The following is a 228,964-nucleotide window of genomic DNA, read 5'->3' as shown; positions in this document are numbered from 1 at the left end:
TTTGGATTGCATAAAAAAGGGCAATAATTGGAAACTCTCTTTCTATTAGCAACTTCAAATTTATGGACTTGGCTATGTTTATGGTCATGACATCGAACTTTCCTTTAGGAAAGTAAGCTCTACTTTATCGCTCGAAACCAACATCACGCTCAAGATACTTAGCAATTTTATCATCCTTGATTCGGATTTGCCAGAAGTGCTCCTCAAACTCATCAACTCGATAAGCGTTGCCCTGTAGTATGTCTGAAAGGGGTCAGGACACTTAAACTTTTGTTTTATGTTCTCGCCAAGGAGTCTCATACAGTATTCGTGATGTACTTAAGGGTAAATAATGGCAATTCCCTTCTTTATAGAATTGTATCTATAGGATATTATACACAACTCGTCACTGTCAGGCACTATCGTAAGTAATTGCTAGAAAAACCAAGTCCACGACTTGTCGTTCTCAGAGTCAACCACGCACCATGCAATAGGATATGTGTGATTCTCTCTGTCTTGTGTAGTGGCCACCAACAATGTACCTCTATACTTTCCCATCAAAAAGCAATCATCAACAGCCAATACCTTTCTCATGTTTACAAAACCCCTTATAGCAGCACCGTAAGCAACAAAAAAAATATTTAAACCTCATATTGTTGTCCCACTTCAAAGCCGTCTTGCTACCCTGGTTTGTCAACTCAAGCATAGAACGGTATGCTTCTACTACTGCGTACCTATGCTCTTGCGTGCCTTTCACAAATCTTGTGCATGTTGTCTCCCTTTCTAGCATTTCCAGTAACTAACATCGCTTCCCAACTCTGTGAGCACAAGTCTTTGAATGTCCTTAGAAGATGGACATTTCCTTTCAACAAACTGACTTTTGACAAATTGTCCAATAACATCAGCAGAGGCTTGTTGATGCTCGCTTGAAATATGTCTCAACCCACATGTGTGCTCACGAGTATATGTGCTAACAATAAATTTTTCGGACTCCACCAACCTTCACAATAAACCTGCCACTTGCACTTTCAGTCATGATATGCAACCGTCACTACTGATGAATTAAACTTTTTGGTGATGAATTCAAAATTACCTCTTACGGTAACAAGTTTTAGCTTCCTCACTACTTCCTCCTTGTTGTCAAATAAATAACCTACGCATAAGTCTGATCCATCAATAAAAACGTGAGGTGATTCACTACTACCCACAGTTGCCACCTCTGAACCTATATAAATGACCATATTGTTCTCTTCCTCACAAACTATACCTTCTGCATAATCTGTATTTATAGGAATCATTGTATCTGCGGAAACATGTATGGGTTCCTCCTCGTCCACATTGTAGGAATCAACCTCTTCTACAATGTCCCCCTCACCACCCAAGTCACCGTCTAATCTTGATTTTTCAACAAAGAAATCAATGCCCTTGTAGTTAAAATTAAAACCTGCATTCTCCCCACCCAAATCACCGCTTACTCTTGAACCAACTTCCAAAGCTTTATCCACAACCGAAACCGTTAAAATCAGCCTCGAATCATTATCGCCCACATCAAGCATAAATAACTTCACATGTTTATCAGACATTAATACAATAGGGGGTACCTTAAAATTTGCAGGAGCTCTAGTTAAAACATTCTTCACAACTATATCACTATGTGAGCAACTCAACCCACCTCTTCTAATGATTTCTTCAAACAACTCATCAAAACTAACTTCTGTACTCACAGCAATCGCTTTAACTTGTTCGCTCTTCCCAATCCACTTCCAGCAACTTTCTTCCTCCACCCACTCACCAAAATATTCAACACCCAAAACCACTTGTCCCATGTCTAATAATAGCCAAGTACCTATAATGCAAGAAAACAAAAATTATTAACCGATATATTAAGGGTTAACAGATTTTAAAAAGCATCTTCAAAGTCACTTAACCGATGTGGTGTATTGTTTAAGCGATCTTGTATAAATAAGTTTGATCATTTAAGCGATCTTATGTCATATACTTGATCACTTAAGTGATCTGCCATCTGCTGCATTATACTAGATATATCAGATCGCTTAAGCGATTCACAAGATTACTTAAGTGATCCATCAGATCTAAAACACATTTTCAGTCATCTCCACTTACAATCGGTGCTACCACCCCCAGCTACCCACAATGCAAGAAAATATTTAACAAAATTCACTCATTTGAACTTGCATTATATCAAACACAATCCAACAACCTAAATAAACAACTAAATCAAAATCATAACCTAAACCTAATCCATCATTAAATCTTTGTAAATCGAAATTTAAAATGTAAAGAGGAGATATACATACCTGAACGAAATGTTAGGATGAGAAGGAGACGGATCTTTGGCGAATAAGATGTTAATGAAAGAGGAAGAAAAAAGTGTTAATGGCAGAGGAAGAAGAAGATGTAGACGAAGATGTAGATGAAGCTTAGAAGAAACATCAATAGCAGGAGGTGCGTTAATGGCAAGAGGAAGAAGAAGAATGTGTTTGGGTTTGTTTGCAAGAATTTTGGCTTTTTGGAAAGATATTATAATTTTTAAAAGATTACACAGTACTTAATTAATCCTAATTAACCATTAATTATGTTTAATTAACCTTGGTCGATGAAAAATATGTTGAAAATGCAGCACGCCTGAATGGTGCGAAGGGTAAGAAAGTCTTTTTCAGCTCAAAATTTTCATAACTTGCGGGGTATATATGGCTTTATGTAGAGTCATTTGTCATTTGTGAAACAAAACCCTTGCCTTTTGTCTTTCCCAGTTCTAGGGTTTTTAGTGGAGTCAGTGAGGTATTTGCAGGCAAAAGAAGAGAGTGAAATGGCAGCAACAACAATGTGCAACAGGGTATTTGGAGGATGCAGGGCACTGATGGCAGCAGCCAAGTCATCTTCATCAGCAGCAGCCAAGTCATCTCCGTCAGCAGCAGCTGTTGGCCCGGAGAAACCCAAAAAGGGGATTATGAACCGGTTTCTGTATCTCCACAACTAGGAAGGTTTATGGAGCCAACGAAGCTTCTCGCGCTGATGTTGTCAAGAAAGTCTGGCAACATGTCAACGCCCACAACCTCCAGGTGCTTCTAAGTTTTCGCCTTTATCAAATATTTGAACATACATTGCTACATCATTTGCTGTTTCGCTTGTTTAGCATGTTTATATAACCAAGTTGAGTTTTCGTCCACTGAAGTTTGTTGAATAATAAAGGAACCTTTTTGGAATGTTAAAAAGCAGGATCTTGAGAAAATATATGAACTTTTTTTTTTATGGTGATTTGAGATCTAAGCTGAAGAGTAAAAACTCATGTTAGTTCAAAAGTAAAAGAATAATAAATTATGGTCAAATGGAGCCGGGTTGCTTAATAATTGTTTCCCTCAATGATAAGGCTAGTACTTGTAATGTTTTTTTTGTTGTTTTTTAAGAAAGATTTTTTTCTTTATTTAATGTTGGTTATAGTCAGAAACATGTAGAGTATAAGTATATAGCTAATAGTTCTTAATGTCAAGTGTCTTCTTTTCCGTGGGTGGGAATCTAAAATCCTTGGTGAGGTTATTAATCAGTCTATCGAATGTGCATGTTTTATAGTTGTTCTTCATCCACAACTACTTAAGGCAAATATAAAGTGCTAATTATATATTGAAATATAAATAACAATGAAGAGGGATTCATACCTTGTCCTTCTTGTTTTTAAAATTTCCCCTGAACATTAACTTTGGTCAGATTAATTTCTCAAGACTGTAGCAAGACATATAGGATTTAAACCTTATATTAACTTTAGAGGGGATCCTTTTAATTAGTTTGTGCCTAGGGCCCAGACCATGGTTTAACCAAATAAGTTGGGAATCTATATTTATATTTAACTTCCCCCTATGGTTTGGTCCTAATATTTCTTTCTTTGCTAACCAACAATGTGGATAAAACAAGTGGTTTGAGTTAATGTATTGTTGAAGTTGACTCTCCCATGTTTTGACCGATGTGTGTGATATTTTAGGATCTAACAATCTATATAATCAAAATTATTATGAAAAAGAACGCAGTTTTTACACAATCATGAAATTAGGAAACTAGCATGCCTACCATTTTTGTTTTGTCATTTGTAATGTTGTTGTAGAATGCTGTACATGACATTATGCTCTGATGTTTTGTAGAATCCTGCATAAGAGGGAGATTCGTTGTGATGAGAAAGAGAGTATTTTCAACGGAAGAGCACCGTTGGCTCCTGGAGATTGCCAAATTGCTATCCCGCATTTTGTGAAATCTGCCTGATGCTGGTTCTTTCAAATCAGTTTATTCTTGGGTTGGTTGGTTTGGTTTTGGATGTACCCTGTAGTTTAGACTTAGAACCCTAAACTTAAATCGTAGATTTAGCACAAGGCCAGAAACCCATGTTCATTCGATGTTATACGGAAAAGGTTCAAATAGATGTGTCAAGACATCTGATTTTCACCATGGTAGATGAGTAATTTGAACGATTAGTTTCTAAACTGGTTATGAATTGTTAGATTCATTTTCATATTGTGCTTCTTTCTGCTTTAAGTTTGATATAAAATGGTTTTATGCATGTATGCTTCAAACCAGGATTGTAACCAGCACCATTAAAAGAAGAAGAAAAAATGCTTACCGAAGGGAAGAAGACTAGATGCAGACATCTGTTTTAACTTGATTTGTTTATATAAATGTTACTAATATTTGTGAAATTGCAGAAAAGGGGAATCTTGAATGATTCACAGAACAGAGACCATTGCTTTTCTACAAGAATTTCTGTATATCAAAGCTATCGAAATTTCAATTATAATTATATAATCTCATTGGTAAGCCAAGATATTTAGAAGTGGAACGACAGATCTCTTAATAATATAGGTGTAGACTACTTGTCGGTTTTAGTTTTTACACTTAAATTACCAGATAACCTATGAATATGTGGGTCGTGGAGTTAGTAAGTTTTCGTAGAGTACGGGTAGGCCCATTAGGGAAGTGGCGTGTCATCTAGACGTCCATCTTTCTGTTAGCTTATCTCGTAGGATCATGCAGGGTTCTGTTTGGTTTTCACCTCCCAAAATAAAAATTAAATAAATAACTAAAATTCCGGCCACCACCACCAGCATCGTCCGATCAGATTCTGGTTTCCTCCGTCTCCGATCTTCCATCCATGACGTTGTCAGACGATGAAGACGCGTCCTTAGCTGAGTTTCTCGAATCTGAAGTCCTCTGTGAAGCCTACGATGCCGACGCCGATACCGAGGTTCTACTCGTTTAGCAATAACAATATCGTTTTCTCTTATACCATATTAATGCTTTGTTTGAAAATAGAAAGAGGAAATTGAAGGAGGATGAAGAAGAGCCAAAGAAGAAGAAATGCGTGTAGAGGAAGGTTCAAGCTCAGGTTCAGGTGCAGATCGGCGAGAATTGCGAGTGGAATTTTGAGCAAGATTCTCCCGAACTATTCCCCACATACTCAATTTCTCTCTTCTGAGGTTGTATATATCAAAAAATTTGAGGTTGATTTTGATCATTTTTCAGAACGTGTCTTTTTTATCTTTAGAATGTAAAGTTTGTTTTTCTTATGGCAGGACCGTGTATCCTGTTACGGTTTGTAGATTCCTTAATTTGCTGCTTCTGATGAGGTCTGTGGCGTCGCCTGTGAGTTTCATGATTTTCTGCGTATTCATGCTTTGTATGTAAAGTTAAGATGTGGTCACGATTAAATCCGTGCTATTTTTGTTTTGTTTGGGCAGATAATGTATGAGATGGGGTCTGTTGCCGCTATAAGAGTTTGCGAGTTTGTGCTTGGAAAAAGCTTTACATTCAGGTTTCTTTTCTTTTTTTTTACTCTATTTTTATTATTCTGTTGTAAGTTAGCATAAGGTTATGAATCATTGCACTTCAAGATTGGTTATTTGCATAAAGTTTATAAGGGCAAACATGTTCTCTATTGGTGTCTGCATATAAGAAGAAATGTGCCATTTTTAAACTTAATGAAGTGCTCTTACTAGTAGGGAAATGTGATTTTTATGGAAGTACTATAAATATTCCTTATTTCTTAATGGTAGAGTTGAGGTCTAAACTTTGTTATTGTTGTTGCATCCTAACCAGTTTACTAAAAGGGAACATCTATAGTTTTGGGCTTAGATTTCCTTGACATACATTTCTAAGTGTGTTTGGAAGTTGGATTTTTTTTTTTCAAGAATTCTGGCTGGTCTAACCACACTTGAATTCTTCATGAAGCATTAAAAAAATGTTAAGCTGTGTAGACATTAGCTTTGAGCAAACAATTCTATGTTGCAGCGAGATGAGGAAGATATGGTTGAATTTGTTAGAAATTGCTCAGCTGAGTTTAAGGAGTACTATATGCAAATGCAAGTAGCAAAGAGAAGTCAGCACCTCTTCCTTCAAAGGTAACATGTGATACTATGCTTGAGCTCAACATTCTTTCTCATCAAAATTAAGTTCAAATTAAGTTGATAATGAAAAACATAGAGAATAATAATGACATTGGTTATCAAAAAATAATTTGCATATTAATTATTAAGGAAGAAAAAAGTAAGAGATTTTTTATATCACCTCTTTGTACCGTAAGTTGTGTGCTTTTATGAAAACACAAATTCCCAGAGAATTTGTTTCTGGCACATTTTTGCTTGAGTTCACATGATGATATTCTCTATTGCAGTTTATGTTCAGGCCTTATTGCTTTTTATTGTGATGTGAAGGTGAAGGATGACAGATAATTCTTGACAAGAACAGTTGGTGATCAAGTTTCTATCTGGAAAAGCAGTCGGGGCCTGACTGATAACATGATTATTACTGACCATGCTTTTTCTGGAGAAACGTGTAGTTACCACCAAATTGGCAATGTATTTGTCTGTGAGAAGACTGGCTAGTTCATGGTAGGAAACACTCTGTTAACAGCATCGACCGTTTCATCTGCATGCATGATAATGCTTACTACTTACTTTTGGAGATTTTAATGTGTCATTTTGCCTTCCCTTTGCTCCAGTCTGTGATATACATGCGAGAGGTCATTTTTTGGACCCCAACGATTTGCTTATGGTCTGTAAAATTTCTGGGCGCTGTTTTGGAAATTTGATGTCACAAGCTGAAACAGAGTCAGATTCTGTGAGTATAAGTTTTCGCATCTTCATTTGTTTGCTAGAATTTTGAAACCATGAAAGACTAAATGGGGATAAGTTCACTGTGTGAACTAAATTTTATAGTTAATCTGGCTCCTACACTGTTCAGGACTCGTATTTACATGGATAATACCTTTTTTCTGAAGTTCTCTGGCACATAACATTCTGGGATAAACAAAGCCTGAATATATGGGCTTTCTCTGACCTGAAATAGAGCAAAAATCCATATTGGTGCTAAACTTTTTTAGGGGCATAATTAAATGGGAATGTTGGTTTCCAAGTTGTGTGAAGAGTTACGTGATGTATAGAGAGCTGCTTTTGGAAATTTATAAAACAGTGAGAAGACATGCTATTCTTGTCTTGATGCCCATATGATGGTTTTCCTCTTGGTTCAGTTCTCTCTAAAATAAAATTTATGTGCACATGCTAAACATGCACTTCTGCTGCCATCAAAGAGGAGGAAAAAAAAAAAAAAAAAAAAAAAAAAAACTCTTTCGGCTTTATATCATTTATGATCATGCATCTACTTGCAAACACTATAGGACCCAATTTAATGATCATCCATTACGTAGGTTAGATTAGTGTTGTTTTTTATCCTGTAATTTTCTCTGATTTATTCCCCTAAATTTTCTGTCAAATTTAGGAACAAGGTGGTGTGGCAGATGAAGCAGAGCCTTTCATGGGATCTGGCCGATTTGGTAGTAGAAGTTACTCCTACCTTGTTATCTTAAGTTTTTTTCCTTGATTTAGCGTCCTTTTTTTTTTGGTAATATTGCTATACATCTCATTTCTGATGTATGTATGCCAGCTCGGCTATACATTGGGATACAATTGTGATGATGAGAAGGAGCTGGAAGCTGCTTTGAGGTTTTGCCCGATTTAAATTACAGTTTCCTTGGGAGATGTATGTATTGATCTGGTTTATGAGCTGTTGACAAATTCACCACAACTACCTTGTTAATATTTAAGTTCTCACTTTTACCGGCTGTAAGAATTAATTACTTAGTGTTAGGTAACCTTAAATTATGTTTCGTGTTGATCTATCTCTTCTTTTATAGCCATTTATAAAAAATTGCTCCATACAAACCCTCCGGTTGGCTTGCTCTGAGTGGCAACTCTCAGAAAACCTGGGATCTTGTGGAATATGGGATGTGGCTAACTTTGTTAGGTAATAAAATGTAACTCGTCGGCGGGTATTCTAGGCCAGATCTCTCACGTGCCAGCGTCGAAAACCCTCCCCATCACCAGGAATTACTCCCCTTTTCCTCTCGCCTAAAACCCATCTCACCCCACGCTGGTAGCCTCGTAATCGTCAGAAAATCTCATTGTTGCTGTTGCCAGTTTTGTTCGATTTTCGGTTGATTTACTCACCGGAAATCAACCTGTTACTACCATTGCAGTCACCGGCAATTTATATTCAAAAGCTCTAACATTTCGGCCGTCATGTTCGTTGATCATCCTCCGCAATCCTAGATGTTTGGGTGAATAGGAAAATTAAAGTTGACCCGTTGAAGCTTTCGGGTCTCGGTTGAACCGGCCGGGCCAGGCGGGCCAGGCTGGGTTTAAACAATGCCCAGAATGCATGGATGGGTTTTAGTTATTTACCTTGGACAGTACTGTATGAAACAGCTGAAGACTCCTACTAGGTAACCAATAGAGAACTGATTGGTCTTTGTTTTTACGGAGTTTAGAGATGCACATTATCATGTAATCGTGATCGTTGGTCGGTATCAGAAGTTATGTGTTGCAAAAGATTTCTCGTTCTTGAGCTCTATACTATAGGTATAGGGTTCATCTTGTGCAAGTTTCATTATCATTATTGTGGCGGGAATCATTTGGGTTGTCATAAAAATGAAGTAATAAGACTGCACAAAAATTTGACATCTAATTAAAGTTGGAAACCAAACCATGCGTATTTTAAGAATCTATTCGTCGGTTTGTTATTCAGAAAGAATAAATAATTCTTCATTAATGAAAGGTAACGTAATGAAGCCAATTGGGAGATAAGAGGGTTATAGTCCCATTACCATGACTTTTTCATCCCTGTCATAAAGAATGCAAAGCGGAGATACACATAGGATGATTTTACCATTTTACATTAATTTTCAATCTAAGCATAGTAAACTTTCTGATCGGAAGTCTCGGACAAGGCCCTGCTGAACAAATAAACCAAGGAATAGCTCTACTTGAGGCCAACTTGCACGCGTCCTCGTCGGCGCCACTCTGCATCTTCAGACCCTTCATTTACGCTTTAAACCTACACCTGGAACCCTATTATCCCATTATATTAACAATAATGCTACAGACCCGGGATTTTGCACAGAAAGTTTGTACCGGCCTACGTGTCTTGTGACCACACACACACATTGCACGTATAAATTTGTTCTAGTGAACGGTTCGTTCACAAATATGGACGGCTGTTCACTTACATGGACTCCCGTCCATATATATGGATGGGGGTCCATTTACTATGTACAGGCGTTCTCCATTTAAAGGAAGCCCGTCCATCAGTTAAAATGGAATAATTTTTTTTTTTAAAAAATTAGGGACGACGTTCATAGGTTGGACGACTGTCCCTAAATATTGGACGGGCATTCATATGTTAATGGACGCCCATCCTAACAATTTTTTTAAAAATTAAAAAACATTTAGGGACGACCGTTCTCAGTTATGGACGGTCGTCCCTTCATTTTGGATGGGTCGTAAGGAATTGACGCATGCCAATGTTGTTTTAAAAAATTAAATTAAAAACTTTGGACGCCCGTCCATAAATTGTGGATGGGTGTCCCTTACGGTTGGATGGGTGTTCTAAGGACAGTGAATGACACTCGTCCATTAGGTATGGACGACCGTCCCTTTTCTAAAGGACGGTCGTCCACATAATATGGACGACCGTCCATATATAATGAAATGTTTTTTTAATTAATTTTTTTTATTTGCGAATAACATTAGCTTCTCACATACGCTTCTGCCAAAACACAGTGCCAAAATTCTTCGAGAGAAGAAAAACTTCATTTTTATACCTATCGCCACCTTCTGCTTCATCGTTGTCGTCTGTTTTTTTGCGTCACGTTGCGTACATTCCTCAGCCATTTCTTCCTCACAGACCGTTTCTTCTCCTCATTTTCTAGCTCCCGTGACAAGAACGAAAGCTAAAATTTTTCATCAAACAATTTTTTACAGTGGAAAGGGAGATAGAAGATTAAAATTTGTTCAGATTAGAAAGATTTGTTGAGATTGTTAACAGTTTTTATTTTAGTTATGCATTTATTTAGTTTTGTATTCTATTTTGGATTGAATATATGTTAAATAGAAAAAAACTGATAGAGAAATTTTGTGGTGATTGTTATGAATCAGATTCGTGAACGCGACACTAGTATTGGTTTGCTAAATTACGAATATGGAAGAATCCAGTTTGCTTCATTTCAATGATGTTGAGGTAAATTGTGCTCGAAACCTTAACTTTTCGTTAACAAGATTTTAAAGTTATTGTATCGTATTGTTTATTTTTGATGTTTGTATTAGTACACTCTAATTTTGTTTATTATAAAACTATTAATGATCAGGAGAATGAACGTGATGAATTAAAAGAATTGGGATGTGCAGAGGAAGAAGGGGCCTCATATTGGAATGGTGTTTGATTCAGTTGATAGTCTAGTGAAGTATTACAAGCGGTATGTAACAAAAGGGATTTGAAACAAGATACGTACGTCAAAGAAGGTGATGATGGAGAGATGAGATATGTGATAGTGGCATGTTCTTGTTTGGGAAGGAGAGATGGTAGTCCAAAAATACTTGAAAAAACAACATGTTGCCAAAACAGATTGTAAGAGTCAGATTAGTGCAGCTTTGAATGGTGAATGCAAATGGGAAATTAAATCAGTTGTACTTGAACATAACCATGATCTTACAGTCGGACAAAAAGAAGATATTTCAAGGTTAACCGAACGATACAACCTTATGTGAAAAGGCGACTTGAAGTTAATGATGGGTGGATTAGATCGTGTAAAAATTTCGTCATGTTTAGTGTGAGGCATGAGGTGGTAGAGAATTTGATGTTTCAAAAAGATTATAGGAACTACTTGAAAAGTGAGAAAGCTACGACTTGGAGTTGGAGTGCGATGTCGCAATACTCAAGTATTTTATGAAAATGCAAAGGAAAATTCAAATTTCTGTACATGATTGATGTAGATGAAGAGAGTCGATTACAGAATGTGCTATGGGTTGATGCTAGATGTAGGGCTACATATAAAGAGTTCGATGATGTTGTCACCTTCGACACAATGTATCTGACGAACAAGTATGATATGCCATTTGCTGCTTTTGGTGGGGTTGATCATCATGGACATTCGATGTTGTTAGGTTGTGGGTTAATTTCTTATGAGGACACTGAGACATTTGTAGCTATTTCGTTCTTGGCTTGAATGCATGGATGTTGCTCCTAATGGAATTATCACTGATCAAATAAGGCCATGCAAATGCAATTGAGATTGTTTTCCTTGGTACAAGACATAGGTGGTGTTTGTGGCATTAATGAATAAAACTGCCTGAAAAGTTAAGAGGGTATAAGGAATATGAAACTATAAAGTTTAAGTTGCAAAATATTGTGTATGATTCCTTTACGTGTGAAGAGTTTGAAGAACGGTGGAACCAATTTGTTGATGTGCACAATCTTCATGAGAATGCATGGTTATGTGGATTGTAAACAGAAGAGTACGATGGATGCCTGCCTTTCTTAAGATATTTTCTCGGGCAGGTATTCTACTCCCAACGTAGTGAAAGTATGCATGCATTTTTTGATGGATATGTAAATTCCAAAACTACTTTGAAACAATTTGTGGAACAATATGATAATGCATTGCGAGATAAAGTGGAAAAAGAAGAGGGGGCTGATTTTAGATCTTTTAAATCTTGGATACCTGCATAACTAATTACACTTTTGAGAAACAATTTCAAAGTGCATACACAACTGCAAAGTTTAAAGAGTTTCAAGAAGAGATTGCGGGGAAGATTTATTGTGAGTTATCTTTTCTGAATAAATGTGATTCATACGAGGAGTATCAAGCTTTAGAAGATGTTTGGTTTGGAGATAGTAGCCACTGTGTTTCGTTTGCGGTATACTTTGAAGAAAGTTCGTGTGATATTCGTTGTTCTTGTCATTTGTTTGAGTTCAGGAGGGGTTTTATGCAAACATGTCATTATGGTGTTGATTCATAAAAGGGTTTCACACGTTCCGGAAAAGTACATTTTACGACGTTGGAGGAAAAATATAAACAGATGTCATATGAAAATTAAGGTGAGTTATAATAGGTGGAGCACCAACATTGAAGGACAACATTTTGATAAGTCGTCTAATTTAATACTGACAGTAGTTGATATGACATCAAACAATGAGGAAGATTATAATGTGTTGACGGAGTTTATGATTGACATGAGGAAAAAGTTGGAGCAAAAGGAAAGTGAGGGAGGGCTTGGTAGAAAAGTGAACATCTCTTCCAGAACCGATTTGAGTAGTCAAGATGGGAACAGTCCTCCGAAAGAGGAGAATAGTCTAATTATTAGTCCACAGGTAGTTCATAGCGAAGGTCGTCCTCCATATAGAAGAAAGCAATCAAAGGTTGAAGATATTGTACGTAGGGTTAAAAAGAAAAAATTACAAAAACAAAGAATTAGTATGAGTTATACACCTATGCTTACATGATTTTTTTTTTTTTTTGAAACATTATTTACTTATTTGAAGTTTAGAATAATATCGACTTGATTATTAATGTGTTATGCTACTTTTTCGTTCATAGGATCATTAGTACAGCAATAAAAGGAACAGTTTCTTTCATGTACTTTCGTGGCCGATGCGGAAACTCAAGTGTTGTCGAATGATGTTGTTACTACCCAAGTATGTGTTATGTATGTTGTATAATTGTAATTGGCTTAAGTTTTCTATAACGTGTGCTAAATTGTGGTTGTTAAACAATGACAGATGTCCAGTGATCCAGTTCAGAATCTCACAGGACAAAGTAATTTCTATATTGGACAGGAGTTTGTAAATGATGAACATGTCTTGTTGGGAGATGTTTGATATTGTTGACAGGTTGAAGCATATAGAATTGTATTTGGTAGAAATTTTTCATGCTTTGGTTAATTTCTGCCGAATGCAGTTGAGTTGTATGCTGATTCAATTGTTTTGTTTTTAGTATTTTTGTCATTGGTTGTGTAGGGTAGTGAATTCATGATAATGATCTTAATGTAACTTATTATAAATGTTTTCAGTATATATTATCGTCACATTGCAGACTCCGATTGTAGATGAAATTTTGGATATGCATTTCATTTGAGATTTGAATTTTGATGTCTTTAGATATGTCTAGTATTACATATACATATGCATTCAAAAGAGTAGTTCACATATGTATAAACAAAAGACAAATCTATTTATAAACAAAAGACAATCTTTATCAAGAACATCCGCTGAAATCAATCTATCTATAAACAAAAGGCAAATATAATCTTCGTACGTGGAGGTTGACTGGAGGAGGCTATTGAGAAGTTCTTCATCATGCTAAAAATCTCTGTCATGCGTTCCCCAATGATGTCAACTGTTTCTTCTATTCTTGATGCAAACATGTTGAAATCACTTTGCAATTGATCATGTTGTTCTTGCATTTGCCTCTTAATACGTGAAAAATGCTCCTCTTGAAACTTTTCCATCCGCTCAAATTTGCTTTCTATTTCCTCTAAAGTATGAGAAGACATATCTTCTACATTCTCAAATAATCCAAGTTTAGTACTCATTATTCTTCTTTTGCGCACATGGACTTGTCCTTCATTAACCCCTTCTGGAACACTGACACCTTCTTGAACCGCTGCATCTTTCTCCATTTTAATCCCTAATCAAAAACCATTGTCCTGCCAATCAAACCCATTTTATTCAATGTCACATCTCCCAACACATTATTTGCAGAAAACTTAATTTTATTTGCTGCATCATTAGGGGTGATCTCAATACCCAACTTCTCACATATTAACATAACAAGCATCCCTCAATATATTTCTCATTTTTCTGCTTGAATCTCTCCTAACTTCTTAATCAATAACTTTGCTGAATTAACTTGCCTCACTACTACTGTTGCTTCCATAAACATTAAATCCTTAACTGTCACATTTCCATTTGTCTCTTTTCTACCATTAAATGTGTAAGTCAGATATCTGTGAAATACTCTCATAGCAGGATCCTTTAACTTTGTAGATTTACACCTATGTGGATGGTAAGTCCCTATCCCGAAAACATCAATCCAAGCTTGTTTGGAATCCCAGGTTCTAGATACGTTTTCCAAACCTTCAAAATCAAATCCTATCCAGGTTGCTAAATCTTGTGGTTTCACTACAAAGTTCTAATTCTTTAATCTAAAAAACATTGAATACGTCGGAAACTCGTCAGTATCTGTCTCCACAACTTCCAAACTACCAAAAAACTTATAGATCAAATACCTATATCCATCATATATAATACTGACCAACCGATCACATTTCAAATTATTAATCCAACCATTCATTTTATCACCTAAACCTAAACTTGTTAGAAGTCCTAAATCCAAACTTCTTCTAAGGCAAATATCTCTTTTCGACACGTCCTCATATTGTTTTTTATGTCGCAAGTCTCGAAATTGAATTGCAGATGACGATGTGCCTTCAAGAGGAATGGTTGTATTTTTTGCTCTCACAATTTTCTGCTTTCTTCTAAAACCTGTATACATAAAAAATTCATTATCATTATCGGTCATAACTAAATTCATCATCATTCTTTACTGTTAGTCTGCATATAAGACAATATGAAAACTTTGAAACAATGAACAAACATCCAAGTCTGTAGATTGCGGTTAATACATGGATAAGATTGCCTGAACTATAAACCAATGAAGATACATGAATCCAAAAATCAATACCAAGCTCAGAGTGATCACATAGTAGATTCATACGAAAATGTTCATGAAAACCGAAACAATGACTGATTGGCATCGAACACAAATTTCATAAAGGAATGACATAATCTGTGGGGAGACTTAAGGACCCAACGAATTGCAGCAATGAATGTATGTAATCAGGGTTAAGTTTCACCAAACTGTATATTTACATTGAAAATTTAACAAACATCATAGACTTCCACAGAATAGCCATTAATTCTTGACTAAAAAAAAAAAAAAAAAAAATAATAATAATAATAAAATAATTAAACAAACAAGGTTGGACAAATGCAAATTCATTTAAAAATTACAGTTTCTGATAATAATCTGCTCTGTATTACACAGTTCATTTTAGCCATATGAAGAATATCTATACCACCACTAATGTACAATACTCCTTACTGTGAGGCCGCAGCTATGTGAACAGCCCCTTTTTAATCTAATCATATTAAATATTCTGTGTGATTTTATTTTTATGGAAGGGGATTCTGTTAGTTTTTAAAAGTTTTATGGGAATGAAATTGCAAGATAAGGAAGCTGCTGGTGTGCATGTAACAAGGGGCAAAACCTGGAGGTTTATTCAAAAGAAATGCTGATGTGGTAGGGGTTAGCAGGATTAACCTGTAACCTAGGGGCAGAAGCATAAATTTAGAAAGATAAGATATAAAAAAGAAAGAAAAGGGGCTGATTTTGGCCCAAATGAAGAAGGAGACGAGAGCAGGGAGAAAGCGGGAGCAGAGCAGAAAAAGAAAAGTTTAAAAAAAGGGAGGCTGATTTTCGCCCAGATGAAGAAAAGAAGAAAACGGAGAAGAGAGGGGAATGGGTGCGGCTGAAAAATGGTAGAGTGGAGAGAAGAGTGGAGGAGAGTGCAGGGAGCTTCTGTTGCTAGAATTGTGGAGTGGATCTAAACTATTTTCCTTAAAAACTTAAGCTTATGCCCTTGCATGTTGATTTCCTTTTTCTACCGTCCATTTGCTTTTGCGAAATCCTTACAAGCTGATGTTTGTAAGTGGAATAGTAGAACTTTGCATAAAATCATGTTTTAGTGAAATGATTTCTATGTTTGGCATAAATGCCTTACCTTCAAATTTATTAGCTTTGATATGGTTATATTCATCTTCTGTAAACTATCTTTGGCATGCTGTGATGATTTTATATAATGAAATTTGGAAGTAAGTGTGGACATGCATGTATAAATAATTATGCCTATACAGATGTTGTTGAATGGAAAGCAGAATTTGTGTTTCCGCCTGTTTGATTTGGTTGATGATTGAGAATTCCAGCTAATTTTGGTAGGGCTGGTTTGTCTGGAAATTAATTGGTGGCAGTAATGTTGGAATGAAGGGTATGGAAATTATGGATTTCATATGATTAATTTTGACAAGCATATGTGCATTTTTATGCATCACAATGTTTGGATAGAACAGAAATATGGGAAGCAGTATGTTGGATATGTGGCTGACGATTGTGTTGTTGACTGAAATTGGAGATTTAATGCAATAGGTTTTATATGGGTAGAACATATATGTTGATCCTAAAGAACCAAGAGTTATTAAAGTATGTTTTGGTTATAAAAGTTATGCTGTGAAATTCGACAGTCCGAACTTCTGAAAATTTTATATATGTTTCGGGTTTGCAATGAAGCTAAATTTTCAGGTATTTTGTTTTAGACTTATTAGAGATTGGTTGAAATGATATTTCATCCCAAAATTCGAAGTATTGGATTTTTTAATGAATTTTGAATTCTGCTATGAAATTCTGGAATTTCATGTTTTCTGTAGAGCATGCATTTTTCAGAACTGAATAATGCACTTATAATTATCCAAATTGGAGTGATTTAAATTCTGGTGAATCCTATATGTGTCTGTTTAATTCTGGAGAGTTTCATGAGGTTTAGATTAAGGGCTGAATTGTTTGAATTTTACAAGTCAGTAACCTCAATTCTGGATACAGTTGGCAGATTTAAATGGGTTTGAAAGAAAATTGTGTTTAATAGTTATGATTCTGAAGTGACTTGAAAATATACTAGATCAACTATATTTGTCTTGAATGCCCCATTGAAATTAGCTGATTTGGTGAGTGGATTAAACCAAATCTTCTTCCAAAGCTTAATCCATGTTGCATGTTAACTTATGATTTTATTTTAAATGTTTGATGAAGTTGGTATATAAATATTATGATATATTCTAGAACAGTATATGAATAAAATTTTGAGAGTGAGAACTTGTTGAATTGTATACGGGTTGAGGTTCGTGATCTTGGTAGATGGTTCTTGGTAAAAAGAAAAAGAGAAGGGGTGCATTCTGTCAGTTTTTGAAAGTATGTTTTAAAACTTGCATTCTACCCCATTTTGCATGGAATTTCATACGATTTGGCATGATTACTTTTATATGAAATGTGGTATATATCTTATGATTAGTGATGGACATATGCTATGGAAATGTGATGTTGAAAGTAATTTTTAATCTGGGTTAAACTGTCAGTTTTAAAACATGTTTGGAACTTTCAGTTTCACCCCTGGATGTGATTTTTGAATTATTATGTCATATATGCATGTTTATAAGCACATTGTGGTATGTTCTTGACTTATATATGTTACTTGAGATTAACAAGAGATGCATGATTAAATGAGAGTTTAGTGATTTTGATAAAATACTAAATGAGAAACGAAAAAGGGTTGATTTGTCAGTTTTGGGCATGTTCATAAATCTATATTTTCCCCCCTTGGGCATAAATATCATATTTTTCAAGCAAACATGCATCTTTCATGAAGAAAGCATGTTAGACTATATATAAGAGTAAAAGTGGTTTTCAAACCACCCACGAAGTACCATCCCCCAGAGATACAGATTATTGGCTCTGCCGAGCGATGCAGGATTCCGCCGGTATGACAATTTCAGATTTTTGCTCTGCGCATGGTAGACAGATTTTATTGGCTCTGCCTGGGCGTTGAGTGGTTCGCCAGGTAAGACAGTTTCAGTGGCTCTGCCTGTGCGATGATAGATCTTGCCAGGTATGACAGATTTTATTGGCTCTGCCTGGCGTTGAGTGGTCCGCCAGGTATGACAGTTTCAGTGGCTCTGCGCCGCGCGATGACAGATCTTGCCGGGTATGACAGGTACATCCCTTGCTCTGCCTGTGTGTGGGACGCCCACCAGGTAAGACAGATTTCCCCGAGGGTACTAGTTGCGGTGAGAGTTTTCTGTTATTACATCAGAATCAGTTTTAGAATGTTCAAAAATCACATTCAGTTTTTAGTATCTGCTACGAGCGATAGCCTCAAAAGAGTTTTAGAATGTTAAGAGAGCCTTCAATATTAGCCACAGTTTTAAACTAAGATATCAGTTATAGTTTTCAGTATCAGTGAAAGCTAGTATCCAGTTTAAATTTCAGTTATCAGCATAAAGTTTACAGTATTCCAAAATCAGTTATCAGTGCATAGCTTCAGAAAATCAGTCTTCAATTTTATATCATCACAATAGTTATAATTTAGTTACCAGATTTTGTTTTGAGAGTCATGAGTGTTCATTGAATGATGGTTTGGATGTTTGTAGCATGACTATAGAGTTATTATTTTCATACTCATATGCATATTGAGCGATGACATAGATGGTTGCAGCATGACTTATAGGAAATATTGTTCCCAGAAGCATAAGCCCTTACAGTTAGTTTTAAGTTTCCAGAAAAAGAATTTTAAGCATTCAATGATGAGCTATAATTCAGAATTTGTTTTCAGCTTAAATGATGAGACAGTACTTAGAAACAATTTTAGAAAACGAGTTATACATGCATACAGGAATGATTTAGTTACTTCCATAACACGTTCACAGAATCATGTTGTTTTCGGATTTCATAAGAACTATTGCATGCCATGACTATTGTTGAAGAATGTTTTGCAAACTCTCCCCAATCCCCGACTCACTGAGTATTTCAGCTCACCCCTTTTTAGACCCTTTTTCCCAGGTTCACAGGAAGAGTCGTGCTGAGGAGTGATTCCTCTCGCGGTTGGCTCTTACGTCATCGACTCATCATGTGTGTAAAAATGTCATACTTGTTACCGCTACCGAATTATGTTTTATCCTTATGTTATCTCCTGTGTGATTATAAAGATAGAATATCTGATACCAAATTTTCCCTAACTCTTTCCTTTGTTAAACGAAAGATGATGCATGTCTTTTTTTTTTTTTTTGAGATGTTGAAATGGAAATACTATGATGTTATTCAGGAAAAGTATGTCTTTGAACAGGTTTCACAGTTTTTCTACATGACAGTCTCGGTATCTGAGTCTTGTGGGAGCGCCCGGATCCTACGGGATGAGGAAATTCGGGACGGGTTGGTGTCAACTTGGTATCAGAGCAAAGGTTTAGATTCTCGGACGTTTTCATGATGCATGCTAAAGGTGTTTGCATTTTTGGAAAGACGGAAAATTTATTTGCTGGAGTGTTGTTGTTTTTAAGAAAGAGATTTTAATTGCATTGCATGAGTCGACGTGGCCAACCACATGAAGTCCTGTGATAGAATTCGTAGCTCCTAAAGTATAGGAAGAAAAATGAGCATAAGATGAGATAGAGGATAGAAGGACTAGTTACATCACCTCAATTCGGGTTTCAGGCATAAGTTTTAATTATGGATGAGCTATGTTTTGATAAGTCGATCAGAGTGGCTCAGCAGAAGCGTAGTGGGCCCATAACCTTATAAGAATACATGTTCATGTTGAGTGTTGATGAAGAAGACACTGAATGAAAAGTTCTAAGATAATAAGCATGTGCATGACAGACGATTTTAGTGAAAGGTTTATCGAGGGAAATTGAAGGTAATTGAGATAGAGACAATAATACAACAGTATGAGAGAGAGCTTGAAATCAAAGTTAAGAGAGGGGTTTGATGTATAAAGGGTGTCGATTAAGGTTTTTAGATCATAGACTGTAAGGTGCAGTAAAGAGGTATCCTTGTATTAGAGTGCCATGGAATGAGCATGCAATGAAGAGTATACGCCAAATGTGAGAATTATAGAGGGACTCATTATCCATACTTTTTTCAGTTTGGCAAGTAAATTTCGAGGACGAAATTTCCGTTAAGGGAGGGAAAGTTGTGAAACCCCGTTTTAAATCCTATACATATAAATATTCTGTGTGATTTTTTTTTATGGAAGGGGATTTCTGTTGTTTTTAAAAGTTTTATTGGGAATGAAATTGCAAGATAAGGAAGCTGCTGGGTTTGCATGTAACAAGGGGCAAAACCTGGAGGTTTATTCAAAAGAAATGCTGATGTGGTAGGGTTTAGCAGGATTCCTGTAACCTAGGGGCAGAAGCATAAATTTAGAAAGGTAAAGATATAAAAAAGAAAGAAAAGGGGCTGATTTTGGCCCAAATGAAGGAGAAGAGACAGGAGCAGAGGGGAGAAAGCGGGAGCAGAGAAGAAAAGAAAAGTTTAAAAAAACAGGGAGGCTGATTTTCGCCCAGATGAAGAAAAGAAGAAAACGGAGGAAGAGAGGGAATGGGTGCGGCTGAAAAGTGAGTGAATGAGAGAAGAGTGGAGGAGAGTGCAGGGAGCTCTGTTGCTAGAATTGTGAGTGGATCTAAACTATTTCTTAAAAACTTAAGCTTATGCCTTGCATGTTGATTTCCTTTTCTACCGTCATTTGCTTTTGCGAAATCCTTACAAGCATGATGTTTGTAAGGAATAGTAGAACTTTGCATAAAATCATGTTTTTAGTGAAATGATTTCTATGTTTGTGCATAAATGCCTTACCTTCAAATTTATTTAGCTTTGATATGGTTATATTTCTTCTGAAACTTCTTTGGCATGCATGTGAATGATTTATATATAAGAAATTTGGAAGTAAGTGTGGACATGCATGTATAAATAATATGCCTATACCAGATGTTGTTGAATGGAAAGCAGATTTGTGTTTCCGCCGTTTGATTTGGTTGATGATTGAGAATTCCAGCTAATTTTGGTAGGGCTGGTTTGTCTGGAAATTAATTGGTGGCAGTAATGGTTGGAATGAAGGGTATGAAATTATGGATTTCATATATGATTAATTTTACAAGCATATGTGCATTTTTAGCATATTCACAATGTTGTGATAGAACAGAAATTATGGGAAGAAGTATGTTGGATATGGTGGTGATGTGTTGTTGACTGAAATTGGAGATTTAATGCAATAGGTTTTAATGGTAGAACTATATATGTTGATCCTAAAGAACCAAGAGTTATTAAGTAGTGTTTTGGTTATAAAAGTATGCTGGAAATTCTGACAGTCCGAACTTCTGAAAATTTTATATATGTTTCGGGTTTGCAAATGAAGCTAAATTTTCAGGTATTTTGTTTTAGACTTATTAGAGATGTGTTGAAATTGATTTCATCCCAAATTCGAGATAGTTGGATTTTTTAATGAATTTTGAATTCTGCTAAATTCTGGAATTTCATGTTTTCTGTAGAGCATGCATTTTTCAGAACTGAAATAATGCACTTATACTATCCAATTGAGTGATTTTAAATTCTGGTGACTATATGGTTCTGTTAATTCTGGAGAGTTTCATGAGGTTTAGATTAAGGGCTGAATTGTTTTGATTTTACAAGTCTACCTCATTCTGGATACAGTTGGCAGATTTAAATGGGTTTGAAAGATAACTGACCGCACCACGCAACCCACCCGGTATCGCAACACTCTGTATAGTACTGTGAAGCGGAGGTCGGGATCCATACCTAGTGACACCCGCCTAGACACATATTAGGCATTCACATTCATGCTCCCCCAAATTCGTAGCTAATACTTACATTAGATCGCAGCTGCCCCCCTATGAAAGTTTCTATGATTGTCATGGGTGCCCTAATCCGATCGCCGGGATGTCTACCAAATCCTCGTATATCTCCAGTATTATAGAGAGCTATACGCACGGAGCACCTCCGATGTCGGGCACGGCTTACCTCAGAGGTGGCTTAATGAGCTTATTGTAATCTGTGTTATGGGCATCAGCAAGGCCATTCTCGGGTACCGTAGAGTTCGTAAGTACTATGAATTCACGGCTCTAATGAATAGTCACATACTTGAATGATTGGCGACACGTCACCAACAGTCGCGTCCGTGTTGCATGAATACGGTGTTAGACGAGTTCAGTGAAAGAGAGTGATGGGGAAGCCAGGTTTAATGGCTGGCTAAAAGGAAAAAGAGAAGGGGTGCATTCTGTCAGTTTTTGAAAGTATGTTTTAAACTTGCATTTACCCCCATTTGCATGGAATTTCATACGATTTGGGATGATTACTTTATATGAAATGGGTATATATCTTATGATTAGTGATGGACATATGCTATGGAAATGTGATGTTGAAAGTAATTTTAATCTGGGTTAAACTGTCAGTTTTAAAAATGTTTGGAAACTTTCAGTTTCACCCCTGGATGTGATTTTTGAAATTATGTCATATATGCATGATTTATAAGCACATATGTGGTATGTTCTTGACTTATATATGTTATGAGATTAACAAGAGATGCATGATTAAATGAGAGTTTAGTGATTTGATAAATATACTAAATGAGAAACGAAAAAGGGTTGATTTGTCAGTTTTGGGGCATGTCAAAAATCTATATTTTCCCCTGGGCATAAATATCATATTTTTCAAGCAAAATATGCATCTTTCATGAAGAAAAGCATGTTAGACATATATAAGAGAAAAGTGGTTTTCAAACCACCTACGAAGTACCCATCCCCCAGAGATACAGATTATGGCTTGCCCGAGCGATGCAGGATTCCGCCGGGTATGACAATTTCAGATTTTGCTCTGCGCATGCGTATGACAGTTTATTGGCTCTGCCTGGGCGTTGAGGGTTCGCCAGGTAAGACAGTTTCAGTGGCTCTGCCTGTGCGATGATAGATCTTGCCGGGTATGACAGATTTATTGGCTCTGCTGGGCGTTGAGTGGTCCGCCAGGTATGACAGTTTCAGGCTTGCTCCCCGCGCGATGACAGATCTTGCCGGGTATGACAGGTACATCCTTGCTCTGCTGTGTGTGGGACGCCACCAGGTAAGACAGATTTCCCCGAGGGTACTAGTTGGCGGTGAGAGTTTCTGTTATTAACATCAGAATCAGTTTAGAATGTTCAAAAACACATTCAGTTTTAGTATCTGCTACGAGCGATAGCCTCAAAATGAGTTTTAGAATGTTAAGAGAGCCTTCAATATTAGCCACAGTTTTAAACTAAGATATCGCTTATAGTTTTCAGTATCAGTGAAAGCTACAGTACCAGTTTAAATTTCAGTTATCAGCATAAAGTTTACAGTATTCCAAATCAGTTATCAGTGCATAGCTTCAGAAAAATCAGTCTTCGCTTTTATATCATCACAATAGTTATAAATTTAGTTACCAGATTTTGTTTTGAGAGTCATGAGTGTTCATTGAATGATGGTTTGGATGTTGTAGCATGACTAGTAGAGTTATTATTTTCATACTCATATGCATTATTGAGCGATGACATAGATGGTTGCAGCATGACTTATAGGAATATGTTCCCAGAAGCATAAGCCTTACAGTTATGTTTTAGTTTCCAGAAAAAGAATTTTAAGCATTCAATGATGAGCTATAATTCAGAATTTGTTTTAGCTTAAATGATGAGATTACAGTACTTAGAACAATTTTAGAAAACGAGTATACATGCATACAGGAATGATTTAGTTACTTCCATAACACAGTTCACAGAATCATGTTGTTTCAGGATTTCATAAGAACTATTGCATGCCATGACTATTGTTGAAGAATGTTTTGCAAACCCCCAATCCCGACTCACTGAGTATTCAGCTCACCCCTTTTTAGACCCTTTTTCCCGGTTCACAGGAAGAGTCGTGCTGAGGAGTGATTCTCTCGAGGTTGGGCTTACGTCATCGACTCATCATGTGTGTAAAAAGTCATACTTGTTACCGCTACCGAATTATGTTTTATCCTTATGTTATCTCTGTGTGATTATAAAAGATATGAATATCTGATACCAAAATTTCCCTAACTCTTTCTTTTGTAAACGAAAAGATGAGCATGTCTTTTTTTTTTTTTTTGAGATGTTGGAAATGGAAATACTATGATGTTATTCAGGAAAAGTATGTCTTTGAACAGGTTTCACAGTTTTTTACATGACACGTCTCGGGTATCTGAGTCTTGTGGGAGCGCCCGGATCCTACGGGATGAGGAAATTCGGGAGGGTTGTGTCATCATAAGTAGCATGAAACCAACCAAACACATAATACACAAGCATTACTACACTGCCAAATGGTATTCATACTAATAATACTAAACATTTCCCATGCAGCGTACAAGTTGACCTCGTCGCATTGCAACCACTATTTAAAAGGGTGAAGGGAGTAATATCATATTGATAAGAAAACGGCCTGTTTAAAGTACAATATCCTCAGATAGGTTTTCCAAGAATTTTGCTCTTTGTCAACATCCAGTCCAATTTTGTAGGTTTTTTCATATATTTCCTTTTGATGTTTCCAAATAAATAAAAAGAAAAAATATGAGTGGAGTTTATTGTCCATGAAATTTGAAAAAAAAAAAAAAAAAAAGTCCATATTATTTGATCAAGTATTTTCAAGTTTAGATCACACTCCCACCACCACCATCCTCAACCAAGTTAAAAACAGACAACTTTGCAGCTCACACTCACTAGTCACTACTCTTTCAGCCATTGTAGCATTTTGTTTATGAATTTTATTTTATTTTTTTCAACCTCGTAGAAAGAAGAAAATTAAGAGTTTAGGTTTTTTATTTCTTTAATTCTTTAATGTTAACATCAAACAACAACATACGTTTGATTCAAGCATTATCTGTAAAATGAAATGTATATTGGCGCTACTAAATTGAACCATATCACTAAGCCAAGCATCAGCGCGTTCCAGAATGCCACATAACCCAATGACACTAATAGAAATAAATTCATCCCAATTGACAATGATGGTAACCATGGAACTCCCCAAAGTTGGAAGCAATGCCATTCCCAGAGTTCCCAAAAACCAAAGCACTGCAGTTATCACATACCCCTTCCCATTTGAATTCCAGATTGCTGTTACGCCTATCGAAGAAGCAATTACAACAAACAGACACACTTAAACCAAATCATTCTTCTGCTAATCACAAAAGTGATCATATGGTGGTAACCAATGACAAAAAGACAGCTTACCAATTTATTGTGAGCAGAATATCCCAAAAATTTTACATAGCAAGAGCATCATAACAAGAACCAAATATGTAGTGGGCAAAGCAGTGGGAAACCTCCTTAGATTTTTTTACCTTCTATCATTTTCTTCTTTTTTTTTTTTTTTTTGGGTGTGTGGGGGCTTGCTCTTCTTAGTTCTATATTACCGTCTGACTAAAAATTAATGCATGGTTCAGCTGCCATCCCAGAGTAAAATTAATTACGATCAACATCAACACCACTAATAAAAAAACACTGCTGAAAATGCCATTGCGACATCTGAATTTAGTATTGATTTTATGTCAAGTTAAAAAGATTTTGATAATAATAATTCTAACTTGCATTTCCATTTCATGATTTATTTCCCAAAAAACTAACTTCTATTTGTTTTAATATTTTTTTTATCCAAAAAGTATAAGTCATTAGCAAGGCAAATTTTTTCTTCTTTTAACAGGATATACAAATCCTTAATATACTGTTCCGTAAATTCTCAATACGAATATCTGAGTTCTGACCATTACTTGAGGCCTCACCATCATTATCTAGATGATAATCTCAATAAACCTGCTTTATTCAGTTCCATGCAATATTCAAGTCAATAGCCTAGAAAGATGAAGCAACAAGTTAGAAAAAGATGAAAACTTTTCAGGGCACATGCAATATCCTCAATTGTCAGAAATAACTACCAGTTCAGCGATGAACTAGCTTTCAATAACCTTTAAAAGAACCAAAACATAAGCTGCCTAGAGTAATAACAAACCCATCCATGGAACATTATATACAACCTTGACATCCATTTCCCATATATTTTTCTGATATCCCTTCCTCTCTTTTGCCTCCCTTTTAATTCTCTCTTCCTCCTAATAGAATTCTTCCCTTAGTGCCATCTGTCCACCCAATAACTGATTCTTAACACCTCACTCACCGGAATCTTATTTTTACAACTCAAAGTCCCCTCCTTGCCTCTCTTGGATTTCTTATTGTATGCCACATATTTGATGGTCTCATCACAAAACATTCATCCTAGCGTAAAAGAACTACAGATCCAACACTTGGTAAATCAAAAATAGTTTAAATTAGCAATGTACATATCAATTTTCCTTTCATTGTAATTCTTAAATTCTCAGCATTTAAAATAATATAAACTAGAATGAGGCATAGACAGAGCATTCCAAGTATTGCCAATGGCAAAACATTTATATTTATCAATCACATAAACCAGTCCCACCAAATTGATTTGATTTCTCTTTATCAACTCAACTCTATTCAACACAAATGTAGAATCCAACACATTCATCCAACATAAAAAACAAAATATTGAAAAAAAATTGAAAAACGAAAGTGTCTAATTACCAATGGTAGATGAGGAAGATGACGAACAAGCGCGCAGAAGAGGAAGACAAAGAACAAGAGCGCAGATGAGGAAGACGAAGAACAATAGCGCAGATGGAAGAGGAAGAAGAAGAAAACCGCGGCTGTGTGATTTAATTTTAAAAACTTCCCCCAAAATTTTTTAACCTAATACGTTTTAACTTTTTCTTTTAAATTTTAATTATAGTACAGACGCCCGTCCAAAACTAAAGGACGATCGTCAATTCCTTATGGACGAGCGTCCATTACTTACGGACGACCGTCCTTCCATAATGGACGGGTGTCCATTCCTTACGGACGCCCGTCCACACTTTAGGGACGCTCGTCCACAATTTATGGACAAGCGTCCAAAGTTTTATTTAATTTTTTAAAACCACAATAAGGGATAGGTGTCCATTCCTTAAGGACGCCCGTCCACAAGTTATGGACGGGCGTCCCTAAAGTTTTTTTTTTTTAATTTTTATATTTAGATTATGGACGGGCGTCCCTTATTTGTGGATGCTCATCCAAAATAAAGGGACAACCGTCCATAACTGATGAACGGCTATTCCTAAATATTTTTTAATTTTTTAAAAAGAATTGTTAATGGACAGGCGTCCATTAAAATATGAATGTCTGTCCAATATTTAAGGACAGCCGTCCATAACCTATGAACGGCCGTCCCTAATTTTTATAAAAAAAATTATTCCATTTTACTGATGGACGGGTGTCCTTTAAATGGGGACGTCATTCCGTAGTAAATGGACTCCCGTCCATATAATATGGACAGGAGTCCATGTAAATGAACGGCTGTCCATATTTGATGAACGACCGTTCACTAGAAAAAATTTAATAACGTCAAACGTGTCTAGTGTGAGTCAGGAGACACGTAGGCTGGTACAAGATTTCGGTGTAAGTCTGTAGCGTTATTGTATATATGATCACTATATAGATATCCATGTTGCATGCATAAGCTTCTTCTCTCTTTAACTCTTTCACATTAATTCACGCATTTCATTGGGTATATCTCTTTGTTTATTCTCTAGTTTATCATAAAAATATTTAATCATTTCCATGCTAATGATCACTGATATTATTGTACAAACAGTTATTTGGTGATCAGAAGACGATGGAAGGCGATGGTAATAAGCCGGATCAGACTGATAGGTCGTTGTTTCATCATGGACCTGGTCATGGCGCTCCTGCTCCAGGATATGGTGCCCCTGCTTATGGTGCTCCCGGTGGATATGCTCATCATCCAGGGCAGTACTCACCTGCGCCGGGAGCTTATCCACCTGCTGCTGTACCTCCACTAGGTTATGCACCAGCAGGCTATCCTCCTGCTGGCTACCCACCAGGTATACCATTTGCATTGCATGTTTAATTTATATGAATATTAATTTGCAGATGATGAGATAGATATATGCATGGGGTGGTGATGAATGAATGCAGGTCCAGCTGGTACAGGTGAGGCGGCGGCAGGAGCAGCTACGTATGGGCATGCAGGGTACGGTCACCATGGGAGCCATGGAAAGTTCGAACATGGTAAGCATGGACCTGGTCATGGAGCTGGCCACGGGCCTGGGCATGGAATGCACCATGGAGGGAAGTTCAAGAAGCACAAGTGAATGTGAAAGAAAGCTAGTGTTGGTCATGGATCTTATTAATTAAATCAACAATGGAAGACGTTAAGTTGGTGATGTCTGGTAGAATTTGATTATGATTTATATTTTATAAATATGGATGTATGTGCCTTCTGGCAATTATTGTACAGAATAGAAAAGATGAGATGGATTTGGAAGAAGAAGTTGAGAAGTAATTTCTCTCCAAATATAAGTCCTGGGGATGTTAATCCATATCAGCTGTATTAGTTGGCATTCCAGTTTTATTAATTAAAATTATATTATTGTTTCATTTATCCTCCTTTTCCCGCAGAATTAATTATTATATTACTCATACCCAACCCAAGTACTTATTTAAAGACCGATAATATTCAACAAATAAATTATGTAAATGATCAGAACAATCTTGTGAAAGAGATTGTGTTAACAGTAGTAGTTTAACAGAAATACTATGCTTACTAACAAGTTTTATCAACTACTTTATTACCTTTGTTAGAATTACACATAGTATATGTACTATGTGTATGGTACCCTTACTATGCGTTATATTTACAAATGATAATAAGATGGTTAATAAGCATAGCATTGCTAGTAGTTTAATGGTTGTGTGGAAATGGTGATGGTGATGAGGCCTTACTATTTTAGGTCAAATTTACACTTAAAACTTGTTTGGTAGCTCCATATTATATTATTACGAGTTAACCGACTGTTCTCGCCCAAAAAATAGCCATTTGACAAATTCATTCGGCAAAACACTAGCGACAGTCATTCTTGTTGATAAGTACTGGTAGCATAAGATAATGTCACATCTATTTAGAACATCCATGTTGATTCCATATTATACACTTTGTTGTTGTGCCAGAAGTATATTTGCATCTCAAAAATTTGTTTATTGTTCTAAGTAACCTCTTTCCTCTCTCATTCCCATTTCATGTCTAAAATTATTGGGTGTGACATTTCTATGATTCTTTTGCAGAACCCTGGAATGAAGAAGGACATGCTTGGTGAGAAAGTTGAGGTCTATATGTCTGGGAAAGACAAAGTTGGGATTCCGAGATTGCCAAATTGCTGTCCGGGCAATTTGTCAAACTCGCTACAACCGCCGTAGTTGCCTGACTTGATTTTGTTTGAACTGTTGTGCTACTAATAAAATTGGGCGTAGTCAGAATATGCTAAAAATTAGGAACATAACTTGATGGGCATATTTGTTTGAAGTTTGAGTCAGACATTCAGTGTATGGTTAAATCTGTTTGTGATAATTTCGTAAGTTATTATAGCTTTTGGGAGAATTTTTCTGCTTCTTCAAGAGAATTGTATTCTGGAGAAAATATTAGCAAGCTGAGGATGAAGTTTTTGTCTTTGTTTCTAATGCCTCATAGTTCATTTAATTTGAGGAGTTTAGGAATTTTTTATTTGGGAAAAATCGAAGGTAGAAAGCAAGCCTGCTGGAGATGGGATACTAATACATTTGATAGAGCCATTAGGATGATTGAACATTGGCAAACAATCACAATCACAGGGTTGCTTATGCTTGTTTCTGTGATGATTTGTTGATTGCAAGCTGTAACTTCCATTATCAGTCTTACCCACAGGATTTTACTTACAATTGCAAACTATACAAATGTTCAATGAAATGCTCTTTTCTGCATCATTCTGATTGGCACATATGTGTCACTATTTAGAATCTAACAAGCAATGGAGTCTCTGAATGTGAACTTGATAACCAGAATTAGAGAAGAAAAATGTTATCCTTACAAAAACAATACAAAGAGGGCTACAAAGTGATGTCGGCAAGAAGGAAAAAACAAAGAAAAACGGAAAAAGAGAGAGAGAGAGAGAAACCATGAGATCAAGGGTAGCAATTGTTTTTGTATCCCCCTTTGTATTTGTTTTTGTAAGACTAGCATTACTCAAGAATGGCACTCAATAGTAACATATTTAGTATAGATAAACGTGCTTTAATAGGATGAAGGGAGGAAATTTAAATCCCAAGTTTGGATTTAAAAAAATACCCTGAAAGCGAAGGTTTTTTTTTTTAAATTTAAAAATCTAACGTGGCACTCTTAATTGTAACTAAACATTAAAAAAAAAAAAAAGGCAGTAGAGTGAAGAGATTGAAACGTATATGGGTAATAGTATAATTAATGAAATTTGTTTTAATTTTTGAAAATTAAAAACAATCCCCTCCCTTCAAAATCGCTTAATCGGCAGTATACCTAAAAAAACGATTGACGAAACACCTTCGATTTCGCTGCGATTTTCAACGATAGAAGTTCCCTATTTCCTACCAATATTCGATCCTACAGCTTCGTTACACAAAGTCATAGCTGATATTCACAAGAGAAGAAAACCCAACCTCACTCCAAATCCTATACTTCGGCGACGGTGTGTTGTTCAAAGGTTATCGAAGAACGACTCTGGTGTCATCCGATGAGTGAAGCCGGTCCAGGAGACAACGACAGCACAAGAATAGAGAGAAGAATCGGAAAATGGTTTTGAAGAGGAGGACGTCGGTGAGAAAATGTATGTTTTTTTCTGGCGGCTTTGAATTTGATAAAAATTGGATTGGTTTGTGCGAATTTGGGAGATATGTAGTTGGTTTTATTGTTGCGATGGTTGTGCGTTTTGTCGATCAGGGTTGGCAAGCATCAGAAGAGTGGCTTTGTTTGGTTTCAAAGGATGCGAGAAGGTAAGGAGACCGAAGAGGTGTTTGTGGGAGGTTGGAGGGCGGGGATAGCAGGAGGTGGCGGAATGGGGGTTAAAGGGCCATGCACAGTTGTACACCCGCAGCTTGTGCGGTTGCAGGGTAGCCCTCCAGCCCCCGTATTTCGCCACCTCTTGTCATCCTCACCATCTCCAGTCATGGAACCTGCCATACAACCTCTGTAGGGCCTGCATTGGCTTCCCCATCTTCTCAAAGCCAAAAACAGCCACTCCCCGATGCCCTCAAAGCCCATATCCCCCAAATTAGCATTCTATTGTGTTTTGGTTTCTATTTTGGCTGATATTTAGTTTATATCGATTGTGCAGATTTTCTGAAGGTAAATTATAATGATTATGGGTTGGAGGTTGTAGCGATAAGGTATCGTACTTCCCCGTAAGGGTGACAATTAGGTCGAGTTGGCAATTTTTATGAGAATAATGGAGATTTTGGAGGAATAAAGGAAGGGTATGACCAACTCAAAGATAGTTCTTTCGGTCATTTTACAGACATCGAAAAAATGGAAAAAGGCATTCTGGGGTAGGGAGTGCATTATATGTTTCTACACTTAGTTAAAGCCAAGAAAAAAAATGAACTATGGTTCGTGGTGGATGGGAAGCCACTACGTTTTGGATGATGGAATATGCCCTTATGACACGCTTAAGATGTGGGCATTTCCAGATGCGGAAGAGCAAGAAAGAATAACGAAAATAGGCAATCGATAAATTGGCTAGAAAGGTTTTGGGGGAAAGGCGTCTATTACGGGATGCGAGTTAGAGGAGAGGTTAGGAAAGATGGGGCATGCCTTTTCAGAGAATTCAAGATGTTTCTGGTATGGTCCGTGCATTCGATCCTCGGCTTCTAACTCAACAAAAGCCATTAATATGGATTGGGTGAAGTTTGCAAGCAACATGGACTTCTTTAATGCTTATCTTGGGACAATTATCATTTATGCTAACCATTGACTCCTTGCATGGAAAAGACATGCTTCCTTAATGCTTATCTGAATATAACTGGATCGCTTAAGCGATTTTAGGGCTTGCTTAAGTGATCCATTATATTAGCCTTAGTCGCTTAAGTGATCACGTACAAGTCAGAATCAAGATCACTTAAGCGATTTTTTATTTTTACCTTGGTGTGCTTAACGATCAAGTCCAAGGCAAAATCAAGTCACCCCAGGTACACGATCACTAAAGCGATTCTTCCACTTTTACCCTTGGTCCCTTAAGCGATCTATGATTGCTTAAGCGATCATGTCCAAGGAAAATCAAGATCACTTAACGATTCTTTAAAGTTAGCCTTGATCGCTTAAGCGACCAAGGCCATTTTGCTTCTTATCTCCTCATCTTTTGATATTGTGCACGTTTGAGTGAGAAATTATTCCGTATTATGGGTCACTCTATATTCAATCAAACCATCCATATGTGAAATGAGGTACGTTTCTCACTAATGTGTCACACTCGTAACTAATTCAGTAAATTGATTGATTGATTGACTTGACACGACAATTATGTTGATAATATTTATTTTGCTTGTCTTACTTCTTGGGCAACAATCAGTGTCGTATAGAGGTAATATGCGAAATTTTACTTGCTTAAACCCTTTTTAAAATGGATGAAAAATGAAAATAATTAATTTGATTTAATACGATATAAAAGATGATTGTTCACGGTAACAATTAAATTTAAAATATAAAAATTGAAACCAACAAATCTTCAACGTTGGCCTTGGCAACTCTCTCGATTTCACCCTTCTCCTTGATGGCATAGTTGGAAATACAGGGATATAAAATCAATTTAATGCACCACAAAATAGAAAATAATAACTCTCATCATTGCTTAAGCGATCTTCAGTCGCTTAAGCAATCTATTGGTCAGATCTGCATATAAGAGAAGATTGCTTACGCACATGTTCACTTAAGTGATCTGGTGTTCACCAGATCTGATCTGAGTACAGATCACTAAGCAACTGAGATCGCTTAAGTGATCTGGTGTAACCAGATTTGATTTGAGCAGGGGATCGTTTAGGCTCTGATGTTCAGGCTACAGATAAGATTAGATCGCTTAAGCAACTTAAGATCGCTTAAACGATCTGTTGTTCAGATCTGCAGATAACAGCTAATTGCTTAAGCGATCTGATCTTATCTGCAGATTGCTTGCTTTCTGGCTTCTATTCGTTTGAATCTAATTTCCTAGATCTGCATGTGATTGATTCTGACATCTGCTTCTCTTGTGGTTAGGTTGCTTGCAAATTGAGCACTTATTTATCCTCTAGGGAACCTCATAGCTGATGAATACACTTAACTATTTTTCTCCTCATTTTCTGTCTTCTTGAATGGCGAATGAATGTAACGCCTATACAAGGTACGTAGGTCTATTTAAGCCCTAATACCCTTAGTTGAATTTGTTAAAGTTATCTTGACAAATGTTAAGGAAATTCTTTAAAATGTGTTAGGGTAAATGGTCTTTTCACTCATAATTAGTTGAAAAGTGGGAGTGAAAAGAAGTAGATAAATGGAGAGTTAATAAAATGAGGACATTTTTGTAATTAACTAAGGGACATAGATAAATTTTAGAAAGTGCAAGGGTAAAATGGGAATATATATATATATATATTATATTTATATATATATATATAATATATATATATATATATATTATATATATAATAATATTTCCCATTTTACCCTTGCACTTTCTAAAAATTCATCTATGTCACACACTAAGAGGTTCAAGAGAAACCCTAGCCACATTACCCTTCATTCATGTCATTCTCTATCCAAATTCTCTCAATTTCTTCACTAAATTTCAAAGAATTCATAGTATTTGGCTGGATTTTGATAGAAGCATCAAAGGTAAGATTCTTCACACCAGATGTGAGATTAAATTTTAAATTTTTGAATTCTTATGGTTTTATATGTTAGGGTTTAAGAGAAAGGAAATTCTATCAAAGGGAGATTATAGTGTTGGAGTTGCTTAAATTCAAGGTAAGTAATCCAACTTTAGCTTTGATTTAATCACAGTTGTGTAGAGAAATTTATTTATGTTGTATGGTGTTTTTGATGATGAGAATTATAGTTGAAATTGAGGTTGTTTGATATGTGAATCTCATGGCCATGAGAAGTGAATTATTAATATGTGATGAGAATTGATTCATTAGTATGTGATGAGAATTAATTTATTAGTAGTGTATGAAAATTGATTTATTCATATGTGATGAGAAGTTATATTAGTATGTGTTGAGTTAATGAATTTTGGATAAATATAGAAAATGGATGTTGAAAGGAGGATGAAATTCGGCTAGAGTTGTTTTGGCCTTAGGGAGTTTTTACTCCTATTTGGTGGCTTGAGAATATGTGGAAGTAAGCCAACTTAGTATTTCTTGTGCATTATTGTTTGATGAAATCCTAGAGAAAATACATGCATGATGGTTAAACCCTATTGAAGAAAGAGTTAGAGAAAGGCAAGAATTGAAGTTTGATACAATCAATGAATTAGTTGTGTCATGGGTTTTAACATCTTACAAGGGAGGTTATTATTGATCTTTAACCTTTTTTCACAGGAGAGAATGGTTAGAAAGGTTCGGGAGTAGTGGAGGTAAATAGTATGGAAAAGCCTTAAAGTAGGCATGTTACCATGGTTGCCCTGTCAATTCGTGGTTCTGAGTTATTTTTGGGCATCTTACCTATTGAACTGGTTGAGAACTAAATAAAGTTGAAGCCTTTTCTCTAATCTTTAATGAGACCAAGATCATAACAATCTGATGTGTATAACTCGAGTATACCTTCTTGAATGTGACCTATGCAAAATGACTATCTCAAAGTGCTTCCATTTATTGTTTATTTTGAGTCTAATATCTATGATTGATTTCAAGTATGAGATATTGTTAGTAGATATACTAGTTCCCTAATGATATTTAATGCCATAATGCATTCTCACATTTAAGCATTTGCATTTAGAAAGAATGTAAAGAATGACATTTTTCCATGCACATAAGGATGGGCGAGAACATTAAAGAATAAAGAGAAAGAAAGAAAGAAATAAATTGTAGAATCTCCTTTAAGAATATAATTAAAAAAGTTCAAATCTGAAATTTTATTTAAAGAAATGTAAAAGATAAGAAAGAGAAGGTTGTTGCGATGAGAACCTGTGAGGATCGAGAAGAGATATCCCACATGCACGCCGCTTTTAGTAAGCGGCCTCGATAAAAAAATTTGTAATCCGTTAGAAGTGCATGTGGATGAGGACTGTACCTAAGAAAATAAAGAAGGAATTTGTATATCCGTTAGAAGTGCATGTGGATGAGGACTGTACCTACTCACATAGCCAGGGTTCCGAATTCATGCCTCAACCGAGTCTGATTGACAACAAGAATAGAAAGAAAAAGAGAAGAATGAAAAGCAAGAAGAATAGAAAGAGAGAACAGAAAAGAAAGGAGAGAGTTATTACAATGAATGATAATGTCAACCAACTCTGGCGGTACCACCCACTACTCTTCTAGAGGAACAAGATATATCGTTTCTGAATAAGCCAACATGTAGTGGTTTGCCATATATAGAGAGGGAAGCAAAGTTCCATGTAAATTCTTGAACCAAAATCTGGCTTCTGTTGGAGTTTCATACTGCAAGTGCACAAGGACAAGTAAACGTTGAATGTCAAGCACTTTACAGCTGCATTTTTACTAAAAATGTTAACTAGAGCATCCGGACCATAGTTGCACACGGTGAACTCTTGAGCATTGAGACGATAGGTAAATAGTGCATTTGACATTTCCATACGTTCTCGCAATATTTTTTCAGCTGACAAAACAAGGGTTGTGGTAAAATTATCTGACTCTGTATGACGCTCATGAACCACTGTGACTGTTCCTTTGGATTGCATAAAAAGGGCAATAATTGGAAACTCTCTTCTATTAGAACTTCAAATTTATGGACTTGGCTATGTTTATGGTCATGACATCGAACTTTCCTTAGGAAAGTAAGCTCTACTTTATCCTCAACCAACTCACGCTCAAGATACTTAGCAATTTTTCATCCTTGATTCGGATTTGCCAGAAGTCTCCTCAAACTCATCAACTCGATAAGCGTTGCCCTGTAGTATGTCTGAAAGGGTCAGGACACTTAAACTTTTGTTTTATGTTTCGCCAAGGAGTCTCATACAGTATTCGTGTGTACTTAAGTAAATAATGGCAATTCCCTTCTTATAGAATTGTATCTATAGGATATTATACACAACTCGTCACTGTCAGGCACTATCGTCAGTAATTGCTAGAAAAACCAAGTCCACGACTTGTCGTTCTCAGAGTCAACCACCACCATGCAAAGGTATAGTGTGATTCTCTCTGTCTTGTGTATGGGCCACCACACAGTACCTCTATACTTTCCCATCAAAAGCAATCATCACAGCCAATACCTTTCTCATGTTACAAAACCCCTTATAGCAGCACCGTAAGCAACAAAAAAAATATTAAACCTCATATTGTTGTCCCACTTCAAAGCCGTCTTTGCTACCCTGGTTGTCAACTCAAGCATAGAACGTATGCTTCTTACTACTCTGCGTACCTATGCTCTTGCGTGCCTTTCACAAATCTTGTGCATGTTGTCTCCCTTTCTAGCATTCCAGTAACTAACATCGCTTCCCACCTCTGGAGCACAAGTCTTTGAATGTCCTTAAGAGGGACATTTCCTTTCAACAACTGCCTTTTTACAAATTGTCCATAACATCACAGAGGCTGTTGATGCTCGCTTGAAATAGTCTCAACCCACATGTGTGCACGAGTATATGTGCTAACAATAATTTTTCGGACTCCACCAACCTTCACATAACCTGCCATTGCACTTTCAGTCATGAATGCACCGTCACTACTGATGAATTAAACTTTTGGTGATGAATCCAAATTACCTCTTACGGTAACAAGTTTAGCTCCTCACACTTCCCTCCTGGTTGCAAATAATAACCTACGCATAAGTCTGATCCATCAATAAAAACGTGAGGTGATTCATACTACCCACAGTTGCCCCCTCTGAACCTATATAAATGACCATATTGTTCTCTTCCTGCACAAACTATACTTCTGCATAATCTGTATTTATAGGAATCTTGTATCTGCGGAAACATGTATGGGTCCTCCTCTCCCACATTGTAGGAATCAACCTCTTCTACAATGCCCCCCCTCACCACCCAAGTCACCGTCTAATCTTGATTTTCAACAAAGAATCAATGCCCTTGTAGTAAAATTAAAACCTGCATTCTCCCCACCCAAATCACCGCTTACTCTTGAACCACTTCAAAGCTTTATCCACAACCGAACCGTTAAAATCAGCCTCGAATCATTATCGCCCACATCAAGCATAAATAACTTCACATTTTTATCAGACATTAATACAATAGGGGGTACCTTAAAATTTGCAGGAGCTCTAGTTAAACATTCTTCACAACTATATCACTATGTGAGCAACTCAACCCCACCTCTTCTAATGATTTCTTCAAAAACTCATCAAAACTAACCTTCTGTACTCACAGCAATCGCTTTAACTTGTTCGCTCTTCCCAATCCACTTCCAGCAACTTTCTTCCTCCACCACCTCACCAAAATATTCAACACCCAAAACCACTTGTCCCCATGTCTAATAATAGCCAAGTACCTAATGCAAGAAACAAAAATATTAACCGATATTTAAGGTTAACAGATTTTAAAAAGCACTTCAAAGTCACTTAACCGATTGTGTGTATTGTTTAAGCGATCTTGGTATAAATAAGTCTGATCATTTAAGCGATCTTATGTCATATACTTGATCACTTAAGTGATCTGCATCTCTGCCTTATACTAGATATATCAGATCGCTAGGCGATTCACAAGATCTTTAAGTGATCCATCAATCTAAACACATTTTCAGTCATCTCCACTTACAATCGGTGCTAACCACCCCCAGCTACCCACAATGCAAGAAAATATTTAACAAAATTCACTCATTTGAACTTGCATTATATCAAACACAATCCAACACCCTAAATAAACAACTAAATCAAATCATAACCTAAACCTAATCCATCTATTAATCTTTGTAATCGAAATTTAAAATGTAAAGAGGAGATATACATACCTGAACGAAATTTAGGATGAAGAGAAGACGATCTTTGGCGAATAAGATTTAATGAAGAGAGAAAAAAAAAGTGTTAATGGCAGAGGAAGAGAAGATGTAGACGAAGATGTAGATGAAGCTTAAAGAAATCAATGGCAGGAGGTGCGTTAATGGCAAGAGGAAGAAGAAGAATGTGTTTGGGTTTGTTTCAAGAATTTTGGCTTTTTGGAAAGATATTATAATTTTTAAAAGATTACACAGTACTTAATTAATCCTAATTAACCATTAATTATGTTAATTAACCTTGGTCGTTGAAAATATGTTGAAAATGCAGCACGCCTGAATGGTGCGAAGGGTAAGAAGTCTTTTCAGCTAAAATTTTCATAACTTGCGGGTATATATGGCTTTATGTAGAGTCATTTGTCATTTGTGAACACAAAACCCTTGCCTTTTGTCTTTCCCAGTTCTAGGGTTTTTAGTGGATGTCAGTGAGTATTTGCAGGCAAAAGAGAGAGTGAAATGGCAGCAACAACAATGTGCAACGGTATTTTGGAGGATGCAGGGCACTGATGGCAGCAGCCAATCACTTCAACAGCAGCAGCCAAGTCATCTTCGCAGCAGCAGCTGTTGGCCCGGAGAAACCCAAAAAGGGGATTATGAAACCGTTTCTGTATCCTCCACAACTAGGAAGGTTTATGGAGCCAACGAATGTCTCGCGCTGATGTTGTCAAGAAAGTCGGCAACATGTCAAACTCCACAACCTCCAGGTGCTTCCTAAGTTTTCGCCTTTATCAATATTTTGAACATACATTGCTACATCTTGGCTGTTTCGCTTGTTTAGCATGTTATATATAACCAAGTTGAGTTTTCTTCCACTGAAGTTTGTTGAATAAATAAAGGAACTCTTTTTTGGAATGTTAAAAGCAGGATTCTTGAGAAAATATTGACTTTTTTTTTTTTATGGTGATTAGAGTCTAAAGCTGAAGGTAAAAACCAATGTTAGTTCAAAAGTAAAAGAATAATAAAATTTATGGTCAATGGAGCCGGGTTGCTTAATATTGTTTTCCCTCAATGATAAGGCTAGTACTTGTAATGTTTTTTTTTTTTTTTTTTTAAGAAAGATTTTTTTTCTTTATTTAATGCTTGGTTATAGTCAGAACACACCATGTAGAGTATAAGTATATAGCTAATAGTTCTTAATGATCATAGTTGTCTTCTTTCTTTCCGTGGTGGGAATCTAAAAAAATCCTTGGTGAGGTTATTTAATCAGTCTATCGAATGTGCATGTTTTATAGTTGTTCTTCATTCCACAACTATCTTAAGGCAAATAATAAAGTGCTAATTATATATGAAATATAAAATTAACATGAAGAGGGATTCTACCTTGTCCTTCTGTTTTTAAAATTTCCCCTGACTTAACTTTGGTCATTTATATTTCTCAGACTGTAGCAAGACATATAGATTTAAACCTTATATTAACTTTAGAGGGGATCCTTTTAATTTATGTTTGTGCCTAGGGCCCAGACCATGGTTTAACCAATAAGTTGGGGAATCTATCATTATATTTTACTTCCCCTTCTATGGTTATGGTCCTAATATTTCTTTTCTTTGCTAACCACCAATTGTGGATAAAACAAGTGGTTTGAGTTAATGTTATTGTTGAAGTTGACTCTCCCATGTTTTGACCGATTGTGTGTGGATATTTTAGGATCTAACAATCTATTATAATCAAAATTTATATGAAAAAAGCGCAGTTTTTTACACAATCATGAATTAGAAACTAGCATGCCTACCATTTTTGTTTGTCATTGTTGTAATGTTTTTGTAGAATGCTGTACAGACATTATGCCGATGTTTTGTAGAACCTGCAATAAGAGGAGATTCGTTGTGATGAGAAATGAAGAGTATTTTCAACGGAAGACACCGTTGGCTTCCTGGAGATTGCCAAATTGCTATCCCACATTTTGTGAATCTGCCTGATGCTGTTCTTTTCAAATCGTTTATCTGGGTTGTGGTTTGGTTTTGGATGTACCCGTAGTTTAGACTTATGAACCCTTAAACTTAAATCGTAGATTTAGCACAGGCCAGAAACCATGTTCATTCGATGTTATACGGAAAAGGTTTTCAAATAGATGTGTCGACATCTGATTTTCACCAGGTAGATGATGTAATTTGAACGATTAGTTCTAAACTTTATGAATTGTTAGATTCATTTTCATATGTGCTTCTTTCTGCTTTAAGTTTGATATAAATGGTGTTTATATGGCATGTATGCTTCAAACCAGGATTGATAACCAGCACCATTAAAAGAAGAAGAAAAAATGCTTACCGAAGGAAGAAGACTAGATGCAAGACTCTGTTTTAACTTGATTTGTTTATATCAATGTTACTATATTTGTGAAATTGCAGAAAAAGGGGAATCTTGAATGTTCACAAAAACAGAGACCATTGCATTTTCTACAAAGAATTTTCTGTGATATCAAAGCTACGAAATTTATTATCTTATATAATCTCATTGGTAAGCCAAGATATTTAGAAGTGGAACGACATATCTCTTAAGAATATAGTAACTACTTGTCGGTTTTAGTTTTTTAAACTTAAATTACCAGATACCTATGAATATGATGGGCTCGTAGTTAGTAAAGTTTTCCGTTGAGTACGGGTAGGCCCATTAGGAAGTGCGTGTCATCAGACCGTCCACTATCTCTGTTAGCTTACTCGTATGATCTGCAAGGGTTCTGTTTGGTTTTCACCTCCCAAAATAAAAAATTAAATAAATAACTAAATTCCGGCCACACCCCACATCGCCGATCAGATTCTGGTTTCCTCCGTCTCCGATCTTCCATCCATGACTTTGTCAGACTAAGACGCGTCCTTAGCTGAGTTTCTCGAATCTGAAGTCCTCTGTGAAGCCTACGATGCCGACGCCCGATACCGAGGTTCTACTGTTTAAGCAATAACAATATCGTTTTCTCTATACCCATATTAATGCTTTGTTTGTAAAAGAAAAGAGGAAATTGAAGGAGGATTAAGAAGAGCCAAGAAGAAGAAATTGCGTGTAGAGGAAGGTTCAAGCTCAGGTTCAGGTGCAGATCCGCGAGAATTGCGAGTGGAATTTTGAGCAAGATTCCTCCCGACTATTTCCCCCATACTCAAATTTCTCTCTTCTGAGGTTGTATATATCAAAAATTTGAGCTTGATTTTGATCATTTTTCAAACGTTGTCTTTTTTATCTTTAAATGAAAAGTTGTTTTTTTTCTTATGGCAGGACCTGTATCCTGTTCACTGGTTTGTAGATTCCTTAATTATGCTGCTTCTGATGAGTGTCTGTGGCGTCGCCTGTGAGTTTAGTTGGATTTTCTGCGTATTCCATGCTTTGTATGTAAAGTTAAGTGGGTCACGATTAAAATCCGTGCTATTGTTTTGTTTTGTTTGGGCAGATACTGTATGAATGGGTCTGTGTTGCCCGCCTAATCGAGTTTGCGAGTTGTGCTTGGAAAAAGCTTTACATTCAGGTTTCTTTTCTTTTTTATTTTACCTATTTTTATTATTCTGTTGTAAGTTAGCATAAGGATTAGAATCATTGCACTTCAAGATTGGTTATTTGCATAAAAGTTTTAAGGGCAAACCTGTTCATATTGGTGTCTGCATATAAAGAAATGTGCCATTTTTTAAACTTATGAAGTGTCTCTTACTAGTAGGAAATGTGATTTTTATGGAAGTACTATAAATATTCCTTTATTTTTCTTAATGGTAAGAGTTGAGGTCTAAACTTTGTTATTGTTGTTGCATCCTCCCAGTTTACTAAAGGAACATCTATAGTTTTGGCTTAATTTCCTTGACATTACATTTCTAAGTGTGTTTGGAAGTTGGATTTTTTTTTTTCAAGATATTCTTGGCTGTCTATACCCATTGAATTCTTCATTGAAGATTAAAAAATTGTTAAGCTGTGTAACATTAGTCTTTTGAGCAAACAATTCTTCATGTTGCAGCGAGATGAGGAAGATATGGTTGAATTGGTTAGAAATTGCTCAGCTGAGTTTAAGGAGTACTATATGCAAATGCAAGTGTCAAAGAGAAGTCAAGCACCTCTTCCTTCACAGGTAACATGTGATACTATGGCTTGAGCATCAACATTTTTCTCATCAAATTAAGTTCAAATTAATTGATAATGAAAACATAGAGATAATAATGACATTGGTTATCAAAAAATATTTTTGCATATTAATATATTAAGGAAAAAAAGTAAAGAGATTTTTATATCACCTCTTTTGGTACCGTAAGTTGTGTGCTTAGGAAACACAAATTCCCAGAGAATTTGTTTCTGCACATTATTTGCTTGAGTTCACTGTGATATTCTCTTATTGCAGTTTATGTTCAGGCCTTATTTGCTTTTTATTGTGATGTGAAGGTTGAAGGATGACAGGATAATCTTGACAAGACAGTTGGTGATCAAGTTTCATCTGGAAAAGCAGTCGGGGCCTGACTGATAACATGATTACTGACCATGCTTGTTCTGGAGAAACGTGTAGTTACCACCAAATTGGCAATGTATTTGTCTGTGAAGACTGGCATGTTCATGGTAGGAAACACTCTGTTTAACAGCATCGACCGTTTTCATCTGCATGCAGATAATGCTTACTACTTACTTTGGAGATTTTAATGTGTCAATTTTGCCTTCCCTTTGCTCCAGTCTGTGATGATCATGCAGAGGGTCATTTTGGACCCCAACGTTTGCTTATGTCTGTAAAATTTCTGGGGCTGTTTGAAATTGATGTCACAAGCTGAAACAGAGTCAGATTCTGTGAGTATAAGTTTCTGCATCTTCATTTGTTTGCTAGAATTTGAACCATGAAAGACTAAATGGGAAGTTCCTGTGTGAACTAAATTTTAATTATTAATCTGGCTCCTACACTGTTGCTCAGGACTCGTATTTACTGGATAATACCTTTTTCTGAATTTCTCTGGGCACATAACATTCGGGGATAACAAAGCCTGAATATATGGGCTTTCTCTGACCTGTAAATAGAGGCAAATCCATATTGGTGCTACACTTTTTTAGGGTCATAATTTAAATGGGGAATGTTGTGTTTTTCCAAGTTTGTGTGAAGATGTACGTGCATTTATAGAGACTAGCTGCTTTTGGAAATTTATAAGAACAGTGAGAAGACATGCTTATTCTTGTTTGAAGCCCAATATGATGGTTTTTCCCTCCTTGGTTTCAGGTTCTCCTCTAACTATTTATGTGCAACTGCTAAACTGCACTTCGCCTGCCCATCAAAAGGGGAAAAAAAAAAAAAAAAAAAAAAAAAACTCTTTCGGCTTTATATCATTTATGTCATCATGCATCTACTGCAACACACTATAGGACCCAATTTAATGATCATCCATTACGTAGGTTTGATTAGTGTTGTTTTTTTATCCTGTAATTTTTCTCTGATTTATTCCCCTAAATTTCTGTCAAATTTTAGAACAAGGTGGTGTGGCAGATGAAGCAGAGCCTTTCATGGATCTGGCCGATTTGGTAGTAGAAGTTACTCCTACCTTGTTATCTTTAGTTTTTTTCCTTGATTTAGCGTCCTTTTTTTTTTGGTATATTGCTATACATCTCATTTTCTGATGTATGGTATGCCAGCTCGAGCTTTACATTGGGATACAATGTGATGAGAGAGCTGGAAGCTGCTTTGAGGTTTTGCCCGATTTTAATTACAGTTTCCTTGGAGATGTTATGTATTGATCTGGTCTTATAGAGCTGTTGACAAATTTCACACAACTACCTTTTAATATTTAAGCTTTCTCACTTTTACCGGCTGTAAGAATTAATTACTTAGTGTTGGTACTTAAATTATGTTTCGTGTTGATCTATCTCTTCTTTATAGCCATTTATATAAAAATTGCTCCCATACAAACCCTCCGGTTGGCCTTGCTCTGAGCTGGCAAGACTCTCAGAAACCTGGGATCTTGTGGAATTATGGATGTGGCTAACTTTGTTAGGTAAATAATGTAACTCGTCGGCGTCGTATTCTAGGCCAGATCTCATCGATGCCATCGTCGAAAACCCTCCCCATCACCAAGGAATACTCCCCTTTTCCTCCCCTAAAACCCATCTCACCCACGCTGTTCTGCCTCGTTAATCGTCGAAAAATCTCATTGTTGCTGGTGCCAGTTTTGTTCGATTTTCGGTTGATTTACTCCCCGGAAATCAACTCTTACACCATTGCAGTCACCGGCAATATATTCAAAGCTCTACTTTCGGCCGTCAATTGTTCGTTGATCATCCTCCCCGAATCCTAGATTTTGGGTGAATAGGAAAAAATATAAGTTTACCCGTTTGAAGCTTTCGGGTCTCGGTTGAACCGGCCGGGCCAGGCCGTGGCCCAGGCTGGGTTTTAAAACAATGCCCCAAATGCATGGATGGTTTAGTATTATTTAGCACCTTGAGAAACAGTTAAGACTTGCCTCACATGGAACCAAAAGATGACCTAGCATTGGAGTCCTTGTTTTTAAGTTGAGTATATGAGAGCATATTATCATGTAATCGTGATCGTTGGTCGGTATAATACAGTTTATGTTGTTGCAAAAGATTCCGTTCTTAGCTATACTATAGGTATCAGGTTCATCTTGTGCAAGTTTTCATTATCATTATTGTGGCCGGGAATCATTTGTGGGTTGTCATAAAATGAAGTAATAAGACTGCACAAAAATTTGACATCTAATTAAAATTTGGAAACCAAACCATGGCGTATTTTAAGAATCTATTCGTCGGTTTGTTATCAGAAAATGAATAAATAATTCTTATCTTCATTAATGAAAGTGAACGTAAATGAAGCCAATTGGGAGATAAGAGGGTTATAGTCCCCATTACCATGACTTTTTCATCCCTGTCATAAAGAATGCAAAGGGAAGATACCCATAGATGATTTTACCATTTTTACATTAATTTCAATCTAAGCATAGTAAACTTTTCTGATCGGAAGTCTCGGACAAGCCCTGCTGACACAATAAACCAGAATGCTCTACTTGAGGCCAACTTGCACGCGTCCTCGTCGGCGCCACTCTGCATCTTCAGACCCTTCATTTACGCTTTAAACCTACACCTGAACCCTATTATCCCATTATATATAACAATATGCTACAGACACCCGGGATTTTTGGCACAGAAATGTTGTAACCGCCTACGTGTCTTGTGACTCCACCACACACACATTGCACGTTAGTTAAATTTTGTTCTAGTGAACGGTCGTTCATCAAATATGGACGCTTTCACTTACATGGACTCCCGTCCATATTATAGATGGGGTCCATTACTATGTACAAAAGGCGTCTCCATTTAAGAAGCCGTCCATCAGTAAAATGAATATTTTTTTTTTATAAAAATTAAGGGACGACCGTTCATAGGTTATGACTACTTCCCTAATATTGGCGGGCATTCATATGTTAATTGAACGCCCATCCATTAACATTCTTTTTAAAAAATTAAAAAACATTTAGGCGCCCGTTCATCGTTATGGACGGTCTCCCTTATTTTGGGGGGCTCCGTAAGGAATTGACGCATGTCCTTATGGTTGTTTTAAAAAAATTAAATTAAAACTTTGGACGCCCGTCCATAATTGTGTATGGTGTCCCTTCCGGTGGATGGTGTTCGTAAGGAATGGACACTCGTCCATTAGGTATGGACGACCGCCTTTTCTAAGGACGGTCGTCCACATAATATGGACACCGTCCATAATAATGAATGTTTTTTTTAATTAATTTTTTATTTGCGAATAACATTAAGCTTCTCCAATACGCTTCTTCTCCAAAACCAGTGCCAAAATTCTTCGAGAGAAAGAAAACTTCATTTTATACCTAGTCGCCACCTTCTGCTTCACTTGTCGTCTGTTTTTTTTGCGTCTACGTTGCGTCTACATTCCTCAGCCATTTCTTCTCAACAGCCGTTTCTTTCTTCCTCATTTTCTAGCTCCCGTGACAGAACGAAAGCTAATAATTTTTCATCAAACAATTTTTTACAGTGGAAAGGGAATACGAAGATTAAAAATTTGTTCAGATTAGAAAGATTTGTTATATTGTTAACCAGTTTTTTTTAGTTATGCATTTATTTAGTTTTGTATTCTATTTTGGATTGAATATAATGTTATAATAGAAAAAACTGATAGAGAATTTTGTTGGTGATTGTTAGAATCAGATCGTGAACCCGAACAGTATTGGGTTTTGCATTAATTACAGAATATGGAAGAATCCAGTTTGCTTCATTCATGATGTTGGGTAAATTGTGCTCGAAACCTTAACTTTTTCGTTAACAAGATTTAAAGTTATTGTATCGTATTGTTTATTTTGATGTTGTTGTATTGTACACTCTAATTTTGTTTATTATACAACTTAATGATCAGGAGAATGAACGTGATGAATTAAAGATATGGGATGTGCGAGGAAGAATGGAGCCTCATATGGGAATGGTGTTTGATTCATTTGATAGTCTAGGAAGTATTACAGCTGGTATGGTAACAAAATGGGATTTGAACAATGATACTACGTCAAAGAAAGGTGATGAGGGAGAGATGATATATGTGATAGTGGCCATGTTCTTGTTTTGGGAGGAGAGATTTAGTCCAAAATCCTTGAAAAAAACACATGTTGCCAAAACAGATTGTAAGACTCGATTAGTGCAGCTTGAATGGTGAATGCAAATGGGAAATTAAATCAGTTGTACTTGAACATAACCAGGATCTTACAATCGGACAAAAAGAAGATATTTCAAGGTTAAACCGAACGATACAACCTTATGGGAAAAGGCGACTTGAAGTTAATATGTTGTTGGGATTAGATCGTGTAATATTTTCATTCATGTTTAGTTTGAGGCATGAGGTGTAAGAATTTGATGTTTTCTACAAAAAGATTATAGGAACTACATTGAAAAGTGAGAAAGCTACGACTTGGAGTGGGAGATGCGTCGGCAATACTCAAGTATTTTATGAAAATGCAAAAGGAAAATCAATTTCTGGTACATGATTGATGTAGATGAAGAGAGTCGATTACGAATGTGCTATGGGTTGAGCTAGATGTAGGGCTACTATAAAGATTCGATGATGTTGTCACCTTCGACACAATGTCTTACACACAGTATATTGCCATTTGCTGCTTTTGGGGGGTGGGGTGTATCATCATGGACATTCGATTTTGTTAAGGTGTGTGGGTTAATTTTTCTTATGAGGACACTGAGACATTTGTATAGCTATTTCGTTCTTGGCTTGAATGCATGGATGTTTGCTCCTAATGATTATTCACTGATCAAAATAGGCCATGCAAAATGCAATTGAGATTGTTTTCCCTTGGTACAGCCTAGGTGGTGTTTGTGGCATATAATGAATAAACTGCCTGAAAAGTTAAGAGGGTATAGGAATATGAACTATAAAGTTTAAGTTGCAAATATTTGTGTATGATTCCTTTACGTGTAAGATTTGAAGAAACGTGGAACCAATTTTGTTATGTGCACAATCTTCATGAGAATGCATGTTATGTGGATTGTACAAAGAACAGTACGATGGATGCCTGCCTTTCTTAAAGATATTTTCTGGGCGGTATGTCACTACCCAACTAGTGAAAGTATGCATGCATTTTTTGATGGATTGTAAATTCAAAACTACTTGAAACATTTGTGGACAATAGATAATCATTTGCGATATAAATGAAAAAGAAGGGGCTGATTTTAGATCTTTTAATCTTGGATACCATGCATAACTAATTACCCTTTTGAGAAACAATTTCAAAGTGCATACACGCAAAGTTTAAGAGTTTCAAGAAGATGATTGCGGGGAAGATTTATTGTGAGTTTCTTTTCTGAATAAATGTGATTCATACAGGAGTATCAAGCTTTAGAAGATGTTTGGTTGGAGATAGTAGCCACTGTGTTTCGTTTGCGTATACTTTGAAGACAGTTCGTGTGATATTCGTTGTTCTTGTCATTTGTTTGAGTTCAGGAGGGGTTTTATGCAACATGTCATTTGTGTTGATTCATAAAGGGTTTCACACGTTCCGGAAAAGTACATTTTACGACGTTGGAGGAAAAATATAAACAGATGTCATATGAAATTAAGGTGAGTTATAATAGGTGGAGCACCAACATTGAAGGACACATTTTGATAAGTCGTCTAATTTAATACTGACAGTAGTTGATATGACATCAAACAATGAGGAAGATTATAATGGTTGACGGAGTTTATGATTGACAATAGTAAAAAGTTGGAGCAAAAGGAAGTGAGGGAGGGCTTGGTAGAAAAGTAACATCTCTTCCAAACCGATTTGAGTAGTCAAGATGAACAGTCCTCCGAAGAGGAGATAGTCTAATTATTAGTCCACAGGTATTCATAGCGAAGGTCGTCCCTCCATATAGAAGAAAGCAATCAAGTTGAAGATATTGTACGTAGGGTTAAAAGAAAAACAAAACAAAGAATTAGTAATTATTAACACCTATGCTTACATGATTTTTTTTTTTTTTTTGAAACATTATTTACTTATTTGAATTTTAGAATATATCGACTTGATTATAATGTGTTATGCTACTTTTTCGTTCATAGGATCATTAGTACAGCATAAAAGGAACAGTTCTCTTTCATGTACTTTCGTGGCCGATGCGGAAACTCAAGTGTTGTCGAATGATGTTGTTACTACCCACAGTATGTGTTATGTTAGTGTGTATAATTGTAATTGGCTAAGTTTTCTATAAGTGTGCTAATTGTGGTTGTTAACACTGACAGATGTCCAGTGATCCAGTTCGAATCACAGGACAAAGTATTTCTATTTGGACAGGAGTTTGTAATGTAACTGTCTTGTGGGAGATGTTTTGATATTGTTGACAGTTGAAGCATATAGAATTGTATTTGGTAGAAATTTTTTCATGCTTTGGTTAATTTCTGCCGATGCAGTTGAGGTTGTGCTGATTCAATTGTTTTTTTTTAGTATTTTTGTCATGGTTGTGTAGGTAGTGAATTCATGATAATGATCTTAATGTAACGTATTATAAATGTTTTCAGTAATATTATCGTCACATTGGCAGACTCCGATTGTAGATGAAATTTGGATATGCATTCATTTGAGATTTGAATTTTGTGTCTTTAGATATTCTAGTATTACATATACTATGCATTCAAAAGAGTATTCACATGGTATAAACAAAGACAAATCTATTATAACAAAAGACAATCTTTATCAGAACATCCGCTAAATCAATCTATCTATAAAACAAAGGCAATATAACTCTCGTACGGGAGTTGACTGGAGAGGCTATTGAGAAGTTCTTCATCATGCTAAAATCTCTGTCATGCGTTCCCCCAATGATGTCACTGTTTTCTATTCATTCTGTGCAAACATGTTAAAAATCACCTTTGCAATTGATCATGTTGTTCTTTGCATTGCCTCTTAATACTTGAAAATGCTCTCTTGAACTTTCCATCCGCCAAATTTGCTTTCTATTTCTCTAAAGTATGAGAAGACATATCTTCTACATTCTCAAATAATCAAGTTTATACTCATTATTCTTCTTTTGCGCACATGACTTGTCCTTCATTAACCCGTCTACACTGACACACCTATTCTGACGCTGCATCTTTCTCCATTTTAATCCCAATCAAAAACCATTGTCCTGCCATCAAACCATTTTATTCATGTCACATCTCCCAACACATTATTTGCAGAAAACTTAATTTATTTGCTGCATCATTAGGTGATCTCATACCCAACTTCTCACATTTAACATAACAGCATCCCTCAATATATTTTCTCATTTTTCGCTTGAATCTCCCTAACTTCTTAATCAATAACTTTGCTGAATTAACTTGCCTCACTACTACTGTTGCTTCCATAAACATAAATCTAACTGTCACTTTTCCATTGGTCTCTTTTCTACCATTAATGTGTAAGTCAGATATCTGTGAAATACTCTCATAGCAGATCCTTTAACTTTGTAGATTACACCTATGTGGATGGTAAGTCCCTATCCCGAAAACATCAATCCAAGCTTGTTTGGAATCCCAGTTTCTAGATACTTTTCCAAACCTTCAAATCAAATCCTATCCAGGTTGCTAAATCTTGTGTTTCACTAAAAGTTCTATTCTTTAATCTAAAAAACATTGAATACGTCGGAAACTCGTCAGTATCTTTCTCCAAACTTCCAAACTACCAAAAACTTATAGATCAAAATACCTATATCCATCATATATATACTGACCAACCGATCACATTTCAAATTATTAACCCACCATTCATTTTATCACCTAACCACTTGTTAGAAGTCCTAAATCCAAACTTCTTCTAAGGAAAATACTCTTTTTCGACACGTCCTCATATTGTTTTTTATGTCGCAATCTCGAAATTGAATTGCGATGACGATGTGCCTTCAAGAGGAATGGTTGTATTTTTTGCTCTCACAATTTTCTCTGCTTTCTCTAAAACCTGTATACTAAAAAATTCATTATCATTATCGGTCATAACTAAATTCATCATCTTCTTTACTGTTAGTCTGCATATAAGACAATATGAAAACTTTGAAACCTGAACAACATCCAGTCTGTGATTGCGGTTAATACATGGATAAGATTGCCTGAACTATAAACCATGAAGATACATGACACCAAAATCAATACCAAGCTCAGAGTGATCCCATAGTAGATTCATACGAAATGTTCATGAAACCGAAACAATGACTGATTGGCATCGAACACAAATTTCATAAGGAATGCATAATCCTGTGGGGAGACTAAGGACCCAACGAATTGCAGCAATGAATGTATGTAATCAGGGTTAGTTCTCACCAAACTGTATATTTACATTGAAAATTTAACAAACATCATAGACTTCCACAGAATAGCCATTAATTCTTGACTAAAAAAAAAAAAAAAAATAATAATATAAAATAATTTAACAAAACAGGTTGACAAATGCAAATTCATTTAAAAATTACAGTTTCTGATAATATCTGCTCTGTATTACACAGTTCATTTTAGCCATATGAAAACTATACCACCACTAATGTACAATACTACTACTTTGACCCGCATCATATGTGAAACCCCGTTTTTAATCCTAATACATATTAAATATTCTGTGTATTTTATTTTTATGGAAGGGGATTTCTTTATTTTTAAAAGTTTTTATGGGAATGAAATTGCAAGATAAGGAAGCTGCTGGGTTTGCATGTACAAGGGGCAAAACCTGGAGGTTTATTCAAAAGATGTCTGAGGTGGTGGGGTTTAGCAGGATTACCTGTACCTAGGGGCAGAAGCATAAATTTAGAAGATTAGATATAAAAAAGAAAGAAAGGGCTGATTTTGGCCCAAATGAAGAAGGAGACAAGAGCATAGGAGAAAGCGGGAGCAGAGCAGAAAAAAAGTTTAAAAAAACAAGGAGCTGATTTTCGCCCAGATGAAGAAAGAAGAAACGAGAAGAGAGGGGAATGGTGCGGCTGAAAAATGGTAGAGTGAGAGGAGAGTGGAGGAGATGCAGGGAGCTTCTGTTGCTAAATTGTGAGTGATCTAAACTATTTTCCTTAAAAACTTAAGCGTTATGCCCTTGCATGTTGATTTCCTTTTCTAACCGTCCATTTGCTTTTGCGAAAATCCTTACAAGCATGATGTTTGTAAGTGGAATAGTAGACTTTGCATAAAATCATGTTTTTTTGAATGATTTCTATGTTTTGTGCATAATGCCTTACCTTCATTTATTTAGCTTTGATATGGTTATATTCATCTTCTGTAACTACTTTGCATGCATGTGAATGATTTTATATATAATGAAATTTGGAAGTAAGTGTGGACTGCATGTATAAATATTATGCCTATACAGATGTTGTTGAATGGAAAGCAGAATTTGTGTTTCCGCCTGTTTGATTTGGTTGATGATTGAGAATTCCACTAATTTTGGTAGGGCTGGTTTGTCTGGAAATTAATTGGTGGCAGTAATGGTTGGAATGAAGGGTATGGAAATTATGGATTTCTATTTGATTAATTTTGACAGCATATGTGCATTTTTATGCATATTCACAATGTTTGTGATAGAACAGAAATTAGGGAAGCGTATTGTTGATATGGTGGCTGAATTGTGTTGTTGACTGAAATTGGAGATTTAATGCAATAGGTTTTATTGGGTAGAACATATATGTTGATCCTAAAGAACCAAGAGTTATTAAAGTATGTTTTTGGTTATAAAAAGTTATGCTGTGAAATTCTGACAGTCCGACCTTCTGAAAATTTTATATATGTTTCGGGTTTGCAAATGAAGCTAAATTTTCAGGTATTTTGTTTTAGACTTATTAGAGATTGGTTGAAAATTGATTTCATCCCAAATTCGAAGTATTGGATTTTTTAATGAATTTTGAATTCTGCTATGAATTCTGGAATTTCATGTTTTCTGTAGAGCATGCTTTTTCAGAACTGAAATAATGCACTTATACTTATCCAAATTGAGTGATTTAAATTCTGGTGAATCCTATATTGTCTAGTTTAATTCTGGAGAGTTTCATGAGGTTTAGATTAAGGGCTGAATTGTATGAATTTTACAAGTCAGTACCTAATTCTGGATACAGTTGGCAGATTTAATGGGTTTGAAAGAAAATTGTGTTTTAATAGTTATTGATTCTGAAGTGACTTGAATATTACTAGATCAACATATATTTGTCTTGAATGCCCCATTGAAATTATAGCTTGATTTGGTGTGGATTAACCAAATCTTCTTCCAAAAGCTTAAATCCATGTTGGCATGTTAACTTATGATTTTATTTAATGTTTTGATGAAGTTTGGTATATAGAATTTATATGTATTTCACGCTTATGAATAAAATTTTGAGAGTAGGAACTTGTTGAATTGTATACGGGTTGAGGTTCGTGATCTTGGTAGATGGTTTCTTGGTAAAAAGAAAAAGAGAAGGGGTGCATTCTGTCAGTTTTTGAAAGTATGTTTAAAACTTGCTTCTACCCCCTTTGCATGGAATTTCATACGATTTGGCATGATTTACTTTTATATGAAATTGTGGTATATACTTATTAGTGATGGACATATGCTATGGAAATGTGATGTTGAAAGTAATTTTTAATCTGTTAAACTGTCAGTTTTAAAACATGTTGGAAACTTTCAGTTTCACCCCTGGATGTGTTTTTGAATATTATTCATATATGCATGATTTATAAGCACTATGTTGTTCTTGACTTATAATGTTACTTGAGATTAACAGAGATGCAATGATTAAAGAAGTTTAGTGATTTTGATAATATACTAAATGAGAAACGAAAAAGGGTTGATTTGTCATTTTGGGCATGTTCATAAATCTATATTTTCCCCCCTTGGGATAAATATCTATTTTTCAAGCAAACTATGCACTTTCATGGAAAAGCATGTTAGACTATAGATAAGAGTAAAGTGTTTTCAAACCACCCTACGAAGTACCATCCCCCAGAGATACAGATTATGGCTCTGCCCGAGCGATGCAGGATCCCGCCGGGTTGACAATTTCAGATTTTTGCTCTGCGCTGCGTATGACAGATTTTATTGGCTCTGCTGCGTTAGTGGTTCGCCAGGTAAGACATTTCAGTGCTCTGCCTGTGCGATGATAGATCTTGCCAGGTTGACAGATTTTTTATTGGCTCTGCCTGGGCGTGAGTGGCTCCGCCAGGTATGACGTTTCATTGGTCTCCCCGCGCGATGACAGATCTTGCCGGGTATGACAGTACATCCCTTGCTCTGCCTGTGTGTGGGACGCCCACCAGTTAAGACAGATTTCCCCGGGTACTAGTTGCGGTGAGAGTTTTCTGTTTTAACATCGAATCGTTTTAGAAGTTCAAAAATCACATTCAGTTTTTTAGTATCTGCTACGAGCGATAGCCCAAATGATTTTAGAATGTTAAGAGAGCCTTCAATATAGCCACAGTTTTTAAACTAAGATATCTTATATTTTCAGTATCAGTGAAAGCTACAGTATCCGTTTAAATTTCAGTTATCAGCATAAAGTTTACAGTATCCAAAATCAGTTATCAGTGCATAGTTCAGAAAATCAGTCTTCATTTTATATCATCACATAGTTTAATTTAGTTACCAGATTTTGTTTTGAGAGTCATGAGTGTTCATGAATGATGGTTTGGATGTTTGTAGCATGACTAGTAGAGTTATTTTTCATCTCATATGCATTTTGAGCGATGACATAGATGGTTTGCAGCATGACTTATAGGAAATATTGTTCCCAGAAGCATAAGCCCTACATTTATGTTTTAAGTTTCCAGAAAAAGAATTTTAAGACTTCAATGATGAGCTATAATTCAAATTTGTTTTCACTTAAATGATGAGATTACGTACTTAGAACAATTTTAGAAAACGAGTTATACATGCATACAGGAATGATTTAGTTACTTCCATACACTTCACAGAATCATGTTGTTTTCAGGATTTCATAAGACTATTTGCATGCCATGACTATTGTTGAGAATGTTTTTGCAAACTCTCCCCATCCCCGACTCACTGAGTATTTCAGCTCACCCCTTTTTAGACCCTTTTCCCAGGTTCACAGAAGATTCGTGCTGAGAGTGATTCCTCTCGAGGTTGGGCTCTACGTCATCGACTCATCATGTGTGTAAAAATGTCTACTTGTTACCCGCTACCGAATTATGTTTTAATCCTTATGTTTATCTCCTGTTGATTATAAAAGATATGAATATCTGATACCAAAATTTTCCCTACTCTTTCCTTTTGTAAAACGAAAGGATGATGCATGTCTTTTTTTTTTTTGTTTGGATGTTGGAAATGGAAATACTATGATGTTATTCAGGAAAGTATGTCTTTGAACAGGTTTCACAGTTTTTCTACATGACACGTCTCGGTATCTGAGTCTTGTGGAGCGCCCGGATCCACGGGATGAGGAATTCGGGACGGGTTGTGCTCACTTTATCAGAGCAAAGGTTTTAGATTCGGACGTTTCATGTGCATGCATAAAGGTGTTTGCATTTTTGGAAGACGGAAAATTTATTTGCATGGATGTTTGTTGTTTTTAGAAAGAGATTTTAATTCATCTGCTGAGTCGACGTGGCCAACCTCACATGAGTCCGGTGATAGAATTCGTAGCTCCTAAAGTATAGGAAAGAAAAATGATCAACAGATGAGATGAGAGGATAGAAGGACCATTACATCACCTCAATTCATGGGTTTCAGGCATAAGTTTTAATTATGGATGGCTATGTTTTGGATAATCGATCAAGTGGCTCAGCAGAAGCGTAGTGGGCCCATAACCTTATAAAGAATACATGTTCATGTTGAGTGTTGATGAAGAAGAACTGATGAAAAGTTTCTAAATAATAAGCATTGCATGACAGACGATTTAGTGAAAGAGTTTATCGAGGAAATTGAAGGTAATTGAAGATAAGACAATATACAACACGTATGAGAGAGAGCTTGAAATTCAAAGTTAAGAGAGGGTTTGATGTATAAAGGGTGGTCGATTAAGGTTTTAGATCATAGACTGTAAGTGCCAGTATAAGAGGTATCCTTGTATTAGAGTGCCATGGATGAGCATGCAATGAAGAGTAATACGCAAATGTGAGAATTATAAAGACTCATTACCATACTTTTTTCAGTTTGGCAAGTAAATTTCGAGGACGAAATTTCCGTTAAGGGGGAAAGTTGTGAAACCCCGTTTAATCCTATACATATAAATATTCTGTGTGATTTTATTTTTTGGAAGGGGTTTCTGTTAGTTTTTAAAAGTTTTATTGGGAATGAAATTGCAAGTAAGGAAGCTGCTGGGTTTGCATGTAACAAGCAAAACCTAGGTTTATTCAAAGAAATGCTGATGTGGTAGGGGTTTAGCAGGATTACCTGTAACCTAGGGCAGAAGCATAAATTTAGAAAGATTAAAGATATAAAAAAGAAGAAAGGGGCTGATTTTGGCCCAAAAGAGAAGAGACGAGAGCAGAGGGAGAAAGCGGAGCAGAGCAGAAAAGAAAGTTTAAAAAAACAAGGGAGGCTGATTTTCGCCCAGATGAAGAAAAAAGAAAACGGAGAAGAGAGGGGATGGTGCGGCTGAAAAATGGTAATGAGGAGAAGAGGGAGGGAGAGTGCAGGAGCTTCTGTTCTAGAATTGTAGTGGATCTAAACTATTTTCCTTAAAAACTTAAGCTTATGCCCTTGCATGTTGATTTCCTTTTTCTACCGTCCATTTGCTTTTGCGAAATCCTTACAAGCATGATGTTTGTAAGTGAATAGTAGAACTTGCATAAAATCATGTTTTTAGTGAAATGATTTCTATTTTTGTGCATAAATGCCTTACCTTCAAATTTATTTAGCTTTGATATGGTTATATTCATCTTCTGTAAACTATCTTTGGCATGCATGTGAATGATTTTATATAATGAAATTTGGAAGTAGTGGTGGACATGCATGTATAATAATTATGCCTATACCATGTTTGTTGAATGGAAAGCAGAATTTGTGTTTCCGCCTGTTTGATTTGGTTGATGATTGAGAATTCCAGCTAATTTTGGTGGCTGGTTTGTCTGGAATAATTGGTGGCAGTAATGGTTGGAATGAAGGGTATGGAAATTAGGATTTCATATATGATTAATTTTGACAAGCATATGTGCATTTTTATGCATATTCACAATGTTTGTGATAGAACAGAAATTATGGGAAGCAGTATTGGATATGGTGGCTGAATTGTGTTGTTGATGAAATTGGAGATTTATGCAATAGGTTTTTATATGGGTAGAACATTAATGTTGATCCTAAAGAACCAAGAGTTATTAAGTATGTTTTTGTTATAAAAGTTTGCTGTGAAATTCTGACAGTCCAACTTCTGAAAATTTTATATATGTTTCGGGTTTGCAATGAAGCTAATTTTCAGGTATTTGTTTTAGACTTATTAGAGATTGGTTGAAATTGATTTCATCCCAAATTCGAAGTTTGGATTTTTTAATGAATTTTGAATTCTGCTATGAAATTCTGGAATTTCATGTTTTCTGTAGAGCATGCATTTTTCAGAACTGAAATATGCACTTATACTTATCCCAATTGAGTGATTTTAAATTCTGGTGAATCCTATATGTGTCAGTTAATTCTGGAGAGTTTCATGAGGTTTAGATTAAGGGCTGATTGTTATGATTTTACAAGTCATACCCTCAATTCTGGATACAGTTGGCAGATTTAAATGGTTTGAAAGAAAATTGTTTTTTAATAGTTGATATCTGAAGTGACTTGAATATTTACTAGATCAACATATTTTGTCTTGATGCCCCATTGAAATTATAGCTGTTTTGTGAGTGGATTAAAACCAATCTTCTTCCCAAAAGCTAATCCATGTTTGCATGTTAACTTATGATTTTATTTTAAATGTTTGATGAAGTTGGTATATAGAATTTATTGTATTCACGCTATATGAATAAAATTTTGAGAGTAGAGAACTTGTTGAATTGTATACGGGTTGAGGTTCGTGATCTTGGTAGATGGTTTCTTGGTAAAAAGAAAAGAGAAGGGGTGCATTCTGTCATTTTTTGAAGTATGTTTTAAAACTGCATTCTACCCCCATTTTGCATGGAATTTCATACGATTTGGCATGATTTACTTTTATATGAAATGTGGTATATATCTTATGATTAGTGATGGACATATGCTATGGAAATGTGATGTTGAAAGTAATTTTTAATCTGGGTTAAACTGTCAGTTTTTAAACATGTTTGGAAACTTTCAGTTTCACCCCTGGATGTGATTTTTGAATATTATGTCATATATCATGATTTTATAGCACATATGTGGTATGTTCTTGACTATATATTACTTGAGATTAACAAGAGATGCTGATTAAATGAGAGTTTAGTGATTGATATATACTAAATGAGAAACGAAAAAGGGTTGATTTGTCAGTTTTGGGGCATGTTCATAAATCTATATTTTCCCCCTTGGATAAATATCATTTTCAAGCAAATATCTCTTTCATGAAGAAAAGCATGTTAGACATATATAAGAGTAAAAGTGGTTTTCAAACCACCCTACGAAGTACCCATCCCCCAGAGATACGATTATTGGCTCTGCCCGAGCGATGCAGGATTCCGCCGGGTATGACAATTTCAGATTTTTGCTCTGCCATGCGTATGACAATTTTATTGGCTCTGCCTGGGCGTGAGTGGTTCGCCAGGTAAGACAGTTTCAGTGGCTCTGCCTGTGCGATGATAGATCTTGCCGGTATGACAGATTTTATTGGCTCTGCCTGGGCGTTGAGTGGTCCGCCAGGTATGACAGTTTCAGTGGCTCTGCCCGCGCGATGACAGATCTTGCCGGTATGACGGTACTCCCTTGCTCTGCCTGTGTGTGGGACGCCCACCAGGTAAGACAGATTCCCCGAGGGTACTAGTTGCGGTGAGAGTTTTCTGTTATTAACATCAAATCAGTTTTAGAATGTTCAAAAATCACATTCAGTTTTTAGTATCTGCTACAGGCGATAGCCTCAAAATGAGTTTTAGAATGTTAAGAGAGCCTTCAATATTAGCCCAGTTTAACTAAGATTCAGCTTATAGTTTTCAGTTCAGTGAAAGCTACAGTATCCAGTTTAAATTTCAGTTATCACATAAAGTTTCCAGTATTCCAAATCAGTTATCATTGCATAGCTTCAGAAAAATCAGTCTTCAATTTTATACATCACAAAGTTATAAATTTATTTACCAGATTTTGTTTTGAGAGTCATGAGTGTTCATTGAATGATGGTTTGGATGTTTGTAGCATGACTAGTAGAGTTATTATTTTCTATCATAGCTATTGAGAGCGATGACATAGATGGTTGCAGCATGACTTATAGGAAATATTGTTCCCAGAAGCATAAGCCCTTACAGTTTGTTTAGTTTCCAGAAAAAGAATTTTAAGCATTCAATGATGATTATTCAGAATTTGTTTTCAGCTTAAATGATGAATTACGTACTTAGAACAATTTTAGAAAACGAGTTATACATGCATACAGGAATGATTTAGTTACTTCCATAACACTTCACAATCATGTTGTTTTCAGGATTTCATAAGAACTATTGCATGCCATGACTATTTTGAAGAATGTTTTGCAAACTCTCCCCAATCCCCGACTCACTGATTATTCAGCTCACCCCTTTTTAGACCCTTTTTCCCAGTTCACAGGAAGAGTCGTGCTGAGGAGTGATCCTCTCGAGGTTGGGCTCTTACTTCATCGACTCATCATGTGTGTAAAATGTCATACTTGTTACCGCTACCGAATTATGTTTTATCCTTATTTTTATCTCCTGTGTTGATTATAAAAGATATGAATATCTGATACCAAAATTTTCCCTAACTTTTCCTTTTGTAAAACGAAAGATGATGCATGTCTTTTTTTTTTTTTTTGAGATGTTGGAAATGGAAATACTATATGTTATTCAGGAAAAGTATGTTTTGAACAGGTTTCACAGTTTTTCTACATGACACTGTCCGGGTATCTGAGTCTTGTGGGAGCGCCCGATCCTACGGGATGAGGAAATTCGGGACGGTTGTGTCATCATAAGTAGCATGAAACCACCACCACATATACACAAGCATTACTACACTGCCAATGGTATTATCATACAATAATACTAAACATTTCCCATGCAGCGTACAGTTGACCTCGTCGCATTGCAACACTATTTAAAAGGGTGAAGGGATTATACATATTGATAAGAAAACGGCTGTTTTAAGTACAATATCCTCAGATGTTTTCTCCAAGATTTTGCTTCTTCTGTCAACATCCGTCCATTTTGTAGTTTTCTAATATATTCCTTTTGATGTTTCCATAATTAAAAAGAAAAATATGAGTGGAGTTATATTTCACTGAAATTTTGAAAAAAAAAAAAAAAAGTCCATATTTTGATTCAAGTATTTTCAAGTTTAGATCACATCTCCCACCACCACCATCCTCAACCAAGTTAACAGGCAACCTTGCACTCACGCTCACTAGTCACTACTCTTTCAGCCATGGTAGCATTTTTTTATGAATTTTATTTTATTTTTTTCAACCTAGAGAAAAAGAAAATTAAGAGTTTAGGTTTTTTATTTCTTTAATTCTTTAATGTTAACATCAAACAACAACATACGTTTGATTCAAGCATTATCTGTAAATGAAATGTATATTGGCGCTACTAAATTGAACCTATCACTAAGCCAAGCATCAGCGCGTTCCAGAATGCCACATACCCCATGACTAATAGAAATAAATTCATCCCAATTGACAATGATGTAACCATGGAACTCCCCAAGGTGGAAGCAATGCCATTCCCAGAGTTCCCAAAACCAAAGCACTGCAGTTATCACATACCCCTTCCCATTTGAATTCCAGATTGCTGTTACGCCTATCGAAGAAGCAATTACACAAACAGACACACTTAAACCAAATCATTCTTCGCTAATCACAAAGTGATCATATGGTGGTAACCAATGACAAAAAGACAGCTTACCAATTTATTGTGAGCAGAATACCCAAAAATTTTACATAGCAAGAGCATCTAACAAGAACCAATATGTAGTGCCAAAGCAGTGGGACCCCTTAGATTTTTTACCTTCTATCATTTTCTTCTTTTTTTTTTTTTTTTTGGTGTGTGGGGGCTTGCTCTTCTTAGTTCTATATACCGTCTGACTAAAAATTAATGCATGGTTCAGCTCCATCCCAGATAAAATTACCGATCAACATCAACACCACTATAAAAAAAACTGCTGAAATGCCATTGCGACATCTGAATTTAGTATTGATTTTATGTCAAGTAAAAAAGATTTTGATAATATATCTAACTTGCATTTCCATTTCATGATTTATTTCCCAAAAAACTAACTTCTATTTGTTTTAATATTTTTTTTATCCAAAAGTATAAGTCATTAGCAAGGCAAATTTTTCTTCTTTTAACAGGATATACAAATCCTTAATATACTGTTCCGTAATTCTCAATACGAATATCTGAGTTCTGACCATTACTGAGGCCTCACCACATTATCTAGATATAATCTCAATAAACCTGCTTTATTCAGTTCCATGCAATATTCAAGTCAATAGCCTAGAAAGATGAAGCAACAGTTAGAAAAAATGAAACTTTCAGGGCACTGCAATATCCTCAATTGTCAGAAATAACTACCAGTTCAGCGATGAACGGCTTTCATAACCTTTAAAAGAACCAAAACATAGCTGCCTAGAGTAATAACAAACCCATCCATGGAACATTATATACAACCTTGACATCCATTTCCCATATATTTTCTGATATCCCTTCCCTCTTTTGCCTCCCTTTTATTCTCTTCCTCCTAATAGAATTCTTCCCTTAGTGCCACTGTCCCCCATAACTGATTCTTAACACCTCACTCACCGGAATCTTATTTTTACAACTCAAAGTCCCCTCCTTGCCTCTCTTGGATTTCTTATGTATGCCACATATTTGATGGTCTCATCACAAAACATTCATCCTAGCGTAAAAGAACTACAGATCCAACACTTGGTAAATCAAAAATAGTTTAAATTAGCAATGTACATATCAATTTTCCTTTCATTGTAATTCTTAATTCTCAGCATTTAAATAATAAAACAGAATGAGGCATAGACAGAGCATTCCAAGTATTGCCAATGGCAAAACATTTATATTTATCAATCACATAAACCGTCCAAAACACTTTTAATTGGATCATAATTCCAATTATTCACTTAATTAATCAAAACTTTAATATTAATATATTATAATATATTAAAATTTTTAATATGGTGTAATTTATATATAATCAGTATAATTGTATATTTATTTAATTAGGTTATTCTAAAAATTTAACTTTTTTCTATTTTAAATTTTTTTATGTGTAAAATAATAGAAACCCCCTATTATTCTTTATTCACATTTCACAAAATATTTCATATTTTCATTGCAGTCTAGGTTCCAAACACAGGGTGATTATTACAAGGTAGAATTTAAAAATTAACAAAAAAGCCCCATATTTTTGCTAATTTAACTTAATACCCCAATATATAAAAATTTTGTAAAATGACAAAAACATCCCAACCAGACACAGTTGCCAAATTTCGGCCACCACCGTTAGAATCTAGTGTTACGGTGCATGCCGGCTCTGGTCGGTAGTGCCGCGAGATAGCCTTTTCCAGCCAGATCCACCATGGATCTAACCGGAAAAGGTCAAATCTATTGCCAGATCTGGCCGTGTTTGGTCGTCAATGATGACCAAAGATATGGTCGTCATTGAAGATCAGTTACAGCCAAAGATCTGGCCTTCAATGACCAGATCTTTGGTCGTAGATCTGGCTGATAAATGATAAATTGATGCACTACCGGCCAAATCCAACTGGTAGTGCTCTATTATTAGAGTTGGAAAAGTAACTTGTCCGGCCCGATCTGACCCGACCCGACCCGGCCTGCTGCGGGTTACTGCTTTTGACGGGTTGGTCCTAACCCGCCCGCCAACCAAGGCAGGCCGGGTTAGGCTCGCCATTTTTGGGGGAATGGCTGGCCCAGCCCGGCCCACCAACCCTAACCCACCGGGTTATGCTGCGGGTCGGGCCGGTTTAACCCCTTTTTTTATTTATTTTTTATTTTGTTTTATTTAGTTAACTTTTCAAATAAATAATTAACAATTTACAAATGAATAAATGTAATTGCTTTTAGTTTAACTTTTCAAATATCAATAATTCTATTAAATTAATTTTTTTTTAGTAACATTTTAAATATTGATTCAATTTTAATACAATAAAATTGTAATATAAGAAAAATTAGATTTATTCATTCAATTGATGAAATTAGCATAAGAATGAATTATATTTTATACAAGACATGGAAATTTGAGACTAAGACTTCAGTATTTAATTTTTTTATATTTTACGTACCATAAAAAATAATAATAACAATGTGTCAAATATTACAAAGTTTTATACATTTTAATATTTATGATTTAGAAGTATAGTTTAATATTATTGTGTAAAATTATTTGTAAGAGTTCAATCATAATAGTTTAATTAAAAGAATTTAAAAAATAGGGGAAACTTGAAAAAAATAATTAATTTTTTATTTTTTTTAATTTTTTTTGGGCCAACCCGCCGGGTTGGCAGGTTGCCATATAGCAACCCGGCTCGCCCAGGGGTTTTTAGCGGGTTGGGTTCAACTCGGCCCGTCATATTGGCGGTCCGAGTTGAACCCTCTTCATTACGGGTTGGGTTAGGGTTGACCTGTCTAACCCGACCTATTTGTTCCACCTCTATCTATTATATCAGATTTTGGCCACTTTTTAATGGTGGTAGCCAAAATCTAGCAAATATAGGTAGACGGGGGTAATTTTGTTAATTTTTAAATTTTTTTAGAAAGTGTTTAATTAAATTAATAAATTTAAAATGTTTAAAAATAATTAAATAAAATATAATAATATTTTCAGAAAAGAAACAAACCGACCCATGATGCGGGTAATTATAAGTAGGGTGTGAAAAGAGACAATTCGGTTTAATAAGTCGGCTTTTTAGAGAGCTTTCACTCCAGGAAGCCCAAAGCAAATTGAAGCAGATGGCTGCGAGAGGAGGAAGCAAAGCAGCGATGGGGGCGGTGAAGGGCGGAGCCCTTAAATTTGGTGGTGGGCCTTTTAAATGCAAATTCAGAACCAAATCAGCTTTGCCTTCTCCTTCTTCTGAGTTGGGCAAGTTCTTGACTATTCCCGAGACGGCTCGTTCGGAAACTTCCAAATTGATCACCAAGTTCATCAAACTCAACAATCGCGAGGTTTTTCCTTTTATCGACTTTCTGATAGCGGAGAAATTGTTAGATTTAGGGACGAACCCTTTCTCTCCTGCCGAATTTCTTGTGATTTCTTAGCTTATGTTGCTTGTAATACTAGGTGTTCGATGATTGTCCTAACTGAATGTTTCGAATGTTTTTTTTTTTTTTTTTTTTGGGCTTTATAATTTAAATTGCTGCTATTTGGGTTATAGATGTTTCCGCCATTTGCAATAAACATGGATTATTTGCATTAATTTTTTTTTATTATGATATGTATTCATTATATTATTGCTATTTCCACAATATTTGATATACATAAATTATTGTTTCTATGGAGATATGACCATAATTATGATCACATGTATGGGGAGTTTGTGGTAGAAAGTTTTTTTGGTCTTTCGGCAAAACACTAGCAGACAGTCATTCTTGTTGATAAGTACTGGTAGCATAAGATAATCTCACATCTATTTAGAACATCCATGTTGATTCCATATTATACACTTTGTTGTTGTGCCAGAAGTATATTTGCATCTCAAAAATTTGTTTATTGTTCATAAGTAATCCTCTTTCCTCTCTCATTCCCATTTCATGTCTAGAAATTATTGGGTGTGACATTTCTATGATTCTTTTGCAGAACCCTGGAATGAAGAAGGACATGCTTGGTGAGGAAAAGTTGAGGTCTATATTGTCTGGGAAAGACAAAGTTGGGATTCCGGAGATTGCCAAATTGCTGTCCGGGCAATTTGTCAAAACTCGCTACAACCGCCGATAGTTGCCTGACTTGATTTTGTTTGAACTGTTGTGCTACTAATAAAATTGTGGCGTAGTCAGAATATGCTATAAAAATTGAGGAACATAACTTGATGGGCATATTTGTTTGAAGTTGTAGTCAGACATTCAGTGTATGGTTTAAATCTGTTTGTGATAATTTCGTAAGTTATTATTATAGCTTTTTGGGAGAATTTTTCTGCTTCTTCAAGAGAATTGTATTCTGGAGAAAATATTAGCAAGCTGAGGATGAAGTTTTTGTCTTTGTTTCTAATGCCTCATGAGTTCATTTAATTTGAGGAGTTTAGGAATTTTTTATTTGGGAAAAAAATCGAAGGTAGAAAGCAAGCCTGCTGGAGAATGGGATACTAATACATTTGATAGAGCCATTAGGATGATTGAACATTGGCAAACAATCACAATCACAGGGTTGCTTATGCTTGTTTCTGTGATGATTTGTTGATTGCAAGCTGTAACTTCCATTATCAGTCTTACACACAGGATTTTACTTACAATTGCAAACTATACAAATGTTCAATGAAATGCTCTTTTCTGCATCATTCTGATTGGCACATATGTGTCACTATTTAGAATCTAACAAGCAATGGAGCTCTGAATGTGAACTTGATAACCAGAATTAGAGAAAGAAAAATGTTATCCTTACAAAAACAATACAAAGAGGGCTACAAAGTGATGTCGGCAAGAAGGAAAAAACAAAGAAAGAACGGAAAAAGAGAGAGAGAGAGAGAAACCATGAAGATCAAGGGTAGCAATTGTTTTTGTATGCCCCCTTTGTATTTGTTTTTGTAAGACTAGCATTACTCAAGAATGGCACTCAAATAGTAACATATTTAGTATAGATAAACGTGCTTTAATAGGATGAAAGGGAGGAAATTTAAATCCCAAGTTTGGATTTAAAAAAATAACCCTGAAAAGCGAAGGTTTTTTTTTTTAAATTTAAAAATCTAACGTGGCACTCTTAATTGTAACTAAACATTAAAAAAAAAAAAAAAGGCTAGAGTGAAGAGATTGAAACGTATATGGGTAATAGTATAATTAATGAAAATTTGTTTAATTTTTGAAAATTAAAAAACAATCCCCTCCCTTCAAAATCGCTTAATCGAGCAGTATACCTAAAAAACGATTGACGAAACACCTTCGATTTCGCTGCGATTTTCAACGATAGAAGTTCCCTATTTCCTACCAATATTCGATCCTACAGCTTCGTTACACAAAGTCATAGCTGATATTCACAAAGAGAAGGAAAACCCAACCTCACTCCAAATCCTATACTTCGGCGACGGTGGTTGTTCAAAGGTTATCGAAGAAGACGATCTGGTGGATCATCCGATGAGTGAAGGCGGTCCAGAGGAGACAACGACAGCACAAGAATAGAGAGAAGAATCGGAAAATGGTTTTGAAGAGGAGGACGTCGGTGAAGAAAATGTATGTTTTTTACTGGCGGCTTTGAATTTGATGAAAAATTGGATTGGTTTGTGCGAATTTGGGAGATATGTAGTTGGTTTTATTGTTGCGATGGTTGTGGCGTTTTGTCGAGCAGTTGGCAAGCATCAGAAGAGTGGCTTTGTTTGGGTTTCAAAGGATGCGAGAAGGTAAGGGAGACCGTAGAGAGGTTGTTTGTGGGAGGTTGGAGGGCTGGGGATAGCAGGAGGTGGCGGAATAGGGGGGTTAAAGGGCCATGCACAGTTGTACACACGCAGCTTGTGCGGTTGCAGGGTAGCCCTCCAGCCCCCGTATTTCGCCACCTCTTGTCATCCTCAGCCATCTCCAGTCATGGAACCTGCCATAACAACCTCTGTAGGGCCTGCATTGGCTTCCCCAATCTTCTCAAAGCCAAAAACAGCCACTCCCCGATGCCCTCAAAGCCCATATCCCCCAAATTAGCAGTCTATTGTGTTTTGGTTTCTATTTTTGGCTGATATTTAGTTTATATCGATTGTGCAGATTTTCTGAAGGTAAATTATAATGATTATGGGTTGGAGGTTGTAAGCGATAAGGTATCGTACTTCCCCGTAAGGGTGACAATTAGGTCGAGTTGGCAAATTTTTATGAGAATAATGGAGATTTTGGAGGAATAAAGGAAGGGTATGGACCAACTCAAAGATAGTTCTTTCGGTCATTTTACAGACATCGGAAAAAAATGGAAAAAGGCATTCTGGGGGTAGGGAGTGCATTATATGTTTCTACACTTAGTTAAAAGCCAAGAAAAAAAATGAACTATGGTTCGTGGTGGATGGGAAGCCACTACGTTTTGGGATGATGGAATATGCCCTTATGACACGCTTAAGATGTGGGGCATTTCCAGATGCGGAAGAGCAAGAAAGAATAACGAAAAATAGGGCAATCGATAAATTGGCTAGAAAGGTTTTGGGGGGAAAGGCGTCTATTACGGGATGCGAGTTAGAGGAGAGGTTAGGAGAAGATGGGGCATGCCTTTTCAGAGAAGTTCAAGATGTTTCTGGTATGGTCCGTGCATTCGATCCTAGCGGCTTCTAACTCAACAAAAGCCATTAATATGGATTGGGTGAAGTTTGCAAGCAACATGGACTTCTTTAATGCTTATCAGTGGGGACAATTATCATTTTAGCTAACCATTGACTCCTTGCATGGAAAAGACATGGACTTCCTTAATGCTTATCTGAATATACTGGATCGCTTAAGCGATTTTAGGGCTTGCTTAAGTGATCCATTATATTTAGCCTTAGTCGCTTAAGTGATCACGTACAAGTCAGAATCAAGATCACTTAAGCGATTTTTTATTTTTACCTTTGGTTGCTTAAGCGATCAAGTCCAAGGCAAAATCAAGTCACCCCAGGTACACGATCACTTAAGCGATTCTTCACTTTTACCCTTGGTCACTTAAGCGATCTATGATTGCTTAAGCGATCATGTCCAAGGAAGAATCAAGATCACTTAAGCGATTCTTTAAAGTTAGCCTTGATCGCTTAAGCGACCAAGGCCATTTTGCTTCTTATCTCCTCGATCTTTTGATATTGTGCACGTTTGAGTGAGAAATTATATTCCGTATTATGGGTCAGCTCTATATTCAATCATAACCATCCATATTTGTGAAATGAGGTACGTTTCTACTAATGTGTCACACTCGTAACTAATTCAGTAAATTGATTGATTGATTGACTTGACACGACAATTATGTTGATAATATTTATTTTGCTTGTCTTACTTCTTTGGGCAACAATCAGTGTCGTATAGAGGTAATATGCGAAATTTTACTTGCTTAAACCCTTTTTAAAATGGATGAAAAATGAAAAATAATTAATTTGATTTAATACGATATAAAAGATGATTTGTTCACGGTAACAATTAAATTTAAAATATAAAAAATTGAAAACAACAAATCTTCAACAGTTGGCCTTGGCAACTCTCTCGATTTCACCCTTCTCCTTGATGGCATAGTTGGAAATACAGGGATATAAAATCAATTTAATGCACCACAAAATAGAAACATAATAACTTCATCAGATTGCTTAAGCGATCTTCAGTCGCTTAAGCAATCTATTGGTCAGATCTGCATATAAGAGAAGATTGCTTAAGCGAGCATGTGTCACTTAAGTGATCTGGTGTTCACCAGATCTGATCTGAGTAACAGATCACTTAAGCAACTGAGGATCGCTTAAGTGATCTGGTGTTAACCAGATTTGATTTGAGCAGGGGATCGTTTAGGCGATCTGATGTTCAGAGCTACAGATAAGAGTAGATCGCTTAAGCAACTTAAGATCGCTTAAACGATCTGTTGTTCAGATCTGCAGATAACAGCTAATTGCTTAAGCGATCTGATCTTATCTGCAGATTGCTTGCTTTCTGGCTTCTATTCGATTTGAATCTAATTTCCTAGATCTGCATGTGATTGATTCTGACATCTGCTTCTCTTGTGGTTAGGTTGCTTGCAAATTGAGCACTTATTTATCCTCTAGGGAACCTCATAGGCTGATGAAATACACTTAACTATTTTTCTCTCATTTTCTGTCTTCTTGAATGGCGAATGAATGTAACGCCTATATCAAGGTACGTAGGTCTATTTAAGCCCTAATACCCTTAGTTGAATTTTGTTAAAGTTATCTTGGACAAATGTTAAGGAAATTCTTTAAAATGTTGTTAGGGGTAAAATGGTCTTTTCACTCATAATTAGTTGAAAAAGTGGGGAGTGAAAAGAAGTAGAATAACATGGAGAAGTTAATAAAAATGAGGACATTTTTGTAATTAACTAAGGGACATAGATGAAATTTTTAGAAAGTGCAAGGGTAAAATGGGAATATATATATATAATTATATAATATAATAGTAATATATATAATATATATCTATATATTATATATATATATATATATTCCCATTTTACCCTTGCACTTTCTAAAAATTTCATCTATGTCACACACTAAGAGTTCAAGAGGAGAAACCCTAGCCACATTACCCTTCCATTCATGTCATTCTCTATCCAAATTCTCTCAATTTTCTTCACTAAATTTCCAAAGAAATTCATAGGATTTTGGCTGGATTTTGATAGAAGCATCCAAAGGTAAGATTCTTACACCAAGATGTGAGATTAAATTTTAAATTTTTGAATTCTTATGGTTTTATATGTTTAGGGTTTAAGAGGAAAGGAAATTCTATCAAAGGGAGATTATAGTGTTGGAGTTGCTTAAATTCAAGGTAAGTAAATCCAACTTTAGCTTTGATTTAATCACAAGTTGTGTAGAGAAATTTATTTTATGTTGTATGTGTGTTTTGATGATGAGAATTATAGATTGAAATTGAGGTTGTTTGATATGTGAATCTCATGGCCATGAGAAGTGAATTATTAATATGTGATGAGAATTGATTCATTAGTATGTGATGAGAAGTGAATTATTAATATGTGATGAGAATTGATTCATTAGTATGTGATGAGAATTAATTTATTAGTATGTGATGAAAATTGATTTATTCATATGTGATGAGAAGTTATGTATTAGTATGTGTTGAGTTAATGAAATTTTGGATGAAATATAGAAAAATGGATGTTGAAAGGTGGAGGATGAAATTCGGCTAGAGTGGTTGTTGGCCTTAGGGAGTTTTTACTCCTATTTTGGTGGCTTGAGAAATATGTGGAAGTATAGCCAACTTAGTATTTTCTTGTGCATATGAATTGTTTGATGAAAATCCTAAGAGAAAATACATGCATGAGTTGGTTAAACCCTATTGAAGAAAGAGTTAGAGAAAGGCAAGAATTGAAGTTTGATGACAATCAATGGAATTAGTTGTGTCATGGGTTTTTAACATCTTACAAGGGAGGTTATTATTGATCTTTAAACCTTTTTTCACAGGAGAGAATGGTTAGGAAAGGTTCGGGAGTAAGTGGAGGTAAATAGGTATGGAAAAGCCTTAAAGTAGGCATGTTACCATGGTTGCCCTGTCAAATTCGTGGTCTTCTGAGTTATTTTTGGGCATCTTACCTATTGAACTGGTTGAGAACTAAATATAAAAGTTGAAGCCTTTTCTCTAATCTTTAAAATGAGACCAAGATCATAACAATCTGATGTGTATAACTCGAGATATACCTTCTTGAATGTGACCTATGCAAAATGACTATCTCAAAAGTGCTTCCAATTTATTAGTTTATTTTGAGTCTAATAATCTATGATTGATTTCAAGTATGAGAATATTGTTAGTAGATAATACTAGTTCCCTAATGATATTTTTTAATGCCATAATGCATTCTCACATTTAAGCATTTGCATTTAGAAAGAATAGTAAAGAATGAACATATTTCCATGCACATAAGGATGTGCGAGAACATTAAAGAATAAAGAGAAAGAAAGAAAAGAAATAAATTGTAGAATCATCCTTTAAAGAATATAATTAAAAAAGTTCAAATCTGAAATTTTATTTAAAGAAATGTAAAAAGATAAGAGAAGAGAAGGTTGTTGCGATGAGGAACCTGTGAGTGATCGAGAAGAAGAATAGCCCACATGCACGCCGCTTTTAGTAAGCGGCCTCAGAATAAGAAAGAAGAATTTGTATAATCCGTTAGAAGTGCATGTGGATGAGGACTGTACCTACTCACAGAATAAGAAAGAAGAATTTGTATAATCCGTTAGAAGTGCATGTGGATGAGGACTGTACCTACTCACATAGCCAGGGTTCCGAATTCATGCCTCAACCGAGTCTGATTGACAAACAAGAATAGAAAAGAAAGAAGAGAAAGAATAGAAAAGCAAGAAAGAATAGAAAAGAAGAGACATAAAAGAAAGGAGAGAGTTATTACAATGAATGATAATGTCAACCAACTCTGGCGGTACCACCCACTACTCTTCAGAGGAACAAGATATATCGTTTCTGAATAAGCAACATGTAGTGGTTTGCCATATAGAGGGGAAGCAAAGTTCCATGTAAATTCTTGAACCAAAATCTGGCTTCTGTTGGAGTTTCAGTACTGCAAGTGCACAAGGACAAGGTAAACGTTTGAATGTCAAGCACTTTACAGCTGCAAGTTTTACTAAAATGTTAACTAGAGCATCCGACCATAGTCACACGGTGAACTCTTGAGCTGAGACATAGGTAAATAGTGCATTTGACATTTCCATACGTTCTCGCAATATTTTTTCAGCTGACAAAACAGGGTTGTGGTATATTACTCTGTATAACGCTCATGGACACTGTGACATGTCCTTTGGATTGCATAAAAAAGGCAATAATTGGAAACTCTCTTTCTATCTTAGCAGCTCGTGTCACAATTGTACAAATAACCACGCATGTGTACACGATTTCGGTGTAATCGTGTCACATCTGGCCTATCATTTACGCCCCGTGTCATCTTTTTACCTCATTGTTTTATCAGCATGCCGTCTACCCTAATGGGTCTCCTGTCTGTTAGCGCTGAATCCAGCACCGCACGTCGTGGTGAGATCCTCTCTTCTTATGCGCTGTCTGCGGCATCATAGAATCATACTTTAGCTATGTCTAATTATTGAGTACCATCACATTCGTTCTCGTGATTGTAACGCCGTGCATACTAATCGCGACAGGACTCAAAACGTAGTCCCTTACACGTGCACTATACGCTCTGATTATCAAGTTCTTGCTGATATTTTGTCGTATGTCCCACGCTATGGTGGATGCTCGTGTATTGGGGGCTGCTAGATCGCGTGGAGTCAGCTTACATCATGGCTTCAGCGCTATCTTCCTTTTTTGTGTTGTTTTTGGTATATACATAGGTATTTCAATACGTACTGGTGTCTATGAGATGGTGCTCTACAGTACGGAGTACAGCTGGGGTGCAGTACTGACCCGTGCTCGGACACTAACAAGCGGAGCAGGCCAAAGGCCTGTCTAGACTGTGCCTAGACGCCACTGCGCGACGAAGGCTGTATGTATCGGTGCGTGCTGTAATTGCGGTTGACTCGATGTATTTGGAGAAGTCGCAGCTACTAGTTTTGGATCTTTTTGTTTTTGATGATAATCAATCTATGTTTATACGCCAACGAGTTCGTCTCCCGTTGAAAAACCTGATGACAAAACGCAGAAAGCCGGCAGAGGGCCTAGACGCCAGTTTACTCAGTTTTTTCAGCCCACCAGGAATGGGTCCGATTTTTGGGCTTAATCGGCACTATTTGGGATCGTTTTGTTGTGATATAATCATACTATGTTTAGAGAGCCAACCGAGTCGATCTCATTGAAACCGATGACAAAACGAGCAGAAAGCGCAGAGGGCCTATACGCCGTTTTTACTCAGTTTTTCTGCCACCAGTCATGGGCTCGAGTGGGCTGATCGAAGCACTAAGTTTGGCCATCTTTTTGTTTTTGATTATAATCAATACTATGTTTACTACAGCCAACAGATATCGATCCACCAAAACCTGAAATGACAAACGCGCAGAAGCCGCATATGGCGTTATACGCCGGTGTTACTCATTTTTTCTGCCACCATAATGGGTCTCGATTTGGCTGAATCGGCACTATTTGTGGATCTTTTTGTTTTTGATCATAATCAATACTATGTTTATACCGCCAACAGAGTCTATCTCGTTGAAACCTGATGACAAAACGAGCAGAAAGCGCAATTGGCCTATAGCGTTTTACTCATTTTTTCAGCCACTATTAATGGTCTCGATTATTTGCTGAATCAGAACCTTAGTTTTTTTTTGAGCTTTCCTCTTTTTGGTCCTAATCAATACTAGTTTAGAGAGCCACACCCACCAAAGAGGGGGGGTCGCTCTCTGGAAAACCTGATGACACTGCAAAGCCGCATAGGGCCTATACGCCGTTTTACGCAGTTTTTTATAGCCACTAGTAATGGTCTGATTTGGGCTGAATCGGCACTATTTTTGGATCTTTTTGTTGTTTGATATCATCAATACTATGTTTATACGCCAACAGAGCGATCTCGTTGGAACCTGATGACAACACGAGCAGAAAGCCGCTAGGATCCATAACGCCTTTTACTCATTTTTTTCAGCCCTATAATGGGTCTCTATTTTGGCGACATCGAGCACATTTTGGATCCATTTTGTTTTATGAGTATATCAATACTAGTTTAGAGATCAACAGAGTCGATCTACGTTGAAAACCTGATTGACAAACAGCAGAAAGCCGCATAGGGCCTAGACGCCGTTTTTACTCATTTTTCATGCCACTAGTAATGGGTCGCGCTTTTGGCTGAATCGAGCATGTATTAAGTCTTTTGGTTTTTGATATAATCAATCCTATGTTTATACAGCCAACAGCGTCGATCTCGTTGAAAACATGATGACAAAACGAGCGAAGCCTCATAGGGCCTAACGGCCGTTTTACTCAGTTTTTCAGCCACAGTATGGGTCGCGATTTTTTGCTGCATCTAGCACTATTTTTTGAGGTTTTCTCTTTTTGGAAATCAATACTATGTTATAGAGCCAATTAGAGGCACTCGATCTCGTTGAAAACCTGATGACAAAACGAGCATAAAGCCGCTATGGCCTATACGCCGTTTTTACTCAGTTTTTTTTGTTTTTTTCAGGCCTATAATGGTGTCTCGATTTTGGCTGAATCCCTCAATATATTAGATCTTTTTGTTTTTGAGGATATCATCCTATGTTTAACCGCCAACGAGTCCGATCTGTTGAAACATGATGAGAAACGAGCAGAAGCCGCATAGGGCCCTAATACGCCGTTTTAACTCATTTTTTTCAGCCACTAGTAATGGGTCTCGATTTGGCGGAATCGAGCACTAGTTTTTTGAGCTTTCTACCAATAAGAGAAAAAACGCGCTTTTTGTAGAATCAATACTATGTTTAAGAGCCAACGAGTCGATCTCGTTGAAAACCTGATGAAAAACGAGCAGAAAGCCGCAGAGGTCCTATACGCCGTTTTAACTCAGTTTTTCAGCCACGTAGTAAATTCTCGATTTTGGCTAGACTCGAGCATAGTATTAGATCTTTTTGTTTTTGTATAACAATACTAATTTTTATACAGCCAACCCAGTCGATCTCGTTGAAAACATGATTAGAAAACGAGCAAAAGCCGCATAGGGGCCATACGCCGGTTTACTCAGTTTTTTCGCCCGAGTAATGGGTCTCTATTTTGGCTGAACGAGCACTAGTTTTGAGCTGTCCTCTTTTTGTATACTAATCTATTTTTAACCAGTCCAACAGAGTCGATCTCGTTGAAAACCTGATGACAAAAACGAGCAGAAAGCGCATAGGGCCTAACCCGTTTTACTCAGTTTTTCACCACTAGTATGGTCTCGATTTTGGCTGAATCGAGCACTATTTTTGGAAATTTCCTTTTTTTTTTGTTTTTGATATAATCAACACTATGTTTATACGCCAACAATCGATCTCGTGAAAACCTGATGGCAAAACTACCATAAAACACCCTAGAGCCTTACCCGTTTTACTCAGTTTTTTCAGCCAGTAGTAATGGGTCTCGATTTGGCTGAATCGATCACTAGCTTTTGGATCTTTTTGTTTTTTGATATAATCAATACTATGTTTATACAGCCACCAGAATCGATCTCGTTCAAACCTATGACAAAACGAGCAGAAAGCCGCATAGTCCTATACCCCCGTTTACTCAGTTTTTTCGGCCACCAGTATGTGGCTCTTTTTGGCTGAATCGAGCACTAGTTTTTGTATCTTTTTGTTTTTGATATAATCAATCCTATGTTATACAAAGCCCCAGAGTCGATCTCGTTTAAACCGATGACAAACGATCAGAAAGCCGCATAGGCCTATACGCCGTTTTTACTCAGTTTTTTTCAGCCCCTAGTAGATGTCCTCTATTTTGGCTGCATCGAGCACTAGTTTTGGATCTTATTTGTTTTGATATATCAATACTATGTTTAGAGAGCCAACAGAGTCGACTCGTTGAAAACCTGATGACAAACACAGCAGAAAGCCGATAGGGCCTATACGCCTTTTTTTACTCAGTTTTTTCAGCCACTTAATGGTCTGATTTATGGCTGAATCGAGCTAGAGTATTAGATCTTTTGTTTTTGATATAATCATACGATGTTTATACACAGCCAAGAGTCGACTCTGTATGAAAACATGATGACAAAACAGCAGAGCCGCATAGGGCCCTATACGCCCGTTTTACTCAGTACTTTTCAGCCCCAGTAATGGGATCTCGATTTTGGCTGAATCGCCACTAGTTTTTGAGCTTTCTCTTTTTGGTATAATCAATAACTATGTTTAAAGGCCAACCGAGTCGATCTCATTGAACACCTGATGACCAAACGGCAGAAAGCCGCATAGGCCATATACGCCTTTATCTACCCTTTTTTTTCAGCCACTAGTAATGGTTCTCGATTTTGGCTGAATCGAGCCACTATTTTGGATCTTTTTGTTTTTCTTGATATAATCCAATACTATGTTTATTAACAGCCAACAGAATCGCTCTCGTAGAAAACCTGATGGCAAAACGAGTAGAAACAACCCATCGGGCCTAGACCCTTTTCCTCAGTTTTTTTCAGCCAGTAGTAATGGGTCTCGATTTTTGGCTGAATCGAGCACTATTTTTTGGATCTTTTTGTTTTCGTATAATCAATAACGATGTTTCTACAGCCAACAGAATCGATCTCGTTGAAACCTGATGACAACAGGCAGAAAGCGCAAATAGGTCCTATACCCGTTTTCCCTCAGTTTTTTCTGCCACCAATAATGGTGTCTCTATTTTGCTGAATCGGCACTATTTTTTGGATCTTTTTGTTTATTGTAATATAATCAAATACTATGTTTTTTTTTTTATACCGACACCAGAGTCGATCTCGTTGAAAAACCTGATGCAAAACGAGCAGAAATCCGCATGGGCCTATACGCGTTTTACTCATTTTTTCAGCCCTAGTAATGGGTCTCCGATTTTGGCTGAATCGAGCAATGGTTTTGGATCTTTTTGTTTTGTATAATCAATACTATGTTTATACAATCCCCAAGTCGATCTCGTTGAAACCGATAGACAAAACGAGCAAAAAAAAGCCAGCATAGGCCTATACGCCGTTTACTTACGTTGTTTTCAGCCACTAGTAATGGGTCTCGATTTGCTAATCGCGCAATAGTTTTGGATCTTTTTGTTTTGATATAATCAATACTATGTTTATACAGCACAGATCGATCTCGTGTGAAACCTGTATGGCAAAACGAGTAGAAACACCCATCGTGCCCTATACGCCGTTTTACTCAGTTTTTTAGCCTAGAATTGGTCGCGATTTTGGCTGAATCGAGCACTAGTTTTTGGATCTTTTTGTTTTGTATAATCAATACTATGTTTATCAGCCACAGAATCGGATTTCGTTGAGAAACCTGATGACAAAACGAGCAAACGCCGCATAGGTCCTATACGCCGTTTTACTCAGTTTTTTTCTGCCACCAGTAATGGGTCTCTATTTTGGCTGAATCGAGCACTAGTTTTTGGCTCGTTTGTTTTTGATATATCAATACTATTTTTATACAGCCAACGAGTCGTATCTCGTTGAACCTGATGACAAAACGAGCAAAAGCCGCATAGGGCCTATACGCCCGTTTACTCCGTTTTTTCAGCCACTAGTAATGGGTCCTCTATTTTTGGCTGAATCGAGCACTAGTTTTGGATCTTTTGTTTTTGATATAAGCATATACTATGTTTAAGAGCCAACAGAAGAAGTCGATCTCGTTGAAAACCTGATGACAAAACGAGCAGAAAGCCCGCAAGGGCCGATACCCGTTTTACTCAGTTTTTTCACCACTATAATGGGTCTCGTTTTGGCTGAATCGAGCAATAGAATTAGATCTTGTTGGTTTTTGATATATCATACTATGGTTTATACAGCCACAGAGTCGATCTCTTGAAACATGCTGACAAAACGAGCAAAAGCCGCATAGTCCTATAACGCCGTTTTACCAAGTTTTATTTCACCAGTATTAATGGTTTCTCGATTTTGGCTGAACGAGCCTATTTTGAGCTTTGGTCTCTTTTTGGGATAATCAATATATGTTTAAGAGCCAACAGAGTCGATCTCATTGAAAACCTGATGAAAAACGAGCAGAAAGCCGCATAGGGCCCTATACGCCGTATTTACTCATGTTGGGTTTTCCTCCCTAGTAATGGTCTCGATTTTGGCCGCATCGAGCAATAGTTTTTTTGGATCTTTTTGTTTTTGTTATGATCAATACTATGTTTATACTTCCAACAGAATCGATCTCGTTGAAAACCGTGAGTGGCAAAACAGTAGATAACACCCATATGGCCTATAACGCCGTTTTACTCGTTTTTTCATCCAGAGTAATGGTTCTCGATTTTTTGGCTGCTCAGCACTATTTTGGATCTTTTGGTTTTTGATATAATCATACTATGTTATATACAGCCAACAGCATCGATCTCGGTTGAAAACCTTGCTGACAACCGAGCAGAATCCCGCATAGGTCATATACTCCGTTTTACCTCATTTTTTTTCTGCCACAAGTAATGGGTCTCTATTTTGCTGAATGGCACTAGTTTTGGATCTTTTTGTTTTTTGATATACTCAATCACTATGTTATTATAACAGACAACAGAGTCGATCTCGTTGAAAACCGATGACAAACGACAGAAAGCACGCATAGGGCCTTCGCCGTTTTACTCAGTTTTTTTCAGCCACTAGTAATGTTCTCGATTTTGGCTGAATCGAGCAATAGTTTGTGGATCTTTTTGTTTTATATAATCAACTATGTTTATACAGCCAACAGAGTCGTCCAAGAACTCTTGAAAACCTATGACCAAACGATCAGAAAGCGGCATAGGGCCTATCCGTGTTCTTTACTCAGTTTTTCACCACTAGTACTGGTTCTCGATTTTTTTGCTGAATCGAGCATAGTGTTTGGATCCTTTTTTTGTTTTTGATATAATCAATACTATGTTTTATATCAGCCACAGAATCTGATCTCGTTGAAAACTGATGGCAAAACGAGTAGAACCACCATAGGGCCTAAGACCCGTTTTTAACTCAGTTTTTTTCAGCCATATAATGGGTCTCGATTTTGGCTGAATCGAGGCACTATTATTGATCTTTTTGTTTTTGATTATAATCATACTATGTTATACAGCCAACAGAATCGATCTCGGTTGAAAAACCTGATACAAAACGGCAGAAGCCGCAGAGGTCCCTATACGCCGTTTTACTCATTTTTCTGCCACCAGTAATGGGTCTCTATTTTGGCTGAATCGAGCACTAGTTTTGGATCTTTTGTTTTTGATATAATCAATACGATGTTTTATACAGCCAACACATCGACTCGTGAAAACCTGATGACAAAATACGAGCAGAAGCGCATAGGGCCTATACTCCGTTTTACTCTTTTTTTCAGCCACTAGTAATGTGTCCTCCTTTTTGGCTTAAGCGAGCACTAGTTTTTGGATCTTTTGTTTTTGATATAATCATCTATGTTTAGAGAGCCAACAGAGTCGATCTCGTTGACAACCTGATGAACACAACGGAGCAGAAAGCCGCATAGGGCCATAAAAAAGAAAAGAAAAAAGTGACAAAAAAAAAAAAATATACTCACTGTCAGGCACTATCGAAGTAATTGCTAGAAAAACCAATTCCGACTTGTGCGTTCTCCAGAGTCAACCACCACCTGCAATAGTATATGGTGCTCTCTTTCTTGATAGTGCCACCACAATGACCTCATACTTTCCCATCAAAAGCAATCATCAACAGCCAATACCTTTCTCATGTTTACAAAACCCCTTATAGCAGCACCGTAAGCAACAAAAAAAATATTTAAACCTCATATTGTTGTCCCACTTCAAAGCCGTCTTGCTACCCTGGTTTGTCAACTCAAGCATAGAACGGTATGCTTCTACTACTGCGTACCTATGCTCTTGCGTGCCTTTCACAAATCTTGTGCATGTTGTCTCCCTTTCTAGCATTTCCAGTAACTAACATCGCTTCCCAACTCTGTGAGCACAAGTCTTTGAATGTCCTTAGAAGATGGACATTTCCTTTCAACAAACTGACTTTTGACAAATTGTCCAATAACATCAGCAGAGGCTTGTTGATGCTCGCTTGAAATATGTCTCAACCCACATGTGTGCTCACGAGTATATGTGCTAACAATAAATTTTTCGGACTCCACCAACCTTCACAATAAACCTGCCACTTGCACTTTCAGTCATGATATGCAACCGTCACTACTGATGAATTAAACTTTTTGGTGATGAATTCAAAATTACCTCTTACGGTAACAAGTTTTAGCTTCCTCACTACTTCCTCCTTGTTGTCAAATAAATAACCTACGCATAAGTCTGATCCATCAATAAAAACGTGAGGTGATTCACTACTACCCACAGTTGCCACCTCTGAACCTATATAAATGACCATATTGTTCTCTTCCTCACAAACTATACCTTCTGCATAATCTGTATTTATAGGAATCATTGTATCTGCGGAAACATGTATGGGTTCCTCCTCGTCCACATTGTAGGAATCAACCTCTTCTACAATGTCCCCCTCACCACCCAAGTCACCGTCTAATCTTGATTTTTCAACAAAGAAATCAATGCCCTTGTAGTTAAAATTAAAACCTGCATTCTCCCCACCCAAATCACCGCTTACTCTTGAACCAACTTCCAAAGCTTTATCCACAACCGAAACCGTTAAAATCAGCCTCGAATCATTATCGCCCACATCAAGCATAAATAACTTCACATGTTTATCAGACATTAATACAATAGGGGGTACCTTAAAATTTGCAGGAGCTCTAGTTAAAACATTCTTCACAACTATATCACTATGTGAGCAACTCAACCCACCTCTTCTAATGATTTCTTCAAACAACTCATCAAAACTAACTTCTGTACTCACAGCAATCGCTTTAACTTGTTCGCTCTTCCCAATCCACTTCCAGCAACTTTCTTCCTCCACCCACTCACCAAAATATTCAACACCCAAAACCACTTGTCCCATGTCTAATAATAGCCAAGTACCTATAATGCAAGAAAACAAAAATTATTAACCGATATATTAAGGGTTAACAGATTTTAAAAAGCATCTTCAAAGTCACTTAATCTATGTGGTGTATTGTTTAAGCGATCTTGTATAAATAAGTTTGATCATTTAAGCGATCTTATGTCATATACTTGATCACTTAAGTGATCTGCCATCTGCTGCATTATACTAGATATATCAGATCGCTTAAGCGATTCACAAGATTACTTAAGTGATCCATCAGATCTAAAACACATTTTCAGTCATCTCCACTTACAATCGGTGCTACCACCCCCAGCTACCCACAATGCAAGAAAATATTTAACAAAATTCACTCATTTGAACTTGCATTATATCAAACACAATCCAACAACCTAAATAAACAACTAAATCAAAATCATAACCTAAACCTAATCCATCATTAAATCTTTGTAAATCGAAATTTAAAATGTAAAGAGGAGATATACATACCTGAACGAAATGTTAGGATGAGAAGGAGACGGATCTTTGGCGAATAAGATGTTAATGAAAGAGGAAGAAAAAAGTGTTAATGGCAGAGGAAGAAGAAGATGTAGACGAAGATGTAGATGAAGCTTAGAAGAAACATCAATAGCAGGAGGTGCGTTAATGGCAAGAGGAAGAAGAAGAATGTGTTTGGGTTTGTTTGCAAGAATTTTGGCTTTTTGGAAAGATATTATAATTTTTAAAAGATTACACAGTACTTAATTAATCCTAATTAACCATTAATTATGTTTAATTAACCTTGGTCGATGAAAAATATGTTGAAAATGCAGCACGCCTGAATGGTGCGAAGGGTAAGAAAGTCTTTTTCAGCTCAAAATTTTCATAACTTGCGGGGTATATATGGCTTTATGTAGAGTCATTTGTCATTTGTGAAACAAAACCCTTGCCTTTTGTCTTTCCCAGTTCTAGGGTTTTTAGTGGAGTCAGTGAGGTATTTGCAGGCAAAAGAAGAGAGTGAAATGGCAGCAACAACAATGTGCAACAGGGTATTTGGAGGATGCAGGGCACTGATGGCAGCAGCCAAGTCATCTTCATCAGCAGCAGCCAAGTCATCTCCGTCAGCAGCAGCCAAGTCATCTCCGTCAGCAGCAGCCAAGTCATCTCCGTCAGCAGCAGCTGTTGGCTCGGAGAAACCCAAAAAGGGGATTATGAAACCGGTTTCTGTATCTCCACAACTAGGAAGGTTTATTGGAGCCAACGAAGCTTCTCGTGTTGATGTTGTCAAGAAAGTCTGGCAACATGTCAAACTCCACAACCTCCAGGTGCTTCCTAAGTTTTCGCCTTTATCAAATATTTTGATCATACATTGCTACATCATTTGCTGTTTCGCTTGTTTAGCATGTTATATAATAACCAAGTTGAGTTTTCGTCCACTGAAGTTTGTTGAATAAATAAAGGAACTCTTTTTTGGAATGTTAAAAAGCAGGATTCTTGAGAAAATATATGAACTTTTTTTTTTATGGTGATTTAGAGATCTAAAGCTGAAGAGTAAAAACTCAATGCTTAGTTCAAAAGTAAAAGAATAATAAAATTTATGGTCAATGGAGCCGGGTTGCTTAATAATTGTTTTCCCTCAATGATAAGGCTAGTACTTGTAATGTTTTTTTTTGTTTTTTTTTAAGAAAGATTTTTTTCTTTTATTTAATGCTTGGTTATAGTCAGAACACCATGTAGAGTATAAGTATATAGCTAATAGTTCTTAATGATCATAGTTGTCTTTCTTTTCCCGTGGTGGGAATCTAAAAATCCTTGGTGAGGTTATTTAATCAGTCTATCGAATGTGCATGTTTTATAGTTGTTCTTCATTCCACAACTATCTTAAGGCAAATAATAAAGTGCTAATTATATATTGAAATATAAAATTAACAATGAAGAGGGATTCATACCTTGTCCTTCTTGTTTTTAAAATTTCCCCTGAACATTAACTTTGGTCAGTTATATTTCTCAAGACTGTAGCAAGACATATAGGATTTAAACCTTATATTAACTTTAGAGGGGATCCTTTTAATTTATGTTTGTGCCTAGGGCCCAGACCATGGTTTAACCAAATAAGTTGGGGAATCTATCATTATATTTTAACTTCCCCTTCTATGGTTATGGTCCTAATATTTCTTTTCTTTGCTAACCAACAATTGTGGATAAAACAAGTGGTTTGAGTTAATGTTATTGTTGAAGTTGACTCTCCCATGTTTTGACCGATTGTGTGTGATATTTTAGGATCTAACAATCTATTATAATCAAAATTTATATGAAAAAAGAACGCAGTTTTTACACAATCATGAAATTAGGAAACTAGCATGCCTACCATTTTTGTTTTGTCATTTGTAATGTTTTGTAGAATGCTGTACATGACATTATGCTCTGATGTTTTGTAGAATCCTGCAAATAAGAGGGAGATTCGTTGTGATGAGAAATTGAAGAGTATTTTCAACGGAAGAGACACCGTTGGCTTCCTGGAGATTGCCAAATTGCTATCCCAGCATTTTGTGAAATCTGCCTGATGCTGTTCTTTCAAATCAGTTTATCTGGGTTGTGGTTTGGTTTTGGATGTACCCTGTAGTTTAGACTTATGAACCCTTAAACTTAAATCGTAGATTTAGCACAAGGCCAGAAACCCATGTTCATTCAGCTATTGAGATGTGATACGGAAAAGGTTTCAAATAGATGTGTCAAGACATCTGATTTTCACTATGGTAGTATCTTGGGTTTGGTTACAGTGAAGATGGATGTAATTTGAACGATTAGTTTCTAAACTGGTTATGAATTGTTAGATTCATTTTCATATTGTGCTTCTTTCTGCTTTAAGTTTGATATAAAATGGTGTTTATATGCATGTATGCTTCAAACCAGGATTGATAACCAGCACCATTAAAAGAAGAAGAAAAAATGCTTACCGAAGGGAAGAAGACTAGATGCAAGACATCTGTTTTAACTTGATTTGTTTATATAAATGTTACTAATATTTGTGAAATTGCAGAAAAAGGGGAATCTTGAATGATTCACAAGAACAGAGACCATTGCATTTTCTACAAAGAATTTCTGTGATATCAAAGCTATCGAAATTTCAATTATAATTATATAATCTCATTGGTAAGCCAAGATATTTAGAAGTGGAACGACAGATCTCTTAATAATATATGGTGTAGACTACTTGTCGGTTTTAGTTTTTACACTTAAATTACCAGATAACCTATGAATATGTGGGCTCGTGGAGTTAGTAAAGTTTTCCGTAGAGTACGGGTAGGCCCATTAGGGAAGTGGCGTGTCATCTAGACCGTCCATCTATCTCTGTTAGCTTATCCTCGTATGATCATGCAAGGGTTCTGTTTGGTTTTCACCTCCCAAAATAAAAAATTAAATAAATAACTAAAATTCCGGCCACCACCACCAGCATCGTCCGATCAGATTCTGGTTTCCTCCGTCTCCGATCTTCCATCCATGACGTTGTCAGACGATGAAGACGCGTCCTTAGCTGAGTTTCTCGAATCTGAAGTCCTCTGTGAAGCCTACGATGCCGACGCCGATACCGAGGTTCTACTCGTTTTAGCAATAACAATATCGTTTTCTCTTATACCATATTAATGCTTTGTTTGTAAAATAGAAAGAGAGGAAATTGAAGGAGGATGAAGAAGAGCCAAAGAAGAAGAAATTGCGTGTAGAGGAAGGTTCAAGCTCAGGTTCAGGTGCAGATCCGGCGAGAATTGCGAGTGGAATTTTGAGCAAGATTCCTCCCGAACTATTTCCCCACATACTCAAATTTCTCTCTTCTGAGGTTGTATATATCAAAAAATTTGAGGTTGATTTTGATCATTTTTCAGAACGTTGTCTTTTTTATCTTTAGAATGTAAAAGTTGTGTTTTTTTCTTATGGCAGGACCTTGTATCGTGTTCACTGGTTTGTAGATTCCTTAATTATGCTGCTTCTGATGAGTCTCTGTGGCGTCGCCTGTGAGTTTCAGTTGATTTTCTGCGTATTCATGCTTTGTATGTAAAGTGAAGATGTGGTCATGATTAAATCCGTGCTTATTTTTGTTTTTGTTTGGGCAGATACTGTATGAGATGGGGTCTGTTGCCGCCTAATAAGAGTTTGCGAGTTTGTGCTTGGAAAAAGCTTTACATTCAGGTTTCTTTTCTTTTTTATTTTACTCTATTTTTATTATTCTGTTGTAAGTTAGCATAAGGATTATGAATCATTGCACTTCAAGATTGGTTATTTGCATAAAAGTTTATAAGGGCAAACATGTTCATATTGGTGTCTGCATATAAGAAGAAATGTGCCATTTTTTAAACTTATGAAGTGCTCTTACTAGTAGGGAAATGTGATTTTTATGGAAGTACTATAAATTATTCCTTTATTTTTCTTAATGGTAAGAGTTGAGCTCTAAACTTTGTTATTGTGGTTACATCCTAACCAGTTTTACTAAAAGGGAACATCTATAGTTTTGGGCTTAGATTTCCTTGACATTACATTTCTAAGTGTGTTTGGAAGTTGGATTTTTTTTTTTCAAGATATTCTTGGCTGGTCTATACCACATTGAATTCTTCATTGAAGATTAAAAAATTGTTAAAGCTGTGTAGACATTAGTCTTTGAGCAAACAATTCTTCATGTTGCAGCGAGATGAGGAAGATATGGTTGAATTTGTTAGAAATTGCTCAGCTGAGTTTAAGGAGTACTATATGCAAATGCAAGTAGCAAAGAGAAGTCAAGCACCTCTTCCTTCACAGGTAACATGTGATACTATGGCTTGAGCATCAACATTCTTTCTCATCAAAATTAAGTTGATAATGAAAAACATAGAGAATAATAATGACATTGGTTATCAAAAAATAATTTGCATAGTAATTATTAAGGAAGAAAAAAGTAAAGAGATTTTTATATCACCTCTTTTGGTACCGTAAGTTGTGTGCTTTTATGAAAACACAAATTCCCAGAGAATTTGTTTCTGGCACATTATTTGCTTGAGTTCACATGTGATATTCTCTTATTGCAGTTTATGTTCAGGCCTTATTTGCTTTTTATTGTGATGTGAAGGTGAAGGATGACAGGATAATTCTTGACAAGACAGTTGGTGATCAAGTTTCTATCTGGAAAAGCAGTCGGGGCCTGACTGATAACATGATTACTGACCATGCTTGTTCTGGAGAAACGTGTAGTTACCACCAAATTGGCAATGTATTTGTCTGTGAGAAGACTGGCTATGTTCATGGTAGGAAACACTCTGTTAACAGCATCGACCGTTTTCATCTGCATGCATGATAATGCTTACTACTTACTTTTGGAGATTTTAATGTTTCAATTTTGTCTTCCCTTTGCTCCAGTCTGTGATGATACATGCAGAGAGGTCATTTTGGACCCCAACGATTTGCTTATGGTCTGTAAAATTTCTGGGCGCTGTTTTGAAAATTTGATGTCACAAGCTGAAACAGAGTCAGATTCTGTGAGTATAAGTTTTCTGCATCTTCATTTGTTTGCTAGAATTTTGAACCATGAAAGACTAAATGGGGATAAGTTCACTGTGTGAACTAAATTTTAATTAGTTAATCTGGCTCCTACACTGTTGCTCAGGACTCGTAATTTACCTATGGATAATACCTTTTTCTGAAGTTCTCTGGGCACATAACATTCTGGGATAAACAAAGCCTGAATATATGGGCTTTCTCTGACCTGTAAATAGAGCAAAAATCCATATTGGTGCTACACTTTTTTAGGGGCATAATTTGAATGGGGAATGTTGGTTTTTCCAAGTTGTGTGAAGATGTACGTGCATGTATAGAGAGCTGCTTTTGGAAATTTATAAGAACAGTGAGAAGACATGCTTATTCTTGTCTTGAATGCCCAATATGATGGTTTTCCTCCTTGGTTCAGTCTCTCCTCTAAATAAATTTATGTGCAACATGCTAAACATGCACTTCTGCCTGGCCATCAAAAGAGGAGGAAAAAAAAAAAAAAATACTCTTTCGGCTTTATAGCATTTATGTCATCATGCATCTACTGCAAACACTTATAGGACCCAATTTAATGATCATCCATTACATAGGTTAGATTAGTGGTGTTTTTTATCCTGTAATTTTCTCTGATTTATTCCCCTAAATTTTCTGTCAAATTTTAGGAACAAGGTGGTGTGGCAGATGAAGCAGAGCCTTTCATGGGATCTGGCCGATTTGGTAGTAGAAGTTACTCCTATCTTGTTATCTTATAGTTTTTTTCCTTGATTTAGCGTCCTTTTTTTTTTGGTAAATATTGCTATACATCTCATTTTCTGATGTATGTATGCCAGCTCGAGCTTATACATTGGGATACAATTGTGATGATGAGAAAGAGCTGGAAGCTGCTTTGAGGTTTTGCCCGATTTAAATTACAGTTTCCTTGGGGATGTATGTATTGATCTGGTATTATAGAGCTGGTGACAAATTTCACACAACTACCTTGTTAAATATTTAAGCTTTCTCACTTTTACCGGTTGTAAGAATTAATTACTTAGTGTTAGGTAACTTAAATTATGTTTCATGTTGATCTATCTCTTCTTTTTATAGCCATTTTATATAAAAATTGCTCCCATACAAACCCTCCGGTTGGCTTGCTCTTAGCTGGCAAGACTCTCAGAAAACCTGGGATCTTGTGGAGTATGGGATGTGGCTAACTTTGTTAGGTAAATAAAATGTAACTCGTCGGCGTCGGTATTCTAGGCCAGATCTCATCGATGCCAGCGTCGAAAACCCTCCCCATCACCAAGGAATTACTCCCCTTTTCCTCTCGCCTAAAACCCATCTCACCCCACGCCTGTTAGCCTCGTTAATCGTCAGAAAAATCTCATTGTTGCTGTTGCCAGTTTTGTTCGATTTTCGGTTGATTTACTCACCGGAAATCAACTCTGTTACTACCATTGCAGTCACCGGCAATTTATATTCAAAAGCTCTAACATTTCGGCCGTCAATTGTTCGTTGATCATCCTCCCGAATCCTAGAGTTTTGGGTGAATAGGAAAAATATAAAGTTGACCCGTTGAAGCTTTCGGGTCTCGGTTGAACCGGCCGGGCCAGGCCGGGCCAGGCTGGGTTTTAAAACAATGCCCAAGAATGCATGGATGGGTTTAGTATTTATTTAGCACCTTGAGAAACAGTTAAGACTTGCCTCACATGGAAACCAAAAGATGAACCTAGCATTGGAGTCTTGTTTTTAAGTTGAGTATATGAGAGCATATTATCATGTAATCGTGATCGTTGGTCGGTATCAGAAGTTTTGTTGTTGCAAAAGATTTTCGTTCTTGAGCTATACTATAGGTATAGGGTTCATCTTGTGCAAGTTTTCATTATCATTATTGTGGCCGGGAATCATTTGTGGGTTGTCATAAAAATGAAGTAATAAGACTGCACAAAAATTTGACATCTAATTAAAAGTTGGAAACCAAACCATGCGTATTTTAAGAATCCATTCGTCGGTTTGTTTTTCAGAAAATGAATAAATAAAATCTTCATTAATGAAAGGTGAATGTAAATGAAGCCAATTGGGAGATAAGAGGCTTATACTTCCATTACCATGACTTTTTCATCCCTGTCATAAAGAATGCAAAGGGAAGATACACATAGGATGATTTTACCATTTTACATTAATTTCAATCTAAGCATAGTAAACTTTCTGATCGGAAGTCTCGGACAAGGCCCTGCTGAACAAATAAACCAAGGAATAGCTCTACTTGAGGCCAACTTGCACGCGTCCTCGTCGGCGCCACTCTGCATCTTCAGACCCTTCATTTACGCTTTAAACCTACACCTGGAACCCTATTATCCCATTATATATAATCACTATATAGATATCCATGTTGCATGCATAAGCTTCTTCTCTCTTTAACTCTTTCACATTAATTCACGCATTTCATTCGGTATATCTCTTTGTTTATTCTCTAGTTTATCATAAAAATGTTTAATCATTTCCGTCCTAATGATCACTGATATTATTGTACAAACAGTTATTTGGTGATCAGAAGAAGATGGAAGGCGATGGTAATAAGCCGGATCAGACTGATAGGTCGTTGTTTCATCATGGACCTGGTCATGGCGCTCCTGCTCCAGGATATGGTGCCCCTGCTTATGGTGCTCCCGGTGGATATGCTCATCATCCAGGGCAGTACTCACCTGCGCCGGGAGCTTATCCACCTGCTGCTGTACCTCCACAAGGTTATCCACCAGCAGGCTATCCTCCTGCTGGCTACCCACCAGGTATACCATTTGCATTGCATGTTTAATTTATATGAATATTAATTTGCAGATGATGAGATAGATATATGCATGGGGTGGTGATGAATGAATGCAGGTCCAGCTGGTACAGGTGAGGCGGCGGCAGGAGCAGCTACGTATGGGCATGCAGGGTACGGTCACCATGGGAACCATGGAAAGTTCGAACATGGTAAGCATGGACCTGGTCATGGAGCTGGCCACGGGCCTGGGCATGGAATGCACCATGGAGGGAAGTTCAAGAAGCACAAGTGAATGTGAAAGAAAGCTAGTGTTGGTCATGGATCTTATTAATTAAATCAACAATGGAAGACGTTAAGTTGGTGATGTCTGGTAGAATTTGATTATGATTTATATTTTATAAATATGGATGTATGTGCCTTCTGGCAATTATTGTACAGAACAGAAAAGATGAGACGGATTTGGAAGAAGAAGTTGAGAAGTAATTTCTCTCCAAATACATGTCCTGGGGATGTTAATCCATATCAGCTGTCTTAGTTGGTATTCCAGTTTTATTAATTAAAATTATATTACTGTTTCATTTATCCTCCTTTTCCCGCAGAATTAATTATTATATTACTTACACTCAACCCAAGTACTCATTTAAAGACTGATAATATTCAACAAATAAATTATGTAATTGATCAGAACAATCTTGTGAAATAGATTGTGTTAACAGTAGTAGTTTAATGGTTGTGTGGAAATGGTGATGGTGATGAGGCCTTATTATTTCAGGTCAAATTTACACTTAAAAAACTTGTTTGATAGCTCCATATTATATTATTAGTAACACTAGTCTTACAAAGAACCATACAAAGAGACAATCACTACTTTTAAAATTCAAGATTGCCTTTCTCTCTCTCTCTCTCTCTCTCTCTTTTTCTCTTCTTTTAATGGTAGAGATTATTTTTTTGTATAGCTCTTTGTATGTCTCTTTGTAAGGTTAGTGTTACTCTTATACTATTACAAGTTAACGGCATGTTCCCACCCAGAAAATAGCCCATTAACAAATTCATACCCACCCACATTTTAAATACCATTTCAGTACTCAACATAATTTTATTAGTAATTTTTGTTGTCAAGAAGGGCAAAATGATCAAAAGCAGATAATTAATGAGGGCAGAATGGTCACCAAATAGTGGCTACCGGAGAAGAAGAACGGTGCACGTTAGGAGAAGAAGAACGGTGCACATTAGCAGAAGATGACGCACGTTGGCGACGTCAAATCCGGTAGGTTTTTGACATTTTCTGGCTGATCCTAACGTTCAAAATCACTTATGACACCACCTAGAGAATCCCCATCACCTCCTTTACAAAGCCTAAGCCTCCATTTGCCGTCATCGCTCACCATTTCCCACCACCACCTCCATTCACAAGGCCGACTCTTCAAGTCGGATTTCTGATCGATTTCTTTGCTAGAAATTCACCCAAACGCCACCATCACATTCCCCACAACCCACTCAACAAAACACTTACCTCCATCATCATCCCTTTCTTGCTGATCGCTGGTTGTGAACCGCATGACCTTTCAACTTCCAAGCCAATTTCTAGTTGTTTTCGATGTCGAAAATTATCTCTGCCACCACCAATCAACTCCTTGAATCTTCCTCTCCAAAAGCCCCTAATCCCGTTTGCTCACTGATCGTCGATGATTGAAGCTTTCCCACCTTAGGGTTTTTTGAGTTTTAATTGGATTAATTGGGTTTGATTCGTAGAATTTTTGTGTTTGTTGAGTTGAAATACAATTGAGGAATGTTTGTTTGTTGATTTTTTGGTCGTCGACACTCCCCAACGTCGATGACAATTACCAGCAATGGAAAAAACTGAGAAAAGAAGAAAGAAGAGAGGGGATTTTTAGTAAATCACTTTGTTTCCCACCCAAATCGAAGAATAACCTAATATTTTGATAATAAAAGGGTGTTTCAAAAGTTTGAGGGTGAGAAAATGTCAATGGCCATCTTTTGGGTGGTAACATGTCGTTAACTCTATTATTACATTCAATTTAAGAAGATGAATGTTAGGTGATGATTAGAATGGCAGAAGAATTTTCAGAGAACAAAAATTGGTATCTGCATGCTCACTCTACTATTACAATGCAATCGTAAAATAAAAAGATTATTTAGGATAATATATATTTCTGAATTTCCTTTCAATGTATATCATAGAAAATATTGAACCTATTAAAAAATTTAATAAAAGTAATAGAAATATTTATAAAGAGAAATTGAAGTTGAGGCTGAGTGTGTCTGTTGTAGGCTTGGAGGCCAAGTATTTGGCCCATATGTAGATCCAGCGGAAAATCAAACCGACTCGGATCCGATTTAACTCCAAAACAAAACCCTAAAACAAAGTTAGCGTGATTCTACCATCCACACACTCACAGAGAAAGAGAGAGCGTTCCCGGCACACGTCCTCTCTCTTCCATTACAAAGGTAATCTGTAATTCCAATCTGAATTTTTTTTTTTCTTTTTAGTCTTCAAATTCTGCCGATTCTTTTTTTTTTTTTTTTTTTTTAATTTGATCAGAGGTTGGTTTGATTGAAACAGAAGAAAAAGAAGAAGAAGAAAGTTTATCTGAAGCGACGAGATGTCGGACCGGTTGACGCGTATAGCTATAGTCAGCTCTGACAGATGCAAGCCCAAAAAGTGTCGTCAGGAATGCAAAAAGAGCTGCCCCGTTGTTAAAACCGGTCTCTTTCTATCGATCCCTTTCCTTTTTCTATTCTACTTATCTGGATTTTAGAGATTTGCTCATTAAACTTTATAATTTTGATTGCATCATTGATAATCATCCATGCGTTGCCTCATGATTACACTTAATTGAGACGCATGTGGGTTTAATTTGACTGGCTTCTGCTTGTAATTTGTGTACATGATCAGCTAATTCATTCATTGAATGATCTCTGATTGAGAAAGTTGTTTTTTCCTGGCTTGCTGAGTGGGAACTTTCATTTCATTTTAAATTTTTTTTAATCGGTTTTTTGGTTGTGTTAAATTATTTTGTAATCATTCATGGTAGATATTTGATGGCAATTTTGTGCATATTGTTGTCTTACAATGCTGCTAATATGTATGCATATTTCTTTCTCTTACCCTTTCTCGTTGTAAATCTGCAGGGAATTTGTGTATTGAGGTTACTTCTGCCTCTAAGATTGCCTTTATCTCTGAGGAGTTGTGCATTGGATGTGGTATCTGTGTTAAGGTTTGTATATTGCATTTCGTGTTTTCCTTTGTATTTCCCTTGGTGTTCATGGAGCTGATGGGTTATTTCATATGCTGATGCAGAAATGTCCATTTGAAGCAATCCAGATCATCAACCTGCCGAAGGATTTGGATAGAGATACAACTCATCGTTATGGCCCCAACACTTTTAAATTACACAGGTTAGGTTTTGACTGTTCTTTCCCGGACAGAGCCAGATTTCCTTTTGTTTATTTTGAGATAGTTGGGTTATTGTTGCAGGTTACCAGTTCCAAGGCCTGGGCAAGTGCTTGGTTTGGTTGGAACCAATGGTATTGGGAAATCAACTGCCCTCAAGATTTTGGCTGGAAAACTGAAACCAAATTTGGGTCGTTTTAACGTAATACACTAAATCATCTTATTCATAAATTTTTTATGGTCGATGCATGTTATTGACATTGTAGATTTTTTCTTTTTTTGGCAGAATCCTCCAGATTGGCAGGAGATTTTGACCTATTTTCGGGGATCTGAGTTGCAGAATTATTTTACTCGAATTTTGGAAGATAATTTGAAGGTACCTTTTCTTTTTCCTACGTTTTAGGTGGTTATGACTTTTTTAATTGATTAAGTGGTTATATTATGTGGAGTAGTGTGTCTTGATACCAAGGATTTATTTGAGTTACTATGCTACAGTCAAATTGATTAGGTATCCATATCCATACGAATTCCTTGTATAAGTTGTGTGCCTTTTTCCATAGTCAAGGTGGTATTGTGTTTTCTCCCTGTGGTTGAATAACCCAGATTTGACAAACCTGAGAATAAAGATAAAATGCTTATAATACCCACAAGATAAAAAACATCCAGATCATTGTGGTTTAGTTTACCTACTTATTTTTGTTTTTGTTCAAGCTGAATTAGGAAGTTGTGTATGAGTTTTGTTGTTTGCCACTATTTGGTAACTTTGGATATTATAGTTACGTGTTTATTGCTTTTGTATCATCTCACAAAAGATACGTTTTTTGTTTTATAGGCTATTATAAAGCCTCAATATGTTGATCACATTCCAAAAGCTGTTCAAGGCAATGTAGGGCAGGTGCTTGACCAAAAAGATGAGAGAGATATGAAGGAGGAACTCTGTGCAGATCTTCAGCTAAATCAAGTCATAGATCGTAATGTTGGGGATTTGTCAGGTGGAGAGCTACAGAGATTCGCCATTGCTGTTGTTGCCGTACAAAATGCAGAGATCTATATGTTTGATGAACCTTCTAGTTATCTTGATGTTAAACAGAGGCTTAAAGCTGCCCAAGTTGTTCGATCCTTGCTCAGACCTAATAGGTTTTTTTCTCACATCTCTTATTGTTTCATTCTTCGGAAGTTTTTAGTGTCTGAGAGATTTATGTGAGATTGATTATTGTATTTGCACTTTGTTTCAGCTATGTTATTGTCGTAGAGCATGATCTTAGTGTCCTGGATTACCTATCAGATTTCATTTGTTGCTTATATGGGAAACCTGGTGCATATGGAGTTGTAACCCTTCCCTTCTCTGTCAGAGAAGGAATAAATATTTTCTTGGCTGGATTTGTCCCTACCGAAAATCTACGTTTTCGTGATGAATCTTTAACCTTCAAGGTATCACAGTTATTTTTGTAGCTGTACTGCTTCTCAGATTTAGATGTTCTGTCATTTACTTGTTTGCTTTTTCTAGGTTGCTGAGACTCCGCAGGAAAGCGCTGAGGAAATTGAGACATATGCCCGATACAAATACCCCACAATGTCTAAAACTCAGGGAAATTTTAAGCTTCGTGTGGTCGAGGGTGAATTTACTGATTCTCAGATTATTGTAATGTTGGGTGAGAATGGAACAGGAAAGACAACCTTTATTCGTATGCTGGTACTGTTACATTTCCTTTATTTTTATTTCTTGTATTGGATGACTGTAAATTGTTATGAGTCATAGCCTCTTGAACAAATTGAGTAATCTACTTTTTGACTAAATATGTAGGCTGGGTTATTGAAACCTGATAACATAGAAGGTTCTGACGTGGAGATACCAGAGTTCAATGTCTCTTACAAACCTCAGAAGATCAGTCCAAAATTTCAGAATACAGTCAGACATCTGCTGCATTCAAAAATACGTGATTCATACACTCACCCTCAGTTTGTGTCAGATGTGATGAAGCCTCTACTTATTGAACAATTGATGGATCAAGAAGTTGTGAATCTCTCTGGTGGAGAATTGCAAAGGGTTGCATTATGCCTGTGCCTTGGAAAGGTAAATATTTTAACTTATTTAAATAGGGGGATTGAGGAAGGTAGAAGTGTCTGGTTGAGTGGTGTTGAAAAGTTTGTTTCCTCTGACAAACACACAAGGCAGTCTGTTGTGTTCTTTCTATACGAGCATAGGATATATGGGGAAGCAGTAGGGTGACGGGATGTTGTGCTTATTCGATATTTTTTTTTATTGTGCAAAGCATTCTTAATTTGACTTTTTTCTGCTCCAGAAAGTTCTGTGGGAAATTGTGACTATGGTCTGAGTCTATCTTCTCGTACTATATCTTTTATTGTCTTGTTTGTTTTTAAGGTTAGTGTGACTTGCTAGGATTATGTACACATGGCTCAATGATTTTGTAGGGATGTTTCTACATTCCTGAGCCTCTAGGTGTTTGAAAATTGTTATTTGAAGTTTCATTGTTTGTTACTAGTTTCCAATCTTCAGTAACTTCACTACGTTTATATAGAAAATTTCAACAGGGATTAATGTTTAAATTTGATTAGAAGCTTCTGTAAGGAAAACAAGTCAAGGGTAGCATTCTTATATAGAAATAATACTGAAGGGTCTAGTAATACTTTATGTTGACTGACAAATGTATGCTTATTTTTAACATATCTGTGTGGTCTAATGTATTGTTTGCTTTTCACATATCTGTGTGGTCTAATGTATTGTTTGCTTTTCGTGCAGCCTGCAGACATTTATCTGATTGATGAACCTAGTGCATATCTGGATTCTGAGCAGCGTATTGTTGCTTCAAAAGTTATTAAGAGGTTTATCCTGCATGCAAAGAAAACTGCATTTGTGGTTGAGCATGATTTTATAATGGCCACATATCTGGCAGATAGAGTTATTGTTTATGAGGGAAGGCCATCAGTGGACTGTATTGCAAATTCTCCTCAGTCATTGTTAACTGGAATGAATCTTTTCTTATCTGTGAGTTTCTCTAACTATTTTCCTTTGCCTTTATATTTTGCCTATGGTTATATTAAGCAAAAGAATATAGTTTGAAATATTGAGGATTATCACCATTTAATCTTAATTGTATTGTAATGGTTAGAACTTCTCCAGAATGGTCTTGGAATTGTGGTACTGAAATAGCTGAGAATAATAATTGAATCTCTGTACTCTCTCTTCTCTCTACACATGCGGAAGATGCAAGTACTCACTGTTTTGTTTAATTGCACTTTGTGTAGCATCTGGATATCACATTTAGGCGGGATCCAACAAATTTCAGACCAAGAATCAACAAATTGGATTCCACCAAGGATAGGGATCAAAAATCTGCTGGGTCATATTATTACCTGGATGATTAAAATAGTATCAACAGGTTCTTGTACTTGGTTGTCTGCCTTACTTGATTGTACTTTGATGAATGAGGCAGTATGAGATCAACTGTTGTTATGAATTCACTTGCAGTGGTGGAAAAGTTAAAAGCATCAATGTCAGCTTCATATTGGATCTCTGCTGAAGTGGGATCAGGATGGTGATACATTGCAGTTGAGAAGGTCCTTTGCCTGGTGAAAGATCAAGTTCAGTTTTTCCTTGGATGAGTTTTCAGGCCCATTCATTGATGCTGCCCTTTAGTACATTTGTGATTTGTGGTTTCTGTTTCACCAGTTTTGTTTATGGCATTGGCCGAGTGAGTCTGAATGTTTCTTGAAAAACCAGAGGAACGACAGTGATTCAAGACTGGAGTTATTGAGGCACATGCTGTCTTTTTTGTAATACTTTTTTTATAGTTAATATTTGACAAATCACCATCATAATTAATATTTTCGTAATTAAGAAAATAGTATACTACTGACTTGGAATTTCATTATATATTGGCTGGTTTTNCCTTGGATGAGTTTTCAGGCCCATTCATTGATGCTGCCCTTTAGTACATTTGTGATTTGTGGTTTCTGTTTCACCAGTTTTGTTTATGGCATTGGCCGAGTGAGTCTGAATGTTTCTTGAAAAACCAGAGGAACGACAGTGATTCGAGACTGGAGTTATTGAGGCACATGCCGTCTTTTTTGTATTACTTTTTTTATAGTTAATATTTGACAAATCACCATCATAATTAATATTTTCGTAATTAAGAAAATAGTATACTACTGACTTGGAATTTCATTATATATTGGCTGGTTTTTAAGTTAATCATTTGATATTTATGTATTGAGAAAAAGAAAAATCAATTGTGGATTGTAAAACAAACAAAAAATTACAGAGTTTGCTAGTATATCCGACTAACTTGTTTAACCAGCATCAATGAGACTGTAACCTGTTGTTTTTCTTAATTTTTTGACCTGAATTATTTCCCTTATCTCCACTGCATCTTTCCATAGTCCTGAAGCAACACACATATTCGCCAACGAAATGTAGTATCCTACATTTTTAGGCTCCAAATCAAAGAGAATTTTTGCTACCTTTTTCCCCATCTCTACGTCTCCATGATAGTTGCAAGCACTTAGCATGGCTCCCCAAACACCAGATTTAGGTTGGTTTGGCATATTCTTTATGAACTCGTATGCTTCATGGATTTTTCCTGATCGACCCAGCATTTCAACCATGTATACATGATGCTCAGTTACAGGTTCTACTTCATATTCCTGCATATTGTTGTAATACCATAGACCTTCATTCACCAGGCCTGTGTGACTGCAAGCTGATAATAGGCTGATGAATGTGCTTTTGGTTGGTTTCATTCCAGAGTTGCACATTTCACGAAACACTTCAATTGCTTTTCTACCTTTACTATGGTAACCATATGCAGAAATCATAGAATTCCATGCTGCATTTGATTTTTCCCTTGAATTTTCAAAGACTTTGCAAGCAATGTCCAATCTTCCACAATTGCTGTACATATCCAGAAGAGCTGCAGATATAAAAGAGTTCTCTTGAAAACACATGCGAGATACACGTCCATGAATTTCCCTTCCATGTCTTAGAACTCCAAGTTGAGTGCAAGCCGAGAGAATGCTAACAATTGTGATCTCATCGGGTTTGAACTCAAGAGAGCGAAACAATTCAAGCGCTCTTATTTCAGCCTTATTCTGAGAAAAAGCAGAGATCATGCAATTCCAAGAACATAGATTACGATTGGAACTCAAACTGAACACCAGTCTAGCACTCTCAATATCCCTGCATCTGCTATACATTGTGATTAATACATTCAGTACGCGGGTATCTGATCCCATCAAAGACTTAAGAGCAAGACCATGAAGAGATTTCCCTTGGGAGGCCAGCTCAAGCATTCCGCAAGCTAATATGACATTGACAAGGGTAACTGAATCATGGCTGATATTTCCTTGCTGCCTCATCGTGTTGAAAGTTTCAAAGGCTACTCGAAAATGGCGATTTCTCATGCAGGCAACAATTACAGTATTCCAACAAACAGTATCTCCTACAAGTGAAATTCTTTGCAGCAAAGCAAAAGCGGCCATCAAGTCTCCACAATTAATGTACATGTCCATGAGGGGATTAACTGCATTATTATTGTTTGAAAACCCCACCTTTAACTGCCAACAATGAATTGATCTACCAAACTCCAGGGATTCAAGGGAATTGCAAGAAGGAAGAATAGCAAATAGAGTTGACGTGCTGAACTGTGAAGAGAAATAGAGCATTTCCTTAAACAGGCTCTGAGCCTTTTTCGAATCTCCATTTTGGATATACCCAGAGATCATTGTGTTCCATGATACCAAATCTTTTACGGAAATGGTACTGAACAGCAGCTCGGCCTTCGCTACACAGCTGCATTTTGAGTAAAAGTTAATAAGGCTGTTCATCACAATTACATCATATCCCATTAGTCTACGCATTGCATATCCATGTACACTTCTTCCTTCTCTCAAAAGCATAAATTCAGCACAAAGCGACATTATAGTAACTACAGTAGCTACATCAGGTTGAACAGACCCCATCAACTGCATTTCATTCAGAAGATCAAATGCTTCTTTGATCTTTCCATTTGAAGTAAACCCATTAATGATTGCATTCCATGAAACAATATCCTTATGTTGCATATCCCGAAACACTGTCTCTGCAGCCTCAATATCTCCACACTGTGAATATAATGAAATGAGAGAATTGGCAACAGAAACATAAGAGCCTTCCTCATAACCCAACTTAATGACCCACCCATGAATAACTTGACCGTGAGTGAACACACCAAGACAGGCACATACTGCAATAGCAGACGACAAACTCACATAATCGGCACGTTCTCTAGAGCAACTCATTTCCTTAAAGTAGAACAAGGACTCCTCAGGATGATCATTACTAAGACAACCACTCATTATTGTATTCCAAGACACAATATCTCTACAATCCATCCCAGCAAACATACACTCTGAAGAATTCAGGTCACCACATTTTGCGTACATGTCCACAAGTGCATTGCAGAGACTAGAATCTGAAAGCATCCCACTCTTTATGCTTAAACTATGAAAAATCTTTCCTTGTTTCAAGGATTTCATGTGGGATAGTGTCGAAACCACAATCAAAAGAGTTGTGGAATCAAACCCAGGTCCCTCTTTAATCATCTCCACAAATAAATCCAATGCCATATTAAAACAACGATTCTCAGTACAGGCAGAGATCATAGCATTCCAAATGATCACATCCCTGTAACAAGTTTCATTAAACGAAACCCACGAAGAGCAAAAATCACCAGCTCTAGAGTAAGCTGTAAGCAGAGAGGTGGATATCGGCAAGTGGGGAAGAAAACCTAACTTGAGAGCTAAGCAATGGACAGTTATGACAGTTAAGATATAAGGTGTTGCATTGGAAGGTTTGAGAAGATGAAGAACAAAGTGAAAGTTGATGTCTTGATAATGTTGATTTCTTTGCGACATTTTATCAAACGCTTGATAAAAAGTGGAAATATGAGATGACTGAAGTGCGTATAAATTGTGAGTTTTGGAGATACGAGGATATGAATAGATGGGTGAAATGGGATTTTTGTGTTTGCTATGAACATTGTAAGAAAAGGAGTTAATAATCTCGCGGGTTCTGGTACGATATAAGGATGGTAAAGACAGTGATAAAGACTGTCTAAGCAATGTAATAATTAGCTGTGTAGAAATGCATGGATGTGAACGATGACCAAGTTTGTGCGTGTTTTTCGATACATAAAAGTGAAAATGGGTAAACATTACTCTCTACTTAGGTTGTGTCAGAATGCGAATTCATTATCCCTTAAAGAGTAGCACGTGAACGTCAAAGATTAAAGCCAAGCTGGGTGAAATATCACATGTTACTTTATGCTTATAGAATGATGCCTCAACTCTTCAAGTCACCGTGGACACTGGAAATGTGAAATAGCTTCTTAAGTTCAAGAAATTCTGGGTTGTAGTTGTAACCAAGAGTTCGCTTCAAGGTTCTAAAAGGAAAGCTTCCAAATGTATAAATGTGAATAAAAGTAGGAACCACAATAAAAAAATCTCTCTTCCATTACAAAGGTATCTGTAATTCCAATCTGAATTTTTTTTTTTTTCTTTTTAGTCTTCAAATTCTGCGATTCCTTTTTTTTTTTTTTTTTTTTTAATTTGATCAGAGTTGGTTTGATTGAAAAACAGAAGAAAAAGAAAAGAGAAAGTTTATCTGAAGCGACGAGATGTCGAACCGGTTGACGCGTATAGCTATAGTCAGCTCTGACAGATGCAAGCCCAAAAAGTGTCGTCAGGAATGCAAAAAGACTGCCCCGTTGTTAAACCGGTCTCTTTCTATCGTCCCTTTCCTTTTTCTATTCTACTTATCGGGATTTTAGAGATTTGCTCATTAAACTTTATAATTTTGATTGCATCATTGAATCACCATGCGTTGCCTCATGATTACACTTAATTGAGACGCATGTGGTTTAACTTGACTGCTTCTGCTTGTAATTTGCGTACATATCAGCTAATTCATTCATTGAATGATCTCTGATTGAGAAAGTTGTTTTTTCCTGGCTTGCTGAGTGGGAACTTTCATTTCATTTTAAATTTTTTTAATCGGTTTTTTGTTGTGTTAAATTATTTTGTAATCATTCATGGTAGATATTTAATGGCAATTTTGTGCATAGTTTGTCTTACATGCTGCTAATATGTATGCATTTTCTTTCTCTTACCCTTTCTCGTTGTAATCTGCAGGGAATTGTGTATTGAGGTTACTTCTGCCTCTAAGATTGCCTTTATCTCTGAGGAGTTGTGCATTGGATGTGGTATCTGTGTTAAGGTTTGTATATGCATTTTGTGTTTTCCTTTGTATTCCTGGAGTTCGTGGAGCTGGGGTTTTTCATATGTGATGCAGAAATGTCCATTTGAAGCAATCCAGATCATCAACCGGCCGAAGGATTTGGATAGAGATACAACTCATCGTATGGCCCCAACACTTTTATTACACGGTTAGTTTTTACTGTCTTTCGGGAGAGAGCCAGATTTCCTTTTGTTTATTGAGATAGTTGGGTTATTGTTGCAGGTTACCAGTTCCAAGGCCGGGCAAGTGCTTGGTTTGGTTGGAACCAATGGTATTGGGAAATCAACTGCCCTCAAGATTTTGGCTGGAAAACTGAAACCAAATTTGGGTTCGTTTTAACGTAATACACTAAATCATCTTATTCATAATTTTTTTATTGTGGATGCATGTTATGACATGTAGATTTTTTCTTTTTTTTTTTTGGCAGAATCCTCCAGATGGGCAGGAGATTTTGACCATTTTCGGGGATCTGGTTGCAGAATTATTTTACTCGAATTTGGAAGATAATTTGAGGTACCTTTTCTTTTTCCTACGTTTTAGGTGGTTATGACTTTTTTAATTGATTAAGTGGTTATATTATGTGGAGTATGTGTCTTGATACCAAGGATTTATTTGAGTTACTATGCTACAGTCCAATTGATTAGGTATCCATATCCTCCGAATTCCTTGTATAAGTTGTGTGCCTTTTTCCATAGTCAGGTGGTATTGTTTTTTCTCCCTTGGTTGAATAACCCAGATTTGCCCAACCTGAGAATAAAGATAAATGCTTATATACCCACGATAAAAAACATCCAGATCATTGTGGTTTAGTTTACCTACTTTTTTGTTTTTGTTCAAGCTGAATTAGGAAGTTGTGTATGAGTTTTGTTGTTTGCCACTATTTGGTAACTTTGGATATTATAGTTACGTGTTTATTGCTTTTGTATCATCTCACAAAAGATACGTTTTTTGTTTATAGGCTATTATAAGCCTCAATATGTTGATCACATTCCAAAAGCTGTTCAAGGCAATGTAGGGCAGGTGCTACCAAAAAGATGAGAGAGATATGAGGAGGAACTCTGTGCAGATCTTCAGCTAAATCAAGTCATAGATCGTAATGTTGGGGTTGGTCAGGTGGAGAGCTACAGAGATTCGCCATTGCTGTTGTTGCCGTACAAAATGCAGAGATCTATATGTTTGATGAACCTTCTAGTTATCTTGATGTTAAACAGAGGCTTAAAGCTGCCCAATTTGTTCGATCCTTGCTCACCTAATAGGTTTTTTTCTCACATCTCTTATTGTTTCATTCTTCGGAAGTTTTTAGTGTCTGAGAATTTATGTGAGTTGATTATTGTATTTGCCTGTTGTTTCAGCTATGTTATTGTCGTAGAGCATGATCTTGTGTCCTGGATTACCTATCAGATTTCATTTGTTGCTTATATGGGAAACCTGGTGCATACGGAGTTGTAACCCTTCCCTTCTCTGTCAGAGAGAAAATATTTTCTTGGCTGGATTTGTCCCTACCGAAAATCTACGTTTTCGTGATGAATCTTTAACCTTCAAGGTATCACAGTTATTTTTGTAGCTGTACTGCTCCTCAGATTTAGATGTTCTGTCATTTACTTGTTTGCTTTTTCTAGGTTGCTGAGACTCCGCAGGAAAGCGCTGAGGAAATTGAGACATATGCCCGATACAAATACCCCACAATGTCTAAAACTCAGGGAAATTTTAAGCTTCGTGTGGTCAGGGTGAATTTACTGATTCTCAATTATTGTAATGTTGGGTGAGAATGAACAGAAAGACAACCTTTTTCGTATGCTGGTATGTTACATTTCCTTTATTTTTATTTCTTGTATTGGATGACTGTAATTGTTATGAGTCTAGCCTCTTGAACAATTGAGAATCTACTTTTTGCTAATATGTAGGCGGTTATTGAAACCTGATAACAGAAGGTTCTGACGTGGAGACCAGAGTTCAATGTCTCTTACAAACCTCAGAAGATCATCCGAAATTTCAGAATACAGTCAACATCTGCTGCATTCAAAAATACGTGATTATACACTCACCCTCAGTTTGTGTCAGATGTGATGAAGCCTCTACTTATTGAACAATTGATGGATCAAGAAGTTGTAAATCTCTCTGGTGGAGAATTGCAAAGGGTTGCATTATGCCTGTGCCTTGGAAAGGTAATTTTTTTTAACTTATTTAAATAGGGGATTAGGAAGGTAGAATGTCTGGTTGAGTGGTGTTGAAAAGTTTGTTTCCCTCTGACAAACACATAAGGTAGGCTGTTGTGTTCTTTCTATACGCATAGGATATATGGGGAAGCAGTAGGGTGAGGGATGTTGTGCTTATTCGATATTTGTCATTAATGGGCAAAGCTTCTATTCTATTTGACTTTTTTCTGCTCCAGAAAGTTCAGTGGGAAATTGTGACTATGTCTGAGTCTATCTTCTCGTACTACATCTTTTATTGTCTTGTTTGTTTTTAAGGTTGTGTGACTTGCTAGGATTATGTACACATGGCTCAATGATTTTGTAGGGATGTTTCTACATTCGCCTCTAGGTGTTTGAAATTGTATTTGAAGTTTCATTGTTTGTTACTATTTCCATCTTCAGTAACTTCACTACGTTATATAGAAAATTTCAACGGATTAATGTTTAAATTTGATTAGAAGCTTCTGTAAGGAAAACAAGTCAAGGGTAGCATTCTTATATAGAAATAATACTGAAGGGTCTATTAATACTTTATGTTGACTGACAAATGTGTGCTTATTTTTAACATATCTGTGGTCTAATGTATTGTTTGCTTTTTGTGCAGCCTGCAGACATTATCTGATTGATGAACCTAGTGCATACTGGATTCTGAGCAGCGTATTGTTGCTTCAAAAGTATTAAGAGTTTACCTGCATGCAAGAAAACTGCATTTGTGGTTGAGCATGATTTTATATGGCCACATATCTGGCAGATAAGTTATTGTTTATGAGGAAGGCCATCATGGAACTGTATTGCAAATTCTCCTCAGTCATTGTTAACTGGAATGAATCTTTTCTTATCTGTGTTTCTCAAACTATTTTCCTTTGCCTTTATATTTTGCCTAGGGTTATTAAACAAAAAATATAGTTTGAAATATTGAGGATTATCACCATTTAATCTTAATTGTATGGTAATGGTTAGAACTTCTCCAGAATGGTCTTGGAATTGTGTACTGAAATACTGAGAATAATAATTGAATCTCTATACTCTCTCTTCTCTCACACATGCGGAGATGCAAGTACTCACTGTTTTTTTTATTGCACTTTGTGTAGCATCTGGATATCACATTTAGGCGGATCCAACAAATTTCAGACCAAGAATCACAAATTGGATTCCACCAAGAGGGTCAAAAACTGCTGGGTCATATTATTACCTATGATTAAATAGTATCAACAGGTTCTTGTACTTGGTTGTCTGCCTTACTTGATTGTACTTTGATATGAGGCACTGTGAGATCAACTGTTGTCAGTGGTGGAAAAGTTAAAAAGCATCAATGTCAGCTTCATATTGGATCTCTGCTGAAGTGGGATCAGGATGTGATACATTGCGTTGAAGGTCCTTTGCCTGTGAAAGATCAAGTTCAGTTTTTTCCTTGGATGAGTTTTCAGGCCCATTCATTGATGCTGCCCTTTAGTACATTTGTGATTGTGGTTTCTGTTTCACCAGTTTTGTTTATGGCATTGGCCGAGTGAGTCTGAATTTTTTTTGAAAAACCAGAGGAACGACAGTGATTCAGACTGGAGTTATTGAGGCACATCGTCTTTTTTGTATACTTTTTTTATAGTTAATATTTGACAAATCACCATCATAATTAATATTTCGTAATTAGAAAATAGTATACTACTATCTTGGAATTTCATTATATATTGGCTGTTTTAGTTTCATTGATTTATGTATTGAGAAAAAGAAAATCAATTGTGGATTGTAAAACAACAAAAAATTACAGATTTTGCTAATACGACAACTTGTTTAACCAGCATCAATGAGACTGTAACCTGTTGTTTTTCTTAATTTTTTGACCTGAATTATTTCCCTTATCTCCACTGCATCTTTCCATATCCTGAAGCAACACACATTTTGCCAACGAAATGTAGTATCCTACATTTTTAGGCTCCAACTCGAAGAGATTTGCAACCTTTTTCCCCATCTCTACGTCTCCATGATAGTTGCAAGCATAGCATGGCTCCCCAAACACCAGATTTAGGTTGGTTTGGCATATTCTTTATGAACTCGTAGGCTTCAGGATTTTCCTGATCGCCCCAGCATTTCAACCATGTATACATGATGCTCGTTACAGGTTCTACTTCATATTCCTGCATATTGTTGTAATACCATAGCCTTCATTCACCAGGCCGTGTACTGCAGCTGATAATAGCTGATGAATGTGCTTTTGGTTGGTTCTTTCCGGAGTTGCACATTTCACGAAACACTTCAATTGCTTTTCTACCTTTACTATGGTAACCATATGCAGAAATCATAGAATTCCATGCTGCATTTGATTTTTCCCTTGATTTTCAAAGATTTGCAAGCAATGTCCAATCTTCCACAATTGCTGTACATATCCAGAAGAGCTGCAGATATAAAAGAGTTCTCTTGAAACACATGCGAGATACACGTCCATGAATTTCCCTTCCATGTCTTAGAACCCCAAGTTGATCATACCCAAAACATAATTTTATTAGTAATTTTTGTTGTCAAGAAGGGTAAAATAGTCAAAAGCCCATAATTAATGAGGGCAAAATGGTCACCAAACAATGGCTATCGGAGAAGAAGAATGGTGCACGTTAGCAACGTTAGATTCGGTGGGTTTTTGCCATTTTCTGGCCAATCTTGGCATTCAAAATCACTTTCGACACGACCCAAAGAATCCCCATAACCTCCTCTACAAAGCCCAAGTCTCCATTTGCCATCATCACTCACCATTTCCCACAACCACCTCCATTTGCACAACTGACTCTTCAAGTCGGATTTCCGATCGATTTTTTTGCCAGAAATTCACCCAATCTTTGCCAGAAATTAACCCAAACACCACCATCACACTCCCCACAACCCACTCTGCAAACCCTTACCTCCATCACCATCCCTTTCTTGCCAATTGTCGGCTATGAATCGCACGTCCTTTCAACTTCCAAGCCAATTTTTGGTTGTTTTCGATGTCAAAAATCGTCCCTGCTACCACCAATCAACTCCTTGCATCTTCCTCTTCAAAAGCCCCAATATTCCCGATCCTGTTTGCTCACCAATCGCCAGTGATTGAAGCTTCCCCACCTTAGGGTTTTTGGAGTTTTAATTGGATTAATTGGGTTTGATTCACACCATTTTTGTGTTTGTTGGGTTGAAATACAATTGAGGATTGTTTGTTTGTTGATTTTCTGGTTATCGACATTGCCCAACACTGGCGGCAATTGCCGGCAATGGAAAAGGCTGAGAAGAGAATAAAGAAGAGAAGGGGTTTTTTTAGTAAATCACCTTTTGTTTCCCACCCAAATTAGAGGATAACCTAATATTTGGTTATTAAAGGGTGTCTTAAAAGTTTGAGGGTGAGACCATTTTTTTGGGTGGTAACATGTCGTTAACTCTGTTATTACATTCAATTTAAGAAGATGAATGTTAGGTGTTGATTAGAATGCCAGAAGAATTTTCAGAGAACAAAAGTTGGTCTCTCATGCCTCATGCTCACTCTAATATTACACTGCAATCATAAAATAAGAAGATTATTTAGTATATATATATTGGAAATTTCCTTTCAATGTATATCATAGAAAATATTGAACCTATTAAAAAATTTAATAAAAGTAATAGAAATATTTGTATAAAGAAATTGAAGTTGAGGCAGACTGCGTGTGTTTTAGGCTTAGAGGCCAAGTATTTGGCCCATATGTAGATCCAGCGGAAAACCAAACCGACTCGGATCCGATTTAACTCCAAAACAAAACCCTAAAACAAAGTTAGCGTGATTCTACCATCCACACACTCACAGAGAAAGAGAGAGCGTTCCCGGCACACGTCTCGCTCGTCCATTACAAAGGTAATCTGTAATCCAATCTGAATTTTTTTTTTTTCTTTTAGTCTTCAAATTCTGCCGATTCTTTTTTTTTTTTTTTTTTTAATTTATCAGAGGTTGGTTTGATTGAAAAGAAAAGAAGAAAAAGAAGAAGAAGAAAGTTTATCTGAAGCGACGAGATGTCGGACCGGTTGACGCGTATAGCTATAGTCAGCTCTGACAGATGCAAGCCCAAAAGTTGCGTCAGGAATGCAAAAAGAGCTGCCCCGTTGTTAAAACCGGCTCTTTCTATCGTCCCTTTCCTTTTTTCATTCTACTTATCTGGATTTTAGAGATTTGTCATTAAACTTTATAATTTGATTGCTCATTGATAATCATCCATGCGTTGCTCATGATACACTTAATTGAGACGCATGTGGGTTTAATTGCTGGCTTCTGCTTGTAATTTGCGTACATGATCAGCCAATTCATTATTGATGATCTCTGATTGAGAAAGTTGTTTTTTCCTGGTTGCTGAGTGGGAACTTTCATTTCATTTTAATTTTTTTAATGGTTTTTGGTTGTGTTAAATATTTTTGTAATCATTCATGGTAGAATTGATGGCAATTTTGTGCATATTGTTGTCTTACAATGCTGCTAATATGTATGCATATTCTTTCTCTTACCTTTCTCGTTGTAAATCTGCAGGGAAGTTGGTATTGAGGTTACTTCTGCCTCTAAGATTGCCTTTATCTGAGGAGTTGTGCATTGGATGTGGTATCTGTGTTAAGGTTTGTATATCGATTTTGTGTTTTCCTTTGTATTTCCTTGGGTTCGTGAGCTGAGGGTTTTTCATATGTGATGCAGAAATGTCCATTTGAAGCAATCCAGATCATCAACCTGCCGAAGGATTTGGATAGGATACAACTCATCGTATGGCCCCAACACTTTTAAATTACACAGGTTAGTTTTTTACTGATCTTCCGGAGAGAGCCAGATTTCCTTTTGTTTATTTTGAGATAGTTGGGTATTGTTGCAGGTTACCAGTTCCAAGGCCCGGGCAAGTGCTTGGTTTGGTTGGAACCAATGGTATTGGGAAATCAACTGCCCTCAAGATTTTGGCTGGAAAACTGAAACCAAATTTGGGTCGTTTTAACGTAATACACTAAATCATCTTATTCATAATTTTTTATTGTGGATGCATGTTATTGACATTGTAGATTTTTCTTTTTTTTTTTGGCGAATCTCCAGATTGGCAGGAGATTTTGACCTATTTTCGGGGATCTGAGTTGCAGATTATTTTACTGAATTTGGAAGATAATTTGAAGGTACCTTTTCTTTTTCCTACGTTTTAGGTGGTTATGACTTTTAATTGATTAAGTGGTTATTATGTGGAGTAGTGTGTCTGATACCAAGGATTTATTTGAGTACTATGCTACAGGCAAATTGATTAGGTATCCATATCCATACGATTCCTTGTATAAGTTGTGTGCCTTTTTCCATAGTCAAGGTTGGTAGTGTTTCTCCCTGTGTTGAATAACCCGATTTGCCCAGACCTGAGAATAAGATATAATGGTATATACCCACAAGATAAAAACATCCAGATCATGTGTTTTAGTTACCTACTGTTTTTGTTTTTGTTCAAGCTGAATTAGGAAGTTGTGTATGAGTTTTGTTGTTTGCCACTATTTGGTAACTTTGGATATATAGTTACGTGTTTATTGTTTTGTATCTCACAAAGAAGTTTTTTGTTTTATAGGCTATTATAAAGCCTCAATAGTTGATCACATTCCAAAAGCTGTTCAAGGCAATGTAGGGCAGGTGCGACCAAAAAGATGAGAGAGATATGAAGGAGGAACTCTGTGCAGATCTTCAGCTAATCAAGTCATAGATATGTAAGTTGGGGATTTGTCAGGTGGAGAGCTACAGAGATTCGCCATTGCTGTTGTTGCCGTACAAAATGCAGAGATCTATATGTTGATGAACCTTCGTTATCTGATGTAAACAGAGGCTTAAAGCTGCCCAAGTGTTGTCTTGCTCAGACTAATAGGTTTTTTTCTCAATCTCTTATGTTTCATTTCGGAAGTTTTAGTGTCTGAGAGATTTATGGAGATTGATTATTGATTGCACTTTGTTTCAGCTATGTTATTGTCGTAGAGCATGATTTGTGTCTGGATTACCTATCAGATTTCATTTGTGTTTTATATGGGAAACCTGGTGCATACGGAGTTGTAACCCTTCCCTTCTCTGTCAGAGAAGGAATAATATTTTCTGGCGGATTGTCCTACCGAAAATCTACGTTTTCGTGATGAATCTTTAACCTTCAAGGTATCACAGTTATTTTGTAGCTGTACTGCTCCTCAGATTAGATGTTCTGTCATTTACTTGTTTGTTTTTCTAGGTTGCTGAGACTCCGCAGGAAAGCGCTGAGGAAATTGAGACATATGCCCGATACAAATACCCCACAATGTCTAAAACTCAGGGAAATTTTAAGCTTCGTGTGGTCGAGGGTGAATTTACGATTCTCAGTTATTGTAATGTTGGGTGAGAATGGACAGGAAAGACAACCTTTATTCGTATGCTGGTACTGTTACATTTCCTTTATTTTTATTTTTGTATTGGATGACTGTAAATTGTTATGAGTCATAGCCTCTTGAACAAATTGAGTAATCTACTTTTTGGCTAAATATGTAGGCGGGTTATTGAAACTGATACATAGAAGGTTCTGACGTGGAGATACCAGAGTTCAATGTCTCTTACAAACCTCAGAAGATCAGTCCAAATTTCAGAATACAGTCAGACATCTGCTGCATTCAAAAATACGTGATTCATAACATCACCCTCAGTTTGTGTCAGATGTGATGAAGCCTCTACTTATTGAACAATTGATGGATCAAGAAGTTGTAATCTCTCTGGGGAGAATTGCAAAGGGTTGCATTATGCCTGTGCCTTGGAAAGGTAATTTTTTAACTTATTTAAATAGGGGGATTGAGGAAGGTGAATGTCTGGTGTAGTGGTGTTGAAAGTTTGTTCCTCTGACAAACACATAAGGTAGGTGTTGTGTTCTTTCTATACGAGCAGGATATATGGGAAGCAGTAGGGTGAAGGGATGTTGTGCTTATTCGATATTTGTCATTAATGGGCAAAGCATTCTTAATTTGACTTTTTTCTGCTCCAGAAAGTTCGTGGGAAATTGTGACTATGGTCTGAGTCTATCTTCTCGTACTACATCTTTTATTGTCTTGTTGTTTTTAAGGTTAGTGTGACTTGCTAGGTTATGTACACATGGCTCAATGATTTTGTAGGGATGTTCTACATTTCCTCTAGGTGTTTGAATTGTATTTGAAGTTTCATTGTTTGTTACTAGTTTCCAATCTTCAGTACTTCACACGTTTATATAGAAAATTTCAACAGGGATTAATGTTAAATTTGATTAGAAGCTTCTGTAAGGAAAACAAGTCAAGGGTAGCATTTATATAGAAATAATACTGAACGGTCTAGTAATACTTATGTTGACTGACAAATGTGTGCTTTTTAACATTCTGTGGTCTAATGTATTGTTTGCTTTTTGTGCAGCCTGCAGACATTTATCTGATTGATGAACCTAGTGCATATCTGGATTCTGAGCAGGGTATTGTGCTTCAAAAGTATTAAGAGGTTTATCCTGCATGCAAAGAAAACTGCATTTGTGGTTGAGCATGATTTATAATGGCACATATCGGCAGATAGAGTTATGTTTATGAGGAAGGCCATCAGGGACTGTATTGCAATTCTCCTCAGTCATTGTTAACTGGAATGAATCTTTTCTTATCTGTGAGTTTCTCTAACTATTTCCTTTGCCTTTATATTTTGCCTATGGTATATTAAGCAAAAATATAGTTTGAAATATTGAGGATTATCACCATTTAACTTAATTGTATTAGTAATGGTTTGAACTTCTCCAGAATGGTCTTGGAATTGTGTACTGAAATATGAGAATAATAATTGAATCTCTATACCTCTCTTCTCTCTACACATGCGGAAGATGCAAGTATCACTGTTTTGTTTAATTGCATTGTGTAGCATCTGGATATCACATTTAGGCGGGATCCAACAAATTTCAGACCAAGATCAACAATTGGATTCCACCAAGGACAGGGATCAAAAATCTGCTGGGTATATTATTACGAGATGATTAAAATAGTATCAACAGGTCTTGTACTTGGTTTGCTGCTCCTTGGTTGTACTTGATGAGAGGCACTGTGAGATCACTGTTGTAGTGGTGGAAAAGTTTAAAGACATCAATGTCAGCTTCATTTGGATCTCTGCTGAAGTGGGATCAGGATGATGATACATTGCAGTTGAGAAGGTCCTTTGCCTGGTGAGATCAAGTCAGTTTTCCTTGGATGGTTTTCGGCCCATTCATTGATGCTGCCCTTTGTACATTTGTGTTTGTGGTTTCTGTTTCACCCGTTTTGTTTATGGCATTGGCCGAGTGAGTTGAATGTTTCTTGAAACCAGAGGAACGACGTGTTCGAGACTGGGTTTGGGCCATGCCGTCTTTGTTTACTTTTTTTAGTTAATATTTGACAAATCACCATCATATTTATTTCGTAATTAAGAAAATAGTATATACTATCTTGGAATTTCATTATATATTGGCTGGTTTTAGTTTATTGATTTATGTATTGAGAAAAAGAAAAATCAATTGTGGATTGTAAAACAAACAAAAAATTACGAGTTTGCTGTATATCACTAACTTGTTAACCAGCATAATGAGACTGTAACCTGTTGTTTTTCTTAATTTTTTGACCTGAATTATTTCCTTATCTCCACTGCATCTTTCCATAGTTGCCTGAAGCAACACACATATTTGCCAACGAAATGTAGTATCCTACATTTTTAGGTCCAATCAAGAGAATTTTTGCAACCTTTTTCCCCATTCTACGTCTCCATGATAGTTGCAAGCACATAGCATGGCTCCCAAACACCAGATTTAGGTTGGTTTGGCATATTCTTATGAACTCGTAGGCTTCATGGATTTTTCCTGATCGACCCAGCATTTCAACCATGTATACATGATGCTCAGTTACAGGTTCTATCATATTCCTGCATATTGTTGTATACCATAGAACTTCATTCACCCGGCCTGTGTGACTGCAAGCTGATAATAGGCGATGAATGTGCTTTTGGTTGGTTTCTTCCGAGGTGCACATTTCACGAAACACTTCAATTGCTTTTCTACCTTTACTATGGTAACCATATGCAGAAATCATAGAATTCCATGCTGCATTTGATTTTTCCCTTGATTTTCAAAGACTTTGCACAATGTCCAATCTTCCACAATTGCTGTAATATCCAGAAGAGCTGCAGATAAAAGAGTTCTCTTGAAAACACATGCGAGATACACGTCCATGAATTTCCCTTCCATTCTTAGAACTCCAAGTTGAGTGCAAGCCGAGAGAAGTAACAATTGTGATCTCATCGGGTTTGAACTCAAGAGAGCGAAACAATTCAGCGCTCTTATTTCAGCCTTATTCTGAGAAAAAGCAGAGATCATGCAATTCCAAGAACATAGATTCGATTGGAACTCAAACTGAACACGAGTCTGCACTCTAATATCCTCGCATCTGCTATACATTGTGATTATACATTCAGTCGCGGGTATTGATCCCATCAAAGACTTAAGAGCAAGACCATGAAGAGATTCCCTTGGGAGGCCAGCTCAAGCATTCCGCAAGCTAAAGATGACATGACAAGGGAACTGAATCATGGCTGACATTTCCTTGCTGCCTCATCGTGTTGAAAGTTTCAAAGCTACTCCGAAATGGCGATTTCTATGCAGGCAACAATTACAGTATCAACAAACAGTATCTCTACAAGTGAAATTCTTTGCAGCAAAGCAAAGCGGCCATCAAGTCTCCACATTAATGTACATGTCATGAGGGGATAACTGCATTATTTTTGTTTGAAAACCCCACCTTTAACTGCCAACAATGAATTGATCTACCAAACTCCAGGGATTCAAGGGAATTGCAGAAGGAAGAATAGCAAATAGAATTGACGTGCTGAACTGTGAAGAGAAATAGAGCATTTCCTTAAACGGCTCTGAGCCTTTTTCGAATCTCCATTTTGGAATACCCAGAGATCATGTGTTCCATGATACCAAATCTTAGGAAATGGTACTGAACAGAGCTCGGCCTTCGTACACAGCTGCATTTTGAGTAAAAGTTAATAAGGCTGTTCATCACAATTACATCATATCCCATTAGTCTACGCATTGCATATCCTGTACACTTCTTCCTTCTCTCAAAAGCATAAATTCAGCACAAAGCGACATTATAGTAAAACAGTAGTACATCGGTGAACAGACCCCATCAACTGCATTTCATTCAGAAGATCAAATGCTTCTTTGATCTTTCCATTTGAAGTAAACCCATTAATGATTGCATTCCATGAAACAATACTATGTTGCATATCCCGAAACCTGTCTCTGCAGCCTCAATATCTCCACACGTGAATATAATGAAATGAGAGAATTGGCAACAGAAACATAAGAGCCTTCCTCATAACCCAACTTAATGACCACCCCATGAATAAACTTGACCGTGAGTGAACACACCAAGACAGGCAACATAGCATAGCAGACGACAAACTACATATCGGCACGTTCTCTAGAGCAACTCATTTCCTTAAAGTAAACAAGGACTCCTCAGGATGATCATTACTAAGACAACACTCATTATTGTATTCCAAGACACAATATCCTACCATCACCAGCAAACATACACTCTGAAGAATTCAGGTCACCACATTTTGCGTACATGTCCACAAGTGCATTGCAGACTAGAATTGAAAGCATCCCACTCTTTAGCTTAAACTATGAAAAATCTTTCCTTGTTTCAAGGATTTCATGTGGGATAGGTGTGAAACACAATCAAAGAGTTTGGAATCAAACCCAGGTCCTCTTTAATCATCCCACAAATAAATCCAATGCCATATTAAAACAACGATTCTCAGTACAGGCAGAGATCATAGCATTCCAAATGATCACATCCCTGAACAAGTTCATTAAACGAAACCCACGAAGAGCAAAACACCAGTCTAGAGTAAGCTGTAAGCAGAGAGGTGGATATCGGCAAGTGGGGAAGAAAACCTAACTTGAGAGCTAAGCAATGGACAGTTTAGACAGTAAGATATAAGGTGTTGCATTGGAAGGTTTGAGAAGATGAAGAACAAAGTGAAAGTTGATGTCTTGATAATGTTGATTTCTTTGCGACATTTTATCAAACGCTTGATAAAAAGTGGAAATATGAGATGACTGAAGTGCGTATAATTGTGAGTTTTGGAGATACGAGGGTAGAATAGATGGTGAAATGGGATTTTTGTGTTTGTATGAACATTGTAAGAAAAGAGATTAATAACTCGCGGGTTCTGGTACGATATAAGGATGGTAAAGACAGTGATAAAGACTGTCTAAGCAATGTAATAATTAGCTGAGTAGAAATGCATGAATGATGACCCAGTTGTGCGTGTTTTTCGATACATAAAGTGAAAATGGGTAAACATTACTCTCTACTTAGGTTGTGTAGAATGCGAATTCATTATCCCTTAAAGAGTAGCACGTGAACCAAATAAAGCCAAGCTGGGTGAAATATCACATGTTACTTTATGCTATGAATGATGCCTCAACTCTTCAAGTCACCGTGGACATGGAAATGGGAAATAGCTTCTTAAGTTCAAGAAATCTGGGTTGTAGTTGTAAACCAAGAGTTCGCTTCAAGGTTCTAAAAGGAAAGCTTCCAATGAATAAATGTGAATAAAAGTAGAGAACCACAATAAAAAAACATACAGGGACCAGGAGAAGGAGAAGGCGGCCAACTTGTGGAGGAGGCAGTGGTGGGTGACTTAGAGGAGTTAATGGCGGAGAAAACATAAAATGCAGAAACTAATATCCCGCTAATCACAGTTGCGTAGATCGTTTTGAACAATGGCTTCGAATTCGCAACCTCTTGGTACCAGTTTCTCCAATCACCAATTGTGATTATTCTGATTGAAAAAGATACAAAATTTATGATCAAATTGCGAGCTTCATTGACATTGAGAGAAGTATAAGTCCTAAACTTTAGATGCAGTTTCTTTGTTCTGATGAATATGTGATTGAATCTAAGTAAGGACTGGGTCACTGAATTATTAGGTGGGTTGGTTTTATGGAGTTATTTATTATTATTATTAATTTTTTATGGTCAACTTCTTTGCTCTGTTTTTATTCATTTTCCTTTTTGAGTTATTACATTCACCCCCCTAAAAGTTGGTCTTAATTAAGGGGGAAATTGTTACTAGTTATTACCCAATAAATATTATATGAGATAATAAATATGTTAATAATCCATATTTGAAAAGCTAAATAGAAGTCAAAATTTTTTCTATTGTTATCCCAGAAAGGGAAAATACAGAATACATCCGGCTTTCTCTATATCCAAAAATTAGAGTCATTGTCTGTCCATGGATATTGATAAAGCCCTCTTCCCCATCTACAAATATAAATACAACCTTCTCGCATTAACGTGTTTAGGAAGTAAACTACCTGTATACTATTTTTTCTTCTCCCATTACCTCGTAGTGATAGAAAATCTTATCAATATCCTCATGATGTTAGGCCTCACCAAGGCGGGTGATCATCGTCTGACTTTTGAGGTGGGACTGGTTTCCACCCAGGTTTCTCGTCCCAGTACATGTCATAATATATGTGTCCAGGGGTCTGGTTCTCCACACAGCACCATATGCCAACATACCGTTTGACACGATTCCTGAATTTCTTGTCTCTTGTCTGAGCATATTTTCCAGGTTAAATCAGTATACCCAAAAAAAAGAGTTTTTGCAATCCTGATTTAATTACAAAGTAACAATTAAGATAATAAACTTGCCTTGTCAGTGAAACCTATGAAAGCATCTTGCATCGAAGAAAACTGAACGACTTTGACATCCTTGAAAGAGGAGAAAACTGTCTTGAACTGCATATCAATAATAATGTTCGTATATTATGATAGGTATTAAGTTAAACAACTTAAATGAATACGCATACAGTCTCTATTATGTGAAGGATAGGAGAGGTTTAGCTAAGCTGAAAAGTAACAGATAAATAAATACTAGCATAGCATATAAGCAATTCAACATTGACTAACCACTAAATTATAGAATTGAAATGAACGTAAAATAATAGTGTATATAAACAAGCTCCCTCCTTTTGCTACAAAATTGGAAAGTGTCTTGACTTTATTGAGATACCATCATTGGAGTTAATCTTTGCCTCCAGAGGTTTGATATCGAACTACTAACATGCCATGGCTCCCTTAAATTCACAGATTTTTTAGGATTTGCACAAGGAGATGTATTCCTTTTTTTTCAATTGAAGTCAAGCCTGAACCAACTCAAGCTTGGTCTTAGGAATTACTTTTGAGCCAAGCATGGGTTCAACATCTTAGCCTCGTGAGGAGTCTTCATTACATCCCAGATATTAGTAAGGGGCCAATTTGGCTTCGCTAGGTTTCTAACCAGAAATTATAAAAAATCAACATCAACTTATATTCTGCTAAAATATTTAATGTCACGACACATGGGTCTGCAATTGAATATTATTGAACAAGAAAATAACCAAAGATGGAAACATTGACGTGTTTCAAGGGCAGAACTTTGAGGTTTAACATGTTTGCTATGGAAATATGCTCAAATGCCAAGGTTTGAACTGAACGTTTATTGGTGCTTCATCAAACAAACAACAAATTAAAGAACTAGTATGAGGTCAAAATGTTTTTTCTCTAATTCTTTTTCATGTTTTGTGCCAGGTTACCATGGTCCAATTGCGGCGCAAAGAGACCCCAGGCCAGGCCACTAATAAAGGGAAGGTTTTTTAGAAATTCACTTCACGTGTGTCATAGAAATCCTCCGTTGCACCCAAAACCATTGTTTTGACCTCTAAATGATCCATAGGTCTTCAACATTATAGGTTTACTCTAGCTCAGATCTCTGTCTATTAATTAAAACAGATAATAAACATAGGTTGTATAAAATCTAGAATACCGTTTCTTCACTGCTAAGTCTTGGAAATCTGAGTACTCCAGGCTGGGTTGTATTGTTTGATGCATGACAATCATCTACTCCGTCTTGACAAAGATGAACTTCAAGCCATGACTCTTTCACCTGAAACAAACATCAAAAGCAAGAATCTCCCACTAAGTGGAATAAATCAAACACTGACACTGATCTATTTGTTTACACAAAGCTGGTAATTGTTACCTGTTTTGGCACCGATGGATTGTCAAAAAACGAATACTCTCTAATACCAATGCCAGGGCCAAAATCCTCCACTGGCATCTCCTGCAGCATCACATTTATCTGCAGAGTAGTGCATATCTCTTAGAGCTATAAGGAAATCATTTAACTTTGAGATCTCCCATTCATCTTCTGTAAAACTCTACTGCCATAGTTATTAACGAGCTATAGAAATTAGTAATTCTTTCAACCAGTTCACAAACTTCATTAAGAACACTTACCCTTTAAGGTGTTTAGAATAATACAATGCACAAACTGATAAGTAAAGAAATGAAAGTTTCATCCAGAAGACCAGCACAATATTTAAAGAGAGGAAATCAGTCAAATCATTAGTTCTATCCAGTTATCTACTAAAATTAGTATTTGATAATATCTTTAGAAAAGTGAAATATAGTTGTGCAAGCCATGATATGGGTTATCTTCAATGTCAAGAGATGCTGGCAAAGGCTGATAAACTTCACCAAGACCGTTCAGTTTCTTATCAAAATAAAAATACAATTCACCAAGAAGCTGAGATAAGTACTCATGTTATTGGTTGCCATCAGTATTGCACACAAAAGCTTCAAAATGATCATGTTTAGGGAAAGAACTGTAACACTTCTAACAATTGGCTTTAATAAAATAGAGGTACCTCAAATACATGGTCCAAAGGACAGACAAAAGGTTGTCTAGTCATAGACCCCACCAGAACCCCAGGATGTCCAAACCATAGCCTATCCAACCTGCACCAAAGTTTTGGCATGACCTGAAAAACACACAAAGGAACAGAAAAGTCAAAATGAAGATCTCATGTACTGCTATATCCGCTGAATACTCCATCTCCCTGTTTTATGATAGTACTCAACCTACATTCATATCTACAATGAAGTACATCATATTCGCCCTTTAGAGGTCGTAATCAAATAGCTCACTCTTATGATAATTTCATAATAAAGAATACTGCTGTTGAGCCCTTTTCTATCAGCTTAACCTTTGGAGCTTAATGGGTTAGCTTAAGCTTTTAAAATTATTGATCCCTAAACATGTTATTACAACAGCTTCATATAAAAAAGAAATAAAGAACAGTATCATGACAAACAAGAAAACAATTATAGTAAAATATGGTGATGTTGAGATTGATTAAGATGATAAGTTTTTATTTACCTATTATGTTCCCTTTTTAGTGAGTAAAACACGTCATCATTAGAAATTTAACCCAAATTTGAGTTTCCATCTGACAGTTACTCAGCTTTCTTCTCCAATATGTATGTACGTGTAATAAACAGACTTGAGAATTTACAAAAGTTAAATTGATGAAATTGTATGTTAACAAGAAAATAATTTAGTTTATTTTCTAGAGAAAACCAAATGAACATGTCCAAAATTTAAGTTGCCAGTTGTTCTCACCAGTGTACGATTCAACAATGAAGCAATAGCCAGGGCAGTCCTTATTTGTTTCATCTAAAAAAATATCAAGAATACAAATTATGAGATGAACATAAAGTATGTAAAGTATTCTCAGAAGATAGAGGAAATAAGTTAATACGCGCATACTTGGTAATTCATAAGAGTTAAGTGAGATTCTAGATTATGCTCCCCATCCAGTAACATGCTCTTTGGAATAGATGGCTTAAATGACAAGAAACCTCCTACATAAGTCACCCGGAGAACTTAAATTGCAGTCGTATTGTTGAAAGAGAACATATCTCAAACTATGAACCAAAAGAAGAAAGTAAAGATGCACACATCCATTGTCTAAATGTGAAGTTAAGAACTTCAGCTTTGGCGTGAATTTCAGTAACTTATGATGTGGAAATATTTCATAAAAGATAAGGCTCCAATTGTTAAAATGAGCAAAGGGAAAGCCAGAACGGCTTGATCATGAGTAACAGAGAACAGAAAGGGTTCAGCTTGACAACAATACTACCATGAAATCCAACCCAAGAACTTAAGCAATTAGGCAGAGGACCAACAATGATATAGGTATCCACTTATATCACCTAACAAAACGTTATGGTAAAGCAGAATCATGGGACTGTAAGAAAGTATTACCAGGTGAATCATAATATTCAGGTGGATCATAAAAAACCATGCCTTCCCGCAGTCGGTGACGCTTTCCATCAGTGCCTGCATACTGGAATGTAGTTTGTACTGCATATGGCTCCAACCTGAGTTGTTGATACATGGCCTGCCAGTATAGAATTAAGACTTGATAAATTCTAGCATCCAATTGATTCTGTTTTAAGTTTGATGCATAATTACTAAGAATATGGTAAAGAACTCAAAATTAGTATTAATGACAGAACATGGTCAGGCATCATCAGATCATGAACTAATATATAGATCCTACCTGGACAAAATAAGTATGCCCACTACAAAATATACTTGCTGGCAGAACACCTAGCTTTAAATTTCCATCATAAGCATAAGCAAGTTCACTGTCCCCAATAACAGATGGTCCTAACTGCCTGCGAACAAGATCATTAAATCCATTTTGATCCCATATTGTGTCATCACCTAGAAGCATTTGTTTCCATTCCTCAGCCAATTTCTTTGCAGACTCCGTTGGCCGCCAATGGAAAATTCCTACATTATAAGCTGCACCAACTGTGAAGGTAAAGAAAAAACGTTGTTAGTGATGGTTTTTGACAATTAATAAAGGCTCATCATAACCATATGATAGATGCATATATAAGATTTTAAAAAGAATAAGTAAACTTGACACCTATTTACATACAAGCTGAAACTTGGACTAAACCCTGAAGGCTGTTAGCAGACAAGCCAGCTTGCTCACAAATTAAAATTGAATCACAGATGATTTAAAAGTTTTAGTCAAAACCATTCTAGAGTGGAGATAAAAGGTATCCTAAGAGACAGGTTAATTGTGGGACCAGTTTAAACTAAAACTAACTACAAGGTAGCTTCTCAATTCTAGTCAAACCCAATTTAGAATGGAAACAAAGGCATCCTAAGAGACAGGTTTAGTTTTGGGACCAGTTCCAAATTAACTCCAAAGGGAGGAATACCAAAAATAAGAATTCGATTTTCACCCTCACAGAAAGGGTGGACTTTCTTCCTTATTGTCTAAACAAAAATGAAGTATAGGTTGACATATTGTAACGTAATGAGTCAACAAGCATTTGATATCGCAACCATCAACAGAAAAATCTTATGTCTCATCAGTGTTCATAGGTCATGCTTGGGTAGAGGTGTGGTTAATAGCAACCATAAAGCACAAACAGGGATCAGATATGAAGTATAAGATCTTAAATGTATGATTTTCACCTTGTTGCCAAATGTCCAACCTATCATCAACAACTGTTGGTACAACATTATCGCTTGAGGTTAAGATATCTGCATCAGGATACCGAGCAAGATATGGAAGTGGATTCTGTTACAAAAACAAAGTAGAAATCAACACAAATTTTTGACCTATTACTACTCAATTTCAAATTTTGGAGTAAATTCCCTCGAATCATCTATGAATAGAATTCTCTTATTCAGTGGAAGATGAATTGATCAAAATTGAGCTACATTATGAAACAAATAAATAAGGGTCTGAACTCAACAGTAACAATCAGAATCCAATGAATTTTACCTTCAACCAGACCATGTCTGTATCACACATCAATAGCTCAAAACCAAAAGGAAGTACTGAGTCTATCAGAATTGCTTTCTCTCTGCCCATTTTATGAAAAGATGGTGAACCCCAGCCAACATCTAGGGTGCTCATATGGCTTCCCATATCAAATACTGGAACACCTTTCCAATACAAAGCCTCCACCAGTTTGGTATCCATAGCACCTGTATGAGAAAAATTAAATTCCATTTTTGAGCAATATTTAGTACGACTCCAAGTCAAAAACTTGCTGGCAAGCTACAATGCTGAATCTCCCTTGTGACAACTTACCAACGATGAGATTTGAGAGGCCCAAATCTGTCAAGTGTTTAACCCAAGTCAGGATGAAATCCATGAATGCATAGTTACCAAAAGTCATTATTATGACATTATCTTCTGCCCTTTGTTCAATGAGTTCTTTTGTCAGCCGAAAGGTCTTCAGAGGTGGCATTTTTTTGGTTTTTGGAACCTCCCATATAGGCGTTGTCAATTTGCTTTGAGGTTGAGATACAGGTGGTGGTATTGCACCCATTGCCATTGTTGTACGGGAAAAATTGGGTGTTAGACTTAAGTGAGAAGAATCTACATCTGGAGAAATATGTGCATGGAAATGGACTCAATTAGAGACAGATAGAAAGCAAAGCAAGTTTGATACCTAGAGGCAGAACATCATTCAAAGGGTTTTTCCTTGAGTCATGACATGAAAATATTATAAGATAAATTCTAATGATTGTTTTAGGAAGCATGAACTTCTCTCTTTTCTTCCTAACTCATAAAAACTAAAAACAGTGCTATTTGCATAACTTGTTGCTCCAAGAGCTACTAGCTGGCTAGCATGATAACTCTACCACAAAACTCAACATCACATCATGAACCAAAACAGAACATAGTTCAATTTTTAGTTCATTAAGAACCGGATAAAATACAACATTTAGCTAAGATCTAGACTACTATGAATAAAGGAAATGGTGAATTAGATTAATGTTATAATCAAACATATAGATATATATACATATGGTTACACATGAAAAAGCCAGTTTTGATCATACAAAGAGCTATTGTATCCATAAATCACAAAAACAAAATAAACACAAACGTTACTGTTAAGTATCACTTTAAAAGTCAAACTTACATGCTACCAATAAAAATAAAAACTTTTAGGCATTTCGAATAGCATTTGTTTCTACAGACTGATAATTAATCCTAGTCATGAAAATATCCACCTTATCATCGGATTACACAATCAAGAACCATTTCAAGCACAAGAAACAAAGCACCAACTCAGCCCCACAAGCTAAAACATTCCAAAACTAAACATGCAAGGTCCAAATCCATGAAAAACAACAAAAACACGAACTGGGTCGACATTAATATATATATATATATAAAGAACAAATTTAAAACAAAAAAACATACAGGAACCAGGAGAAGGAGAAGAAAGCCAACTTGTGAAGGAGGCAGTGGTGGGTGACTTAGAGGAGTTAATGGCGGAGAAAACATAAAAGGCAGAAACTAATATCCCGATAATCACAGTTGTGTAGATCGTTTTGAACAATGGCTTCGAATTCGCAACCTCTTGGTACCAGTTTCTCCAATCACTCATTGTGATTATTCTGATTGAAAAGATACAAAATTTATGATCAAATTGCGAGCTTCATTGACATTGAGAGAAGTATAAGTCCTAAACTTGGATGCAGTTTCTTTGTTTTGATGAATATGTAATTGAATCTAAGTAAGGACTGAGTCACTGAATTAGGTGGGTTGGTTTTATGGAGTTGTGTTTTTTTATATGGTCAACAACTTGTTTGCTCTGTTTTTATTTATTTTCCTTCGGAGTTATTACATTTACCCCCTAAAAGATGATCTAAATTCAGGGGAAATTTCATAATCTTTCAAACGTTGTGGGTTTTGAAAGAATTAAGTGATCTATAGTGGGGATAATCGTTCTTCTTCCTTCATTGTTACTAGCTAGTAGTTATTACCCAATAAAAATTATATGATTGTTATTTAATAATTTATGTGTTTTAAATGTTTAATTTATTTATGGTTGATATTTGACACGAAACCAGATCAATAGTGGAATGATATTGTAATATATCCCTGCTTGCATACATGATATGACATGGTGAATTACCAATTGTCAACTTTAGGCAACTTGGACTTCTATTGAAGGTGAAACATTCATCTCTATCTCTTAATATTATATATTTTTAATTAAGATTCGATTTTGACTTAATGGAAAAAAGAGAGGTGCAAACTCAGATCTATTAAAGTTTAGATTTATGAATGGTGATCTGGTTGTGGTGGATGAACTGGGTTTGGTTCCAGAGCTAGGTTCAATCAGTGTAAATATAATTCATTAAGGGTGAGTTTGGAAGTAGGTTTAACATTATTACAAGTACTTTTTTAAGTCCTTGAATTGGTTAAGGTGAAGCCAAAATTTGGGAATCTTGGTCTAATTATATATATAATAACACAAACATGAGTTACATGAACACTTTTGCAAGCCACCGAACCTAAGAATTCTCTGTTACATATATCAAAGCATGATGATAGGATGTAATATGGTATCTATATATATATATATTCCGTCATGAAAATGGACAATGGACAATAAACAAAATGACAGATTGAAGACCCTTATCTATTGATTTATTCTCAGGCATAATAAGACATATTTGAGCTCTTCATGCTACATTCCAACCCACAGAATCTTGAAAACTTCTCCACCTCTAAGGTTTATATTAACTGTAGTTTATCTGATAAAGAATAATGTTGGTTGCATGAATAACAATTAACGATCATGTGGTTCCTTGGATTCTCCACAACAAATCGAAGAAACTTATGGATTATTCCAGCAATTGTACTGGTGATTCTTGTCACCGTGATGTTGAGGAAGTTTGCAGTGTACCTGGAAGCTCAGGCAAGAACTGTAGCCACGAACAAGGAGACACCTCAAACAGACTTGGAGAAAGGACAAGATCATTTGGTTTCCAGGAAAATATTTACTATGTGTTGCACTGCTGGTGTTGTTAGAACATATGCTCTTGAAGAGCTGAAGATGGCTACTAGAGACTTCAAAATTCGGATAGGGGTTGGAGCCACTTCTCTTGTGTATCTTGCTGAGCTTGGAGATGGAAGATTTGGAGCTGTGAAGAGAGTCATGGAGGAGAGAGGTGGTAGCAGAAAGATCTTCTTGGACGAAGTCTCGGTTTTGCTCAGGATTTCTCATCCTAATTTGGTGGGATTGTTGGGTTTCTGCTTGGAGAAAGGTAACACTCAATCTAAATTCACATTCATACAATAAATCAATGAATTATTTTTTAATGGTTTAGTATTATCTTAAAATATTAATACTAGTGAATAAGATTTTTCAATAACCCTTCATCATTGTCCAACAATTCAATTATGTTCAATCTTTACACCAAATTTCCCGAAAATTTTGTATACAACAAGTTAATATATTTATCTCATCTCTATTAGTTGCAAACATAACATGAATTCAATAGGTTATTATATTATAGATGATTTTATACCTTAAAATGTTATTTGAATGACTGTTTTGCACTTTTGGTCCTATGGGCTTGCTTCTCGCTCAATTGGGTTAAGAGTTGAAGTTGAAACCCAGTCCATTTTTCTTAAGCCTTAACACACACAAACATGAGTCATGACTAACCACACACAAATAATATTTGAGCAGGAGAGCAACTTCTACTACTCGAATACATTCCAAACAAGAGCTTATTTGACAGACTGCACACCTACTATGGCCAATCACAAGGAACACTTTCATGGTCCAATCGTTTGAGCATTGCTCTTGACATTGCTCGAGCCCTTCAATACCTCCACTCAATGGCTGACCCACCTATTATCCACAGAGATATCAAGTCCTCTAACATTCTCTTGATTGACAATAACCATGCCAAGCTTGCAGATTTTGGGCTTTGCAAGCTGGGCCATGACTCACTTGGCCCGCAAACTCCAACCACCATCAAAGGCTCGTTTGGTTACGCCGACACCAATTACCTCAAAACTGGACTCGTTTCACCGAAAAGTGATGTTTATAGCTTTGGAGTGTTACTTCTCGAGCTAATAACCGGGCTTAAATCAACACAAGGTTCAGCAACACTAGCTGAATGGACAGAGGAGTGCAGGAAAAAAGATGATTCAGAGGTTTTGGCTCAAATGTTGGACCCAAAACTTAAGGGTGATGCTGATTTAGAGCAACTAAGAGTGATGGTGGACATAACAAACTCTGCTTTAGCTGAGAATTGTGAAGCTAGACCAGATATGAGCACCATTGTTGACAGGATTATGAGTTGTATGGAACCTCCATCTCATCCTGAGTCACCTGTATAGTTCGATCACTACTGTTATTTAATAATCCTAACAAAACTTTAATAATTCTTTTGTATATATATAGTTCCTCATGTACATAAATTATATTTATGCTTTTAATTGTAACATCTAGAATTGTATACTTTGAAACCTTATGTAGTGGTAGACCTACTTAATTTTTTTTTTTCATAATTATATATAAATAAAGAAACTATTAATGGTAGGAAGGATTTGCACATGAGCATGACATGAAAGTTTGTTGAACGAAAACGTTGGTGTTTCTTGGTAGTTGATTATTAGGTTTGACATGATGAGAAGCATGAAGGGAAGAAAATGTGCATGTATATATTTGAAGGATAATAGAGAAGTCAAAATTGGAAACTAATCATTGGGATTTGGAAGAACCCATTTTATTAAAGGCTACAAAGTCAAAATGAAATCCTAGAAATGTCGAACTTACTTATTCTCTTTTCCTTTCTTGGTGCAAAGAAAATTCAACTTATTACCTCCATAACTTAAACTTGTACAAATATGGTAAGAAGTACAACTCCATCCTCGAAGTTTTGGAGGTGGAAGAGAAATTAAACTTTCATGCATGTGTGATTATTCAATAACAACGTATCATGTCAACGCTTGGTTTATACATATCACGAGTGATTAAATACACGTTTAACGTACATACGTTAAAAATTTGAATGCATCAAAATAAACTTTGTGCTTCTTTATTCAACGAGTTAATGTCTTCTAGCACCTCATGATGAACTAAATGATATGAATCTATTTCAAGAAATTATCCCATCTATAGTATCATTTGAAACAACTTGATATACTCATATTCATTTCTGATTTCCCTACCAAGAAAGCCATTAATTTACGCATACAACAGGCCAAAAAATTGTTTCCCTTGGGTTAAGTTGAAAACACTTTCTCGACAATGACTTAAATGCGGTGCTTTGAAAACGGTCCACTTGGCAACACTTAACAGAGTCAATTAATTAAGATATATAATAAGACACGATGAAGAAATATATTCAATTCGAGTATTAGTTATACAGTAACCTCATCAATCTAATTAAAACCATTTTATAAATAGAATGTCAAACTTAGTTTCTAGGATCTAACACAACACATGCACTCGATCCTAGCTAATTTAAGTTGAGGTTTACCATAATTTGCGAATTGTATTATACAAAGTTGCAGTGTTTCTCCCCATGTCATAAATTTGGTAGCATTGAAGTCATTCACAAGCCAAACCATTCCCATTAAACTAATCAAAACTCATGCTTAGTTACGAGCTTGGTTTCACTTATTAGCTATAATCTAGTCAAAGCTGACTCACTAAGTGTTTAATTAAAAGGATAAATATTGGAAGCATGATTAAATAAAAGATTAGTTTTTTATTAATAGACTGTCATCCAACTGGCTTTGTCTGGTTTTGACTTATCTCCTTAGAATATTAATAATATAGAAATGGCAATTAATCAATCAATGTACCTCAAAAGCAGCATACATTGATGCTTCCTCGAATGCCACTCGTAAAGTACGATGCGTAGAACTTGATGCCCTCGCCCCTCGCCTCTTACTAATTACATAACACTAGTCTTAATTTTGTATTAACAATGTTTATTCTACGTATGTACATATTACGTACGTGCATGTGTACTTCAAATTAACGTGAAGCACGTGTCCACGGTTGCATGGCAATTAATTTGATTAAACCAAACAAGTCAAAACATGATTATATTATACATGGAATTATAAAGAAACTATGGGAGATGCGAGAAGGGCCATCTCTATTTTAGAACACTGTTTTGATTGGTCTACTAATCAATATTATAATCATAAATCAGCGTGGTTTTCTAGGGTTTATGATATTCATAAACTTTAATAAATAATTAGGAGAGAAGAGATATGATGTAAAGGTAATTAAGGTAGGGTCAACATGATGAAATTAAGTGGGGTTAAAGAGTAGTCTTAAGGAAGTGGTATCCACCCCATTTCTGAAAGAAATTTAAAATATAAATCAAAGTGGGGTAGGAGGAAGGATGTGATATGTTTTTTGGTTTTCTCAATCCCATCCCATATTGTCTCTTTCGGAATATAGTTTTTAAGTGTTAAATTAATGCATAGAGGGCAGATATTATTATATATTTATAATATAATATACGTTATGTACATGTAGCAATAAAGAGACTAAAATTGAGTAAGGGGGGAGCTAGACCAACCTCTCTAAAAGTTAAAACTTATCTGATTCCAAACAACTAGTATATGATTTTGATTTTATATATCTGTATTTGAAAGCTAGCTAGCAACTGAGACTGAACCTGGTTTTCTTTTAGTGGTTTTCTGTTTGGCCCATGGTATATATCACATTCTAGCCATATGTAAACAGTTATGTATTTATGAATAAGGAGTTGACATGCATGCATTAATAAGTTGACCCAATAAGCTATAGTTTGTATACCTAAGAGTCATTTAATTAAGTTATAAAGAGAGGTCGATGGATCGGGGAGTTGAAGATCAGATTCAGAATTAATATACTGTTGTTAAATTTGCCCATCACCCATCTGTCTATGTAAATGAATTTTGTATTAGTATAAAAGTATCACTTTTTGACAAAAAAAATGGAAAAGTGAGAAGGCAAATTTGATGGACACTATCTTATATACTTGAGGAGGAAATAAATATATAGTAACTAATAAAGAAAGGATGGATCAACTTCTGGTTCTGGCTCTGGCTCGTGCATTACTATTTCTAGTATAAATTATGATTTATTCGATCCATTGCTTATAAGTTTACAAATTGTATGGATAATTGAGAGAACATGGAATGATTCCAATCAAATTTCTTATTACTTTGCATCCAGTCAACAAAAACCTTTTATATATTCATCAAATTAGTGGCCGAATTTATACTCCATCATTTATATAAATCTTCTTTGAAGCTAAAAGAGTCTTCAATAGATTGCATCATGTATATTAGCTTGGTTTGAAGAGTTGAAAAGTTTGAAGGTTGTTCTATGTACCTGGTTGATGGGTTTTGCAAGTGGGGTTTACTTCCCAATTGCAATATTATGCGACACAGGTCCTGCAACTTGATCTGTAAAACTGTCAACAGTTTTAGATGATTAAAACTCTCAAGAGTTATAATTAAGATTGAAAAAAGTGAGAGAATAAGAATGTTAGATTGAGAAAGGTATAAATGACGTAGAAATGTAAAGAAAAGGTTTGAAAGTGGTGGATCCATATACATATAGCCAAGGAGAGGGAAAAGAGAATCTTGTCTTTAAGGATAAATCTCTTGTCTATTTATTGTCTTACATTACTGCTAATATGGAAGTCTTACGAGTCATAATCCAAACAATTTGCTACACATTGCTCATAGCTGATTAAGTGAATGTCCACTTCATGTAACTAGTGGGAGATCTCTCTCTCTCAATTCCCTCCTAATAAAACATATTTGATAGCTGTATCCAATTTCCATGCTTTCAACTTCACACTAATCAAACTGTTCATGATTTTAACTCTTGATTAAAGGTGCCCATATATATATATATATATACATGCCACTATTATGTCGGGGGATTATACAATTAACAAGTATGTTAATTGGTCAAGCTATAACCAACTCTTCTAAAAGCAATTTTAAATTAATTACCAAGTATAAATATATGTTACCTAGTTGCATTAGATTCGATTAATCTTCATAAAAAGGTCACAGTGTCATACATGGATGCTATCATCAATATATATATATAAAGCTATAGTCTTGAAGATCTTTTGTTTTTATATATTATTTTACTTTCCTGTGTGATTAGGTTACAACTTTACATCTATAATTAACACATTAATTAATGTATAATTTAGCAAAGTCTTCGTGCATTGAGGAATATTTTCAACTATACGTCAGTCCATAGAGAAGAAGAAGACAACCCATCACAAAGCAATTGTGGTATGCACAATTTCACCATACACATATATTTTATATGTTTATCAAAGCTGTTGCTGTGTATTCCCATTAATTTGATCTAATCTCCGCACTAATTAACCCTTCTTAGCCCCTTAAAAGTTGATAAACAAAACCATATTATACAATTCGATTAATGCTAGCTCAAAAGCAGCAACTATTGCTTCTTCTACAATGGAGATTATTATAAAATTAAAATAATGAAACATTATTACTCGAAGGTTGTGCTAGTGTTGCTTCCTAACAAACATATACATGCAAAAATGTATACGTGTACCACTACAATTCGCATGGCTATGTATGCGGCAATTGAATATTAAAAATAGTTTGTAATTTGCTGAGATATATTGCAATTTAGAAACCTGAGAGAGGTATGGAGGGTTAAATTAATTATTCAATATTTTTAATTAAGAAAATCTTATCTTCACAGCTAATGTGTGTATAGACAGCATGTTATAAGCTGCATTGGGACATATTGGACCCTTCAAAGTCAACTATTAAAAGAATCATCAAAGCTTCCATCACATCCCGTATCATCAATGTTTTGTAAAATTGAGATAGAAATGTGACATACCTTCATATATAACAACTAACAAGATCATTTGCAATCAACTCCTATCTTCCTCATTTCCTTTAAAAATCAAAGTGTCACATTCAACTTAGGGCAGAGAAAGTTTTTAATATGATTTGTAAAATTTTCCCTAGTTTTACACTGGTAGTCTTCCCCTAAGATTGACTTGCATATTAGATACGACGTCTTTTGACATATAAGTTAATCAAAATTATCGATTTATCACTTGAAATATATATACATATATTGTCAACTTCCAAAGTGGTTTTAAACATGGTGATCAATAATTGATAAGATTTTTTAATTTGAGAAGGATTAGTCGATTGATAGAATGAGGGCAACTGTCCTTGTTTGATTGTTCAAAGTTAAAGATGACATATGCACTGATGCATTTTGTACGTACTGGTGAAGCGAAAATCCTTTAGAAAAGTCTAATGACCATACACTTTAACACGAAACTGAGATAAAAGTAAGCATTAATAATGCAAAGTATTGAAAAAGAAATCAAGGGTTAGAATCAATGTCTTTTAAAGAGCAGAGCCTTCAATTTAGAAAATAAAGAGACACAGAAGATATTTTTGGTTTTGTTTTTCTTCATTGTATCTCATAACTGCATTTATTCCTGATGGTTACTTCATTATCCCTTTGAAATTTCTCAGATTATTTGGATAAAATGTGAACGAAAATTGTGTAAAGTGTAAATGTAAATAGAATAGGAATAGGGACAAATGTGACAATGAATGATCGTGAAAGAGTAAGGGTCCATTTGAAAAGTTTATAGCCGCGTGGACCCAACCACAATGCATGGAAACATGAACCATTTAACATAAAGCAAACAAACAACAACATGTATATACAATCAAATCAACTCATCTATCCTTCGTTGTTGCTCAGAAATAGCTCTTCATCATCATCTTCATTATGATAATGAACGGGGACCCCAATTGTACGTACCTCCGTGAACCTCAAATTCCATCTTCAACTTTTTCCTTTTCCTTTTTCCTTTGAGTCACTGGCAGATAGCAGATAGAGAGATGAAAGCTATCTGTGTCCTAGTAAGTAGTAATAATATGATCTTATCTGCAGTGGAGTCAATTAATTATTATTCGAAAAAACTTTATAAAATATATTTCGGATATATCACCCGATTCATATCATATAAAACCAAAAAATGCATGTTATATCATATTATTTATGTTTAACAAATACATATATGTTATGTATTTTCAAAATGAGAAATACTAACCTTACAAAGATGTATATAAAGAGGGGTATATAAAGATAAATCATACTCTTAATCTTCATGATTGTCTTTCTCTCTTTCTCTTTTTCCTTTTTTTCAAAAGAAGAGAAAAAGAGAAAGACAATCATAAAGATTAAGGGTATAATTTATCTTTGTATGCCCTTCTTTGTAAGCATCTTTGTAAGGGTAGCATTCTTCTTTCAAAATTAACGCGTAAATAACTTGTTATATGAATTTTTTCCTTGTGTTGAACCTCTCTCTCATATTATTTATGGCGTCATGGGACATAAGAATTATAAATATGAGGGTAGGGTTGCGGGATTTTAGTACGTACAGGTGTCTCAGCTGTTGTACCTGTTGGATGTATTGTTCAATTATTTTCTGATACAATCTTGACAGAAAGTTAGGTGTATGTGGATGCATTGAGAAGGTCCACTTTGTATTGTACTAATTAATCCAACTCTGGATTAATTTTGGGGTTACAATAGAATCATTAATGTTGGGTGTTATGGTGACAATTCATGAACTGTCTTTCTAACTCATTACCCTTCTTGCTTCTTGTTAGGAGTTCATCCTCCCTTTTGATTCTTCATTCCCTCTTAATTAAACTTAAATTTCCAACTTTAATATATTATTTACTATGATTACCCTTTACTTAATTGTATGTTTCCTGTTATTATTTAATTTACCAATCACATCGATCCTTGGTATACCTAGATAATTAATTTAATTTGGTAATAAAATATTCAATTTTGTATTATATATAGTTTTTTACTAATGACATTATCATGATAAGCTTAAAAATTAATATTTGGGGATCACTTGACCGTATAAATTTAGCAGAGGTATTAATTATGGGGTACGTGGATTATATTAAATACAGTGTAATTAGTGTTAATTAGGTGGTTAGTCGCCCAGCCATAGATAAATAGCCAAGCGCCATTTCACAAATTTAACATTATTCATTCGACTATTATTTATATCTTTCAAGTAAAATTATGGGATTATATTTATGGTTTAATGGGTTAGGTACTACTTTTAAACTACTTACTTATACACTTTATATTTTTAACTTTCAGTTTTTAATAATTATAAATTAATTAAAGTTTCATATGTATATTCGATCGATCCCACAACAAATATATTATTTAATACATGGACTGTTTTATACCTGAAAGGGCAGGATTAATTTGCATTTTTTATGATAAACATTTCGTGTTGGATTTTAAGTGTTAACACTTTTTAGAAAGTAAAATTATTTATTTATTATTAAAAAAAAAAAATAGATGAAATTGTTGTTATATTTGTAAGGTGTTGTTCTATAAGTTAAAACAAACCTAACTTAATTGATATCTAAAAGTTTTTTAATTTAATTTAATATAATTATCCATTACATTACAATCACTACAAAGTAACCATTAATTATACTGTCCAGTCCACAACAATTTGTATTTAATAATCTCAAAAGTATTCTTAAATTAACCACTATAGGATCTATGAAAATCTTTTGGAGACAGATGGAATACTGTGAATTACTAGAGATCAATGAAGGGAAGTGCTACCCTCATCAATTAATTAATTTATGACCCCCACAATGTCACTTAATTAACTATTAAATGGGAATAATAACCCGGAGAAATTTTCATGCAAACACGTGGTGTAACCTAGAAGCATAATTTAACTAAGTCAATTAACCATTAAATGTAAGCAAATAACTAATACATAAATTTAATCGCCAATGTGCATGCATGGACAGAGATCGAAAGATTAAGAAAATGTTATATAAAATTCGATCTCATTAATCCGATTAGGGCACTCTTCTGACATATGATGAAGAAGAACATAGAATAGAAGATGACTCTGATGAGAAGGTTGACTAGGAAATTTTGAATGGTTATTAAGAGAAAGTCAAGTGTTTGACATTAATTTTCTGAAAGTTATATTTGATCCATAAAGTCAGCTGGTTTGGTGCCTTTATATATCAGTTGAGCATGCTCAAACAGAAATTAGATACACTTTATATTAATATTAAATGTATATACATGAAAGATACTTGATATTGGACGCGTGTGATGAACAAATTTATGAGTTATGACATAGACAAACAATAATGGAGAATTGCAGCTAACAGTTCAGCTGCTGCCTTCCACATTTGTAGCCCCATTTTGATAACCTCTCTTTAATTATATATAACTGTATGTGTGTGTATGTAGACGTAAGAATGATCCTAACTTTAGGGGCTCATAAATGTTTCATAGCCATTTGCTTTCTTCGTTAATGCATAAAGTTGATCAACAAGATTGAATTTGTATTGGGACATTGTTCGAATCGTGACAATGATTGGAGTCTTGTTTCATCTTCTTCTTCTTGGAAGTCTCAAATCTTTTTACAGTTTACATTCAATTAATACATGCAACTTGACGATACGATGACAGGATTAATTTTAACATGCATGTTCTCTTGTGGAAGTGCATGCATATTAAAATTAATTAATGTACGAGAGGTTCACAGTCTTCAAGCTTTCCATACTGAATTTGTGAAAGCACATACGTATTATTAATTTATTTGAGTGAAAATTCATATGATATAACTAATCAATTCAGGGCACAGAAATTACATGAACATATACACATTAGTTGCATGAAATTGAAACATCTCATAAATTAATATCATACAATTTGGTCTTGAATTAATATTTGACATAGCTAGACCATTATAAAGTCATGATCCACATGTCACATGATAAATTTTCAAACCGTGTTAATAAAATTTTCTCCACGCCATTCAAAATCTTTGAGTCATGAATATGAATATGAATTTCGAAGACTTTTCTCACAATTCAATCAATTACTCTAAGGTAGGGCTACAACTTAATATCTTAAGGTCCCATATTTTATCCACAAACTAATTATATAATTGCCATATGTCCCTTCGTTGACTTTAAATTAATTGCCCCAAAAAAAAAACCAACTAATTTGAATTCAACATTTTCTCCTTACCCAAACAAACTTTCCCCCTTCTCTCATGCTGTCTAAACAAAATTAGATGACAATTATCAATAATGAAAACGAACCCTAAATCAATGGGCACCGTAAAAACCACCAATTACATTCCATTTAAAAGAGAATCTAACCAGTAATTGGGTTTGATTGGTCCTATCTAACTTAAATCCACATTAGAGAATAGTAACAAGTGATAAGGCAATAAAACTTAGGTATAAGTATTGTAACATATCCACAGTTATCAGAAAATATTACATATAATTTTCTTATCGCAAGCATGTATTTAATACTTTCTGATAATTGTGAGTTCGTTTAGTATTAGTGAATGGGGACGCTAAATGGTTTAATACTAAAATTACAGGAAGAGTGAAACGAGTACGGAAGGAGGAAATTAAGGTGGAAGAAGTCTCTCCCCTTTTGTCTTAGTTAAGGGGCAGAATTTAGTTCAAGGGTTATGAGTTTGGTCAAAATCACAAAGCTCCTTTTTGCAAGCTTCTTGACACGTGCTTTCTCTCTCTCAAATTTTCTGCCTCTTAATTTTGTTGTAAGACCAAAGATGAGCTGGAGGGAGATTCCGTGTGTGGGATTCAAGCTGTATTTGAAAGCCACTCTCTCTCTCTCCCTCTCTTTCTTCCCTTTTTCGTACCCTCTTCTCCTTTCCCCTTCTATATATACCCTTCTTCCTCACTCCTTTCTTCACACAATCAAACTTACTTCCCACTTCTTACTTCAAAAACAACTTCAACTTCACCAACATGGATTTCTCTTCCATGTTTTTCCTTTCTTTTGTTGCCTTTCTTTTCATCTTTCTCTTTAACTCCCTTCTCAATTGTCTTTCTTCTAATGCTAAGAAACTCTCTCTCCCTCCTGGTTCTTTAGGCTGGCCTTATATTGGGGAGACCCTCCAACTCTACTCCCAAAACCCAAATGTGTTCTTCGCCTCTAAGCAAAAAAGGTTTGTTTCTGAATGAATGAATTAATTAATTAAAATTTTTGGTTGTTTTTGTATGGAATGGTAGCTCACTTGAATATATTTTATTGTTGTTGTTATAGGTATGGACCTATCTTCAAGAGTCACATATTGGGATGTCCTTGTGTAATGATTTCAAGCCCTGAAGCCGCAAAATTTGTGCTTGTAACTAGAGCTCATCTCTTCAAGCCAACATTTCCTGATAGCAAAGAAAGGATGATAGGCAAACAAGCCATATTCTTTCACCAAGGAGACTATCACACCAAGTTGAGAAAGCTTGTTCTTCGCGCTTTCAAGCCCGAAGCGATAAAACATATCGTCTCTGACATCGAATCCATTGCTACAAGTACTCTTCAATCTTTGGAAGGAAGGTTGATCAACACTTTCCAAGAAATGAAAACAGTAAGTTTCCAAAAACAGAGCTCTCTGTTTTTCATTCCCCTGTTTTTCTGTAAAAGTCTCATCAACTAAGATAGTTTTCTTTTTTGTCGCTTGCAGTACACATTCAATGTTGCACTGCTTTCTATATTTGGAAAGGATGAAGTGCTCTACAGAGAGGATCTAAAGAGGTGCTACTACATTCTTGAAAAGGGCTACAATTCAATGCCCATAAATCTTCCAGGGACACTCTTCAACAAATCAATGAAAGCAAGGAAGGAACTGGCTCAAATTTTAGCCAAAATCCTCTCAACAAGAAGACAAATGAAGCTTGACCACAACGACTTGCTTGGATCTTTCATGGGTGACCAAGAAGGCCTCACTGATGAACAGATTGCAGACAACATTATTGGCGTTATCTTTGCAGCTCGTGACACAACTGCAAGTGTTTTGACATGGATTGTCAAGTACCTTGGAGAAAACCCCAGTGTGCTGCAAGCTGTCACCGTAAGAAACCAAACTTAGGCTCCAAAAAGATCTCAACTTAATTCAATTATTTAATTGTATGGTTCACAAAACAAGCAAAGTGGGAAATATAATAAAATATGATAATGATAGTTATCTCAAATGACCAATGGTTTTATCTGGTGGTGGCTTTACAGGAAGAGCAAGAGGCCATTTTGAGGAGTAAAGAAAAGAATGGTGATGACAAGGTTCTGAGTTGGGCAGATACCAAGAAGATGCCCATAACTACTAGAGTTATTCAGGAGACACTCAGAGTTGCCTCAATCTTATCTTTTACTTTCAGAGAAGCCGTGGAAGATGTTGAATATGAAGGTTAGTTACCTCAAATCTGCAAAATATTTCTACTTCTTTTGTATGCATAATAATTCTATTATTTATTCTGCTGCTAATAATTTCTCCTCTGTTAAAAAACTTTTTCAGGTTATCTTATACCAAAAGGCTGGAAAGTTTTACCTCTTTTCAGAAACATTCATCACAGCCCTGAAATCTTCCCAGATCCTGAAAAGTTTGATCCATCAAGATTTGAGGTAAGAAAATAAAAAAAACATATCAGAATTTTGTACTTTCCATACATTGATTCCGTTATGTTTTAATATTCTAACTCTCATATATTTTTTTTTATTAATGACTGAACAGGTTTCTCCAAAACCAAATACATTTATGCCATTTGGCAACGGGACCCATTCATGTCCAGGGAATGAGTTAGCCAAGCTGGAAATTTTGGTTCTTCTCCATCATCTGACCACAAAGTACAGGTTGGTAAACAGAGTTACTATTTACCTTTGTGAAGATCCCAAAATAGAAAATGTTTTTAAAGTATGTAGCTGACAAAAGCAAAATTGGTCACTTTTGTTGCAGGTGGAATATGGTGGGATCACTTAGTGGAATTCAATATGGCCCTTTTGCCCTTCCTCAGGATGGTTTGCCTATCAAATTAACCCAGAAGTCATAGGATGATAATAGGAATCCAAAAAGGGGAAGTCCCAAGACAACTTCACACTTCACAGAAGAGACAACTTCCTAAATATAGAAACAAATCATGCATGCCTTCAGTTCAGACTAATAGGTTTCTACTTTCTTTGAGAGAATGATGAAGATAAAGACCAATACTGTTTTACCATAAAGAGAGAGGAGGAACTCCTCTCTTTCATTTTGTCAAAAAGGAACAAAAAAAGTGGAAGAAACAAGTTTAAAGATTAGCATACTAAAAAGGAACCAGCAGACAATTGTACAGACGAGACCAACAAACAAGATTATGTTCATTTTTTCTTTTTGCTAGTTATTAGAGAGAAACAACCCCGCAAGGAATTAGATCAGTTTATGTAAGTGGGTTTATCTCCAATTTGAGAGTGTTTCTGTAATTGTTTCCAAATATCAAGTGCCGTAAGGCCACAATGATATAAAAAAAAATTCAATTATCAAAGTTTGATTCTCCATACTTCGTACCCTTCCTTCTATTATTTATATTTTATCTTTCTGGTCTTTGTAACAATCCAAGCCTTGTGGGTTACTTGTTCAAAAATTGTTAAGCTGAGATGATCACTATGTTTCCTCTTTCCAAGCATGCATTTGACCGAAATTAGTAGTTGAACAAGGTTACTTGTTCAAAATATAACATGCAAATGCAATCAATGCTTTTTTTCTTTAGATATTTAGACAGCTGTAGTTGCGTGCAGAACTTTAATGGCTTTGGCTTTTGTGATAGTTTTTGCTAATCTTTATCAATATGCGGGTGACAAATTATGCATATCCTGCCAATCTCTTGCTATCCTCTCACAAAAAATTTAACAGTTGAACAGTTCAACCATTGTAATAGTTTATTTAAGACTCTGCAAATTAACATTACTGTATCCTTTACAACAACCTATCGTCCAAGTATTTGTGACTAACCAAAACTGCAACTAAATCAGTGCTACCCTTCTAACATGCTTGCATTGCTAATTTGCTCTCTCTCTGCTGAAAAAACTTTTCATTTCTCTGATAAGAAACAATACCTTCCTGAGATTACTAACTGCAGATTTTTACGGTATGGTATTATGTATTTGAATGAGCCTAGTCTTAGTTATCCTATTCAAAAGAATAGTCTTTTATATGAAATGACACATCTTCCTTATAAGTTCCAAGACCGTTTGATCATCCGACTGATCTTCTCATTCTAATTCCTGAGACCATCACATTGATCTCTTGGCGTCCAGCTGTAGTACTATTTTGTAAGATACCCGGTTATGAAACTCAAAAGGTGATGGACTCCCCCGACTCTAGAAAAATGGTCATGTTTTGTCGCTTTTGATTACAGTGACTGCCCTCCTATTGATATTAGTCATATTAAGCAGCCAGAACAGAACAAAGAAGCTGCCATGAGTAAAATAATTGTCGCCGGATCTTAGCACAATATCTAGCAAGCTAAAGACTATAAATTCAACATCTTAGACGTTAGAACTGAGAATCAATGAAAAAACTACACTTATCCCACGTTATGTAATCTTTTGAATAACTTAGATCAACATCACAACAAAGGCAGCATCTTCTCCCTTTGACTTCTCATAACTTGAATATCCTAGCAAATGTTCAGACTTTGATATTTTTTTTTTCTGTAATCCAAGCACGTGTCCTTCATTGATGTTACAGCTGATGAATTCATAGATTTTTCTACAACACATTACATGCTTATCTAAAACGTTTAATAGTTATTCTTACCACCAAAACATTTCTACTAACTCCCTAAGTTAACAGAAAAGCATTTTTTAACTATCTCAAACCACTTCCTAACGAATTCTTAGCTCTTAGTAGTCTTTAAATGGCCATAAAACTATTGTGCGGTAAGTAATTGGTTGGATAACTAAAAGGGTTTTAGATTTTATCGAGAGAAAGTCACTTTAACTAATAGATTCGTCTTTTGGGTTTAGTACTCAGAATTCTTAGTAGAGTAAACAGTCACTCGAGGATATGGTCCCAATGGATATAAAGAAGAATATTTACATAACCTAATAAGTTAACCTTTTGAGTTGGATATTACGTATCTCCAACAAAAATTCCTCTGTTAAGAAGCTGATGTAAAAACAATTTGAGATATAAATAATTGAAGGATAAAGAGAAAGGAATTATAATAATTGGAATAAAAATTCAAGAATGGGTAGCTGGCTGGCGATTTAGTTAATCGAATGCAATCATCGTCATAGGTTCAGTTGGGGGTAGCTTTCATAAATGTCAAAGGTGAGAACTCTGGGTTGATACAGATATAAACAACAGTGATTCATGAACAGATGAGTATTTCTTTCACAATCATAAATTTTATGTAAAAAAACATATATATCTGTCAGCATTGAACATGACTTTGTTTTTTTGAATTAGCAATTGAAAGCGACTGAATTGGACTATTTAACTCATTTGACCCAGCTCCAGTTAAGCTCTAACAAGAAACAACCAAAAATTAATTCAGTCCAACTTCTTGTTTTGTTTTGTTCTGTTTTACTTCTCTATTATTAAAAATTGAAAGAAATTAGAAGTCTCTGGCACAGGTGTTCCTGTAGGAATGTGATAATGGTTTTATGGTCAAAGATTACACCCGCAACTGTGCAAGAGGCGGCCACAAGTCTCTCACCACAAAGTTTAGTAATTCGTCTCCCTGATGATGACTTGTTTTAATTGTCACCAATAATGTCTTATTCAGCCACTGTAGAACCCTATGTGTTACTTGTATCTTCAACATGAAACGTGCACTGTAAACTCCATGCGCCTGATTTGAAGAAGTTGATTTGATGTTACATTTACTTGAGTGAACAAGCACCGTCACCTAATTAATTGTTTGCCATGAAACATGCCCTGTAATCATCTTCCATCGTGATTAAGGATACGCATAATCTACTAGAGCTAATTGGGTTGATGTATGACAAATAATAAATGATGCCCACATTTTCTTTCAATGTGGAAAAGTTTCCCACCACGTTTTAATTGCATTAACTAGATGTATAACATAAATGCCTACAATCTTAAGTTAAGGATCTGGTTATGGTTTCCTTGATCAGAACCCAGTAGTAAAAAGCTGTCTGGATTATATGTTATGGAGCCAGTAACATAATAAGCTATGGTATTCTGAAGTTGACACAGGACGAGAGGAATATGTCATAAAAAGAAAGAACTCAATCAATGACAACAAGCATAGGAGCATAATTTAATATGCACAATGTCATAGCAGAGTGGTTTGTCAATCTCTCAACAAAACCAGAACTGGTCTTTTCAATCCAACTCATTGCCAGCTATACTTTTGGTTAGCTTTGAGAAAGGACAAAAAATTAAAGTTTATGATATGAGATGAAAGTTACGGACACCAAATACCCAAAATAGGATTCAAAACAGTTTGCAGTCGCAACTAATACTATTATAAAAATCATAACATATGCAAGCTTAATGCTCCACTTGGCTCACCTTTCTGTTTCGGAATGATGATTGTGATGCCAATTGCAAAATCATAATAAAGCAGACAAAATGGAATTCGTATTTCCAATCTAAAAGCTCTAAAGAACAAACAGTAAAAGTGAGTATGCCGATGGAGAAGGATAAGAGCTGCTGCTTTTCGGATCATGCTCTGAGATCAAAAGATGATCCTTTTCTAAATTTTAATTCGTCATTCCTGTTCCACTAGGGTCTAATAGATCCAAGGAAGTGCCACATCTCATACAGACGACATTTCAATGAAGAAGCACCGCTAATTATATATATCTATAAAGTGCTATTACAATTGGTAAGATTAGAGCAAATAATGTTCCACAGCTTCCATTGCCAACAAAGGAACAGAAAGTACTGGCTGAGCCACAATAAAAAGTTACAATACAAGAGTGGCTATACATGGCTAATTACAGCTAGCACTAATGGATTCTGACTCGGATAGCATATAGTACACACTAAAGAAAGTGACAGATTTAACATTTCAATTCATACGTGGGTGAAATTCACCAATTATGCAGCTTGTAACTACATCTGAAGATCTGTCCACTCCAACAATTATGGATCCTCAAGCCCGCCATTGCATGTCCCGTAATTTGACATTCCACCTCTAAACTGTTCAATTAAGAAGATAATAAAACTCTAGTAAGGATTCTTTTCGGTTAAATCAACCATATAATTTTGGCCTCAGTGCTTACTTACAACTATATGTTCCCTCATTATTTTTGTTTTTCCAATTCCATGAGAAAGAGAAAGAAATATTTCACCTTCTCAACATCTGTCATTCCTGAGACATCTTGCGTTCTTTTCCTCAGTTGTTCAACACGTGCTTGGGTCAGGTGATTCTGTTCTTCAACCTAATGAATGAAGCAGAATAAGAACAGTTTGCATAACAGAAAGCATTTATGTACTGCACCTATTTTACTAGAATCAAACAAAGATTTTTGGGCCACTACTAGAGCCCATTTTCGTTTTCTATAGATTATTTGAATAAAGTCAATAATTTCCAGGAATCATGTATCCTATATTTTTAGTAGATTTAATTTTAGCAACTACAGGATTACCCTTAGCAAATCAATGAAAGCATAAATTAGATTGAACAAGGTGTCAGGAGCAATCTAACTAAATGGAACAAAAAGTAAGATTGGCGGCCAAGATTGACAGAAATTCAATACAAATGTTCCTTGCATAGATTGATTTCTGAATTGGCTCTTTCTTGACAGCATAAAATGCTCAAACACAGCTTCCCACAAAACTTTTCCTTAAGATAAAGTAAAATCATTGACAAAGCATGGCAATATTGAGAAAGACTTGAGCATTCTAGGGGACTATTTGCGAAGTGCTACGACATAAACATTTTTGAGTTGTATGAACTGGTTTTTGGGAAGCTGAAATTAAATAGATATGTCAGACACATTTTCTAGTTCTCCTTCTACCCACAACCTCCGACTACTATAATATCAACCTTAATACAGGAGAGTAAATCAGCACATGTGATGGGCAAATGTTGCTGCATCTTGCTTGTTTCTCAAGATAAAGGAGATATTTTTAAAACAAAACAGAACAGAGCAACTATAAGAACACCATAAATAGAAAATGAAGAAAAAAAATTCAGTTATAAATCCCCATCATCTTGATTTCTGCTGTAGGAATTCAGCAAGATCCTATGCACAAATTGTCCTAATTAAGAAAAATTGAGAAAATCTCAAGTCTTATTGACATAAAACCTCTTCAATCAATCAACAAAACCTGATTCTACGACCACTCAATAAGTGCATAATGCATGTTAAAAAAACCCTTGAAAACAAACAAAAATAATATATTTATGTTTTTGAATGGAGAAAATTGATCTTTTCTAAACATTACTCACCCTTTCCAACATACGCATCAAGTACTGGATCTCATTCTTCTTCGCTGTTGACAGATCACATGTAACATCCATAATATTTGTCCTGCATGTCAGTCAGGACACTTGAAATAAGAAGTCCATCGCAACATATAGAATGAACTGCATATAGATCAAGTAGTAATCCAAGGGCCATTGAAACCAGTTCCAGCATGATACAATGTAGTTGGATAGACTGTATTTTTTGTTATGAAGTCACTATAGTGACTGCATCAGAGGTATGGATGATGATGAGAGTATAGAAACATACATTGTCAGCAGTTCTCCATCAGTGGTTATTTGTTATTGGTTCATATATAATATTCTTTAATATCATTCAATAGTAGGCCTACACTGTCAGAAAAGATTGCAACTGTCTTCCTCTTTGTTTTATTCTATGTTTCTTTCTTATCTTAAAATTAGTCACATGTAGGAGATTAAAGTGAAAAGTTCATCCTGGAAAAATGGGAACATGTAACAAACCATGTCTACTGGGATCTGACACAACCTATGTCTATGCCTCTGTCTGCTGCTAAAGGCATTCTTCAAGAGTAAGTTAGTCACTACGCATCTAATATATGTATTAGCAGAGTGAACTTAAAAAAAGGCCTTGCATAGCAGGAAATCTTCTTAATTTAGAGGCAGGAGTAGCCAAATCTAGAGCTAAATCAGAATGTGGACATAAAGCTGATAAGCACATGAAGTACTCTGCTCTGACCATGTCCAGGGAAACGGTTGTAGAGTTTCAAGTATCCACAACGTCTCCATTAACAAAATAATCATTCTAAACCTTAAAAGCTACATGAAACAATGAATTCTAAAATGCTGCTAATTATCCACCAAGTGAAGAATTAATGAACTGCAAAACCAAACAACTACTGTCTAGAAGCCAACCTGCACACTACCCTTTTCAAATAATATGATAGACTGGAGCTCCAATACAGAAGACATCACAAGTAAAATCATTTCACTCATTCTTGTTAATGTCCTGTGTATGAATTCAAGTGTAATAGTTTTCCAAATGACCATATAAAATCAGGCAGTATTTGTTTGAGCAGCTTAAAATATGTAGCTCTAGCATACAATGATATGACAAAAACATATATTACAAATAGTGAATATTGCAATAAAACTTTATCAGTTAAACAAGTATTTGCATGCTATCAAGGGATTAGATAGACCTACTTATCTGAAGACAATGGATCCAGACTTTTTTCTTCCACAAGTTGCTCCACAGTATCAAGTGTGTTTCCCACCTTCAAAATCATACTTAATTCAACATTAGAATGCCCAACCAACTAAATTCATAAAATCAAAAGGAATGAATTTAATTAGTAATTGAATTGACCACATCTAGCCGCGTACCCAAGTAATGAATAGAAATATACCTGAGTTTCAAGGCATAAAGACTGAAACTCATCCTGTAATATGCAAAAGAGGCAACGTTTGAAATTAACAATCATAGCCTAGTAACAACGTATTTAAATCCTTTAAAAAGCTAAGGGAAAATCATACCTCAATGTTTTCATGCAAAGAAGTAATCACCTGAAACTGTACACCCATTAGTTCAAATTTCAAACATTAACCAAAACAAAATTTAAAAGAATTAAAAACAGCTCTGAGTAGATGTTTAGAGAGGGGACCTGGATGAATAGGCGGTGGAGGGAGTCTTGCTCAGAAGCAGTAAAGTTATTGAATGCTTTGCTGAATTCCTTTTTCATTTCAAAAAAGAAAAAAGAAATAGTGGTAAATAAGAGAATTGATAGTTAAAGTAGATGAACAGAACTTAGAAAACTAAGCAGTGAAGAAAAGTTACTTGTTTTGAGCAAGTAGTGAGAAGAGAACGAATTGCGAGCTTGAAAGACTTGTTAAGATCCGATTGTCTTGACCCGACAAGATCACCCATTTTCTCCATTTCTCACAAACTTACAGGTCACAGCCGCGAAGTGGAAGAGAGTGTAGGAGCTGCTAGAGGGAGCAGGGGATAATGAAATGGGCCGAATTGAAATGGGCCTGTTTCAGCAAACAAAACATCCTCAAGGCTCAAATCTGAATATTTCTGTGTTTAAATATACAATAATGTTTTGATTATAATTGAGTCATACAAATATACAAAAATTGTATAAAATTTATGTAAAATGATTATTCTATCATTTATTTTTTGTCTGTTTGTATGACTCAATTATATGCATAGTATTACTTAAACCATCTCTAACCCATAGCACCAATTTGGTGCAAAATTGCACCAAATTGGTGCAAATTTTGGTGCAAAACACTATTCCATCTCCAATCCACAATACCAAATATTGCACCAAAAAGAATATTTCTTATAATATTCTTTTTTTCTTTTATTGTAATAATTAACAATTAATCTATTTCACTCATTATTTTTGTATATATTAATTAAATATTGGGAATGATATTTTTATTAAAATATTATATTTTAAAAATTATACTAATTTAATAAAATTAAGCATTTATTTATCAATAAACATTACATTAATATAGAAAAAACAATCATCTAATATAAAATGATACCAAAAAAAAAAAAAAAAAACAACACAAAGGTAAAATTCATATTGATAGCAATTTAATTTTCCAAATTAATTTTATTTTGAGTTATTGTAGTTAACATTTGTATGAATAAAGTCATATTTTAATTTTTCATCATATTTTAATTATATCATTATTATGAATTTATTATATAAATAATAATCAAATTAAATAAATACAAATAATCAAATTTGTGTGATTTTTGGTGTAAAATTTAATACTCAAATTGACTTAACAAAAAAAAAAAAAAGAAAAAAAAAATTATTGGCGCTAATTTGGCGCAGCGTTGTAGCGCCACGCCAAAATGGTGTGGTGTTTGGCGTGGGTTGGAGATGCCCTTATAGATATATCATATATTTCCAGTGATGTAAAGATCGGAAAAGATACAGCCACCAAAGATTATACATCGAATTCATGCACTGAATGACGTGACAAAATCCTGACCGTTGATTAATATTAAGTTAAAATTAATCAACGGTCAGAATTTTACCACGTCATTCGGTGCATAAATTCGGTGTATAACCTTCGGTGACTGTAGCATTACTCTGTAAAGATCTATCATATATTTGCTTGCAAGAATTCAAAGGAACCATTTGGAAGTGTGAACAATAACAGTGAGATTTTATATATCCCACAAACATTTTTATCTATAAAAACAGAGAACAAACAAAGCAAAACAGAGCTCTTCTATTTCCATTCCCCTATTTTCTGTCAAACTTTGCTTAAACAAACAATAATAGTTTCAACATGTGTAATAATGATCTATCCATGTTGTATAGACAGTTTTGTTGATATATTTGTAAACAATTTGCTATTTATCACCTCACTCATTAAGACTTTGGCATTATGTTATCACCTAAATTATACATGCTTACATGTAGTTCATTTTTAACGCAGATCAAACTATTAAGCATGCTTACTTGTATTATAATTTTATGAGTAAACAACCTATTCCCACCCGAGGTTTGACGAAATCCTAAGTTAGTACCCCTGATTACATTTATTCCAATTTTCACCTTTAAAGTAACATTGTTAGCAATTTTTAGGTTACAAACAGTGCAATTATCATAATGCCCTTAATAAATAAATTAATACAATTATAAATTTACCTTTTTATTTTTAAATTACTTCAATAACACCTTTGGTGGTTGCACACCCTCTCAATTTTTGCTCGATCTGGGCTATTTCCGATGGTGTTGAACCCCCTGGTCACCTTTATCACCTTTCGCATAGTTCGTCGTCTAAACCCATTTGGTTCCCGACTCATTAGCCCCTCTAATCGTCGATGCAGTTTGGTTTAGGGTTTCCTTGTTTTTCGTTGGATTTCGACGGTAAAAATCCAATTAAACACCACAACTTCAACCAACGTCTCCAACTCTATAAAACCCCTATGTCCCCATCCACTGTTTAGTTGCCATTTGTCGGCCGAGAGGTTTGTGTTCATCACATTTTTGGTGAAGTGGTAGCAGCAAACTGTGAGTTGTCGTGCTCGGGAAGGTTAGGGATTTTTTAGGGGGGATGCGAGGAGTCAAACGGTGGTGGTGGTTGGGGTTGTAGTGGCTCAAAATGGCCAAAAATCGGCAAAAAATAATCGCATGTCATGGCTGCCGTGGTCGGCAATCGACGAGTAATGAAGGGTTGTGAAGGGAAATGTTTTGTAGAGAGAAGGATGGGGGTTCGAATGGTGGTGACAAGGGTGCTTTTGGGTGAAAGAATCACCAGAAAAAGGGCGAAAAAAGCCGAGGGTGACGTTTGTTAATGTGCGTTGCCTCCTACAAAATGACCAATTTACCCATTCACCGTTAAGTCAAACACTTTTTTGTCACTTTAAGGGTGTGAATCTGGAATGAATGCAACCAAGGGTACCTACTTAAGATTTCGCCAAACTCGAGTGGGAATATGTCGTTTACTCTATATAATATATATAGCCAACGACTACACAATAGATATAAATAAGTTATGCAAGTTATAAATGTGTATGTTAGACCGGTCGTCACAGTCACAAAATTAAACCTAAATACCGTAGTTAGCGGTAAGCAGGGTCGAATCCACAGAGAGAAGACTAATGACCTAATGTATATTTGAGTTAACGAAAGAGAAATTAGCAGAATGATTAATTAAAACTAAGGAAACTAATTACTTGCAGGAAATTAAAAGCATTAAATAAATTGCTAACTAAAACTCAATATTAAAAGCGTTGTCGCTACGGGTTCGATTTGACTCAAGACCAACTCTCACAATTCCTCTCCTCGCTCTTCAATTTCCTAATCCTACAAGGCTAGGCAAATCAATAGAAATATCTCCTGGCAATCTAGGCATAATCTATCCTGTCTCCCCGTCGTCTTAGTTACAGATCGATTGGTTAAAGACTATCATTGACTAACCGAAAAATGCTAAACCCTTAAACACCACTAGTTGGTACAACGTTAACAAGTATAACTTATTAACTTGTATCATCCAATCAACTAATTACACAATAAATGCATTCCTAGTGGAAATGATATTAAACGCTACTACAACTTGATTGTAATTAGTACCGAAGCAATTTAAAGTCATAATCAACATTCAATAATCTCAAACCGACATTCAATTATGCAAAAAGTTATATATCAATAAACGTTTTCAATGGACATTATCAATTCAACACGTCGAGCATCATAATAATATTAAAGTATCACAAACAAACTGAAACGAAAATAAATATAATCTGAATACAAGAAACTTAACCAAATACCCAACATTCGGGCTCATCCAACTAGTCGAGAGCTGATGAGAAGATCAGTGGAGTCAATCTCGATCTCGCCTACATCGTAACTGACAACCGGGAACTTAGCCGCTCATGGTGGTGATGACGGAGGCTGAGACAGTGGAAACGGAGCTGATCATGGCGGAGAGGAGGTAATTGACAGCAATATGATGCGAAGAAGGGGCTAAAACGACCAACGGACAGCCGGGAATACGAACAGCCACACTTCACCGGAAAACGTTAATTTTCTGGCGGGTCTTCCGGAAATGGGATCCGAAGGTACCGATGGAAAGCTCTGGTGATGGGGAGTTCAGATCAGGTCCTGGGGAGGTGAGAAGTCGCCAGAAATGAGCAGGATCTAGCCTGGAAGATGAAGAGGTGCGGCGGCAAAATCGATGATTCCGGCGGTTTTCGCGGCGGCTGAAGCTGGGGAAGTGTAGATCCGGCCGTGGGGAATGAAGATCTACCCTTGGGGAGCTGGAACGTTGTCGAAAAAAGGCCAAAACTGGCCGGGAAGACAAAACGACGCTGTGGTGGGAAGATGAAACGTTGCGGCGTTTCCGTGATTCACGGTGGTGGCTTGTGGTGGAGATCGGTGGCTGGTGAAGATCGGTGCACCGGGAAGATGAAGCGTCGCCGGAGGGAGACGAAGGGTCACCAGAGCTCGCCGGAGCTCGCCGGAAAACTGGGTGAACAGCCCCCCCTGTACGCGACTTTTCATCTTCTTTTTATAGAACAAAATGTAAAATGTCATTTTGGTCCCTACATGTTTGAAAGTGACAAAATTAACCCCAAGATTATGACAATTTGACCCCTGAATGGCATAAATGAGACAACATCAACCCTAGAAAATAAATCACATCCTAATATCAACTTACACAATCTCAAATTTCAATCCAAACATGCCAAATTAGTACGAAAAACTCAAAATATGATTTTTAAACATAAATTCATAATTTCTCTTAATTGTCTCAATATAACTTCAATTCAATTACACATAGGGTCTTTTTGTCACCAAAGTAGAGTCACTTTCATGACTCTAACAGTGTAGTACTTAATTTTTCAACTTTATAAGCTATAATACCATGGAAATGAAATGAATAAATTAAGTGGCAATATTTGGTTTTCATTTGTGGTTAGCTTTTGTCTGTGAATTCCTGGGAAAATTATTGTGGTCTCAGAAAATCATATATCATCTGTTGTGAAAGCTAAAGAGAAAGCAAAGATGTATATTCGGATCAGAAACTCAAAGGAATAATTAAAAGGAGAAAAGCTATAAGAATCTTTTGATATTGACTAAGTAGAGATATCATAGATCAAGTACAATATATTATTATCCACATTCCCTTAATATAATTGGACCACCATCCTCGTGTTTTATTATATTATATGAAGATTTTGATGCCATAAAATGTAATGCCAAATATATGGCAAAAAAATATCTTACTATAAACGTCAAATAGGAAATAGATTATTATCGTGGGAAGGAAGATATTGATAATCAAGTAAAACAAGTCATGCAAAAATAGACAAAAAGGATTCACTTTCCCAAATAACATTTCAATATCGCAAAACTATAATTATTTCAAGCCAAATTTCCTTTGGGAAACTTATAAGGAATGTAATTAATTAAGAAAGTTGTCAATATCTTATGATATTTTAATTAATTTTTTATATGTTTTTTTTGCTACATGCAAATCAAATATTAAAATGTTTAACCACCAACTTGTGGCCGGATAGATAGAGGGACATATGGTTGGAACTTGAAAGTACCTCCGTCCTGGTTTTTAGTTTGAGTTGTACAAAGGGGTGGCCAATTACCTTACCTTCAAATAAAAAAATATTAAGATTGTTATACCTGGGAAAATAAGGGCTGACGTGGGGAAGTCACGTGAAGAGTGACCTGCTCCCGTCAGAGCAACAAGCGCACGTCAGACCTGTCAAATGATATGGAGCTCACACATGTCCTTTTCCCCTGCAATAAATCGTGCGAAATCAGCTTGGGAAGAGAGCAATGGGACATAAAGCCGGATTATATCCTGACAATCACACCAACCCATGGATTTAATGATGATTACACGCTTCAGTTTGATATAAAATGAAGAAAACCCCTTCATTAAGGGGATTCGACCATTTTTACATTGAGAAACTCCCTCTCTCTCTTATAAACAATACATTTACTTTTCATAACTCTTCTGTAAGTCAGTCCGCTGTTGCGACCTGACCCACACTAATATCAATACAAATCAGTGGACGTAGGACTTGCTACCTTAGCATCCGAACCACTTTAAAAGCTTTCTTTGCATTTATTTCGTTTTCTACATTTATTATCACGTGTGTTTATTGGCCAATCAGTGTTACGCACGTGACAATTCGTTGGTGCCAAAATCCAGCATCAACAGTTTGGCGCTAGAAGGAGGGCTTGATTTAGTGTCTACCCTTCATCAGGAGAATCTTTGACCTACTGGTCTTACAGCAACAAATGGCCTACCAATCTGAGCATGAGCAGGTCAACCAGCGTGCTGAAGGAGTCCCCCTAGCCCAAAGGGACACCCCTTCCAATATACCTCCAGTTTCGCAAAATGCTGCTGAGAATATCTTGGCAGCTCCGCAACTGGACCCTGCCATCAGAAGCTACCTGGAGAGGTTCGACAATACTCTCTAGACTGTCAACCAGAGGCTAGACCGTTTGGACCAAGGCATGTCATCTACGACAGCCGGAGCGGTACAACCGCCAAAGACGCCTGCAGGTCACGCGAAAGCGCGGCAAAGGGCGATAGCCCATGCCGCGAGCACTGCAGCGAGTAGGCGCAAGGGTAAGCAAGTGGCAAAAAGTAAGCCTACGGGCTCCCAAGGGCCAGCGAATACAAAAGGCGCCCCAAGCAAGGTGTCGACAAAGCTGAGACTCGGTGAAAAAGTGAATCCCGAGCTGTCCCACGCCATGTCGCAGGCAAACCCAAGCAAAAATGCTGGGCGCGATGATTCCTATCACCACCAACAGAACGATCCCGATCGTTATCATGCGGGTGGCCCCCACACCTTGCGGGGCGGTTCGTACCACCGCGAGGGTTGTGAAAATGCCCCGCACAATCCATCGCCTTCACACGCCTCTAGTCAGCGTGTGTCAAGTGTGGCCGGAAATGCCAGCCGAGGCGAGGAGGAATCTGACCTCCGGACTTTCCTGAACTGCAACCGAGAAGACCGGGCTCGCATGAGTGAAAGCAATCCCCAATTGGCTCCGTTATCGCAAATCGAGGAGCTGCAGCGAGCTCTGGACAGGTTAAGGGAGCAGCAAAATGAACAGGCGCAGGTCGCCTCTGCATCCCCTTTTTCTCCCGAAGTGCTAGCTGCCCCACTTCCACCAGGGTTCAGGATCCCAGATATGCGGCCGTTTGATGGAAACTATGATCCGCAGGATCATTTATATGAGTTCAACGACCTGATGGAGCTCCACCAGGTTTCGGACCTTGCAAAATGTCGTTGTTTGGCCGTGACATTGACTTTCCACGCTAAGCGGTGGTTAAGGTCGCTCCCAGCGGGATCGATCAGTTCGTGGCCTCAGATGAGCACGACGTTCCTGCGGCATTTCCAAGCCAATCGGAAGTTCTCAATGCCTTTGAGCTACCTCAGCAACATAAGGCAAGAAAGAGACGAATCCCTCCAGTCTTACATTGATCGCTTCCACAAGGAACTCAACAAGGTGGCTCATGCTCCAGAAGAGTCCATCCGAACTCTTATAATAGCTGGAGTTCGCCCGCAAACCGACCTGTGGAAGGAACTGCAAGCTGAGGACGGTATTTCCCTCACCAGATTCTACAACCTGGCAGAAAGTATCTCCGAATAGAGAATTCATTGGCGGCACTCCGCCGTCGCGATCACGGCACTTCCAGCAGTATGCCTGGTCGGGGAGATAATAGGCGAGCTGATCGCAAAGGAGACATTGACGATCAGCGAAAAGGGAAGAAACCCCGCTACGAGCAGAAAAAGTCCTATGCTCCTGTTCCTCGTCGCGACCGCGACGGGGCTCAATACACTCCGCTGAATGTGTCCATATCTGCAATCCTCAATAAATCCGAGGAGGCCAGCCTGCTCGGTGAGCCCGAACCCATGAAAACCCCTGCTACGGCCAGAAACAGCAAAAAATACTGCCGTTACCATCGGGATAATGGGCATCTCACTGATGAATGCCGAGCTCTAAAGCAGGCTATCGAAGAGCTCATCAAGAAGGGGCACTTCAAGGAGTACATTGATGACTCCCCAAAAGAAAACCAAGGGGAGCGAAAGAAAAAGCGCCGTGATCGCAGCGGGTACGACAATGTTAATATAATCTTCGGAGGTCCGCACCTCGCGGGAAACACGCGAGGAGCGCAGGAAAGATATGCTCGCGAAGCTCGCCACGACCCGATTAGGGTAATGAATACATCGCAGCGACCTCCAAAAGCCCGAAAAGAGGAACCGATCACCTTCTGTGAGAAAGAGGCAGCTCGCTTGCACCATCCTCACGAGGATGCTCTGGTGATCACGCCCCTGATAGGGTGTCATAATGTCTGCAGAATGCTTGTAGACAACGGAAGCGCCGTGAACATCCTGTTCAAATCCGCTTTCGACAGAATGAACCTGGTCGAGGCCGACCTGAAACCGGCCTCGATGCCTCTGTATGGTTTTACGGGGGATCACCTGATCCCCAATGGGATAATCCAGCTCCCAGTCACGCTCGGCGACTACGACGAAGTGACTAGGGTTACCGAATTTTTGGTCGTGGACTGTCCGTCGGCCTTCAATGGCATCCTGGGGCGACCTCTACTGAGAACCTTCAGGGCAGTCACTTCCATTTATCATCTCAAGATGAAGTTCCCCACTCCATCGGGGATAGGGGAGGTAAGCGGGTCGCAAAGCGCATCTCGCGAATGCTATGTAAAATCAGTCCAAATGGCCGACAAAGGAAAGGGCATTTCGCGTTGTGCACCCCGCCATGCTATGGCGATCAGCCGGATCGAGCCACAGCCTGGTCCGGCGGAGGATAACATAGATCCGCGAATTCAGGAAATCCCCCCGAGCGGCCCGGTTGAGGATCTGTCCGAAGTTTCGGTTGATCCAAAAGAGCCGAGCCGAATGCTAAAGATCGGAAGCTGTCTCAACCCTCAGCTCGCTTCTGAGCTGGTAAGCTTCTTGAAGGAGAACATTGATGTGTTCGCCTGGTCGCATGCGGATATGGTCGGGATCAGCCCGAACGTTATATGCCATTCATTAAACGTCAACAGTGAAGCTAAGCCAGTTCGCCAAAAGAGAAGGGCAATGGATCCGGAGCGGTACGCCGCGTTAAAATCAGAAGTGGAGAACCTTCTCCGAAATGGATCTGTTCGCGAGGCTCTCTACCCGACCTGGGTCGCTAACCCGGTCCTGGTAAGGAAGCCAAATGGCAAGTGGCGGACCTGCGTAGACTTCAGCGACCTGAACAAAGCTTGCCCGAAAGACAGCTTCCCCCTGCCAAGAATCGACCAGCTCGTTGACGCCACCTCGGGGCACGAGCTGTTAAGCTTCATGGATGCATACTCGGGATACAACCAAATCCCGATGTATAAGCCAGATGAGGAGCATACGACCTTCATTACGGACCGGGGGCTATACTGTTACAAAGTCATGCCCTTCGGCCTCAAGAATGCGGGTGCGACCTATCAGAGGTTGGTCAACCGAATGTTCTCCGACCAGATCGGGAGGACAATGGAGGTCTATGTGGACGACATGCTGGTCAAATCCCAGGTCGCCTCAGAACATATTGCGCATCTCGCAGAGATGTTTGACATACTCCGACTCTACAGAATGAAGCTGAACCCTCTCAAATGTTCATTCGGGGTATCGTCAGGAAAGTTCCTGGGATATATGGTCAATCAGCGGGGCATAGAAATAAACCCCGAAAAGATTCAAGCTCTGCTCGATATGGAGAGCCCGACCAGCAAAAAGCGTCATGAGTCTGAATGGGCGAATAGCGGCACTTAGTCGCTTCATATCAAGGCTAACAGACCGCTGTTTACCATTCTTCAACGTCCTAAAGGCCAACAAGAAATTCGAGTGGACTCCCGAATGCGAGCAGGCATTCCAGAGTATAAAAGAACATCTTGGGAAGCCACCTCTCCTCTCTAAGCCTCTTCCACAGGAAATCCTGCTCATCTACCTGTCCGTGTCTCAGTTCGCGGTCAGTGCAGCTTTAATACGGGAAGAGGAAAAGGTTCAGTGGCCAGTATACTACGCAAGCAAGCGTCTATCAGATGGCGAGATGTGGTACCCGGAAATGGAGCGACTAGCTTTTGCTCTGCTGGTCGTGTCTAGAAAGCTGCGACCTTACTTCCATGCCCATACGATCAATGTAATGACAAATTACCCCCTCAGGCAGGTCCTCCAGAAACCAGAGGCCTCGGGTAAGCTGCTCAAATGGGCCATGGAATTGAGCCAGTTCGACCTAAAGTATAGGCCCAGGTCGACCATCAAGGGGCAGGCTGTTGCAGACTTCATCTTAGAATTTTTCTATCTCCCAAGCGAGCAACAGCCTAGCGAAGTCGGGCAAGAAAGTATTCAGAACCTGTCGACCTGGAATCTCTACGTCGACGGGTCATCAAACAGGAAAAGAGCCGGTGCGGGTCTTCTCCTTGTGAGCCCCGAGGGGGTTCGAATTCATGGTATTCTCTGGTTCGGGTTTAAAGCGACCAACAATGAGGCCGAGTACGAAGCCCTGCTCGCCGGGTTGCGACTTGCCAAAGAAATGGGTGCAACCGCGATCAGTATTTACAGCGACTCTATGCTGGTCGTCAACCAAATCCTGGGGGAATACCAAGCCAAGGAAGAAAACATGGTCCGCTACCTGAAAGAGGCTAAGACCTCTCTGGGGTCGTTTAAGCACTTTGAAATCGCTCAGGTCCCCAGGGAGAGCAATTCTATAGCGGACGCCTTGGCAAAGATAGCCTCATCGTTAGACTCTGAGGCTCCTGATAGCATTCCTGTTCGTTTCGTCGATGCTCCGACTATCAGCTCGACCGAACAGGCCGTTAATGTGGTTCAGCCGGATTCCTGGATGACTCCCATTGTCCAGTACCTCAAGGATGGGACCTTGCCTAGCGACAAGGTCGAGGCAAGGGTCCTGCGAGTAAGGTCTGCTCGTTTCACACTCATCGGGGATCAGCTGTACAGGAGAGGATTCAATGCCCCTCTCCTCCGATGTGTAACCAGTGAAAAAGCAGACTACATCATGAGGGAAATTCATGAAGGGATCTACGGTAACCACATAGCAGCTCGATCTCTGGCGAACAAGGTTGTTCGTCAGGGATATTATTGGCCCTGGATCCAAGAAGATGCGCATAACTTTGTCAAAAAATGTGACAAGTGCCAGCGGTTCGCGAACATTCCGCGAGCCCCATCTCACGAGCTAATTACTATGTCTAGCCCTTGGCCGTTTTCCATGTGGGGGATCGACCTTATCGGCCCCATGCCAGTTAGAAAGGGAGGGGTCAAGTATGCCGTGGTCGCGGTAGACTATTTCACAAAATGGGTCGAAGCCGAACCGTTAGCCGCGATCACGACCAGAAAGCTAAAAGACTTCGTTTTCAAGAACATAGTATGCCGCTACGGAATTCCTCACACCCTCATCTCAGATAATGGAAAGCAATTCGATAATGAGGAGTTCAAGCAGTTCTGCGACGAGCTGGGCATCCATAAAAAATTTGCCTCAGTCGCCAGACCGCAAGCGAATGGCCAAGTTGAAGCAGTCAACAAGACCATTAAGCACACTCTAAAGGCCAAGCTCGGGGCAGCCAAAGAAAATTGGGCTGACGATCTCCCCGAGGTCTTATCGGTGTACAGGACAACTCGAAGAACCTCCACCTCGGAAACCCCATTTTCGCTAGCCTATGGCTGTGAAGCGATGATCCCTGTAGAGGTTAGGACCGGTTCTCTTCGGAGGGACTTGTACAATGAGGACGAAAATGAAGCACTTATGAGAGCAAGTTTGGATCTGGTCGAAGAGCACTGCAACAAGGCTTCGCTAAGGATAGCAGCCTACCAGCAGCGTGCAAAGAGGTTCTTCGACTCGAAGGTCAAGCGAAGAGACTTCCAGGTCGGAGACCTTATGCTAAAGGAAGTTCTCCTCGGGACCAGAGAGCCAAGTGCGGGGGTACTGGGACCTAACTGGGAAGGTCCATACCGAGTCGACAAGGTGATCAGACCGGGGACCTACCATCTCAAAAGATTGAACGGCTCCAAAGTACCCCAAGCTTGGAATGCCGAGCACCTCCGGCCATACTATCAGTAATCCCGAACTCAGCTTTCAGTTTTTGTTAATTTCTTTAATATTAAGTATTACTTTGTTCACCCAAAACAGTTCGCATGCGTTCTATTTACATGTAAGAATTTGTATGTAATTGCCTATGTAAATCACAATTGTAAATTGTACGTATATATGAAAAAGCGAACTGCAATTGTAAAGAAAATGTCTACATTTATGTACAAACAAAAAGTCAAAAGACCCGATTACAATGGGGACAACTCATTACACTAAGGCTGGTGGGGGGATCCTTTGAACCAGAACCCCCTGCCTGGTCGGGTCATTGGGCGGCCGTGGCTTCCTGATCGTCCTCCTCGGCCATGATCTGCAAGGTCGCCTGCCAACCCTTTGGGAGGTCGGACATGTCCAATTCGGGGTTCTTTGCTCGCAGAGAGTAAATAGACCCGATTGCCCAGTCTGCGGCCTTTTCCTCCATCTCCTCTGACTGATTCTGCATTTCTTCAGTCAGAAAAGCGATTCTCTCCCGACTCTCCTGGAGTTCGGCCTCAAGAGCTCGCCTTTCCTGTTTGGAGGCCTCCCTATCTTGTTCAGCTTGCAGTGCCCGTGCAAAGGTCGCCTGGATCTCCTGGTCCTTCTCTCCGACCTCTTTAGAGAGCCGGGCGGTTGTCCTTGAAGTTCCTTAACTTCCTCCGCACGTCGATCGAGCTCCATCTTTTGGAAGTCCACTGTTCGTAAAGCAGCGTCCTTTTGGTTCAGATACCTGTTCACCGCTTCGAACGCCTGGGTTCTTTCCGCTTCGACGGACTCTAAGCTCTGCTTCAGCTTCGCGACCTCCTCCTTCAGGTCGCTTGTCCCCTTTGCGGCTCCCAGCCGCGTCTTTTCCATGGACATCCTCATCGCAAGCAACGCCTGCGAGCAAGATATGAGTTAGAAATAAATCAGAATGAAGTTTCAAATACAGCTCGTTTACCTTGCTTAGATGCTAGAACAACGTGGTCATCAGGTCGTCGCCCGTATCAGCAAACTCGTCGTATGACTCCGATAGCTCGCACTCGAGCAGACCATAGACTATCGGCTGCAGGTATTCGGGCAGACTCCCCAACAAGTCTAGCACTGGTGTGCCCTTCGCCTTGTCGGCAGCGACCGCCTTGCTCACGGGCTCCTTGCCCGACCTCCTGGATTCCTGGCGCGACCTTAGAGGCTCTTCCTCAGATTCAGTCTCCGACTCTTCGGCCTAAATCTGCTTCCTCTTCTTCGACCTCTAGGCCGGAGCCTTCCGCTTCGGCGAGCAGATGGTGCCTGAGCGACCTGTTCGGTCCTGGTCACTTCTTACACAGGACGGGGCTAGGGAGGCGCGACTGTTCGCACCGGCTGTGCCAGAATAGGATGAGCAGCTTCAGCCACTCTCTCTCCTCGATCGAGGGAAGACGAATGGTGCTCGGCGGGGCTGCTCGGACTCCTTTGGGGGCATAGTTTCTATATTTAAGTTCGTTAGCAAATAAAACTATTCTACGACCAGAAGGGAACCAGTATAACTTACCTTCTGGGGGTTCTAAAGACGCTTTGTCGTTGAAAAAACTGTACTTCCGCAAGTTCGCGGTCGTCACAAGCTTCCTCGCGTCCCGGCTCTCCTCGTCCAGTACTCCAAAAGATACGAGCCTATCTGGGTCGGCGAGTAGGGCTTGGCTAGTCGTTCTGTTAACTGCAAAAGGAAAAAGCATGTCGTTATTATAAATCATGCGAGCAGATAATGAACCCAGCGAAGAAAAACCTACTTGGTTCCTGAAAGCGGTAGTAGCCGTCATAACAGAAGAAGAAGAACTTTGTCTCGTAGGCCCCCGCATTGCTGGGATAGCCATGTATCCCCGCGGCAATGGTAGGTCACCGAGACAAGTAGTACGAGTCCTTGTCCCTACTTTTCTTAAGGTAGTAGGCGACGCCGAGCTCCACTGCCGTTGGCTCGCCCAAGCTGCTTTCGCAGCACGTAATATACATCGCGACAGCAATGACATACGCGTTTGGCGTCAGTTGCATCGGTGCGATCCCGAAATGATCCAGGACCGACCTGATGAAAGGATGGAGGGGAATCCTCCCTCCACCCTTGAAGATCTCTTCGGAGATCGCAGCAAGGCCATCAGAGGGGCGCCGCGACGACCTGGTATGGTCGAGGAACACTTCCGCGCGGATGTCAAACTGCCTTTTTATCCTATCGAATTCCTCTGAGGTGAGGACCGAGAAGACATCAAGGGATGCGTCCTCGAGAACTTCCGGCGAGGACGAGCTGGTTCCTTCCTCGGGTCTGGATGTTGATGGTTCCATTCCAGTCTGCAACATTGACAGACATGTCATTTTAGCCATCGCATGTCCCGCGCGGCGCCGTGGGACAAATCCCTTAAACCCTAACAGTAACTCGAGCCGCCGTCCACGGCTCGAATCCAATGACGGCGTCACGTCTCTGGTGAAACACCGGGAGACCCAACGCCATTGCCCAACCAAACAAAAAAAAAAAAAAAAAAGAGAGAAAGAAAGGAGAACCTTACTTTCTGGGATGCGTAACTGAGGCCGGAACTTGTTCCAGTTGCCTGATAAGCGCCGATCGGAAAAGAAAGATCTCTGGTTTGCAAAGGTTTGTCACTCGAAGCAAAAGAAATTTCGGTGGCGTCATCTGAAAAATGTGAGATTTTATATGGATCGCGAATTAACGGTTACCACCCCTCAGAACCGAAACGACAGCCCACTCTCTCTCCTCGCATTAAATGCGCCCCACGTCGCATTAAATGCCGCGATAAGAGTCATCGTTTCAAATGCGTTGCACAACAACTGCTGTCAAAATGGCGTCGGGTCAGCACATAACGCATTTAATGTGCCTGACAAACGCTGTAGCGCGTGCAGAGCGCCTGACAGCGCAAAACCAGGTTCATTGAATCTCTAAGGTACAGAAAGGAGCGTCCGACAAATCCAGGTCGCTAGGGTGAAGATTGTCAGGTCGCTTAGGCAAGGAATTGTGTGAGATCATGTTCACCAAGTCTTGTGCCAAGCTCATCCCATTCAGGTCGGAGCGACCAGAACCTCTCATCACGGCATGACTTAGTTTCCAAGGTTCGATCCTCAAACCTTAAAAACTAGGGGGCTTCTGTTATGCCTGGAAAATAAGGGCTGACGTGGGGAAGTCACGTGAAGAGTGACCTGCTCCCGTCAGAGCAACAAGCGCACGTCAGACCTGCCAAATGATATGGAGCTCACACGTGTCCTTTTCCCCTGCAATAAATCGTGCGAAATCAGCTTGGGAAGAGAGCAATGGGACATAAAGCCGGATTATATCCTGACAATCACACCAACCCATGGATTTAATGATGATTACACACTTCAGTTTGATATAAAATGAAGAAAACCCCTTCATTAAGGGGATTCGGCCATTTTTACATTGAGAAACTCCCTCTCTCTCTTGTAAACAATACATTTACTTTTCATAACTCTTCTGTAAGTCAGTCCGCTGTTGCGACCTGACCCACACTAATATCAATACAAATCAGTGGACGTAGGACTTGCTACCTTAGCATCCGAACCACTTTAAAAGCTTTCTTTGCATTTATTTCGTTTTCTACATTTATTATCACGTGTGTTTATTGGCCAATCAGCGTTACGCACGTGACAATTCGTTGGTGCCAAAATCCAGCATCAACAAAGATGTTTTATTTTTCAAAGTTCAGCTGTCCAAAATTTGTTTACAACAATGGATTTATAACATAAAGTTCGTAATTTATAAAGCCAACCATAATTTTGTTACATATAAAGTTCTTTTACATAAGGGCTGTAACTAATTAAACTCAATTTTCTCACTTTTTTCTTTCAAACATTTTGTTGAGATTACAAGTGTGCAATATCCTTAGATTATATTAGGCAAATTCTAATGTGGGTCTAAACACTTCAGATATAATGATGAATTCTGAACACGGGAATTAATTGTGCAAGAAGCAGTGACAAAACTCTTACAATCACAACCTCAGTATTTACTGGTTTCATTTGGATTACTGGTTTTAATCCGAGGTTGTAGTCTAATAGAATTAATTTAATGAGCTAAAATATTAAATCTATCTTGCTAATTCATGGCTTCGACTGTGATATACAAGTTTTTGACAGTATAATTGATCATCTTGTTGAGCTGCCTGAGCTGATCATGATGGCCTCACCAATTGCGCCAATATTTCTAACAATTAATTATCATTGTTTGAGCGAAAAAATAATGACTCAGGCAGAAGTTGTTGTGGAGAGGTAAATAGGAGATTTGCTCAAACTAGGAGATTTCTACGGATCCTGCAATCACTTGCACAAGGATTCGCTAACGTTAAAGAGGCCAGATGGTTTTTACTGGTGTGCCCCCTCCGACGATTAAGTCAAATACAAAATAAAAAAACGTAGCAAAACGGAGTGTAAAAGTGATGGAATTCATGATTCTTTATAACCAAGTCTTTTATGGCCCTTAGAAGGCCCCCCTTGGGGGAAATTATATAACCTCATCCTCGAGATAACGTGGAGTGTTTGTAGGGCTGTTTGGCCATGAATTCTGGTGGCATCGTGGTGCCAAGCATGTGGCTGGTGGTCACGTTCTTAATTGGACCTTTCAGATAATTATTTTGTTATTGGATTGTGATTCATATGCAATTTTTTTTTTAATGGGTTTGGGAGGTTTGAAATGATTTTTGAAACTTAAAAAATCGATCATATAAAAAAGTAAACAATATATTCTCACTTGAGGATTGACGAAATTCTAAGTTGATATGTCTAATTGTATTTATTCCAAATTCACACCCTTAAACTAATATCATTAGTGACTGTTGGAGGTGGTCTAAAACAATGACTGAGGTCTGCAAATGGAGGTATGAGTTTTGTAAAAAAGGTTGTAAGGAGTCCAACGATGGTTTCAGTAGTTATTTTAGACTTCGAAATTGGTCAAAAAAAGCAAAAAATTGTCGGCTTGAACGCTACCAACGTGAGTCGCTTTTTGCTAAAATGTGCCCATTTTATGCCAAAGAAAGCTTCAACTCATTTTAGCGTGCTAACGTGCGCTTCACTACAGTGAATTGTTGGGATCTGTTAAAATAAGGAAAATATCGCTACTTTAAAGGTAGAAATCAAGAATAAATGTAACCAAGAGTACCAATTTAAGATTTCGATAAACCTCGGTGGGAATTAGAGGTGGAACAAATGGGTTAGGTTAGGCGGGTCAACCCTAACCCGGCCCGCATTCAAGAGGGTTCAACCCGGACCGCCAATAAGGCGGGCCGGGTTGAACCCAACCCGCCAGCAACCCTCGGGTGGGCCGGGTTGAGAAATGGCAACCCGGCGACCCGTGGGTTGCTGTTTTGTCCTTTCTAGAGAAAGGACCGCCAACCTGTCGGGTTGGCCGAAAAACAAATTAAAAGAAAAGAAATTTTTTTGTTTTTTCCAATTACCCTTTTACCCTTGAAATATAGCCATTTTATAGCCGTTAGAGGGGTCTTTTTCGTCATTTTCTTTTCCCATTTTTTTTCTATAAATTGGCCCTAAACTCTCATCTTTTCTCACAACTCAAATTCTCTCATTATCTCATTTTCTCTAATCTCTAATCTCTCAATTATTCAATTATTCTCTTAATCTCTTTGTTATCAATTTGCTCTTATTTTAATTTTTATTAGTTTTTGCAATTTTCAATTCATATTTCCAATTTCCATATTCCAATTCTCTTTCTTTAATTTTTTATTTCTTCTACATCAAATTTTTTTTCAACTACAATGGATAGATATTTCTCTCCCATCAATATCAATGATGAAGAAAACTACTATCCTAGTCCTAGTTCCGTTGATTTTACTAACATAAATACAGGAGATTCAAATAGTCCCGCAGCTTTTCCAGTCTCAGAATCCGATACACCCCAAAATATGCCCCCGATTCCTCCCCATACAGCTCCTGGTGGTTCTAGAAGTCGTCCTCGTCTAACTTCATCTCAAGCTGAGGCGGGTTTATCAACTACCGTCGAAACCGAAGACAGACACACATCAGACGTTTGGGCACATTTCAACAAGTTTTACGAGACAGAAAATGGCGTTCAAGTCAAGAAAACGAGATGCAAATACTGTAGAAATATTTATAAAGCTGATTCAGGTAATTGTACTAATACTTTAAAAAGGCATACTAATAAATATATTAATCAACATGGAAATAGAGAAAGCAATCAAACTCAAATAACTAATATGGGTACTACTTGGCATTATAATTCTGATGTATATAGGGAACATTTAGTTTTATATATTGCTGCAATTGATCTACCTATTAATATGGCTGAAGATAAATATTTTGAAAGATTTGTTCAAAATTCATTTTTTCCAGGATTTAAAAGTTATTCTAAAACTGCAACTAGAAATGATTTAATAAAATTGTTTAAGAAAATGAAATTAGAATTAAAAAATAAAATACATACTTGACATATTAGTGTGACTCTAACTGCCGATATTTGGAGTGGTAGAGCTAAACAAGATTATATTTGTGTGACTAGTCATTATTTTGATAATGAATGTAAATTAAATAAATCTTTATTAGGATTTAGATTAATGGATGTTGATCATAGTGGTGAACAAATTTATAATAAAATTGTTGAAGTTTTAGAAGATTATGATATTGTTAATAAAGTGATAAGTTTAACTTTAGATAATGCAAGTTCTAATAGTAAAGCTATAGATTATTTTCAAAGTAATTATCCTTTATATAACAATTTGAAGTTTTTTCACCAACGTTGTGCATACTATGTTATTAATTTAATTGTGAAAAGTGGTATGAAAACAATTAAAGAAAAATATTGATAGAATTAGAGATTATTTAGCTTGGATTACTGGTAGTAATAAAAGAAATGCTGAATTTCAAGATGCTTGTATAAAATCAAATATGTCTCCTAAAACATTTGCATTAGACATGCATATTAGATGGAATAGTACTTATTTAATGCTTGATTCGTGTTTACCTTATGCTAATTTAATTAGTTATTTTGTAGCAAATAATAAAGGTCCTCATTATTTAGTAGAAAATGATTGGCAAATAGCTAAAGTATTTCATTATTTTCTTAAATTTTTTTACCAATCCACTTTACAACTTTCTTGTTTTTATTATTTTATTAGTCCATTGGTAATACATACAATTGTAAAAATTTCAGAGTTATTTACAAAAAACAAAAACAATGAAATTTAAAAGAACTAATAAAGGTAATGGAAATTTTTTTTTAAAAATATTTTAAACCCATTCATTTTCTTTATTGTTTAGGTGCCATTTTTTATCCTAGAATTAAACAAGAAGGTTTAGAAAATGGTTTAGAGACATTATCTGAAAATTTACAAAACTTAGCATTTGTCAATCAAATAGGAGAGGTAAAAAATTGTTTTACAGATGTATATTTCCAATATGAAAATAGGTATGGGAACCCGCAAAGACATGAAATACAAAGGAAAGTTTCATCAGAAGAAACAAATGAAGACTTCTATACCTGGAGTGCATTTAATAGGCCGAAGAGGCATCGAACTCGAAGCACAAGCGCAACCTCCTCTTCAGAAGCACCAACGGCAACAACGAATCTACTATTCACCATGCAGTCACAGAGTAACGAGCTTCAACGATATTTGGGAACTCCTTAAATGTTACCAGCAAATCCACAACCAAGAGCCAATTTTGATGTCTTGGAATATTGGAAAACCAGAAAATGTATTTTTTCGGTATTATCAAGACTTGCCTTGGATGTTTTTGCTGTTCCAGTCTCAACCGTCTCATCCAAACAAACATTTAGTGCAAGTGGAAGAATTTTAAATGAAAGAAGGACTAAACTTTCACAAAAAATGATTGAAGTCCTCACATGTCTTCGAGATTGGGAACGGTCGCGCCATCAAGGTCAATACGAGGTTGTCGACGATACTTTAATAGAGTCATTTCAATTTTGTAATATAGATGATATGGATGAGGGATGTCCTAGTCAACTCCAAAATTAGTTGTTCTGTAAATTGTAAATTGTAAATTAATTATCAATTATTGCACTCTTTCTTCCTTACCAAGTTTTTGTCCCATTGGGATTTTCTTGGTGAAATTTTTAACGAGACAATAATTACTGTAATTTCTTATTTTATTTTTTAATAAACGAATAAATTTAATTTTTCTTATATTACAATTTTAATGTATTAATATCTGAAATGTTAACAAAACAAAATTGAATTGAATTGAATTATAAATTATTAATTATTTATTTGAAAAGTTAATTAAACATTTAAACTTAAAAAAAAAAAAATCAATAAAGGGGTTAACCCGGCCCGACCCGAGGGGTTAGGGTTGGCAGGCAGGTCAGGACCGATCCACCACTTTGTGTAACCTGTCGTGGGTTGGGTCGGGTCGGGTCGGGCTGGGCGGGTTGCCAGCTCTAGTGGGAATACGTTGGTGGCTCTATAAAAATGATGTCCACGTCCCACCTACCATTTCAACACCAAGTCATTTACACCACGTCGTTGACAAATTATTTATTTATTTATTTTTAATGTACTAAGCACATTAGGAAATGGAAGAGGCTAAAGGAGTGGTGAAGCACATTTTACTCGCTAGGTTCAAAGACGAGGTAAAATCAGAAGAAATTGATCAGCTCATCAAAGGCTATGCTAATCTTGTCAATCTCGTCGGACCCATAAAGTCTTTTCAATAGTAATATGATAACCACTCAATATGCGATCTTGTTTAGCTACTGTTTATATGGGTTATGCGGTTTCTGAGTTTTGGAAAATCCTGCTATAGTGTTTTTAATGGCGCCTTATTGAAAGATTAGAATACTCTTTCTGGGATTTAAAAGCATTGCACTTTACATTCTGTGAAGAATTTACCAAACCTCTGGTTATTTGTCTCTTAACCTTTTCATAAGCATGTTTTGATGCAAATCTTGAGTCCTGGTGGCTCATTGTAGTAGTCGTATTGCTGCCAGCCTGCCCTTATAGCTGTTTGACAAATTACGCTTATAATATAATTGTCTGGATCTACACAATTTCTGGAAAATTGCGATGTTTAAAACAATAACTTAGTGCGGTTTTGGTACCTGAGTTAAAAAATCTTGACCCTTTTGCCATTTTGTTATGTGTTGCAACAGGGGCAGGGATGTGAGTATTGAGAATCTGCATCAAGGTTTCGCTCATATCTTTGAATCTACCTTTGAGAGCACAGAGGGTGTTGCAGAGTATATAGCTCATCCTGCGCATGTTGAATTTGCAAACTTGTTCCTGTCCCATTTGGATAAAGTTCTAGTGATAGACTACAAACCTACTACTTTGCGTTCCTGAATTGTACTGGTAATGCATTCATAAACTGTCTTGCTTTTGTTATCCCTGGATATTAGGTCCATTATCTTGAATAAGATTGGAGAATCATATAAATGTAATGCTGATGATGGTGAAATACGTTGTGCTGTAAATCTAAATTTAAGAGAATAAATGGATACTCTCAAATTCTGTCTCTTTCTTTCCAATACAGCTTTTGGAATGTTTTTAGATTATCAATTGAACTATGTTGATGAAAGACATTGGTCATCTGGGCCCCTTATTATCCATGTGTTCAATCAGTATATGCTTGCTCTCCAAAGTTATTCATAATTAAGGCTGATGCTGATCCAATGTGTTGTTGAGATATTAACTTATTCTGGTGAACACATTGCGCAAAATCGTTACTGCCAAGTGAATGACTAGGTGAGTCTGCACATAATGTTAATAGAGAAAAAAAATATTTGAAGTTATTGACTGCAAACTGCTCTTAAAACTTTATTATATTAGAATTTTTGTTGAAATCCATACTTGATGGATACATCTGCCACTGTGACTCCAGCAATTGGTGTCTTGCTGAGGCTGTAAGAAAATATGAAAGTCACAAAGATGGATATGAGGGATGTATTTATGTGGATTTAAGTAAGACAGAATTCATTTGGAGTAATTTATTGATGATTTGATTTCATAGTTACTAATTTGTTAGAAACCATCATGTTTCAACGGGGTATAAGGTTAGCAATAACCAAAATAATACTACAAATGTTATTTAGGTCCTGGTTGCCCTTCAGGACTGAAGGATCCGCCGGGAGCCCTTTTAATTCATCATCACAATCGCCGGCTTCATCCATGGAAGCTGAAGCTGATAAATTGGCACCCATTGGATCACCAGTTCTCAAGTATTGTTGAGCATCATCAAGGTCACCAATGGCATTATCATAATGCTCAGAGCAAGTTCCGTATCTCTCCTTAAGTTTACTATTAGTTGCTTTTGGGACTAATGATTTGATTAGTTGAAGGGTTTTTGTAGCATTAGAACTTGCCAAGTCAATAGTGATTTTGGCTAGACCTGGAAGATCTGCAGTAGTTGCTCCAGGAATTTGATTAAGAACCCCCAAGCAGAAAGAAGGATTCTGTGTCTTGGAACAAATATCATTAATAACACCCTTTGTCACCTTCACATTTACCCTTGCTAATGAAGGTGCAACGAATAGCATCATCCCCAGTAGAATTGAAGCCTGAAAGAAGTAGCCTTTGAAAGAAGCCATTTTGTGCTTTTTGTTTCTTCTTAAAAGTGTTTGGAGAATTATGGCTACAGGGAGACCTTTATGTAATGGATCAAAAGGGAGTCTTCTTTGTAAGGGAAACGCACCTATATATATATGACAGATTTGCGTTTATGTCTTTAGATTATAGAAATACTATTATGCATTTAATAGTATTTCTATTTTTAGTACAGGAGCATTAATGCTTGGTAACATCTAAACCAAAATATGCATAGAATCATTGCTATTCATGGTAACATCTAAACAATCAAGCGAAAGTTACGAAACTGCCTCACATTTAAGTTTAAATCATTGCTATTCATGGTAACATCTAAACAATCAAGCGAAAGTTACGAAACTGCCTCACATTTAAGTTTAAATCATTGCTATTCATGGTAACATCTAAACCAAAATATGCACAGAATCATCTTAGTTTCAACAAGTAATCATCTATTATGAACCGAATATAAATATAGACTAATGTTATTTATGTCAAGATAATCTCAAATTTCACGTTCCAAGTGTCACCATACGTGGCATAGTTATATCATTTAATACGTCATCACCAAGGTTTTAAAACCTGGCCTGGGGTGAAACCCGACAAAGTGGTGGGGTCTCGAGTTGACCAGTTGAGCCAGTTTGACTGGTTGGTCAAACCGGTAACATCAACATGTATATCAAATTACACCACCGACGTCGACACAACCCATGCCAAATAGGGCCTATTTTCAACGTCGACAAGACACCTCATCACTACGAAAACTTTCCCCTAAGTCACCTGATCAAAACCAATCTCACCCTACCCTTGTTCGCCTCGCCAATTGCTAGCAACAGTGGGCTATTGCCACTGATTTATTTTTGTGATTTTCGGTCGTTTCACTTACCAGAAATCACCTTTGTCATCACCTTTCAACTCACAGGCATTTCTTCTTCAAAACCCCTAACATCTTAGCCACCAATTGTCTGTCGATCGTTGTCCTAATTTCTAAGGTTTGCCATGAACAATAAAATTGGTAATCCGGCCCGGTGAAGGCCCCAAGTCCCTGTTGAACCGTGTCGAGTTTTATATTTCATGATAATTTAGAATCACACCACTTGTCTGTCGATCGTTGTCCTAATTTCTAAGGTTTGCCATGAACAATAAAATTGGTAATCCGGCCCGGTGAAGGCCCCAATTCCCTGATAATTTTAGGTACCTGAAGATCCACATGTGATTGATTTTATCACAGCGTACGTGATGCAACATATCAATGGATGGCCACTACAAGCAACATGAATGCTAATTTCTCATCACCAGTTAATAATGTGCATTATAATGGACGGTCAGATTCAATCTCAGATTGCAGTGACCAGATTGATGATGAGGATGATGCCAAGTATCGGAGGAGAGCGGGGAAGGGACCTCAATCTAAAAATCTTGTAGCTAAGAGGAAAAGAAGAAAGAAGCTTAATGATAGGCTTTATGCTCTTCGAGTTTTGGTTCCTAAAATTTCAAAAGTAAATCATTCTTCTTTTTAATTTCATCTTATATCTTCTAACAGTAAATTGTATCAGTATTATAGAATGATTGGATGTTTGATGCTTTCAGATGGATAAAGCTTCAATCCTTGGTGACGCAATAGACTTTACAAAGGAGTTGCTAAAGGTAATAAAAAGAGCTTCAAGATGAACTGGAGGACCATTCAGATGAAAAGGGAGCCCCAACAATAATACTGCAAGCGTCAAACAGCTGCTTCAGGTAATGACAGTACACTTCCTAAAGTGCAGAATCAAGACCTAGGAATCACTAATGACAAGACACAACAAATGGAGGTAACGTACTCTAAAATCTAAACATAATATCTCCTTCCTCTCTCTAACTAGAATTTCAGTATGTCAATTTTATTGTACATTTGAAGGTGCAAGTTGAAGTGGCTCCATTAGATGGAAACGAGTTCTTTGTTAAAGTGTTTTGCGAACATAAGCCTGGTGGATTTGTAAAACTGATGGAAGCTTTGAATTCATTGGGTCTGGAAGTGACAAATGCAAATATAACCCATTTTAGGGGACTTGTTTCTAATGTGTTCAAAGTAAAGGTAAAATTATGAACACATTTTAGATACCAAAACTAAACTACTCTCTTAATATTAGTTATTCCAATTATTATGAACTTCTTGGTGGCAGAAAAAATGTAGCGAGATGGTTCGAGCTGATCATGTGAAGGATTCTTTGCTGGAGCTAACAAGAAACCCATCTAGAGTATGGCCTCATGAGATGACAAAAACTTCAGATTGCATCAATGGAGTGGATTATAATCCTCATCCTCCTCATCAGCATCACCAAGAGCACCACCTTCGCAATCACCGTATGAGTTTCCACCACCTTCACAAATAAAAGGATTATGGTAATGGTTAGAATAAGAGGGGCTACAGTGGAAAATGCTTCTGTTCGCAGGTTTATATTTGGTGATGGGGGCGGCCGTCGTGGTGGTGGTGGTGGTGGTGGTGGAGGGAATAGTTTCATTGATTTTATAACGGTTGTTGAGATTTGGGATGAAGCCATTGGTAATGAGAATTGGTGGAGAGAAGATGAAAAGTGAATGGAGGTGTAAATTTAAGGGTAAAATGAATGCTATGGAGCGAAAATATTTACAAGTTTCAGGTGGTTTAATAATTCAAATAATAAAATTTTAATTATCTATTTAAGAATGGATAACAAGTGTATCAAGTGAATTATATTTAATAACTGGCAAAGTGGCCCGGCCTAGTCCACCCACATAAAAATAAAACTTGCTTTGTGCGGTGCCGTATCGTGTGCAAAGGAACATCTTTCATCTTCTTCTCCATGTTCTCTTGTCAGTTCTCAGCATCTCTCTAATCAGTTTAGTTTAGAATTTGATCCTTTTTAATTTTAATTTTTTAGTTTAAAAGGTAGTTAAAGTCGACGCAATATGCTCTTGCCTTGTATATTATATAAAAGAGTAAATGACATATTCCCATATGAGGTTTGGCGAAATCCTAAGTTGGTATCTCTGGTTTCATTTATTCCAGATTTCCACCCTTAAGGTAATATTATTAGCAATTTTTAGGTTACAGAGGATGCAGTTACCATAATGCCCTTAACAAATAAATTACATTTTAACCCCTAAATTAGTACAATTATTATTTACTATTTTATTTTCAAATTACTTCAATAACACCCTTGGCGACTGTACACCCTCTCGATTTTTGCCCAATTTGGATTGTTTCCAACCGCGTTGAACCCCCTGGTCACCTCCATCACCTTCCCCATAGTCTACCGTCCAAAACCCCTTTGATTCTCAACTCATTGGCCCCTTCGATCGTCGGTGTCATTAGGTTTAGGATTTCCCTATTCTTCACATGATTTCGGTCGATTTTGGTAGTAAAAATCCAATTGGACACCACCACTGCAATCAATGTCTCCAACTGCACAAAACCCCTATGTCCCCACTAGAGTCGGCGATGGGCCGTGCTGGCCCACGACACGACACGAAAAAAGCATGGCACGATAAAAAAGCATGCCGTACGACGTGAATATATATGGGTCGTGTCATGGGCCTTAAAAAAGGCACATGGCTGGCACGGTACGACACGAAAAAAAAATTAAAAAATGTGTTGTTGATAAGGGTGGATAAAAAAACTTGGAAACCGAATCGGACCGAAAATCCAGTTTTTTTTTTTTTTTGGTTCAGTTCTATTATTAAAAAAACGAAAATCTGGTTCGGTTTCGGTTTTTGGAAAAATTAATTCTAGTTACCCGGAACCGGTTTTATGAACCGAATTTAAAAAAAAAAAATTATGTGGTTTACATTTTTTATTTTGCAATCCCTAACACTAATAGTCTAACTTGTCTAACACCCTAACACTACTCACTCAGTACTTAGTAATACTCATTCTCAGGTCTCACTGCTTCACTACTTAGGCACGCTGCAGGCTGCAACCGCACAATACTCAGTCTCAGATCATACCTCACTCACCTCAGTAAGTTTTGTATTCTCTCAGTCTCAGTGACTTAGTCTCTGTCTCTCACTCTCACTATCACTATCACTATCACTATCACTCTCACTCTCATTCTTTGTCTCTCACTCTCTCTCGGACTCTCACTGTCTCTTAGCTCTCAGATCTCTGTTCTCATATGGTCACGCCTTAGTCGGTAGCCGCCCAAATTTCTCACGTTGCTCACGCCACCGGTCTTTGCTCACACCACTGATCTTTAGCTCAACAGTCGATAGTCACCAGTCGTAGTCAGCCGTCGGTGGCTCACTACCATTGCCATCTGGGTTTCCCAAGTCCCTCACACGTGCCTATTGCATGCCTCAGCTGCAGTCACCGTCATCGCTCCAGTCTCCACGTCGTCGTCTGTTTCCGATGGGTGACCTCATCTTTGTCTCTTCTTCGGAAGCTGACTATTATGAGGCTGTGATGAAGGTTTCAAGCTTTGAGTAGGACTCTTTGAGACCCGTTTATTGGCGGGGAAACCCGGAGATAGCTCCTTGTTGCAGCCATTGAAATCCTCAAGGTTTCACTTTTAGAGCTGAATCTGAGCCCCCATTTATCTACCACTTGTTTTGTGTTTATTATTTTGCTTTCTGGTTTACTAAATTGAAATTGAAGCATTTTGGTTTTAACTCAGGCACTTTCCGATGTGAAATGGGTTTGGTGGAAATTTATAAGTGAATCAACATGTACATTTTTGTTAGAAGGTTATGAATATAAATACTTTTGAATTCTAGGAGATTTAAAATGTTTCTTGCTAGTTTAGTTAAGCTGAATCCTGAAGCTTCATGACAGCAAATGGTAAAATCTCTCTTTCTTTATAAGAATTATAAATAATGTCAAAATAAGGAAGAAAAATGGTTAGTCGTAGACCAAATTTAATGTTGATCAAATGCTCTATTTTATCTGACGTTATTGGGCCAAAAAACTTGGAAAAAAAAATCGGCAAAAGTGGACTGTGACCGAATTGGGCCGAAAAATGCAGCCCATCATAAATTTTAATTAACTGGTTTTAAAACCTCTTAACTGAACCGAATTTTCAATTCATTCATAATTGATTTTGAACCAAAACCGAAAAAAATTTCAAACCGAAAACCGGTTCGGTTCAAGCTACCGGTTAACCGGTTTTTTCCACCCCTAGTTATTGAAGATTTTAAGAATTTATAAATGAATGAAAATGAAGATGTATAATAATTCTTAATCCTAATTTCTATGTTTATATTTGTAATTTATAATTATAACTTATAAGTAATACAAAGTGTTGGAATTCATATTTCAATGTCTCATTATTTGATTATATTTCATAGTGATTGTACATTTTTTTAATTAATATAAATACAAAATGTCACTAAATATAAAATATAAACTATTTTTATAATAATTATTAATAATAAATCAAAATTACCATAATTTATAAATATTAAAATTAAATATTTTTACAAAGCACGTGGGTTGGCCCAAGGCACAGCTCACTATATATCGTGCCGTGCTATAGACCTTCAAATTTGGTAGGCCAGCACAGCACGACAGGCACAAATTTTTGTGGGCCTTGGCATGGTACAGCCCACGACACAAAGGGCCTTGAATTTTTAGGCATGGCATGGCCCACCGCCACCTCTAGTCCCCACCAACCGTTTAGTTGTCGTTCTTTGGTCGAAAGGTTCGTGTTTGTCACGTTTTCAGTGAAGTGGTGGACGACAAACGGTGAGTTATTGTGATTCGGAAGGTTAAGGGTTTTGTAGGGGGGATTCGAGGAGTTAAATGATGGTGGTGGTTGGGGTTGTAGCTGCTCAAAGTAGCTGAAAATTGACAAAAAATAGTCTCATGTTGTGGCTGTCATGGCCGACTATCGCGAGTGGTAAGGGTTTGTGAAGGGTAAGGTTTTGTTGAGGGGAGGATGAGGTTCGAATGGTGGTGACAAGGGTGATTTTGGGTGAAAGAATCGTTATAAAAGGGCAAAAAACACCAGGGGCGTGTCTACTAACGTCCACCAAAGCATTATTAGATGTGGCGATCTACTAACGTGTGTCACCTCCTGCAACACCAATTTACCCCTTCACCATTACATCACACACTTTTGTAAATCTAGCTTAGGGTTTGCAAATGAAACAGAAGAAAAACAGAGAAAAGTGTTTAATTTCGTATTTTCAATGATTCAATTCTTTCAAGCTACAGTAAAGAGCTACTTTACTCTTTATATACAGACACAAGAACGAAGAGTAAAGTGGTTTTAAGTAAAGTGTATTTTACAACTATCTTTACTGAAAGCAAAAACGACATCGTATTGCAGAATTACAATGTCCTCCTGCTATTTGAATTGTTTGCAGTTTTCGTCCTTTGACCAACATCCCCTCTCAAACTAGACATCTTCCTTCTGCTGCTTCAGCAATCTTTCTTCTACTAGCATTCCAAATTTATTGGTTCTTTTACCAACACTCCTTCTGAAACTAAAGTATTTGTCTGATACCTTTGTGCTCATATAACCCCTTTAGGTAACACACACTCAACTTCTTCAATTTCAGCTACTTAGTTACTCAGGATAAGTAGCTCAACTTCAGTTCCCCATATGCATTGTCAGTTTAAGATGAGCAGCTTTTCAGTGGCATAAAAAAAACATAATCCAGCTCATAGCTACTCTGTAATTTCAGCTTCACTAGTTTTAACTTCAACTGATCACTCAGTTTTAATTTCAACTGATCACTCTGCAGCAGCATATTTTCAGTTGCAAAAACAACAAGAAGAACATAATCCAACTCAAAAACTACTCTGCAATTTTTGTTTCACCAGTTTTAACTTCAACTGATCACTCTGCAGCAGCACATTTCCAGTTGCAAGAAAAACAACACCAATGCAAAAACAACTCTGCAATTCTAGTTTCAGCAATTTCAACTTTCAGTAGATCAACTCATCAGTGGCACATTTTCAGTAAAACAACACCAATGCAAAAACAACTCTGCAATTCTAGTTTCAGCAATTTCAACTTTCAGTAGATCAACTCATCAGTGGCACATTTTCAGTTCAACTAACTAACTTCAATTAATCAACACCAAGAATAAACCAACTAGCTCAAAACAATATCTCAACAACGCAACTTAACAACTCCTCAAAAAACAATATCTCAACTACTCAACTTAACAACTCCTATCTCAATCATACAGTTCAACCACAACCTCCAGTTTAACAACTCTACACCCAACTCTTCTCAATTCTGTAAACTATCTCAAAATCATCAAAAAAAATCTGCCACTACTACAAACCACCCATCTGTCACTACTGCCACAACTCTACACTCTACCATAATTCCTTCAAAAAAAAAAAAAAAAACATCTGTCACTTTCTGTACTACAGAACTAGTAGCACAGACACAGAAATCAGTAAATCAGTAAAATGACAGTTGAGACTCAGTACAGTATAGACTGCATTTTTCAACCATTTTTCAACAGCAGATTTCAACCACTTTCCAGGTGCATTTTGATCTTCTTCTGCATTACAGAAACAGATAAGAATCAGTACGTATTACAAGAAACTGCAACCACATTTAGTTTCTGCCTCAGCTCAGTAAATTGAGCAGCAGATAANGTCGACCAGACAAATATTTATTGATTGATATCCAGCAAAAATATTCAGGTTCAAATCCATTTGTTTCGTTATTTTACTTATATATGCGTGTTCTTATCATTTTGGTCTACAATAGTTAATATTGCTGATATATCTTATGTTTTATAAAAATTATCCAGGTTATTGGTTATGAGAGACTGCATAGTATCTTTATTTCTTTATTATTTGTGATATAAGAGAGTACTGCTTTTTAATTTAGGAGGAAATAGTTAAAAATAAGCAACCTCATGCACGAAAATGATTTTCATTTGAGGGTTGCATTTGTCTATTTATTGTTTGTAGGATTTATATTGGAACGATGAACAACTTACAGGAGATGAGTGCTCCCAGTAAAGTTGAGGATTTAGTTGAAGAGTTGCTAATTGACATTAAGGACTTGGAGCCTGAACCTGCTTTTGTTCAGTGCTGCATTTACAGGGTTCCTAAAAAGATTCGTTCTACAAATGAAAAATTCTACACTCCTCAGTTAATTTCAATAGGTCCTTTTCACTATGGTGACAAAAAATTAGCTGACATGGAAGAGAAAAAAAAGAGGTATATGAAACAATTTCTCCAAAGAATAACAAGCGACAATCGGGATAAAATTTTAACCTTCATCAAAGACAACGAACATAGAATTCGTAATTGTTATGCAGAGATATTTACCCTTGAAAGTCATAAGTTTGTAATGATGATTATGTATGATGCTATATTTATCATAGAACTCTTTGTGAGGAATAAATCCCGTCGTAATAGAGCAAGTGATTCATTGCTAGCTACAGCAGCAGGGAGACATACTTTATGCAAAGACTTGGAATTACTTGAAAATCAACTTCCATTCTTCGTTCTCGAGGAAATATATATGTTAGCTAATTTGTCTGGCCCTCAGACACCTACTTTCATGGAGCTTTCTTGTTCTTTCTTCAGCTTTTTTACAAACTTGAAATTGGCTACGTTACCCGGCAAGGTAGAAATCAAACATTTCTGCACTTGGAGAAGAATTACTCTACTGAAAGGCTACCCAAATTCTGTATTGGAATCAAAGGGCTGGATTAAAGATTTACCTTCTGCCGTGAAGTTGCATGAGTCAGGAGTGCATTTTAAGCGTGTTGATAGAGAATGCTTACTTGACATAAAATTTGCAACCGTGAAGCGGCTAATTCCATTCTTTAGAAAACATGAGTTGCAAATACCACGTTTGGAATTATACGACAACACCGAATTCCAACTTAGAAATATTATGGCTTTGGAGCAGTGTTGTTACACGTGGGATTCTCCAGTTTGCAATTACATTAAAATAATGGATTCTCTTATCAATACTGAGAAAGATGTTGATTTGCTTGTTGCAAAGGGGATTATTTCAAGTCAATTGGGGAACCACGCTTCAGTAGTACATATGTTCTACAAACTTAACAAAAATATCCATTTAAGTTTATCCTCTTCCTATAAATGTTGCGAGGATTTGAAAGCCCACTACAACAATCGCTGGAACAGAAGGAAGGCAACTTTGAGAAGTGTTTATTTCAGCAGTCCATGGAGAGGTGCAGGAAGTCTTGCAGCAATTGTACTCCTACTGTTCACTGTCATACAAACTGTATGTTCTATCATGCAGGTCTGATTTTGATTAGAACTCGTATTAGTTTTTAGTTTGAAGCTTGTTATGTTACTATTATATATGTTGCAATATATTTCTTGCCGGCTCTGTGTAATATATCTTCAGTTATATTTAATATTTGTGCATCTCTCAACATTTCATGAGAAAATTATCAGATGATCGGTTTGACATTAAGGTGAATTAAAATTACTTTTGTTCCTCAATTACGTTAAGATATCAAACACGCGTTTTAGATCACAAATTAATTAAACAAGTATGGAACCTCTATGACTTTACCATAACAATAAATTAATAGTAAAATGGATCAGTGTTCGTTAGATGGTATGCTCTAATTTTCCAAATAAGCATTCAGTTTAAAAACATAACTTAAGTCTTAGCAAGAAGTAATGTGTTAAAACCCAAACCAGGCAGTGACTTGATCAGGTGATCGGATCCTAGGTCAAGCAGTTGAATTGGTGGGACCGACGGATCAAACTGGTAATCTCATCATACTAACGTTAGCATGACATCATAAATAAAAAAATAATGGGTCTATTCTGTTGAGAGAAGTGCAAGCTGCACTCAAACTCAATCTCAGCAGAGAACTTTTCCATGATTGAAGCTGCCGTTAGTAAAAGAAACTGCCGTTAAGGCTTCTAAGCTACTGTTCATAACAGTTTCTCTCAAGTCTGCTACTGAAAACTGAAAAGACAGTAAATCCTGCGAACAGCAGCCTCTAAAGTTGTGTTTGTTTCTGGATAAATCAACGGCTTAGATGAGTAATCACATGGATTACTATTTTTTCTACCTATTAGAAGATTTTAGTCTATTGAACAAAGCAAGTTGACTTTTCTATCCCTAAACTGCAATCTCTTTTTCCTTATCTTTTGATCTCTCGAATCTCGATCCTGAGATTTTTCACTTCTTGTCAAAATCTTCATATATTCTTTACCTAATTAAAAATATCTCATAACAGACAACAGACAACAGCTTTCATCAGAATGCATTGATTTGTCAACGTTAGTCACATGGTTGCCCTTCTTTATCTGCTGCAGTGAGTGCGAATCACGCATTATTTCTGACAAATTTATAAGGGGCCCAAGGCCACCAAGAAGAGTTCGTTTCACAATTAATTATTGTTCATTTAAGACAACTTTATCCGAATATTATACTATATTCCATTAGGATATTATATTATATAACTTGGATTAAAGTCCAACTTGTTGGATTGGCAATTCAGCTTTTGGCAGCACGCCCAACAAAGGTGTTGGCAGCTACTATGCTTTTGGTAAATAAGAAATATCAAGAACAGGAGAGGAAGCATATTATGAAGGTGAAGATATATAGTGGAGGTTTCAAAGAGAGAGATACCATAAGTTTAAGTGACATATCTCTGTGATGAAGGAACTCGCTGTCTGCTGATATATTGTGACGAGGAATTCTGCTGCCATCGACCATACAAATATTTGTTGATTTCCAGCAAAAATATACAGGTTCAAATTCATTTGTTTCGTTACTTTAACTATATATGCGTGTTCTTATTATTTTTGTCTACCAAAAGTTAATATTGCTGATATATCTATGTTTTATAAAATTATTCTCATATTTCAAACAACAGAAGCCTGTGTATGCAAGTTATTGGTTATGAGAGATTGCATAGTATCTTTATTTCTTTATTATTTGTGATATAAGAGAGAATATTGCTTTTAATTTAGGAGGAAATAGTTAAAAATAAGCAACCTCATGCACGAAAATGATTTTCATTTGAGGGTTGCATTTATCTATTTAGTATTTATTGTTTGTAGGATTTATATTGGAACGATGAACAACTTACAGGAGATGAGTGCTCCAGTTAAAGTTGAGGATTTAGTTGAAGAGTTGCTAATTGACACTAAGGACTTGGAGCCTGAACCTGGCTTTTTTCAGTGTAGCATTTACAGGGTTCCCAAAAAGATTCGTTCTACAAATGAAAAATTCTACACTCCTCAGTTAATTTCAATAGGTCCTTTCCACCATGGTGACACAAAATTAGCTGACATGGAAGAGAAAAAAAAGAGGTATATGAAACAATTTCTCCAAAGAATAACAAGTGAGAAACGAGATAAAATCTTAACCTTCATCAAAGACAACGAACAAAAAATTCGTAATTGTTATGCGGAGATATTTCCCCTTGAAAGTCATAAGTTTGTAATGATGATTATGTATGACGCTATATTCATCATAGAACTTTTTGTAAAGAATAAATCCCGTCGTGATAGAGCAAGTGATGCATTGCTAGCTACAGCAGCAGGGAGACATACTTTATGCAAAGACTTGGAATTACTTGAAAATCAACTTCCATTCTTCGTTCTCGATGAAATATATATGTTAGTTAATTTTAATAGCCCTCAGGTACCAACTTTCATGGAGCTTTCTTGTTTGTTCTTCGGCTTTTTTAAAAACTTGAAATTGACTAGGTTACCCAGCAAGGTAGAAATCAAACATTTCTGCACTTGGAGAAGAATTACTCTACTGAAAGGCTACCCAAATTCTGTACTAGAATCGAAGGGATGGATTAAAGATTTACCTTCTGCCGTGAAGTTGCATGAGTCAGGAGTGCATTTTGAGCGTGTTGATAGAGAATGCTTACTTGACATCAAATTTGCATCCATAAAGCGGCTAATTCCATTCTTTAAAAAATATGAGGTGCAAATACCACGTTTGGAATTATATGAGAACACCGAATGCCAACTGAGAAATATTATAGCTTTGGAGCAGTGTCGTTACACGTGGGATTCTCCAGTTTGCAATTACATTAAAATAATGGATTCTCTTATCAATACTGAGAAAGACGTTGATTTGCTTGTTGCAAAGGGAATTATTTCAAATCAATTGGGGAACAACGCTTCAGTAATACGTATGTTCAACAAACTGAACGAAAACATCCATTTAAGTTTATCCTCTTCCTATAAATGTTGCGAGGATTTGAAAGCCCACTATAACAGTCGCTGGAACAAAAGGAAGGCAACTTTGAGAAGTGTTTATTTCAGCAATCCATGGAGAAGTGCAGGAACTGTTGCGGCAATTATACTCCTGTTGCTCACTGTCATACAAACCATATGTTCTATCATGCAGGTTGTCTGATTTTGATTAAAACTTGTATTAGTTTTTAGTTTGAAGCTTGTTATATTAATATTATATATGTTTGCAATATACTTCTTACTGGCCGTGTGTAATGTATCTTCAGTGATATCTAATATTTGTGTTTTTCTCAAAATTTCATGAGAAAATTATCGAGCGAGTCTAATCGGTTTGACATTAAGATAAATTAAAATCACCTCTGTTCCTCAACGCTACGGATGCAAGCTGCAGCAACTCTGTTCTCCAGCAAAGCTGCAGCAACAGCAACAGCTACTCCAGCAAGCTGCAGCTGCTCTGTTCTCCAGCAAAGCTGCAGCTACTCTGTTTTCTCTAGTTCATATTCAAAGTATTTGAAAGACTGTTCAACGGCATAAACTACACATTCCATTAAGTGGCGTTAACTCTCATTAGTGGGACGGTGCTCTTTTTCTTTATACTGTGGAAGTAAAAAAAAAATTCAACGATTTTCAGATCAAGGTACAAGGTCTCAGCTCTTTCTGCTACTGTTCTTGCTTGAAAAAACACTGATTCTACCGTCTGGAAATTGTTAATTTGTGTTTGTTGGGTAAATGTTGAATGGCCAAGGATTTTACTGTGATAAATCACATGGATTGCCACCTCAGATCTTTTTGTAACTATATAAACATTTTGTAAAAACCAGTTTCCGCAGTCAATGAAAAAGAGAAGTTCAGTTCTCTCTCACTCAAATTTTTCTGTTTGTTTTCTCTGGAAAGTTGTACACTTTCTGGTTTTTTTTCATTCGGTCCTAGGATTTCAACACATGGTTGACTAATCACCTATACGCGTAGGAAAAATTATTTCAGATTACAACGATGCCTTGTCTTGGGGAATATAACATTAGCCGAGGAACACTGTAACAAACTAACAATCCTTGGAACAAAACGATGGCGATTTTAAGAAGAGTTTATTTCAGCAATCTGTGGTGAGGCACCGAAACTCTTGCAGCAGTTGTACGTACTCCTTCTGCTTACTATCATACAAACCATATGTTCTATTTTACAAGTTGTGTGATTTATTGATACTTGTATTAGACCTGTACTAGTCTACTTTTGTAGTGTAATTTTGCTTCTGAATCTTCTATTCTGAATAATGTTTTTCCTTGTTTCTGATATTTCTAATAAAATTTGTAATAGTCCATGAATGGTACTTCAGCACCATCTTTCCTTCTCGTAGTTCTCAAGGATACTGATCAGTTGCTGTGAGTGTAGAGCTCAACAAGCGCACATACTGCTTCGTCTGTAATTTTGCTTTTGAATCATGGGCAGACCCAAGAAGGGCCCAGTGGGGCCCGCTGACCCCACTAAAAAAAATCCATTAATTTTGTTAAATTTTCTATTTTAATCCAATTATACTTGTGTTAAATAATAAATATTATAAGCTGACCCCACTGTTTTTATTAGAAATATATTAAATTAGTTATAATTCCACTCAATTTTTCTAAAATTATATTAAATTATTTGGAACTTTGACTCACCTACATTTTCGTTAAACTCGCCCCTATTAACATTAAACCCTGGTTACGCCCCTGTGATTAATAATTAATAAATAAAAAATAAAAACATCCGAAGTAGTCAAATAACCACCACCTATAGCAAGACCGCTGCTGGCACTTGATGAATAGAACTAGAAGACTGCGGTTATTGTATCAAATTACTGGGAAAATATATTTAATATTACAATGTTACTTGTATTTTATTGAAAAAAAAAAAAAGTTATCAATTAATATTACCCAGAAATAAATTGCTAGTTTGCAAAAAACTTTACAAGTAACAATAAAAAATTTTTATTATGAAATTGTATTCACATGCAAAATTTTGATTTGGATGTGGAATGTTTATTAAATAACAAATTTTCATTTATTTGTTTATTAATGTTGCCTCCATGCCCCAACAAGTCTTTTGGAATTTGGAATTTCCGATTTTTACTTTTTTTAGGGGTGTTCGAACTAGCTTGCTCTATACCTTAACCAATTCCTTGAGGCCTGTAGTTAATGGTCGAGTAATTCTCTACTGGTCATCCATATTAGGGATCGAGGGAGATCGAACTCAATATCTTTTAAGTAATACGTTCAAGAGTCCTAGTTCACCATTTGGCCACACAGGGGTTAATGTTACCTATTTCATATATTACAAATCTAATATTGAAATTCACTAAAGATTTTATACAGGCAGCTAAGGCGCCTTATCACTTTGTATGAAGAAATAATCTTCCCAAATCATTCGGTAGTCAGAATTTTTGTCAAGAAAGTAGTTATTAATCGGATCTTGAATTTTCAATGATTTGAGTTGTTGATCATATGACTTTGTTTATTTTACGTCGATGTTAGCATAGAGTCTTTCTTTAATCGTTCAATGCATCAGTTATCAATAGGAATTGTCTGCTACATTTGAACATAGGTATTTCTTTAATGGAAAATGATACAGTTACCGAAAAAGGGATACCAAAATCATGCACCGATAGACGTGACATCATCATGACCGTTGATTAATTATGAATTTTATTTTTGAAAAAAGCGGATGGTGCCACGTCTGTTCGATGCATGAATTCAGTATCCATTTTCGATATATGTAACATTGCTCTTCTTTAATTAGAAAATGTATTTATTAATTTTTCAATGCATTAATTAAATAGGAATTACCTACTACATTTGTAGTTTCTTACATGACTTTAGTTTACTATGACTTAAAGTCAATTAGTAAATATTAAAACCGAAAAGAGGAATGACATGATTATAAATATAATCTTAGATCAAGATCAACTAGTAAATACATAACACACATGATTATCGAAGGGAGAGGGAGATAGATAGTAGCACATCCCTGCGCCGGAGCCATGAAAATATTGGAGAGGAAGGTCTGGGAAACTGCTCCCTCAGTACCACAAAATTACTTCCTAATTTCAGGTTCAAATTATAATAATGTACCTTTTTCATTTATTATTATTATTATTGAATTGATCCATTAGTTATTCATACTCTTAATATGTTAATGATAATTGATAGGATTGCTTGAAATGTATAATATAATTTAATATCCCACTTAATTCTAGTTGATTTTATCTATTGGCTTTCTTAAATCTTTTGATTACCATACATGGAATGAAGATTCTTAGGAGTATTATGGGTGCGTTTGGTTTCCTATTTCTACCCATATTCTCAATCATATTCCCGAAATATTGTTTTGTGCATTATTTGAGAAATATTACCGTATTTTTTAATTACTTTTAAACCCCTTAAGTTTATTAATTTTATTAAATACACCCAGAAAAAAAGTTTAAAAATTAATAAAAACACCCCCACCAACCCATACTTGCTAGATTCCGGCAACCACCATTGGTGGTAGCAGAAATCTGCCACTATGGTAAATTATCGACCGGAACCGGCCGGCAATTCACCGATCTGGCCGTCAGTGACGGCCAAAGAAATTGTCTTCTTTGACGGTCAACGACAGCCCAATCTTGGCCATCGTTGACCGACAACGACGGTCATATTTTTGACCGTCAGCAGATGGATGCCATACGCCTTTTTCGACCGTTAACGACCACATCTGGCCGTAGATCTGGCCTTTTCTGGCCAGCTCTATGGTGGATCTGGCTGAAAAAGAGCATATCGACGCCATACTCACCAGATCCGGCCGGTATGTGTCATTAAGCAATGTTCCGGTCATATTTTGGCAGCGGTGGCCGAAATCTAGCACTGCGGGTGGTGGGGGTGTTTTTCTCGTTTTACAATATTTTTATATATTGGGTGTTTATTAAATTAGGAAATCTAGAGGTTTTTTTTTATAAATTTTACCTCATAATACTCCCCTATTCAACTACCCAATATTATTCCCAAAATCCTATCCAAAATAATAAACCAATCCACCCCAGAATATCAGTGGATTTGCTTACAAAGAAAACAAGAAAAAAAAAAGTTATATATTATGAACTCATTTTAAGGCAATATCATGTGATCTGGGAAACTGCTGCTCTTACGACTAATTAATAAAAATATAAATCAAGATTGATACATCATACATCATTGCATCAAATCTTAGTGAACCATTGAATAAAAATAAAACAATGTTAATAAAGTTTATGACTAATTAATTGACAGAAAGACATGATAATAGAATTTGTGTAAAATAAAACAATGTTAAGAAATAATTAATTGATTGGAAAGATCTTTATTGAAAAATTAATCCAAGGTTATAATGACGTTTGGTTTAAAATTTAATAGATCATGCATGCATAACCTAGAATAATATTTTTCTTGTGAGGGTTGCATTTATCTATTTGCTGCTATTGACTCTTGTCTGCACGTTTGTCTACAGGACAATGAACTTGCAGATGATAAATGCTTCCTTTAAACATGAGGATCTGGTCAAAGAGTTGTTAAGTGACATTGACCAACACTTGGGTCTAATCCTGATCCTAATCCTAATCAGTGTTGCACTTACAGGGTTCCTGAAAACATTCGTAGAATAAATGAAAACAATTGAGAAACATGATGAAATTTTAAGCTTCATCAAGACCAATGAAAAAAACATACGTAACTATTATAATGAAACATCTGAGGTAGGGAATCCTGAGTATGTAATGATGATTTTATATGATGTTATTTTCATTATAGTGCTCTTCTTAAGGCATGTAAACTTTGGAGATAGGAGAGACTCATTGCTAGCTACAACAACGGAAAGACATACTTTATCCACAGACTTGGATTTACTCGAAAATCAACTTCCATACTTTGTCCTTGAGGAAATACATAATTTAACTTTTGTTGGCTCAGACATATTTAACTTCGTGGAGCTTTCTTGTTCTTTCTTTAATTTTTTTTCAAGGTTTAGAGTTGATTAGATTAACTCCCCTATTGATAGTTAAACATTTCACCAATTGGAGAAGAAGTACTCTACTTGAAACTTATCCTAGATCAAAGCCATCAAGTTGAATGGTTGAAGATTTACCTTCTGCAGTGAAGTTGCATGAGTTGGGAGTGATGTTCAAGTGTATGGAAGGAGGACACAGCGTACTTGATATAAGATTTGAAAATCAAAAGAAGGAGTGTCAAATACCACATTTACGAATATATGACAATATTGGACGTCTATTTACAAGTGTTATGGCTCTGGACCAATGTCATTATCCGTGGGATACTCATGTTTGCAATTACATTAGACCAATGGATTATCTTATTGATATTGAAAAAGAAGTGGACTTGCTTATTGGAAATCGACTAATTACCAATCTTATGGGCAACAATGCTTCAATAATAAATATGTTTAACAAACTTACTCAATCTAACATTTTGAGTTGTTCCTCTTACTATGACATTTGCGAGGAACTCAAGGAACACTATAACAATCCTTGGAACATAACAAAGGCAACTCTAAGAAGAGTAAATTTCAACAATCTATGGAAAGGCACAACAATGGTTGCGGTAGTTATACTCCTACTGTAAAATTAGCTTAGGGTTTGCGAACAAAGCAGAAAAAACAGAGAGGAATATGTTTGATTTTCTTTCAATTGATAACTGGATTCGTTACAGAGTGTACAGTAAAGAAAACAACTTTACTCTTTTATATGAATACAAAGACAAAGAGTAAAGTTTGTAAAGTACAGCTTATTATACAACTGATTTTACTAAAGTCAAAACTACACCGTCTTGCAGAATTACCTTTTTCTTCTGCTACTTGTATTTTTTGCATTTTCGTCCTTTGACCAACATCCCCTCTCAAACTGGACATTCTTCTTCTGCTGCTTCAATAGCCTTTCTTCCACCAGCATTTTAAATTCATTGGATCTTTGACCAACATCCCTTCTGAAATCAACATTTCTTTCTGATATCTCTGTTCTCATATAGTCCCTTTAGACAACACACACTCAACTTCTTCAGCTAATCAACAACAGAAACTTACTCAGCCACTCAGGACAAGCAGCTCAATTTCAGTGCTACATATTCAGCTTTGCAGTAGCAACAAAAACAACACCAATAACATAAACCAGCCCAAAAAAAAATTAGCAATTTCAATTTCAACAGTTTAAACTTCAGCTAAGTAACTTTGCATCTGCCATTTTCGGTCTGTTTTTGCCAGGCTTCAGATAAAAAAAAAGAGCATAAACCACAAAAAAGAATCATCTCAACGCTCAACTTAACAATCAACTGAAATTCAATTACAGATCTCAGTAACTAAAATTCAATCACAAACCTCCAGTTTAACAACTCTGCACCAGTTTTAAAACTCTGCATCAGTTAAACCCTCTCAAACTGTATTGCTCAGTACAACCAACTGAAATTCAATCACAAACCTCCAGTAACTAAAGTTCAATCACAAATCTCCAGTTTAACAACTTTGCACCAGTTTAACAACTCTGCATCAGTTTAACAATTCTGCACCATAAATTCATGAGCACAATTCTATAGCTTCTTCAACCATTAACAACTTTGCACCAGTTTAACAACTTTGCATCAGTTTAACAACTCTGCACCATAAATTCAGGAGCACAATTCTATAACTTCTTCAACCCTTCACAATACTGTAAACTATCTCAAAATCATCTCAAAATCATAGATCAATACTTAACTGCAACACGTACACCTGCCACTACTACAAAACACACATCTATCACAACTGTTACAACTACTACAATCTACCACAATCTGCCACAGCTACTACAATCTGCCACAACTCTTCAATCTGACGCAACTTCTTCAATACTTCATCAGTAAAAAAAAAAACACACATCTGTCATCTTCTGTACTACAAAAAAAAAAAAAAAAACAGTAGCACAAAAACCAGTAAATAGCAATTAAGAGTCAGTACAGATTGCATATTTCAACCATGTTTCTACAACAGATTTCAATCATTTTTCAACAGCAGATTTCAACCTTTTTCCAAACCATTTTTCAACAGCAGATTTCAACCATTTTTCCAAACCATTTTCCAACAGCAGATTTCAACCATTTTCCAGGTGCATTCTAATCTTCTTCTGCATTACAAAATCAGGTAAGAATCAGTATGCATTACAGGGAACTACAATCACATTTAGTTTCTGCCTCAGCTCAGTAAATTGAACAGCAGATAATGCCTTTGTCAACACATCTGCAATCTGCAATTTCGACGGTACATATTGAACTGTCAGATTCTTGGCAAGAACCTGCTCCCTAATGTAGTGAGCATCTATTTCTATATGCTTTGTTCTTGCATGAAAGACTGGATTTGAAGCTAAGGCTCCAGCACTTGTATTGTCACACCAAATTACAGGTTTTGCGGGCAAGTGAAGGCTGAGTTCAGTGAACATACTTTGAAGCCATGCAACCTCTGTAGCAGTTTGTGCTAACGCCCTATATTCAGCTTCAGTGGATGATAACGCAACAACTTTTTGTTTCCTGGAGCTCTACTGAATTAGATTAGGTCTAAGATAGACACAATATCCACTAGTAGATCTTCTATCTTCAACATTACTACCCCAATCCGCATCAGCATAGCACTCAATATTTAGGGAGCTTGCTGGTTTAAACTGTAGCCCATAGTTTAGTGTTTCTTTAACATCACAGAACTCGCTTGCATGCTTGCCACTGTAACTCAGTTGGGGCTTGTAAAAACTGACTAAGACGATTAACTGTGAAGCTAATATCTGGTCTAGTCAGTGTTAGGTACTGTAAGGCTCCTATTGTGCTGCGATATAATGTAGGGCTCTCAAACAGATCACTATCATCAGTACTCAGTCTAGTACCAACAGCCATTGGTGTAGAGCATGAGTGTGCATCCATCATTCTAGTTTTGACAAGCAAATCTGAGGCATATTTGGACTGCCTGAGATGTAAACCAGCTACTGTCCTAACTGCTTCTAGGCCTAAAAAATATTTGAGTGATCCTAGAGTTTTCAAGGCAAATTGCTCATTTAAATCTTCCAACAACTGAGTTATATAGGCTGCATCAGAACCAGTGATTAAAATATCATTTACATAAACAAGAACATAGATTAGTCCTGATGATTTTTTAAGAACAAATAAACTCGAATCTGAAACTGAGTTTTGAAAGCCTTTGGCTTGGAGAGCAGCCTTGAGTTTATCAAACCATGCCCTCGGAGCCTGTTTAAGGCCATATATTGCCTTGTTTAATTTGCACACATGTGAAGGATGAGCAGCTGATTCAAATCCACTTGGTTGCTGCATAAACACTAGCTTACCTAAAGTGCCATTAAGAAACGCATTGTTGACATCAATTTGTTGAATATCCCATGCATTGGTTACTGCTAGAGTGAGGACTATTCTGATGGTGGATGGTTTTATAATTGGACTAAATGTCTCAAAATAGTCCAAACCAGGAGTTTGTTGAAACCTCTTAGCCACTAGTCTGGCTTTGTACTTCTGCAAAGTACCATCAACATTCAATTTTGTTCTGAAAACCCATTTATTACCCACAATATTCATGTCTACAGTAGGAGAAACAAGTGTCCAGGTGTTGTTCCTAATTAGAGCATCAAATTCTGCCTGCATAGCCTCTTTCCAAACTGCAGTTTTTAATGCTTCAGCAACTGACACAGGTTCTGATTCTATAATGGGCTGACTAGCTGTAAGATAAACAGCATGATCCAAAGACTCATAGGTTGAATTAACATGACCAGTAGCATTTTTGGCTCTTGTAATCATAGGGTGAGAATTAATTGGGATAGGAAGTTGATCATTAGTGAACTGTGAAGCATTAAGGTCAACCTCAAGTTGACAATTAGGTAAAGTACATAATGATGGACTGGTAGATACTGGAGATGGAGAAGAACAAGATAAAATAGACTGAGAGTGAGTAGTCTGCAAATTTGTATCAGAACTGCCAGAATGTGCTTTTAGAAGTGGACTGGAATTAAAAATCTTACAACTAAATGGAGGATCACAAGCTAGTATTGGAGTATCGAGGTCAACTTCAATATGACATGATGGCAAATTGTAGGAGGAAGAAACAACAAGTAGTTGAGACACTGGATTAAGACTGTTTGAGTTAGATGGGACAGATTCTGATTGAATGGTATGTAATGGAAAACCAGATTTTTCTGCAGTGACCTCATGTGGAATTAAAGGAGGACTATGGCTAGAACTATCAGCAACTTTAGAGATACAAGGTAAGGATGAATCAGACAAGTGTGAAAAGGATGTACCTGCTGCTAAAGTGTAAGAACCAACTGCTGAATTGTTAGGAACAGTCTGAGAGCCAGTTACCACTTGGGCATCATAGGCTACTGAAGATGGACTATGCTGGAAAATTATATATGGCAGTGGATGTGTACTACTGGAACAAGTATTAGGGGAATTGGCTGAAGGATCAGTGTTAGATTAAACAGGTAGCTGATTAAACTCTTGAGAATAAGGAAATTCATTTTCATTAAATTTAACACTAGGAGTAATAAAGATCTTCCCATCAGCCCTTAGACATTTATAACCTTTGTGAAGTAAACTATACCCGATAAATACACATTTTGAGGAATGAAAATCAAACTTGTGACTATGAAAATTCCGAAGAAAAGGGAAACAAGCACAGCCAAAAACTTTAAGACTATCATACACAGGATATTTATTAAAAAGCAAATAATAGGGAGTGTTATTATTTAAGACAGTAGTGGGCAGTTGGTTGATGAGAAAAGCTGCTATTTCAAAGGCCAGCCACCAATATTTTAAAGGCATAGATGCATGAGCTAATAAGGTAAGTCCTATTTCAATAATGTGCCTATGTTTCCTTTCACTATGGCCATTTTGTTGGTGGACATAGGCACATGAGTACCTAGTTTGAATACCATTTTCAATCAGATAAGGAAGTAAGGATTTGTACTCACCTCCTTGATCTGACTGAAGGCACTTCATTTTAGTTCCAAACTGCCTCTCAGCAAGGTGATGAAACTTGATAAAGGTGGATTTAACTTCAGCTTTAGTCCTAAGGGGAAACAGCCAGGTGAACCGACTAAAATCGTCTAGAAACTGCACATAATACTTAAATCCTTCTACTGAAGTGACTGAGGCAGGACCCCACACATTACTGTGTACAAGAGCTAAGGGTTCTGTGGCATGAGATTGAGACAAGGGCAAACTGTTTTGATGTAACTTTCCTAGCTGACAAGCATCACAGAAACTAGACACTTTGGTAAGCACATTCTGATTTTCAGTAAGAAAAACAGATTTGAAAAGTGTAGAGAAGACTTTATGTAATGTAGTAGAGTTGGGATGACCCAATCTTTTATGCCAAATCATGTGTTAGTGTGAGTGTTTGTCAACAGTCAAGCAATTTGGTGTGGAACCAACATTTGAAAAAACAACAGCAGACAATTGTTCATTAACAGGGCATTAAACATTGTTTTCAACCTTTGAGACAGTAGACTTAAATAATGATTCATCATCATGTATTTCATTAGTGTGAACAGTAGAACAAGTATTAACAAAGCAATTAACACAGTTGTCAACCATTGATGTAGGAGACTCAAATGAGAATTCAGCAGCATGTATTTCATTAGTATTAACAGTAGAACAGACATGCGATTCAATAGGAATACATTTTGACTCATTTCTAGAACAAGAGACACTACACTATAACAACAGTTGTAAACTAGCAAAATGCTTGCATAATAATATAGAAAATGGGCCCAAAACTTTTCTTTTTATTATATGTACTAAGTCTTTTATACACAAAGAGCATGATTTACAAAATGCCATTAAAAAATACAAAAACAGGGGAAACAGTGAACGATTACTCCTCGCTTGCCGACACACCTCCGACTGCATCATCACCTAGATCCTGTATCCACAAAGAAAAATGACGGGGTGAGCACAAAATAATGCTCAGTAAGTAAACCCTCTATTTGTCTAACCCCGTAACTATTTTTCTTAATTCTTTCCTNAGTAAGACATACTTTATCCACAGACTTGGAATTACTCGAAAATCAACTTCCATATTTTGTCCTTGAGGAAATACATAATTTAACTTTCGTTGGCTCAGACATGTTTAACTTGGTGGAGCTTTCTTGTTCTTTCTTTAGTTTTTTTTTCAAGGTTTAGAGTTGATTAGATTAACTCCCCTATTGATAGTTAAAAATTTTCACCAATTGGAGAAGAAGTACTCTACTTGAAACTTATCCTAGATCAAAGCCATCAAATTGAAGGGTTGAAGATTTACCTTCTGCAGTGAAGTTGCATGAGTTGGGAGTGATGTTCAAGTGTATGGAAGGAGGACACAGCGTACTTGATATAAGATTTGAAAAGCAAAAGCAGGAGTGTCAAATACCACATTTACGAATATATGACAATATTGGACGTCTATTTACAAGTGTTATGGCTCTGGACCAATGTCATTATCCGTGGGATACTCATGTTTGCAATTACATTAGACCAATGGATTATCTTATTGATATTGAAAAAGAAGTGGACTTGCTTATTGGAAATCGACTAATTACCAATCTTATGGGCAACAATGCTTCAATAATAAATATGTTTAACAAACTTACTCAATCTAACATTTTGAGTTGTTCCTCTTACTATGACATTTGCGAGGAACTCAAGGAACACTATAACAATCCTTGGAACATAACAAAGGCAACTCTAAGAAGAGTAAATTTCAACAATCTATGGAAAGGCACAACAATGGTTGCGGTAGTTATACTCCTACTGTAAAATTAGCTTAGGGTTTGCGAACAAAGCAGAAAAAACAGAGAGGAATATGTTTGATTTTCTTTCAATTGATAACTGGATTCGTTACAGAGTGTACAGTAAAGAAAACAACTTTACTCTTTTATATGAATACAAAGACAAGGAGTAAAGTTTGTAAAGTACAGCTTATTATACAACTGATTTTACTAAAGTCAAAACTACACCGTCTTGCAGAATTACCTTTTTCTTCTGCTACTTGTATTTTTTGCATTTTCGTCCTTTGACCAACACTGCTCACGATCATACAAACCATATGTTCTATCTTGCAAGTTGTGTTAATGTAGTTGTAATTTTGCATTGAAGCTTGTTGTCTTAATAACACAACTTGCACATGGATTAATTATTGGTGCTTTTAGTAATTCCTTAAAGGGTTCAATGTTACCCTTTGCTGCAGCCTTGGATAAATCCACATTCTTTTTTTGTTATATAAAATAAAAAATGTATGACATCTCCCTTGATCCTGCAACCTCATTCACGTTATTGGTAACACAACCCATTATTGGCTTAATTAGTTTCTATGTTTTGGTGGAGGAAACTCTTATTATGAAGCGTGGGTACCGTATCTTATATATTATATCATTACTCAACTGGCTTGAAGGTTTCTTTGTTAATCCAATCAGACCAAGATCCTTTCTTAATCTAAGCTCATCTCTGAGCTTTCAAAAATTTGTGATTGGTAGTTACAAAATATGAATATACTAAACAAAAAACTCTTAACCATAAATAAATAAAAATGTATAAGTGTTATGAGATCCTTAAAAGCTCAGGTGATCAGATCAAAAGAGGATCCTAATTTCAAATCATAATTATATAAGATGCTTGGTATCATATTAGATTATACTAGATATTTTCTAAAATCAAGTGCTTATTTTTTATTTTTTATTTTTTTTATTTTGCTGTGAGTTTTATATAAAATTGTATTGCATTTATCGTGTCCTATTATATTATCCATAGTTGGCCACTATTTGACAGGATAAGTGAAACTGAAGTCAAATTATTCCTCCTTCCATTATTTAACGAATGATTTTCGAATTACAACTATAAGAATAAAACAAATATGGGAAAGAAATTAAAAGCTTTTCTTAGTTATTTTAGAAGTCATAGTAAAATCTATTTTACACCTATCCTACATGACAAAGCATTTTATTATATGTTTGTTAGAAGTTGTATTTGTTTGTTCCAAATTACCAATTTGATGGATTGTTATAGTGTATATATGTGATTAGTTCTCTCCTCCCTTAAGCTAGCTTTTGAGAGTGACTTTTATGTAAGCCTGTTTATCATGGCTTAAGCTAGTTTTTGGTCTTGAGTTCTATCCAAACCCATTTGTCAATGTCAATTATTTTTTGGGTTGAGTTCTACCCAAGCTTGTTTATCAATGTTAAAGAATGAATGAAATCATATCCTACGAATAAATTAGGGAAATTGATAAGAACTTTGATAATTAAAGAGAAAAAAGAAAAAGCAAGACAAAGAATAAATAAGAATTGTAAAGAAATTCGAGAAAATTGAGAAGACCTTTGATAATTAAAGATTAAAAGATAAAAGAAAAAGCAAGACAAGAATAAGTTAGAATTGGTAAAGAAATTCGCAACACTTTGATTTATACTAAAGAGCAATATGTGAAATCAAAAGGGAATAAGAATAAAACCAAGTGTTACTTCTTTTCTTTTGTCCGTATTTCCCACAATGCAACCAAATATATAGTTATTTCTCAATAAGTTTTCACAATCGAAAATCATATATACTTTGACTACCACACATTATTTTCATTCAATATTTTAACACATAACAAAACCTATTACATTTACGTCTAATACAAAAATTTACAAATACATAATTGTCATGAGATCCTTAAAGCTCAGGTGATCAGATCAAAACAGGATCTTGATCTCAAATCATAATTATATAAGATGTTTGGTATCATATTATATTATACTAGATATTTTCTAAAATCAAGCGCGTATTTTTATTCATTTTTTGTTGTGAATTTTACAAAATACTATAATGCATTTATCATATCCTATTATATTATCCATAGTTGGGCACTATTTGACTGGATAAGTAAAATTGAAGTCAAATTATTCCTCCTTCCACTATTCAACGAATGATTTTCGAATTACAATTATAAGAATAAAAAAAATATGGGAAAGAAATTAAAAGCTTTTTTTAGTTATTTTAGAAATCATAGTAAAATGTATTTTACACTAGTCATACATGACAAAGCATGTTATTCTATGTTTGTTAGAAGTTGTATTTGTTTGTCCCACTATAGATATTTGACTCACTCATTTCTTAAGCTAGTTTTTGGAAATGACTTATAAGCAAGCCCGTGTATCATAACTTAAGCTAGTTTTTGGGCTTCGCTTCTACCCAAACCCGCTTATCATTGTTAAATAGTTTTGGGGTTTGGCTTCTACTCAAGCCCATAAGAATAAATTATTTGAATTCAAAAGAAAAATTGATAAGAACTTTGATAATTAAAGAGAAAAAAGAAAAAAAGAAAAAGTAAGACAATAATAAATTAGAATTGGTAAAGAAATTCGGGAACTTTAATAATTAAAGAGAAAAAAAGGAAAAGCAAGACAAGAATAAATTAGAATTGGTAAAGAACTTCACAAGACTTTGATTTATACTAAAGAGCAATATCTGAAATCAAAAGGGAATAAGAATAAAACCAAGTATCACTTCCTTTCTTTCGTCCGTATTTCCGACAATGCAACCAAATATATAGTTATTCATCAAGAAGTTTTCACAACAAAAACCATATATACTTTGACTACCACACATCATTTTCATTCAATATTTTAACACATAACAAAACCCAATACATTCAACAATTAAAAGTTGTTAAATTTAAAATTAACCCACTTTATGGTATCGTTGGTTTTTAACTGTGCCAGATTCTTTCAAATTAAACATGTGTGAAGTGTGCATATAAATTACAGCGAGGAAGCAGAAGAGAAAACATACTATGAAAGAGAGATCAGAGAGATACACCACAGTTACATAACACATCCCTGCTATGCTGTGAGGTAGCTGTGTCTTTCGAGAGGATGAAATCAACTGATCAGGTCAGGATACTATCATCTTCATGCTGCTCTTAACCTTTACTAAAACTACACAAGCATGCACTTAATTTTCATTTGCTTATTTATCTTGTTCTTTTTTTTTTTTTTTTCCGTCAATCAAATTCAAAATTAATGCTATTGTCGGATTCCGACAGTGGAAAAAACTTCCAGTGAGTAAAACGACACCTCCAACACCAATGTAATCAAAGTTGGCGATCAATCTATTGGTGGTGGGGTTTAGAGTAATTATTATTCAGATAATTAAAGTATATAAAAGGGTACAATACTTTTTTAATCTACCTTTTTAGTTTATAATATATATAGAATACAATGGATATGGGTTAGCTAATTGTACCTTGTGTTAATTAGAGTATTATATTGTTAAATGCATAGTATTACTGATATGAATTCATTGGATTCTCATCAATTACTTGGATTATAACATGCATTTTGTTCCTTTTCAAACGTTTGGTATGACAATTATTCCATATCACCATTATAAATATAAATAGTCAATTCTTCCCAATTCCAACATTCTATGTGAGGGGTATTCGTTCCAGCAATCTCTACCCACATATTTTTGTTTTAAATTTTCGCAAGTGATATTAATATAAAATATTTATTTTTGATTAATGAGAGATTGCATATTATTCCGAAAGCTATTTATAGAAATAATTACCTCATGCATGCAACGTGATTTTCTTCTGAGGGTTGATTATTTTAAGTGTTGCATTTATCTATTTATTGTTATCAATTATTGTCAATATGATTTGTCAATAGGCAAAGAAGTTGGAGATAAGTGGTTTCTTTAAACTTGTCTATAGGGCAAAGAAGTTGGTTAAACTTGAGGATTTGGTCAAAGAGTTGCGAATTGACATTGATAAAAACTTGGAGCCTGAGCTTGATGCTCGTCGGTGTTGTATTTATAGGGTTCCTAAATATCTTCGTAGCGTAAATGAAGAAGCCTACACACCTCAATTAATTTCAATAGGTCCTCTTCACCATGGAAAAGAAGAATTAGCTAACATGGAAAAGATAAAAAGACAATATGTGAAAAGTTTTGTTGAACAAATAACAATAGAGAATCGAGATAAAATTTTAAACTTTATCAAGGATAATGAGAAAAACATCCGTAATTGTTATGCAGAAACATCTGAACTTGGGAGCATTGAGTATATAATGATGATTCTATATGATGCTATTTTTATCATAGAGTTATTATTAAGAGATCAACTCGGTTTTGATGTAAGTGATTTATTACTATCTACAGCATCGGCAAAAGCATCTTTATGTTTGGACTTTCAGTTACTCGAAAATCAACTTCCATACTTCATTCTCGAGAAAATATGTGAGTTAGCTGATCTTGCTGGCCTTAACATGCCTACCTTCATGGAGCTTTCACGTTTTTTTTTCGGTTGTTTCGATGGTTTGGAATTGAGTACATTAACTCCCCAAGTGGTAGTTAAACATTTAACCGATTGGAGAAGAATCACTATACTAGAACACTACCAAAGATCTGAGCAGAGGAACCAATGGATTGATGATTTACCTTGTGCAGTGAAGTTGCATGAGTCAGGAGTGAAGTTTAAGTGTTTTGAAGGAGAACATAGCTTAATTGACATAAGATTGGAAAAACGAAAGCAACAAATCCAATGTTTTGAAGTACTTGAGATGCAAATACCACATTTGAAGATATTCGACTCCACTGAAAGTCTACTTCGAAACGTTATGGCTTTGGAGCAATGTCATTACCCATGGAATACTCATGTTTGCAATTACGTTAGGCTAATGAATTATCTTATTGATACTGAAAAAGATGTGGACTTGCTTGTTGGAGAAGGAATTATTTCCAATCATGATATGGGCGACAATGCTTCAATAGCAAATATGTTTAACAAACTTAGCCTATTTATCAGTTTTAGCAAATCCTCTTACTATGACAATTGCGAGAAACTCAAGGGACACTGTAAGAATCCATGGAACAAAACAAAAGCAACTTTGAAAAGAGTATATTTCAACAATCTTTGGAAAGGCTCGGCAACCGTTGCAGCAGTTTTACTCCTAGTGCTCACTATCATACAAACCATATGTTCTATCATGCAAGTTGTGTTTATGTAATTTGTATTTACAAGTTGTGTGGTTGTAATGTAATTTTGTATTGAAGCTTGTTGTCTTAATAATGTAAAATGCTTGCTATTTATTTCATTATTTCTCATTCACTCACTCTAGCATGTTTCAATTATATCCAATCTGGTACAGTCTGTTAGCCAGACTGAAAAGAGGGCAGTTTCGTAAAACTGCAAATCTACAAAAGAGAGAACGGCGTCGTTTTGAGAAGAGAAGAAAACTTTACTCTTTAGCTTATCGTCTAGCTGAGTTTTATTCTTAACATCAGTTTCTTCTCTCTTCCTCTGTATATAAACAAATGTATTTCTCTGAGAATAATAAGAAAAGATTCACGCATTTTTCAATTTTCTCTCGTTTAGTTTTTCAGTTTCACATGGTATCAGAGCCTGAGACAAGCGTAGACGGCAACGATCTGAGAAATTAATTTCTTTTCTTTCTCTTCTAGCTTCAATGAGAAAAGCAAAACGTTTCAGCTAATCCTTAGCTCTCAATTTTTCGTCAAGTCTTCAGGTTGTCACTCCCAAACTGACGAGGATAGCTACACTGATAATTACCGATTCTGGCGATCGCAAGTCTCTTCGCTGTAGGAGTCATGAACTCGAAACACTTGACAAGTTAATTCCTGTCCAGCTCCTTTTATTAGCTCTGTTTCTTGTTCAATTGAGTTGAGTGATAGTAAAGCATCTGAAACCCTAGATAAAGAAAAGCTTAATCCAGTTATGTAAACTGGAAACGAATGACAAGTGTTCTTGTCACTGGCTCTTGCCTCAATTTCTGAGTGCATGTTCACTCTTGTTGCAAAATGTCAGTTTGTCTGAAGTATGGTTTAAGCTAGAAGCTGATTTTGTAACTGAGGCAAAGGCCAGAGCTACATTTGAAGAATTTGCTTCGATAACTCAAAAAGGCAATTTGAATATTCTGATTAAGAAAATGAAAGCTTGCTGAAAGCCTGTCTGCGAGTGGTCAAGTGATCTCAGATGAGATTCTTAACATATTTTAGATGGTTTAGGTCCAGAATTGACGCTGTTGTTGTCAATCTGACCTCCAGAGTAGAATCTAGGTTGATCCGGTTACTTTGCAAGAGGCTCAGTTTTTGTTGCAAAAATATGAGTTGCGGCTTGATAGGTTTAATTCTGTGGAGTTTCATGGTGGTTCGGTCAAGTTGCTTCTCTTGAAAATTCAAATAGTGGAAAAAATTCAGTGCCTATCAATGCTAAGGTCCTCTACACTATTGGTACTTCTAATTTGATCACGAATAATCAGTCTCAACTGCAAGGCTTACCTAATCTCCCATAGGTTCTCAGAGTTATCCTCAGTTTAGTTTGAATGATCCGGATCAAACTTTGGAAATTTTGGTGGAAATTCAAGCCATTATTACTCCCATACAGACTGTTTTTGGGAGAGGCGAAGGAGAAAACAATGGCAGAGGCAAGCCTATTTGTCAAGTTTGCAGTAGATGGCCATATAGCGGCTCACTGTTATCACCGCTACAATTCTACTTACACTGGTGTACCTTCAAGTAACATGTCAGGACAAGGTGGTTCTAGTCCAGCCTTTCATAATGGATTTTATGGACCTCAGATTGGAAATCAGCAGCATTAAATACTGCCAGACCATATAGTTCTCATTCTGGAAGTCAGCATGTTGTTGGTCCCACTACTGGATCCTATGATCCCATCTCAGTCAACTACAAATTCCAACTTACACAGTCAACAACAACACATCAATCTGCAAGGCACACCATTTTTACATCATCAACAGCAAGGGTTTCTGTCCCTAGCAGCAAAACTCCTACCAAAATACAATTCCTAACCAAGCTCCTAACCAAGCCTTTCTTGTCAACCAACCACCTTCCCCAAACCATTATCCTCAAACACACATGACTGTTCCAGTTACTGCTCCTGTTGATCTAGCCTGGTACATGGACTCAGGAGCTACTGACCATGTAACTCTTGATCCTACTCAACTAATTTCCACAGACCCTAAGATGGAGTTGAGCAACTACAAGTTGGTAACGGGGAGTCTCTCCATATATTCTCAGGTTCCACTTTAGTTTCCAATTCATTTCAATCTAAGTGTTTACATTTGCGTAACGTGTTGGTGTTCCTAGAATAACTAAAAATTTCTTAGTATTCTAGATTCACTAAAGATAATCAAGTAACTGTGGAATTTGACTCTGATTGTTGTATTGTTAAGGACAAGGCTACCAAGGCAGTGTTACTGCAGGGAGGACTTAAGGTGGTGTACCAATTGCACATACCTTCTTGCTTCTCCTCTGGTTACACTTCTGGTGGTCTAGAAAAGTCAACTGCTTTGAGTTCTAGGTTTTGTCATACATTGTCTTCAAATAAGCCAGTAGGTATGTAATCAGTATAGGCATAGGTTGCCTCAGTCTATTAGTTCTCTGAATAACTTTCAAGATGCTATGTCAAGTGTAATAAACTGATTAGCAGTCCAATGAATGCTATTGTATAACAATCATAGGATGCAAGGTTCACAATTATTTGTAACACTCAAAGTCATATCTCATATGCAAATGATGTTACCTGACTTCATTAATAAAACACAATGTTAGAACACTCTGTTTAAATCCTGATAATTCTGAGTCTGATATGTTTGTTCTACTGCTGCTATTCTGATGTTTCTGTATTTCTGCTAATAATAAACATCTCTGATTTGGTTGATATTCTGGTAGAATCTTGATAATACTTCTGACCTTGATAATTATTCTAGTCTGAACAAAACTAATTCTGATTCTTTTGCATGTTGCTTCTGTGGGTAATACTAATGCACAATTCTACATCTATGTTGAAAGAAATGAAAATTCTATGATTGATGTTAATGCAAATACTGTTCTATGTTGAATGATACTGAAAATTATGCTATGACAAAAGCTCTTCTGTTCACAATGCTGCCACAGTTTTCAGGCTAGTAATACTAGGAACAATGCATGTCCCTTTGGCATAACGTTTAGGACACCCACTACTGATGTATTAAGTAAAATCCTACCAAACATTCATCCAAGACCTTCAGAACCAGTCTCACATTAGGTTTTTGTGATGCATGCAAATTAGGAAACTACATAGATATCACTTTCCTAGTTCAACCTCTAGAGCTTCACAGCCACTTGAAATAGTTATAGTGACATTTGGGGACCAGCACCAGTAGCTTCCTTAGAAGGTTTCAAATATTACATTCATTTCATTGATGCTACAGTAGGTTACCTGGATGTTCCTTAAGAACCAAAGCTGAAGTTCAGTCCACTTTCATCAAATTTCACCATTTAGTTGAAAGACAACTTGGTTTTAAACTCAAAATCTTACAGTCTGACACAAGGAGGAGAATATAGGGGTTTAATTCCTTATCTTACCATTGCTGGAATCCAACTTAGACATTCTTGTGCCTATGTACACCAACAAAATGGGAGAAGTGAACGGAAGCACAGACATATAGCAAGAAACAGGTTGACCTTATTTGCCATGCATCTATGCCGTTACATTTTTGGTGGTGTGCATTTGATACTGCTGTGTTTCTTATTAATAGAATGCCTAGCTCCATTTTGGATTTTGTGTCACCATATCAGGTTCTTTACACATAGAATTCCTGTATATTCTGAGTTAAAAATCTTGGTTGTGCTTGTTTTCCTTTTTGAGAGATTTTCATAAACACAAGTTGAATTTTCATTCTTCTAATGTGTTTTCCTGGGATATAGTTTAAGTCATAAAGGGTACAAATGTCTTAGTTTAGAGGGAAAAATTGTCATATACTAGGGTTCAGTTTAATGAACTAGAGTTCCCTTTTGCTACTGGTTTTAGTCAACCGTGTGTCTAGTTCCTGTCTTTCTTCACTCAAAGCAGCAGTACCTCATATCTTTCTACTTGTTTCCTTTTGTTTCTATTCCTTTCTAATGGTACACCCAGCAAAGTCTCCTCTGCAGTGGATTGTTCTGTTCCTAATCCTTCTCTCATACTAACAAGTCAACTTCTAGTTCCTCATTTCAGAACATTAATAACTCTAGTCACAGTCCATATTCCTAAACCATCTAAAAAACTCCACCTAACAACCCTGATATCTATACTTCTCATTACCTACTCTCATTTCATCTTCTGTTTCACATACATTTCCATTAGAAATGATCTATCTTGCTATCATCTTCCAATTCCACAATTACAAAGCCTTCTATACCTTCACATTTTACACAGTCAGCTCAAAAACTCAATGATCATCTCTTGTTGTTGACTTAACTCCATCACAGTGCATTCAATCTGAAATTCCTACCTGTGCACCTGAAATTCCTCATAATCAATCTACCAAACAGCCTCTGATCACTAATACACATCCTATGCTCACCAGATCCAAAACCAGTCTTACCCTCAACTAGCCTTACCCTGACCAGGTCTACCCATTCATCAGACCCTGTTTCAGTAAATGAAATACCTGCCTTGTTGCTTCTGTTAACCACAATCACCACCAACCAGTCCCTTTCAACCACACCATACCAGAACAAGAATCAGCACCTCCATCCCTTGCCCTAGAGCTGTCCCAGTAACTAAAACCTCTGAATTTACACTACAAACCAGTCTAACCTAATACATCCACCACAGTCACCAAATCTCAAAACAACAACTCAATCTCCACTGCCCTTACCCTGGTCAAGTCTTCACCTGTTAAACCTGAACCTGGTACAGTTATTGAAGTCTTGTTGTGAGAGTGGAAAAAGGCCATGCAAGATGAGTTCGATGTCTTATTAAGAATGAAACTTGGAGCCTAGTTCCTCGGACTTCGATATGAACATAGGTGGTAATAAGTAGGTGTTTCGAATTAGTATCATGCTGATGGATCTCTTCAAAAGTATAAGGCTAGGTTGGTTGCTAAAGGATTTCAACAAAACTCCTGGTTTAGATATTTTGAAACCTTTAGCCCCGTTGTCAAACCAACAACAATTCGAATCATTTTCACATTGGCTGTCACTTATGGTTGGGAATACAACAAGTGGATGTGAACAATGCCTTCCTTATGGTTATTTGAATGAAACAGTCTATATGAGACAAACCAGAAGGGTTTGAAGTCTCTCACTTGTTTCCCATGTGTGTAAACTAACAACGCTCTCTATGGTCTTAAACAAGCCCCACGAGCCTGGTTTGGCAAATTAAAACAAGCAATGGTTCACAAGGGATTCAGAATTAATCAATATCTGATTCCAGCTTGTTCGTTCTCAAGGACAACTCTGAAATTTTATATGTTCTATATATGTGGATGACATATTAATAACTGGTTCCAGTTCATCTAAAATTCAGCGCTTGTTCATGATTTAAACAGCCAATTTGCCTTAAAAACTCTTGGGGCTGTCACATATTTGGGCTTAGAAGCAACCAGGTAGCTGTAGGTCTACACTTAAACACAACTAAATATGTCCATGATTTACTTGTCAAAACCAAATGCAAGAGGCACAATGACTCCCTCCCATGGCAGCAGGCACCAAACTATTTGCAGCTGATAGTGAGTTGTTTAAAGACCCCAGTCTCTATAGAAGTACTATTGGAGCTCTACAATATGTTACTTTAACCAGGCCCGATATTAGCTTTACAGTGAATAAACTTAGTCAGTATCTTCAGGCTCTAATGAACTACAATGGCGGCGTGTAAAAGAGTCTAAGGTATCTTAAAGGTACTCAATTCCATGGTTTGCTGTTTTGACCAACAGCTCCCTTAAGGTTGAATGTTATACCGATGAGATTGGGGAGGTAATTTAGATGATCGACGGTACTAGTGGATATTGTGTGTACCTAGGTCCTAATCTGGTTCAATGGAGTTCTCGTAAGCAAAAAGTAGTGGCATTATATCTACAGAGGCTGAATACAGAGCACTAGCCCAAACAACAACTGAATTGGCCTGGTTGGACAGTTATTACTGAAATAGGGGTGTCTTTAAACACTTGTCCGTCATTTGTGTGTGACAATGTGAGTGCTGGAGCTTTGGCATCAAATCCAGTTTTTCACGCAAGAACAAAACATATTGATTGATACTCACTACATACGTGATCAAGTTCTTGAAAAAAGGTTATTGTGCAATATGTTCCCACCAAACTTCAAATTGTGATATTCTGACAAAAGCACTTTCTATTAGTCAGTTTCAGGTTTTGAAACACAAACTTGTGTTGTTGAGATCCCAAATTCAGAGATTAAAGTTGACAATAGTCCAGGATCATCTTAAATTCTCAAAAGCAGGGTAAAATTCTGCCAACACTGAAAACAGAAGAATCAGAGAATCTGCTGTATGTTGAACTTCCAGTGTGCTGTTTTTTCTGATGTGTTTGTGGTGTGATGAAATGATGCTAGTAGTAAGAATCGATATTGCAGTATATGCAGAAGCACGAACATATTGAAAGTTGCTGTGTACTATTTTTTGAGCAGGTGTTTGTGGCATGTTGAGATTTAAGTGTTGAATCGAAGTGTTGAATTGAAGTGATGGTTGCATTATGTAGTATATATGTTGATGCACTGAGATAAGTGCAGAGTGTATGAAGAAGGTGAAGTATTGAATGAGAAGGAGGTGAAATGTTGAATGATAATGCTTAGTAAATGCTGGATGTTTTGCAGAAGCAAATGCAATCTAGTAATGTGATGATGAAAATTCAGTAGTAATGTTGGTAAAGTTGAATTCTGGATGTGATTGTTTTTTTTTTTGCAAAAGCAGATGCAATGTTGAATTCTGTTCTTGTGTTGAGAATTTCATTTGAAGTGTTGAATATGAAGGAGTGAAGTGGTTGAATTCTGGATGTGATGTTTTTGCAAAAAGAGATGCAATGTTGAATTGCTTCTGGTATGCAGAAGCAAATGCAGTGTATTAAAAATGCAGGAAATGCAGATAAAGTGCAGGAAATGCAGAAATTTTTTTTTCTGCATTAGTATTAACCACAAAAGCAGATGCAATGTTGAATTCTGCCTCTGGTGTGCAGAAACAAATGCAATATTATTGAAAGTGCAGGGAATTCTGCTTCTGGTATGCAGAAGCAAATGCAGTTTTATAAAAGTGCAGGAAATGCAGATAAAGTGCAGGAAATGCAGAAAATTTGTGAGACTTGAATTCTGTTTCTGGAATGCAGATAAAGTGCAGGAAATGCAGAAAAGTTTTTGAAAGCCAACAAACTGAAGCCTAGAAGAAAATTCAGTAGAAAATGGTGAAGAATTCAGTAACCATAGTGCAGTCTGAGGGGAATGTTAGCCAGACTGAAAAGAGGGCAGTTTCGGAAACTGCAAATCTACAAAAGAAGAACGGCGTCGTTTTGAGAAGAGAAGAAAACTTTACTCTTTAGCTTATCGTCTAGCTGAGTTTTATTCTTAACATCAGTTTCTTCTCTCTTCCTCTGTATATGAACAAATGTATTTCTCTGAGAATATAAGAAAAGATTCACGCATTTTTCAATTTTCTCTCGTTTAGTTTTTCAGTTTCACACAGTCCATTCTTATAATCTAATATGCATACTTAATTTTTTGTATGGATGGCAAAAATGGTGGATTCCACATGAATTTCTATCCAATGTAGTACAATCCATTTTTATAACCTAAGGATGGATTGGATTAGATTTTTGTGGATAATGGATTGGATTATGGATTACTCAATTCATGAATTTTAATATGCATGTTTAATCTTATTTTTTGTATTTTTAATCAAGTCTTCCTATTTTCATATTAATTTTTGTAATTAGTCAAAATACAAATTTTCCTTCATACTAATTTGTGTTTTAATAAGTATTTAATAAATATTATAACAATATTTTATTAGCAGTCACCAATCAACCATCGTTGACCGCGATTAACACCGGTCAATGGTGGCACGTTGGCCCGCCTTCAATCTAGTATGGATCAGACTTCTCCGATCTGTAAGAATTTAGTTGAATCACTAAATTTTGACGCTTATTTTGGTGACAAAAGATGGTGGTGAATATTTCATAGCCTTTTTAAGCCAAAATTGGTGCCAAAATCCGATGATTCAACCGAATTCCTATAGATTAGCTTGTTTTGATTTTAACGGGATCAAATTCGACTCTAACGGGCTACCTTTGACCGGCATTGATTGTCGGTAATGGTGCCCAACAACAACTGCCATTTTAATTTTTTTTAATTTATAAAAAATTATGAAATTCATTGAATTTTTTTTTATTATTATTTCTTTAAATTTGAAGAATGTATAGATAATGGATAATGGATGGGATATTAGATATCCATAACCTAGTCCAATCCATATGGATTAATATGGATTCATATACGGACTAGATCCAATCCAATCCAAATTACATAACACATCCCTGCTGCTGTGTAGTAGCCGTGGCTTTCAAGGGGAGGAAATCAACTCAGGTTAGGATACTATCATGCTGCTATTAACCTTTACTTAAACTACCCGAGCATGCACTTAATGTTCATTTTCTTGTTTATCTTAATCAAATTCAAGACTAATGGGATTGCCAGATTCCAACACCGGAAAAAAAAAATTGGCAAGTGAAACGACACCTCCAACACCAATGTGATCAATCAATTAGTGCTAGCGGTGTTGCCTAAATCATCACTATTTGTAGTTGTTTCTAGAAAACTGAAACTTCAACTATAGGTCTCGGCCAAATCAAACCTTCAATGACTATGAAACTTGGACAAATATGTTTATATTTTATCTTCAGTGACTGAAGAGTGGCAAACTTTTGTAGTTCTATAATTTAATGACAAATCCTGGAAACATAATGTATAAACTTTAAGATATGGTTCAAAAATATAAGGCTACTCCTGCTTGGAAATTCAACACACAACAATTTTTATGTCACTTCTCAATGTTGCCACCAACAAAAATCAGATTTTGCAGATCGTAAACATCTCCGTCAATCTGCATTCTGTCTTCCAAAAATTTTATAAAAGATGTTGACTAAGCCTTGGATTTCTTCCCTTTAGCTGCAGCAACTAGTTTTGTTTTGAAAGGCAGGAAGGTCTTGCCACCCATGAACGGTTGTAAGCCTTCTGGTACTTCAACACCATCTTCCTTCTGGTAGTTCTCAAGGATACTGCAAATGGTCCTTTCTGTTGCCGTGAGTGTAGAGTTCAATAAGTGCACATATTGCTTCGTCTATTCATTGCTCTGCAATATTTCAAAATTACAAAAGCAAAATTGTGAGTTGGAAGAATTCTGGCCACAAAAATAATATTAAAAGATCAGTGAATGCTCTGGTTAATTTCCATAACACCTACGAAGTTCTACTGGTTAACAACAACATGATTCCAACTGTCCCTTTAGAACCAGTAGCTTAAGCAAAATGGATAACCAGCAGAAGTTGCTAGCTTCTATATCGTAAAAGAGTTTGTTTATTTTGAAAATGAATAGGGGCATCACACTACTCATATCATATGGCTTAGCCCGCGAAAAATAAGAACAAGTAAACAAAACATATCGTTTTCTGTCCATATCGAATCTCCAATCTTCTAGACTGATAATCTGTACAGTTTGAACATGACACCAACTCTTTATAGGTTTGCGATGCAGGAAACCATCCTTCTAAATCGTACTTCTTCGCTGCCGCATCATTCAAAGCACCAGAGACAATAGCCACAATTTGATAGGTTTGCATGTAAAAAAATATTCAATTAGTGCCAAAACTTTCCTCATTAATTAGTTGATTATTGCTCACAACTTTGCTACTAAAAAGATCCATAAAAGAATCAGACTTATGATAGCCGGTTTAAGGCTTTGATACTTCAATGCCATCTTCCTTAGGTAGTTCTAAAGGATACAGCAAATGGTCGTCTCTGTTATTGTGAGGGTAGAGACCAACAACTGGACATATTGCTTCCTGTGTTCAATGCTGTGAAATAATACAAAATTACAAACGAAAAATCTCGAGTTTGGGAGATCTTTTGCCACAAAATTGATATTTAAATATTAGTGAATGCAGGTTCAATTGCTCTAACACCAACTGTGCAGTACTAATTGTTGACTCACACCGCCATAAGCAACACAGTACTAATTGTTTACTTTCTAATCAGTGCAGCAAACAAAATAGATGACAATCTGTGAATCACACCAGCCATAAGCTACCAACAATCAAGCTAAACATGGCTGAGAACTTCCTCCCCTTATAAATATAGCTTTGCCAATCCAATAAATAGGAACAAGCCCATGTTGACTCTCCAATCTTTTTGACCGATAATATGTACAGTTCAAACAGGACACCTATACTATCTATAGGTTTGTGATGTAGTAAACCACACATCCAAATCACATTATACTTCTTTGCAACCGCATCATTTGAAGCACCAGAAACGATGCAATCAGGAAAGGAAGACGAATTGTGATCATATGCAAGGCTGCTGTAGAGTCACTCTCCAACTAGAGAAAATTCCAAACATGCAGGGAACAAACTAAATATGTTTTATACTTCAAGTTCAAGTTTGCTATATGCTTTTCACTTTGACACGTTCAAATAATTTGCAATTTTTTTTTCTCACAAATTAAACCAGTACCATTGCTAAATCAATCACGTCGGGAGAAAACTATTCTCTGGATTACTAATTAAACTGAACAGCTGTCTGTTATGAAGATATTGCAACATTGATCTCATTGCTTGTAACAGTGCTAGAAAATTACATAACAAAATTTATAAATTTGAAAGAATTTCTGCCATGACAATGATCAAATCTAAACTAACTAGACATTTTTTAAGAGACATAGATAAGACACAATTAAGTTTGCATATCTTTAAAATGTCAATAAATTGAACATATTTTGTACAGTAAATTATTCCACTTTATTTTATTGTTCGTTGACAATAATGTTAGTTTAAACGGGAAAATTCCACGATGATAATCCAGATGACTGAAGAGAAGCTAACTTCTGTAGTTCTATAATTTAATGACAAATCCTGAAAACATAATGTATAAACTTTAAGACATGGGTCACAAAATAAGGCTATCCTGCTTGGCAATTCATTACACAACAGTTTTTATGTCAGTTTTCAATGATTCCACTAAGAGAAATCAGATTTTGCAGATGTTTAACATCTCCTTCAATCTTCATTTGTCTTCCAAAATTTTTATAAAGGATGTGACTAAGCCTTGGATTTCTTCCTTTTAGTTTCAGCAACTGGTTTTGTTTTGGAAGGCAGGAAGGTTTTGCCACCCATGAATCATTGTAAGACTTCTGGTACTTCGACACCATCTTCCTTCTGGTAGTCCTTGCAGTAGGTGTCCTGACAGAATTAGTGCTCAGAAACATAACGGCTTCGGAGCAGTGCTATCAAATTAATATTCTGATTTATTACAATTAATTTTTTTCTTCAACTACGATACAACTGTGAAGTAAATGTACATTCAAGCAAAATTAAGCATGAGAAGCTAGAAACCAGCAGAGCTTAAAATTAAAAGAAAAATATATAATCTCTTGACCAATAGCAGGGTAATTGCTGCTAATTATTCAAAGCAGAGAGGTTTGATATAGTTTGATAAATTACAGGGGATCTGACTAAAAATTTACCCACACAACATCGATGTGAGATTCTTAGCATAGAATGAGGAAATTCTAGAAAGAAAGAAAGAAATTAAAAAAAAAAAAAAAAAACTTTCTAGAGAAACAAACAGAAAATTTAGAGATAAAAAACTCCAAGGGATAGAGCTGGTCTTCAATTTCTTCAATGAAAAATGTTATCCTTACAAAGATCCATACAAAGAGGGTTACAAAGTGACATCATCCAGAAGAAAAAAATAAAGAAAAAACGGAAAAGAGAAAAAGAGAGAAAAAAATCATGAAAATTAAAGGTAGAGATAAAATAAAGATTTCATATTGTGACGTAACAATGGAATCTTATTTGGTCACTCTTTCATTCTACTCAACTTGTCTTTACTTTATTTGTATTATTTTAAAAAATTAAATATGACTCTAGTGGCTGACTTTATCTCTCTTTTTTAACTATTGAATTGAAATATATTACGATCTAAGTTAAAATCATTATCCCATCATTATTCTCATTCATTTCTACAAATTAAATACTACCTAATATTTTCACTATTGAATTAAAAGAATTTTTATTTTAAAAAACTAGAAAAAAGAAATTAATGGCAGAAGTGGATGCAAATAACAGCAGTGCGTTCCATGATTGTATACAATTTCATTATTATAAGCAAATTTTCTATTAACAAAGTTGAAATTCTAATTAATATGATTATTGACCTAAATTATAAAATTTATTATATGCTGAAGTAATGAGTAATTTTTTTAATAATTAATTTACTGTTAACACATCGATATCATATAAATTTTGGATTATAATTTTATTATTTAAAGTTTAACTTTTATATAGTTGTTATCTCTCACGATCACAAACATTCAAGTATTATCCGTAAAAAAAATGATTATCTAATTTATCCAGGCCGACATCAGATCAGATTTGTCCCCTATTTGAGTTGATGTGGCATTTTAACGTATTTTTTTAATTAAATATATTTTATACTAATTACGTAAACCCCAGTTGATTTAAGTAAGTCTTTCTTACTTATTGGAAATTATTGAATAGGCAATATGTGCTTTAAGAGAATATTAAACCACCGCGTGAGCGTTCAGTCTTCCAAACATATTGAGTGAGACGGGTCCATACATACCCAATGTAAGGTATCTCATACCAGACAACAACTCTCATCAATATGCATTGATTCTTCAGCATATTTGCTGAAGAATCAATGCATGGTCTTAGACATATTTATGAGGGGCCCAAGGCACCTTGAAAAGTTTCTCTCAGCAGTTAATTACTGTTAACTCTATGATGCATGACAAGCCAACCACTTCAATATTATCCATCGATTGACAATTACATTTCATCTTTTAGGTCCTTCATTTAAGGCCTGCACAGTGGTTAAAAGACTTTACCCCAAGTGAGGTCTTCCTTGTTCTTTCAATTTTTTTTTTTTTTTTTTGGTTTTTTTTTTTTTTTTTTTTTTTTTTTTTTTTTTTTTTTTTTTTTTTTTTTTTTTTTTTTTTTGTTTTTTTTTTTTTTTTTTTTAATGTGATTGCCTTCTTTTAATCCCTTTACCATTTTAGGTAGTTCTTTTCTGTTAATTATCTATTGGTTATGACCTGATAATAATGTACACGTGGCCATCAAAATTTTTTGGGTCACCAATTGAGGGAAAAAATGTAAGCACTTGGTGAAATAATACTGAACAAACTTAAGTGAAAATGTAAAAAAATGACAGACGCATTTTGTTTTATTCAAATTTTCACTAATAGTTATAATTATAGATGATTATTAATGTTATAAGTTTTAGTAAAAGGACACATTGACATATGATGGGTGATCTCTAGCCTTAGATTTGGTTGTTAAATCAATCATATTGACGCATGATTTGTCAGATTTAATTGGTCATACATCATTCCAATAATTGCCAACATGGTAAATAGTGATGGTTGAGATAATGACTTAGGAGAGATGGGGGTGATTTTATTAGAAATTAAACTTTTATATAATTAGGGTATTTTAGCAAACTCTTAAATATAAGAGGTTAAAAAATTATTCAAAAAATAATAATATATTAATATATAAAAAGAAAAAAATTTAATAATTTATATAACATAACAATTTACTCTTCACAACCTGATATATCACTATAACATATTCATAAATTTATTTCAATCTATCAAATACATTTTCTTAAATATTTTTATTTGTTTTTATGATAATTTATTTTTCTAGTAATATAATATTTTTAATAATATAATATTATCTGAATTAAACTAAAGATATAGTTAAGAACATCTTTCCTCTTTTCCAAACCAACATTAGACGGTGTTGGTCAGCAAGATCAATTATCAATATGATTGCGTAATATTCTAGATTGTTTGTGACGTAAGAAATATATAAGCCATGTGTTTCAAACGAATTTATGTAAGTGGTACAAATGATGAGCTGTCGGTTTTGAGACTACCGTTAAACACAATGAAACAAAACAAAAGGTTACAGAGGTGTTAGTTGGAATTCTCCCGCCCATGGTTAAGAAACTACTCTGCAAAGTAAAGACTCTCTGAACACTAGGGCAGAGATTTGACGAATGAAATTGTTTAATTTTGTGTTTCTTTGTGTAGAAATGAACGGCTGGGATAACTAATCACATGGATTACCACTTGTAGCAATGAAAAGGAATTGCTCTAATAAAATCAGTAAAGTCTGTAAGTGTTGAAAACCCCAAAAAATTCTGCCTCATATTCTTTTCTTTTCCTCTCAATATATTCTAGGTTTTCTTTGTGTTCGTCATAGCTTACCAAATCGTGTTAATATATGATGTTTTCTTGCTATCAGCCCGACACTTTCAATATCATCTAATAAAATATCTATTTTATTTTGCAAATGAAGACAATTGAAGTTGGAGTCCCTGTAATATAAATTGAACTTTTTCTAGAATAATGTTTTTAATTTAAAATTTTAGAAAGAAATGTCTGGGAAGAAGAGAAAATGTGATGTATGATGATTTGTAATAATAAAATAAAAAATAACTCCGGATGGCAAACCCTTGGAGTTAGTTGTATCTTGAAACTTTTGAGTTTTAGTCACGAGAGAGATTTATCATATAATTTATGTAATTATTTTAATTTATTAGGTTTGTAGGGTATTTTATATCCTTAAAAATTAGTTAGACTCTAAAATAAATTTGAGTACATTGTTTACTTAAAACAAAAATAATAATAAAATAAATATGTGATTTTTTTTTATATATAATATCTTTAAAAGTAAAGATTCACATGTATAGTAATTGCAAATCCCAAGTGAAACAAACCTTTACGTTAACAAGTTAAAAATTAAAATAAAAAAACTAAAAGTTTTTAACCTTGTGATACACGTTGAATAAGAGGTTTTTATTTATTAAAACTTGTGCTAATGTGGTATTGATTTATGCTTACGTGGAGTCAAAGTTTTAAACTTTGATCAAAGGCAATTTAGAAGAAAAAAAATGGACAATTTTGTAATTTCATTTTGAGATATTTGTTGTGCGTTATCTCGACACTTTCATTGTGCTCTTTGGATTGTTCTCTTCTTGTTATAAAGAGAGAAAGTTGTTGAGGGAATCATCAAGGTGGAGCCTTGATATTCGTAGGATGAGATCAACGATGGTGATGAGTTTTGTTTGTATATGATTTTATTCCTTTTCCTCCGGTATAAATTATGATTAATTCTATGTATTTTTATGTGTGAGAGGTGTGAGACACATGGGAGCAATCTAGGGTGATTTACAGAGGAACTGACTCACAAACTTTGTAAGATTTCACTTCATAGTGTATATTTTTCTATTTTCTTGAAAAGTAGATGTAGGTAATCAATCTGATTACCGCACTACTATAAATCTGTGTGTATGTTCTTTATTATTTACGCTCTTATTTTTCTTTATATCTCTATTTTGCTGTGAATGTTTTGATTACTTTAGAACTTAGATTTTCTAAATTGTACAATTTGTTTAATCAACAAAACTACTATGTAAAGGCTTCCGTTTTTGACTGTAGAGGTGTTTTACAGTTTCTTGACGTCAGGTCATTCTTCATGTATAAATATCATAGCCCTCTTTTCTTTGAGAGTACTTCAGCTTAATTTTTCTATCCACACTCCACTTACCACAATAACGTAATATTCTAGATTGTTTGTGTCGTAAGAAATATATATAAGCCCTGTGTTTCAAACGGAGGAGGTGGAGCCATTATTGATGTATGTTATGGCCTGGGAAACTAAAGGACTGACGTGGGAGAGTCACGTGAAGGGTGACTTGCTCCCGTCAGAGCAACACGCACACGTCAGGCCTGCCAAATGATATGGAGCTTACACGCGTCCATTTCCCTGCAATAAATCGTGCTAAGTCAGCTTGGGAAGAGAGCAATGGGACATAAAGCCGGATTATATCCTGACAATCGCACCAAACCATGGATTTAATGATGACTACACGCTTCAGTTTGATATAAAATGAAGAAGACCCCTTCATTAAGGGGATTCGGCCATTTTTCGTATAGAGAAAAACTCTCTTTCTCCTGTAAACATATTTTACTTTTTCCAACTCTTTTGTAAGTCAGTCCGCAGTGGCGACCTGACCCACACTAATATCAATACAAATCAGTGGACGTAGGACTTGCTACCTTAGCATCCGAACCACTTAAAAAACTCCCTTTGCATTTATTTCGCTTGATATATTCAATTTTCACGTGTATTTAACAGCCAATCAACGTTACGCACGTGATAATTTGTTGGTGCTAAAAACGAGCATCAACAATGTAGAAAATTAATTAAAAACTAAGATAATCGTTAAGGTAATAGCATTATTGATGTAGAAAATTAATTAAAAATATTTTAAAAATTATTGATCACATGTCGTTTTTCTTGTTTTGATCAATGGCTCCCACTCATCGATTTGAGGAGGTGTACGATGTTTGGATTTTTCTTGCTTATTACTAGCTATTAGCCCACACTCACCAATATCATCATCTAGCTGCTTCTATTTAAGACATCCGTACTATAATTAATGGTTCTCAGATTTTGGGGCCGACTTTTCTTGAGGCCCACAATTTCAGTATCTTCTAATAAATACGTATTTTATTTTAAAAACTTTTAGGCCTTTTTATTTTTATTAAAACTAATAAGTAAAGGCTTCGGTTTTTTTTGTTTTTTTATTTTACTGTGGAGGTGTTTCACAGTTTCTTGACTTAGGTCATTCTTCATGTATAAATATCATAGCCCTTTTTCTTTGAGAGTACTTCAGCTTAATTTTCTTCTCCACACTCCACTTACAACTTTCTTTCTGAATTTTCCTTTTCGCGTATTGCATCCCAACCTCAGCTACCCAAAGAGGTAACTCTTTCACCCTGTTTCTCTCTCTCTCTTTTCCTTCTTTAGCTGGTTGGGTTTTAGTTTCACATTATTTTTGGATAATTTCTCTCACAGTCTCTTTTTTAAGTGTATCTAATATTAGACATACAACGATGCTACAGACACCGGAAATGAGTATCGTAAATTTACACTGAAATACTTGACCTCTGACTCAGACATCATCACGTAGGACACGATAGAAAACTTTCGTAAATAGACGACCATCCAACATTTTTAGACGGCTGTCCATACTTCGTGGACGGTCATTCATTCAGGAATGGACGACGATCCATAACAAATATTTAAAAATAAACTAAAAATCAATAAATCACCGTCCAAATACTAGGGACGGACATCACTTTAATAGAGACGGCCATCCAAATAAGCATACTAGACTGTCCATCTAATGTGGACGGTCGTCCCTATAAAAGGGACGGCCGTCCACGGACTGGTGTCCATTTAGTGTTAAATTTTTTTTTAAAAAAAAAAAAAAAAAATTAGATGGGCGGCAATCCATCTAGCATTGATAGCCATCCACAATAGATGCATTGGCGTCCATTTAGTGTTAAAATTTAAAAACTAAACGATGGACGCTAGTCCATCTCATGCTGATGGTCGTCCTTGTAAGATGGATGATCGTCCACAGTAGATAGACAGCCGTCCATCTAGTGTGCTTTTTGGGCACCCGTCCCTAGAATTTGGACAGGAGTCCATTGTTTTTTTTTTTTTTTTTTTTTTAATATACTTTTTATGGACCCTCATCCATTCCATTATGAACGGTCATCCAGGAAGTATGGACAACCGTCCGAAACCGTTGGACAGCCGTCCATTTACGTTAGTGTTCTATCATCCTACGTAGCGACATCTAAGTTAATTGCCACATATTTCGGTGCAAATGTTCGGTACTATCTTTCGATGCATATAGCATTTTTGTTAGACATATTTATAAGGGCACCTTGAACAGTTGATCTCACCTATAAATTATTGTTCATGTAAGACAGCTAACTGTATGAGCGTTTAATATATAATTATCAATAATATTATACTTAATTATAACGAAATCTTATAATGATTTTTATACAAAATTATGTGTTAAGAAATGAATAGAATAGTGAATATAATGAGTTTAGGGTTTCACACTTTCATTTATTTTTTATCATGTGATTTTGTATGCAAATCTTTGTAAGATTTGTTTATAAGTGTAATGTTGCTCCATAATTATTGGTTGACAAACACAGTTCGTCTTTTTAGCTCCTTCGCTCAAGGCCTGGACAGTGGGTAAAAGACTTAGCCCAAGTCTTCCTTGTTCATTCAATTTCAATTATACCCTTTAGTAATTAACAGTGGCTGATGCCCTTGATGATACTTTATGATCATTTTGTGCATAATTATATTATTATTTGAAGAATTTGGCGAGTTTTTTTTTTTTTAATTTATTTTTAATTCAAAATGATGTGATATACTCTTATTACTTGTATAATGACATGGTAATTAAGTAGTATATAGGAATTATATTAAACCCCCCAATTTTTTCCTAAATCTACAAGCCCTCTTAAGTACAAGTAATTACTCTGAACCACTGGTGTTAGGACTCTTTGGTTAGTTTTAACCAAATGAGGACAAATGACTTTAATGCCCTCATATGTCGTGCCTATCAATCCCAAACCCACCCTGCCACCCACTTTGAATCTATATCCAATAGCCCTAAATTTTTTGAAAATTTCAAAATAAGAAAATATGAAATAATAAAAAAAATAGAAATATCTAAAAAATTAAAGATAAAATAATCTAAAACTTTAGAAAACTTTTTAGCAAGTAAAAGTTAATGTAAATTTAGAAAAAAAAAAAAAAAGTGAAAACAAAGCAGTCGTAGCGATCGAGGCCAATGTTGGCAGATTTTTTTAGATTTTAGCCTTTTTTTTTTGAGGTTTTTAATTTTTTTTATTATTCTTAAATTTTTTAATTCTCTTTATTTAAATATATATATATATTTTTTTTTTTTTTAGGTTAAGGTATGTATTATTAAATAATTTTTTAAATTTCTATTTAATTTGTTTTATTTGAGAATGAGTTGTTGACAAATTTTATAGTGAAATAGTGAAGTTCAAGATATGATTGGAATTAATCACAATTGTCTATAGTGAAAATAGTCAACTCCCATATTTTTCCAGCCCATGTGGTAGTGTCTAGGGTTTTTGGGGTCTAAGCAAGTTTATGGACTTTGAAGGGGGGTAAATCATTGACCCTTAATAATTATAAAAAATTTAGAAGACGCATTTACTCTTTTACCCTTTATCCTGTTACAACTGATGAAAGAATCAGGGGGTTTAGAGTAATTAGAATGTGTAAGCGAGCTTAAATTAATTCCTATTATTTATCTCAAATAATCTATCTATCTATCTAATCTAATTAATATTAATATCACATACAAAATGATCTTTGTTTGAGGTTTAATTTTATCATTGCCTGTTATATTATTAACTATGATTTGTTACAACAGAAACATGGCAATGTGTTCTTCCAGTAGCGGAAAGTTCCAGTGGGATCGGTGCAAAGATTGGCTAATTGACATTCCAGGAGACTTTGAGCTTGATCCTGATCTGTGTTGTATTTATAGAGTCCCTAAACATATTCGTAAAGTGAACGAAGAAGCCTACACTCCTCAAATAGTTTCAATAGGCCCTTTTCACTATGGTAAAGAAGAATTAGAATTCACGGAAAAGCAAAAAGGGAGATACGTAAGAGAGTTTTCCAGACGAACAACTGATGAGAAATGTGAGCAAGTTTTAGCCTTTGTCAAATACAATGAGAAACGTATACGAAATAGTTATGCAGAGACCTGTAAGCTTGAGAGTCATGAGTATGTAAAGATGATTCTACGTGATGCTATTTTTATCATAGAGCTCATCCGGAGGAATGGTAATGATGCTAGCGACTCTTTGTTAAGTATACCAGCACAAAAAATTGCTTTAACGTTGGACTTGCTATTACTGGAAAATCAACTTCCATATTTTTTACTTGAGAATTTATACGAGTTAATTACCGGTAGCCCTAGTACTTCCTTCAGTGGTCTTTGTTTTCATTTCTTCGTGGATCATTTGTTTAATAGTACTCCTGTAGCTGAGGAAACAAACTTTAAACATTTCACCGATTTGCAAAGAATTGCTCTAGTGGAAGGACACCTTGAACAGACGTCACAGCAGTTAAGTGGTGCTCTAGTGGAAGGACACCTTGAACAGACGTCACAGCAGTTACATCGACTTGATGATGTTGATTTGCCTAGTGCCGCGAAGCTACGTGAATCAGGAGTGAAATTCAAACGTGTTGATGAGCCAAGGAGAAGCTTGCTTGACATAAAATTTGAAAGAGACGAGTTGGAAATACCACAGTTAAAAGTTCAAGACGGGACAGAAACTATACTTCGAAACATAATGGTTTTGGAGCAATGTCACGATGATTATGAGACTCTCGTGTGTGATTATGTTGAACTACTAGACTCTCTTATAGATACCAAAAGCGATTTGGATTTGCTTATAAAGGAGGGAATTATTTGCAATTGTATGGGCGACAGTACGGCGACAGTAAGTTTGTTTAACAAGCTTTGCACAAACATTCTTTTATATAGAGTTCATTACCAAGGGATTTCTAACCAACTGAAAGTACACTATGATAGTTCTTGGAACCATACCTCGACAAAATTGAAAAGTGTGTATTTCAGTGATCTTTGGAGAGGTACAGCAACTGTTGCAGCTGCTTTAATCTTGCTGCTCACTTTTATACAAACCATTTCTTCTGTCATGCATTAGAAATAGATGTATTAGATTAATTAATTATTCTGCATTTGAAAGCTTGTCGTTTTAATATTTTATAATAAAGTCTTGCTATTCACATTTTATATATGTTTATGTGTTTAATTATTTACCATAATCATCTCTTAAACCAATATTATTTATTAAACCATTAATCATTTCATTAAATCCGTTTTGTGAAAGTCAGAGAAAATAATTGAAGATCGAAGAGGTTTTCTTTTGCTAAATCTAGTGCAATTCTCTAATCCACCAACAAAATTTTTGCAAGGCTAAACCAATCTCAGTAGGTCGAGCTGCCTTAATCTTAAGAATAACATATTTTGATTTGATCATAAAAATTAAATAAAAGATAATTCATATAAAATATATGATCTAGTTTAAGTTTCAGGATAGGATATTACGTATGGTCTCAAGACTCTCAACCGTATCGTAGCATAACTTAAAAAGGCTATGAACTTTATTAAAAATTAATAATAAAAGTTAAAAATATTTTATAGTTTTCTCTTAAATATAATATTTTTTAAATCTTGGGTTAGCGATTGTTAATTAAATAGGTAACATGCCTTTCCTCCATCCGTTTCATTTTAAATTGAACTTGACCCTAGCTAACAGGTGATCATTTAAGGATAATCTTTTATATATACAGTGTGTGTGTGTGTGTGTGTGTGAGTGAAGAATGAAGAGTAAATTCTGTTGGTCTTTAGTATAAGGTATAAGACCTATACACAGCGTTTTATAATGAAAAATAACATAAGCTATTAAAGCTACTAACAGAAGGTAGTTTCTGTTATTAAGTCCGTTAGTTGTAAAGACTAAAACAGCAACGTTCAATTTCAAGAAGAAGAAAAACGAGTTGCCCATTTTTCTATCAAGAGCAGGGATTTCTCGCTTGTTCTGCTATTCAGCGAGTTAGTTGCTGCAGTTTAGATTACTTGCTGTAAGTTTGTGTTTTCTCTCTAAAGTGTGTTTGTTTATGCTGAGGTGGCCGATCACAAGGATCGCCAACCTCGATTCTACATTGTATATAATGTATCCTCCAAAGGAATCTTGCGTTTAGGATTGCTTAAATAAATTCAATTTGAAGAGGAATCTTGATGTACGTATGACAACGAGAATTTATATATACGATTGTCACTAGATGGATCACCACTTAACTAATTAATGTCAGTCATAACATAACTTTTTTCCGGCTAAATTACCTAGGTTCTCATGCACTTGTTTCGTTACTTAATTTTTTTTTTTTTTAATTATTCGTTTGAGTTATTTACCTATTGATACGAAAATCGCACCAACCCGAACAATCTGATTGACCTTGATGGGATCGGAACCAATATGTGTATGATTTAATGAAAACCAGCAAAGTAATGAATAATGCGTTTAAAGTAAAAAACTCAAACGACTTTTAAAGTGGTTCGACAAGTTAGAACTTGACCCTACATCCACTATTATCTTATTGCTTTTTGTGGATTACAGGAATAACAATAAGCTTGCCTAGAATAATTTGCTAACCCTTCTCTCATTGTCGGAGGGGGTTTAGATACAAGTTTGTAACCAAAGAAAAAGAAAAAATATCAAGATTGCAATCAAATTCAAATTGCAACTCTGATATTTCCGTGATTGAGCACTAAGATCACGCTATTATTGTTGTTAATCTCATCCATTCTGAAATATCCGAGATTTGAGCTTATCTGTGATTTGTCGAACAATTGTCAAAGTTGGTTGCGACTAGCTTGTATTGAGTTGAGCTATATCTCGACGAGGTTATGCTAGATCGGACAAGTGCTGAGTCAAACTATATCTTAGCGGGCTTTTGACTTCCCTGAGCTTAATGAAAAATCACACACAACATCTACCCCTACTGTTCGATGCTCGTTTCGAGCTTCGAAGACTAATTGCCTCCTTTGACATTTAGCTCAAACTTCTTGAGTTGCATGCTGACTGTAGCTTTGGTCGAGCTTCGTGAGTCAACCTTAGCTTCAGTCAACGTGAACAAGACTTTGCTTTCGTTGTGGTATTCTTAATACACTTGGAATTTGAAATGAAGGGCATATGATGCAGCCGGCTTAGTTACTTTTCATCGCGCGTGGGCAACTACAACTGTCCATGCGCAAAGTCTAAGTGACGTGCGATGACGGTTATGAGTGTAGAATTTTGACAGTTGATCGCCCTTTGTGGATGATTGACACGTGGACACGTCGAGCGATAAAGATTACTCGACAAATGGAGGGTTGAGATTCGTCGCAGATTGATGGTTTAAGTCGAATCCTGCCCTTTCGCCTCCCATGTTCACCACTATATAAACGAGATTTTTTCACCAGAATTGTATACTTGCCAAAAATCGTTTTCACCCCAAATCGTTATGGTGACCTTTCGGTGAGTTCTCACTGCGTTTCATATTCTAGTAATGCTCTTGTCCTCATTCTTCTCTTTCTTTCAAGCTTTCGTGGTTGTTAAGTGTGGCCATTATTTTTTGGGGTTTTTGAGTATACCCATTGGTTTGGGTTTTAGGAGTGTTTAGGGAAATGGCCGCCAGAATCTTGATAGCTCGCTCACATCTCTTGGTTAGTGTGAGCTATCTTAGATGCTTGAATTGAAAACAAGTGTGGACAAGTTGTCGATAGTTTGATCTATGACACTTGGTTACTTCTGTTTTAGGTATCCAGAAGTGTGCTACCACCATGTCTTTGTCAACAGTCACAACATCGATCACCTTTTTTAGGCTGGCTCCCCGGAGACCTCAGTTGTTCGCGGGGGAGGAATCCCAGAAGAGGTTTCTAAGGATATTATTGTAAGGAACTCGGACAGCGATGCTACGTGCTCTTCGGATGTAGCTTCTGCCGAACTTCCCCCACCAAGGGGCTCACTAGTCCATAGAATTAGGAAAGAACTGAGTTCCTCAATTAGTGTCGAGGATCTCTAGCACACAAAGGATATTTATGCGGCTCGACTCTACTCGATTCCCATTGATGGCTCCGAGAAATATTTCCCAAAAAGATCCCCTAGGGGTTGGGTGTTGATCTCTACCGTCCTTCTGAGGTGTGGAATGTCCGTCCCACCTCATTTCCTTATTACTGACATGTTGAGAAGATTCGACAATGCTCCCCTCTACCTCACCGGGAACTCGTATTTAATCATTGTAAGAATGTAAATAACTTACCAAATAGCCGAGTTAGGCGAACTATTGGTGGATGAGCTTGTCCACCTGTATAGATTAAAGAAGTGTCATGATAAATTATGCACCAGTCCATAAAGGTTTGAAATCTAGGAAATACACCACTACGATCTAGACAGAAAACCACGAAGAATAAAAAAAAAAAAAAGTGAAAAGAAAGCAGTTGTAGCCATCGAGGCCAATGTTGGCAGATATTTTTTAGATTTTAGCCTTTTTTTTTTGAGGTTTTTAATTTTTTTTATTATTCCTAAACTTTTTAATTCTCTTTATTTAAATATTTTTTATTTTAGGTTAAGGTTTGTATTATTAAAGAATTTTTAAATTCTATTTAATTTCTTTTATTTAAGAATGAGCTGTTGACAAATTTTATAGTAAAATAGTGAAGTTGAAGATATGATTAGGATAAATCATAATTGTCTTTAGTAAAAATAGTCAACTCCCATATTTTTCCAGTCTATGTGGTAGTGTCTAGAGTTTTTGGGGTCTAAGCAAAGTTTTTGGACTTTGAAGGGGGTGTAAATCATTGACCCTTAATAATTATAAAAAAATTTAGAAAATCAGGGGGTTTAGAGTAATTAGAATGTATAGGGGAGCTTAAATTAATTCCTAGTATATATTGGACATATGCTCAAACAATCTATCTATCTATCTGTGTAATCTAATTAATATTAATATCAAATACAAAATGATCTTTGTTTGAGGTTTAATTTTATCATTGTCCGTTTTATTATTAACTATGATGTATTACAATAGAAACATGGCGATGCGTTCTTCCATTAACGGAGAGTTCCAGTGGGATCAGTACAAAGATTAGCTAATTGACATTCTAGAAGACTTTGTGCTGGATCCTGATCAGTGTTGTATTTATAGAGTCCCTATACATATTCCTAAAGTAAACGAAGAAGCCTACACTCCTCAAATAGTTTCAATAGGCCCTTTTCACTATGCTAAGAAAGAATTAGAATTCATGGAAAAGCAAAAAGGGAGATATGTAAGAGAGTTTTTCAAATGAACAACTGATGAGAAACGTAAGCAAGTTTTAGCCTTTGTCAAAGACCACGAGAAACGTATACGAAATAGTTATGCAGAGACCTGTAAGCTTGAGAGTCATGAGTATGTAAAGATGATTCTACGTGATGCTATTTTTGTCATAGAGCTCCTCCGGACGAATGGTAATGATGCTAGTGACTCTTTGTTAAGTATACCAGCACAAAAAATTGCTTTAAAGTTGGACTTCCAATTACTGGAAATCAACTTTCATATTTTTTACTTGAGAATTTATACGAGTTAGTTGCCAGTAGCCCTAGTCCTTCCTTCATAGGTCTTTGTTTTACTTTCTTCAAGGAGCATTTGTTTGATGGTAGTACTGTACCTAAGGAAGCAAACTTTGAGCATTTCACCGATTTGCAAAGAACTGCTCTGGTGGAAAGATACCTTGAACAGAGGTTACAGCAGTTAAGTGATCGTCGATTTGATGATGTTGATTTGCCTAGGGCCGTGAAGCTACGTGAATCAGGAGTGAAATTCAAACGTGCTGATGAGCCAAGGAAATGCTTGCTTGACATAAAATTTGAAAGACACAAGTTGATAATACCACAGTTAAAAGTTTACGACGAGACAGAAACTATACTTCAAAACATAATGGTTTTGGAGCAATGTCGCTATTCTGATAATACTCCTGTCTGTGATTATGTTGAACTACTAGACTCTCTTATAGATACCAAAAGCGATTTGGATTTGCTTATTAAGAAGGAAATTATTTCCAATTGTGTGGGCGACGGTACGGCAATAGTAAGTTTGTTTAACAGGCTTTGCACAAACATTCCTTTAAATAGAGTTTATGACAATAATATTTCTGTGCAACTGAAAGAACACTATAATAAGCCTGGGAACCATACCTGGGCAAAATTGAGAAGTGTGTATTTCAGTGATCTCTGGAGAGGTACAGCAACTTTTGCAGCTACTTTAATCTTGCTACTCACTTTTATACAAACCATATCTTCTGTCACGCATTAGAAATAAATATCAATTATTTTGCATTTGAAAGCTTGTTGATTTAATAATTTATAATAAAAGTACTGCTACTTATACATTATTCACTTTTGATGTATGTTTATGTGTTTAATCATTTACCATAATCATCTCTTCGGTCTATTATTAAACCAATCATTTCATTAAATCCGTTTTTAATTATTAAATCAATGTTAATTAGATCAGAAAAGCTATTAACTTTTGTGAAAGTCAGAGAAAAGAATTGAAGATCGAAGAGGTTTCTATTATTGTTAAATCTAATACAATTCTCTAATCCACCTAAAAATTTTTTTGCAAGGCTAAACCAATTTCAATAAGTATTACTGCATGACATATTTTAATTTGATAACATAAAATAAAAGATAACTCTTAATATATATGACGTAATCTAGGTTTCAAGACTAGGTTATATATATATACACGCCACAACTCACAAATAGTCGGCTCTATGTCATGGCCCACAAACAATTTGCTCTACGACATGACCCAACCACGGTTGGCTCTACATCAAATCACATCCTAAAGAAGATCCACTCTACGAGGTGGCCCATTCTATAAGTTGGTCCGTTCTATGGGTTGGCTTGCTTTACGAGCTAGCCCACTAAATAAGACAGCCCACTCCACGAGCTAGGCTACTTTACAAGTCGGGCCACTCTACAATCTAGGATGACCTACAATCTGAGCCATTCTACGAGTCGGGCCTATGGGTTGGACCATCCCATACCATGGCCCATCAGTTACACAACTTGTCGTCGACTTTATAGACTAGGTCTCACATCTCTTTGACTGAGTCACAAACAAACTCCGAGTCTCTAGCCACATGGCATGATACTCAAAGAAAGATTACAACGTCTTCACCAAGTCAAGCAGATGTAGAGTCAACATTCACCCCCCAACGGGACTCTGAGTCTCATGGGAGCTCCAACCACTCTAGCCACCTATGTGTATCGAGGTCGACCCTCTTAAAGAAGACATCAGAACATACTCTTGACCAACTATTTACTGTGCAATTCATGCTACATATTCTCACTCTTACTTTCTCGTATAGTCGCTAATTCACACTGTAGAATTGAGTTTTGACCACTCTATGACGGTTGTCGTGCCATAGCTCCATGGACGGTGATTTCTATCCACTCTATCTCATTCATCACCCATTTAATTCTTTTTTAATCATGTTGACTTGAGTGTCAGAGTGCTTACGACCAACACTACACTGGTGTCAAGGACTTTGCATTCATCCTTCCTTTCTCTGTGTCTCTGTTTGTAGGTGTTTGTCGGTGCCCACATCCTTACAAGGATCAATCGTAGAATTTTCGACCGTCTACAATACACACACACAATTTTATTATCAGCAATGCTACATAATTGTTCTCTATGCTAGAACCATTAGTTTTACTGTTAAGTTTAACAAAATTCATTAATTTTAATTAGTTAAATTTGTTAGTCTAAGCGACAACGTTAATCAAGCTTAGTACTCTGAGTATATAAACCTCGGATGAGGTTCTTCATCTATTTCAGTCATGTGGCATTTCAACATACTGTTTTCAATTAAACATATTCTATTATTAAGTAATAATCCACTTAATTAATTAATTAATTAATTAACGTAGTCAAAACTGTAGTCTTTCTTTAATCGGTAAATTAGAGATTGTTAAATAGGCAACATGTGCTTTGGCTCCTAATCTTGATTGCTTCCACAATTTTTGTAAGTGGCCCATTAACTGTCACTTAGTTATGGGCAATTACAATCCACTTTCATTAGGAAGTGGATGTAACTTGAGGTAACTACCTCGGTAACCACTTGGGGTCCTGCGTGGTGATTATATAATTAGGGATTAGTTTCCCTAATTGTGAGTCAGAGAAAAACACCCAAAAATCCTAAAGTGAATTGAATCCTTTGTGGAAGTGAACAACAATGGCAGGAATTACACCAGGCCCCAACGGAGGTATATAAATAATTATTTTGAATTTTACAGAACAAATCGGCTATTTGTGGTCGTTTTCGACTAGATCCACGATGATCTGGCTGTTTTTGACCTTCAATTTGGTTGAAAATAGCCAAAACGGTGTACGACAAGCTTGATCTCACCAGTCGTGTGCCGTTTTGGTGACTGATGCCCGTGGCCGACGGTAGTCTTGGGTGGTTGGGGATATTTTGTTAAAGTTTAAACTTTATTGTTGGGGGTGTTTTTGCTAAATTATCAAATATAGAGGGTTAAAAGAATTTATTTAAATAATAATATTATTATAATGATATTAAAAAGGAAGGGCAATTCAGTAAAATCTTCTATTGATAATATTTTATTCTCCCCAACCAAACATCTTAATTATTTATACGCATTAATCTAACCAAACATATTGATATAACAATCCCACATAATCTTCAAGGTAATCTATCTCAGTGGTAATCCTACTTTTTCAGCAATAAAACATTCCTCGAACCAAAAGCACCCTAAGCTATTTTTTTTAATAATCTTCTAGATATGTGTTTGTTCAATGGTGGTTTTGTGAAGGCTTGCGATGGCAGTGGTTGGTGGGCATTTAACCCTGAAGTGGCAATGGAGATGTTTTACAAGAAAGAGGTTTAGGGAATTTAGTTGAAATAGGTTTAGAAAATTTAATTTAAATTATAATAATTGTGTCAAAATTAAATGATTTTACTTGTTTTTTATTTAAAAATTCAACCTCAGTCATCTGCCTTGCTTTAATTTAAAAAGTTTTTAGATAATAGAAAGTTGAATATACCTTTAACTAGGGGTGTGCAAAAGAACTAGTCAGAACGGGAACCGACGGGTACGTGGATTTTCGGTTTCGATTCCTACCCAGAACAAGCCCTCACAGGGTAGGTTCAGAAATCAAGAACCGGTTAGTTTCGGTTCCACCCTGTAGGAACCTAGAACTGGAATTGAAATTTGAACTGGAACCGAGATCAAGGTACCCGGGTAGGAAGCATGATTGAATTGTAGTTTTTGTAAACTATTGGGAGTGTATTTGTAATTTTTAAGGGTTTATTTTCGTTTTTTTTTTTAAAGTAGGGGGTAATCAAAATTGACCTGGGTACTCGGAATTAGAATTGAAACCTATATTTAAGGTTCCGGTTCTAGTTCCGGTGGGTCTACCTTTAACCATTAGTTTTATATAACAGTTGTTAAATTGAGGGACGTTTTTGGTAGTAAAAAATAAATGTTTCATTGACGATGTAAACCAAATCCAAAGGACTAAAATGCTTTTGACTCTGCATGGAAGTGTTAACTTTTATTTGAAAGTTTTTGTTTTTTTTGTTCGTCAAACCCTAAAATTTTTGTCAAGTAGTCAGGGACGTAGCCACCTAATATAATATGGGTTCATTTGAATTCACTCAACGTCTGAAAAAAAAAAAAAAAAAAGTTTTATATTTTATTGTAATTGACAAATTTGATCCCACTTAAATTTATATTGACCCTACAAAAATTTTTATTAATTAACAAATTTTCACTTTTTCCCTCTTCTTCATTTCCCATCCTTTTCTCTTATACTTTCTTCTTCCTTTGGTTGAATTAAGAAAAAAAGACTACTCCTTTAGAGGTCACAAGGTAAGATGATGCTCATTTTTTTGTTATTTTGCTTAAAAATCTCTTGTTTCATCTTTCTTAATTGATGAAAGATCATGATTCATGAGCTATGAGATTTTGTTGAGTTTAATAAATGAGTTTGAAATTGGAAGATAGAATTCCTAGATTTTGATGTGAGTTTTGATTTAAGCTTGTTTATGTTGAGGTATGAGTTAATTAGTTTTTTTTTTTTAAGTGGGTTTGATAAATTTTGGTTAGTTATTGAATTAATTTTGAATGGGTTTAAAGAATTGATGAAAACCTAAGTTATAGAGATGGGCGTTTCGCCTGCCCTGATAGGGATCCACCCCTGACCTGACCCGATTGGGGTGGGGATTCCATGAATTTTTCAGGTGACGGGTTTGAGGTGGGCAAAAAAAATCCCCGTAGCAGAGGACGGGGTGGGTATGGTGGTTAGTTTTCCCTATCGGGGACACGCCTTGCCCCTAAAAGCTCGATAAAACCCTGACCCGCGTCGCCCCTAACCGCCTTGTGGAAACCTCGACTCTTGCCATCCCCGACCCGCCCCAAAAAATTGTAGCCCAGCCCCTTCTTTTATACAATAATGTAATATATTATTATGTATCTAAATACCTTTTGTTTTAATATAATAATGTATATATTATTATATATCTAAATGAAATATAAAATAGGTCTTATATTTAGTATTCCAATACATATACATGCAATTTAGTCATTTCATCTTATATTTGATTAATAAGTTAATCTAAGACTATTTATATAATTTAGATATCATTTCATCATTTGATTATTAATTTGAATGAAAGCAATATGACCTAAAAAGTCCAAGTATGTTCTTCAGTGTTTCACATTATTAAATTACATCATTTATTATCTTTAACTAAATGTGAATAAGTTATATTTCAAAATTTTATAAATTATCAGAAATACAATTCAACTTATTTCAAATAATATGAATGATTATGTAATATAATTTCTTAAGTTTAGAATTTATTATAACATATTAGATCCAAAGTGGGGTAATAAATCAAAATCTGCTTTAATCATATTGTTATATTAATTTTTTTTTTTTTTACTATGTTTAATAGTTTACAAATTACATTGGCTTGTTTAATCATATTGTTATGTTCATGATGTTGAGTTGTTGAATTGTTGCACTATTACATAAATTAAGGTAATTGAGTTTCTCTTTTAAGAAAATTATCTAAACTTTAGGGAACATTTTAGGAGAACTATACCAAATCAATATTTAAAAAAAAAGTTTAAAATAATTCTTATAACAGTATAGCACCATTCACGGAGAAATTAAATACTATCACTTGGTGCTTTTCTATGTGAAAGAGATTAAGGTGATGGCTCCACTTATCCATAAAGTATGAAAATCAGTTCATGTGATTCCTGCTTATCCCCACACTTTGGCTAATGGATCCACTTAATTTGACTTGAGGAGGTTTTCGCTTGCTGTTTGCTGCATCTACACTTATCAATGTCACCCGCCTGGAGGCTGCTTCTATTTAGAGACATTTGTAAACTCAATAGCTATTGACTTCCAGGTTTTTCTTTATGAATTTTCCTCTCTTGGTCGAAAAGACAATCTGGATATTTCTTTTGAGTGAATCTTTGTTTAGATGCTGAAAAAAGTGATCTCATATCATTTCTTTTTCATTAAGATTTCTCATTTCATATGAAAACGGATTAATTATTTTTTGTGAGAAATAAAAAAGGACATCAAAAGAACATACTTTCTAATGCATTTACATTTTCAAATAGTTTGTGGCCTTAATAGCGATTTCCAATTAATTGGGAAATTTGTTAATCAATATTGCTTCACTTTCTACAAGTCAATACAGGAAAATTAAAGCAATAATATCCCACATGACATTTATTTTGTCTATATCTACAAAAATCTCATGTGATTTATTTCTGTTTGGCCAACCAAATCTTTGTCACTTCAATATCTTAAAGTTTCTTTTCTTATTTACGTTTGTATTAATTAAACAATAACTGTATGTAATTTCTCATGTTCATATTCTCATATATATGAATTAATAATAATATTGTTCATCGCAAAATTTATTTCAAAATTCTGGAGTCTTAAGTGATGTCTAATCTATTCTTTCTTTTTTTGGTAATCGGATTGTTCGAACTAATTTGTGCACATCCCAATTAATTATCTAACTATCCTAAATCACTCCAAGTCTTTTAGCTTGAAAAACAAAATAAAAAATAAAGTAAAACCTATATCTAATATCTAATTATCCTAAATCACTTCCGTAAATTGCCACAATTGCATTTAGTGTATGCAACAAACCTATAAACCCCTAGGTGGTCCTAGTTGGATGAGTGTAGTCTCGTGAGGGTTTCCAATAATGATACCCACAACATCCAAACCAAACCTAGACTTAAAAACAATGACTCAAACAAAAAGTTTAGAACCATACATGTATTTGTCTCATAGATTGTGTCAATATCAACAAGTCGAATAATTAACAACACACAAATATAAGCAAATTTCAACTACAGTTTTTTTATTGACTCTCTCATAATCATTCACAAACTATTCATCCAAAAACCCGGATGATTTTATGTATAGCTTTCATATAGACTCACTTTTAAAACCACTCTCCATTAATGTAGAATCCAATCACTACCTCGGATCATTAGGTCTTTATCATGGTTGTAACGTTAGACTAGGGTAATGGTTTATGTAAGAACGGAAAAGAATTTTAACAAAATATAAGACATAATATTTTTTCAAAATATGATTGTGAACAATCTCCTTCTTGCTTCTTTATTCATTCACCCTCTACTCTTTCACATTGATTGAACTCTTCCTTCCAACATTAACACAAACCCTCATATAATGTAAACCTCGTTCCAAGTTCTTCTCACTAGCTACTTCTTCTTATTTTTATTTCATTTTTTCATCTTTTTTTTTTTTGCTTTTTATTTAAATATTTTTTTCTTTTCTTTTCATAGGAAGATAGTAACTTATAAAAACAATTGTCTACCCCATCTTGCTTCGACTATCAAAATATTTTTTTTATCACAACCCCCAACCTATCTCATTGTCCATATTCAGGTTGTGGTCCAAATGATTTTTTTTTTTTTTTTTTTTTACCACACTCTTTTTTCATGAGTATTTCTTCTAAGGTTACCCCAAATTAAGTCTGTCACAATAAGATGGGTCGAAAAGTGTTTTAGGCTTCATTGTCAAGGTAAGATATAGTAGGTTAGAACCAAAAGAAAAATATATTGAAGGCTTTCCAAGTGTATATAATAGTCTCAAAGGGTTAACTAAAAATAAAATAATATAGGTTAGCTTGAAAGGCTCAATTGTTCCAAAGAAAATTGCCTAAATCATATCCTAAGTAATGCGGATTCTAGAATTTCTATCAAATGAGTTATAGAGTTTATGCACAATTTTCACAAAAAATTTATTGCCCATAAAAACACACATAAAACATCTCTAAGTTTCCGAATTAATCAACTAATCAAACCATTCCCAAGAGAGTCATAACTAGATGCAGTTGTCATCTACTATCATCCTTACACTACGCAAAAGTTAATTAATTCTCAAGGTTACAAATTCACAATCATGGTCTTATCATTGACTTATATATGAGTTCCAAAAACAAAACATAATACATTGACTCTTTGACCCTACAACACACCTAAAACAATTCCACTCAAAAACTTTTAAAGAGATAATTCAAAACAAAAGATATTTAAGGATGTCCATCAAACAAAACTAAATTTGGCCATTAAAAAAAAAAAAAAATTATTCCTTACCCCTGTTAGAGATGGACATTGTCCTCTGATAGAATGAAGGACAAAAGTGGAATTTAGCTAAATGAGAAAAGCTAATTGTTAAACAATGTCGTTTATTCTATCATGCAATACTTGCTTATAAGCTCATCACATGTACTCTGTATCAGTTAGTTAGAAAAAGAATCATTTTTCAGTTTTCAGTTTTTGTGCTCTCTGTTTTGCTTTCTCTGCATTTTTGTTTTTCTTGAACTTGTAGAAGAAGATTTCTCTTCATCCTTTCATGGTATCAGAGCCTTAGACACATGTCTTTGGCAAAGATTTGATCCTGCGTCTTTTGATTTTCTGGTTTTCTTGTCAATTCAAGTCTCTGTTTGTGAAAACTTCTCTGTGAAAAACAGATGGAGAATACCTCAGTTCAAATGGAGAATCCGATTACACCGCCAACACTTCCTTCAATCTCTGTCAACTTGAGTGACAAAAATTATAATTACTGGAAGTCTCAAATTCTTCCAGCTCTCACTGGCCATGGACTTGAAGGCCATATTACAGGAGAGAAAGTTTGTCCTCCGATGTTCATCATGGACAAGACAGATGGATCTGAGCAACCAAAGAAAAGAGGTAACCCTAACTACCTTTCTTGGCAACGAACTGATCAGTTCTTAGTGATCTGGTTAAATTCTACTATTTCCGAGTCCATGTTTCGTCATGTTGGGAAATGTATTACTGCTTATGATATTTGGAATACACTTGAGATGCACTTTCATTCAGCCTCTAAGGCTCGAACTTTACATTTGAGAAGTCTTTTACAAAGTACTAAGAAAGATGCACTTACTATGAATGAGTATGTATTGAAAATGAAAGAACTTGGTGATGAGTTAGTAGCCAGTGGAGTCTTAATTAGTGATGAAGAACTGTTATTATACATACTAGACGGACTAGGACCTAAATATGATGCCGTTGTAGCCAACCTAACTGCAACAAGTAGTCAAGTTACTCTACAAGAAGCTCAATTTCTTCTTCATAAGCATGAAATCCGACTTGAAAGACAACATAATGTGTACTCTAATCTTTCTGATCACTTAGCTTCAGCATTACTTGCTGCAAAACAGAGTGAAACTGCTGTTAGTTCTTAGTTTAAGAATGGGAATATAACGGCATTTGTACCAGTAAATGCATCATCACATCTTGAGAATTCAAGTGCTCAACCTGCCTATCCTCTTGCTCAGTACTTGACTTCACAAACTGGCCATTCTCCTACTTAGTACTTGACCTCACAGACTAGTCATCCTAATGGGGTAAATATA

General features: G+C 36.2%; 15 protein-coding genes and 4 pseudogenes across 20 annotated transcripts; 16 read left to right on the top strand and 3 right to left on the bottom strand.

The window, feature by feature from the left end:
- Positions 1–5,727: 5,727 nt before the first annotated feature.
- LOC116130375 lies at positions 5,728–7,995 on the top strand (annotated as a pseudogene).
- A 55,493-nt stretch (positions 7,996–63,488) lies between these two features.
- On the top strand, positions 63,489–64,795 carry LOC116130381. The gene is made up of 2 exons (XM_031416123.1): positions 63,489–63,751; positions 64,383–64,795. The coding sequence occupies exons 1-2, from the start codon at positions 63,539–63,541 to the stop codon at positions 64,518–64,520; spliced, it is 351 nt and encodes a 116-aa protein (XP_031271983.1). The 5' UTR covers positions 63,489–63,538; the 3' UTR covers positions 64,521–64,795.
- Positions 64,796–80,855: 16,060 nt separating this feature from the next.
- On the top strand, positions 80,856–82,597 carry LOC116130380 (protein TRI1-like). Its single transcript, XM_031416122.1, has 3 exons — positions 80,856–81,010; positions 81,059–81,238; positions 82,352–82,597. The coding sequence occupies exons 1-3, from the start codon at positions 80,936–80,938 to the stop codon at positions 82,475–82,477; spliced, it is 381 nt and encodes a 126-aa protein (XP_031271982.1). The 5' UTR covers positions 80,856–80,935; the 3' UTR covers positions 82,478–82,597.
- Positions 82,598–83,225: 628 nt separating this feature from the next.
- Positions 83,226–86,331, top strand: LOC116130374 (F-box protein SKIP31-like). Its single transcript, XM_031416118.1, has 9 exons — positions 83,226–83,507; positions 83,578–83,748; positions 83,850–83,923; positions 84,023–84,098; positions 84,591–84,701; positions 85,009–85,183; positions 85,296–85,414; positions 86,087–86,141; positions 86,255–86,331. Exons 1-9 carry the CDS (start codon positions 83,415–83,417, stop codon positions 86,329–86,331), a joined length of 951 nt encoding a protein of 316 aa, XP_031271978.1. The 5' UTR covers positions 83,226–83,414.
- Positions 86,332–87,963: 1,632 nt separating this feature from the next.
- LOC116130373 (glycine-rich protein A3) lies at positions 87,964–88,462 on the top strand. Its single transcript, XM_031416117.1, has 2 exons — positions 87,964–88,192; positions 88,287–88,462. Exons 1-2 carry the CDS (start codon positions 87,964–87,966, stop codon positions 88,460–88,462), a joined length of 405 nt encoding a protein of 134 aa, XP_031271977.1.
- Positions 88,463–90,484: 2,022 nt separating this feature from the next.
- On the top strand, positions 90,485–103,470 carry LOC116130422 (ABC transporter E family member 2). 2 transcript variants are annotated; one of them, XR_004128044.1, is made up of 13 exons: positions 90,485–90,639; positions 90,755–90,897; positions 91,324–91,409; positions 91,493–91,590; positions 91,670–91,787; positions 91,872–91,961; positions 92,418–92,722; positions 92,821–93,016; positions 93,093–93,278; positions 93,390–93,659; positions 94,347–94,592; positions 94,853–95,036; positions 103,337–103,470. XR_004128044.1 is itself a non-coding variant. In XM_031416176.1 (12 exons), exons 2-12 carry the CDS (start codon positions 90,795–90,797, stop codon positions 94,970–94,972), a joined length of 1,818 nt encoding a protein of 605 aa, XP_031272036.1. In that variant the 5' UTR covers positions 90,485–90,639; positions 90,755–90,794; the 3' UTR covers positions 94,973–95,057. The 2 variants fall into 2 exon arrangements, 1 of the variants encoding a protein (XP_031272036.1); XM_031416176.1 differs by lacking the exon at positions 103,337–103,470 and having other exon boundaries at positions 94,853–95,057.
- On the bottom strand, positions 95,789–98,811 carry LOC116130421 (pentatricopeptide repeat-containing protein At4g19220, mitochondrial). The gene has a single exon (XM_031416175.1). It carries the CDS (start codon positions 98,795–98,797, stop codon positions 95,897–95,899), a length of 2,901 nt encoding a protein of 966 aa, XP_031272035.1. The 5' UTR covers positions 98,798–98,811; the 3' UTR covers positions 95,789–95,896.
- Positions 99,085–110,049, top strand: LOC116130371 (annotated as a pseudogene).
- On the top strand, positions 99,259–103,338 carry LOC116130372 (annotated as a pseudogene).
- A 4,427-nt stretch (positions 110,050–114,476) lies between the features above and the next one.
- On the bottom strand, positions 114,477–121,554 carry LOC116130428 (arabinosyltransferase XEG113). The gene is made up of 13 exons (XM_031416183.1): positions 121,201–121,554; positions 120,076–120,372; positions 119,764–119,969; positions 119,451–119,556; positions 118,516–118,772; positions 118,218–118,353; positions 117,720–117,814; positions 117,573–117,626; positions 116,818–116,931; positions 116,151–116,249; positions 115,935–116,054; positions 114,782–114,868; positions 114,477–114,684 (listed from the first exon to the last, which is right to left on the bottom strand). The coding sequence occupies exons 1-13, from the start codon at positions 121,385–121,387 to the stop codon at positions 114,517–114,519; spliced, it is 1,926 nt and encodes a 641-aa protein (XP_031272043.1). The 5' UTR covers positions 121,388–121,554; the 3' UTR covers positions 114,477–114,516.
- Positions 121,555–122,475: 921 nt separating this feature from the next.
- LOC116130370 (PTI1-like tyrosine-protein kinase 1) lies at positions 122,476–124,143 on the top strand. Its single transcript, XM_031416116.1, has 2 exons — positions 122,476–123,056; positions 123,485–124,143. The coding sequence occupies exons 1-2, from the start codon at positions 122,588–122,590 to the stop codon at positions 124,141–124,143; spliced, it is 1,128 nt and encodes a 375-aa protein (XP_031271976.1). The 5' UTR covers positions 122,476–122,587.
- A 9,475-nt stretch (positions 124,144–133,618) lies between these two features.
- On the top strand, positions 133,619–136,200 carry LOC116130343 (abscisic acid 8'-hydroxylase CYP707A2). Its single transcript, XM_031416089.1, has 7 exons — positions 133,619–133,859; positions 133,958–134,276; positions 134,373–134,759; positions 134,915–135,089; positions 135,198–135,304; positions 135,414–135,532; positions 135,636–136,200. Exons 1-7 carry the CDS (start codon positions 133,660–133,662, stop codon positions 135,727–135,729), a joined length of 1,401 nt encoding a protein of 466 aa, XP_031271949.1. The 5' UTR covers positions 133,619–133,659; the 3' UTR covers positions 135,730–136,200.
- A 3,263-nt stretch (positions 136,201–139,463) lies between these two features.
- On the bottom strand, positions 139,464–143,092 carry LOC116130344. Of its 2 annotated transcripts, none has more exons than XM_031416090.1 (8): positions 142,922–143,092; positions 142,749–142,817; positions 142,621–142,656; positions 142,494–142,526; positions 142,291–142,361; positions 141,091–141,172; positions 139,988–140,077; positions 139,464–139,835 (listed from the first exon to the last, which is right to left on the bottom strand). In XM_031416090.1, the coding sequence occupies exons 1-8, from the start codon at positions 143,018–143,020 to the stop codon at positions 139,779–139,781; spliced, it is 537 nt and encodes a 178-aa protein (XP_031271950.1). In that variant the 5' UTR covers positions 143,021–143,092; the 3' UTR covers positions 139,464–139,778. The 2 variants fall into 2 exon arrangements, with proteins under 2 accessions (XP_031271950.1, XP_031271952.1); XM_031416092.1 differs by having other exon boundaries at positions 142,621–142,650; positions 142,922–143,089.
- Positions 143,093–163,232: 20,140 nt separating this feature from the next.
- LOC116130334 lies at positions 163,233–164,147 on the top strand (annotated as a pseudogene).
- Positions 164,148–166,518: 2,371 nt separating this feature from the next.
- On the top strand, positions 166,519–167,619 carry LOC116130369 (transcription factor ABORTED MICROSPORES-like). Its single transcript, XM_031416115.1, has 5 exons — positions 166,519–166,743; positions 166,835–166,891; positions 166,966–167,058; positions 167,145–167,321; positions 167,410–167,619. Exons 1-5 carry the CDS (start codon positions 166,519–166,521, stop codon positions 167,617–167,619), a joined length of 762 nt encoding a protein of 253 aa, XP_031271975.1.
- A 5,201-nt stretch (positions 167,620–172,820) lies between these two features.
- LOC116130352 (UPF0481 protein At3g47200-like) lies at positions 172,821–174,547 on the top strand. The gene is made up of 2 exons (XM_031416101.1): positions 172,821–172,868; positions 173,142–174,547. The coding sequence occupies exon 2, from the start codon at positions 173,158–173,160 to the stop codon at positions 174,454–174,456; it is 1,299 nt and encodes a 432-aa protein (XP_031271961.1). The 5' UTR covers positions 172,821–172,868; positions 173,142–173,157; the 3' UTR covers positions 174,457–174,547.
- A 1,019-nt stretch (positions 174,548–175,566) lies between these two features.
- Positions 175,567–180,397, top strand: LOC116130425 (putative UPF0481 protein At3g02645). Of its 4 annotated transcripts, none has more exons than XM_031416180.1 (2): positions 175,567–175,925; positions 176,269–178,655. In XM_031416180.1, the coding sequence occupies exon 2, from the start codon at positions 176,272–176,274 to the stop codon at positions 177,553–177,555; it is 1,284 nt and encodes a 427-aa protein (XP_031272040.1). In that variant the 5' UTR covers positions 175,567–175,925; positions 176,269–176,271; the 3' UTR covers positions 177,556–178,655. The 4 variants fall into 4 exon arrangements, 2 of the variants coding, with proteins under 2 accessions (XP_031272040.1, XP_031272039.1); XM_031416179.1 differs by having other exon boundaries at positions 175,568–175,925; positions 176,238–178,655; XR_004128046.1 differs by lacking the exon at positions 175,567–175,925 and adding an exon at positions 180,321–180,397 and having other exon boundaries at positions 175,936–178,523.
- Positions 180,398–192,297: 11,900 nt separating this feature from the next.
- LOC116130368 (putative UPF0481 protein At3g02645) lies at positions 192,298–195,384 on the top strand. Its single transcript, XM_031416113.1, has 4 exons — positions 192,298–192,315; positions 193,093–194,278; positions 195,070–195,160; positions 195,249–195,384. Exons 1-4 carry the CDS (start codon positions 192,298–192,300, stop codon positions 195,382–195,384), a joined length of 1,431 nt encoding a protein of 476 aa, XP_031271973.1.
- Positions 195,385–213,809: 18,425 nt separating this feature from the next.
- On the top strand, positions 213,810–215,111 carry LOC116130367 (UPF0481 protein At3g47200-like). Its single transcript, XM_031416112.1, has one exon. It carries the CDS (start codon positions 213,810–213,812, stop codon positions 215,109–215,111), a length of 1,302 nt encoding a protein of 433 aa, XP_031271972.1.
- The last annotated feature ends 13,853 nt before the right edge of the window (positions 215,112–228,964 follow it).

Source organism: Pistacia vera, unplaced genomic scaffold (assembly GCF_008641045.1).
Source record: "Pistacia vera cultivar Batoury unplaced genomic scaffold, PisVer_v2 Contig22, whole genome shotgun sequence".
Taxonomy (NCBI): domain Eukaryota; kingdom Viridiplantae; phylum Streptophyta; class Magnoliopsida; order Sapindales; family Anacardiaceae; genus Pistacia; species Pistacia vera.
The sequence above is the reverse complement of the archived record's forward strand: the minus strand, read 5'-3'. Positions and strand labels throughout refer to the sequence as shown.

Excerpts from the sequence above, each read along its gene's own strand:
- LOC116130421 (XM_031416175.1), bottom strand. The coding sequence starts at position 98,797 with ATGTTTACCCATTTTCACTTTTATGTATCGAAAAACACGCACAAACTT.
- LOC116130369 (XM_031416115.1), top strand. The coding sequence starts at position 166,519 with ATGAATGCTAATTTCTCATCACCAGTTAATAATGTGCATTATAATGGA. Across the intron at positions 166,744-166,834 it reads TGGTTCCTAAAATTTCAAAA|ATGGATAAAGCTTCAATCCT; the intron begins GTAAATCATTCT and ends TGATGCTTTCAG. Across the intron at positions 167,059-167,144 it reads ACAAGACACAACAAATGGAG|GTGCAAGTTGAAGTGGCTCC; the intron begins GTAACGTACTCT and ends GTACATTTGAAG.
- LOC116130368 (XM_031416113.1), top strand. Across the intron at positions 194,279-195,069 it reads CGAGAAACTCAAGGGACACT|CTCCTTTTATTAGCTCTGTT; the intron begins GTAAGAATCCAT and ends ATTCCTGTCCAG. Across the intron at positions 195,161-195,248 it reads GAAAAGCTTAATCCAGTTAT|TTTGTCTGAAGTATGGTTTA; the intron begins GTAAACTGGAAA and ends GCAAAATGTCAG.
- LOC116130367 (XM_031416112.1), top strand. The coding sequence starts at position 213,810 with ATGGCAATGTGTTCTTCCAGTAGCGGAAAGTTCCAGTGGGATCGGTGC.
- LOC116130343 (XM_031416089.1), top strand. The coding sequence starts at position 133,660 with ATGGATTTCTCTTCCATGTTTTTCCTTTCTTTTGTTGCCTTTCTTTTC. Across the intron at positions 133,860-133,957 it reads TTCGCCTCTAAGCAAAAAAG|GTATGGACCTATCTTCAAGA; the intron begins GTTTGTTTCTGA and ends TTGTTGTTATAG. Across the intron at positions 135,305-135,413 it reads TTGATCCATCAAGATTTGAG|GTTTCTCCAAAACCAAATAC; the intron begins GTAAGAAAATAA and ends ATGACTGAACAG.
- LOC116130381 (XM_031416123.1), top strand. The coding sequence starts at position 63,539 with ATGGCTGCGAGAGGAGGAAGCAAAGCAGCGATGGGGGCGGTGAAGGGC. Across the intron at positions 63,752-64,382 it reads TCAAACTCAACAATCGCGAG|AACCCTGGAATGAAGAAGGA; the intron begins GTTTTTCCTTTT and ends ATTCTTTTGCAG.
- LOC116130425 (XM_031416179.1), top strand. The coding sequence starts at position 176,254 with ATGAACAACTTACAGGAGATGAGTGCTCCAGTTAAAGTTGAGGATTTA.
- LOC116130380 (XM_031416122.1), top strand. The coding sequence starts at position 80,936 with ATGGCAGCAACAACAATGTGCAACAGGGTATTTGGAGGATGCAGGGCA. Across the intron at positions 81,011-81,058 it reads CAGCAGCCAAGTCATCTTCA|TCAGCAGCAGCCAAGTCATC; the intron begins TCAGCAGCAGCC and ends AAGTCATCTCCG. Across the intron at positions 81,239-82,351 it reads TCAAACTCCACAACCTCCAG|AATCCTGCAAATAAGAGGGA; the intron begins GTGCTTCCTAAG and ends GATGTTTTGTAG.
- LOC116130374 (XM_031416118.1), top strand. The coding sequence starts at position 83,415 with ATGACGTTGTCAGACGATGAAGACGCGTCCTTAGCTGAGTTTCTCGAA. Across the intron at positions 84,702-85,008 it reads AAGCACCTCTTCCTTCACAG|GTGAAGGATGACAGGATAAT; the intron begins GTAACATGTGAT and ends TGTGATGTGAAG. Across the intron at positions 85,415-86,086 it reads CTGAAACAGAGTCAGATTCT|GAACAAGGTGGTGTGGCAGA; the intron begins GTGAGTATAAGT and ends GTCAAATTTTAG.
- LOC116130373 (XM_031416117.1), top strand. The coding sequence starts at position 87,964 with ATGGAAGGCGATGGTAATAAGCCGGATCAGACTGATAGGTCGTTGTTT. Across the intron at positions 88,193-88,286 it reads TCCTGCTGGCTACCCACCAG|GTCCAGCTGGTACAGGTGAG; the intron begins GTATACCATTTG and ends GAATGAATGCAG.
- LOC116130428 (XM_031416183.1), bottom strand. The coding sequence starts at position 121,387 with ATGAGTGATTGGAGAAACTGGTACCAAGAGGTTGCGAATTCGAAGCCA. Across the intron at positions 117,815-118,217 it reads TGAATATTATGATTCACCTG|GAGGTTTCTTGTCATTTAAG; the intron begins GTAATACTTTCT and ends TGACTTATGTAG. Across the intron at positions 117,627-117,719 it reads TAACTCTTATGAATTACCAA|ATGAAACAAATAAGGACTGC; the intron begins GTATGCGCGTAT and ends ATATTTTTTTAG.
- LOC116130370 (XM_031416116.1), top strand. The coding sequence starts at position 122,588 with ATGTGGTTCCTTGGATTCTCCACAACAAATCGAAGAAACTTATGGATT. Across the intron at positions 123,057-123,484 it reads GGGTTTCTGCTTGGAGAAAG|GAGAGCAACTTCTACTACTC; the intron begins GTAACACTCAAT and ends ATATTTGAGCAG.
- LOC116130344 (XM_031416090.1), bottom strand. The coding sequence starts at position 143,020 with ATGGAGAAAATGGGTGATCTTGTCGGGTCAAGACAATCGGATCTTAAC. Across the intron at positions 142,527-142,620 it reads CTTTGCATGAAAACATTGAG|GATGAGTTTCAGTCTTTATG; the intron begins GTATGATTTTCC and ends TGCATATTACAG. Across the intron at positions 140,078-141,090 it reads TGATGCGTATGTTGGAAAGG|GTTGAAGAACAGAATCACCT; the intron begins GTGAGTAATGTT and ends TTCATTCATTAG.
- LOC116130422 (XM_031416176.1), top strand. The coding sequence starts at position 90,795 with ATGTCGGACCGGTTGACGCGTATAGCTATAGTCAGCTCTGACAGATGC. Across the intron at positions 90,898-91,323 it reads CTGCCCCGTTGTTAAAACCG|GGAATTTGTGTATTGAGGTT; the intron begins GTCTCTTTCTAT and ends GTAAATCTGCAG. Across the intron at positions 91,410-91,492 it reads GATGTGGTATCTGTGTTAAG|AAATGTCCATTTGAAGCAAT; the intron begins GTTTGTATATTG and ends ATGCTGATGCAG.
- LOC116130352 (XM_031416101.1), top strand. The coding sequence starts at position 173,158 with ATGAACAACTTACAGGAGATGAGTGCTCCCAGTAAAGTTGAGGATTTA.